Consider the following 278,085-nt stretch of genomic DNA (forward strand, 5'->3'; position numbering starts at 1 on the left):
CCTGGGACATGGAGGTTGCAGTGAGCCGAAATTGCACCACTGCACTCCAGCCTGGGCTACAGAGCAAGACTCCACCTCAAAAAAAGAGAAAAAATAAGAAAATTAGCTGGGTGTGGTGGCATGTGCCTGTAGTCCCAGCTACTCAGGAGGTTGAGACAGGAGAATCGCTTGAACCCAGGAGGCGGAGGTTGTGTCAATGCATTCCAGCCTGGCAACAGAACGAGACTCTGTCAAAAGAACAAACAAAAGCAGGAAACACGGAACTTGGTAAAAACTACATCTCTAAATGTGCCCAGCGGAAAGAATGTAGCTATTGAAGCAGTCACTGCTAAGATAAAAAGAAATACAATGGCCGGGCACGGTGGCTCACACCTGTAATCCCAGCACTTTGGGAGGCCAAGGTGGGTGGATCGTGAGGTCAAGAGATCGAGACTATCTGGTCAAAATGATGAAACCCCATCTCTACTAAAAATACAAAAATTAGCTGGGCATGGTGGCGCGTGCCTGTAATTCCAGCTACTCAGGAGGCTGAGGCAGGAGAATTGCCTGAACCCGGGAGGCGGAGGTTGCGGTGAGCCGAGATGGCGCCATTGCACTCCAGCCTGGGTAACAAGAGCGAAACTCCGTCTCAAAAAAAAAAAAAAAATAGGACAACTAAAAACCTCATTCTGAAAAAAATTAATGAAACAATTAACCTATAGCAACATTGACAAAACGACACAAATCACCAGTATTAAAAAATGAAATAGGGCGGGCGCGGTGGCTCAAGCCTGTAATCCCAGCACTTTGGGAGGCGAGGCGGGTGGATCACGAGGTCGAGAGATCGAGACCATCCTGGTCAACATGGTGAAACCCCGTCTCTACGAAAATACAAAAAACTAGCTGGGTGTGGTGGCGCGTGCCTGTAATCCCAGCTACTCAGGAGGCTGAGGCAGGAGAATTGCCTGAACCCAGGAGGCGGAGGTTGCGGTGAGCCGAGATCGCGCCATTGCACTCCAGCCTGGGTAACAAGAGCGAAACTCCGTCTCAAAAAAAAAAAAAAAAAAAAGAAATAACTATTTTATTACACAACTTGTTGACATAAAAAATAACAAAGGAGCTCTGCTAACAACTTTACACTAATAAATTCAACAGCTTGGAAGAAATTGACTAATTTCTTAAAAATCACAAACTAGGCCAGGCATGGTGGCTGACGCCTGTAATCCCAAGCACTTTGGCAGGCAGAGGCAGGTGGATCACGAGGTCAGGAGACCCAGACCTTCCTGGCTAAGACAGTGAAACCCCACCTTTACTAAAACTACAAAAAATTAGCCAGGCATGGCGGAGAACACTTGTAATCCCAGCTACTCGGGAGGCTGAGGCAGGAGTATCACTTGAACCCAGGAGGCAGAGGTTGCAGTGAGCTGAGATCGCACCACTGCACTCCAGTCTGGGTAACAGAGTCAGACTCTGTCTCAAAAAAAATAAAAATTTAAAAAACTGCACAAACTACCAAAACTCACCCATCATGAAGTTGATTATCTGAATAGCACTACATCCAGTAAAGAAACTGAACTACTCTAAAACTAAAAAAAGAAAGAAACTGAACTACATATTGTAAGGCCTGCTGCCTCACAGAGGGTTAAACGGACACATGCATCTTTCCGCGTCTGATAACTGCGTCATCACCCAAGCCCGTTACCTGGCCTTGCCGCACGGCTTCCCCATACCAGACCCAAGCCCACATTCAGCACCAAATTATGCATTCAACTCCCAGCCTGCTGTTGATAAACCCTGCAGGAAAATTTTTTCTAAAGAAACCCCATCAGACCCCGCTCCCAAGGCCTGCCTACCCATAACCACTAGCTCCGGGCATTTCCTGCTTCTTTTTTTTTTTTTTTTTTTTTTTTTGAGACGAAGTTTCGCTCTTGTTACCCAGGCTGGAGTGCAATGGCGCGATCTTGGCTCACCGCAACCTCCGCCTCCTGGGTTCAGGCAATTCTCCTGCCTCAGCCTCCTGAGTAGCTGGGATTATAGGCACACGCCACCATGCCCAGCTAATTTTTGTATTTTTAGTAGAGACGGGGTTTCACAATGTTGACCAGGATGGTCTCGATCTCTTGACCTTGTGATCCACCCGCCTCGGCCTCCCAAAGTGCTGGGATTACATTTCCTGCTTCTTAATAGCCAATAAGACTGCCTTCACTTTGTTTCTCCAACAGCCAATCAAGGCCCACTTACCCAAAGTCCCGCCCACCTACCAATGGCAACTAGATTCAGGCACTTCCTGCTTCCTGACAGCCAATAAAATTATCTTTGCTTTGTTTCCCCAATAGCCAATCAATCGCCTTCCATCCCCGTAAAACCCCATGACCTAAGCAGCTGGGCGGGACTTCCCTGGCCCCTTCCTGGGCCGCAGAACCTCGCAGGGAGCTGAATAAATAGGCTTCTCATTTTCTTATACTTGCCTCAGTTTCCGCATTTTACATCAGCAATAAACCTTACACATATGATCTACCCAAAGAGAAATCTCTAGGCCCAGATGGTTTCAGTGAATAACTGTACCAGTCATTTAAAGAATTTATAACAGTTTTATATGATAATCCAGAAAAAAATAGAAGAGGTGAACTGTGCCTCTCAACTCATTTTATGAGGCCCATATTACACTACCCTGATACCAAACCAAGACCGCATGCATGTGTACACACGTGCCACACCCATGCACTACATGTGAAAATCTTCAACAAAATATTTGAAAACAAAATTCAAAATATATAAGAAGTATGCATGATGACCAAGTGGGATTTATTCCAGTTATGCAAGGGTAAGTTTCAAATTATATCAATGTTATTCATCTTTTTTTTTTTTTTTTTTTTTTTTTTGAGATGGAATTTCACTCTTGTTACCCAGGCTGGAGTGCAACGGCGCGACCTCGGCTCACCGCAACCTCCGCCTCCTGAGTTCAGGCAATTCTCCTGCCTCAGCCTCCTGAGTAGCTGGGATTACAGGCACGCACCACCACTCCCAGCTAATATTTTGTATTTTTAGTAGAGACGGGGTTTCACCATGTTGACCAGGATGGTCTCGATCTCTTGACCTCGTGATCCACCCGCCTCAGTCTCCCAAACTGCTGGGATTACAGGCTTGAGCCACCGTGCCCGGCCCTATGTTATTCATCTTTAAAACTCTACAGCAGGCCAGGTGCAGTTGCTCACGCCTGTAATCCCAGCACTGGAAGTCCAAAGCTGGTGGATCATGAAGTCAAGAGATCGAGACTGTCCTGGCCAACATGGTGAAACCCTGTCTCTACTAAAAATAAAAAAACGTGGTGGCACACACCTGTAATCTCAGCTGCTCGGGAGGCTGAGGCAGGGGAATCACTTGAACCCAGGAGACGGAGGTTGCAGTTAGCTGAGATCGTGCCACTGCATTCTAGCCTGGCGAAAGTGCAGGAGGACTCCATCTCAAAAAAAAAAAAAAAAAAAAGTTGGGCTATTTCTCTATTGTTTATGGAGAGAGCATTGATTGATTACCTTTAGGCTTCGTTAAGTCTTGTATACATTGCAGCATCTTAACATTAACACTAAAAGAACAGATATTAAAAGGGGAATTGAGAAAGCCTGATTAAATCCAAAAGAAGATTGGAAATAAGGAGTGAGGGATAACAAATGCAAGGGCAATGGGAAACAAAGTCAAATGATAGAAATAAAGAGTTGTATCAAGAATCACAATTTGCCGGGCGCGGCGGCTCACGCCTGTAATCCAAGCACTTTGGAGGCCAAGGTGGGTGGATCACCTGAGGTCGGGAGTTCAAGACCAGCCTGACCAACATGATGAAACCCCGTCTTTGAAAAAATAATTTAAAAAAAAAGAATCGGCTGGGCGCTGTGGCTCAAGCCTGTAATCCCAGCACTTTGGGAGGCTGAGGTGGGTGGATCACAAGGTCAAGAGATCGAGACCATCCTGGTCAACATGGTGAAACCCCGTCTCTACTAAAAATACAAAAAATTAGCTGGGCATGGTGGCACATGCCTGTAATCCCAGCTACTCAGGAGGCTGAGGCAGGAGAATTGCCTGAACCCAGGAGGCGGAGGTTGCGGTGAGCCGAGATCGCGCCATTGCACTCCAGCCTGGGTAAAGAGAGCAAAACTCCACCTAAAAAAAAAAAAAAAAAAGTAAAGTAATATCCTCCCACCTCAGCCCCCAAGTACCTAGGACTATGCACTCAGCTAATTTTTAATTTTTTGTAGAGACAGGTATTACACAGTCTGTGTTAACAGTCTGGTCTCCAAGTCCAGAGCTAAAGCGATCCTCCTGCCTCAGCTTCCCAAAGTTTTGGGATACAGAGGTAAGCCACACACGTGGCTCCCCAGTTTTTTTTTTTTTTTTTTTGAGACGAAGTATCGCTCTAGTCACCCAGGCTGGCATGCAGTGGAGCCATCTCGGCTTATAGCAACCTCTGCCTCCTAGGTTCACGCGATTCTCCTGCCTCAGCTTCCTGAGTAGCTGAGATTACAGGCACCTGCCCCGATGACAGGCTAATTTTTGCATTTTTAGTAGAGATGGGATTTCTCCATGTTGGCCAGGTTGGTATCAAACTCCTAACCTCAGGCAATCCACTCACCTCGGCCCCCCAGGTGTTGGGATCACAGGCGCGAGTCACTGCGCCCATTTAATTTTTGTTTTTTAGTAGAGACAGAATTTCACCATGTTGGCCAGGCTGGTTTCAATCTCTAGACCTCGTGACCCGCCCGCCTTGGCTTCCCAAAGTGCTGGTATTACAGGCGTGAGCCACCGCACCCGGCCCCCAATTTTTTTTTTAAATAGAAAAAAGCTTATAGAATAGGTATATAAATAGGAAAAACATATTAGCACAGCTGTACCATGTGTTTGAAGCCGAGTGTGCTTTCAAAAGTCACATATATGTGAACTGTACCTATAAGCGAAATGTATATTCCAATAAAAAAACCAGTACATATGCATTTGGCTGGAAATAAAATCGCTTGGGGTTGTTTTCATCAAGTTGTCTCCGCGTCTAAGATGGTTGTGAGTGGGCCTTTCTCCGGGAGCAGGTGGGAGCGGACTTGTGGGCGTGGCCTCGCACGAGCACCCCTCGGTGGGCGTGGCCTCACACGAGCCTCCTCACAGTGGGCGTGGCCTCGCACAAGAGACCCCACTGCCCAGGGGACCACGTCCCCGGCAGACCCCCGGCACTGCCACACCCCAGGACGAGGCTGCAGGTCCCCGGGACCCGCAACACCGCGCGGCCCAGCCCCGGCGACCCGGTCCGCACGTTCCGAGCCCGCAGTCCCACCACGCACACCTGGAGCCGCGCTGCGCCCAACCCCCGCCCGTCTGACGCCTCGGGTCGGCGTTTGACTTTTAAGCCAAGAAAAGAGTAAAAATAAAGCAGAAAGAAATGCAGAACCAGCGCCAGCGCCCGAGCTTCCTGACGGCGTATCCCCGCCCGGCGCCTCCTCCCCGCGGCCTCCGGAGGGCGGGCGGGCTCCCGAGCGCGCAGCTTCCGGCCGGGAGGAGCGTCCGAGAGTGGGCGGCCCGCGGCAGGGGCGTGGCGAGGAGGGCAAACGCCGGAAGTTCAGGAAGGAAACGCCGCTCCGCAGTCGGGCTCACAGGTGGTGCGTTCCCGCCCCTCGCCGCGGCTCGGCTCGTCGGCGCCTGTGCGTTCCGCCCTGCTCCGCCCCGCTCAGGGACCGTTTCTTAGTGACAGGCCCCCCTCGCTGTTCCCGCGGGCCGGGACGCCCGAGGCCCACGCAGCCGCTGGTCAACATCGTTGTCTGTTGCAGACAGTTGGCGAGTTCCCCGCCTCGACGTTGCTGGGAGGCAGCATGTTGCCTAGTAACGCTCGGCTTCCATCGCCATTGGCCGCGCCTCCCCGCCCCGCCCCGCCCCGCCCCGCCGGGACTCGCCCCGCCCCGCCCCGCCCCGCCCCGCCGGGACTTGCCCGGGCGCCGCCAGGCTGGCTGCGGGGCCGAGTCTCCGTCAGGCGCCGGGGAGGAGGGGTCTCCACGCGGGCGGGGCGCGTCCCGCGCCGGGGAGGCTGGGGGCGTGGCCACGGCGCCCGCCCTCGCCGCGGTCCCCGCGGGCTTCCCCCCGGCCGGCGGCCCGCGTCCCTCGTGGGTCGCCGCCTCCCCCGGCGCGCGGGCCGTTTGTGTCCGCGGCGAGCTTTTCCCCCGAGCGGCGCACTGCGCGGGTCCGTCTGCTCGCCGCGGCCAGCGGAGCGGCTTCCTTCCCGGAAGGCTCCTCGCGCCGTCTGTGGTTTTCCCACGGAAACTGACGTCGTGACTTCTCAATTTCTGCAGGGGCTGGTGCGTCCCGCGGCTCCACCTAGAGGGAAGCGTCCGAGGCCGGGCGCGGTGGCTCACACCTGTGGCCCCAGCGCTTTGGGAAACCGAGACGGGCGGATCACCTGAGGCCAAGAGTTCAAGACCAGCCTGGCCAGCATGGTGAAACCCCATCTCTCTTTTTTTTTTTTCTTTTGAGAACGGGGTCTTGCTATGTTGCCCAGGCAGGTCTCAAACTCCTGGGCCCAAGCTATCCTCTCGCCTCTGCCTCCCTAAGAGCTGGGATTACAGGCGTGAGCCACACGGCCTGGTGGTGAAACCCCGCTCCACTGAAAATACAATGCGTGGCGGTGCATGCCTGTCATCTCAGCTACTCGGGAGACTGAGGCAGAACAACTGCTTGAACCCAGGAGTCAGAGGTTGCAGTGAGCACTCCAGCCTGGGAGAGAGCGAGACTCCATCTCAAAAAAAAGAGAGAGAGGGAGAGATGTCTGAGCGTTTCCCGGGGACTGCGGGCAGCAGCCGGGAGGGGTGGTGGGGCGCGTGCAGGAAGCCACACGTGCGCCCCCCGCACGGGCTTTTCTGTGAAAGGAGACTGACTGCAGATCCAGCTCGTACATGCAAAGCCTCTAGTCCGTGATTCAACGATTGTGTCTCACCATAGTGTCCTGAATCCTGCGTTGCTTCTGATTAATCTGAATTCCTTGTCCCTGCCCACTCAGTATTTTGTTTTAACTGCTAGATATTCATAAAAATTTCTCTACATGGGACACTTTAACAGCGTAATCTGCGATAGCAAGTATTTTCTGAGTAGTTTTACTGATTCTTTTTTTTTTTTTTTTTTTTTTTTGAGACGGAGTTTCGCTGTTGTTACCCAGGCTGGAGTGCAATGGCGCGATCTCGGCTCACCGCAACCTCCGCCTCCTGGGTTCAGGCAATTCTCCTGCCTCAGCCTCCTGAGTAGCTGGGATTACAGGCATGCGCCACCATGCCCAGCTAATTTTTTGCACTTTTAGTAGAGACGGGGTTTCACCATGTTGACCAGGATGGTCTCGATCTCTCGACCTCGTGATCCACCCGCCTTGGCCTCCCAAAGTGCTGGGATTACAGGCTTGAGCCACCGCGCCCGGCTATTTTTTTTTTTTTTTAAGCAGGTCAGTGTTTTCCTGGTTACTTTTATGATTTTATCTCATTTTTTGCCAGTTCGTAACTAGAACTGGAGTACTAATGAGAAAGTGTACACTTGTAAGTAAACATGATATTTATTAGAATAATAAATCACCCTGACAGTCAACAAATAATCCGCCGGGCGCGGTGGCTCAAGCCTGTAATCCCAGCACTTTGGGAGGCCGAGGCGGGTGGATCACGAGGTCAAGAGATCGAGACCATCCTGGTCAGCATGGTGAAACCCTGTCTCTACTAAAGGTGCAAAAAATTAGCTGGGCATGGTGGCGCGTGCCTGTAATCCCAGCTACTCAGGAGGCTGAGGCCAGAGAATTGCCTGAACCCAGGAGGCGGAGGTTGCGGTGAGCCGAGATCGCGCCATTGCACTCCAGCCTGGGTAACAAGAGCGAAACTCCGTCTCAAAAAAAAACAAAAAAACAAAAAAAAAAAAAAACAAAAAAAAAAACAAATAATCCTTTTTAAATTTTTCGTTTATTTATTTATTAGAGGGGTGGGGGGTTCTCTGTCGCCTCGTCTGGACTGCAGTGGCGCCATCATAGTTCACTGCAGCCTCGAACTCCTGGGCTCAAGTGGTCTTCTGCCTTAGCCTCCCAAGTAGCTGAGACTACAGGCACGTGCCACTGCATCAGGCTGACTTTTGTATTTTTATTAGAGACGATCTCTGACTAGGTTGCCCAGGCTGGTCTCAAACTCCTGGGCTCAAGCAGCCCTCCTGCCTCAGCCTCCTAGACTGCTGGGATTACAGGCAGGAGCCACCACACTGAGCAATAACAACAATCTTTTTTTTTTTTTTTTTTTTTTTTTTTGAGATGGAGTTTCACTCTTGTTACCCAGGCTGGAGTGCAATGGCGCGATCACGGCTCACCGCAACCTCCGCCTCCTGGGTTCAGGCAATTCTCCTGCCTCAGCCTCCTGAGTAGCTGGGGTTACAGGCACGCGCCACCATGCCCAGCTAATTTTTTTGTATCTTTAGTAGAGACGGGGTTTCACCATGTTGACCAGGATGGTCTCGATCTCTTGACCTCGTGATCCACCCGCCTCAGCCTCCCAACGGGCTGGGATTACAGGCTTGAGCCACCGCGCCCGGCTTAACAACAATCTTTTTAATGGACCCACTCAAACAAAATAGAACCTGCTCCACCGAAGCTTCCTGGCTGTCCTCAGTATTAAAACCGTCCTATCCTAATAAGAATTACCCTAAAATCTATTATTTTATGTTTTCAGTACATCATTGAAAATATGTTTTTCAATATACTGAAAACAAATATGTTTTCAGTAAATCATTGAATACTGAAGTTTGTTATATTGGGGAAATTGGCTTTTAAAAAAAATTGTTTTTCTTTTGAGACGGAGTTTTGCTCTTGTTACCCAGGCTGGAGTGCAATGGCGCGATCTCGGCTCACCGCAACCTCCGCCTCTTGGGTTCAGGCAATTCTCCTGCCTCAGCCTCCTGAGTAGCTGGGATTACAGGCACGCACCACCATGCCTACGTAATTTTTTGTATTTTTAGTAGAGACGGGGTTTCACCGTGTTGACCAGGATGGTCTCGATCTCTTAACCTCTTGATCCACCCACCTTGGCCTTCCAAAGTGCTGGGATTACAGGCTTGAGCCACCGCGCCCGGCCTGAAAATTTTTTAATTGATTGTAGATAACATTGTGTTCAGTAGCTCTGATGGACGTGGAAGTGGCATTCTATACCAGATGACTGCTGATACAATACACATCTCTATAGAATCTCGTTATTGTAAGGACCACATCATGTATTACCATTCTGAAAATAACCATCTGTGAAAATAGGAAGCAAATTAAAGCTAGAAATGTATATGATATCATTTCTCTGTCTTGGCTGGCCTCAGTTCTGCAGCTTCCTAACACATCTGAAGTAAGGATCCTTGCCTGTGGTTGAATTATTAATATATTCTATGTAAGCTTAGTGTAAATGATACTGCTCCAGCCAGGCGTGGCGGCACCTATAGTCCCAGCTACTTGGGAGGCTGCGCTGGGAGGATCCCTTGAGCCCAGGAGTTTGAGGCTGCAGCGAGCTATGATGGTGCCACTGCTCTCCAGCCTGGGGGACAGCAACACCTTGAAAAATATTAAAAATAAGATAAAATTACATTGTTCATGTGAAAGAATGTCCAATATTTTGCAAAGATCGTGCTCTTTTGATTTTGGTAGCTTTGAAAAGTTTTGGATTTGGATATCGAGTTCTTCAGGTTTATTATTATTCAGGGTTGTGCTAACAATTCTAGGTTTAGAAACAGTTTGTCAATATCTACGAAATAAATCGCGGGTATTTTTGTTCCAGCAGCACCAACTTTATAGCTGGGAAGAAGTGACGTCTTAGCAATATTGTGACTACAATGATGGCGAAGGAGCGTGCTCCGTTGATTTAGGTTTTCCTGTTTCTCTTTCTCTGTCTTTTCCTTCTCCCTTCCCCTTCGTTGTCTCCCCTCCCCTCCCTCCCTCACTCCCTCCTTCCCTTTCTTGACACAGGGTCTCCATCTGCTCCGCCAGCTGGAGTACACTGGCCCCATCATGGCACTGCAGCCTCCATCTCCAGCGCTCAATCCATCCTTCCACCTCAGCCTCCCTGGTAGCTGGGGTCACAGGTGCACACCATCATGCCAGGCTAATTTTTGTATTTTTAGAAACAACAGGGATTGGCTTGGCCGAGTTGCCCAGGCTCACCTGGACTCCTGAGTGCTGGTACTATGTTTTAATTGTGTTCCATGGTTTCTGGATACAGATAGGTTCATATTATAATTCATATTTTGGTAGATTTGCATACAAGGATTTCTTTTTGTTGCTTTATTGCAAATGCCAGCCTTTTAAAGTTTTCCAGTTTCAGTTGACTTAATATATTGGCCTCTTTTGTTTCTTGTTACCTTCCCACTGCTATCAAGCCACGGGACAGGACGAGCCAGTTCACTTTCTTTCTTTCTTTTTTGAGGCGGAGTTTCACTTTTGTTTCCCAGGCTGGAGTGCAATGGCACGATCTTGGCTCACCATAACCTCCGCCTCCTGGGTTCAAGCAATTCTCCTGCCTCAGCCTCCTGAGTAGCTGGGACTACAGGCACGCGCCACCATGCCCCGCTAATTTTTGTATTTTCACTAGAGACAGGGTTTCACCATGTTGGTCAGGCTGGTCTCGATCTCTTGATCTCGTGATCCATCTGCCTCGGCCTCCCAAAGTGGTGAGATTACAGGCGTGAGCCACCGCACCTGGCACAGAATGTCTTATGCATGGTTGCAGTGTTAGAGAAACCTGTTTACCAGGCCTCTGGTTTAATAAAACAGGACCAGAGTGAGTCTGTCTTAAGGTGAGTAGCTAGCAGAACCAGCAGGATGATGGAGAAATCTGCAGGACCCGTGAATTCCATGGGCATGGGCCCATGGCGTACTTCATTTACTGTGAAGTGGGTTCCTTGATCATAAACAATGTCGTTGCTTCAGGAAAAAGAAGTCCCAGTCCAGACTCCAAGAAAGGGTTCTTACAAGACATCTTTAAAGTTAATTGCTACGGTCTGAAAGTAGCCACATTCTCTAAGCTGACCACCAATTACAATTGCAGAATACTTATGGTCATACAGGACATCTCCCACCAAGCCTGCAGAATGTCCGGATGTCCTAAGAGTGCAGCCCACTTCACTCAGCGAGAACCTTAATGAGCAGGCTGAGGCTGAAGGACTAATGGTCACGGACAGCACCAAGAGCCCTACCTCTAGTCAGCATATCTGCACATCCCGGGTTCAATGGTAGCTCCTTATCATTTCCTGTACAGCGTTCCTCCTCCTGCTTTCTGAGGGCGTCACTCTGGAACAGAGTAAATTACGGTAAACTCGCTTCTTTCACTGTGCTCAGTGACTTGCCTCAAATTTTTCCTGTGTAAAATCTAAGAACCCTTTCTTGGAGTCTGGACGGGGTCTCCTTTTTCCTGTAGCAACGGCATTGCTACTGATCAGGAACCCACTTCACAGTAAATGAAATACACCATGTGCCCATGCTCATGGAATTCAGGGGTCATGCAGCGTTCTCCATCATCCTACTGGTTCTGTTTTTCTGCTGGAACTCAGACTGAGACAAATACATAGTGAACAGTAAGTCTTCCTACCCCCTTAACTTCAAGTCCATGTTCCAGAGGAAGCCACTGCATTTCCTTGTGTATCCTTCTACAGATTTTCATAAACATATTTGTATGTACCCATTATCAATTAAAAGAGTCAAACTCAGCTGGGTGTGGTGGCTCATGCCTGAAATCCCAGGACTTTGGGAGACAGACAGGCAAATCACCTGAGGTCGGGAGTTCAAGACCAGCCTCACCAACATGGAGAAACCCTGTCTCTACTAAAAATACAAAGTTAGCCAATCCCAGCTACTCTGGAGGCTGAGGCAGGAGAACCACTTGAACCCAGCAGGCAGGGGTTGCAGTGAGCTGAGATCGTGTCATTGCACTCCAGCCTGGTGACAGAGCAAGACTTCATCTAAAAAAAAAAAAAAAAAAGTCAAACTCTATAATATATGAAGAGGTTTATTCTGAGCCAGAGGTGAGTGTTTATGGCCCAAGGCACAGTCCCAAGAGATCCTAAGACCCTGTGCCCAGGATGGTGAGGCTACAGTTTGGTTTTATACATAAGTCATTGATGGATTCAAAGATTTTCTTTTCTTTTTCTTTAAATCTTTTTTTCTTTTTCTTGTTGTTCTTCCTCCAGAACGTTTGTGAACTTGATGGATTCAAAGATTTTCTGATTGGAACTTGGTTGAAAGAGGTAAGTTACTATCTAAAGACCTGGAGTTAATAAAATGTCTGGGTTAAGATAAGGGAGACCAAGGTTCTATTTAATTTAATTTAATTTTAATTTGACAGGGTCTCTGTTGCCCAGGCTGGATTGTGGTGGCACAATCTGCGGTTCTTGGCTGCCTCCCAAAGTGCTGGGATTACAGGCACGATGAGCCAACACCCAGGCCAGGGTCCCTAGACAGATGCGGTTCCAGGTAGCAGGCTGCAGAGAGAATGTACAGCAGACGTTTCTCACTGGAGTTAGAAAGCTGCCGGACTCTTACATCTTCTCCTGGATCCGGAGAAGACGTGGAAAAGGAAGGAGATTCTCTACAAAATAGATTTTGCCCAGGAGAGCTTTGTAGGTCCGCACGTCGGGGTGAAACACTGCGTTTTTCCAGGGCCTGCCATCATACGATGTCTCGGTGCTCGGTCGGGTTGGTCTGTTTTAACGGCGGTGCTGGTCGGTTACCCCTGAATTCCCCAGGGAGGCGAGTGGACCGGGACACGTCCCAACCCTGGTTTCCGCCGGGGACTCAACTGGTTTTTCAGGTCAGCTTCGGCATTGGGAGAGTCGGTTCATTCAGGTGGTTGGGGGGTGCTTAGAATTTTAATTTTGGTTTACAAGGTATAGATAACTGCCTATACGACATAAAACACGTTCATGTATGTGCACGTGTGTGTATGTGGCTTGGTTTACACAAACGATGCCTTTTTTTTTTTTTTTTTTTTTTGGTAGCGATGCGGTCTCAGGCTGATTTGAACTCCCGGGCGCAAGAGATGCTCCTGCCCGTGCCTCCCACAGCGCCGAAGCCGCGGGGGTGAATCGGGGAGGCGGCCGCGCCTCGCCCTCCCGATCCCGCACCCGGGGGCTCCCGCTCGGCGCAGCCCGCCCGGCCGTCCCTCCGCCGCTTCCGCCATCTTCCACTTTCAGGGAGCGCGCGCCGCGGCACCGGGCACGCGGTTCGGACCGGGGGGACCCCGCCGACGCCCGCCCGGACGCCCGGCCCGCAGCGCAGCGGCCCCCACTCGCGGACCCCGTGCGTCGGCCGGCGGAGCCGCGGGACCCGAAGGGACGCGGCCCCCGAAAGCGTCTTCGCGTGACCGGAAGGCGGACCCTCTCCGACTTCCGGAAGTCACCCGTGGGTCGGCGGGGCTCGCAGAAGCCCCCGGACTTCCGGTGCGCAAGTTCGCCGTCCCTTCGGCCCCAATGCAACGGGGTGCCGGCCGCGGCCACTTCCGCGACCCTGAGGCGACCGGCCCTCCCTGCCAGGATCAAAGATGGCCGCCCCCTCGCCGGCCACGCCCGGCGCCGCTCTAGCCGCCGAGCTCGGTGAGCGCCGCCGCCAGCCAATCGCGGGCCGCAGACCCCGCCGGCCCCGCCCCGCGGACCAGCTGAGGAGCCGCTATGTCTGTTGACAGCGGCGGCGGCGCAGCCGGTTCCGGGTTCGGCGCGGGGCGGGGGTGAGCGCGGCCGGCGAGGGCGCCGCGTTGGGCGGCGGCGGGGACGCGGCTGCGCCCGTGGGAGGGGGCGTCCGGGCCGGGCCGCGGGGCGGGGCGGGCGCCGAGCCTCGGCCTCTCGGGTCGGGAGTCTCCGCGGGCGCTTCCGGGGTCCCCGCAGATGTGAATCCCGATGGAGCGGCCCGGGGAAGGCGAGCAGCCCTGGGGGCGGCTCCTGCGCCTGGGCGCCGAGGAGGGCGAGCCGCACGTCCTGCTGCGGAAGCCGGAGTGGACCATCGGGCGGAGACGAGGTGCGCGGCCGGGCCGGGCGGGGGCGGGGGGCCGGGCCGGGCCGGGCGGGTCTGGGCTGAGCCCCCCGCGGGCGGCGTGCTCCCCGGGCTCTCCGAGCGGCTGTTGATCCGGGTGTCGGCGCGCGTGACTCGCGCGGCTCGTTTAGTCCTGGTGACAACTTTGGGAGCTGGTTGTGTCGGTGCGTCCTCCGGAATGCGGACTCACGTTCCCTGCTTTTACAAAGTGTGTTTTCTGACTGCAGTGGAACGCAGTTAGAAATCAGTAACTGGAGGAAAAGTGGAAAATTCAGATGGGTGGACACGGCACACGCCACCCTTAAAGCAACCGAGGGGTCAAAGAAGTCCTCACCGGGGACCTCTAAAAATATCTCGAGACAAATGAAACAAAAATAGAATACACCAAAAGGTATTTAGGATGCAGCCAAGGCAGTACTCGGAGGGAAATTTATCACTGTAGTGCCTACGTTAAAACCGATCTCAAGTTGCAGCCGCTAAATACTTATTTACTTAATGAACCTGCAAAGGTAAGAACTTGAACGAAGTCGGAGGAAGTTCCTCACCCTCCGCACTCGCTGCCTGCGTGCTCCTAAGCGATCATCTGGTAGTGTGATTTCCCCCTGTAGCCTTTGTACGGGGAGAGAAATGCACTGGTCATGTCAACAAAAACATTTACTTTGAAAATTAATAAATTAGCATTCTGACATTATACTTTCTTTTTTTTTTTTCAAATGGAGTTTCACTTTTGTTGCCCAGGCTGGAGTGCAGTGGCGCGTTATCGGCTCACCGCAACCTCCCCCTCTGGGTTCAAGTGATGCTCCTGCCTCAGCCTTCCAAGTAGCTGGGATTGTAGGCATGCCCCACCACGTCGGGCTAAGTTTGTATTTTTAGTAGAAACGGGGTTTCTCCATGTTGGTCAGGCTGGTCTCAAACTCACGACCTCAGGTGATCCACCTGCCTTGGCCTGTCAAAATGCTGGGATCACAAGGTGTGAGGCACCGCACCCAGCCTGACATTATGTTTTAAAAAGGAGCGAGGATGGGAAATATTTGCTGTTTAGAAGCATTTTTTTTTTTTTTTTTTTGGTTAATTTTACCTCTTACAATACGCTTGCACCTGTTTTTGTTTTTTTTTTTTCCCCTTTACCCACAGCATGAAATGTTTTTTGTTTGGTTTGTTTTTCGAGACAGAGTCTTGCTCTGTCAGCCAGGCTGGGGTGCAGTGGTGTAGTCTCAACTCACCTCTGCCTCCCAGTTCAAGTGATTCTCCTGCCTCAGCGTGTGGAGTAGCCGGGACTACAGGCGTGTGTCACCATGCCTGGCTAATTTTTGTATTTTCAGTAGACATGAGGTTTTGCCATGTTGCCCAGGCTGGTCTTGAACAACTGACCTCGAGCGATTCATCTGTTTCGGCCTCCCAAAGTGCTGGGATTACAGGCGTGAACCACTGTGTCCCACCTGGTTTTGTTTTTTTCGGAGATTTGGCAGTCTTAAATTCCAGTATCAAGTTAAAGTTTATTTGACAACTTTGAAAGTATTTAGATATCATTACAACATATCAAAATTATTCCTTTAAGACAAGGGGGGAAGTATTTGAGGATTTTTCCTTTTGTCCTTACCTGATAGACTAGGAGGTTTGGTGAAGAGCAGACTCTAGAGATAAATCATGTGTGTTGACAAACCTGTCAACACATAACTTTGGGCTAACAACATATCTTTCTGTGCCTTTGTATCTGTTTCATAGAGTGAGAGAAATTAATGAGATCATACACGGACTGCTTAGAGGGAACTTTAGAGTTAGCACTTAATGTTGGCTATTGTTATTGAAACATCATGTTATTACCTGTTAAGACAAGGAGCAAAAATAAGTCATTGAGTTTATCTTTTCCCTTTTTTTTTTTTTTTTTTTGAGATGGAGTCTTGTTCTGTGACCCAGGCTGGAGTGCAGTGGTGTGAACTCGGCTCACTGCAACCTCCTCCTCCCGGGTTCAAGCAGTTCCCTGCCTCAGCCTCCCAGGTAGCTGGAATTACAGGCACCTGCCACCGTGCCTGGCTAATTTTTTTTTTTTAGTAGAGACAAGGTTTCAGCATCTTGGCCAGGCTGGTCTTGAACTCCTGATATCGTGATTGACCCGCCTCAGCCTCCCAAAGTACTGGGATTACAGGCATGAGCCACCACGCCTGGCATGTCTTTTCCTGAATAGGAATGATCTTAGTGAATTTATAAATAATGTTGCTAGCACAAACTTAAAGATTATTGTACTAGTCTGTTCATACAGCCATAACAAGATACTACATTCTGGGTGGCTTAAGCACCAGAAATTTATTTTATTTTATTTTATTTATTTTTTGAGTCAGAGTCTTGCTCTGTCACCCAGGCTGGAGTGCAGTGGCATGATCTCTGCTTACTGCAACCTCCGCCTCCCGGGTTCAAGCGATTCTCCTACCTTAGCCTCCCAAGTAATTGGAACTACAGGCACACACCACCATGCCCAGCTAATTTTTTCTGTTTTAGTAGAGACAGGATTTCACCATGTTGCCCAGGCTGGTCTCGAACTGCTGAGCTCCGGCAGTCCGCCTGCCTCAGCCTCCCAGAGTGTTAACGATTATGGGCCTCTGAGCCACTGCGCCTGGCCAGAAATTTATTTTCATGGTCCCAGAGGCTGGGAAGTCCAAGATGAAGGTCCTGGCAGATTGAGTTCCTGGTGGCTCTCTTCTTGGCTTGCAGATGGCACTTTCTTGCTCTGTCGCCACATGGTAGAGAGGAAGTACTCTGTCTCTGTGTCTCTTCTTAAGAGGGCAGATTCACATCAAGTAACCTCATTTAACCTTTATCAGCTCCATCTCCAAATATAGTCACATTGGGTCCAGCCCTAGAGGGTTCTGTGAGCCCCTCTCTGCTGGCGTGGAGACTGAGAAATCGTAGAAATTAAAGACAAGGCACAGAGATAGAGAAAAGAGAGTTTGGGCCCCGGGGTTACCAGATCTCGGAGTCAGCACATTCTGACTTGGATTGAGTACACAGCTGGGGGCAGGGAAGGTCGGGTGTCAGTAGGGTGTGGCCTTGTTGGTCAGTGCCTGGGGACAGGGCATGGCAGTGATAGGGTCAAGTACATCACGTGTCATACAGGTAGAGGCTTAGGAATTTTCAGCAGCAGGGATGAGGTGAGGAGCCTAGTGCATCAGCACTTTTCTGTACTTGTTAAAGAACCAGACGTTAAGATTTATGTTACTTTTACTGATGGTCTGTTTTAAGAAAAAAGAGAACAGGTGCAGAAGCGGAACATGAGATTGACATGGAACGTGGCCACGGAAGCACAGCATCACACAGAGATAATTAGGCCCCCCGATGTCTGTGGGTCTCCTATCTGACAGCCTCAGGCCTACTGCAAGAGCTTGGAGAAGCGGAGTTTTCCCCTGACTCCTCCAGGGAAGGAGACGTCTGCTTCCCTAGCTGGCTGAGCAGTAAGCGCATTCCCAGCGCGGGCGCCCTCCAGCAGTCCTTATTCAGGCTTGACTGCGGGCTTAAGGCAGCTTGCCTTAGGGTCATTCATTTCACAGTGTCACCCCAGGTTCACACTTCCGACCTGAGAGGCATTAGTAAAAGACTTAAGATCACCTGTGGTTAACTGAAATTAACTATGAATAGCTAATAACCACTAGGGTTATATTTCTAATTACTTTCTTCTTCCTTATTGATATGGAAATAGGCTGAGGCTTTTGGCTCCTGCCTCAGCACTTATGGGATCTCCACCCTACAGAAAAGGACTTAAATATATGAGTTTTAGGGGGATACAAACACTCAATTCCTAACAGTTGTAGAACTTAATTATTTTTTTTTGTTTGTTTATTTTAAGACAGAGTCTTGCTCTGTCGCCTAGGCTGGAGTACAGTGGTGTGAGCGCGGCACATTGCAACCTCCGTCCCCGGGGTTTGAGCAGTTCTCCCACCTCAGCCTCCCGAGTACCTGGGATTACAGGCTTGTGCCACTAGGCCTGGCTGATTTTTGTATTTTTAGTAGCAACAGGGTTTCACTGTATTGGCCAGACTGGTCGTGAACTCCTGACCTCATGATCCACCCACTTTGACCTCCCAAAGTGCTGGGATTATAGGCATGAGCCACTGTGCCCGGCCTATTTATGTATTTTTTTGTGACGGAGTCTGGCTGTGTCACCCAGGCGGTAGCACAGTGGCATGATCTTGGCTCACCGCAACCTCCATTTCCCAGGTTAAAGTGATTCTCCTGCCTCAGCCTCCAGACTAGCTGAGATTACAGGCGTGTGCTACCACACCAGCCTAATTTTTTTTGTTGTTTTTTTGAGATGGAGTGTCCCTCTGTTGCCCATGCTGGAGTGCAGTGACACACATGATCTTGGCTCACTGCAACCTCCACCTCCTGGGTTCTAGCAGTTCTCCTGCCTCAGCCTGCTGAGTAGCTGGGATGACAGGCGGCTAATTTTTATATTTTTTTAGTAGAGACAGGGTTTCATCATGTTGGCCAGGCTGGTCTTGAACTCCTGACCTCGTGATCTACCCACCTTGGCCTCCCAAAGTGCTGGGATTACAGGTGTGAACCACTGTGGCCAGCCAGAACTTGATTATTTTAAAGCAATAATGTGCCTGCCACATACAAGACATTATTTGGGGGAAAAGGGAAAGCCTAGTTAACGTGTAGGAAGTGATGCAGCAACCTTGTCTTCCCAAAGAGCCGCTTATCCTTTTTTTTTTTTTTTGAAATGGAGTCTTACCCTTGTCGCCCAGGCCTGAGTGCAGTGGTATCATCTCCACTCTCTGCAAACTCCACCTCCCAGATTCAAGCAGTTCTCCTGCCTCAGCCTCCTGAGTAGCTGGGATTACAGGCGTGCGCCACCATGCCCGGCTAATTTTTGTATTTTTAGTAGAAACGGGGTTTCACCATGTTGGTCAGGCTGCTCTTGAACTCCTGACCTCATGATCCGCCCGCCTTCGCTTCCCAAAGTGCTGGGATTACAGGTGTGAGCCACTTCGGCCTGGCCCAGATTTTACTTTTGATGAACCTCAGTTTATCTTTTTTTTTTTTCTGGTTTGTGCTTTTTGTGTCCTGTCTGTGAAGTCCATGCCAGACCCAGTGGCACTAAGGTTTTCGCCTCCTCTCCTCTTTTCCACTGGAAGTTTCGTAGTTTTAGATTTTACGTTTGTCTTTGCCCATCCTTGCACGCGGCTGCAATACTGCACTGATTCCCGTAGCATGGTGGTAAGTCAGTTAAGTAATGTGAGTCTTCCAACCTCATTCGTTTTCAAAATTGCGTTGGTTTTTAACCCTACAGTTTTTTCTGTGAACTTCAGAATCTGCTTGTCAGTTTCTACAAGCCCTCTGGGATTTTGATTGAAATTGCGTTGAATCTGTGAAACAATGTGGGGGAGAGCTGGCATCTGAACAATATTGAGTCTTCTGATTCACACACCCGTAGGTCAGCGATGGGAGCAAGGCTCAGGCTGGAGCAGATTCAGGTTGTCATTCTATGGGGAACATTTAGGGAAAGAACATTTGCGTGGTCACTGTCTCCTGGACACATCCTTTGCTTTTTAGTTGCCTTTGGTGTCTTATAGTATCTTTATGTACCCTTATAGATTATATGAAACAGTAAAGGTTAATGATGAGATATTAAAAAGCCTTTGTTCTTTTTTTTTTTTTTTTTTTTTTTTTTAATGAGATGGAGTTTCGCTCTCGTTACCCAGGCTGGAGTGCAATGGCGCGATCTCGGCTCACCGCAACCTCCGCCTCCTGGGTTCAGGCAATTCTCCTGCCTCAGCCTCCTGAGTAGCTGGGATTACAGGCACGGGCCACCATGCCCAGCTAATTAAGCCTTTGTTCTTTTAAGGAGAGAGCGAGTACTGAGGATTTTCCCTCATGCATTTAATGAAGATAGAATTATTGTACTCAGGTACAGATGCATCCCTGTATATAAGAAAATGCATCTTATAAGTGCCTGTAAACAATTGACTCAGTCACTTTTTCTGTGACTGTTGTTGCTTCAATTTTATGATGATTTATGAAACCTAAGTTTACACAGAAAAGAAATTCAGGGCTAAATTAAGATACTGAAGAATTACTTAAGCCCCTGAGTTTTTTTAAAGTTCCAGTAATACTTGCCAGGTTGGCTGTGTATATGTGCATATTGTAAAATTGCCATTTAAGAGTCTGCGTGTTGCTGGAGGTGTTGATGGGTGGGTGTCCTTGAGGACGGGGATTCAGAAAGCTTCAGGACATAGTCCTTGCCCCTTTACTTTGGGTTAGCACTGAAATACTTTTAAAATGTCTTCATACGTTGCTTGGTTGAGTGTGTTTTTACACACGTGCAATGGGGATCCTGAGTTTGAACCTCGCGCTTCAGTGAAGCAAAGGGCAGTAATGGTCACAGTTCCCACGATCATACCCCATGTTGCCCCACCCTCTCTTTTTTAGGCTGCGACCTTTCGTTCCCCAGCAATAAATTGGTCTCTGGAGATCACTGTAAGATTGTAGTGGATGAAAAATCAGGTCAGGTGACACTGGAAGATACCAGGTGAGTACGTTCTGAGCTTCTCTTGGTGTTTCTTCCAGGAGCTTAAGAAGCCTGACTCTGTGCTAGCGCACTGTGTGCCATGGCTGAGGAGCAGGAGAGATGCCGTGTCTTCAGTGTGATGACAGCGACTCATTTTCCTCACATAGCCCAGGCCCGTGTCGCTTAGCGACAGGAATACCGTCTGAGAAATGTGTCGTTAGACGGTTCTATCATCTTGCGAACGCCATAGAGTATACTTACACAAACCTAGATGGCATGGCCTACCCCACACCTAGGCTGTGGTCTAGCCGGTTGCTCCTGGGCTGTAAACCTGTACAGCGTGCTCCTATACTGAATCCTATAGGCAGTTGTACCACAGTGATGAAAATACCTATCTAAACATAGAAAAGGTACAGTAAAAATGTGATATTTTAATCTTATGGTACTACTATTGTATATGCAGTCTGTCGAACAAAAAATACATTATTATCTGGGGGCATGACTGTAGTTAATTAGGCTCCCAAGGTATGAGAAGATATATCTCCTGGTTCCCAGGATGGAACCCTTGGTGACACTTTGGTGTCTGTGACCCTTCTTGAATGTATTCAAATTAAACGTGTCTCAGAAATAAGACTTAAAAGACACTGATCATTTTTGGTTCTTGCAAGCCTATTCAAGTTTGAATTCTTTTCCCCAAATCAAAAAACTAATAAATTCTCGTTCTTGTACGTCCTAAGTACAGGTTGAGTATCTCATATCTAAAATGATTGAGACTAAAATGTTTACATTTTGGATTTTTTCAGATTTTGGAATATTTGCATTATACTTACGAGTTGAGCATATCTGATTGAAAAATCTGAAATGCTCCAGTGAGTATTTTTTTGGGTGTCTTTTTGGTGCTCAGAAAGTTTCAGATTTGAGATTTCTGATTAGGGACATTCAGCTTAGGAATATTCAGCTGAAAGTGGAAAGCTTGGCCGGGCGCGATGGCTCACACCTGTAATCCCAGCACTTTGGGAGGCTGAGGCGGGTGGATCACGAGGTCAAGAGATCGAGACCATCCTGGCCAACATGGTGAAACTGTGTCTCTACTAAAAATACAAAAATTAGCCAGGAGTGGTGGTGGGCACCTATAATCCCAGCTACTCAGGAGGCTGAGGCAGAGAACTGCTCAAACCCAGGAGGCAGAGGTTACAGTGAGCCGAGATCACACCACTGTACTCCATCTTGGGCGACAGAGCAACATTCCGTCTCCAACAAAGAAAAAAGCATGTGTAGGTATATTTATTTCACATAAATGTGATTACACTACATATACTGTTGTAGCATCGGTGTTTTTCTTTTTTTTTTGCCAAAGCTAGAATGCAGTGGCGCAATCTCAGCTCACTGCAGCCTCTGCCTCCCAGTTTCCAGCGATTCTCCCGCCTCAGCCTCCCATGTAGCTGGGATTACAGGCATGCACCACTGCTCCTGGTTGGTGTTTTTGTACTTTTAGTAGAGAAGGCTTTCATCATGTTGGCCTGGCTGGTCTCGAACTCCTGACTTCAGGTGATCCACCTGCCTTGGCCTCCCAAAGTGCTGGGATTACAGGCGTGAACCACCGCACCTGGCCAGCTTTTTTTACTTAGTGTTTTATGGAGCGTTTCATATGTCACTGTTTTTGATTGTTTTATGATAGTTTGTCACTTCCCTTATTGGTGGATATTTATTGTTTTGCGTTTTTTTTTTTTTTTTTTTTTTTTTTTTTGAGACGGAGTTTCGCTCTTGTTACCCAGGCTGGAGTGCAATGGCGCGATCTCGGCTCACCGCAACCTCCGCCTCCTGGGTTCAGGCAATTCTCCTGCCTCAGCCTCCTGAGTAGCTGGGATTACAGGCACGCGCCACCATGCCCAGCTAATGTTTTGTATTTTTAGTAGAGACGGGGTTTCACCATGTTGACCAGGATGGTCTCGATCTCTTGACCTCGTGATCCACCCGCCTCGGCCTCCCAAAGTGCTGGGATTACAGGCTTGAGCCACCGCGCCCAGCCCTTGACTTTTCTTATAAATAACATTGCAGTGACTCTTTCCCAAACTCTGCCTTCGTGTCTGTTTTCTTGGCCCGATTTCTCGGAAGGGAAGCCTATGTTAGAATGTGTCTATTCATTTTTTGTTTTTTTATTTTTTATTGTTTATTTATTTATTTATTTATTTATTTTTTAAGACAGAGTTTCCCTCTTGTTACCCAGGCTGGAGTGCAATGGTGCGATCTCGGCTCACCGCGCCTCCTGGGTTCAGGCGATTCTCCTGTCTCAGCCTCCCGAGTAGCTAGGACTACAGGTATGCGCCACCATGCCTTGCTAATTTTTGTATTTTTAGTAGAGACGGCGTTTCACCATGTTGATCAGGATGGTCTCGATCTCTTGACCTTGTGATCCACCCGTCTCAGCCTCCCAAAGTGCTGGGATTACAGGCTTGAGCCATTGCGCCCGGCCTGTTTTTTATTTTTTTTGAGGTGGAATCTTGCTCTTATCATCCAGGCTGGATTGGAGTGCAGTGTAATAATCTCGGCTCACTGCAACCTCCAAGCGATTCTCCCTGCCTCAGCCTCCCGAGTAGCTGGGATTACAGGCGCCTACCACCATACCTGGCTACTTTTTATAGTCTTAGTAGAGATGGGGTTGTGCCATCTTGGCCAGGCTGGTCTTGAACTGCTGACCTCAGGTGATCCACCTGCCTCAGCCTCCCAGAGTGTGGGATTATGGGTGTCAGCCACTGCGCCTGGCTGTTTTTGTTTTTGTTTTGAGACAGGGTTGCATTCTTGCTGCCCAGGCTGGAGTGCAATGGTGCAATCTCAGCTCGCTGCAACCTCCATCTCCCAGGTTCAAGCGATTCTCTTGCCTCAGCCTCCTGAGTAGCTAGGACTACAGGCATATGTCACCATACCCAGCTAATTTTTGTATTTTTAGTAGAGATGGGGTTTCACCATGTTGAGTAGGATGCTCTTGATCTCTTGACCTCTTGAACCACCTGCCTTGGTCTTTGGAAGTGCTGGGATTACGTATGTAAGCTACCACCACACCCAGCCTTTTTTTTTTTTTTTTTTTTTGAGACGGAGTTTCGCTCTTGTTACCCAGGCTGGAGTGCAGTGGCGCGATCTCGGCTCACCGCAACCTCCGCCTCCTGGGTTCAGGCAATTCTCCTGCCTCAGCCTCCTGAGTAGCTGGGATTACAGGCACGGGCCACCATGCCCAGCTAATTTTTTGTATTTTCAGTAGAGACGGGGTTTCACCATGTTGACCAGGATGGTCTCGATCTCTCGACCTCATGATCCACCCGCCTCGGCCTCCCAAAGTGCTGGGATTACAGGCTTGAGCCACCGCGCCTGGCGCAGCCTTTTTTTTTTTTTGAGACAAAGTCTCACTCTGTGGCCTGGGCTGGAATTGTAGTGGCATGATTTTGGCTCATTGCAATCTCTACCACCTGGGTTCGAGTGATTCTCCTGCCTCAGCCTCCCAAGTAGCTGGGATTACAGGCACATGCCACCACGCTTACCTAATTTTTTTTTTTTTTTTTTTTTTTTTTTTTTAGTAGAGATGGGGTTTTACCAAGTTGTCGATGCTGGACTTGAACTCCTGGCCTCAGGTGATCCACCCACCTTGGCCTCCCAAAGTGCTGGGATTACAGGTGTGAGCTCCCGCACCCTGTCAGAATGTGCCTATTTTAAATCTGCTATAAGTGGCAGGTGGTCTTCAAGCAGTACGTTGAGAGTGTGCTTTTCTCACTGCAGGATTGTTTTTAGTTGGTAAAGATTAGGCTCTATGAGATTCTTAGGCAACGAATAGTTTCAGGGATAGAAGATTAGGAAGTAGGTTTTCTTAGGAAGAACTGATGCTCCTTTTCCTAGTCTAATAGGCATCAGAGCAGGTTCTGTATTTCTCGGCACAGTGGAGTAGGCAGAGTGCTGGTCTTGGGTTGTCCCGCCTCTGCCTGGGCCCGGCTTCGCTGCTCTGGGTGCTGGTCCTAGGTCATACCCCCATACCAGGGCGTGGCTTCCCTGTGCTGGGTGCTGGTACTGGGCCGTCCCACCTGTACCAGGGCATAGGGTGCTGGTCCTGGGTCATCCCACCTGTACCAGGGTGTGGTTCCCCGTGCTGGGTGCTGGTCCTGGGCCGTCCCGCCTGCTTCAGGGCCTGGCTTCCCTGGGCTGGAAGCTGGTCCAGGGCCATTTCACCTGTACCAGGGCCTGGCTTTCCTGGGCTGGAAGCTGGTCCTGAGCCATCCTACCTGTACCAGGGCCTGGCTTTGCCATGCTGGGTGCTGGCCCTGGGCTGTCCCACCTGCTTCAGAGCCTGGCTTCCCCATGCTGGGTGCTGGTCCTGGGTCATCTCACCTGTACCAGGGCCTGGCATCCCCATGCTGGGTGCTGGCCCTGGGCCGTCCCACCTGCTTCAGGGCCTGGCATCCCCATACTGGGTGCTGGTCCTGGATCATCCCACCTGTACCAGGGCCTGGCATTCCCATGCTGGGTGCTGGCCCTGGGCCATCCCACATGTACCAGGGCTTAGCTTCCATGGGCTGACTGTATGGGGGTGTTAGTTTCCTGTGGCTATTGTAACAACTTGCCACAAACTTAGTGGATTTATAAAACACAAATTTATTGTCTTATTAGAGTTAGGGAGGTCCAAAGTCCAACGTAGATCTGATGGGGCTAAAATCAAGCTCTGTACAGGGCTGGTTTCTTCCTGAGGTTCCAGGGGAGAATTTGGTCCCCGCCTTTTCCAGCTTCTAGAGTTGCTACGTTCCTTGGCAGAGGTGGGCCTAGGGGTGGATGCTCAGGCAGAAGAAACACGTGTGGGGACCCCAAGCATGAGCAGGGCTGTGTGGTCAGAGTGCATGGTGAGCAGCAGAGGGAGCTTGGGCTTTAGCCTGAGAGCAGTGAGGAATCATCGAGAGAAGTGAAATAAGCAGATTTCTTCTTCTCCGATAAAACACCAAATGGCGGATGACGCTGGTGCAGTGGGGAGCGGGGAGGGGGCCCGGAGGTCCCAGGAGCCCTGGGATGGGGAACTGTGGTGGCTTCTACGGAGGTTTTGGCAGTGGTATCCTGGGCTGAGGTTGCGGCTGTGGCTGGGGCTGGGGCCGTGGCTGCGGAGCTCGCGGAGGCAAAGCCCAGGATGAGGAGTGGATGCCTGTCACCAAGTTGGGCTGCCTGGTCAAAGACATGAAGATTAAATCTCTGGAGGAGATCTGTCTCTTCTCTCTGCCCATCAAGGAATCTGAGATCACTGACTTTTTCCTGGGGGCCTCTCTCAAGGATGAGGTTTTGAAGATTATGCTGGTGCAGAAGACCTGTGCTGGCCAGCACACCAGGTTCAAGGCATTTGTTGCTATTGGGGACTACAGTGGTCACGTCGGTCTGGGTGTTTAAGTGCTCCAAGGAGGTGGCCACTGCCATCCGTGGGGCCATCATCCTGGCCAAGCTCTCCATTGTCCCCGTGTGCAGAGGCTACTGGGGGAACAAGATGGGCAAGCCCCACACCGTCCCTTGCAAGGTGACAGGCCGCTGTGGCTCTGTGCTGGTGCGCCTCATCCCCGTGCCCAGGGGCGTCATCTCAGCACCTGTGCCCAAGAAGCTGCTCATGATGGCTGGTATCGACTGCTGCACCTCAGCCAGGGGCTGCACTGCCACCTTGGGCAACTTTGCCAAGGCCACCTTTGATGCCATCTCTAAGACTTACAGCTGCCTGACCCCCGATCTCTGGAAGGAGACTATATTCACCAAGTCTCCCTGTCAGGAATTCACTGACCACCTCGTCAAGACCCACAGCAGAGTCTCCGTGCAGAGGACCCAAGCTCCAGCTGTGGCTACAACATAGGGTTTTTATACAAGAAAAATAAAGTGAATTAACATTGTAAAAACAAAAAAGAAAGAAGCAGATTTTTGTTTGGAAAGAGCGTGAGGATGAGTGATGACTGCAGTTGCCCCTTGGCATCCAGGGGGATTGGCTCCCACGCTCCTGCACGCACCCAGACGCGTGCGCACTCCAGCCCTGTAGCCAGCCCTGCGGAACACGAGGATACAGAAAGTCAGTCCGGCAGACGTGTGGGTTTCGCGTCCCCCCCAGGTGAAAAGAGCCCTTGTAGAAGCGCACTGCGCAGCTCAAACCTGTGTCTTCCCGGGTCAGCTTTGCGACGGCAGACACAGCCGCTGCCTGGTTTGGAAGGTTTTACGGGGAAATGGCCGTGGCAGTCCATTTGCTTACTGTCTGCGTTTGCTTTCTTGCTACGGGTGGCAGAGCTGAGTCGGAGCAGCGGTGACTGGTGACCAGGTGACCACAAAACCTACGCTGTTTACCGCCTGTTTACAGGACTTGTTTGCCACTCTCCCACCTCAGCAAACTGGTGGCCACTCAGATGTGAATTCTGTCCACTGCTGGGGCCTTGAGAGTGGAGCTGCAGGGCTGAGGCTGTGTGTTTGACTGAAACGGGTCGGTTTGCTCGGTTGTGGTTTTTTTTTTTTTTTTGAGACAGAGTTTCGCTCTTGTTACCCAGGCTGGAGTGCAATGGCGCGAACTCGGCTCACCGCAACCTCCGCCTCCTGGGTTCAGGCAATTCTCCTGCCTCAGCCTCCCGAGTAGCTGGGATTACAGGCACGTGCCACCATGCCCAGCTAATGTTCTTTATTTTTAGTAGAGACGGGGTTTCACTATGTTGACCGGGATGGTCTCGATCTCTTGACCTCGTGATCCACCCACCTCGGCCTCCCAAAGTGCTGGGATTACAGGCTTGAGCCACCGCGCCCGGCCTCGGTTGTGGTTTTGTGTGTCGGTATGCTGTGCTCTTGGACCTTCATCACCCAACCGGTGCCTGATTTTCTGTCAGGTCTCTGTTCAGAAGTCCCCGGGAGGCGCTTCCTGCCCCATCGACTTAGTATTCTCCTGTCTGTCCCTCGGTCAGCAGCATCTGCATTGGCCCCTCCCCAGGCAGATCGCCTCAAGGGGCTTGGCAGCCAGACCCCAGGTTCTGAGCACAGGGCCACCCACATCTTGCAGCTAATGGCCCAGCACTGACTCTGCTGCCCAGAGCCAGTCTCTTGGGAGGAATCAGTACTTACTTGAGGCATGAGCTCTGGTGTGGTGATGGCCGCGAGGAATGGGACTGTGGATAGCACAGGTCCAACTCGAGGAGGCTGGAAAAGGAAGCACCACACTGTGGGATGAGGCCGCGGAGTCCACCAGGAGGCACATGGGAGAGAACCGGCCCCGCAGCAGCACAGGGGCCAACGACGTGAGGAGCTGCGGCTGCTGGTTAGGCTGTCAGTCAGGGAGAAGTGGGCGGGCCATTTCTCGAGATTGGCGAGGGTGCATGCATGCGTGCATCGTTAAGTATTGACGCCGTTCCTATGGGGATTTCCAGATGGGCACATTGAGCCTCTTTGCTAATGGTGCTAGAAAAAAATTCTTGTAACTCCAAGTTATTTTAAGTAGGATAAATTGTGTTTTTGTTTTTTTCAGCACCAATGGAACAGTGATTAACAAGCTGAAGGTTGTTAAGAAGCAGACTTGCCCTCTACAGACTGGGGATGTCATCTACTTGGTGTATAGGAAGAATGAGCCGGAACACAGTAAGATAGAGGAGGGCTTGCTGGGGTCAGACCTGCTCGGGGGTCCGCTCTGCTGAGGCTGGGAGGCATCTTCAGAGAGTCTGTGCAACAGATCCTTCCCGTAGGAATGTTCCTCCTGGCAACACCCCCTGTATTGGGCATGTGGGTTCCTGATGTGAATAGTGTCTGCTGAGGAATGGGAGTGTTGACTTTGCAGCCTGAGTCCCACCAGCCATTCCTCAGGAATACCACTATGGCCATGAGCAGCAAATCCCAAAATGGCAGCCAAGGAGAAACTAGTGGAGATAGGTTAGGTTATACAGGAGAGGAACTTGAGTTATGGGGAGTACAACCTAGGACCAGGGGTCTGGAGGCCATTGATGGTCCTGTTTTTGGAGACCTTATGAGAAATATGGAGTTTAGACTAGATTCCAGTAAGACTTTCTCAGCTCCAGGTGTCTGTGTATTTGTTTTGTGGAAGATGGTATAGGATAAGGAAAGTTACGGGAGTCCTTCGAAGGTCACCCTGAAATATTTATTTAAGTTTTTTTTTTTGAGACGGAGTCTTGCTCTGTCACCAGGCTGGAGTGCAATGGCGCAATCTCGGCTCACCCCAACCTCCGCCTCCTGGGTTCAAGTGATTCTCCTGCCTCAGCCTCCCAAGTAGCTGGGATTACAGGCACGTGCCACCACACACAGCTTATTTTTGTATTTTTAGTAGAGACGGGGTTTCACCATGTTGGCCAGGATGGTCTCGATCTCTTTACCTCGTGATCTGCCCACTTTGGCCTCCCAAAGTGCTGGGATTACAGGTGTGAGCCACTGTGCCCAGCCTATTTAACTTTTTTTTTTTTTTGAGATGGAGTTTCACTCTTGTTACCCAGGCTGGAGTGCAATGGTGCGATCTCGGCTCACCACAACCTCCGCTTCCTGGGTTCGAGCAATTCACCTGCCTCAGCCTCCTGAGTAGCTGGGATTACAGGCACGTGCCACCATGCCCAGCTAATTTTTTGTATCTTTAGTAGAGACGGGGTTTCACCATGTTGACCAGGATGGTCTCGATCTCTTGACCTCGTGATCCACCCACCTCAGCCTCCCAAAGTGCTGGGATTACAGGCTTGAGCCACCACGCCCGGCCTAACTTTTTTTTGAGACATAGCCTCACTCTGTTGCCCAGGCTGGAGTGCAGTGGTGCAATCTCGGCTCACTGCAACCTCTGCGTCCTGGGTTCAAGCGATTCTCCTACCTCAGCCTCCTGAGTAGCTGGGATTACAGGCACCCGCCACCATGCCCAGCTGATTTTTGTGGGTTTTTTTGTTTGTTTTTTTGTTTTTGAGACGGAGTTTCGCTCTTGTTACCCAGGCTGGAGTGCAATGGCGCGATCTCAGCTCACCGCAACCTCCGCCTCCTGGGTTCAGGCAATTCTCATTCCTCAGCTTCCTGAGTAGCTGGGATTACAGGCACGCGCCACCATGCCCAGCTAATTTTTTGCGTTTTTAGTAGAGACGGGGTTTCACCATGTTGACCAGGATGGTCTCGATCTCCTGACCTCGTGATCCACCCACCTCGGCCTCCCAAAGTGCTGGGATTACAGGCTTGAGCCACCGCGCCCGGCTTGTGTTTTTAATAGAGATGATGTTCACTATGTCGGCCAGGCTGGTCTCAAACTCCTGATCACCTCAGGTTATCTGCCTGCCTCAGCCTCCCAAAGTGTTGGGATTACAGACGTGAGCCACTGTTCCCAGCCACTCCTAAAATACTTAAAGACCACAATGGTGAGGAAGAATGGAGCAAATATGTCTTGGGCATCATCAGCATAACCTTGACCATCCCCTTGCCGCACAGAACGGTCTTGCATCTCCTCCCTTTTGTGGTGTGAAATTATAAGTGAGGCATAGATTCTTCACCTTGGTCTGCCTCCTGATGCCATTTTTCCCTGAGGCTTATTTCTTTTGTATTAGTAAAGATGTTTTAGATAACCTTGTTTGGATGAATTTGTTATTAGCTGATGAGTTAAAATAATCAACAAAATCAAATGACTGGAGGGAACAGAGAGAAAAATTTGAGTTCTCACTTTGCACAGGGGCCGCCACTTCCCTGACTTGATTAATTTTCTTTTAGACGTGGCATATCTCTATGAATCTTTAAATGAAAAGCAAGGCATGACACAAGAATCCTTTGGTAAGTAAGATTATAGCAAAGAAGCAGATGCATATTAGGGGCTGTCTCATTCTTTTTTTTTTTTTTTTGAGACGGAGTTTCCCTCTTGTTGCTCAGGCTGGAGAGCAGTGGCGTGATCTCAGCTCCAGCTCCCGGGTTCAAGCGATTCTCCTTCAGCCTCCCAAGTAGCTGGGATTACAGGCGTGCACCACCACACCCGGTTAATTTTTTGTATACTTTTTTTTTTGAGATGGAGTCCTGCTCTGTCGCCCAGGCTGGAGTGTAGTGGCACGATCTCGGCTCACTGCAACCTCCACCTCCTAGGTTCAAGCGATTCTCCTGCCTCAGCCTCCTGAGTAGCTGGGATTACAGGCGTGTGCCACCACACCCTATTAATATTTTGTATTTTTAGTATAGATGGGCTTTCACTGTGTTAGCCAGGATGGTCTTGATCTTCTGCCCTTGGGATCCGCCTGCCTTGGCCTCCCAAAGTGCTGGGATTACAGGTGTGAGCCACCATGCCCCTCTGGGGCTGTCGAATTCTTAGGAGCGTTTAAGTCCCTAGAGTGTCTGCCTGAGCCCTGGATGTGTGCTTCTTCTGCTCCTTTTGGATTACAGAAGCTAATAAGGAAAATGTGTTCCATGGGACCAAAGATACCTCAGGTGCTGGGCGAGGGGCCGATCCCCAGGCCTCACCGGCGTCACCCGCCGCTCAGGTGTGCTTTGAGGAACCACAGCCATCAACGTCGACGTCAGACCTCTTCCCCACAGCCTCTGCCTCTTCCATGGAGCCGCCTTCTGCGGGGCGAGAGCGTTCCTCCAGTTGCGGTGAGGTTCCATCTCAGGAGGTCTTGGTGCTGGTTGCGTAGCTTTTGTTCACTACTCTTTACTTTGTTGTTACAGAGACAGATAAGCGACCGAGGACTGGCCCGAGGCTCTCAGTAGTAAGGTTTCGTGGTGGTCAACACTGAGCGTGTTGTTCCATCCCCAGGAGAAGTGAAAGTCAGGGACTCCAGTACCATGGTGTGTTTTACGGTTTCATTGAGATTAAAATTTACGTACCATCAAAGGCATCCAGACAAAGCATACATTTCAGTGGATTTTAGTACATCACAAGGTTGTGGGACCATCAGCATTTTCCTAGCACCAGAGGAAACCGGTGCCCATCAGCAGTCACCCCCGTCCCCTTCCCCCAACCCCTGGCAGCTGCGCGTGCTTTTGGTCTCGAGATTTGTCTGTTCCGGACACTTCACGGACATGGAATCCAGCGTGGTCCTTTATGACTGGGCTCTTTCACCTAGCATGATGTTTTCAGAGTTTATCCGGAAGAGGGTGTATTTATTTTTATTTTTATTTTTTTAGAGATGGGGTTTATCCACGTTGGTCAGGCTGGTCTCGAGTGCCCAACCTTAGGTGATCCGCTCACCTTGGCCTCCCAAAGTGTTGGGATTACAGGCGTGAGCCACTGTGCCCAGCCAAAGAGGGTATATTTAGAACCAGTTTTACAGATGCTGTTTTTTTTTTTTTTTTTTTTTTTTTTTTTTTTTTTTTTTGAGACTGAGTTTCGCTCTTGTTACCCAGGCTGGAGTGCAATGGCGCGATCTCGGCTCACCGCAACCTCCGCCTCCTGGGTTCAGGCAATTCTCCTGCCTCAGCCTCCTGAGTAGCTGGGATTACAGGCACGCGCCACCATGCCCAGCTAATTTTTTGCGTTTTTAGTAGAGACGGGGTTTCACCATGTTGACCAGGATGGTCTCGATCTCTTGACCTCGTGATCCACCCGCCTCGGCCTCCCAAAGTGCTGGGATTACAGGCGTGAGCCACCGCGCCCGGCCCAGATGCTGTTTCTTTTTTTTTTTCTTTTTTTTTTTTTTTTTTGAGACGGAGTTTTCGCTCTTGTTACCCAGGCTGGAGTGCAATGGCACGATCTCGGCTCACCGCAACCTCCGCCTCCTGGGCTCAGGCAATTCTCCTGCCTCAGCCTCCTAAGTAGCTGGGATTACAGGCATGCGCCACCACGCCCAGCTAGTTTTTTGTATTTTTAGTAGAGACGGGGTTTCACCATGTTGACCAGGATGGTCTCGATCTCTCGACCTCGTGATCCACCCGCCTCGGCCTCCCAAAGTGCTGGGATTACAGGCTTGAGCCACCGCGCCCGGCTCCAGATGCTGTTTCTTATAGCATGACCTCTTTTACCTCCTCCCTGGTAATTGAGAAGAATTCCATCTGGGTGCAGAGTGACGGGAATGTTTTCATGTTGGTGAATATGTGGACATATGTTTTCCTTAAATTGGATTACTCTATACATACAGTTTTTTTAACTTTATTTTATTTTATTTTATTTTATTTTTATTTATTTATTTATTTTTGAGGCGGAGTTTCGCTCTTGTTACCCAGGCTGGAGTGCAATGGTGCGACCTCAGCTCACCACAGCCTCCGCCTCCTGGATTCAAGCAATTCTCCTGCCTCAAGTCTCCTGAGTAGCTGGGATTACAGGCACGCGCCGCCATGCCCAGCTAATTTTTAGTATTTTTAGTAGAGACGGGGTTTCACCATGTTGACCAGGATGGTCTCGATCTCTTGGCCTCATGATCCACCCGCCTCGGCCTCCCAAAGTGCTGGGATTACAGGCTTGAGCCACCGCGCCCGGCTTATTTTTGTATTTTTATTTTTTTGAGATGGAGTCTCGCTCTGTCACCCAGGCTAGAGTGCGGTGGTGCAATCTTGGCTCACTGCAACCTCCTCCTCCTCCCGGGTTCAAGTGATTCTCCCACCTCAGCCTCCCGAATAGCTGGGACTACAGCACTTGCCACCATGGTCAGCTAATCTTTGTATTTTTAGTAGAGACGGGGTTTCACCATGTTGGCCAGGCTGGTCACGAACAGCAGAGTGTTCTAAAAGCATACCTCACTCTGACACACATCCCCCCAACCATCTGAAGAGTAACATTCACATGTTTTGTAACATTCCGAGGTGAATTCAGGACACACCTGGGAGGGCTTCTCAGCTGCTGATTAGGGAAACTTAAGTTGCAGACAAGACTGTGGAGAGTGAGTGCTGTGTGGTTTTCACCTATTACTTCTGGAGATAAGAGGAATTGCTTAGACCAAACCTGTGACAGACATTTCCTACTGGCCTGTCTCTTGTAGACTGTAAACACAACCCCAACTTCTCAAAGCCTCTTTGAATTTATTTTTGTTTTAACATCATAACCTTAAATGTGTGAGTGGAAGAAAATAGCACTTCAAGATGAAAACGTTCCAGTGCTGGGCCGAGTGGTGCACACCTGTAATCCCAGCACTTTGGGAGGCTGAGATGGGCTGATCCCTTGAGCCCAGGAGTTTGAGACCAGCCTTGGCAACATGGTGAAACTCTGTCTCTACAAAAAAATAAAAAAATTAGCTGGCCATGGTGGCCTGTGCCTGTAATCCCAGCTACTTGGAAGGCTGAGGAGGGAGGATTGCTTGAGCCTGGGAGTGGAGGTTGTAGTGAGCCGAGATTGCACCACTGCCCTCCAGCCTTGGAGATAAAGCCAGAACTTACCTCAAAAAAAGAAAAAAGACCTATAATCTCCGCACTTTGGGAGGCTAAAGCAGGCAAATCACTAGGAGGTCAGGAGTTTGAGACCAGCCTGGCCAACATGGTGAAACCCTGCTGTCTCTACGAAAAATGCAAAAGTTAGCCAGGTGTGCTGGTGGGTGCCTGTAGTCTCAGCTACTTGGGAGGCTGCGGCGGGAGGATCACCTGACACTGGGGGGACGGGGGTTGCAGTGAGCCGAGGGCTCGCCATTGCACTTCAGCCTGGGGGACAGAGTGAGACCCTGTTTCAAAAAAAAAAAAGAGAGAGAGACCGGGCACAGTGGCTCACGCTTGTAATCCCAGCACTTTGGGAGGCCGAGGTGGGAGGATCACAAGGTCAGGAGTTTGAGACCAGCCTGGCCAATGCAGTGAAACCCCATCTCTACTAAAAATACCAAAATTAGCTGGGCATGGTTGGCCGTTGCCTGCCTGTAGTCCCAGCTACTCGGGAGGCTGAGGCAGGAGAATTGCTTGAACCCAGGAGGTGGAGGTTGCAGTGAGCCAAGATCATGCTACTGCACTTTAGCCTGGGCAACAGCACAAGGCTCTGTCTCCCCGCCAAAAAAATAAAATAAAATAGTAAAAAATAAGAATTATTCTATCTGTATACCTAAGTATATGCATACTAACAAAACAATTATAGTTACTGCTTACTGAGGAGCCACTAAATGTGAGACAGTATGCTAGGTGTGCTTTGTAAGTGATAAGATGGTGCTCCTCACCATGTTAGGGACTGCCACAGAGGCGCCATTGTCAAGATGCCCAGCTGAGCGCAGGGTGCTGGCGATCGTGGCCTGAGTGGGTGCCAGCTGGGAGCCAGTCCACAGGCTGCCTCTCCTACTGTTGGTATATGAGGTGATTTGTTCCCAAAACTATGCTGTTTTCTTTCAGCTGTTACAAGCCAGTTTGTTTTTTCAAATAATAACATGCTTGAATACTGTAAGCTAGATACATATTATGCTACAATATTACAAACTAGGTCCTTAGTAAGGTACAGGTTACTCACACTTGTAATCCCAGCACTTTGGGAGGCTGAGGTGGTTGGATTGTTTGAGCTCAGGAGTTTGTGACCAGCCTGGGTAACGTGGCAAGACCCTGTCTCTACCAAAAATACAAAACAAATTTAGCTGGCTGTGAGGGTACACACCTGTAGTCCCAGCTTCTTGGGAGGCAGAGGTGGGAGGATCACCTTAGCCTGGGAGGTGGAGGTTGCAGTCACTGGAGCTCTCACCATTGCACTCCAGCCCAAGTGAAGAGTGAGACCCAGTCTCAAAAAAAAAAAAACCAAAAAACCAAAAACCAAAAAACATGATTAGGAAGTTTGCCTATTTTTATGCCAAGGTCATTCTAGTCATTACAACTCTGGCTTCTTGCTCGTGGAGACAGAGCTGTCCCTACAAGTCACTGCTCTGTCTCCTTCCTGTTATCCCACCTCTTGTAAAATAGTTCACACGCAGTACCATGCATCTCTCCACTGAATTGTGTGTGCTTTACACAGACACATATATATGTGTGGTTTTTTTAAAAAGAAATGAGATCTTGCTCTATTGCCCAGGTTGGGAGTGGTGTGATCCTAGCTCACTGTAGTCTTGATCTCCTGGGCTCAAGTGATCCTCCCACCTTAGCCCTGAGTAGCTGGGACCATAGGCTTTCACTGTCACACCCTGTTAAGTCTTTTGTTTTGCATTTTTTCTAGAGATGGGGTCTTGCTATGTTGCCCAGGCTGGTCTCAAACTCCTGGGATCAAGTGATCCGCCCACGTCAGCTTCCCAAAGTACTGGGATTACAGGCATGAGCCCCATGCCCGGCTTCAGACCTCTTATTTTTTATTTTTATTTTTATTTTTTGAGAGGGAGTTTTGCCCTTGCTGTCCATGCTGGAATGAAGTGGCGCGATCTTGTGTCATTGCAAACCTCCGCCTCCCAGGTTCAAGCAATTCTCCTGCCTCACCCTCCCAAGTAGCTGGGATTACAGGCACCTGCCACCATGCCCAGCTAATTTTTTGTATTTTTAGTAGAGGCAGGTTTCACCATATTGGCCAGGCTAGTCTCAAACTCGTGACCTCAGGTCACCCACTTGCCTTGGCCTCCACAGTGCTGGGATTACAGACTTTTTTTTTTTTGAAGATGGAGCTTCCGACTTGTTGCCCGGGCTGGAGTGCAGTGGCGCCGTCTCGGCTCACTGCATCCTCCACCTAGTGGGTTCCAGCAATTCTGTTGCCTCAGCCTCTCAAGTAGCTGTTGTTACAGGCATGTGCCACCATGCCTGGCTAATTTTTTTTTTTTTTTGGGGGAGGCAGGGTTTCTCCATGTATGTCAGGAAGTCTCAAAACTCCCGACCTCAGGTGATCTGCCCCGCCTCAGCCTCCCTAAGTGCTGGGACTATAGGCGTGAGCCACCACGCCCGGCCCCCAGACTTCTATTTTAACACTGTTTACGATATGGTATGTGGATTTGCCCTACGTTAGGACTCAGCACTCAAGGGCTAAGTCTGGTCACAGACCTCTGCATTTGTTTCTCTGCCAGTGTGCTGCCTGCCCCCAGCTCCACCACACACAGAGATGGGCACAGATACAGTTAAGATGTTAGTTGAGGGAGCACACACTCCTGGTAAGCCATTTGTCATTTGTAAACTGTGACATCTCAGGTTGCCAGCTGCACTGGGTTTCAGTCAGTGACACCTTACAGGTGTGGTTCTCTCCTGAGGTGGACAAGTCAGCACCTGTCTTGTTTGATTCCTCTCACAGGGTCTGAGGGTGCTGGCAACTTCCCTAAAGGAGGTGGTCCCTCCGTGGCAAGTGATGAAGTCTCCAGCTTTGCCTCAGCTCTCCCGGACAGAAAGGCTGTGTCATCTTCTTCATTGGAACCCCAGGATCAGGAAGATTTGGAGCCAGTGAGAAAGAAAATGAGAGGAGGTCAGAGTCTGGTTCTGTGGGTCCTTTGCCCTCTTGTGAGCTCCTGGGGCGTTCAGGGCCTCTGCCATGCTCTGTGCTGTGAAGCCTTACTTCCTGCAGGGGTACGTGGACCCTGCCTCAGGCTGATGCTTGTAACACCTCTGACATTTTCTGAACGAAAATCTGGTCGTGTTTTTTGCTGTTTGCATAGTCCCCATAGAACTGTGGTTTACTACAGATTGTTTTCTTGGTCTGGAAATAGTCCATTCTGAATTGAAGAATTAATCTGAACGTCTTCCATCCTGGCCAGGTGCAGTAGCTCATACCTGTAATCCTAACACTGGGAGGCCAAGGCAGGAGAATCACTTGAGGTCAGGTGTTCAAGACCAGCCTTGGCAACAGAGCAAGACTTGGTCTCTAAAAGTAAAAATCAAGCTGGGTGCCATGGCTTACACCTGTTAATTCCAGCACTTTGGGAGGCCAAGGTGGGTGAATCACCTCAGGTCAGGAGTTTGAGACTAACCTGGCCAACACGGTGAAACACTGTCTCTACTAAAAATGCAAAAATTAGCTGGGTGTGATGGCAGGTACCTGTAATCCCAGCTAGTCAGGAGGCTGAGGCAGGAGAATTGCTTGTACCCAGGAGGCCAGGTTGCAGTGAGCTGAGCTCTTGCCACTGCACTCCAGCCTGGGCAACAGAGTGAAAGTCCATCTCAAAAAAAAAAAAAAAAAAAAAGCAAAAGAGAAAGCCCTCTGTCCTGGTAGGACAATAATTTCTAAAAAGATAACTTAAATCTTCACATTGAAGATGATTTAGAGAGAAGTCTGCACTTTGAAAGCCAGAGTTAAGAAGATTATTAGAAGAGGTTTGGGAATGTTGTGGTAGAAGGCTGGCTGTGCACAGTCCGAGAGCAGCCCGCAGGCCAGGGCACTGGCAGAAAGGCTCCCGGAGGATCCCCAGGGAAAGAAATCCGGTTCTCTTACAGGCTAGGTTGATGGGTGTGGGGAAGGTGTGGAAAGAATCAGCAGCAGTTACATAGGAAAAATAAGCACAGGAGTGAGGAAATTTTAATTCTAGCAAACATGAAAAACTGTAAGACACAACTTAATCGAGCACATTCCTTGGCTCAGCAGGGAATACTTACATAAGCATAGTAATGTAAATGTAACAGTTGTGTTACAGTAATGTTGGCAGGAGAGTCTCAGGTCAGAGTTTTGCCTTACTTTAATAGATGTCAGGGATGATGTCGAAAATGGATAAATTAGTATGTGTCGTTATAACTTAGAAACACAGAGGTAAATACCAGAAGAAACAGCTCAAAGACATGAAAGTAGTTTTCCTCAGATGAGGGAAGTTGGGTGAGGAGAGGCTGAGGCAGAGGGTGACTCCCTTTGTTTTCTTCTGAATACGTGTACATTTTTTTTTTTAAGAGACAGGATCTTGCTTTGTCCCTCAGGCTAGAGTGCAGTGGCGCAGTCTCCACCCACTGCAACCTGTGCCTCCTGGGCTCAGACAATCTTCCCACCGCAGACTCCCCAGTAGGTGGGACCACAGGTGAGCACTACCACACCTGGCAAATTTTTTTTTTTTTTTTTTTTTTGGTATTTTTTATGGAGATGGGATTTCACTGTATTGCCCAGGCTGGTCTTGAACTCCTGGGCTCAAGCGATCTGCCCACTTCAGCCTCCGAAAGTGCTGGAATTATAGGTGTGAGCCTCTGCGCCTGGTTTCTTCTAAATATTTGCCTTTTTAAATTCTGTGCAGTTTCTTTAAAAATACAAATTAATGATTACCAACATCTCAGCATTATAGAAAAATAAAAACACATTAGAAGAAAAAAAATTTGAGCTAGTGCCATTTTCAGTCTCTTCTCTTAGCACTTTCCTCTGTGTACATGAGTTACAGTTTGTGTTTAAAGAAAATGACATTATACACACTGACAGCTGGGCTTCAACTCTTTTTACTTATTTATTTATTTATTTTTAATTAATTTTTTTAAAGACGGGATTTCACCATGTTAGTCAGGCTGGTCTTGAACCCCGACCTCAGGTGATCCACCCGCCTTGGCCTCCAAAGTGCTTGGATTACAGGCGTGAGCCACTACGTCCAGCCACCCTTCAGCTCTTTTTTTTTTTTTTTTTTTTTGAGGCGGAGTTTCGCTCTTGTTACCCAGGCTGGAGTGCAATGGCGCAATCTCAGCTCACCGCAACCTCCGCCTCCTGGGTTCAGGCAATTCTCCTGCCTCAGCCTCCTGAGTAGCTGGGATTACAGGCACCTGCCACCATGCCCAGCTAATTTTTTGTATTTTTAGTAGAGACGGGGTTTCACCTTGTTGACCAAGATGGTCTCGATCTCTTGACCTCGTGATCCACCCGCCTCGGCCTCCCAAAGTGCTGGGTTTACAGGCGTGAGCCACCGCGCCCGGCCATTCAGCTCTTAACTCACATCCTGAATTTCTTTTTTAATGTTATTAACCATTCCTCTAACACAAAACTTAAACCTACTGGAATAGGAGATTTATTTTGGGCCTTCTTAAAAATACCCTATTTATTTATTTATTTATTTATTTATACTATTATTATTTTGGAGACAGAGTCTTACTCTGTTGCCCAGGCTAGAAGACAGTGGCACGATCTCAGCTGCCTGCAACCTCCACCTCGGAAGCTCAAGTTATTTCCAACTAACTGGTATTTTCGGTCGAGACAGGATTTCACCGTGTCGGCCAGGCTGGTGTCAAACTCCTGACCTCAAGTTGGTCTGCCTGCCTCAGCCTCCCAGAGTGCTGGGATTACAGGTGTGAGCCATGATGCCTGGTGAAAAATACCCGTTAGAAATAGAAATATAAGGCAAGGCCTGTGTGTTGTCTGCTGCTGGTTCTGGACAGCTGAGGCCTGGAGACTTTCTGTGTCTGCAGGTGAAGATGTTTGTAAACTGAAAATACTACGTGTGTTCCCTCATTGGTTACGACAGTCAGAACACATCCCGTTGTCTTGCAGACCTGAACCTAGAGGTGTTGGTAGCACAACCGTGTAGAAACACCCAAACTGTCCAGGACGACATCAGAGCTGCGGCTGGGAAGCCAGACAAGATGGAGGAGACGCTGACATGCATCATCTGCCAGGACCTGCTGCATGACTGTGTGAGGTGCGGCTGCATCACCCTTGGCTCCTGGGACACGGGGTGCGGCAGTTCCTCATCTGGTGTGGGGTGGGAGGGCGTGAAAGAAGCCTCTGGGCCCTGTTTGCCACAGAATCTGCTGAGGTTACCGTTTTCTTTTTCTTTTTAGACAAGGCCTGGCTCTGTCACCCAGATAAGAGTGCAGTGGTGCCGTCTCAGCTCACTGCAGCCTCTCCCTCCCTGGCTCAGGTGGTTCTCTCACTTCAGCCTCCTGAGTAGCTGGGACTACAGGTGCACACCACTATGCCTGGCTGATTTTTTTTTTTTTAATGTTCTGATTTTATCATTTTTATTTATTACTATTACTTTTTTTTTTTTTTTTTTGAGATGGAGTCTTACTCTCTCACCAGGCTGTAGTACAGTGGTGCAATCTTGTCTCACTGCAACCTGTGCCTCCCAGGTTCAGACGATTCTCCTGCCTCAGCCTCCTGAGCAGCTGGACTACAGGCATGTGCCACCATGCCCAGCTAATTTTTTTGTATTTTTTAGTGGATACAGAGTTTCGCCATGTTGGCCAGGCTGGTATTGAACTCCCGACCTCAGGTGATCCACCCACCTGAGCCTCTCAGAGTGCTGGGATTACAGACATGAGCCATCACACCCAGCCACATGGCTAATTTTGTATTTTTGTAGAGACAGCGTTTCGCCGTGTTGCCCAGGCTCGTCTTGAACTCCTAACCTCAACTTAATTCTCCTGCTTCAGTCTCTCAAAGTGCTGGGATTGCAGGCAAGATCCACTGTGCATGGCCACCATTTTCATTTTACTTGTGGCCCCAACAAGGAGGAAACCTGGAACTCAGAGCCAGAGGCTGTAGACCCCACAAGGTTTCGGGAGTGTGAGTCGCGTGTGACCCAGTGAACGCTGCAGACAGATGAAAGGAACTATGCACATTTTAAACGTTCCCTAGCTAGGAAAGTGTATTTAAGCATGGAATGAATGCAGGAGCAGCTGAGGAGGGGCATCCTTGCTTTTCCATGGGAACTTAAGAGTCAGAAACTTCCGACTTCCAGGCTAGAAACGTGGTATTTCTGTTGTTTGTGTTCCTGAGTCATGAGCTACTCACCTCCGTTCCTCCTGAAAACACAGGCCTTGTGGTCTCTGATTTCTTCTCATTAACAAAGACTAAGTTAAAGGGTTTTAGGCCGAATGGTGGCTGGACCCTGCAGGCCCTTGTGCGGTAGGGCCGCTGCAGACCTTGGCCCGAGGGTGATGGTCGCACGTGTGCGGCTCCCTGTGGACACGGCTCCCTCTCGCGGTTTCAGTTTGCAGCCCTGCATGCACACGTTCTGCGCGGCTTGCTACTCGGGATGGATGGAGCGCTCATCCCTGTGCCCCACCTGCCGCTGTCCCGTGGAGCGGATCTGTAAAAACCACATCCTCAACAACCTCGTGGAAGCATACCTTATCCAGCACCCAGGCAAGTGAAGGTGGTCCACCCGGACCTCTCCTTCCGTGGCACTGGGCACACGGGCCCCCAGCAGTATAGGCTGTGTCTGCCTGATGTGTCTCACTGCTGGTGAATGGTGCTGTGTCCTTTCAATTCTAGACAAGAGTCGCAGTGAAGAAGATGTGCAAAGTATGGATGCCAGGAATAAAATCACTCAAGACATGCTGCAGCCCAAAGTCAGGCGGTCTTTCTCCGATGAAGAAGGAAGTTCAGAGGACCTGCTGGAGCTGTCGGATGTTGACAGTGAGTCCTCAGACATTAGGTAAATCATGCCCCTGGCTTGGAGCAGAGCATGGCAGCTGGAGGAGCATCAGCACCATGGCTGAGAGCTCGCTACTGGGTGGACAGCATGGGTTCTGAGTTCTAGTTCTGCCCCTTAGCAGCAAAGCCCTGAGAGGTGTGGCAAGGACTGGGTGAATACTTAGGCTGGCAGCTAACAGAGCGTCAAACACAGGTGATTGCGATCGGCATTTGTGCCGTTGGCCGATGCCCTTCCCTTTGCTTCCACTGCTTGTCATGGGTCTTGCATCTCTGGCTGTGACAGAGGGACATCATTCCGTATGTTATTTTTTCCCGCATAAGCACATGTATTCTTTTTTTTTTTTTTGAGACGGAGTCTCACTCTGTTGCACAGGCTGGAGTGCAGTGGCGCGATCTCAGTTTACCACACCCTCCACCTCCCAGGTTGCAGCAGTTCTGCCTCAGCCCTCCCGAGTAGCTGGGACTATAGTCACACACTACTGTGCCTGGCTAATTTTTTTTTTTTTTTTTTTTTTTTAAGATGGTTTCATTCTTGTTGCCCGGGCTGGAGTTCAGTGGCACGATCTCGGCTCATCATAATGTTCGCCTCCTGGGTTTTAAGCAATTGTCCTGACCCAGATAATTTTTTTCTACATTTTTAGTAGAGATGAGGTTTCACCGTGTTGGCCGGGCTGGCCTTTAACTCCTGGCCTCCAGTGATCTGCCTGCCTCGGCCTCTCCAAAGTGATGGGATTACAGGCATGAGCCACTGTACCTGGCCCTGTGTGTGTGTGTGTGTGTGATGGATTTTCACTCTTGTTTTCCAGACTGGAGTGAAACGGCACACTCTTGGCTCACTGCAACCTCTGCCTTCTGGGTTCAAGTGATTTTCCTGTCTCAGCCTCCTGAGTAGCTGGGATTACAGGATTACAGGCATGCACCACCACATTTGGCTAATTTTTTTTTTTTTTTGGGACGGAGTCTCACTCTGTCACCCAGGCTGGAGTGCAATGGTGCAACCTTGGCTCACTACAACCTTCATCTCCGGGGGTTCAAGTGATTCTCCTGCCTCAGCCTCCTGAGTAGCTGGGATTACAGGCATGTACCACCACACCCAGCTAATTTTTATATTTTTAGTAGAAACGGGGTTTCACCTTGTTGGCCAGGCTGGTCTCAAACTCCTGACCTCAAGCAATCTACCCGCCATGGCCTTCCAAAGTTCTGGGATTATAGGTGTGAGCCACTGAACCCAGCCACTAATTTTGTATTTTTAGTAGAGATAAGGCTTCACCATGTTGGCCAGGCTGGTCTAGAACTCCAGACCTCAGGTGATCCACCTGCCTCTGCCTCCCAAAGTGCTGGAATTACAAGCATGAGAAACAAATGTTTTTATGAAACGTTTGTTTTTATGAAACAGTTTTTGACTGCACGTGCAGCTCAGCTATCTTCCCAGCATTTGAATTTAGAAACAGGCCGCCATGCATTTCTTTTTTTTTTTTTTGAGACGGAGTTTCGCTCTTATCACCCAGGCTGGAGTGCAATGGCGCGATCTCGGCTCACCGCAACCTCCGCCTCCTGGGTTCAGGCAATTCTCCTGCCTCAGCCTCCTGAGTAGCTGGGATTACAGGCACGCGCCACCATGCCCAGCTAGTTTTTTGTATTTTTAGTAGAGACGGGGTTTCACCATGTTGACCAGGATGGTCTCAATCTCTCGACCTGGTGATCCACCCGCCTCGGCCTCCCAAAGTGCTGGGATTACAGGCTTGAGCCACCGCGCGTGGCCGCCCAGCTAATTTTTTGCACCTTTAGTAGAGACGGGGTTTCACCATGTTGACCAGGATGGTCTCGATCTCTTGACCTCGTGATCCACCCGCCTCAGCCTCCCAAAGTGCTGGGATTACAGGCTTGAGCCACCGCGCCCGGCCCATGCATTTCTTACATCCGTACTTGTGCATATGTCCAGTGATGTCATGAAGACAAATGTTTAGAAGTGAAGCAGTCCAGTCAGAGTGTGACTGGGAATTCACCTTGATAGACATTCGATAAGTTTGTTCTCCAGACACCGTTGAGAACGGGTGTGTATAATGCACCCTCCGAGGTCTGCACCATGGTGGAATCTTTTTGCCTGTTTAGTAGGGTAAATAGGTAGTCTTTTTTTTTTTTTTTTTTTTTTTTTGAGACAGAATCTCGCTCTGTCACCAGTAGCTAGTAGCCAGGCTGGAGTGCAGTGGCGTGATCTCAGCTCACTGCAACCTCTGCCTGCTGGATTCAAGTAATTCTCCTGCCTCAGCCTCCCGAGTAGCTGGGACTACAGGTGTGCGTCACCATGCCCAGCTAATCTTTGTTTATTTTAGTAGAGATGGGGTTTCACCATGTTGGCCAGGATGATCCTCAATCTCTTGACCTCATGACCTGCCCACCTTGGCCTCCCAAAGTGCTGGAATTACAGAGAAGTTCTTTTTTTGTAGTTTACATTTTTCTCTACTAGTTTTTGGAAGTACAAGGGAAGTGTAGAAAGATAAGGGATTTGGGGCTGTGCAGGTGCCTGGTGCAGGGCCCCTAGACCTTGTGCACTGCGCTCTTGTCACGGGAGAGTAGGCGGTGTCCTGAGGAGCCTGGGCTGTGCTCGCACATGCTGGCCTGAGCCCTGTGCTGGCATTGTCTCCTGGGAGCGCACGTCAGTGGGGACTGAGTGGCCCCGGGGATGGCACTCCAAAGCATGGGGCTCAGCTGGGGATGCAGAGCATCGTGTCCTTGCCCTTCAACTCCTGGTCCCATCCTCCAACAGTAGGGTGCTGGGCAGGAAGGGGTCCCAGCCCTTCCCCTCACACCAAGCAGCTGAGTGAGGGTGGAGCTGAGGTGTGACCGCTGCAGGCCCGTGCTGCACCGGCCCTGCCTGAGAGATGCTGGGGGCCTGCACACAGCTCAGCCTGTGCTTCCTTGCAGCCAGCCGTACGTCGTGTGCCGGCAGTGTCCTGAGTACAGAAGGCAGGCGGCGCAGCCACCCCGCTGCCCAGCACCCGAGGGCGAGCCAGGGGCTCCGCAGTCCCTGGGGGACGCACCCTCCACGTCCGCCAGCCTCATGACAGGTGAGCCTCGCTCTGCCGGCCTCCTCTCTGCACCCCTCGCCCACGTTGGGCCCTGGCCTCAGAGGTCTCCTGCGCTAATTTGTTGCTTTTCGTGACTGATTTTGGGCGGGGAAATCAGGTGAGTAACTGTTCATTCATGGCCCCTCCTGAGCCCTGCTGGGAATTAACAACCCTGACCTTAATACTTGGTCTCTCCCCAGCCGCTGCCTAGAGCAGCTGATGACCCCCCGTGGGTTTGCCTGACCCACAGTGATGATTGCATGTCTGTCCCTCAAGTAAGAGGTGGGCTTCTCCCCAGCAGCTGTGCTGCTGTCACCAGAAGTCGCCCTGCATCTCCAGAGTTGCCTTGATGCTAAACTCATTCCCGTCAGGTGCCTATTTCCAACAAGGGGCCACAGGTGCCGTTAAGGAAGGCAGAGGAGAGCCGGGCATGGGGTGTGGAGGCCGCACTTCTCCGCCCTGCTCACTCTAGTACACATAGAAGGTGAAGATGGCCCTCAATGGTCCTGGCTTCCTGGCCACGGGTGGGGCTGAGCACATCAGGAGGCCACTGGCCTGGAATCGATGCAGAGCCACGTCCTCGTGCTGCCGTTCTCAGTGGCTTCTTGTAGAACCTGTGGATGGAGTGAACAAAGCAGTGCTTGGCCTTGGTGTAGATGCCCATCTGCCAGCCTGGGTTTGCCTCCGCCACTCAGTAGCTCTGTCTGGGTCGCTGGACAAGCTCCTTTGTTTGCCTGGCAGGACCAGCGCCTCTTTCTGGTGTCTTGGGTTTCTCAGTGAACCTGGACAGTGAAATTGCCATCCTGATGGCTGCTGTGGTGACTTCCCTGTGGTCTTTCCTGTGTGGCTGGCTAGCGTGCAGGGAGCTTGGCAGGGCAGGCTAAGGCTTCCTGCTGCCACATGGATTGGTCTTGTGCACCTTGCCTGTCCTTGTTTATTTGAAGGAGATAGCTGTTCGCTCACCTGAGCAGAAGTGGAGTACACAGCTTGTTTTGTTCTAGGTCATATGCTCCATGGGCCTGTCCTTTCTTTATAGGAAGTAATAGAAAACCTTCAACAGATCTTTGAATTCTTCCTCCAGTCGTGAAACCAAACCTCATTTTTGGTTATTGTTAATCTGTCCGAACGCCCCTAGTTTGGGTGGCAGAAAGTCCCCTAGCGGTTTCGGAGAGCCGGTCTGCGTCTTCCCTGGCTGTCTCAGGTCCACCTCTCCTCGTGTGTGCTTCCTGGTGGTCTCTTGAGATGTACGTCTCTAACCTGCTGTTTTTCTGCCCTGGGTCCCGCGTGCTCCGGCTGAACGTGTGTGTGCTTCAGCAGTTCAGGATTACGTGTGCCCTCTGCAAGGAAGCCACGCCTTGTGCACCTGCTGCTTCCAGCCCATGCCCGACCGGAGAGCAGAGCGCGAGCAGGACCCGAGCATCGCCCCTCAGCAGTGTGAGTGCCCGCACCACCGCACGCAGACACTCCCATCTGGCCCTCGGGGCTCAGGTTTTAAAGTGGTGTTGGCTGTAAGGTAACCTTTGAAGCAGGGATGCAGTTTTTCCTTTTCCATCTGTATGATCCATCATCCGCACGTCACCACATTGAATAATCCATCTTTTCCCACCCGCTGATAACACCGCCCCTCCACAGGCCGCATCTACATCCAGTGGGGGCTTGGCCTGGGTCTGTGTCCATGCTTCGGCCAGCACCACAGTTGCTTTATGATGTGTCACTTTAAAACCTCCTAGATGACTTTTGATGCTTTAGTATATAATCCTGGCCAGGCACAGTGGCTTACGCCTGTAATCCCGCCTACTTTGGGAGGCCAAGGTAGGCAGATCTTCTGTGTCCAGGAGTTTCAGACCAGCCCGGGCAACCTGGTGATACCCCATCTCTACAAAAAAACACAAGAATTGGCCAGATGTGGTGTGCGTCTGTAATCCCAGCTACTCGGGAGACTGTCACCAGAGGATGTCTTGGGTCTGGGAGAAGGAAGCTGCAGTGAGCCAAGATCCTGCCATGGCACTCCAGCCTGGGTGACAGATGGAGACCCTATTTCCAAAAAAATTTTTAAAAAGTGTGTGTGTGTGCTCTTATGTGAAAAACAGAGCTTTCCTTTATTTAATGGCTGTTTTAATTTATTCCTGCAGAAAAGTCTGTTTATGTCCTTTGCCTTTTTTTTCTGGCTTCGTAATTGGTCAGAGCTCCCTCTGTGTGACAGTGTTAAGTGAAGACAGCCCTCGCCCTGTTGAGCAGCACACAGGGCCACAGCACTGGTTCTCCCTGGAATGGCTTAAAAATGTTCTGGGCAAATGAAAGTAAACCAAACGGGTTACTTCTGGGGGTCGTGCCCTGTCTGGACATGCAGGGGTGGGGCCTGGCCCGCAGGGTGTGGGCGCTGCATGGCACTGGGACCTGCCGCCGTGGGACGCGGCCGCTGACCCAGGCAGTCACTGCCCACTGCTGATGTGGCACACGGGAGGGGAGGCGAGAAGCCTCAGAGGGCACCTCACCCTGTGCCTGACACACAGGTGGTCAGCAGATGGCATCAGGCCGGCTTTTCCTCGGTAGCCCTCACTCTTGACTCTAATTTCATAGAGAGCGCTTCATATACAGAGACTTGTGAAGTGAGTGTAGGCGTTAAAAGACTTAAGTACTCAACCCTGTGAGAATTTTAGCTAGGGTTTCCTTAATACTGTATTTTAGGAATTTCCATTCTGTAGAATATCGAACAATTAAAAATAATGTCCTTCGGGAGGCCAAGGCAGGTGGATCATGAGGTCAGGAGATCAAGAGCATCCTGGCTAACACAGTGGAACTCCTTCTTTACTAAAGATGCAAAGCAGTAGCCGGGCGTGATGGCACGCACCTGTAGTCCCAGCTCCTGGGAAGGCTGAGGCAGGGGAATTGCTTGAATCTGGGAGGCAGAGGTTGCAGTGAGCCAAGATCACGTCACTGCACTTGGACAGAGCGAGACTCCATCTCAAAAAAAAAGTCACGTAAAGATGTGCATATGCAGTTGGTGGCAAGCATGTTGCATGTTCAGAGCTAGAAGGAAACCCATCAAAGTCGTGTTAGGGTGGTGGAGCAGGTGAGAGTTTTCTTTTGTGCTTCTCACTACTTTCCTGGGATGAGCATGTGTTTTCATTGTAAGAAACAATATGGGTCTGGGGCCGGGTGCGGTGTCTCCTGCCCGTAGTCCCAGCACTTTGAGAGGCTGAGGTGGGAGGATCACTTGAGGCCAGGAGTTTGAGATCAACGTGAGCAACATGGTGAGACCCTCTCTCTACAAAAATAAAAAAACATTAGCTGGGCATGGTGGTGTGCACCTGTAGTCCTAGCTACTCGAGAGGCTGAGGTAGGTGGATCACTTGAGCCCAGGAGCTCAAGGCTGCAGTGAGCTGTGATTGTGCCACTGTGTTCCAGCCTGGGCAACAGAGTGAGACTCCATCTCTAAAAAATAAAAAAGAAATTACAAGCCCGGCCTTTTTTCAGGGTCATAACTCTTCGTCCTCATAGTTCAGTCACTGCCTGGGTGATGTCAGCTGGGATGCGGCCCCTGTCCCTGAGTTCCATGGAGACTCCTCCTGAACAGTGATTCCAAAGGGAATTGAGCTCCTGAGCTGGGCGCGCCTGACTGGTGTCCTCTCTCCACAGGTGCGGTCTGCCTGCAGCCTTTCTGTCACCTGTACTGGGGCTGCACCCGGACCGGCTGCTTCGGCTGCCTGGCCCCGTTCTGTGGTAATACTGGCTCTTCAGGCCCGAGTTGCTTTGACCTTTGCGTGTTCTCTTGATGAACCACTGAGGGCAGGCGATGGTGGTGTCCATAGACTAATGTGTAGAGAGGGGAGGCCACTGTTGGTCGCCAAATGTTGACCCTTTCCTGCTGAACTGCAGAGGTGTGTCAAATTCATCTTAGCTCAAAATCAAGCATTAACAGAAGGATTAGGGGAAATTCTCCTGGATGGAATCCTTGTTGCAGGGTTCTGATGTCAGGGTACCAGACCAGGTGCTGGGGAGACTTGGAGAGCTGGTCTTTTTAAGGAGGGAGTAGAATGGAAAGCATTTCTACTTGTCCTCTGTTTAAAATTGAGTTTTACCATTGAACTTCTTATTCCTTCTAGAATCTGTAATGAAAAGAAATGTGTTTATCCTCAGTGTCGGGCAGACAGTGCTTTCCTGCGACGTCTTTATAAACAGATAACCTTGCCCCTTCATCTCGGCAGAGCTCAACCTGGGTGACAAGTGTCTGGACGGGGTGCTGAACAACAACAGCTACGAGTCAGACATCCTGAAGGTACCGACCTGCCGCGGGCTGGGGAGCCGGGAGCAGCCTTTTCTCACTAGTGCAGCCGGCTAGTTCTCTGCATTCCACGGCGTTTATCTGTTTTTCCCGTATTCCAAAACTGGGTCTTTCCTTTTTGTGCCTCCTGCCATGAATCTGTAGGAGCTGCTTCCCACAGCTCTCGGAGCGGCTTCCCTGGAAGTGCCCTTTTGGCAGAACCAGGGCCTTTTCTCTGGTCCCTTCCTGTCCGGCCATTTGCCTCCCGATGTCGAGGAAGCGATCTCGGCTTCCAGGATTTACATGTTGGACGTGCGCGTCTGCCCTCTTGCCCGGCACCTTGCTGACAGCACACGCAACACTGGGGCCTGACGCTGGCCACAGACACAGCTGGCAGGCCTGCCCACCCAGCCCTACCCTCTGCTTTGATGCCCACAGAAGGAGCTACACAGCTCCGTGTTTTTGAAGGGCACAGAGATCAAATGCCAAGTACTCGGCTTTTCTTGTCAAACATACTGGGCCTGCCGTGGGGCTGTGGGCCCTGTGGCCAGGCTTCAGTGTCTCAGTCACACCCTGGGCTGTGAAGTCTCGGCAGAACTTTTGAGAAAATCTGGGAACTCCTATACTCAAGGTTCAAAGCTGGCCTTCCTCCTGGGACTTGGAGGAGGCTCTTGGACAACACTCCTCGTGCCGCGGGGTGTGAATGTGCGGCCGTCTGAAAATGCCACTCGTGAGGGGCCGGGCTGTGGCTTTCCACACCTTCAGGGGCCTTTTCGGAAACGTTTTCTCTCGTCGAGTCAGTGTTTCTTCCCCTAAACGAATATTTCTTACTCCTTTTTTTCTTCGCGTCACAGAATTACCTGGCAACCAGGGGTTTGACGTGGAAAAACATGTTGACTGAGAGCCTCGTGGCTCTCCAGCGCGGAGCGTTTCTGCTGTCTGGTGAGTTCTTGCCCCTCCTGCTCTGAGGCGCGTGTGAGTTTCCAGGGCTGCCCCTGCCCTGGAAGGCAGGAGACCCTGGCAGGCCTGGGCAGCGCTCCCAGTCACAAGTCGAACGTCACCCACCCTGGAAGAAGCAGGAGAAAGATCCTGATTTTGGTTTTTGGTTTTTGGTTTTTTTTGAGATGGAGTTTTATTCTTGTTGCCCAGGCTAGAGTGCAATGGCACGATCTCAGCTCACTGCAACCTCCACCTCCTGGGTTCAAGAGATTCTCCTGCCTCCGCCTCCCGAGTAGCTGGGATTAGAGGCACGTGCCAGCACACCTGGCTAATTTTTTGTATTTATTTATTTTTATTTATTTATTTGTTTAATTTTTTGAGACAGTTTTGCTCTTGTTTCCCAGGCTGGAGTGCAGTGGTGCAATCTTGGCTCATTGCAACCTCCACCTCCCGGGTTCAAATGATTGTTCTGCCTCAGCCTCCCGATAGCTGGGATTACAGGCATCGCCACCATGCCCGGCTAATTTTGTATTCTTAGTAGAGACAGGATTTCTCCATGTTGGTCAGGCTGGTCTGAAACTGGCCTCAGGTGATCCACGTGCCTCAGCCCGCAACGTGCTGGGATTACAGGCGTGCACCACCACACCCAGCCTAATTTTTGTGGGTTTTTTTTTTGTTTTTTTTTGAGTTGGCGTTTCACTCTTGTTACCCAGGCTGGAGTGCAATGGCGCGATCTCGGCTCACCGCAACCTCCGCCTCCTGGGCTCAGGCAATTCTCCTGCCTCAGCCTCCTGAGTAGCTGGGATTACAGGCACGTACCACCATGCCCAGCTAATGTTTTGTATTTTTAGTAGAGACGGGGGTTTCACCATGTTGACCAGGATGGTCTCCATCTCTTGACCTCGTGATCCACCCGCCTCGGCCTCCCGAAGTGCTGGGATTACAGGCTTGAGCCACTGCGCCCGGCAATTTTTTGTATTTTTTATAGAGATGGGATTTCACCATGTTGGCCAGGCCGGTCTTGGAACTGCCAACCTCAAGTGATCCACCCGCCTCAGCCTCCCAAAGTGCTGAGATTACAGGCGTGAGCCACCATGCCTGGCCCAGTTTTTCTTGTATTTGTAGAGATGGGGTTTCACCATGTTGCCCAGGCTGGTCTCGAACTGCCAACCTCAAGTGATCGGCCCTCTTCTGCTTCCGAAAGTGCTGGGATTACAGGTGTGAGCCACTGTGCCTGGCTTTCAGGTTGTTTTTTTGAAAGTTGAGCATGAACTTGCATGAGGGACTCCAGCAGCTTTTCTCCTTGTAGGGGAGAGTAGGGCAGCTTGGAGGGTCTCTGCCGTTTGTCTCCCCAGAGGTCCTGGGGTCAGTTGTCCTGGGACCTTCAGGGACTTGGTTTGTCTCTTGTTTGGTGTGTCAGTCACTTGGTGATGGTCACTCCCCTCTTGGGGGCACAGGGTGCCTTGTGGAGTACGATAATTTGTCACTAGGGGAGGCTGTAGAAATATGTATATGAGACAACTTCGTGCTCTGTCACCCAGGTGAAGTGCCGGGGGCATGATCACAACTCACTGCAGCCTTGACCTCCTGGGCTCAAGCAGTCCTCTCACCTCAGCCTCCCAAGACGCTGGGACTACAAGTGTGTGCCACCATGCCTGGCTGATCTTAGTATTTTCTGCAGAAACGGGGTCCCTCTCTGTTGCCCAAGCTGGTCTTGAACTCCTGGGCTCGAGCATTCCACCTGCCTCAGCCTCCCAGAGTGCTGAGATTACAGGTGTGAGCCTCCAACACTGGCCAAGAATTATTAACAAGTGATTTTCTTTCCTAAGCTATAAGTTATGAAAGAAAGACTTGAGAGTTTTGCCTAAACTCCTTTTAAGCTGTTTCCTGGACATGTTCTTGTCTGAACATCTTGGGGTTTAAATGGCTTCTTATTTTTGTAAGAAATGACTTGGCTCACAAAGAAAATCTGGCTGGGTGCGGTGGCTCACGCCTGTAATCTCAGCACTTTGGGAGGCCAAAGTGGGTGGATTACTAGAGCCCCGGAGTTTGAGAGCAGACTGAGCAACATGGTAAACCCCGTCTCTACTAAAAACAAGCAATTCTTCTTCCTCAGCCTCCCAGGTAGCTGGAATTACAGGTGTCTGTCACAACACCTGGCTAATTTTTTGTATTTTTAGTAGAGACAGGGTTTCACCATGTTGGCCAGGCTGGTCTCAAACACCTGACCTCATGATTTGCCCACCTCGGCCTTCCAAAGTCCTGGGATTATAGGTGTGAGCCATTGCACCCGACTGGTATCTTTGTTAATTAAGGGTATAGCACATTTTCATTTCTGTTGCAGGTATGTTTCTACGATAGTAGTAGTTCACTTTTGTTGTGTTTATTTTCATTTTGATGTTTAAATTGTGAGTACTCAAGTGTACAGATCCTTTCGTTTGTGCAATTTGATTTTCAAGACATACTTAGAAATAGCTAATTTTCTCATTTTCTTCCTAGTAATTTTTGGGGAATTTTAATATTTCATTTATATCCATGTGGGACTGGGCATGGTGGCTCACACCTGTAATCCCAGCATTTTGGGAGGCCAAGGCAGGCTTCACCATCTCTACTAAAAAATATATAAATTAGCTGGGCGTGGTGGCTAATGCCAGTAGTCCCAGCTACTTGGGAGGGTTCCTTGAACCCAGTAGGTGGAGGTTGCAGTGAGCCAAGATTGTGCCACTGCACTCCAGCCTGGGTGACAGAGCGAGACTTGGTCCCTAAATAAATAAATAAATAAATGTTATATCCATGTGGGATTGTTTTGCTCTAAGAAAATAAGTTAGGGCCGGGCGTGGTGGCTCACGCCTATAATCCAAGCACTTTGGAGGCCAAGGCAGGCAGATCACCTAAGGTCGGGAGTTCAAGACCAGCCTGACCAACATGGTCAAACCCTGTCTTTAAAAAAAAAAGAAAGAAAGAAAATAAATTGGTATTGAGATTGGCTTTGTTCTCGTTTTCCGGACGTTTAGCCTGTTTTCTCTGCCCCATTTGTGATCAGTTCATTAGTTTCCCACTGGTGTGAAGTCCGTGTGTGTTCTGCTTTTGGAAAGAGGCGGTTGCTGGGTAGCTGGCTCTGTCTGCATGAGGCTGTTTCCTTCTAGATTACAGAGTCACTGGAAACACCGTGCTGTGTTACTGCTGTGGCCTGCGCAGCTTCCGCGAACTGACATATCAGTATCGGCAGAACATTCCTGCTTCCGAGTTGCCAGGTGAGGACCCCCTACAGCTCTGGTTCTGTCTGGATTGGCTTCTTTACTAGCTTTTTTTTTTTTTTTTTTTTTTTTTTTTTTTGAGATGGAGTTTCGCTCTTGTTACCCAGGCTGGAGTGCAATGGTGCGATCTCGGCTCACGGCAACCTCCGCCTCCTGGGTTCAGGCAATTCTCCTGCCTCAGCCTCCTGAGTAGCTGGGATTACAGGCACGCGCCACCATGCCCAGCTAATTTTTTGTATTTTTAGTAGAGACGGGGTTTCACCATGTTGACCAGAATGGTCTCGATCTCTCAACCTCGTGATCCACCCGCCTCGGCCTCCCAAAGTGCTGGGATTACAGGCTTGAGCCACCGTGCCCGGCCCTTTACTAGCTTTAGAAAATTTTTTTTTTGAAATAGAGTTTCACTCTTGTTGCCAAGGCTGGAGTTCAGTGGCGCAGTCTCGACGCCCTGCAACCTCCGTCTCCTGGGTTCCAACAATTTTCCTGCCTCAGCCCCCCAAGTAGCTGGGATTACAGGCACTCGCTACCATGCCCGGCTAATTTTTTGTATCTTTAGTAGAGATGGGGTTTCATCATGTTGGCCACGCTGGTCTCTAACTCCTGACCTTAGGAGATCCACCTGCCTTGGCCTCCCAAAGTGCTGGGATTACAGGCGTGAGCCCCCGTGCCCTGCCTGCACTCTCTTCTTAACAGACACCCAGTTTGCCCTTTGCTCTGTGTTCTCAGCAGAAGTCGGCCTCAGTCCAGAGCCCACAGGACAGGCAGGCCTGGAGGGCCTTGGTTGTCTTAAGCCATAGGTCTGTTTGCGATTACTCACAAGTGTAACGTGGGTTTCTAAAACAGAGATACATAAAGACATCCAGTAGACAGCTGGGGTCGTTTCATTTCCTCAATTGGGTTTTAATTTTTAAATTTTTATTTATTTATTTTGGAGGCAGAGTTTTTTGCTCCTATTCCCTAGGCTGGAGTGCAGTGGCATGATCTTGGCTCACTGTAACCTCTCTCTCTCAGGTTCAAGCGATCCTCCTGCCTCAGTTTCCTGAGTAGCTGGGATTACAGGCGCCCACCACCACACTTGGCTAATTTTTTGTATTTTTAGTAGAGATGGGGTTTCACCATGTTGGCCAGGCTAGTCTTGAACTCCTGACCTCAAGTGATCTGCCCACCTTGGCCTCCCGAAGTGCTGGCATTACAAGGGTGAGTGAGCCACCTTGCCTGACCCTCAGTTGGGTTTTTAGTTCAAGATGTTTTCCTTTCCTGAAGTCTTAGAATGGTCCAAGGAAACTAGTTATAGAGAGAGACCAGAGGCTCTGCGTTACAGCCAGCGTCTCTTTGGATCTCTGCTGAAATTCAGTTAGCTGAGTGGGTGTGTGCGATACATCTAATAGATGCGTAACCTTTCTTTTTCCAGTGGCTGTAACATCCCGTCCTGACTGCTACTGGGGCCGTAACTGCCGCACTCAGGTGAAGGCTCACCACGCCATGTGAGTGCAGCTGGGGGCATAGGTGTCAGCTGCAGGGCAGTGAATGAGTCAACCATCTGCTTATAAACGTGCTGATGTGGTCACTATGCTTCTGTCAACTTGTGTCTTTTTGGTTTTTTTTTGAGATAGAGCCTTGCTCTGTCACCCAGGCTGGAGTGCAGTGGCATGATCTCTGCTCACTGCAACCTCTGCCTCCCAGGTTCAAGCAATTCTCCTGCCTCAGCCTCCTGAGTAGCTGGGACTACAGGTGTGTACCACCACAACCAGCTAATTTTTGTATTTTTCAGTAGAGACGGGGTTTCACCATGTTGGCCAGGATGGTCTCGATCTCTTGACCTTGTGAACTGCCAGCCTCTGCCTCCCAAAGTGCTGGGATTTCAGGCGTGAGCCGCCGCACCCGGCCAGGTTGCATCTTTTATGAACCGGCATCTTCATTTAGAAATCTTGCTCATCCTGGCAGGGCGCGGTGGCTCACGCCTGTAATCCCAGCACTTTGGGAGGCCGAGGCGGGTGGATCACGAGGTCAGGAGATCGAGACCCCATCTTGGTCAACAAGGTGAAATCCCGTCTGTACTAAAAGTACAAAAATTAGCCGGGCGTGGTGGCGCGTGCCTGTAATCCCAGCTACTCAGGAGGCTGAGGCAGGAGAATTGCCTGAACCCAGGAGGCGGAGGTTGCGGTGAGCCGAGATCGCGCCATTGCACTCCAGCCTGGGTAACAAGAGCGAAACTCCGTCTCAAAAAAAAAAAAGAAATCTTGCTCATCCTTCATCCCTTCATTTCATGCAGTTTTGGCCCCTTCTTTCACCTCTGTGTCTTCCTGGCTGGAGTTGCTTGATGTGTCGCCTGAGGCATCTGGGGCACACCCGTTGCTTGAGGCTTCGCAGTGTCTAAGTCAGAGGCTGCGGTCACTGAGAACTTCATCCCAAACCTCAGGCCCCCTCGTGTAGCACTGCACAGCTGGGTTTCCGCCCTGCCATGAGCAGGCATTTGTGATCGCTGTCAGCTTGTCACTCTCACGTGGTGTCTTTCCGTGGTCTCTAAAGGAGGTTCACAGCGCCATCTGCATTGCCCTGGGAGGCGTAGGTCAGGAGGCGTCTCTTAGGTTAGGTGATCCTGTAAATCACTCCTGTGGCCAAGGAGTTCAGATTAAAGTGATGGAGATGGGACCCTCAGGAGGAGGATGTTGTGAGGACTCAGGTAAAGGCGCCTTCCTCTCAGGGATTTTGTGGAATAAAAATGTTGCTTCCTGTTTTAGCACAAACAGCACATGGAAGTGACCATGTTGTTAAAAAAACTGATTGCACTGTTGACTGGCAGATGCTTTCCGGAAGCAGTGTGCATCGGGAGAGCAGAGCTACGCTGGTCCTCCTTGCCCACGGGTGTGGAGAGGGAAGGTGGCCAAAGGCCATCCAGCTTGGTGCATCTGCCTCAGCCCTATTAGCGGATGCCACGGGGACACCCGAGAAATACAGCTTTTATTCTCTTCGCTGAGAAAGTTACCCAAGATCCTAAGATGTTCGTACTTTCTTTTTTTTTTAACGAGATGGGTCTCACTATGTTGCCCAGACTGGAGTGCATTGGCTATTCACAGGTGGGATCCCACTACTGATCAGCAACAGAGTTCTGACCTGCTCTGTTTCCGACCTGGGCCGGTTCACCCATCCATAGGCAACCTGGTGGTCCCCTACTCCTGGGAGGTCACCATACCGATGCTGAACTTTCTGCGGACACCCGATCCGCATAGTGCACTACAGCCCAGAACTCCTGGGCTCAGGCGATCCTCCCACCTCAGCCTCCTGAGTAGCTGGGACTGCAGGCATGCCCCACTGCTCCTGGTGTACTTCTTCTTTTTTTTTTTTTTTTTTTTTTGAGATGGAGTCTCTTTCTGTCTCCCTGGCTGGAGTGCAGTAGCATGATCTCAGCTCACTGCAACTCCTGCCTCCCGGGTTCAAGCGATTCCCCTACCTCAGCCTCCCGAGTAGCTGGGATTACAGGCAGTTGCCTCCAAGCCTGGCTAATTTTTGTATTTTTAGTAGAGATAGGGTTTCACCATATTGGCCAGCCTTGTCTCGATCTCCTGATCTCAAGTGATCTGCCTGCCTCAGCCTCCCAAAGTGCTGGATTACAGGCATGAGCCACTGCACCCGACCAGATGTGTTCACTTCTGTTTCAAAATTTTAAAAAGAAAAATAAGGTTGCCTTTGGGGGTTAGTTTCTTTGATATTATAAAAAACACACACGCTCTTTCTCAGGATCTCTTCCAGTGTATGGTTTCAGCATGGGTTTATTTGAATGCCTCTCTCATGTTCTCTTGTGTAATTTGTTTGAATGCGTCTCTGGTGCTGTCTTGTGTAATTTGGCCATTTTCTCCCTGCAGGAAATTCAATCATATCTGTGAACAGACAAGGTTCAAAAACTAAGCATCCAGAGGCCCCGAGCAGCTTTCAGCACTGGAGGTGAAGAGAGCGTGTTTTTAAAATGCAGAGACAAACATGTCAGGGCGTTTTCACGGCCCCCTGAGGGGTGCAGGGTCTCCGGTGCTCTGGGGTGACTGTTTCCTCTGAGTGAGACCCTCCCTCACAGCCCTGGGGGCCACAACCCGCCCTCCTGGTGAGCACAGGGCAGGGCTCGCCCTTGCATGAACAGCAGAGACGAAGCCCTTCCTGCCACACACAGCCGTCCCACCGAGAGGGCGATGCAGGTTTGCTGCTCTGTACCTTTTCTGTCACTACAGTTAAAGCAGAAATCTGTTTTCAGGAAAAGTTTCAAGGGAAAAAGGGGAACGTTTATCAAAACCATTGGTTCAGGAGCAGGGAGCGTAAGTTTACAGCCTACAGGATGTACAGAATATTCTCCTGCTGGGAAAACCACAACATTTTATATATTTTTTATTTGAATAGGTTTGGTGCTTGTCTTCTAATAAGATTTAAATATCACAAACTGTAGCACAAATAATATAATTTATAATTTACAAATTGACTAAAATTGGGTATAGTATGGTATTTGAAAGAATAAGCATATGCTTCTGTTTATTAAAAAGAAAAAAAACTGCAAATGTCCGAAACTGTTAAATCTCAATGTGGCCGTCAGGTTAGCGGCTCCTTGCTAATGTGTGAGCAACCGTGGTCCCAGGCTGGCGCTCGGCACAGGTCCCAGGACACGCCGCTCCCTCGTGCTGCCCAGGCCCTTCCTCTGAGACCCTACAGAGCCGAGGGCACTGTGGCTTCCTTCTCTGCTAGGTTTCCCGTGTCATCTGGAATAATACTTGAAATTTTGGTTTCTGGGGGAAAAAAAAGATTTTTATCTTTTGTTGAAATCACCTGTTACCCTTGTTTGCAAACTGATAACTTTTTTGCTTCTTCTCAGGAATACAATTTTCAACTGTCTTGCTCTTGATAGAAACTGAGAAGCAGCACTCTGTATTTGTGGGGGAAAGTCCTCGCTTTTGCATTGTAATAAATGAGCCGCATTGGCTCCTCCCCCTCGTGTTGGGCTGGTGTGTGGAGCTGTCTCACTTCCCATGTCAGGGAGCCAGGCCCCATGCAGCGGGAGCTCCGAGAGCCTCATGCTAGTGATGGCTACTCTGTCGCCTGCCGTCCCTCAGTGACTCCAGGGAGTCATGCCTGACCTGAGGTTGGGGCCTGAAGTCTCAGCATCTGGTGGAGCCTGCTCAGTGTCTTCATTCCGCCAATGCCGGGAAGCCACAACCTGTTCATTCAACATGGAGGCCTTGTCTTTGGCAGAGCACCAGATGAAGCTGCCATACAGAGACCCTGAGTTTGTGCAGGGGCGAGGCAGAGAGGGAGGTCCCAAGTTTGTGCAGGGGTGAGGCTTAGAGGGGAGGTCTCGAGTTTGTGCAGGGGCAATGCCGAGAGAGGCAGTCCCGAGTTTATGCAGGGTCAAGGCCAAGAGGAGAGCTCCCAAGTTTCTGGAGGTGTGAGGCCAAGAGGAGAGGTCCCACGTTGGTACAGGGGTGAGGCTGAGAGGGTAGGTCCTGAGTTTTTGCAGGGGTGAGGCTGAGAGGGGAGGCCAGCATTCGCCCATAAAGTGAGCTGGAGCTGCCCCATGTATGTGTTTAGAGAGAGCAGTTGATCGATCATTCACTCTCTCCGCTCCCATCTCCAAGACTTAGAAAGAACATAGCGGATGCAGAGCTTTTCTCAGGGCCAGCTGCACCTGTCCAGGAAGGCCAGGGCAGCTCACAGAGCCCTGGGGCTCCAGGTGTCCTGTGTCCTGGGGACTCACTCTACTTCCTTAGTCCTTCAGAGAAATCCAACGCCTGCCTCACCGAGAAGGGCATTTCTGTGTGGAGCAATTGGAACAGAACTTGGGTTTGGCTCTGACGTGAGGGAGGGCACCTTGGGATCAGGGCAGCCCTTCCCCAGATGTGGTAAGGAGCCGTGTGTTATGGAACCAGGGATCAGGGCAGCCCTTCCCCAGATGTGGTAAGGAGCCGTGTGTTACGGAGCCAGGGATCAGGGCAGCCCTTCCCCAGATGTGGTAAGGAGCCGTGTGTTACGGAGCCAGGGATCAGGGCAGCCCTTCCCCAGATGTGGTAAGGAGCCGTGTGTTACGGAACCAGGGATCAGGGCAGCCCTTCCCCAGATGTGGTAAGGAGCCGTGTGTTATGGAGCCAGGGATCAGGGCAGCCCTTCCCCAGATGTGGTAAGGAGCCGTGTGTTACGGAGCCAGGGATCAGGGCAGCCCTTCCCCAGATGTGGTAAGGAGCCGTGTGTTACGGAGCCAGGGATCAGGGCAGCCCTTCCCCAGGCGTGGTAAGGAGCCGTGTGTTACGGAGCCAGGGATCAGGGCAGCCCTTCCCCAGGCGTGGTAAGGAGCCGTGTGTTATGGAACCAGGGATCAGGGCAGCCCTTCCCCAGATGTGGTAAGGAGCCGTGTGTTACGGAGCCAGGGATCAGGGCAGCCCTTCCCCAGGCGTGGTAAGGAGCCGTGTGTTATGGAACCAGGGATCAGGGCAGCCCTTCCCCAGATGTGGTAAGGAGCCGTGTGTTACGGAGCCAGGGATCAGGGCAGCCCTTCCCCAGATGTGGTAAGGAGCCGTGTGTTACGGAGCCAGGGATCAGGGCAGCCCTTCCCCAGATGTGGTAAGGAGCCGTGTGTTACGGAGCCAGGGATCAGGGCAGCCCTTCCCCAGGCGTGGTAAGGAGCCGTGTGTTACGGAGCCAGGGATCAGGGCAGCCCTTCCCCAGATGTGGTAAGGAGCCGTGTGCTACGGAACCAGGGATCAGGGCAGCCCTTCCCCAGATGTGGTAAGGAGCCGTGTGTTACGGAACCAGGGATCAGGGCAGCCCTTCCCCAGATGTGGTAAGGAGCCGTGTGTTACGGAGCCAGGGATCAGGGCAGCCCTTCCCCAGATGTGGTAAGGAGCCGTGTGTTACGGAGCCAGGGATCAGGGCAGCCCTTCCCCAGGCGTGGTAAGGAGCCGTGTGTTACGGAGCCAGGGATCAGGGCAGCCCTTCCCCAGATGTGGTAAGGAGCCGTGTGTTATGGAGCCAGGGATCAGGGCAGCCCTTCCCCAGATGTGGTAAGGAGCCGTGTGTTATGGAGCCAGGGATCAGGGCAGCCCTTCCCCAGATGTGGTAAGGAGCCGTGTGTTACGGAGCCAGGGATCAGGGCAGCCCTTCCCCAGATGTGGTAAGGAGCCGTGTGTTACGGAACCAGGGATCAGGGCAGCCCTTCCCCAGGCGTGGTAAGGAGCCGTGTGTTACGGAACCAGGGATCAGGGCAGCCCTTCCCCAGATGTGGTAAGGAGCCGTGTGTTACGGAGCCAGGGATCAGGGCAGCCCTTCCCCAGGCGTGGTAAGGAGCCGTGTGTTACGGAGCCAGGGATCAGGGCAGCCCTTCCCCAGATGTGGTAAGGAGCCGTGTGTTACGGAGCCAGGGATCAGGGCAGCCCTTCCCCAGATGTGGTAAGGAGCCGTGTGTTACGGAGCCAGGGATCAGGGCAGCCCTTCCCCAGGCGTGGTAAGGAGCCGTGTGTTACGGAACCAGGGATCAGGGCAGCCCTTCCCCAGGCGTGGTAAGGAGCCGTGTGTTACGGAGCCAGGGATCAGGGCAGCCCTTCCCCAGGCGTGGTAAGGAGCCGTGTGCTACGGAACCAGGGATCAGGGCAGCCCTTCCCCAGATGTGGTAAGGAGCCGTGTGTTACGGAACCAGGGATCAGGGCAGCCCTTCCCCAGGCGTGGTAAGGAGCCGTGTGTTACGGAGCCAGGGATCAGGGCAGCCCTTCCCCAGATGTGGTAAGGAGCCGTGTGCTACGGAACCAGGGATCAGGGCAGCCCTTCCCCAGATGTGGTAAGGAGCCGTGTGTTACGGAACCAGGGATCAGGGCAGCCCTTCCCCAGATGTGGTAAGGAGCCGTGTGTTACGGAGCCAGGGATCAGGGCAGCCCTTCCCCAGGCGTGGTAAGGAGCCGTGTGTTACGGAGCCAGGGATCAGGGCAGCCCTTCCCCAGATGTGGTAAGGAGCCGTGTGTTACGGAGCCAGGGATCAGGGCAGCCCTTCCCCAGATGTGGTAAGGAGCCGTGTGTTACGGAGCCAGGGATCAGGGCAGCCCTTCCCCAGGCGTGGTAAGGAGCCGTGTGTTACGGAACCAGGGATCAGGGCAGCCCTTCCCCAGGCGTGGTAAGGAGCCGTGTGTTACGGAGCCAGGGATCAGGGCAGCCCTTCCCCAGGCGTGGTAAGGAGCCGTGTGCTACGGAACCAGGGATCAGGGCAGCCCTTCCCCAGATGTGGTAAGGAGCCGTGTGTTACGGAACCAGGGATCAGGGCAGCCCTTCCCCAGATGTGGTAAGGAGCCGTGTGTTACGGAGCCAGGGATCAGGGCAGCCCTTCCCCAGATGTGGTAAGGAGCCGTGTGTTACGGAGCCAGGGATCAGGGCAGCCCTTCCCCAGGCGTGGTAAGGAGCCGTGTGTTACGGAGCCAGGGATCAGGGCAGCCCTTCCCCAGATGTGGTAAGGAGCCGTGTGTTATGGAGCCAGGGATCAGGGCAGCCCTTCCCCAGATGTGGTAAGGAGCCGTGTGTTATGGAGCCAGGGATCAGGGCAGCCCTTCCCCAGATGTGGTAAGGAGCCGTGTGTTACGGAACCAGGGATCAGGGCAGCCCTTCCCCAGATGTGGTAAGGAGCCGTGTGTTACGGAGCCAGGGATCAGGGCAGCCCTTCCCCAGGCGTGGTAAGGAGCCGTGTGCTACGGAACCAGGGATCAGGGCAGCCCTTCCCCAGATGTGGTAAGGAGCCGTGTGTTACGGAACCAGGGATCAGGGCAGCCCTTCCCCAGATGTGGTAAGGAGCCGTGTGTTACGGAGCCAGGGATCAGGGCAGCCCTTCCCCAGGCGTGGTAAGGAGCCGTGTGCTACGGAACCAGGGATCAGGGCAGCCCTTCCCCAGGCGTGGTAAGGAGCCGTGTGTTACAGAGCCAGGGATCAGGGCAGCCCTTCCCCAGATGTGGTAAGGAGCCGTGTGCTACGGAACCAGGGATCAGGGCAGCCCTTCCCCAGATGTGGTAAGGAGCCGTGTGTTACGGAGCCAGGGATCAGGGCAGCCCTTCCCCAGATGTGGTAAGGAGCCGTGTGTTACGGAACCAGGGATCAGGGCAGCCCTTCCCCAGGCGTGGTAAGGAGCCGTGTGTTACGGAACCAGGGATCAGGGCAGCCCTTCCCCAGATGTGGTAAGGAGCCGTGTGTTACGGAACCAGGGATCAGGGCAGCCCTTCCCCAGATGTGGTAAGGAGCCGTGTGTTACGGAACCAGGGATCAGGGCAGCCCTTCCCCAGATGTGGTAAGGAGCCGTGTGTTACGGAGCCAGGGATCAGGGCAGCCCTTCCCCAGATGTGGTAAGGAGCCGTGTGTTACGGAACCAGGGATCAGGGCAGCCCTTCCCCAGGCGTGGTAAGGAGCCGTGTGTTACGGAGCCAGGGATCAGGGCAGCCCTTCCCCAGGCATCTAAGGATCCATGTGTTACAGACGCAGTGGCTGTGAACTCATGCCATGTCTTCATGAGCTTCTGTACTTCCTCTCCTGCCATACCCAGCCATTCCACCCAGAAGGACCCACACCCTGTGGCTGTTTTGGAGCCCTGCTCTCCCCGGGGATGGCTGTCTGGGTCATCTACAGGCTTCTCAAGAGGACAGCCTGGCAGCAGCGACAGATCCCACTGCTTCTGCCTGGCACCCTGGCCCCAGTGACACCCGGGGCTGGGCTGCTGCTGCCCGCTGGCCCCACTGACCGTCTCCCCTTGGGCTACCCACCCGCGGCTCTGTGCTCCCTGGTGCAGTGAAGGGCACCTTATCCTCCTGGTGCCCCCCAGAAGTGGGCGTCAGCCCTGCCCCACCCATGAGCTCTGAGGCTCCAAGTTGGGGAAGGGGGCCTCGGGTTCTAGGTGAGCCCAACCACCCCGGTGATGCCTCACTGGAACGGCCTCTGTCAGGGTTCCTGACTGCAGCCAGGAAGGCAGGGAAGATTGGCTTAAAACAGACGCTGGGAGGGCCGGGCGCGGTGGCTCAAGCCTGTAATCCCAGCATTTTGGGAGGCCGAGGCGGGTGGATCACGAGGTCAAGAGATCAAGACCATCTGGTCAACGTGGTGAAACCCCGTCTCTACTAAAAATACAAAAATTAGCTGGGCGTGGTGGCGCGTGCCTGTAATCCCAGCTACTCAGGAGGCTGAGGCAGGAGAATTGCCTGAACCCAGGAGGCGGAGGTTGCGGTGAGCCGAGATCGCGCCATTGCACTCCAGCCTGGGTAACAAGAGCGAAACTCCGTCTCAAAAAAAAAAAAAAAAAAAAAAAAACAGACACTGGGGATTCAGGCCAACCCTCCTCCTAAGGTCGGCTACAAAGACTATTAAGTCTGCTTTAAGTCATCTTAACGCCCTCAGGGCCTGCGGGAAGCGGGTGGTTGGTCCCAGGTCTGAGAGGCAGGGATCCAGGGCTGCTCCCAGCACAGCGTCACCTTCACCCCAGGGAGGTGCCCAAAGCAGAGAGGCGGCTGGGTCTGGAAGGGGCCTGTGCTGGCAAGGGCTCCCTAGTGAGAGCCCCCCAGCTGCGGGCTGGCACCCTGGCGAGAGCGGAGCAGTGCTGGCGCCAGGCAGCTGCAGCCGGCTCCCCGAAGAGTGACGACGTCACTGCCAGGGCCACTACGTCACCGGGAGCCCCTCACCGCACCGGGAAGGGAAGTGCGAGAACGGAGAGGCTTGAGGAGGCCTCAGTCGATCCTCCCTCCAGCTGGGCTTGATGTGGAAACAAAACGCTGTCCCCGGGCCGTCCCCGCCCTGTCTCCCTCCGCGTGGGCTCCGCGTGGGCTGCAGCTGTGTAGAGAAGCCGGTGGTCCTCCCTGAGGACGGGGCTGTGTGCAGAGTGCGCCTAGCCCTGCAGATCCATGTGCTGACCGGCAGCACCACGGAGCCAGGTGATCTTCCCGGGAGCCACCTCCAGGAGCGCCCAGAGCTGGCAGCAGGTAGACTGGCCGTTACCGAAGCGTCCTGTCAACTTAGAATTGAGTTATGTCTAAAACAAAGGCAACGCGTGCTCAGGACACACGCTTCCTGGCTAGTTCAGCGCACCTGCCCCTTACCCGCATGCCATGGGTGAGTGCTGCTGTGGCTGGTGTGGGATGTGCCCCTTCCAGCCTCACCCACTTGGCTCGGTTGGTCGTCTGGTTGGAACAGGCCCTGGGAGGAAGGAGTGTCTGCACTGTGGAAATTGGTAAATGCTTCAAATCAGGGTGGGGTTTTTTTTCCTTTTTTTATTCTTTTTATCGGTGGTTTTTTATTTTGCTTTTGTTTTTTTCTGTAGAGAAGGTATTTAAACACCAGCACAGTGCTGCACCAGGCAGTCAGTATAATCCTGAGAAACAGTTAGTAGCTGGTTAAGCCACTGCTTTTGGGTGGGTTGTTACATAGCAGTGAGTAACCATTTCGTGGCCCTTGGAGGCCCAGCACGTGTGACCCCTGCCTCCACCCCTCAGAAAACCTCTTTTCCCTGCTCCTCCAGGAGGCCTTGGGGTGTTCCTCTGCTTCTGCATCCAGCCAGCTGCTTCCCACACCAGCCCCTCAGGTGCCGGCCCCTCCCTCTGCCGTCTGTCGCATTGGGGTCCCAGCTCAGCCCGGCTTCTGCAGGGCTGCCCCCACCCCACCAGCCAGTCTAGCTGCCCCCGCAGCACCTGTCACTATCAGAAAGAAAATAGCTGTTCGTTGTTTGTGCCCTCACTTCAAAAGATAGAGCCGGATCCTGCCTGTGGTTTATTTGGCTGAAACGTTTGGCCCCAGGGCAGCATCTACCAAGGACTGTGACCAACTGGCTGTGACTGGCTGGTGAAGGTGAAGGCCCTGATGAGCCGTTTCCGGAGGCACAGACAGCTGCTCCTCCCTCTGTCGCTCAGGGTTCACAGTTGTCTCCTTTCAAGGCAGTGTGTCTGGACGGGGTCTTTCATCTTTGTGACTTTGTTCCTCACACAGAGCAGACACCTGGTCATGTGTGTCTGTGGAAGGAACAGATGCAGGAAGGAATGCTGAAGGCCAGTCAGACCAGGAGTGAGAGCCATACGCTGTGCTGTGAGCACGGCGTTTATGAGCCACACCTCGACCAGATCAAAATGCAGCAGAGCGGGCGACTTAAACGTCAGAGAGTATCTCCTCAGAGTTCAGCGGCCTGGAACTCTGAGACGAGGGTATTGGCAGGGCTGGGTCCTCTCTGGTCTCACCTTGGCTCCTGGACTGCGTCTTCCCCTTGAGTCCTCAAATCATCTCTTCACACGTGTCTGTGTCCTAAACTCCTCCTGCGAGGACACCAGTCCTCGGATTAGGGCTTAACCCAGTGAGTGGCCTCATGTTATCTTAATCACCTCTTTAAAGACCACATGTACTAGAACTGGACCAACACAGAGAAGATTAGCGTGGCCCATGTGCAGGCATGACACGCAAACATGTCTGCAGATGCAGCGCCTTCTGGGATTTAGGACTTGAACAGGTCATGACTCTGCCATCAAACATCGCACACCACAGGGTTTTATAAGAATTGGGTGGCTTTGTTGCTGCTGTTTGGCAAACCCCACATTCTGGGTACCGTTTACACCCTGTGCTGGGCTGAGTCACGCCTCCCTGTCCTGCTAGCACAGATGTCCGTGTCCTGATCACCTGAGCCTGTGATCGTGTCACCTTGCACAGTAAAAGGGGCTGTGCAGAAGTGGTGGAATTAAGGACTTTAGATGAGGGGACAGTCCTGGATTATTGTCTGGGCCCTCTGTGCAATTGCAGGAGTCCTCATAAGAGGGAAGCAAGAAGGTCAAAGGCAGAAGTCACCAGTGACAGAGCAGAGGCTGGACGCCACAGGCTTGGTGGCAGAGCAGAGGCCGGAGGGATGTGCTATGCAGAGGGAGCAAAGACTTCTAGCCAGGAGAGGTGAGCAGGTGTCGAAACTGAGAAAGCAGCTCTCCCTGCAGGGCCTCCAGAAGGAACCATCCCTGCCCGTCCCCTCATTTTGGACTTCTGAGCTGCAGAGCTGCGAGAGGATAAGTGTAGTTTAAGCAACAGAGTCGGTGGTGACTTGCTGAAGCAGCCGCGGGAAGCTCACCACCCCCACACACACTTCCCTCAGGAGGGGTCCAGTCTGTTCTCAGAGGTGCTGTGGTAGGAGGTGGAGTGGGTTGTGGCTGAGCACCCACTCTGGCCAGGTGCTGCACCAGGGAGTGACACCCTTTTGTTGGCTCCCCTGCATGTTCCTCCACCCTGTTCCTTTAGGTCTCCATGTGGCAGACACTCAGCTCTAACTGCTGGCCTGTTATTTTCATTTGGTGTTCAAACAGATTCATGTTGGCAAAGAGAGCTGTTTCCCGCGGGACCCCAGGCCCGCCACATATGGCCCCACAGCCCTGCCCTCTCCACTGTCAGAAAGTGGCAGGGCCTCCCTGTGGCTCGGGCCAAACCCCAGGAGTCATCCCTGCTGGCTGCCCTCAGTGCCCAGGCTTCCCTTCAGGGGCTTCTTGTGGCTCCGACGGTTGCCCCTCACCTCACTGGTCTTCTCCCAGCTCTGTGCGAGCCTGGCTCCTCCTCGTTATGCAAGTTCAGCTCTAAGATTACTTCCTCAGAGGTGCCTTTGAGTACCCGCTCTCCGTGCCTTTCCCTCTCCTGGGACACTGTTCGCACCTGTACCTACACGACTCCCTTTCTTTCTTTTCGTTTTTTTCTTTTGAGACAGGGTCTTGCTCTGTTGTCCAGACTGGAGGGCAGTGGTGCAATCTTGGCTCACTGCAGCCTCCACCTCCTGGGCTTAGATGATCCTCCCGGGCTCAGATGATCCTCCCACCTCAGCCTCCTGAGAAGCAGGGATTATAGGTACATACCACCATGCTTAGCTGATTTTTCTACTTTTAGTAAAGATAGGGTTCACCATGTTGCCCAGGCTGGTTTTGAACTCTTGAGTTCAAGCGAGCTGCCCGCCCCCTTTTCCCGCAGTGCTGATTCCAGGCGTGAGCCACCGTGCCTCGGAACGCCTTTTCTTTCTTTGTTGGCTCACGTTCACCTGAGAGGTAATAGCAACGAGTCGCCCCAAGGTTGCCTCTGTCTCTTAACTCAATATTCTGTGATTGTTGTCTGGTCCCCACCAGAATATACGTTCTGTAAGGGCAAGGATTTGGGCAGTGTCTAGAATAATACTTGGAATACAGTAAGCCACAATAAACATGAATGATGGCCCAATGCATAGGGGAGCCCCTCCCACTCGATAACATGCCACCCAGTTTTACTTGCTCTGTAGCGGTTACTGCACTCTGAAGGTCTCCACACACACGAAGCGGGACCAAAGCAAGGACCTTCTGCCTGTAGAATAGTGCTGGGCTGGCTTACCTACATGTGTCCGTCAACGGATGAATGGACACTCAAAATGGGTGTATCCATACCCTGGAATGTTGTGCGGCCAGGAACATGCTCCAGTGTGGATGGACCTTGAGGACAGCATGCTCAGTGAAAAGAAAAGGCAGCCACCAAAGGCACGTTCCATGTGATCCTATTCATATGACACATCCAGAGGAGGCACATGCGTAAAGACAGAAGGCAGATAAGTGGTGGCCAGGGGCTGGGTGGACGGCAGGGAGTGACTTCCAGAAGGATCCTTTTAAGGTAATGGAATATCCAGAAACTGGATTGTAGTGATGGGTGCACAGCTCTGCATATATACTAGAATCATTGAACTGCATACACAAGATGGGTATATTTTATTGCATATAAATTGTATCTTAATAAAGCTGTCAAGAATTTTACTTAGAATAGCATTTTTCCACACTGCCATCAATTTAATATAGGATTCATTCGTTTCTGCCTGTATTCAGGGTTTGTCACATTTTGCTTGCTAATTAAAATTTTTTAATGTTTAATTATTGTGGGTACATAAAAGGCGTATCTATTTATGGGGTACACTGATTTTTTTTTTTTTTTTTTTTTTGAGACGGAGTTTCGCTCTTGTTACCCAGGCTGAAGTGCAATGGCGCGATCTCGGCTCACCGCAACCTCCGCCTCCTGGGTTTAAGCAATTCTCCTGCCCCAGCCTCCTGAGTAGCTGGGATTACAGGCACGCACTACCATGCCCAGCTAATTTTTTGTATTTTTAGTAGAGACGGGGTTTCACCATGTTGACCAGGATGGTCTCGATCTCTCGACCTCGTGATCCACCCGCCTCGGCCTCCCAAAGTGCTGGGATTACAGGCTTGAGCCACCGCGCCCGGCCCACTGATGTTTTAATGCAGACATACGATGTATAATAACTCTCAGTGACTAGGGTAGCCATCCCCTCAAGCCTTTATTATTTCTTTGTTAGGAGCATTCCAATTCTACTCTTTTTGTGATTAAAAACATACAATACACTCTTATTAACTATATTCACCCATTGTGCTGGCGAACACTAGATCTTATCTATGCTAATTAAATGTTTTCCCTATTTCTCCCATTGGCTACAGCCTAGGACAGTGCAGTGTGAGAACCAGGAAACTGGCCTTGGTCTAGGGTCATTTTGTCGCCTGAGAACATTCATGTAACCACCATCACAATTAAAATGCAGAACAGTTCCCTCACCACAACAATCTCTCTCCTACCCCTTTTGAGTCATGCGACCCAATTCTGTCATTCTGTGACGTGAGTGGATGTACGTCGTGCAGTTCATACAGTGTCCACCCTTGGAGATGTTTTCCTCCCTGGTGTAATTAATGCCTTTGGGTTCATGCAGGTGACTGCACGTATCAGTGGTTAGATCCTTTCTGTTGCTGAGCAGTGTTCTGTGGCATGGATGAACCACGGTTTGTTTAACCATTCAGGTGTCGTAGGACATTTGGTTGTTTCCAGTTTGGGTTAGTCATGTACAGGCTTTTGTGTGGATACACCTTTATTTCTCTTAAGATAAATGTTTAGGAATGCGGTTGCTGGGTCATAAAATTCTTAAAAAGAAACTGTCAAACTGTATTCCAGAATGGCCGCACTATTGATAAACCACCAGCGGTGTATGAGAGATCTAGTTACTCCAAAACTAGATTATTCCCAGCATTTCTCATGTTATTCGCCGCATTTGACATTGCTGTATGTTATTTCAGCTGTTCTAATAGGCGAAGGAGATATCCCAAGGTAGTGGTTTTTTTGTTTGTTTGTTTGTTTTGAGAAAGAGTCTCGCTGTGTCACCCAGGCTGGAAATGGTTCAATCTTGGCTCACTACAAACTCTGCCTCCTGGGTTCAAGCAATTCTTGTGCCTCAGCCACCCAAGCAGCTGGGGCTACAGGCGTGCGCCACCAGGCCTATCTAATCTTTTTTTTTTTTTTTTTTTTTTTTGGAGACAGATTGTCATTCTCACCCAGGCTGGAGTGGCATGATCTTGGCTCACTGCAATCTCCACCTGTAAGGTTCAAGTGATTCTCTTGCCTCAGCCTCCCGAGTAGCTGGGACTACAGGCGCACGCCACCACGACCGGCTAATTTTTTGTATTTTTAGTAGAGACAGGGTTTCACTGTGTTAGCTGGGATGGTCGCAATCTCCTGACCTCGTGATCTGCTCACCTTGGCCTCCCAAAGGGCTGGGATTACAGGCTCGTGAGCCACCGCACCCAGCATAATTTTTTGTATTTTTTTTTGTTGTTGTTGTTGAGACGGAGTTTCGCTCTCGTTACCCAGGCTGGAGTGCAATGGCACGATCTCGGCTCACCGCAACCTCCGCCTCCTGGGTTCAGGCAATTCTCCTGCCTCAGCCTCCTGAGTAGCTGGGATTACAGGCACGTGCCACCATGCCCAGCTAATGTTTTGTATTTTTAGTAGAGACGGGGTTTCACCATGTTGACCAGGATGGTCTCGATCTCTTGACCTCGTGATCCACCCGCCTCGGCCTCCCAAAGTGCTGGGATTACAGGCTTGAGCCACCGCGCCCGGCCTTTTTTTTTTTTTTTTTGAGACAGTTTCACTCTGTTGCCTGACTGGAGTGCAGTGGCACGATCTCAACTCATTTCAACCTGCACCTCCTGGGTTCAAGTGATTCTCCTGCCTCAGCCTCCTGAGTACCTGGGACTACAGGCATATGCCACCACACCCAACTAGATTTAGTATTTTCAGTAGAGACGGGGTTTCACCATGTTGGTCGGGATGGTCTTGATCTCTTGTCCTCATGATCTGTCTGCCCCATGCCTCCCAAAGTGCTGAGATTAGAGGCGTGAGCCACCACGCTGGGCCCCAATTATTGTATTTTTAGTAGAGACAGGGCTTCGGTATGTTGGCCAGGCTGGTCTCGAACTCCTGGCCTCAAGTGATTTGCCCCCTCAGCCTCCCAAAGGGCTCAGATTACAGTCGTGAGCCACTGTGCCCGGCCTAATTGTATTTTTTTTAACGTCAAGTTTTGAGAGTTCTTTATATAATTCTAAGCTACTAGTTCTTCGAGAACCGTGGTTTGAAAACATTTTCTCACAGTCTGTAACTTATCTTTTCATCCTTTCAGCGTGGTCTTTCTCAGAAGTTTTGTTTGTTTTGAGACAGAGTCTCACTCTGTTGCCCAGGCTGGAGTTCAGTGGCACGATCTTGGCTCATTGCAACCTCTGCCTCCTGGATTCAAGCCATTCTCCTTCAGCCTCCTGAGAAGCTGGGATTACAGGCGTGCACCACCACGCCTGGCTAAATATTGTATTTTTAGTAGAGACCGAGTTTACCATGTTGGCCAAGCTGGTCTCGAACTCGTCATCTCAGTTTGCCCACCTCGGCTTCCCAAAGCGTTGGGATTACAGGTGTGAGCCACCTCGTCCAGTGAAAAGTTTCTAATTTTCATAAAGTTTATTCTATCAATTCCTTTTGTGCATTGTGCTTTTTTGGTCAGATCTAAGAACTCTTTCCAAGCTCCAGATGTCAGAAATTGTTTTCTTCTAAAAGTTGTGTAGTTTTATTTATACATTTTACACTTGTCTGTGATCATTTTGAGTCAGAATTTGAATTTGCAGATAACATGATGGGCCATGTAGAAAATACAAGGATTTTACAACCAAAAAACCGCACACCATATACGCCCTCAAACCAAGGAGTTTCGCGAGGGCTCCGGGATCCGTCAACACAGAATTCATCACGTTTGTGTAGACCAGCCGTGAACAACGTCGCAGTCGCTCAGCCTGAAAACTCTAAGCCTAAAAGGTGCGGATTCCGGACGCTGAGGTCACAAAACACTGGTGGAAGAAATCAAAAGACCTAAGAGAACGGAGGGGCCGCGGCGGACGCAGGCGACGGGCCCGGCCCGCGATGCCGGCTCCCCACCAAAACCCCGGGAAGCTGCGTAGACAAGCTTGCGCTGAAATCCGCGGGGACCCGAGGCGCCCTCCAGGCCGCCACCTTCCCGACGGCGGAGGAGGGAAGGCGGGAGGCAGCTCCCCGGCGGCCGGCCCCGCCCGGCCCCGCGCCCCGCGCCGCCCGGCTTTGCTCTTCACCGGGGAAGCGGCGTCGCCTTCGCACCGGCCCCCGAAGCGCGAGGGGAGCCGGACAGGCGGAGGCGCGAGGCCGGGGCGGGAACCGCCCCCCGCCGGAGCCGCCCCAGAGGAGGGCGGGCGCAGAGGCCACGCCCACGCCGAGCCCGCCACGCCACTTCCGCCGGAAGCTCCGTTCGGCTTCCCGAAGGGTTTGGTCCTGGAATCCGGAAGTTGCGTTTCCAGGGACAGGTCCGCAAACGCTTGAAGTCACTTTCCGAAACCTGCCTCAGGCCCGTCTGAGGTGAGCTGGGTCCGGACCCTGCGGCCAGAGTGTCCCCGGCCATTGGGCGGCCGCTGGCAGGAGAAGCGAACATTCTCGGGTCCGGAACGAAAGCAGCGCATGCAGGACTTTTCCGGGGACCCCGAGGCCGCCGCACCGCGCGCCCCGCCCCCCCGCACGGCCACGTCTCCGCCGGAGTGTCCGGGCTGCCGCCGCGGCAGGGTGAGGGTCGCGGGGCCGCGCGCCTCGGGGTTCGGGCCCCCGCCGTGCAAGGGGCGGCTGCGGAGCGGCCCCGTTCCAGTCACCGCGCCGCGGCGGCCTCGGGCCCTCGGCCGCGGCGGAGCCGGCTCTGCGGACACGCGTGCCCGTGGGCCTCCCGAGTGCTGCGTGCCCGGCGGGCGCGGCCCGCCCGAAGCCGTCCGCTGGGCCCTCGAGCGCTGCCCGTGTCTTCAGTTCGGCCCTTGGCAGCTGACGAGCGTGACGCGGTGTCGCGCGGTTCGTGGGCAGCCGGGGTTTCGGGAGTCCGTGTCCTTCCTTGCCTGTCTGTGCCCGCGGCAGGCCGGTCTCTATTCCGGGTGCCCGGAGCGAGTGGGGCCGGGCGTTGTCCGGGTTTGAACCCGGGGACCGTCGGCCGTGCGGCGGGTCCCTGTCGCGGCGGGCTGACCCGGCGCGGGGCACGAGGTCGCCGCCGGGAGGGCACCGGCGGTGGCTGGGTGGGGTCCGCTCCGTTAAGCTGCGTGGGAAGGCCCGTGGGGCGGGCGCGTTCTGCGGCGAGCAGCGAGCCAGGCAGAAGTGTGCGAACGGAGCGTTTGAAGCCCCGAGGGAGGTGGAAGTGCGGCGTTTTCAGGCAGAGAGTGTGACTAGAGTGATGGAAAAGGAGGTCAGCAGCGGAGGTCAGGGCGTCGCTGTGGGCAGGTGCGGGGTTGCTGAGAGGCCGGAGTTCGTTGTCACTTATTTACAGGGGACTCATGGATTTCTTTTTTGTTTAAGGGACTGGGTGTTGCTGTGTTGCCCACACTGGTGTGGAACTCCGGGCCTCAGGCAGCCCTCCTGCCCCAGCCTCCCAGAGCGCCGCGGTTACAGGCGTGAGCAGCCACACCCATCGCCGTGGATTATTTTGAATTGTCTTTTAAACGATGTGAACATGGCCCTTTACAACCCTCTAATAGCTTTCCGGACAGTATACGTGAAATGGCAAGAAGGAAATAAATCATCTGACATTACTCAGATTCAAGAGCTTTTTTTTTTTTTTTTTTTTTTTTCCCAATTGCCTTACGCGGTAGTAGTGTACTTTCTCAAGTGAGAGTGCCTTCAGTTGGCTTTTACCTAGCAATGTTGACAAGCATCAACTAAAAGGAAAATAATAATGATAGTTGCTGCCGTTTTATTCAGGACACGGGACAGACCCTGTGCCTTGTCGTATTTAATCCTGACAGAAGTTTGTCTTTCTTTTCTCATTGTTTTACTGGCGAGGAAACAGGCTAAAAGTGGTTAAGAAATCTTTATCCCAGGATCTCACAGCTCAATGGTGGAGAGTCAGGAGCTGAGTCTGGAGTCCCAGCTTTTAAGCTGCCCTTCACATCTCTGCAGTGACATGAGGCTTTCTTTTGGTTTTCACTTGGTGTATAGATCTCTGTTTACTTTTGGATACTGGTGTGGCCTCAACCAGGCATTATCTTCCAGAGGAAATCCTGCTTTATCTTTGGCCATGCTCTGTTGTTCTAATTGCCGATAGGAACAACGGAAACTCGTAGTAGATGGAGCCGTGAATGTTCATAGATAGAATTCAGGTGTGGGGGAAGCAGACAGTCCTGTGGTGCCTCGAGTGGTGGTATGAAGTACTTTCCCAGTATGAAGTCCCTTGATGTTAGCCAGATGTGAACCTAGGGTTGTGTGTACCTTTCGAAGCTCTAAGTGATAGCTTTGTCCTGTTTCTTCTCTCTAGAGACATAGATGTGCAAGTGATCGTAAGAGAGACTCTGATTAGACTGATCTCTTTATTTAAAGAGTAAAATCACAAACTGGAGTCATGTTCCTAGTAACAGCTTTCTGTGGTACACCAGCAACTCCCTGGTCCTCCTCCTTGCTGCCTGGAGATCGGCTTTTGTCAGTAGTCTGTGGTAATCATGTCCTGAATGACTGAGTCATTCTAAATTTTAACTAAAAATCAGCCAAGACTGAGGATAGACCGAGATTGCCAGCTGATGGCCCTGCAGGGAAAAGTAGCACTGCCACCAAACTCCACTTCAGGCAGTCAGTGAATTCTGTCTCGTTCTGGCTTCAGGAGGAGCCGCATGTAGACAGGAGCTTTACAGTCACAGTCACAGGGTCTCCATTCTGCAGGGCAGGGCTGCTTGGCCGTCAGAAGGGGAATTAAGTGAGCAGAATCTGTGATTACATCGGGCTCAGAGAGCTTGGTGTGGCTGGCCGTCACCGTGTTGGCGTGCCTTCTCGGCGGAACCTCAATGCCCTTGGCTGACGCTTCTCTTTCTTGGTCAGTGTGAGGCAGAGGCGTTGCCCCTGCGGGCTCCGCAGCAGTCCTCCGCGTGTTCTGCCTGTAACGGCTGAGTCCGGGCCTGCTGGCCGCCCCACCCTTCCTTCTGTTCAGGTGGCGGTGCCTGTCTGCGCTGTGGCTGAGATGCTGCTCTTCCCGTTTCTAACTCCCTGGACTCCCTCATTGGAGCTGAAGCTCTCAGATGTTCTCAGCTGGAATAGTTAAGAATTTTCTGTACTTTAAAAAGCAGTGTTGATGCTCCAGGAGTCAAATGCTTTATCACGTTGTTTTGGAATCATTAGCTTTGTAGCCGAGGAATGTACTCAGCAGAAGTGAAGATTTAACTGGGCGTATTAAACCCACATTGGCACTCTAGGAGTTGAAGTGTTCGAGCTGGTAGGAGGCAGATGTGGAACAAGTCTCTGCCTTCAAGGATCTCGCCATGTAACGGGCACACACAGCGGCAGATGTAACATGCTGTGGTGGAGGCCGCATGAGGTGTAGGGATGACGGGGGGAGGTGGAAGAGGCACTTTTTACCTGAGTGGCTAGGAGAGACTGCACACATGGACACGCATGGTGGTTTCCGTATCATCACCCCACCCCCACAAGGCAGAAGCAAAGACATAACAAAGCAAAGTGCAAGTTTTCTTTTGCTAGGAAATTTTCAGGAGGACCCGATTTACAGTGTATTGGTATTCAGTGGTGCAGTAGAGTCCACGTTCCACCATGTTTAGCCCTCTGTGCTGGCGTGTAATGTCAAGGCTGTGCTGAGGGGCTGCCGCGGCTGTCATTTCACTGCTTTGTGGGTGTCTTCTCCATCATTCCCGAATAGGTGTGGCTGACTGACCCCCAGCTCTCCCGGGGTATGTCTGGGATTGTAGCTGAGGGGCAGGCTCGGTGGCCATCAAAGTCGTTTTCCTGGGAAGTGGCTTTCACAGAGTTCTGTGCTGTGTGTAAGGATAGGTATGTAGCTCAATTCCTGCCCAGGCTGTAAGGCCCACTTATCACCCACCCACCCGGAAAATCCAGGTATGAAAGATGTTACTGATGATTGCAGAGACAAAGTGAGACTGAGAATTCATTGCATACAGGAGTAGCTTTTTTTTTTTTTTTTTTTTTTGAGACGGACTTTCACTCTTGTAGCCTAGGCTGGAGTGCAGTGGTGCACTCTTGGCTTACTGCAACCTCTGCCTCCCGGGCTCAAGCAATTCTCCTGCCTCAACCTCCCAAGTTGGGATTTACAGGCATGGGCCACCATGCCTGGCTAAGTTTTTTCTTTTTAGTTGAAATGGGGTTTCAATATGTTGGTCGGGCTGGTCTCGAACTTCTGACCTCAAGTGATCCGCCTGCTTTGGTCTCCCAGAGTGCTGGGATTACAGGTGTGAACCACCATGCCCGACCCCTCCCTTTTTTTTTTTTTTTTTTTTTTTTTGAGACGGAGTTTCGCTCTTGTTACCCACGCTGGAGTGCAATGGCGCGATCTCGGCTCACCGCAACCTCCGCCTCCTGGGTTCAGGCAATTCTCCTGCCTCAGCTTCCTGAGTAGCTGGGATTACAGGCATGTGCCACCATGCTCAGCTAATTTTTTGTATTTTTAGTAGAGACGGGGTTTCACCATGTTGACCAGGATGGTCTCGATCTCTCGACCTCGTGATCCACCTGCCTCGGCCTCCCAAAGTGCTGGGATTACAGGCTTGAGCCACCGCGCCCGGCCGGTTGTATAATGTTTGTCATGAAAAATGTTAAATATGGAACATAGTGTAGGTTAGAATGAAACTGGTTTTAAAGGAATAAATGCCAAGATTTCTGCAGAATGAATAGAAGCTCATGCTAGGATCATATCTGTTGATAAAGAAGTGAGTTAATAATATCACCAGTACATTTCAAGGTGGATAATCAGTTTACAAATGTTGGGCAAAGTTTTCCTCCCCTGAATGTAGCCCAGCAGGGCAGGCTGAGAGAGCGCTAACCCAGCTAGAGAAGAACATAAACAGGGGCCCTGCTGTGAGATGCTCTTGCTGCACCCCCAGACCAAGGCCGCCGCCTTCCCGGGCGTCCTTGTACCTCCTGTGTAGTTACCGCATCCCGGGGCATCCACTTCTTAAATTGTTTGCTTCTCCAGATTGGAGCTGTCCAACCTGAAGGCTGGGGCTGCCTGCAGGAGCCATGGCCTTGGCACGGTCACTTCACAAGGCGAAGGAGCTTGCCCTGGGCACACCTAGGCCTGCCAGGCTCATGTAGAAGCCACCGGCCACATGTAGCTGTTCAAATTCAAATTAAGTACGTTTATTTTAATTTTTTATTTATCTTATTTTATTTTGAGACGGAGTCTCGCTCTGTTGCCCAGGCTGGAGTGCAGTGGTGCAGTTTCAGCTCACTGTAACCTCTGCCTGCTGGGTTCATGGGATTCTCCTGCCTCAGCCCCCCGAGTAGCTGGAACTACAGGCGTGTGCTACTACACCCAGATAATTTTTTGTATTTTTAGTAGAGATGGGGTTTCGCCATGTTGGCCAAGCTGGTTTTAATCTCCTGACTTCATGATCTGCCCGCCTCGGCCTCCCAAAGTGTTGAGATTAAAGGCTTGAGCGACCGCACCTCGCCTTAATTTTTGAATTAAAAAGATTTTGTTGAGATGGAGTGCAATGGCATGATCCTGGCACACTACAACCTCTGCCTTCCAAGTTCAAATGACTGTCCTGCCTCAGCCTCCCAACTAGCTGGGACTACAGGTGTCTGCCAGCATGTCTAGTTTTTTTTTTTTTTTTTTTTAAAGACGGGATTTCACCATGTTGATCAGGCTGGTCTTGAACGCCCAACATCAGGTCATCCGCCTGCCTTCGCCTCCAAAGTGATTGGATTAAAGGGGTGAGCCACCACGCCCGGCCGCTCAGTTGTTTTTTTGTGTTTTTAGTAGAGACTGGGTTTCACCATGTTGGCCAGGGTGGTCTTGAACTCCTGACCTCAGGTGGTCTGCCTGCCTCGGCCTCCCAAGGTACTAGGATTACACAGGTGAGGCACTGCGCCTGGCCCAAATTAATTGAGTTTAAATAACATTTAAAACTCAGTTCCTTGGTTGCCCTGTGTGACAGCTACATCACAGATACAGAGCTGCACTGTCCTGGCAGAATCGTCTTTAGCTGGCACCAACACAGACACTAGGCACCTTCAAGGAAGGGCCCAGTGAGGCAGGGTCAGCATTTTATCCCGAAAACCTAGGATGATACGGGTGCTCACAGATTATTTTGCTGAATGAAAATGTCTGTATTTGTTTCTTGTACTTATGCAAATTGGGAAGCAAATGTTAATTTTGTAATTGATACTTGAACTCTGATGAGTAAAGTTTTATAATACATTTTTTCTCTTTCTCCTGTCAGGTATCATGGTATTAGCTGGTTTGACCTCAAGCCATTCGTGAGTCATTAGATCTTCTGAAAATGGGCGGCGCCGTGGGGCCCCTCCTAGGAGCTCGTGGCTGGTGCTGATGGCAGAAACCCAGCTTGCCTCGGGTTCCCTTGCAGCCCTGCAGCGTCCGCTCAGCAGGTGTCGTCCTGACCATGGACGGCACGTCGGCCGAGCACGAGGGCCTCCAGGGGGACAGATCCCACAGCAGCCCCTCGGGTCTCCCCGAGGCTCACCAGAGGTCCCCGGGCCCACTGGTGCCACCTGACCTGCAGGACAGAGCCCAGCGTAAGTCGTCAGGTTCCTCTGTGTGCTGGCCACAGGAGGAGACACTCGTTAGCTTTTCACATGATTCAAAGTGTGTTTTAGTCACTGGATGATGCTGCCTTTAGATCAGGCACCATTCCTACTACACAGACTCCGTGAAACACCTGTGGGGCAGCAGCAGCGTTTCCCTGAAGGCGTCTGTGGGTCTTTGTGATGTTCCTGCCTCGAATTCTACCTTTTTTTTTCTTTTTGAGACGGCGTCCTGCTCTTTCGCCCAGGCTGGAGTATAGTGGCATGATCTCGGCTCACTGCAACCTCCGCTTCCCGGGTTCAAGTGACTCCCTCTTGCCTCAGGCTCCCAAGTAGCTGGGACCATAGGCGTGCGCCACCACGCCCAGCTAATTTTTGTGTTTTTTTGTTTTTTTGTTTTTTTTTTTTTGAGATGGAGTTTCGCTCTTGTTACCCAGGCTGGAGTGCAATGGCGCGATCTCGGCTCACCGCAACCTCCGCCTCCTGGGCTCAGGCAATTCTCCTGCCTCAGCCTCCTAAGTAGCTGGGATTACAGGCACACACCACCATGCCCAGCTAATTTTTTTTTTGCACCTTTTAGTAGAGACGGGGCTTCACCATGTTGACCAGGATGGTCTCGATCTCTCGACCTCGTGATCCACCTGCCTCGGCCTCCCAAAGTGCTGGGATTACAGGCTTGAGCCACCGCGCCCAGCTAATTTTTGTATTTTTAGTAGAGATGGGGTTTCACCATGTTGACCAGGATGGTCTCGATCTCTTTACCTCGTGATCTGCCCACCTTGGCCTCCCAAAGTGCTGGGATTACAGGCGCTCACCACCACGCCCAGCTAATTTTTGTGTTTTTAGTAGAGATGGGGTTTCACCATTGGCCAGGCTGGCCTTGAATTCCTGGCCTCAAGTGATCCGCCCACCTTAGCCTCCCAAAGTGCTGGGATACAGGTTTTAGCCGCTGCACCTGGCCCTTTTTTTTTTTTTTAATAAAACCGATTACGGTGCCCTGCGTCGTAGGGTGGTGGTGAGGGTTTGAAGACATGGTGACATCAAGCGCAGGTGCTCGGTGCACGTTGGGTGCTGGTGGCCACCTCCGTCGTCGTCGTCGTGATTTGTCCATCGTTAGGCTTGTGTTTGGAGCAATATAGTCTCACTGTTTGTTTGACCTTTTTGCTTCTAGATTTTTGTTTTTTTAAGTGCAGCGTGATGCTCAAAAAACTATTTTGTTATATAAACTGCCAGGTTTAGAAACTTCTGGACATATAAATTCATTGGAAAGTAGTATTAACCCAATTAACTTCTTTCTTTGAGACTGGGTCTCATTTTGCTCTTTCACACAAGCTGGAGTGCAGGGCGTGACGAGGTGTGGTGGTGGGTGCCCGTAATCCCAGTTACTCGGGATGCTGAGTTAGAAGCGTTGCCTGAATTGGTGGGTGGAGGTTGCAGTGAGCTGAGATCGTACAACTGCACTCCAGCCTGGGCAACAGAGTGAGACTCCGTCTCAAAAAGAAAAGGAGGCTGGGCACCGTGGCTCACGTCTGTAATCCCAGCACTTTTGGGAGGCCAAGGCGGTTGTCTCAAAAAAAAAAAAGAAAAAAGGAAACGTTACTATCGTTATTACGTCAGTCCGACAGCCAGAGTGTGACGGCATGGAGGGGAATTCACCTTGCAGGGAGGACGTTGACTCCAGCGGGCCTGTGGGCCTTTTCCTGGCTACCCTGCCTGTGGGAAGGGGCCCATGGCCCTCGCTTCTCAGAGTGGATGCCTTTGTGGGGTGAGAAAGTGTGGTGCTCATGAGTCAGGATCCTCTTCTCTCCTACCCAAGCTGCGTGTCTGAAAAATGACGTCGTCGTGTCGTTAAAGCCATGATGGTCCAGCGTGCTCTGTCTTTCTAGGTGCTGAGGTAAACAGAGCTTCCATGGAAGGAGAAAGCCCGGATGGAGCTGGCCAGGGAGGCCTCTGTCAGAACGGGCCAACGCCACAGTTCCCGGACCCTCCATTGTCTCTGGGTCCCGTCACAAGCCCAGTGGGCCCTGATGCCTCTCCAGGTGTGGCTGGTTTCCATGACAACCTAAGGAAGTCTCAGGGAACTAGTGCTGAGGGCAGTGTTAGAAAAGAAGCTTTGCAGTCTCTCAGACTCAGTCTTCCTATGCAAGAAACGCAACTGTGTAAGCATCCCTTCCCACCGCTTTTCCCACCTCCACGTCCGCGTCCGTCAGCACCTCAGGGGCAGCTGTGTCCCTGTGCCTGCCGTGTGCCCGCCTTGTCCCCGGCAGGGCAGTGTGTTTAGCAAGGAGAGCTTCACTTGAGAGAGCGAAGATGCAGCTGGAGCCGGGGCTGCGCTACGGTCTGACTGGCCGCGGTGCTGACGCTCTCGTGTTAAGAGCCAGCCTGCATGTCCTGTGTCACCCAGGTGCTTGGTCAGCAGACCGTGGGCATCCGTCTGTTTTTGTTTCTTCTTAGAGTCAGGATGTTGCTGTCGCTGAGGCTGGAGTCCAGTGGTACAACCAGAGCTTACTGCAGCCTCTGCCTCCCAGGCTCAAGGGATCTTCCTGCCTCTGCCTTTAGGTAGCTGGGACCACAGGTGCCTGCTGCCGCGCCTGGCTAATTTTAATTTATTTTGTAGAAACGCAGTCTCACCGTATTGCCCAGGCTGGTCTAGAACTCCTGGGCTCAAGTGATCCTTATACCTTGGCCTCCCAAAGTGCTGGGATTATAAGCATGAGCCGCCCCGCCTGGCCTGCAGTGTGTTTTTAAAAATTTCAAGCTAAATAAAAACAACAAAACGCCCCCCAAAAATTACTGAAATCAAATTGCATTTCACATGTTTATTTTTTAAAATTCCGGCCGGGCTCGGTGGCTCAAGCCTGTAATCCCAGCACTTTGGGAGGCCGAGGCGGGTGGATCACGAGGTCGAGAGATCGAGACCATCTTGGTCAACATAGTGAAACCCCGTCTCTACTAAAAATACAAAAAACTAGCTGGGCGTGGTGGCGCGTGCCTGTAATCCCAGCTACTTAGGAGGCTGAGGCAGGAGAATTGCCTGAGCCCAGGAGGCAGAGGTCGCGGTGAGCCGAGATCGCGCCATTGCACTCCAGCTTGGGTAACGAGAGCGAAACTCCGTCTCAAAAAAAAAAAAAAAAAAAAAAAAATTCCGAAAACGCGCTGCTGGCATGTAAGTTGAGAAGTAGCATGTAAAAAAGCCTAGTGTCCTGTTTTTTCTCAGCTTACTTTATTTGTTTACTTTTGGGTTCCCGAAGTTACAGATATGTGAGCTCAGGCCCGGGTGCCTGTGTGGCAGCAGTGCTGGGTCTGCGTGCATGCCTTTGTGGGATGCCCCCTCACCTGTTCCTGCTGGCACCTGGCCCTGAGCCTGTCGCCTGCGTTGGTGTTTAGTTGAAACACTGCTCATTTTGACAACTTATGTATCTGCCTGATGGCCATAGGCCTGAATTTGCCAGGTAGGGTTTAGCCATCTGGACCACTTTGCCTTCTGAAAAGGACTAGAGATCTTTTCAGTGATACAGTGTACAAACTAATAATGACAATGGTACATCGATAGTGAATTCTTGGTGACTGCTCAGATTTTAGGGACGATTTAGGACCGCAGCCGCGCATCTCTGCTGCAGCTACGTGTAAGGAGGGCACCATGTGTGAAGCGTTGCCGTGTGATCACACCTCCTGCTCTGGTCGGCACCCAGCCATCTGGCCTCGTCAGCTGATGAGTTAGGAAGGACGAGGCCACACACTCTGCCCTTGGGTGTGGTGCCCTGGGTCTGTAACTGTAACTGTAACCCAGACCTTTCATTTGGGTGAGGCAGGGGCTGAACTGGCACGCACCATCAAACCCTCTCATCACCCGAAATGAAAGGTCTGGCTTTTAGATATTTTAAATTCTGGTTTTGAGGAAAAAGTTGTACTTTTCCCCTCCTGTCCTGGAGCATGACCTCGGATTGGAGTCTGGTCTGTCTGGAAACGGAGGTGACCAGTTCCCAGCCCTGGAGGGCAGATGCCTGTGCAGTCTTTACTCTGCTAGGCTTCAGCCATTTGAGCGCCTCTAGCTTTTACAGGTACTCGTGATTATACGAAGCCTTGTCATAACGTGACTTGTTACTGCAGGAACTGAGACAAGCCATGGATCAAAGTGGACCCCCAAGTAGAACTGCATCAAGAAAACGCACTTGGGGTCTCCTGACCCTGTGGCGGCTGAGCTCCTGCTGCTCAGCAGTGCCTGTGACTCTACAATGCCGGCTTTTCACATGCTCCTGACAGCGAGGTCATGAGAACCTGCTGTGAAGCCAGCACAGAGTTGCAGCGTGGTGAGAGCCGAGCCTGCCTCAGAGTGCTCAGCATGGCTGCAGCTTTGAACCCAGTTTTTTCTGTTGTTAAAAGGCACTTGCTGCTGGGTGCAGCGTCTCACGCCTGTAATCCCAGCACTTTGGGAGGCTGAGGTGGGTAGATCACCTGAGGTTAGGAGTTCGAGACCAGCCTGACCAACATGGAGAAACCCCATCTGTGCTAAAAATACAAAATTAGCTGGGCGTGGTGGCATATGCCTGTAGTCCCAGCTACTCGGGAGGCTGAGGCGGGAGAAGAGCTTGAACCCGGAGGTGGAGGTTGTGGTGAGCGAAGATTGCGCTGTTGCACTCCAGCCTGGGTGACAAAAGCAAAACTCCGTCTCAAAAAAAAACAAAATAGCACCTGCTGCGGTGTCCTGTTGTAACGGTGGCATGCCTCAGGCAGTGGTGTGCCCGTCACAGAGACACAGGCCCAGCACCTGGCCGGAGTCTCCTGTGAGGTATGTTCTGCCTGTGCTCTGAGTCCAGGGTTCACAGTTCTCTCTTGATCTGGAAATTGTCCTTCCAAACAAGATGGCTGTGCATCATTTAGTTGTAAAACATGCGGGTAATTAAGAGCAGAATGACCGGCTGGGCGCGGTGGCTCAAGCCTGTAATCCCAGCACTTTGGGAGGCCGAAGCGGGTGGATCACAAGGTCAAGAGATCAAGACCATCTTGGTCAACATAGTGAAACCCCGTGTCTACTAAAAATACAAAACATTAGCTGGGCATGGTGGCGCGTGCCTGTAATCCCAGCTACTCAGGAGGCTGAGGCAGGAGAATTGCCTGAACCCAGGAGGCAGAGGTTGCGGTGAGCCGAGATCGCGCCATTGCACGCCAGCCTGGGTAACAAGAGCGAAACTCCGCCTCAAAAAAAAAAAAAAAAAAAAAAAACTGCAGAATGACCAAGTTCTTGTGCCTGATTATTCTGTGTCCTGGTTTTTTATGAGTTTCCAAATGGCCATTTTCCTACTGCAGGCTCTACAGAGTCTTCCCTGCCCCTGGAGAAGGAGGAGCAGGTCCGACTTCAGGCTCGGAAGCGGCTGGAAGAGCAGCTCAAGCAGTACAGGGTGAAGCGCCAGCAAGAGAGAGTGAGTCTCCCTCTCCCGAACGTGCTCCTTGAAAGCTTCCTGTGCCAGAGAGAGCTGCTGGTCCCACATAACCCTGGGACCTGCCTGCCCTTGGGTTCTCTGAGGTGGGATGGTCTCAAGGGCCTCTGCAGTGGTTGACTCTGCTTCCGTCGTGGGGGTCCCGCCTCTGGGGGAGTCCAGCAGGATCCTGGCTCGTGCCCCCTGCCTGCTCCTGCTGCTTCAGGAACAAGCACATTTTATTTCTAAATCTGCCAATTGAAAAGAAAGAAAGCAAACACAGGTCACCTCAGAGGTCCCAGACCACCACAACAATGCAAATGTTGCAATAAAGCAAGTGCTACAGTTTTTTTGGTTTCCTAGTGCATAAAGGAATTACATGTATGCTCTCCTAAAGTTTACTAAGTGTGCAGTAGCGCAGTAGCACTGTGTCTTAAGTAAAACTCATGTACCCAGCTTAATTTAAAAATCCTTCATTGCCAAAAAGTGCTCACGGTCACCTGAGCCTTCAGCAAGTTGGAGTCTCTTTGCTGTTGGAGGATCTTGCCTCAAGTTTGAAGGCTGCTTACTCATGAGGGTGGTGGTTGCTGAAGGCTGGGGTGGCTGTGGTAGTTTCTTCAAACAGCACTGAAGTTTGCCATGGCGATTCATGCTTGTATGAAAGGTTTCTCTGTAACACGCAGTGCTATGTGACAGCATTTTGCCCGGCAGGTTTTGTACGCCATCTTCAGGGTCCACCAACTCAAGTTCTCTTGCTATTTCTACCACATCTGCAGCCAGGTTCTCCACAGATACTTGGAATCCCCCACAGCTGTCCGTGAGGGTAGATCAGCTTCTTCCACACTCCTGCTAACGTTGATGTTTCGACCCCTCCTCCCATGACTCACGAATGTTCTTCATGGCATCTAGAACGGTGAATCCATTCCAGAAGGTTTTCACTTTACTTTGCCTAGATCCATGAGAGGAATCACTATGACTGTGGTAGTTGTAGCCTTACAAAACGTATTTCTTTTTTTTTTTTTTTTTTTTTTTGAGACGGAGTTTCGCTCTTGTTACCCAGGCTGGAGTGCAATGGCGCGATCTCGGCTCACCGCAACCTCCGCCTCCTGGGCTCAGGCAATTCTCCTGTCTCGGCCTCCTGAGTAGCTGGGATTACAGGCACGCACACCACGCCCAGCTAATTTTTTGTATTTTTAGTAGAGACGGGGTTTCACCATGTTGACCAGGATGGTCTCAATCTCTTGGCCTCGTGATCCACCTGCCTCGGCCTCCCAAAGTGCTGGGATTACAGGCATGAGCCACCGCGCCCGGCCACAAAATGTATTTCTTAAGTAATAAAGACTTGAAAGTCGAAACTACTCCTGGCTCCATGGGCTGCAGAATGAATATGTCTGCGGGCAGGAAAGCAGCAATTCACCACCTTGTGCCTCTCCGTCAGAGCGCGTGGGTGCCCGGGTCCACTGTCAGTCGGCAGTGTTACATGTGTGTGTGTGTGTATATGTATGTGTGTATGTGTGTGTATATGTGTGTATATGTGTGTGTGTGTGTGTGTGTGTCCGCGGGCAGGAAAGCAGCATTCACCTCCTTGTCCCTCTCCGTCAGAGCTCGTGGGTGACTGGGTCCACTGCCAATGGGCAGTTTTGTGTGTGTGTGTGTGTGTGTGTGTGTGTGTGTGTGTATGTATGTGTGTATGTGTGTCTGCGGGCAGGAAAGCAGCATTCACCTCCTTGTGCCTCTCCGTCAGAGCTCATGGGTGACCGGGTCCACTGCCAATGGGCAGTGTTATATATGTATGTATGTATGTGTGTGTGTGTATGTGTATATTTATGTGTATATGTGTGTGTATGTGTGTACATGTCTGTGTATATATGTGTATATGTGTGTGCGTGTGTGTGTATGTCTGTGTATATATGTGTGCATATGTGTATGGGGTGTGTGTGTATGTGTGTGTGTGTATTGCGCGCGCATGTATGTGTTTGTGTGTGTGTGTGTATTTTGAGACAGAATTTCGCTTTGTCACCCAAGCAGGAGTGTGATGGTGTGGTCTTGGCCCACTGCAACCTCTGCCTCCCAGGTTTAAGCGATTCTCCTGCTTCAGCCTCCTGAGTAGCTGGGATTAAAAGCGAGTGCCACCAACATACTTGGCAAATTTAAAAGATGGAGTCTCACTCTGTTGCCCAGGCTGCAGTGATCTCAGTTCACTGCAACCTCCACCTCCTGGGTTCAAGTGATTCTCCTGCCTCCTCCTCCTGAGTAGCTGGGACTATACAGGCGTGAGCCACTGCACCCAGCCTGTGTCATATTTCAGAAGGATCTCTTCAGTAGAAGATGATCAGTAAAATCGCCCACGTTATGATTTAAAGGCTTATTTTTTTTTTCTTCTTTTTGTTGTTTTTGTTTTTGTTTTCTATTAGGGTTATGTTTTTAAATACTTTAATTTGGCTGGGTGCAGTGACTCACACCTGTAATCCCAGCACTTTGGAAGGCTGGGGTGGGCCGATTGCTTGAGGTCAGGAGTTCAAGACCAGCCTGGCCAATGTGGTGAGACCCCCCCATCTCTATTAAAAATACAAAAAATTAGCTGGACCTGGTGGCACACACCTGTAGCCCTAGCTACTCAGGAGGCTGATACAGGAGAATCGCTTGAACCCAGGAGGCCAGGTTGCAGTGAGCCGAGATCACACCACTGCACTCCAGCCTGGGTGACAGAACAAGACTCCATCTCAAAATAAAGAAAGAAAAATAAAAATGCAAGTATGAAAAATCAAGAGTTTTTCTAACAGTTATAAGATTAATGGGAAGTACAACATTTATAACAAAAAGGATAAACTGAGAAGGCAGTTAGAATGGCGGCACAGGGCCCAGGCTCTAGAAGGGGTGTGGCGTAGCTGTCCTGTGAAGGGCTTGAAGTGAATGTGGGCAGTCGGAGGAAATTATGGATTTAAGGTGGTTATGGTTTTAACAGAAAGTTCTTTCTTCTTGAAGAATATTTCTTCTTCTTTTGTTTTTAGTTTTGGAGATAGGGTCTCACTCTGTCGCCCAGGCTGGAGTGCAGTGGTGTAATCTCAGTTCACTGCAACCTCCACCTCCTGGGTTCAAGTGAATTCTCCTGCCTCAGCCTCCCGAGTAGCTGGGATTACAGGCCCCCACCACCATGCCCAGCTCATTTTTTTGTGTTTTTAGTAGAGGAAGTGTTTCACCATGTTGGCCAGCCCAGTCTTGAACTCCTGATCTCAAATGATCTGCCTGCCTTGGCCCCCCAAAGTTCTGGGATCACACGTGTGAGCCACCGTGCGTGACCTTGAAGAAAATGTCTGTGTTCCAAAAATAAATAAACTGGAGAGTAGCCAGGAAGGTTTTGTTGAGGAAGTCTGATGAGGAAGTACTTGCCGGGACGTGTGTCTTGTACCTATCGAGGTCACATTCATTGGAGAGAGTGCTTTAGGCCAGGGTGGTCATGTGGTCACTAGAGTCGGGTCTTGCGGCAGTGAGAGCAAGGACCAGAGGCCTGGTCGCACCCCGTGTGGCGAGGGCCTGGGGACGCCACACTCTCTGGTTGTCAGCGGAGAGAATAATAATTGGTGCAACCTTTCTGAATGGCAGTTTTTTTTTTTTTTTTTTTTTTTGAGACGGAGTTTCGCTCTTGTTACCCAGGCTGGAGTGCTATGGCTCGATCTCGGCTCACCGCAACCTCCGCCTCCTAGGTTCAGGCAGTTCTCCTGCCTCAGCCTCCTGAGTAGCTGGGATTACAGGCACGCGCCACCATGCCCAGCTAATTTTTTGTATTTTTAGTAGAGACGGGGTTTCACCATGATGACCAGGTTGGTCTCGATCTCTTGACCTTGTGATCCGCCCGCCTCGGCCTCCCAGAGTGCTGGGATTACAGGCTTGAGCCACCGCGCCCGGCCTGAATGGCAGTTTTAAGAATGCTGCTTGTGAATTTTAAATGTAAGTTTTGTACTTTTGTTTTCTTCTCAGTCCAGTCAACCTGCAGCCAAAACGAGACTTTCTAGCACGCTTGACCCTGAGCTCATGTTAAACCCAGAAAACTTACCGAGGGCCAATACCGTGGCTTTGACTAAGGAGTACTCCTTCCTGCGCACGAGTGTCCCTCGGGGGCCTAAGGTGGGCAGCCTGGGGCTTCCGGCACATCCTAAGGAGAAGAAAAATTCCAAATCAAGCAAAATCCGGTCTCTGGCTGATTACAGAACCGAAGATTCAAATGCTGGGAATTCTGGGGGAAATGTGCCGGCTCCCGACTCTGCCAAGGGTTCCCTGAAGCAGAACAGAAGCGGCACGGCGTCTGTCGTGTCTGAGATCAGCTTGTCTCCTGATGCCGACGACCGGCTGGAGAACGCCTCCCTGACTGGAGACAGCGTGTCTGAGGCAGACGGAAATGACAGCGACAGTTCTTCATACAGCAGCGTCTCCACCCGAGGGACCTACGGCGCTCTGCTGAGGACGACGGGCGCACAGGACGCCTCCTATGTGGTTAACGGCCAGGAGATTGCTGCAGATACCCTGGGCCAGTTCCCCTCCATTAAGGATGTCCTCCAGGCCGCGGCTGCTGAGCACCAAGACCAGGGGCAGGAGGTCAACGGGGAAGTGCGGAGCCGCAGAGACAGCTTCTGCAGCAGGTGGGGGCCGACGGGCGCGGTGGGCGGGGCGGGCAGAGGGCTTCCCTGGGCTGCACGGCTCTCCGCACTGGAACAGCGATACACGGCTTTTCTTCCTAATTCTGTCCTTAGTCTTGACATGAACATTTCGTTCATACACAACTCCGCTGCTTTTTAACAGAGTTAGATCTAATGAGCAGTTGTCTTTGCTGTTAAAATGCCCACTCCCATGTTTATGTAGACTTGTCACTGAGCTGCACGACGCCGGCATGTCTCACATTTCCACAGCAGTGTTCCCGCTGTGTGAGGTGCGGGAGCGTTCATCCGTGCGTTCATTGCGAGCCGTAGCTCTCTACTTAAGTCTCCTAATTAAAATTTGGGAGAGAGCAGCAGGGCTGTGTGGGACTTGGTGAGTATGGAGGAGTGTGAAGGGAAAATAAGGATGGGCCGTGCGGGCCTGACCCACGCCTTTGTCCCCAGCGTGTCCTTGGAGAGCTCTGCTGCAGAAACGCAGGATGAGATGCTGCAGGTGCTCAAAGAGAAAATGAGGCTCGAAGGACAGCTGGAAGCCTTGTCCCTGGAGGCGAGTCAGGTAATGGACTTTGGATTGATGTCGTCGCATGAGGCGAAGTTGGAAAGCGTGCGTGGCCGCTCTGTTGGGCGAAGTTTCAGAGGTGCCGGAAATCAGCCGCCACAGCATCCCTGGCGGCCGTGCGCTCCGCGCCTTCACGTTCTTTGTCCACTTGACCTGTCGGCCTCAGAGAGAGGTGTGAGTTTCCATCTGATCGTGCCTGCGTCCGTTTCTCCCTCCATCTCTACCAGAATACATTGACCTGTCAGCCTTAGAAAGAGGTGTCAGTTTTCCATCTAATGGTCCCTGGGTCCGTTTCTCCCTGCAACAGAGTATTTCCCAGATGTTAGGTATTTCACAATCCACAAGAGTTCGGTTCTCTTGGGTGGGGGTGTGCGCCTTTTTCTGGCAGAGGGAACCCTTTTCTTTATAGTGGTTTCTGCTTTTCTGGTACTGGTTTTGCTGTGTCAGAAGAAGCCACACCCTGGCGTTGGTTAGCACGCACCTGAAACATCATTTTCCGTGCCTTATTTTCAGCTCCCTCTTGTTATGTGCACTTTATCCATAGTGAAGAGCTAGGTATTTCTCTTCTGTCTACAGTTGAGTAAATCTGTTCAGTGGGATTCAGCTGTGTGCTTCTGGCATGGAGCGTGAGAATGTCACCCTGAGGTGACAGCTGAAGGAGCTTTCTCCAGTGAGCAAGGCCGCAGAGCAGGGCCAGAGCCGCTCCCACACCAGGAGCTTGCCTTACTGATGCTCATCTCATGTTTAAGATTATCTCATACCAAATGGTCTTTGGACACAAACCAACCAGTTTGTGACATCTAAAGGTGTGTCTGCGGAAGAGGTGATTTCGGGTGTTTCGAGGCTAATTGTTGTACAGTCGTCACTTCTACAGTGTTAGAGCGTGAGCCTCCTGTCAGACGCGTTTCCCTTCTTCTGCAGCTGCTCTGCGAATGGTGTCTTGCTCTCGCTGCACTGTCTCCTTATCCTCCTGGGATCACTGATTGGTGCTTTGTCTGCGTGGATTGTTTCATGTGGTGGTTGCTGGCCCCTTGCTCTGGGGTCTTGTTGACTTTGTGGAGTTTCTCGATTGCTCTGGGTGTTTGTTCTGGTGACGTGTGAACTGGATCCTCACCCTCATAGGTCTTAGCATGAGTGGGGTGGGTGGCAGGTGGATGGGGCGATTTCCAGTGGCAACTCTCTGCTGCTCCTGGGGCCACACAACACTGCTGTGGTCACTCAGGACTGTGCTGTGTCGCGTGGCCCTGGCTGGAGCTGCTGGAGATATGCTTCAGAAGCAGCTGCCTTTCCCTGCCTGCGTTTTCTGCCCATTTACCCCCAGATCTGAATCTGCTTTTAATTCGGGGTCCCTCTACACGTCTGGCATTCTGTGTGAGCACCCATGTGCACGTTTCCAGCATCCTCGCAGGAGAAGGGTGCCTCCTAGCCCTGCTTGAGTACAGCCCTGGACAGGTGCAGCAGGCCCAAAACCAGTGCAGGCTCTTGTGTGCGTCCTGGGCCTGTTTGGAAGGTTGCCTTCTTCTGGGACAGTCGTGCGGGGAGAGTGCCTGGAGGTGTGGAACATGGGGCTTCGGTGCAGGGCCCCCTGTCGGGTCCCTGATTGACTCGCTGGTGCGTTCTTGTGAATACACTGGACAAAAGTGACTGTTTTTCTGAAAGTTGGTGGTCGGGATCTTTTCAGGCACTTAAAGAGAAGGCTGAGCTGCAGGCTCAGCTGGCCGCCCTCAGCACCAAGCTGCAGGCACAGGTGGAGTGCAGCCACAGCAGCCAGCAGCGGCAGGACTCGCTCAGCTCAGAGGTGGACACCTTGAAGCAGTCGTGCTGGGACCTGGAGCGAGCCATGACCGACCTGCAGAACATGCTGGAGGCCAAAAATGCCAGCCTGGCGTCGTCCAACAACGACTTGCAGGTGGCAGAGGAGCAGTACCAGAGGCTCATGGCGAAAGTGGAGGACATGCAGAGGAGCATGCGCAGCAAGGACAACACAGGTGAGGCTCGGCCCCGGCCACGCCCCCTCCGTCCCCGGCCACGCCTCCTCCTTCCCTTGCCACTCCCCTTCCTCCCACGGCCACGCCCCTCCGTCCACGACCACACCTCCTCCTTTCCCGGCCACGCCCTCCTCCCCCGCCCCCAGTCAGGTGCCGGTTTGCTGCGGGTAGTGCTGACAGCTGTGTCGGCTTGTGGCTGTCCGGGTTTCATTGGTTTATAAGTTAAACATAAGGAGCTGCTTTTCTAAAGGAAATATAATTTTTAGTTGAACTTTTGGAATTGTATACATGTTTGTGTGCATATCCAGAGGAATGAATTAAGTCTTGGACTCTGGACTATCTGTGGTGATCATTTCCATGTATTCTGCCTCAAAAGTCGAGGGTTATATGACAGCGTCGAGCTGCCCGCTTATTCCACAGAATTGCAGATTCCAAGAGCAGTTCCTTTTTTTTCTTTTGAGACGGGTCTCTCTCTGTTTCCCCTGCTGGAGTGCAGTGGTGTGATCTCGGCTCACTGCAATCTCCGACTCCGGTTCAAGTGATTCTCCTTCCTCAGCCTCCTGAGTAGCTGGGATTACAGGCACCAGCCACCATACCCAGCTAATTTTTGCATTTTTAGTAGAGATGGGGTTTCACAGTGTTGATCAGTATGGCCTCGATCCCCTGACCTCAAGATCTGTTTGCCTCGTCCTCCCAAAGTGCTGGGATTACAGGCATGAGCCACCATGCCTAGCTAATTTTTGTATTTTTGTAGAGACGGGGTTTCACCACGTTGGCTAGGGTGGTCCTGATCTCCTGACCTCATGATCCACCCACCTCGGCCTCCCAGAGTGCTGGGATTACAGGCATCTGCCACTACTCCCAGCTAATTTTTGTATTTTTAGTAGAGACAGGGTATCACCATGTTGGCCAGGCGGGTCTTGATCTCCTGAACTTGTGATCTGCCTGCTTTGGCTTCCCACAGTGCTGGGATTACAGGCGTGAGCCACCACGCCTGGCCAAGAGCAGCTCCTTGACTGTCGGTCTGGCAACTTTTTCTCCCTGAACGCAGCGTGTCGGTCCAGCTGCCTCCCTGCACCCAGTGAGTATGAGTGGGGCATGGTGGGGCTCCACGTGGCTTGGCAGCATGCCTTCCGGGTCCTCCTCAGTCCCTGCCTGGGCCAGTCCCAGATCTGGTAGTCCAGCATCCAGCAGGCACAGAGAAGACCCTGGTCGGCCTGCTCAGAGCAAGCATGGACAGGAGAGGGTGAAGCAGGGTGGGAAGATGAAGCACAAAGCCTGAGGGGTGTGCCGTGACCTGGGTCCAGAGGACCAAGGAGGCTGCTTGGTGGGCTCATCTCTCAGGACTTGGGGCTGCCTGAGTGAGGGGGGCAGCCAGCGTGAGGGCCAAATCTGCGTGAGCCAGTTTGCCCGTAAGGCTGTGAGAGTGGCTCACGGTGATCTGATGACACAGAGGAAGGTGCCCAGCCAGCGTCACAGAGGCTGCATTCTAGTACTGGGGAAGAGAGTGCCGGCGGAGAAGCAGGAGCAGTCCTGTAATCGCTTTCATGTTTTAGGCCTTGAGAACTTTGTGATACCCTGTCCCTTAGGAAAAACTATGAAACTCAAACTTCTCAACACTGAAGTCGTTTTGGGACCCCTGTAGGTTCCCAGCTTCACCTGACCAGAGCTCGCTGGGCAGCAAAACCAGCCTGAACTTCGGCGAGGCTGCCTGGTCCTGGCTGGTGGGTTTTAGGTGGAATTAGCCACACAGATAACCTTGCTGTTTGTTGATGGCTATAGACATCGTTGGGTCAAAGGCAAGAGCCTCAGCATCCACGACGGTTTTACGGACATGCACTTGACCCTCGGCGCTGACAGATTTCATAGTGTGAATTTGCTGACTCGCTAAATCTGTTTGAACCCCACCCTCAGTATTCACAGACACATGCGTAGCAGCAGAGCACACACGGCACCCTGGGTGCCTGCTGAGGAGGACAGGACGCTCTGCCTGCCTTTGCGCTCAGCCGGGCTGCAGGCAGGAGTTCTTTCCGGGGCATGTTTGTATTTTTGTGCTTTTGGGGATAATTTTGCAATTTAAGATGGCACCAAGTACCTTTTTTTTTTTTTTTTGAGACGGAATCTCGCTGTTGTTGCCCAGGCTGGAGTGCAGTGGCGCCATTTCAGCTCACTGCAGCCTCCGCCTCCCGGGTTCAAGTGATTCTTCTGCCTCAGCCTCCTGAGTAGCAGGGATTACAGGCACGCACCACTGCACCTGGCTAATTTTTCTATATTTAGTAGAGATGAGGTTTCACCATGTTGGCCAGGATGGCCTCGATCTCTTGACCCTGTAATCCACCTAACTTGGCCTCCCAAAGTGCTGGGATTACAGGGGTGAGCCACCATGCCTGGCCAGATGTACTTTATTTTTTTCTTTTATTGTTTTCCATTCATCCTGTTTTTATTTTTTTCAAATTTTGTTTTTGTTTTAAAAAATTCATTTGTCTTTGAGATGGGTTGCTCTGTTGTAGGGCTGTTGGCCCCACAGGGTCGTGGGGTGTCCCTTATGCTGTGCTGAGGTGCAGGATCTGAGAAGTAAAGAGACAGGACACTGAAGAACTGGAGAAGAGCAGCTGGCCTCAGGGGACCACACCATCTATGAGCAGAGACAGGCAAGGTCCTGAACGCCCAGAAGCGTCTGTATTTATTAGGTACAAGCAGGGGGCAGGGTCCTGAGTGAGGTCATCATCTCTAGGCTTAGTGATAGGGCATAATAATCCCGTGAATAACAAGCCAGGGGGCCACCCCATTATGTCACCTGGGCAGAGAGGTGGGCGGTGCGCAGTAGGCGGCTGTGTCGTGTGCAGTAGTAGAGGGTCGTGTACAGAAAAGGGGTCCACCCCCATTAGGTCACTGAGGCAAGGAGGTGGGCTGTGTGCAGCAGGTGTCATGGGCAACACTTCTTATCTGGGGGCTGGAGACTTCAAAGGGTTTCTAATAGAAGGATATGTAAGCCAACACATATCCTAGGATATTTATGGGAGGATGATTCGAGCTAGCACAGAAGCGAGAAAAGACTGACAGGGTGTCCAGTTGCCGTGACTGGTCACACCGGAGGGTTCTTCTCCCTCGGTTACTTCCAGGATCTCAGGCCTGAGGCCGACTTTCCACAGGAACTGGATGCAAGGTCCTACGACTCCTTTATCAGGAGGAGAGGCTCCTGCTCCAAGCCTGCCATACAGCGTGTGCCCTTTCAGGCAGGGCCGCCGCCGCCTGGGTCTTGGGTTCTCGTCCTGGTCCGGCTGTTCTCCCATGTGCTGCTTCTGTTCTGTGACTGCTCTAGGCATTCCTCCTACTACAGACGACTATGTGGTTCTATGGAAGGATTCTATAAATCAGCACTAAATGTGTCGGTACAGCTCCACCTACATCCGTTATATGATTATATAGAAAGATTATATGGGACTAAGTATGATTTTATATATATAAGCTAGATACAGTAAGCAGTGAGTTATATGATTGTATAGAAAGATTATATGGGACTAAGTATGATTTTTTTTTTTTTTTGAGACGGAGTTTTGCTCTTGTTACCCAGGCTGGAGTGCAATGGCGCGATCTCGATCTCGGCTCACCATAGTCTCCGCCTCCTGGGTTCAGGCAATTCTCCTGCCTCAGCCTCCTGAGTAGCTGGGATTACAGGCATGCGCCACCATGCCCAGCTAATTTTTTGTATTTTTAGTAGAGACGGGGTTTCACCATGTTGACCAGGATGGTCTGGATCTCTTGACCTCGTGATCCACCCGCCTCGGCCTCCCAAAGTGCTGGGATTACAGGCTTGAGCCACCGCGCCCGGCCGGGACTAAGTATGATTTTTGTATATATAAGCTAGATTTAGTAAGCAGTGAGTTATATGATTATATAGAAAGATTATATGGGACTAAGTATGATTTTATATATATAAGCTAGATACAGTAAGCAGTGAGTTATAGGATTATATAGAAAGATTATATAGGACTAAGTATGATTTTATATGTATAAGCTAGATATAGTAAGCAGTGAGTTATACATCAGGCACTGATTGCGCCTGGGGTCTGCACAGTTCTCCCTCCTCATTACCCATGGGTGGTTTTACCCGCACTCTGCGGCCCAGGCTGGAGTGCAGTGGTGCAGTCATGGATCACTGCAGCCTCAAACTCCTGGGCTCATGGGATCCGCCTTCCTCAGCCTCCCAAGTAGTTGGGAACACAGGTGCACACCACCCACCTAGCTAATTTTATATTTTTCTTGTCGGGGTCTTGCTGTGTTGCCCAGGGTGGTCTGGATCTCCTGGGACTGCACCCCCATTACCCCTGTACCCCATGCCCGGCCATTGTTATTTCTTAGAGAAGCTTTGCTCAGGCTTGTTGGCCGAGTTGCTGTTGGCCATGAGCTCAGGGTTAGTGAGTTGACAATTCATATGGAATTGGTGTCTTGAAACAGAAACACTGCACAGAGGTTGTGTGTTGATTAGCTGTGAAGAGGCCGTGTGCAGGGGCTCGCAGGAGCCTCACCTGCACCTCTCCCAGGAGCAGTGTCTCTCAGCATCCACTAATGCAGCATTCATGGCGACCGCTTGGGTCAAACTACAGGAATCACCAGAATGGACTGGTCTCCTGGGAGTCCTGCTGTGGGTCCTGCGCATGCAGAGCCGTGGACTCCCCTGTTTGCTGCTGCTGGTCTGAGCCGCTGTGCTTGCCCCCTTTCAGTGCACGACCTGCGACAGCAGATGACAGCCTTGCAGAGCCAGCTGCAGCAGGTGCAGCTGGAGCGTGCGACGCTGACCAGCAAGCTGAAGGCGTCGCAGGCAGAAATCTCATCCCTGCAGAGCGTCCGGCAGTGGTACCAGCAGCAGCTCGCCCTGGCGCAGGAGGCCCGCGTCAGGCTGCAGGGCGAGATGGCCCACATCCAGGTATGGTTGCGGTCTTCCTCCCAGGGCAGACCACGCTTCCTGTCTTCATGTGGAACGGGGCTTTTTTAGAGTTCACACATGTGATTTTGCTTTTAACCTGCTATCTAGCACCCCCCCATGTCCCATGCAGGACATGTCCCATGGCCTCCCACACGACCTTCTGACATGGGCGTCCCACAGCCTCTGCTGACATTTTCAGTTCCAAAGCCTGTCTCTCCGGGCACGGTGGCGCATGCCTGTAAATCCCCCTCCCCCACCCCAGCCTCCCCACTCTGCTGTGACGTCTCACAGGCGTGCGGCACCACAGGGGTTCTCTTCCTGGTTGGAGCTTTTTCTTTCTCTGCTGCCTGAGCTCTCAGTGACACACAGGGCCGTTTTCTGCGTCCTGTAGGAAACACGTTCTTCGCCCGTCCACTCGTTAGTGGGCACAGCCCATGCCCACCTTGGTCCTGCATATGTGTGGGCATGTGTTGGTCCAGGCCTGCCCCTTGGTCCACAGCAGCCGCTTAGCGTGCTGGAGATGCCCAGACCTACTGGCAGGTGGCTCAGGAGCACCTTGATCTGAATCCCAGCGCCTGGACTAATTTCGAGGCCGATCTTGAAGATGCTGAAGAGCACCTTTGGGCAGTCTCCATGTTTTTGTTTTTGAGCTTTCTGAGACTGTGTCTTACTCTCACTAGGCTGGAGAGCAGTGGTGCGATCTCGGCTCACAGTAGCCACAACCTCCCAGGCTTGAGTGAACCTCCTACCTCAGCCTCCTAAATAGCTGGGATTACAGGCGTGGGCCACCATGCCCAGCTAATTTTGGTATTTGCAGAGATGGGGTTTTGCCATGTTGCCCAGGCTGGTCTTGAACTCCTGGGCTCAAGTGATGCCTGCCTCAGCCTCCCAAAGTGCTGTGATTATAGGCCTGAGCCACTGTGCCTGGCCTGTTACTTTTTTATTAGCTGTGAGATTTTTGTTTCTACATAAAATAGTATTGATTTATTAAAACTATTTCTCCAGAGAGGAATGTGAAATACTAATTCCACCAAATGTTCTTATGTATCTAGAGTTTACAAATATACACAATAGAAGTTTTCTTCAATTTTTATTACCTTTTTTTTAATTGGAGATGAAGTCTCGCTCTGTTACCGAGGCTGATGTGCAGTGGCATGATCTTGGCTCACTGCAACCTCCGCCTTACGGGTTCAGGCGATTCTCCTGCCTCCACCTCCGGAGTAGCTGGGACTACAGGCATACGCCACCACGCCTGGCTAATCTTTATATTTTTAGTATAGGTAGGGTTTCTCTATATTGGCCAGGCTAGTCTTAAACTCCTGACCTTGTGATCCACCTGCTTCGGCCTCCCAAAGTGCTAAGATTACAGGCGTGAGCCACCACGCCCAGCCTGTTATATATATTTTAAGCCAAAGAACCACGTGGAAAACCATTCATTCTACTTACAACATAACTTGGAAACAAATCAGTATGCAAATTAATATGCTTTTTAAAAGCTACAGTGCATTTATATGATGCAATATTTTTCTTTTTTTTTTTTTTTTTTTTTTTTGAGACGGAGTTTCGCTCTTGTTACCCAGGCTGGAGTGCAATGGCGCGATCCCGGCTCACCGCAACCTCCGCCTCCTGGGTTCAGGCAATTCTCCTGCCTCAGCCTCCTGAGTAGCTGGGATTACAGGCACGTGCCACCATGCCCAGCTAATTTTTGTGTTTTTAGTAGAGACGGGGTTTCACTATGTTGACCAGAATGGTCTATGCAATATTTAAAGAAGTAAGCCAGGTGTATTTTACAAGTATAGTTTGAGCCAGGTGTGGTAGCTCATGCCTATAATCCCATTACTTTGGAAGGCCGAGGCAAGCAGATCACTTGAGGCCAGGAGTTCGAGACCAGCCTGGTTGAGATGGTGAAACCCCGTCTCTACTAGAAATGTGAAAGTTAGCCAGGCATGATGGCGAGTGTCTGTAGTCCCAGCTGCTTGGGAGACTGAGGCACAAGACGTGCTTGAATCCAGGAGCAGAGGTTGTAATGAGCTGAGATCTCATCACTGCACTCTACATTCTAGCCTGGGCAACAGAGCCAGACTTTGTCTCAAAAAAGCAGAAGGGAAGTATGGTACTGTAGCTTGGGCAACAAAAAGAAGACGGCTCGAAGCAACGGTGGCTCAGGAGCCCTAATGGCGTCTGTTTTTGGAGACAGGGTCTCGTGCTGTCACTCAGGCTGCTGGAATTCCATGGTACGATCACAGCTCCCTGCAGCCTTGACCTCTTGGGCTCAAACAGTCCTCCTGCCTCAGTCCCGCAAGTAGCAGGGCTAAGGTGAACATCATCACACCTGGTTAATTGTTTAAAATTTTTCGGTGAGAAAAGCCAGGTGCAGTGGCTCACGCCTGAAATCCCAGCAATTTGGGAGGCTGAGGTGGGCAGATCACGAGATCAGGAATTCAAGACCAGCCTGGCCAATATGGTGAAACCCTGTCTCTACTTAAAAAAAAAAAAAAAAAAAAGCAAAAATCAGCTGGGTATGGTGGCACGTGCCGTAATCCCAGCTACTCAAGAGGCTGAGGCAGGAGAATAGCTTGAACGTGGGAGATGGAGATTGCAGTGAGCCGAGACTGTGCCACTGCATTCCAGCCTGGGCAACAGCAGAGTGAGACTGTGTCTCAAAAAAAGGAAAATGAGTTAAAAATTTTCTGTGAGGACAGGGTCTCGCTATGTTGCCTAAGCAGGTTTTGAACTCATGGGCTCAAGCGATTGTCCTGCTCCAGTGTGCTGGGATTTCAGGTGTGAGCCACTGCACCGGGCCCTCCCTGCTTTTTTCAAATACCTTTGGAACCAGGTTCAGCATTCCTTAATCAGAGTTTTTAAAACCTTTTTTTTTGGTACCTAAATGTATCCCTTCATTCCCAGTACCATTCGGAAAGGAGGATAGGTCCAGGCATTCTGTCTTCTTTCGTGGTCTGGAGGCACGGGTCCCACAAAGCCTGTCTCCCTTGCTCTGTGCACCTTCTGTGAAGCTCCCGGAGCCCGTGGCTTCTGTCACTTCAGGCACTGTGGACTCCAGGAAGCAGCCTGCAACTAGTGGCCATGTGGGCAGGTCCAGCCACAGATCCCAGGCTGTCCACGTGCCTCCTTTCCAGTTCTTCCTTCCCTTGGCTGACGCCATCCTCCTCCGGGCTGTGGTCCTGAGGCTTTTCCACAAGACCATTGGCCAGGGTGGGTCTGGGCTGGGCCCTGGCTGGGCTTCAGGCTGAGGACAGGCCCTGGTGTGTGTCTGGCTGATTTGATCAGTTAAGATAAGGTTCCTCAGCCGGGCGTGGTGGCTCACACCTGTAATTTCAGCACTTTGGGAGGCCAAGGCGGGTGGATCACAAGGTCAGGAGTTCAAGACCAGCCTGGCCAAGACAGTGGAACCTCATCTCTACTAAAAATACAAAAATTAGCTGGGCGTGGTGGCAGGTGCCTGTAATCCCAGCTATTTGGGAGGCTGAGGCAGAGAATTGCTTGAACCTGGGAGGTGGAGGTTGCAGTGAGCCGAGATGGCACCACTGCACTCCAGCCTGGGCGACAGAGTGAGACTCCTTCTCAAAACAAAACAAAAAAAGGGCTCCTCACCCACAGGGGCTCAGAGATGCCCTGTCATGGGGACTTTGGGTAGTTCCTGCTACAAACCGCAGTCTGATGCGCTACAGCTGTGTGGTGAGCCCTTGCTGATGGCCTGCCAGCCTTGCTAGACGGCCCCTGTTTCTAGGTGGGAGTCATGTTGGGGGTCGTGGGGCTTATGTGGGAGATGCCACGGGGGTGTGGTAGGTCGTGGGGCCTGTGTTGGAGACGCCAAGGGGTTAGCCAGTGACTCTCACCCTGGGGCCTCCAGGGACAGGCTAGTCTGCATTTCTTCCTTGAAACTGAGCAACTTTTTACCTTTTGTGTTTTTTTTTTTCAAAGGTTGGACAGATGACCCAGGCAGGCCTCCTGGAGCACCTGAAACTCGAGAATGTGTCCCTGTCCCAGCAGCTGACAGAAACTCAGCACAGGTCCATGAAGGAGAAGGGGCGCATTGCAGCACAGCTGCAGGGCATTGAGGTGAGGCTGCGGCCGGGGCCGTGTAAGGTGAAGAGAACACACACACACAGATGTAGGGACCGTTTGTTTTTTCTACATGTTCTGCCTCTCTGCGTGTCTCTGAAATATTCTCATGGATGACCTGCAGTGACTGCTTGTGAAGGCGCTGGGACTGCCCTCCTCGTCTGTGGGGGCTTAGTGCAGTGGCCACTGGCGGCTCTTTTCCTCCAAGCCCCGCCTTGGGCCTGGGCCCCTGGCTGCCAGTCATTGGCAGTCAGGGATGGTGCTGGGCAGAGGCCGTCAGTCATTGCCAGTCAGGGGTGGTGCTGGGCAGAGTGGGTAAGGAGGAAGGTTCCAGTGCATTTGTGCCTGACAGCCTATTGAAGCCTGGCTATGATAGCATTTTCTTAGCTTCTGAGCACTCAGCCGTGTTGCTGTTTAATCCTCCCTCAAACACACGCCGTCCAGGTCAAAGGCGCTGCCTGCACAGGCCACCTCCAGAGGATGGAAACGCAGCCTCAGTAGCTGTTCTCCGTTAGCTCTGGGGCCCTGGACAATTTCTTACCTCTCTGAGCTTCATTTTCCTTTTTTTTTTTTGAGATGGAATTTTGCTCTCGTTGCCCAGGTTAGAGTGCAATGATGCGATCTCGGCTCACTGCAACCTCCGCCTCCTGAGTTCAAGTGATTTTCCTGCCTCAGCCTCCAGAGTAGCTGGGATTATAGGTGCCCACCACCATATCTGACTAATTTTTTTAAATTTTAGTAGAGACGGGGTTTCGCCATGGTGACCAGGCTGGTCTCAAACTCCTGACCTCAGGTGATCCACCCACCTTGGCCTCCCAAAGTTCTGGGATTATAGGCATGAACCTCCTCTTTATAAAATGGGGATAGTGCCACCTACTCAATAAACTTACGGGAAAATTAAAGAAGAAGAAATGGCGTAGAACCCCAAGGCAGTGTATGAAGGGAGGTTCTGCCCTGGAGGCTGCTGGGCCAGTCTCCTCACCAACCTTTCTAGGCGTGTAGAAAGCTCTGCGCAGCCTCACTCGGTTTCTCCCTCCTGCAACTGCTCCCACCTCTGTGACGGTAGGTGGGCCGCCCGGCTGGGATGACAGACAAGAATTGTGTTGTCAGTCGTCATGCTTCAAGGGCTTAGTAGAGAAGCAGTGAAAAGAATTTCAAGTTACTAGTTTGTGTCTTCCTCGAGAAGTATACCCAGATGTGAGGGCTCATCCATAGCCAGAATGCAGGCCGTGTTTGCTGCAGGGTCCTATGGTCTCTTACCCATCTTATCCAGTGGTACCAAGCACTACTCTTGTGAGAACGTGTTGGAGTCTCACACCTGAAAGAAGGTACCTGCCACTCGCCTGTCATCACACGAGAAATGGCCAGGGAAGCTCTGATCATCAGGGGATCCAGGTCCTTCTCGCGGGGTGGTTGGCCTGGGCTGGGCCTGGCCTCTGTCTCCTGGTTGGTGGGTGGCCCAGCGTCCACCCTGGGCCCTCAGTCTGCAGTTGGTAGACAGGGTGGGTACGTGGATGGGGGCCTCGTGCCAGGGCGGTGGGTTTCTCCACAAAGCACGGGGCTTGGAGGCTGCTTTTCACTGTTAAGGTTTCCTGCCTTATAAAAACACATTGTTTCCTGGGTCCAGGCTGACATGTTGGATCAGGAAGCAGCCTTCATGCAGATTCAGGAGGCAAAGGCAATGGTGGAGGAGGACCTCCAGAGGCGGCTGGAAGAGTTTGAAGGCGAGAGGGAGCGTCTGCAGAGGATGGCAGACTCAGCGGCATCCCTGGAGCAGCAGCTGGAGCAGGCAAGTCCCTGTGGCCCTTCAGGCTGGACCCAGGCCCAGGCTCTCCTGAGCACCCAGGTCCACACACAGGGGGCCCAGGCAGTCCTCTGCTGTGGGGCCGCGTCAGCACAGGCGGGAGTTGGGTTGTCGGTCAGATGCTGCTGCTGCTGCTGCTGCGGACCTGACCATGTGTTTGCCCTGCTGGTTCTTCGTCACCAGGATTTTGCATTAAAAAAAGACCCTCCGTAGTGTTCGTAAAAGTTACTCGAAACCTCAACAGGAAAAGGGCATACATTCTCGGAGAAGGGCATACGTTCTCGGATAGGGAGCTCTGAACAGGAGGAGGGCACCCATTCTCAGAGTAAAGCATACATTCCCAGATAGGGAAATTGAGCAGGAGGAGGGCACGCGTTCTCGGAGTGGGAAATTGAGCAGGAGGAGGGCACGCGTTCTCGGAGGGTTCGGCGCAGCCATGTGCACTTCATTCCTTCTCCAGGTGAAGCTGACGTTGCTCCAGCGAGACCAACAGCTTGAGGCTTTGCAGGAGGAGCACCTAGACCTGATGAAGCAGCTCACCTTGACTCAGGAGGGTCTGCAGAGCAGGGAGCAGTCCCTCGATGCCCTGCAGACACAGTACGACGAGCTGCAGGCCAGGCTGGGGGAGCTGCAGGGTGAGGCCGCCTCCAGGGAGGACACCATCTGCCTCCTGCAGAATGAGAAGATCGTCTTGGAGGCAGCTCTGCAGGCGGCCAGCAGTGGCAAGGAGGAGCTCCAGCAAGGAGCAGGACGCCTGGGGGAAGGTGCCGAGGGAGCGGCGGGGGCGTTAGGGAAGTTGAGAGAAGAGCTCGCCGTCAAGTCCAGCCAGGTAACGCAGTCTGCTGTCTGGATTTGAGTCGGAACCTTCCGTGCAGGAAAGGTGCTGAGGATTTGGTCCTTTCTTTTTGTTTTTTTTGAAACAGTCTCCCCCTTTCGCCCAGGCTGGAGTGTAGTGGCGTGTTCTCCGCTCACCGCAGCCTCCACCTCCCAGGTGGTTCTCATGTCTCCGCCTCCCGAGTAGCTGGCATTACAGGTGTGCACCACCATGCCAAGCTAATTTTTGTATTTGTAGTAGAGATGGGGTTTCGCCATGTTGACCAGGCTAATCTTGAACTCCTGACCTAAAGTGATTGACCTGCCTCGGCCTCCACAGTGCCGGGATTACAGGCGTGAGCTAGCGTGCCTGGGTGTTGGGTCTTTTCTCTGGACGTGTTGTCCTGTCACTGGGCGTGACCTGAGGGAGAATACTTTCAGGGCGGGGCTTGGGGCTTTGCGGAAGACAAAACCGCACAAGCTGTGCGGTGCTCCTGGCCCTGCACTGGCTGCTGGGTGGGAAACTGGAATTCTTTTGGGGACTTTTGAAAGCAATCTACCAAGAAACATTGGTTTCTGTTCACTGGTGATGTGGAGCTCACATTTAGGAGAAGCTGCAGGAAACATGGCTTTTCCTTTTGCCATCCTTCATGTGTGCCTGCCTGCACGTGGCACCCACTGGGCATGCAGCTGGACGGTTGCGGGGGGCAGTACACAGGGGAGCAGCCAGGCGTGGCCTGAGGGCAACACACCTCGGGTCCTGCTGCATCGGAGCATCAGCTACAGGCACGTCAGGACTGGGGAGAGCGCTCCTGACGTGGCTTTGATGTAGGCAGAACTGTTGAAAAATGTAGACAGAATGGGAAAACGGAAGGAGGATACGGAAGAAGCAGTGATTATCAGGGAATTATTCTATCTTTAAATCCCACTCTATAAGGATCAAGGGCAAGAGGAAATCCCGAGTATTTTCCCTCTTTCCTAAGGAAGCTGTCCCTGCAGACACTGACCTGTGTGAAGTGATTTTCTGGGAAACACGCATTCCGACAGGTCATTGCTGTTTGCAGTGTTGGGAGAGTTAGTTGAGAGGAACTGTCCAAATTCTGTTGATGAATTTGAACTTGATTTTACTGATCGTTAGCTCAGTAAGAAACATCAGCCGATACCTGGAAGACTGAGAAACTGGTGAAAAGAGGTGTTACTTCTTGTATTGAAATTTTACCCGTGTTGTCATTACTGGTAGTTACTTAATCCAGGTTGACCCAGGGCAGATGAAGGTGGTGGCAGCGGTGACCTCGTCTTGGAAGCTGCCTTCCCAGCGTGAAGTCTGTTTTCCTACCCCAGGGATCACAGTCAGCCCAGCTAGGAGGTGGATGGCCTCCTGGTCACCGCCTGCCTGGTGTTGGCCACTCCACCTGGCCTTGTGGAATGTGCATGTGTCCCTGACCATCTTTTTAACAGACATGGGTTTTGCCGTGTTGCCAAGGCTGGTCTCAAACACTTGGGCTCAAGTGAACTGCCTGCCTCAGCCCTTGCAAAGTGCTAGGATTACAGGCATTAGCCACTCCGTTCCCTAGGCATCTTGACACAGCAGTATCCACGTGGGGGCAGAGGTTTTGCTGACCCTCTTGAGTGTAGGTCCTGTGTGATGGGTCCGCGTGGGACCCTGTGAGTGCGGGCCCTGTGCGGTGGGTCCGCGTGGGTCCCTGTGAGTGCGGGCCCTGTGCGGTTGGTCCGCGTGGGACCCTGTGAGTGCGGGCCCTGTGCGGTGGGTCCGCGTGGGACCCTGTGAGTGCGGGCCCTGTGCGGTGGGTCCGCGTGGGACCCTGTGAGTGCGGGCCCTGTGCGGTGGGTCCGCGTGGGACCCTGTGAGTGCGGGCCCTGTGCGGTGGGTCCGCGTGGGACCCTGTGAGTGCGGGCCCTGTGCGGTGGGTCCGCGTGGGGCCCTGTGAGTGCAGATCCTGTGTGGTGGGTCCGCGTGGGGCCCTCTGAGTACGCATCCTGTGCGGGGGGTCCGCGTGGGACCCTCTGAGTACGCATCCTGTGTGGGGTCTGCGTGGGGCCCTCTGAGTACGCATCCTGTGTGGGGTCTGTGTGGGACCCTCTGAGTACGCATCCTGTGTGGGGTCTGCGTGGGACCCTCTGAGTACGCATCCTGTGTGGGGTCTGTGTGGGACCCTCTGAGTACGCATCCTGTGTGGGGTCTGTGTGGGACCCTCTGAGTACGCATCCTGTGTGGGGTCTGCGTGGGACCCTCTGAGTACGCATCCTGTGTGGGGTCTGCGTGGGACCCTCTGAGTACGCATCCTGTGTGGGGTCTGCGTGGGACCCTCTGAGTACGCATCCTGTGTGGGGTCTGTGTGGGACCCTCTGAGTATGCATCCTGTGTGGGGTCTGTGTGGGACCCTCTGAGTATGCATCCTGTGTGGGGGGTCTGCGTGGGACCCTCTGAGTACGCATCCTGTGTGGGGGGTCTGCGTGGGACCCTCTGAGTACGCATCCTGTGTGGGGGGTCTGCGTGGGACCCTCTGAGTACGCATCCTGTGTGGGGTCTGCGTGGGACCCTCTGAGTACGCATCCTGTGTGGGGTCTGCGTGGGGCCCTCTGAGTATGCATCCTGTGTGGGGTCTGCGTGGGACCCTCTGAGTATGCATCCCGTGTGGGGTCTGCGTGGGGCCCTCTGAGTACACATCCCGTGTGGGGTCTGCGTGGGGCCCTCTGAGTACACATCCTGTGTGTGGGGTCTGCGTGGGGCCCTCTGAGTACGCATCCTGTGGGGGGGGGTCTGCCCTCGAGGCTCTGCGTTTCTCACAAGCTCCCGTGCTGAATGGGATGGGCTTGACAGACTTTGCAGTACGAGGACCAGAACCTAGAGTCTGCACCTTCAGCCTGTGGGCACAGCCCAGTACTGGATTTTGTAAACTGTCACTGGAACAACCCTGCTCGTTCGCCTGTGGGTGGCCTGGAGCTGCTCCTGTGCTGCGAGAGCATTGCTGAGCAGTTGCTTCCTATCAGGGGTCTCCAGGAAAGGTTTGCCAAGCCCTGGCCTCATCCCTTCTCCCACCTCCTTCCCCATCACCACACCTTCATGCTCTCAGTGGTGAGCAGGGAGAGCCCAGGCCTTAGGAATCACCAGTTCCCGTCAGGTCACAAACACTTCTTCCTGTAATATCTGTGCAGACGTGTCCCCTTCTGGAGCCATCAGTGTAATGTCTGTGTAGATGACTCCCCCTCCTGGAGCCCTCAGTGTAACATCTATGTAGATATGTCCCCTTGCTGGAGCCCTCAGTGTAATATTCATGCACATGCACCCTCCTCTTGGAGCCCTCAGTATAACATCTGTGCAGACACATTCCCCTCCTATAGCCCTTAAGTGTAACAATTCTGCAGATGTGTCCTTTCCTGGAGCCCTCAGTGTAACATCTCTGCAGATGTGTCCCTTCCTGGAGCCCTCAGTGTAACATTCGTGCAGACACATTCCCTTCCCGGAGCCCTCCGTATAACATCTGTGCAGATGTGCCCCCCTCCTGGGGCCCTCAGTTTCACTTCTCTGCAGACACAATTCCCTCCTGGAGCCCTCAGTGTAACATTTCTGTAGATGTGCTGCCCTCCTAGCGCCCTCAGTGTAACTTCTCTGCAGACATGTCCCTCCTGGAGCCTTCAGTGTGACTTCTCTGTAGATGTGTCACCTCCCGGGGCCCTCAGTGTAACTTCTCTGCAGATGTGTCACCTCCTGGAGACCTCAGTGTAACGTCTGTTCACATGTCCCCCACAGGTGGAACACCTGCAGCAGGAGACTGCCGCTCTGAAAAAGCAGACCCAAAAAATAAAGGAACAGTTTATTCAACAAAAGGTAAAAATGTGTTGTTGATTTCTTAAAACAAGCATATGAACAGTTTTGTGTGGTTTAATTGCTTAGCAATTCCAATTTAATTGAAATTGAGAATGTAACATCTCAGATTCTCTTTAACTTTTTTTTTTTTGGCCTCATCAGATGATCTCTTTAACTTTTTTAAAGAAACTTAATCTCCAAAGTCAAGACACACTTCCACAGCGGGGTGGGGGTCTTGGCCCTCAGATCTCTAGGGGCGGCTATTCCTGGAGCAACGGTAGCTTGCTCCACAGAGCTGTGTGTGTTGTGTGGTGGTGTTACCGTGTAGGTTGGGTTTGCCATTTAAAATGTCTTTGAAAAATGTACTTGGAGTTCCAGCATTGAAACAAATTATGGTCACCCGAAAAGACATGGAATATATAAATTTTGTGTCAGTGAAGCCAATATCTCTTGTTGGGTTTTTTTTTTCAGTCTTTCATATGATTTTTTTTCTTCCTTCAGCCATAATCATATGATATCCAGATTTTGTCTTCACTGGTGGGTCTGTAAACACAGGCGTATCTGTCCCACTTGCAGGCAAGGCAAATGCTGCTTCTTGACATGGTCCCCCCATGGACCCTCTGGTCACCCAGCCCAAGCCGCCCCCTTGCCTGGCTTTGTCTTCACTACATTGTGCAGCCACTTCATTGAATCTCATCGCAGACTTTAACTTTTCCATGGCTTCCATGGTTTTGCCATGTTTTTCATACAGAATGTGTCTGACCTTTCCTGCACTGCCACCACCTTTGGGACTGTCACTCCCAGAGGCTGCTCCCCCTTTCCCCGCTTTTCCAGAACCACTTTTTCCTCTGGGCAGCATCTTGGAAACCTGCTGTTGAACACTTATGGGGTCCGAGTTAGGACTACCCCGAAGCTGTATTGTGAGTGCTGCTGTGTTTCATTACTGAGCGAGGGCCACCCCCAAGGCAGCGGCGTGAGTGCTGGTGTTTTGTTTGTTTTTGAGATGGAGTCTGGCTCTGTCACTCCGGCTGGCAGGCAGTAGTGCTGTCCCTGTTACTGCAGCCTCCACCTGCTGGGATCCAGTGATTCTCCTGCCTCAGCCTCTCAAGTAGCTGGGACTACAGGCACATGCCCCCTGCCTAGCTAATTTTTGTATTTTTAGTAGAGATGGGGTTTCACCATATTGGCCAGGCTGGTCTCAAACTCCTGACGTCGTGATCCAGCCTCCTAAAGTGCTGAGATTACAAGCGTGAGCCACCGTGCCCAGCCTGCTGTATTTTATTTCTGAGCAAGGGCGACCCCTGAAGCAGTGTTGTGAGTGCTGCTTTTATTTTGTTTTATTACCAAGCCCCAAGCAAGGGGATGACCTGTTGGAAGCAAAGCAGTGCAGCTGAAGGCAGGAGAGAGCCAGATTCCTGGAATAGAGGAGACGTCTGGGAGGCCGGTATGCCCGCCACGTGCATCACGCACACTCTTGATTAGGCTGTGATGTCACCTGTGAATAAATAATGGTATATCTCAGTCAGTGGAGTCTTAGATTTGATGAAATGTATGTTTACCTCAAAAAAGTTATGCCTCCAATAAGTGGTAAACATTTCTGTTGAAGCCAGCCAGGAAGGCCCACAAACGCAGGCTCACAGCTCGGTCTTTCTGGCAGGTGATGGTAGAGGCCTACCGGCGTGACGCCACCTCCAAAGACCAGCTCATCAGTGAGCTGAAGGCCACCAGGAAGAGGCTGGACTCGGAGCTAAAGGAGCTGCGGCAGGAGCTCATGCACGTGCAGGGGGAGAGGCGGGCCACGGAGGCGGAGCTCTCACGCCTGCACAGGGAGGCGTCCCAGGTCCGGCAGCAGATGGCGGACCTCGAAGGGCATCTCCAGGCCGCGCAGAAGGAGCGAGACGAGATGGAGACACACCTGCAGGTCTGCCAGTGTCGGATCGACTCACTCACTGGGGAGGATTCAGCCCAAACCCTTGGGGGCCCACTGTGTCTGGGGCGCGGCGGGGGCAAGGTGGGGAGAGGCTTTTGGAGGAACAGCCCAGAGCAAGGCCCACCTGGAGCGTAGGTCCTGGAGGGGCAGCCGGTGAGGCCTGGTTGGTAGGTCCCGGAGGGGCAGCCGGTGAGGCCTGGTAGGTCCCGGAGGGGCAGCCGGTGAGGCCTGGTTGGTAGGTCCCGGAGGGGCAGCTGGTGAGGCCTGGTTGGTAGGTCCCGGAGGGGCAGCCGGTGAGGCCTGGTTGGTAGGTCCTGGAGGGGCAGCCGGTGAGGCCTGGTTGGTAGGTCCCGGAGGGGCAGCCGGTGAGGCCTGGTAGGTCCCGGAGGGGCAGCCGGTGAGGCCTGGTTGGTAGGTCCCGGAGGGGCAGCTGGTGAGGCCTGGTTGGTAGGTCCCGGAGGGGCAGCCGGTGAGGCCTGGTTGGTAGGTCCCGGAGGGGCAGCCGGTGAGGCCTGGTTGGTAGGTCCTGGAGGGGCAGCCGGTGAGGCCTGGTAGGTCCTGGAGGGGCAGCCGGTGAGGCCTGGTAGGTCCTGGAGGGGCAGCCGGTGAGGCCTTTTAGGTCCAGGTGACGACATTGCATGAAGGGAGGGAGCGAGGAGGCCCCATGAGGCACCTGGCTTCCCTACATTGCCGCGCGTCCCCGGGAGCCAGTGTGTGAGGAGAATGACCCCTATGCAGAGAGCAAGGGTGAGGGTTCCGTGGAGACCCCACCTCAGGGCAGGACACTGGGGCTCAGGGACCCTGGGAGTCCCTTGTGGTGGGTGCAGAGCTGGAACTGGCCAGAGCCAGTGACATTTCCTGTGGAAACTGAGTCTGGTGTGGCTTCTGCAGGCGGCGGGTGCTGGGGACAGTTTCTCGGATGCAGGTGGCAGACAGGTGAGCGGGAGGTGGGGGGAAGGGGTGTGGGACAGTCCCGGTTCCTGTCTAGTCGTCCGAGCTGAGAACCAGGAGGTGAGATGAGGAATCAGGAGAGCAGCAGCCAACTGGGGGAGGGTGGTCTGACGGACATGAGACCAAGCGCGCCGGTTTGCTTATGATGTTTCTGAAGTTGCCTGAGAGGACCAGGCCAAGGTCCCAGATTGGTTGGTGTGTCTGGCTCAGTAGGAGCCAGGCTGAGGCCTGTGAGTAGCTGGTGCTGAAGTGGTGAGGCTGGTGCCATCAGTGTGGGAAAGTAGGGGCTGATGGGGGAGCACGGGGTGGGGCGGGGAGGTGGGCCGGGGGCTGATGGGGGAGCACGGGGTGGGGCGGGGAGGTGGGCCGGGGGCTGATGGGGGAGCACGGGGTGGGGCGGGGAGGTGGGCCGGGGGCTGATGGGGGAGCACGGGGTGGGGCGGGGAGGTGGGCCGGGGGCTGATGGGGGAGCACGGGGTGGGGCGGGGAGGTGGGCCGGGGGCTGATGGGGGAGCACGGGGTGGGGCGGGGAGGTGGGCCGGGGGCTGATGGGGGAGCACGGGGTGGGGCGGGGAGGTGGGCCGGGGGCTGATGGGGGAGCACGGGGTGGGGCGGGGAGGTGGGCCGGGGGCTGATGGAACATCGGGGTGGGGCGGGGAGGTGGGCCGGGGGCTGATGGGGGAGCACGGGGTGGGGCGGGGAGGTGGGCCGGGGGCTGATGGGGGAGCACGGGGTGGGGCGGGGAGGTGGGCCGGGGGCTGATGGAACATCGGGGTGGGGCAGGGAGGCCGGCATCTGGGGCTGCAGGAGGCTGGAGGACTCAGCAGTGCAGTCACAGCATGCTCAGACCCCACTGCTGCAGGCCTGGGCTGGTTCTGGTGACTCGCCTAGCGCACAGGAGCTGCGGAAAGGCTGTGAGGGCAGGAGCAGGTGGGGGTGTGGCCCTCAGCACTCACAGTTGAGCCTGGGGAGGGCATCTGGGGGTCTCCGGGGAGGGGTCCCAGGTTCTCCAGGGAAGAGTCCCGAGGGCTGTGGGGAAGGATCCTGGGGGCTCAGGAGGGTCCTGGGTGTTCCAGGCGAGGGGACCCAGGAGATTGGGGGAGTCGTCCTGGGGGCTCTGAGGGAGGAGTCCAGGGGATTTGAAGGAGGGGTCCTGGGTCCACAGGCTCTCCTGTGACCCAGTCATGCTCTGTTGTGCCTCTGATGCTTTGGACACAGTGTCTGGAAACACTTGCTGGCCCCAATCCAGGGTGGTTTGCAAGGAGGCACGTACCTCTCTCGGGGTTTTTCTCAGGGTCCGAGTCCTCCAGGGCGGGCCTGAGCAGTGCCATTGGCCGGGTTGATGGGCTGGAGCTGGGGAGGGGAGCCGGGCTGGGGATGGCGGTGCCCTCCTCACACCCTCTCCCCCTCCCTTCCGAAGTCTTTGCAGTTCGATAAGGACCAGATGGTCGAGGTCACAGAGGCCAACGAGGCGCTGAAGAAACAAATTGAAGAGTTGCAGCAGGAAGCGCGGAAGTAAGTCTGTGTGTGCCTGGTGGAGGCGGGAGAGCCCTGGGGTCTGCTGGGTTGTGGGGGACACCCTCTTTGGGAGGTAGCGTGGTGGCCTGGAATGTTAAGGCCCAGGTTTGGAGTCCGTGTGGTTTGGGGGCTGCTCATCTACAAAATAATCTTGAGTTTATCGTGGACTCGCTAAAGCTCCTGTAACAGAAGCTCCTGTGTGTTTTTATGGTTGACTTTCTGGGCGGCAGCCTCCCTGCTCCGGCTCCCTGCCCTGGAAGATGCTTCTGTTTGTCCTCACTCCTCCTCACGCTCACATAAACGTGGACACACAGGCCTCGCCCGCACACCCGTGGTACGTGTGTGCTTCATCCTCACACCTCCTCACACTCACATAAATGTGGACACACAGGCCTCACCGACACACGCCCATGGTACATGTGGGCTTCATCCTCACACCTCCTCATGCTCACATAAATGTGGACACACAGACTTCGCCCGCACACGCCCGTGGTACGTGTGTGCAGACGCCGTAGGGGCCTTTTGCCCGCACACGCCCGTGGTACTTGTATGCAGACGCCGTAGGGGTCTTCTTCCTCCTCCAGTGCTATGCCCTTTGCTGCTTTGTTATTTTTGTACCGATAGGGAGTCACCATGTTGCCCAGGCTGGTCTTGAACTCCTGGGCCCAAGCAGTCCTCCTGTCTCAGCCTCTCAACATGCTGGGATGATAGATGTGAGCCACCATGCCTGCCTAAATGCAGAGTTCTGGGTTTTTTTGTTTTGTTTTTGAAATGGTCTCATTCTGTCGCCCAGGCTGGAGTGCGTGCAGTGGTGCCATCATAGCTCACTGCAGCCTCAACCTCCTGGGCTCAAGTGATCCTCCCAGCTCAGCCTCTGGAGTAACTGGGACCACAGGTGTACACCACCATGCCTGGCTAATTTTTTTTTATTTTTTGTCAAGATGGGGTCTCAGTATGTTGCCCAGGCTGGTCTCGCGCTCTGGGGCTCAAGCAGTGCTCCTGCCTCGGCCTCCCAGCGCTGGGGTTCCAGGCGTCAGTGCCTGTACTGTTTTGCTTTGATCAGCCGGTGATTGACTCAGAATCTCATGGTTGAAATTCTTACTGACACTCAAGAACGTTTCTGGTAGGAGCAGACTGTTTTTCTGTTTTCACCGGGTCGGTTATAAGCTGCTCCAAGCGGAGTGCAGGTCTGATGCTGGTGATGGAGCTCTGCCGCTGGCCTGGCTCTGCGGGAGCACCTGGCGCAGCCTGACCCGTTGCTGCATGAGCCCCCGAAGGACAGGCCGCACTCACCTGGCTTTCCTAGGGGCGGTTGGGTTCTGGGGAAACAGGGTGGGGCTTAGCGGAGGCAGCCTCCAGGAGCCCAGGGTCTCAGCCACCAAAACGCACTTCCTGTAGCCGATGTTGCAAACCAGAATGCCGGAGGGTCGCGTCGGAAGGTAATTCAGCTTCTCCCGTGTCCCCCTCGTGACACCCCAGGGCCATCACGGAACAGAAGCAGAAGATGAGGCGGCTGGGCTCGGACCTGACCAGCGCCCAGAAGGAGATGAAGACCAAGCACAAGGCCTACGAGAGCGCCGTGGGCATCCTCAGCCGCCGCCTGCAGGAGGCCCTCGCGGCCAAGGAGGCTGCAGATGCGGAGCTGGGCCAGCTCCGAGCCCAGGGCGGCGGCGCCGACAGCAGCCCGGCTCTACATGTAGGTGACGCTGTGCCCTCCCTCGTCAGCGTCAGCCCCTCGGTGTGGGGGAGGGCTCTCTGTCAGCAATTGTCCCCTCAGGGCTAGCGGGGCCGCGCTCACGTGGGAGTTGGCATCTCTCTCAACTCCCCCTCAGCGTCGAGGTTGCTGGGAACCCACAGTGACTGAGCACTGCTTTGCGAACCCCACACAGTCTGGGTTCTGTGGCGTTCACACCGTTTTCCTCAAGAAACCTCCTTGGCTCAGACAAGTTTAGCTGCTCCCAAGGGGCAGAGGCAGGGCCTGCCCTGGTCCAGCTCGTTCCGGCTTCCTGTGCACCTCCTCGCATCTTGGGAGGAAAAGCAGCCTCCACGTTCACTGAGAAGCTGGAGTGAGGGTGTGGGGTCCGCGTTTGGCAGGGTTCAGGGAGCGCCTGAAGGGAGCGGCGCTGCGGTGACCTCCCTGGGGGGCTCTGAGCAGGGCCGTCTGTGAAGGCCGCGGCCTGCCATGCTCACTTTCCATGGTAGGCATAAAATTGTATCTGAGTTCATCCATGTTTTATTTTCCTCCAATCTGTGTCCTTGCACTGACAACTTTGTATTTCTTATGTATAGTTTGTTTCTGTCTCTTGTCCATTTAAGAATTTATAGGGAGGAAGAGAATGTGTCATCACGTGGGGTTTTCTTGCCAAATTAAACCAACTAGGCCAGTCATGGTGGCTCACACCTGTAATCCCAGCACTTTGGGAGGCTAAGCCTGGAGGATCACTTGAGCCCAGGAGTTTGAGAGCAGCCTGGGCAACGTAACGAGACCCCATCTCTATGAAGAATACAAAACAAGTTACCTGGGCATGGTGGCATGTGCCTGTGGTCCCAGCTACTTGAGAGGCTGAGGTGCAAGGATGGCCTCAGCCCAGGATGGGAGGCAGAAGCTGCAGTGAGCCGTGATTTCGCCACTGCACTGCAACCTGGGTGGCAGAGTGAGACTGTGTCCGAAGTGAAATAAATAAGTGCTCCCGAGAACCTGGTTGCTTTGTAAAATGTTGGGGAGTTGGATTTCGATGCCATTGTCCTTGGGCTCATGAACGGCTGGGGTGGGGAGGTTGCAAAGGCATCAGAGCTGGCCTCTCGCTGCGCTGTTGCAGCTGAGGAGCAGTGCGGCCGCCGGCCGATGTCTGCGTTGTCTGGGCTCCAGCACGCACAAGTGATGGCTTTTGGCAAATTGCTCACCTTTCTGATCCTCAGCGAAATGAAGCCAAAATGAGGTGAGTGAGAACCTCCTCATGTGAGGGTTAAGTTGTATTGGAATGTTCTTTATTTTTTTTTTTGAGACAGAGTTTCGCTCTTGTTACCCAGGCTGGAGTGCAATGGCGCGATCTCGGCTCACCACAACCTCCGCCTCCTGGGTTCAGGCAATTCTCCTGCCTCAGCCTCCTGAGTAGCTGGGATTACAGGCACGCACCACCACGCCCAGCTAGTTTTTTGTATTTTTAGTAGAGACTGGGTTTCACCTTGTTGACCAGGATGATCTTGATCTCTTCACCTGGTGATCCACCCGCCTCGGCCTCCCAAAGTGCTGGGACTACAGGCGTGAGCTACCGCGCCCGGCTGGAATGTTCTTGGGAAGGGCTAGGACCATCGGCAGCAAGTGGTGGGGTCTGAGAGCACACCTGTGCCTGCGGGTATCACTGCACGTGTGGGGTGTGAGCACGTGTGTGCAGTGTGTGGTGTGTGTGGTGCCTGTATGGTGTGGAGCGTGTGTGTGCATGGTATGTGGGGTGTGAGCACGTGTGTGCGTGGTGTGTGGGGTGTGCCTGTGTGCGCAGTGTGGAGTGTGTGCGCGGTGTGTGGGGTGTGAGCACGTGTGTGCACAGTGTGGGGTGTGCGTTTTTGCAGTGTGGAGTGTGTGCATGGTGTGGGTGTGAGTGCGTGTGTGCAGTGTTAGGGGTGTGAGCACGTGTATGTGTGTGGAGTGCCTGTACGCGTGCTGCGTGGGGTGCCTGTGTGCGTGCTGTGTGGAGTGTGTGGGACATACGTGTGGGGTGTGAAGATGTGCATGCAGCGTGTGGGATGTGAGCACGTGTCGTGTGTGGTGTGTGTTACTTAAGCATGTGTGTGGTACATGTGCATGCATGCTATGTGTGTGCTGTGATACGTGTGTGTATGTGATGTGTGGTGCCTGAACAGACGTGTAGTGTTCATCATGCCTAGTGCTGCATGCTTGCCACCGACGGTTCATAGCTGTTGTCTGCAGGTAAGATTTTCTTCTGTGTTTTTGAAGCTTTGAACTGAAGAGATGATTTTGTTTGTCCCGGTTGGACCGGCGTGTCGTCGTGTGCACGCTGCGGTTGGTTAATTCAGCTTCTTTAACAGAAGGAGAGTATCGTGAGACTGCCTCTGACAGCCGCCGTCTGGTTTGTGTGGCCGCACAGCTTCACTCCTGCAGGTGCCACAGGAGGTGGGGGTCAGGGCCTGTCCCCGACCAAGCACCCGCTCCGTCTTGGCCCTTAGGAGAGGATCCAGGCCCTGGAGGCGGAGCTGCAGACCGTCGGCCATAGCAAGATGCTGCTGGAGAAGGAGCTGCAGGAGGTCATCGCGCTGACCAGCCAGGAGCTGGAGGAGTCCCGGGAGAAGGTGCTGGAGCTGGAGGACGAGGTGAGGTCTGGGCGCCTGCTGTCACGGCGGCATGGGGCAGGTCACGTGAGCCCTGGCCACACTGTCAGAACTTCACATGAGCCCAGCAATGCTGCTTGCTGTTGCTACCTTCTGACCACAGGCCTCTGGCTGTGGCGGTGGGGGTGGGGCTGGGGGGTGGCAGCAGCTCTGATTCCAGCCCTTGGGGAGGACCGTTGTGTTTGGTGGGTTTGGTGGGACAGGCCCTGATTCCAGCCCTCTGGGGACGATCATTCCGTCTGACCTGGTGGCCTTTGGCTCTGCTGGGGGCAGGCTCTGATTCCAGCCCTCGGGGAGGGCCATTGTGTTTATAGCCTCCATGGCAGAATGATTATGGAATTCATAGTGGAACCCTTCTCAGTTGGAATGCTTTGGTTGCAAACAAGAAACGCAACTCGGCCAGACACCTCGCACCTGTAATCCCAGCACTTTTAGAGGTCTAGGTGGGCGGATCACCTGAGGTCAAGAGTTTGAGACCAGCCTGGCCAACATGGTGAAACCCTGTCTCTACTAAAAATACAAAAATTAGCCGGGTGTGGTGGTGGGCAGCACCTGTAATCCCAGCTACTCAGGAGGCTGAGGCAGGAGAATTGCTTGAACCCGGGAGACGGAGGTTGGAGTCAGTAGAGATCGTGCCAGTGCATTCCAGCCTGGGTGACAGAGCGAGACTCTGTCTCAAAAACAAAACATAAAAACCCAACTTAAGCCTTTAAAAGAACTCAGAACTCCCAGGTTCAGTGAGAGTTTTCTTGCTTCCCTGGTGCTGGTAGTGCTCAGTGTCCCGGCCCACCTCTGCCTCCACAGCCTGGCCCTGGGGAGCTCCGTCCCCCGGGGGCTGCCTGTTCTACTCACTGTCTTCCTTCTGTCCTGAAATGGTTTTGCCCGTGCCCAGCCTGCTGAGTGGCTTGGCCAGGGCTCAGGCCCTGGACAGACTTCTCTAGAGGCCCATGGCCCAGGAGAAGGCCGGGCTCTGGGCTACAAGGGGGAAGGGCCTGGGGAAGCAACTGACGTGAGCACAACTACCTTCAGACCCTGAAGCAAGCATGACTGTATGGTGCTCATTGCTGTGTTGTGTTTGGCTTTTGGGGACGGAGTCTCATTCTGTCACCCAGGCTGGAGTGCAGTGGCATGATCTCATCTCACTGCAGCCTCCACTTCCCAGGTTCAAGTGATTCTCCCACCTCAGTTTCTCAAGCAGCTGGAACTACAGGTGCCCACCACCACGCCTGGATAATTTTTGTATTTTTGGTAGTGATGGAGTTTCATCATGTTGGCCAGGCTGGTCTTGAACTCCTGACCTCAAGTGATCCACCTACCTCAGCCTCCCAAAGTGTTGGGATTACAGGCATGAGTTACCGCACCCAGCCCATTCATTGCTGTGTTTTAGTTTTCACTTTTTTTTTTTTCCTGTGAGACAGAGTCTCGCTCTGTTGTCGAGGCTGGAGTGCGGTGGCTACAGGCATGCGCCACGATGCCAGCTAATTTTTGTATTTTTAGTAGAGACGGGGTTTTATCATGTTAGTCAGGCTGGTCTCGAACTCCTGACCTCAAGTGATCCACCTGTCTTGGCCTCCCAAAGTGCTGGGATTACAGGCTTGAGCCATTGCGCCCGGCCTAAGTTTTTGTTGTTTCTTGTTGAAAACTCACCTGTTTCTGGGGTGTGTGAACCCCACTCACCAGTGTGTGTAATTTCACAGCGGCGTTGGTATGTTTCAGCTTCAAGAATCCAGAGGCTTTAGGAAGAAGATAAAACGCCTCGAAGAGTCAAACAGGAAGTTGGCTCTCGAATTAGAGCATGAGAAAGGGAAGCTCACGGGCCTCGGCCAGTCCAACGCAGCTCTGCGGGAGCACAACAGTGTCTTAGAAACAGCTTTGGCCAAGAGAGAGGCGGACCTAGTGCAGCTGAACCTCCAGGTATTCAGACTCTTCTGCCGGCAGCGTGACAGTGGCTGAGGCTGCGTGCGCTCTAACAATCTCACCCAGGTTCAGTCACCTGTGCTGACTCCTAGTCCCACTGGCCTGCCGCAGAGAACAGACTCAGGGGACAGGGTGACCCACAAGCCTCGGTCTCCAGCTGTGGGTGCAGGGCTGGGCTCTCTGAGGTGAGACCGGAGCACCTGTGTTGGCTCAGTTCACCTGCTTAAGTCCCAGGCAGTGACACTGTGTGTAGGGGCACTTAACAGGAGGCTCATGCAGTGCAGAACTGGGACTCGAACCCTGGCCTGGGTCTCCCTCTTTTTAAGACAGGATCAGGCTCTGTTGCCCGTAGTGGAGTGGAGTGCGGTGGCCCCATCGTAGCTCACTGCTGCCTCGGCCTCTGGAGCAGTGGGGCCCACAGGTGCAGCACGATCTTGAATGCGGCCCTGTGACGGTGCTCTCACTACCTCAGATGCTGTTTTTATCACAGATCCTTCAGAAGTGGAGTTTCTCTTCTGTGGTTTGGTGTGTCATGTTGCTGGCTGAGGCAGCCCTGTGTGTCTGGAACGTGACGTCCTTCCTTCCCTGTCTTCCTACATTACCATCTAGGTGCAGGCAGTTTTGCAGCGCAAAGAGGAGGAGGATCGCCAGATGAAGCAGCTGGTCCAGGCCCTGCAGGCCTCGCTAGAGAAAGAGAAGGAGAAGGTGAACAGCCTTAAGGAGCAGGTGCGTGCCACCTTCTGGTTCACGGAGCCCTCCAGAGCGCGCTCCGGTGCCTAGAAGGCTCCTTCCAGCAGTTACAGAGAGCAGAGGTGCTTTGCATTTGTTGGTGACTGAGGCTGCAGAGCACATTGGTCCTTAGAAGGCGGGGTTAGATTAAATGGTGATGCAGCCACGGGGACCTGGGGCTGATGAGCTGTGTGTGCACACGTGTTCATATTGTGCAAGGCACAGTGCCCTGTACGTAGGGTTTCATTGTGAAAGCAAACTATACAATAGCATATGATCCCATTTGTGTTTGGCAGACAAGAGGAGTGGTTATGTGGAGACGGCTGTGTACAGACCTGTCTTTTCATGGCTGGCTCCTTCCCTGCCTCAGGTGTTCACTGACACACTGTTCAGGTTGTCAGCAGAGGCCCATCCCGACCTTCACATGCCCAGTCCCGGCCTGCTCTTCCATTAGAATGCTGCTTGCTGGCCACCTCCCCATGCCGGACACAGAGCATGCTTACTGTGTGTGTGCATGTGGAGGGGTGTGTGTACATAGTCTCTGGTGTGAATGTGTGCACACGTGTGCCTGGGGTGTGGTGTGTGTGCACATGGGGTGTGCGTACATAGGCTCTCGTATGAATGTGCGCACACATGTGCCTGGGGTGTGGTATGTATGCACACAGGGTGTGTGTACATAGTCTCTGGTATGAATGTGTGCACACGTGTGCTTGGGGTGTGGTATGTGTGCACATGGGATGTGCGTAGTCTGGTATGAATGTGCACACGTGTGCCTGGGGTGTGGCGTGTGTGCACATGGGATATGCATAGTCTCCGGCATGAATGCGCACACGTGCCTAGGGTGTGGTGTGGGTGCACATGGGGTGTGCGTACATAGGCTATGGTATGAATGTGCGCACACATGTGCCTGGGGCATGGTATGTGTGCACATGGGATGTGCGTACATGGTCTCATATGAATGTGTGCACACGTGTGCTTGGGGTGTGGTATGTGTGCACATGGGGTGTGCGTAGTCTGGTATGAATGTGCACACGTGTGTCTGGGGTGGTGTGTGTGCATGTGTGTGTGCATAGGCTGTGGTCTGTGTGCGTGCACACATGGGCCGGGGTGTGGTGTGTGCACATGGGGCTATACGTGCAGGGGTCGTGATGTTTGCACATTGTGTGTGCCTGGGGTGTGACGTGTGTGTGCCTGGGATGTGTGTGTGCACAGGTGTGTGCCTGGGGTGTGGTGTGTGTGCAAGGGCTGTGTGTGTGCACGGGGTGTGTGTGCAGGAGCTGTGGTGTGCATACACAGGTGTGTGCCTGGGGTGTGGTGTGTGTGTGCGCATGGGGGATGTGCGTGCAAGGGTTGTGTGCACATGGATGTGTGTACAAGTCATGATTCTGCACACGTGTGTGTGCCTGGGGTGTGATGTGCCTTTGTGTGCAGGCAGTTCTGTGTGCAAGGGCTGTGGCGTGTGCGTGCATGTGTGTGCCTGGAGTGTGATGGGTGTGCATGCATTCATGCTTATGTATATGTAGAACATTTCTGTTGAGCACGGTGGCTTGCGCCCATAATCCCAGCACTTTGGGAGGCCGAGGTCTCCATTGAGGCTGAGGCCTCGATCATGAGGTCAGGAGTTCGAGACCAGCCTGATGAAACCCCGTCTCTACTAAAATACAAAAAATTAGCCACGCATGTTGTTAGGTGCATGTAGTCTCAGCTACTTGGGAGGCCGAGGCAGGAGAATTGCTTGAACCCAGGAGACAGAGGTTCCAGTGAGCCGAGATCACACCACTGCACTCCATCCTGGGGACAAAGCAAGATTGTTTCAAAAAAAAAAGTTCTAGGAGGAACACAAGAAATAACTGTGATTGTCTCTGGAGAAAGGGAAGAAAGAACATTCCTTTAAATCTCATTTGAATTGAACTTGTAAAAACAGGTTGTAATTGCTTCACAATTCAAACCTTTTAGCCCAACAGCAAAGCTCCTTTAGCTCCTATGACCTGGCTTTGCCACATCCTTTAAGAACTTCTCTATGGTAATGTAATTGAGATGAAAAGAAAAAGCTTCTTGATTTTTTTTGGGGTGTGAAACAATAAAGCTTCTTTATGAATAGAATTAATTTTAAGATGTGGCAGGAGTACTGTAATAGGAGCAGTGAACAGCTTGCTCTTACCCTACAGGCCTCATCCGCCCAGCAACCCTTGCCTGGGGCCTGCTGCTGGGCCGTGGTTCTGGGCCCCGTGATTCAGGCTCGGCTCACACAGTCCCCCAGCTCTCTAGCTTTCACTCTGTGCTTCGATTTATTTTTGAGACCAGGTGTCACTGTGTCACCCAGGCTGGAGTGCAGTGGCGTGATCACAGCTCCCTGCAGCCTGGAACTCCTGAGCTCAAGTGACCCTCCTGCCTCGGCCTCCTGAGTAGCTGGGACCACCGTGCCCTGCTAATTTACTTATTTTTGTGGAGACAGGGTCTTGCTATGTTGTCCAGGCTATGGATGCACTGGAAGAAAACTATAAAAACTATTTCGACCAGGAAATCCCAATAAACATGTTCATTCAACAGATGGCAGCAGCCACACCACAGGCATGTGTACTGAGCTCCGGGTCAGATGCTTTGATCTTTACAAGGAATGTGCCAGGCCTGTGCAGAAGCACACGCCAGCAGCCAGGACGTGTGTGGGGCTGGGAGTGGCCTTGCCCTCTGTGCCCGGCGTGTCGTAAAGCTGCAGGCGTCATGCAGGACATTCCGGGCTTGGACAACATGACTTCCTTCCTCCTAGGTGGCTGCTGCCAAGGTGGAAGCTGGGCACAGCCGCCGCCACTTCAAGGCGGCCTCCTTGGAACTGAGTGAGGTGAAGAAGGAGCTGCAGGCCAAGGAACACCTGGTGCAGAAGCTGCAGGCCGAGGCCGACAGCCTTCGGTGAGTCCTGGGCCCGGCCCCACACGGGCTCACATGCGGCTGTGCGGCCGCGGGTGGGGTCTGACTCTGCACCTTCAGCACAGTGAGGGTCCCCTGCATTTTGCAAATTACGGAGTACTTGAGTGCAAACCATAGGGGTGGAAGACACCCAGCTTCTGCCTCCAGAAGCCTCAGCTTCACTCACTGCCCTGTGTCCACTCCCCACCTTGCCTGTCCTTCCCCAAAACAAAAAGCGCCCAGCATGCGTGCTCAGCTTCAGGTGAGATGCCGGTGTGGGGCTAATGCTGTGGCCCTGTGGGGCCCCCATGCATGGTGGTCTCGGGGCCAGCACCCTCTGGAGTCTGTGAGGAGTGCTGGTGAAATGTCAGCCTCAGGGGCTCTGTGAGGAGTGCCCAAGCGCATGTCAGGGGCACCAAGCCTGGCCGCAGTACAGGGCACACAGCAGAGGGTCTGCCAGGACGGTTGCCTTCCATGAGTAGCGTTTCCCAGCGGGAGGGCATAGCACGCTGGAGGACTGTGGTGATTCCGTTCTTGTTTTTTTACGCTAGGATTCGGGAGGGGAAACATTCCCAGGAGATAGCACAGTTCCAGGCAGAGCTGGCTGAGGCCCGGGCGCAGCTCCAGCTCCTACAGAAGCAGCTGGACGAGCAGCTCAACAAACAGCCCGTGGGAAACCAAGAGGTGACGGCTCTCAGGGCTGGCCTGTGCGGGGTGGCCTGTGCGACTTCTGTCTGTCGTGATGGTTTTCTTACTATGGTGTTAAAAGATACGCCGAAACACAGCTAGAGCCATTTTCCAGTGCAGTGAAGCCCCATTAGCATTCTTCTGGTCACGTGACTTTCCCCTTTTTAGATGGAAGATCTCAAATGGGAGGTGGATCAGAAAGAAAGAGAAATCCAGTCCTTGAAGCAGCAGCTGGACTTGACGGAGCAGCAGGGCCGAAAGGAACTGGAAGGGCTCCAGCAGCTGCTGCAGGTACCTGCGTGCAAGGCCCTGTGCGCGGTGGGAGCAGCACCTGGTTCCTGCGCTGTGCGGCCTGAGGCCAGGTGGTGCTCTCGGGTCACTGGCACCCTCGCTGAGTTGGGCGCTCACAACGTCACCTGGTCCAAACCATGCGGCAGGACGGGGGAAGGGCTGGCCCGGCTCCCATCCCTTGTCTGCGCCGTGTGATGTGGACCAAGCACGTGATTTCATGGAGTCCAGCAAATGGGAGGGTGCGTGTGAAAAGCTTGCCAATTTGCCGTAAGCTTCTCTACTGAGAGCTCTGGGTTTGGTCTTGACTGCTTGGGAAAGGAGTGTAATTGCTGAGACCTTGTAAACGAGGAGCTTGAGTCACAGAATTTATTCATAGACACAGGCAGTGTCCATCATCCAAAATCCGGCCAGGTGCGGGTGGCTCATGCCTGTAGTCCCAGCACTGTGGGAGGCCGAGGCAGGAAGATCACTCAAGCCCTGCGGTGAGCTGTGGTGGCCACTGCGCTCCAACCTGGGTGAGAGTGAGACCCTGTCCTGAAAAACAAGACAGAACAAAAATCCAAAGTCTGAAACTTGCTGAATATCAGCATGACAAAGGAAATGCTCATTGGAACATTTCAGATTTTGGATTAGGGCTACTCAGCTGGTAGGTGTCATGCAAATGTTCAGAAACCCAGCATTTGAAACACTTCTGGCATTTTGGATCAGGGCCGCTCAGCCTGTATGTCCTACGCATAGTGAGGCTCATTCTAGTAGTAAGGCTGGAATTTGAACAGGAGACTTTGGAGTTTGTGTAGAATGTGGTCATGGGGACATGCAGGCTCCTAGGCTTGGGCTGTGGACTGTGGGTGCGAATGTGGAGGGTGTGTCACAGCTGGCCTCGCACCCTCTAGATGGCTGGAGAGGGCTGGCCACGTGTGCACTTGACCTGTGAAAACACAAACTCAGATCTTTTAAATACCTGATTTCATTTTCCTTAGAATGTCAAGTCTGAGCTGGAGCTGGCCCAGGAAGATCTGTCCATGACCCAGAAGGATAAATTTATGCTCCAGGCAAAAGTGTCGGAGTTGAAGAACAACATGAAGACCTTGCTCCAGCAAAACCAGCAACTCAAGCTGGATCTGCGTCGCGGCGCAGCGAAGACGGTACTCAGGCCCGCGCCCCTTCTGTGGTGGCTGACGTGTGCTGTAGATTCATTGCTCAGGCCCGTGCCCCTTCCGGGTGGCTGACGTGTGCCATAGATTGACTGCTCAGGCCCGCGCCCCTTCCGGGTGGCTGACGTGTGCTGTAGATTCACTGCTCAGGCCTGCGCCCCTTCCGTGGTGACTGACGTGTGCCATAGATTGACTGCTCAGGCCCGCGCCCCTTCCGGGTGGCTGACGTGTGCTGTAGATTCACTGCTCAGGCCTGCGCCCCTTCCGTGGTGACTGACGTGTGCCATAGATTGACTGCTCAGGCCCGTGCCCCTTCCGGGTGGCTGAAGTGTGCCGTAGATTCACTGCTCAGGCCCGCGCCCCTTCTGGGTGGCTGAAGTGTGCCGTAGATTCACTGCTCAGGCCCGCGCCCCTTCCGGGTGGCTGAAGTGTGCCGTAGATTCACTGCTCAGGCCTGCGCCCCTTCCGGGTGGCTGACATGTGCCGTAGATTCACTGCTCAGGCCCGCGCCCCTTCCGGGTGGCTGACATGTGCCGTAGATTCACTGCTCAGGCCCACGCCCCTTCCGTGGTGACTGACATGTGCCGTAGATTGACTGCTCAGGCCCGCGCCCCTTCCGGGTGACTGACATGTGCCATAGATTCACTGCTCAGGCCCGCGCCCCTTCCGGGTGACTGACGTGTGCCGTAGATTCACTGCTCAGGCCCGCGCCCCTTCCGGGTGACTGACATGTGCCATAGATTGACTGCTCAGGCCCGCGCCCCTTCCGGGTGGCTGAAGTGTGCCGTAGATTCACTGCTCAGGCCCGTGCCCCTTCCGGGTGGCTGACATGTGCCGTAGATTCACTGCTCAGGCCCGCGCCCCTTCCGGGTGGCTGAAGTGTGCCGTAGATTCACTGCTCAGGCGCGCGCCCCTTCCGTGGTGACTGACATGTGCCATAGATTCACTGCTCAGGCCCGCGCCCCTTCCGGGTGACTGACATGTGCCATAGATTCACTGCTCAGGCCCGCGCCCCTTCCGGGTGACTGACATGTGCCATAGATTCACTGCTCAGGCCCGCGCCCCTTCCGGGTGGCTGAAGTGTGCCGTAGATTCACTGCTCAGGCGCGCGCCCCTTCCGTGGTGACTGACGTGCGCCGTAGATTCGTTGGGAGGGGAGGCTGGCAGGTGTCCAGTCATTCAGACATAGATGGACATGTGGAACCAACACTGGGCAGCTGCTGTGCAAAGCAGATGGGAACGGAGTATCCTGCTTGGGTGACAGATGAAATCGTTTCCCTCTGGTTCCTTTCCCTCATCCCATGAATTCAGTGCCCGTTGCTCTCACGTGCTTTGTCAAGCAGATGAGAGGCTGCTCTGAGACTGGGCTGTATGTGAGGCAGTCCCTGCTGCGTGTGAAGGGCTGGGGCCCGGCAGTGGTGCCCAGGTGCCTGGCGGCTTCTGTGCTCGGTCCACATCCACGCTTTTCAGGAGGCAGGAGGGAGGACAGCGCCGGGATTCAGAGGCCGCTTAGTGTCATGTGTCTATCTGTGGAAAAACTTTTCTTTTTGTTTTGGGTTTTTTCTTAGATGGAGTCTCGCTCTGTCGCCAAGCTGATCGTGCAGTAGCTCGATCTCAGCTCGCTGCGGCCTCCACCTCCCGGGTCCAAGCGATTCTCCTGCCTCAGCCTCCCGAGTAGCTGGGACTACAGGCACCCACCACACCCAGCTGATTTTTCAATTTTTGTTAGAGACGAAGTTTTACCATGTTGGCCAGGCTGGTCTCGATCTCTTGACCTTGTGATCCGCCTGCCTCAGCTGCCCAAAGTGCTTGGATTACAGGCCTATGAGTCACCGCGCCCAGTGGAAAAAGTTTTAAGTCCTAGAAAAGGGAGCCTAAGCTGGAAATTAATTTCTGAGGAAAATTTCAAGTCAAGACCTTGGGTCTCTGATCGGAAGCTTCTGTGAGAGTTGTAGTTTATGGCTCGGCTCCCCACGGACCCGGGATTCTGTTAAGAGTTATCGTTTTTTTTTGTTTTTTTTTTTTGAGACGGAGTTTTGCTCTTGTTACCCAGGCTGGAGTGCAATGGCGCGATCTCGGCTCACCGCAACCTCCGCCTCCTGGGTTCAGGCAATTCTCCTGCCTCAGCCTCCTGAGTAGCTGGGATTACAGGCACACGCCACCATGCCCAGCTAATGTTTTGTATTTTTAGTAGAGACGGGGTTTCACCATGTTGACCAGGATGGCCTCGATCTCTTGACCTCGTGATCCACCCGCCTCGGCCTCCCAAAGTGCTGGGATTACAGGCGTGAGCCACCGCGCCCGGCTAGAGTTATAGTTTACGGCTGGGCTCCGTGCTCCTGTGGACTCAGGACTTAGGTTGTCTCTGCTTTGCTGTGGTTTCGTGCCTTGGGAATAAAGGTGTTTACTCAGCTAGCTCTTCGGGAGCTCCAGGAACTGTCAGGCTGTGCTGTCGAGGCGGCCGGGACAGTCCCCTTCCCAGAGGCCCTGCACCCGTGCAGCTGGGGAGACCCGTCTGCCACATGTGTGCTACTGTGACAGGCCCAAGGGACGGGACGAGGGAGGGGATGGTGGGAAATCTAACAGTGTGCGTTTAAAAACAGAGGAAGGAGCCGAAAGGCGAGGCCAGCTCCTCCAGCCCCGCCACGCCCATCAGGATCCCCGACTGCCCCGTCCCGGCCTCACTGCTAGAGGAGCTGCTGCGGCCCCCGCCCGCCGTGAGCAAGGAGCCCCTCAAGAACCTGAACAGCTGCCTCCAACAGCTCAAGTACGACCGTGTTCCTTGCTGTGCTTCAGCTAGTCTTCAAGATTCATGCCCTGTTTAGCTGGGAGGACTCTCCTGGTGCCAGCATTGAATGAATGCCCAGCAGAGTTTGAGCAGGTTTCTGTAAAGTGGGGGTGACTCGCACATGCAATCTCTGAACTCAGATAGCAAGGCGGAAACTGCCTGCCGTTGGGAGCTGGAAGGCCACACACGGCACACCTGGCAGCCTGAGGCTGAGGCAGTGTGTGTAGGGCGGGGCCAGGTGGCATCCCACGGGCAGGTGACAGGGAGTAGAAGTCTGTGTGCCAGGCCTCAGTGACAGCTTCCACTCCATGGTGGCCTGGTCAGGACTGGTCCTTGAGCCTGTGTCCTCTGCACACACCCAGTGGAAGCAGAAGCCAGAGCCACATCCACATCTGTTGTCCTGTGCACAGTGTAGAGAACAGTGCCACGGACGCTGAGCTTCTGTGGCCTCGGTTGGTTTGCAGGTCCCTGAAGGCGCCCACGTCCACTCAGGTGCTAGCGAGCAAGGGCACTTGGGGGTCAGGCCTGTTGCTGCTGTGTTCTAAGACCTGGCACTCGTGTGACCTGGGCCGCCTTCTTTGCCTTCTGTCTCCCAGGCAGGAGATGGACAGCCTGCAGCGCCAGATGGAGGAGCACGCACTCACCGTGCACGAGTCCCTGTCCTCATGGACCCAGGCGGAGGGCAGACCCGAAGAGCCCGCCACTGCCAGCCCTGCACCCCCTGGGGATCATGCCAGCCCCCGGGGTGACACTCAGAGACACAGCCCGAGCAGGGTTTCCAAAGAAGGGCCGGGACAGTGACCGCCGCAGGCCCGCGTGTGCTGCTGCCCAGGAATGCTCTTAGCAATGTTATTTATTTGATTGTGTGATCCATGTTTTTCTGAGAGATGGAATTTAACAAGGAGTAAAGTGTGTAACAGAACAAGAGCTGAGGATTAGAAACGCACTCGAAGATCACAAGTAGCTTTTCCCACGGAATGACCAAATCTTCCAAGCCCGGGAGGCGCTCGGTGTGGAGTTTCTGCTGTGTCCGGAGGCCACGTGCCGGAGGACCTGTCCGGTGCTGCTCCCTGTGGGGTGCTGCGGTGGCGGGGAGCAGCTCTGCGTGACGGAGCCTGTGGTACCAGCACCACACGCTTCCCTGTCCATTCAGCAAGGGCTTACTTTGCAGGTGAAATTTTATTTGCACCTTTGGCTTTTTACTTTCCTGTTTTTTTTGAGAGCCATCCCACCACAGGATGTGTACATAGACACTGAAGATCGTAACCCAAGCTTTGTTTTGGAGACAGAGTTCTGCTCTGTCACCAGGCTGGAGTGCAGTGGCACAGTCTCAGCTCACTGCACCCTCCGCCTGCCAGGTTCACATGATTCTCCTGCTTCAGCCTCCTGAGTAGCTGAGATTTTGGGCCCACACCACCACGCCCGGCTAATTTTTGTATTTTTAGTAGAGACGGGGTTTCAGCACATTGGCCAGGCTGGACACAAACTCCTGACCTCAAGTGATTGGCCCGCCTTGGCCTCCAAAGTGCTGGGATTACAGGCGTGTGCCACTGTGCCCGGCCTGTCACCCAGTCTTCAAGAAGCGTATGCTCGTACTATTTAAGGCGAACCTACTTGTTTTCTTACTGATTGCCTTTTGAAAATGTGTTGTTGGGAATATGTACCTGTAGGATGTAGGGATATCAGTCAGAAAATTCTAAGAACTATAATTTATTTACCTTCTAAAGCCAAATATTCTTACCCAGAAAGGGTCCTTTGTTGTTTGCTGAGGGCCTTTCCTTCCTGTCAATCTCTTCCTCTCAGGTCACTGGCCATTGGGAAGGGGCAGCTCAGAGCCTTGGTCAGGCCTGACGGCCATCCAGACACACCCCGTGTCTGACCTGGCATTTGGGGGGCACAGGGAGAGGCCAAAGGGAGGAGAAAGAGAGTGGAGGAGGAGTAGAGCCGGCAGGGACACCCTGCAGGGACTCCTGTGGTTTCCACTGGAGCCACAGCCAGGCGTAGACCACAGGTGTTAACAAGCCTTTCTGCAGTCCTCGCACTTCTGTGCCCCAAGTGAAAATCTTTACCAGGGTGTGTAGGAACGCCTGTATTGGTGCAGTCATCAGAAGTCCTGGGTCCTTTGTTGCTGTACCAGCATCGTCTGCAGAGCAGAGACGCTTTCCGGAAGACACAGGTCAGCACCATGAGGAAGGTGGCTGTGGTCTCCCAAGGTGTCTCAGAAACAGATGCCTTATTTAAAGTCAGCGCTTAGTGTGTGAGATCGTCTGCTTCCCACTCCAAATGCTGAAACACTGCAGACACTGGCTGGCCAGGAGAGCTGAGGTCTGTAAGTTGTCCCCTAGTTTGCTAAGAAAATCTAAAATAATTTATTGTATGAGTTAGGAGAGAGAGAGGTGGGTCTGTGTGGCCTCCTTTGCAGATGTACTGGTCTGAACGAGGTTCTGAGTGTCACTGGCAAGTCCAGGTGTGCTTGTGTCCATGACTTATTTGTGTCTGTTTGTGGAGAAAATGGTATGGAATTTTTAAGCTCTTTGTGTTCTGTTGTAATATACTTTTAGAAGGTTAATTGGTGAGGTTAAGGTAGCATCAACCACAAAGATGTTTGGTGTTTAAAAAATATTCTCTAGCAAGTATTGGAACTTCCAAAATATATACATCACTTGTATAGGGTTAAGTTTGAAATAATACTTGAAAAGTTCATTATAAATATATCCTACTTTTTAATCTTAAATTGAAGATGTTATTTACTAAATTGTTCATGCACTATTAGAGAAAAAAATACGGTAATTTACATTCTTATTTATTTTGGCTGTACTGCCCCTTTGTTTTAATTTTAAAATCAAGAAATCAGGTCGGGCGTGGGTGGCTCACGCCTCTAATCCCGCACTTTGGGAGGCCAAGGTGGGTGGCTCACCTGAGGTCAGGAGTTCCAGACCAGCCTGGCCAACACGGCAAAATCCCTTCTCTACTAAAAATACAACAATTAGCCGGGCATGGTGGGCTGAGCCTGTCATCCCAGCTGCTCGGGAGGCTGAGGCAGGAGAATCGCTCGAACCTGGGAGGCGGAGGTTGCGGGGAGCCGAGATTGAGCCACTGCACTCCAGCCTGGGCGACAGAGCGACTGTCTGTCTATAGAGAAAAAGAAATAAAATCAAGAAGTCACACACACACTTCTCCTTGCTGTGGCAAGTCCCCAAGTGAGTGATGTTCACTGTGTGTTTGTTTTCTCTTAGGACAGACTAATTCTGAAAATGCCCAAGTTTCTCACGCTGGTCTTCCCGTGTGTGCTCTCGGGTGCCGGGCCTCCCCCGGTGCTGTCGCCACCCGTGCCAGGGCCCCCTCCGGTTTGGCGGGGCCTGGCTGCCTTTGCTCCCTGCCGAGTCTTCTGTTTTCTCCTGGTGTTGGTTCTGGATCAGAGGCCTCTTGTGTTCATGGAGATAACTACCTTCAGGCTTCCTTAAGAAGACACCTAAAAGAGGAAGTTGGGTGTTTTTTATTTCAGAGACGGAGTCTCACTGTCGCTCAGGCTGCGGTACAGTGGCGCAGTCTCGGCTCACGGCCACCTCCACCTCCCAGGTTCAAATGATTCTCCTGCGTCTGTCTCCCAAGGAGCTGGGATTAGAGGTGCCCGCCACCACACCCGGCTGACGTTTGCATTTTTAGAGGGGTGGAGTTTCACCATGTTGGCCAGGCTGGTCTCCAACTCCTGACCTCAGGTGATCCACCCACCTTGGCCTCCCAAAGCGGTGGGATTACAGGCGTGAGCCACCACCCCTGGCTGAAGTTGGATTTTTAAATTGCCTTCTTTATTGTTGAGGTTTTTTTGTTCTCTCTCCAAGGGACTCTCCTGGCACTTCTACCTCCCAGAGTTAGATTCTTCAGTGAGTAAAGTTTGAATTGTTGTTGTTGTGGGAATGATGAAATATCCTCATGGAAAAAGCAGTCAAGTTGGGCGTGTTGCTTATAGAACAGGGTCCCCATCGAATTATGCAGCGTGTTCGTCACAGCCTCGCCGGGAATGTTGGCTTGGGCACTTCATGATGTCATTTCTTGTTTTCCTTACGTTCCCAAAAAAGGCGTCACGTGGTTTCATGTATTTTTTCATGGTGTGTGTGAGACTGATGCCACGGGTGTTTCTATCCGTTTCCTTTGGAATATGGATCAGGCAGTGTCTTTGTAGCATGTGAAACTGACCCTCCTCAGGTCGGGCCAAGCAGGGGCAGTGCCCGCCAGAACACAGCCTGTGGGGCCCTGGGCTGCCCGAGCAAGCTTGGCTCAACTCTCTTCCGTGGCACAGGGTTACCACCAGAGCCGTGGGCCTGTAGTCAACACAACATGGACTCCCACTTCCACGTTTTTAAACAAAAACAGAATGTTGTGTGTAAAGAGTCTAGGAGGGCCTGAGGGGACCAGCAAGTCTGAGAGGTTCGTCCCGGGGCCTCCCTGCGAGGAGCCTCTGACGTTAGGAGTGGCTTGAGTGACGCTGGGGGCTGAGGCCTTCTGAGCCTGGTTCCAGCAAGCTCGCAGACCAGAAGGTCCCGGCAAGTCTTGCCTTGTGGTGATCTCCCAGGCTCTGGGAGGTCCTGAGGGAGATGCCTTAGAGAGTCTGGAAAATGCAGTGCTTTCGAGTCACTCATTTGTATTAAAGATTTCCTCACAAAAGAGAGTTCTCAAGTTGTGGCGGTTCTGGAGAAAGGGGTCACCATGTCTGACAAAGTGTAACTTTAAAAAGCACGTTGATTTTTTACAAATTAAGTGTGCTTGGGAATTCCTTAAATTTTGTGCAATAAACTATTTTTTGGTAAAGACGTTCATATTCATTGGAAACTTCATTTTAATATTTATATTTTGACATTTTGGGAGTAACTTTTAAATCTCACGTCATTACACACTTTCTTCAACTCTTTGTTTTAAAATAGAATTCTCCTGTCCCGCCAGTTTCAGGCAGCGGCGGAAGCGAACGCCTGTGGCTTGTGGCCATGGCAGAAGACGGCACCGCCTCCCCTCGTCCCCCGCGTCTCCCGCTTCACTTGCAGCCATCAGCCAGGAGTAGAAACAGGGGAGCGAGCTTCCCGGTGAACCCTGGGGTGGAGGGTGGCCACTCTGTGCGGCACCTCATCCTCCCGGTGCTGGCCTCTTCCGGGCCACTTGCCAGATTCTCTTGTCTTTGTCATCCGTACTTTGATTTTGATCAATAAGAGTTAACCAGGGGTAGGCCGGGCGCGGTGGCTCACGCCTGTAATCCCAGCACTTTGGGAGGCCAAGGCGGGTGGATCACGAGATCAAGAGATCGAGACCATCCTGGTCAACATGGTGAAACCCTGTCTCTACTAAAAATACAAAACATTAGCTGGGCATGGTGGCGTGTGCCTGTAATCCCAGCTACTCAGGAGGCGGAGGTTGCGGTGAGCCGAGATCGTGCCATTGCACTCCAGCCTGGGTAACAAGAGCGAAACTCCGTCTCAAAAAATAAAGTTAACCAGGGGCAAGCTAGGCACGGGCTCACGCCTGTAACCCCAGCACTTCGGGAGGCTGAGGCAGGGTGGGTCACCTGAGGTCAGGAGTTCAAGACCAGCCCGGCCAACATGGTGAAACCCCACCTCTACTAAACAAAAATTAGCCTGATGTGGTGGCCCATGCCTGTAATCCCCACTACTTGACAGGCTGAGGCAGGAAAATCACTTGAACTCAGGGGACAGAGGTTGCAGTGAGCTGAGATTATGCCACTGCACTGCAGCCTGGGCGACAGAGTGAGACTACATTAAAAAAAACAAACAACAAAAAAAACAGGTGTAGAGTTTTCAGTTAGATGTTATTAGAGGCCACCATGCTTTAAAAAGGACAGAAAAGGGGCAGGAAGCGGTGGTCGCAGGGTTTAGCCCTCTGGGATTCATGCATTTTTTTTCTTGTGACTCTGCATTAGCAGCTCTGTACACAGGGAATTAATACACAGATCAGAATGAAAATTCCTTGACCACCTTCGTTTGTGGCTTTAACTTTCTGAAATACTAAGGATATGATTTTTTTTATTTATTTATTTATTTTTTAATTTTTGGTCTATAGGAACCCTTAAGGGGACACGTTAGTATCTGAACTTTTTCCTTTTCTCCATGGAGCTGCTAAGTGTTTGCAGGTACTGCACCGACTGGCTGACAGGTGGATCTTAGGCTGTGTGTGTTTGAGTAGCTCAATGCTTCACGCTGCGTCCTGCTATGGAGCTGAGCCGTGGGTCTCACGAGGGGTTTTGGCAGGGACGGATTGGCCGCTACTTTTGGCTTAGAGGTAGCAGGTACTGTCGGGAACTTGGGTTAGGTGTAGGACCAAGGATGTGTGGCTGATGGGAGGGTCCCGATTTAAAAATCAGTAGGTCACTCAGAAATCTCAGACCTCACGTAGTATTAGGAAGCAGGCTGGGTGCTGTGGCTCACGCCTGTAAACCCAGCAGTTTGGGGGGTCACTCGAGGTCAGCAGTTTGAAACCAGCCTGGCTGATGCGGTGAGACCCAATCTCCACTAAAAATACAAAAATTAGCTGAGCCTGGTGGTGGGCACCTGTAACCAGCTACTCGGGAGGCTGAGGCAGGCGAATTGCTTGAACCAGGGAGGTGGAGGTTGCGGTGAGCTGAGTTGGTGCCCCTGTTCTCCAGCCTGGGTGACAGAGGAAGACAAAAAAAAGGAAGCAGTTACAGAGGACACTAAGGTGATTATTTACACTCCTGTCATCTAGTTTGATGGGTAAACATGAGAGTTGCTGGAAGCCCTTCCTAGATGAGGGGAATTCCAGCACTCGGGGGCAGCCACAGTCAGAAGTGTTTGTTGGAACTCAGCTGCCTCTACACATGCTTCGTCTGAGGGTGATGTTCCAGGTTGGGGTAGAAGGTGTGCCCGGACGGAGGCCTTCCTCCCGGGCGCGGGGTGATGTGAAGCTGCTGCTGAGCCGCCTCTGCCACTGTCTGAAGTGCCCTCTGTTCACCTGCATGTGGGGGTGCCTACAGCCCTCCAGCTGGCTCCACTTCTCGCTGGGAGTGACCTTGGCAGTGTCCATGTCTCTAAGGTCTGCCTCCAGCTGAAGTGAGGGCTGAAGGTGGTGGAGCCTCTGGGAGGCGTGAGGGCCGATCGTGGGCGCCTGAGGCAGCTGAGGGCTTGGAAGTGGGCGCCTCCAGCCCCGAGGGCAGAGTGTCCTCCGGAGCACCGCCACAATGCTTGTCTCTGCAGCCCGCGGCTCGGGGGTTTCTGCAGGAGATTTGTGGGCTTCTCTACACATGGTCGGGTTGGTTACCACCTTCACAGTGAAATACACACACGCACACACATACATATATATGTATATATAAATGTTTTCTGAGATGGTTTCATGCTTGTTGCCCAGGCTGGAGTGCAGTGGCGCCATCTCAGCTCACTGCAGTCTCAGCCCCTCAGGTTCAAGTGATTCTACTACCTCAGCCTCCCAAGCAGCTGGGATTACAGGCGCCCACCACGACACTCAGCTAATTTTGTATTTTTAGTTGAGATGGTTTCACCATGTTGTTCAGGCTGGTCTCAAACTCCTGACCTCAGGTGATTGACCCGCCTCGGCCTGCTAGAATTACAAGCATAAGCCATGTTACAGCAGCTGGAACAACATAAAAAAAGAAAAGAAAAGAAAATGCAGGCATAAGCCACCGCGCCTGGCCGGAATATTTTTGCATGTCATGTCTAAATGCCCTGAAACCCACAGACGGTCAGTTCTCGTCTCCCTCACAGAGCCTCTCCCACAGCATTTCAATTGTTGCAGGATTCCTTCTGAGCATTAAACATGCATTTCTGGAGACTGGATAGATACGTCAAGCGGATCTTCCCAAAAGCTTTAAAAAATGCCCTATCTTCACCCAGAAAGCCCTCCCACCACCTCCCTGTGTCGGGCAGTCCCTCTGGCTGGGCGTCTGACGGTCATGGCCGCAGCTCCCCTGGCGCCTTCATTCCCTGCATTAGCCCAGGTCCTGCCTGGTTGTGGAGTCTGTGCCTTTCTCCTTGGGGCCCGTGACCTCTTCCAGCTTAGGGTCTCTGGCATCCCACCAGGGTGGTCCCTGTGCCTGCATTTCCTCTGTGGAACCACCTGGACTGCGCTGTTTTCCTGACCAGAACCTACTGCATGTAACACAGGCCATTTCACAAGCATTAAACAGCCCTCGATAACAGTCTGAATGGCCTTTAAAGTAAGGTAACCCAATTAATACTGAAAAAAGAAGAGGAAGGAAAAAATAGCTACTCCCTGTTAATCTAGGGCTTATTCCTGGGGCTGTGTTTTCCGTAAGTGGGATAATATCACATTGTTCCACCTACCTGGGTCTACTATGAAGATTAAATAGAAACATAAGCTGGGTGCGGTGGCTCACGCTCGTAATCCCAGCGCGTGGGAGGCTGAGGCGTGAGGATCGCTCCAGTGCAGGAGGTCAAGGCTGCGGTGAGCAGTGATCCAGCCACTGTGCTCCAGCCTGGGTGACAGAGTGAGACCCTGTCTCAAAAAACGGAAATATATCTGAATCGGGCCTGTAAAGTGTAAATTCTAAAGCTGTGAAAGACTGCCGGAGACTTGCCTCCCTCCGTCTCGGTTCACAGCAGTTACTGGGCAATTGGGATGCGTTCACCTCTGGTCATTCCTGCTGCTACAGGAGCCTGCTCTCAGGTGCCATCAAGACTGAAGGTGCTGGCATGTGTGTCTGGGGGCATTTTACAGCCAGGCCTGGGGCCAGCCTGTAGGTCTATTTTACATTATTACCCAAGGCCACACAAGACCTCCTTGCCTGGACTCCACACCTTTCCAATGCATTCCTCACGTTACAGCGGTGGCCTCTCTTGCAAACGCAGATCAGACCCTCTTACTCCTCCGATTAAACCTTTCTGTGGCCAGTGGGAAGCTGGTCTTACGGTCAGATCCTCACCGACCGAAGCAGCAGTGCCTGCCGCCCTCTGGGCAGACAGGTCACCTCCATCCTCACCTCCTGCCCTCTGAAATGTCTCGATTCCCCAAACAAGCACGTTCTTACTCTTCTCTCACTGAAGGATGTTCGAGACAGGTGTAGATTAGACCTCCCCACTCAATCCCTGGGGCTCACACGGCCCCCTTGTGACCTGGGATCAGACATAAAGTGGAAGTTAAGCTACAATTAGCAATAAAATCAGAATTGCTCTCAGAAAAGGCCGCTGATTCTAGTAAGTTTCATTTCGTTCATTCATTGGGAGTCCACTTCTACCTGCAGACGTTTACATCTCAAATTTGTTCATTTTTGCCTAAACAGTGGCCAATATACGGTTGGCAGCTGAACTGTGGAGTTCTTCTCCACGTTTTCCTGTGATTATTCCCTTCTCATTTAACTGGGTGTGGATGCATCAGATGGGGGTGAGGGCACGGCCCTACTAGGACCCTAGCTGCTTACCTGGATTCCACAGAAGTCCCAGTGTCAAGATCTGCTCAGGCTGGTGGAACTGCTGCACTAGAGCCCTCAAGCATTAAAACAGGACTGACCAGGACAGCTTCCCGGTGCGAGAACAAAAATGCCGTCCACCCCTGCTGATCCTCAGCGTCCGCCTCCCGAGAACAGCTCTCCCGGTCCCACTTCCAGTCCCCCTCCACGGTGAGAAGGGAGAGGAAGGACAGGGACTCACGCTGTAAGGTCAGCTCCATGGCTGCATCTGTCACCATCCAGCCACTCTCCATCGCCTTTGCTTAGTCACATGGCCACTGGATGTGTTCAGGGGATGGCAGCATGTCCCCTGCCCACTGGGAGGTTCTGTTACTAAAGGCTGGAGAGTGGACACTGTGGCAGCAGTTGACCACAACTGACCATTTTCCAAGTCAGTTCTCAGTTCTCCCAGAGCTACTTGGGTTTATGATTCAGATGACAAAGTCCCTATGATGGGCGGGAACCTGCCACCCCTCTATGGCATGCATATATGTAAAACTTGAATTTATGGTTTAAACTATCAAAGTAGTGTAACAACTCGTTATAAAGCCCCTCATGTATGGAGGCTCTGTAGCAAGGACTTACATAATTACCTTTTTATTTATATATGTATGTGTCTGTTTTTTAGACAGGGTCTCACTCTGTCTCTCTGTCTCTCTCTCCCAGGCTGGAGTGCAGCGGCGCAATCTTGGCTCACTGCAGCCTTGAACTCCCAGGCTCAAGTGATCTTCCCTCCTCAAAGCATGAGCCGCCATATCCAGCTAATTTTTTTAAAATTTCAGTACAAAGCCGGGCACGGTGGCTCAAGCCTATAATCCCAGCACTTTGGGAGGCCGAGGCGGGTGGATCACGAGGTCGAGAGATCGAGACCATCCTGGTCAACATAGTGAAACCCCGTCTCTACTAAAAATACAAAAAAAAAACTAGCTGGGCGTGGTGGCGCGTGCCTGTAATCCCAGCTACTTAGGAGGCTGAGGCAGGAGAATTGCCTGAGCCCAGGAGGCGGAGGTTGCGGTGAGCCGAGATCGAGCCATTGCACTCCAGCCTGGGTAACAAGAGCGAAACTCCGTCTCAAAAAAAAAAAAAAAAAAAAGAAAAGAAATTTTCAGTACAGACGGAGTCTTGCCATGTTGCCCAGGCTGGTCTCCACCTCCTGGGCTCAAGTAATCCTCCCACATTCACCTCCCAAGGTGCTGGGATTATACGCATAAACCACTGTGCCCAGCCAAGTAGATACTATGATCATCCTCATTTTACCAATAAGAAGCCTGAGGCTCAGGGAAGTAGGTAATTCACCCAGTTACCCAGAGGTAGGCAGCAGCGATGGCCCATGTTCATAAAGAGGTCAAAACTGGGAGGCGCTAAGGACAGAGTAGTGTTCTCAAGTACCTACTAATCAAAAATGGCAATGGCAAGGTTTCATTCTAACAAGGTACTCCTTATTCTGTTTTTTTTTTTTTTTTTGAGACAGACTTTCCCCCTTGTTACCCAGGCTGGAGTGCAATGGCGCGATCTCCGCTCACCACAACCTCCGTCTCCTGGGTTCAGGCAATTCTCCTGCCTCAGCCTCCTGAGTAGCTGGGACTACAGGCGTGTGCCACCATGCCCAGCTAACTTTTGTATTTTTAGTAGAGACGGGGTTTCACCATGTTGACCAGGATGGTCTCGATCTCTTGACCTCGTGATCCACCCGCCTTGGCCTCCCAAAGTGCTGGGATTACAGGCGTGAACCACCGGGCCCAGCAGCTTTCCTGTTCTTAAGACATAAATGGTGGGCCAGATACAGTGGGTAACAAGAGCCAAATTCTGTCTGAAAAAAAAAAAAAAAAAAAAAAAAAAAAAAAGACATAAATGGCAGCTGGATGGGATGGCTCATGTCTGTCATCCCAGCTGGGTGGCAGGGGGAGGGGTGCATTACCAGAGGTCTGAAGTTCGAGACCAGCCCGGCCAACATGGCAAAACCCTGTCTCTACTCAAAATATTAAAATCAGCCAGGCGTGGTGGCATGCACCTATAATCCCAGCTACCTGGGAGGCTGAGGTAAGAGAATCACTTTAACCCCAGGGGAGCGGAGGTTGCAGTGAGCTGGGATCACACCACTGCACTCCAGCCTGGGAGACACAAGAGACTTCATCTCAAAAAAGAAAAAAAAAAAAAAAACCAACAACAACAAATGGAATTGTATGCATTCTTTATGTTTGGTTTCTTTTGCATGGTGTATTTTTGAGATTCAGCCATGTTGTTCCTCAATAGTATATGACTATGCGATAATGATAGCATGTGCCTATGACAATTTCACAATTTGTCTGTTTACCTACTGACATTCTTTTGGGGTGTTCCCAGTTTGAGGCTACCATATTTTGAACAAATCTCTGTGGATTTCCAAGTTCGTTGCTCTAGGGTGAATCGCTAGGGCTGCACTGCTGTGCCACTGGAAGGTTGTCTTTCCGTTCAGTCCGTTCTGGCTGCTCTAATAAAATACCGTAAACTGGGGAGATTAGGATTAGCAGAAATCTCTCAGTTCTGCAGGCTTGGAAAGGCAAGATCAGGTGCCTGCAGACTGAGTAGGTGGTGAGGGCCCATTTCTAGTGCATCGATGGGGCCTTCCTGAGTCTCACTCTGTCCCCAGGCTGGAGTGCAGTGGCACGATCCTGGCTCACTGCAACCTCCGCCTCCCGGGTTCAAGCGATTCTCCTGCCTTTCAGCCTCCCAAGTAGCTGGGACTACAAGCGCGTGCCATCGCACCCGGCTAATTTTTATATTTTTAGTAGAGATGGGGTTTCGCCACGTTGACCAGGCTGGTCTCGAACTCCTGACCTCAGGGGATCCGCCCGCCTGGGCCTCTCAAAGTGTTGGGGTTACAGGGTTGACACACAGTACAATCCTCCATCTTCTTTCGAGACAGGGTCTATTACGTCGGTGCAAAAGTAATTGCGGCCTTTGCCGTGACTTTCAAACTATCTGCCCAGGCTGGTCTCGAACTCTTGGGCAGAGGAGATCCTCCCGCCTGGCCTCCCAAGGCGCTAGGACCCCGGACGCAGCCGCCGTGCCCGGCAAAACCCACGCTTCCGACCGCGCGCGTCAAGGCAGCTCGGCGAAGAAACGGAAACGGGCAGCTCCGGCGGCCCCCACCCCTCCCCGCGCAGCGTCCGGCCGGTTCGCGTGCCAGTGAGCGGGGCCTCCCGACTCCTGCCCGGGACTGCGCGGCCCTCGGGCTCGGAGCACAGAACACCGCGGCCGCCCGGAGCCCCGCCCCCGGCCCCGCCCCGGCCCCGCCCCGGCCCCGGCCCCGCCCCCGCCCGCACTTTGCGCGCCGCGCCCGTCCCAGGACCCCGCGCCGGGCTGCCCGCGACCCGCCTGCCACGCCCGCCCGCGCGCTCGCCCGTCCCCGCCCGCTCGGGGCCCGGGGCCGGGGCCGCGCCCACGCCGAGCAGTCTTGAGCGGGGCCGCCGCCCCTGTCCCCGAGCCGCCCCGGCCGCCCCGAGCGCGGCGCCGTCAGGCGGGGCGCGGGCAGCCCGGCGTGGGGTCCTGGCACGGGCGCGGCGCTCGGCGCGGGCTCTTCGGCGGCTGCGGCCCGGGTGGCTGCCATGCTGTGGCCGCGGCTGGCGGCGGCCGAGTGGGCGGCGCTGGCCTGGGAGCTGCTGGGCGCCTCGGTGCTGCTGATCGCCGTGCGCTGGCTGGTGCGGCGGCTGGGCCCGCGGCCGGGGGGCCTCGGCCGCAGCGGGACCCCAGTCCCTCCGCCGCGCGCGGCCGCGGCCCCCGCCCCAGGTGAGGCCCCGGCACCCCAGCCCGACCCCCGCCCCTGGCCCCGGCCCGGCCGCGCTCCTCGGGCTCCCGGCGCCGCAGCAGTTGGGCGAGGCCGCCGCGAGAACCGGAGCCGGGAGGCGGCGGGGCTGGGCGGGGCGAGGGCGCAGACGCTTGCCGCGGGGATGGGGACCTGGGCGTGCCGGCTCGGGTGGGCGGCCGGGGAGGGAGCCCCTGGATCCCGGGCGTGTTTGGAGCGTGAAGCCTCCCCGTCACCGGCCGTTGACCGTGAGGTAGCGACGTCAGGGCGAGTATGACCTCGGGGTTTGCGGCTGGAGGACACGGCGACGCGGGTGTTCATTCTTTGGGGTGGGCTGTCGGGCCTGGGGGTGCGGAGATCAGCAGTGGGTTTGGGTCATTTTAAGTTTGAGGTAACTGTGATATCGTGAACTGTGTGTTACCCCATTTCCATTCCCTCTTCCCGGCGTACGACTCCTCGAGTCCCTGGAACCTCCACACTGATGTCCTTTGTAGGCTGAGTGAGTGGCTGGTCGCAGGAGAGACCGAGGCAGGGTTAGAGGTTTTGGGGCCTTTGAGTCCCACCCCCAACCTCCGGGGAGGGGAGACGGGCTGAAGGTTGAGCTGATCACCGGTGGCTGATGACTCATGCCTGTGAAGTGAAGTTTCTGTAAAAACCCGAAAGGGCTGGGTTCAGGGATCTTCCACATAGCACGTGGGGGTTCCTGGGGGCGGTGTCCGAGAGGCCCTGAATCTCCAAGCCCTTTCCCCTAGTTTTCTCTCACGCATCTCTTCAGCTGTATTCTTTGTAACCTTTTATACTATGCTGATAAGTGAAAGTAGATAAAACATGTCTCTGAGTTCGGGAGCCACTCCAGCAAATTAACGGAACTGGAGAAGGGCGTTGTGGGGACCCCAGTTGTGGTCCGTCGGAAGCGCCGGTCAAACAGCCTTGGCACTGGGAGTGGGGGCCAGTCTCGTGGGGCTGAGCCCTTAACCTGTGGGGTCTGAGGGTGTCTCCAGGAAGATGCTGTCAGAAGAGATTACTGAATTAGAATGGAACTGCACAGACCACACCCAGCCTGTGTCCACAGCAGAACTGATCACCTCCGTGATTTGCGGGGAGAAAACCCACACATATCTGGCGTCTGAAGAATGGTGCCAGAGTCTAGTCGGGGACGCTGAGTTTTGTTTTTACCCGAATTGTCAGACTGTGAGTTGCTGGGCAGCAGTGCTTTCTGATGATTGAGTGGGGGTTCCTGTACGGTGGTGTTGAGTTTGTGTCCTGGTCCTACCACTTATTTTTTGTTTATTTATTTATTTTGAGACGGAGTCTCGCTCTGTGGCCCAGGCTGGAGTGCAGTGGTGCGATCTTGACTCTCTACAGCCCCATCTCCTGGGCTCAAGTGATTCTCCTGCTTCAGGCTCCTGAGTAGCTGGGACTAAATGTGCCTGCCACCATTCCTGGCTGATTTTTGTAATTTTAGTAGAAACGGGGTTTCACCGTGTTGGCCAGGCTGGTCTCGAACTCCTGACCTCAGGCGATCCTCCTGCCTCGGCCTCCCAAAGTGCTGGGATTACAGGCGTGAGCCACCACATCCGGCCTTACCCCTTATTGCTGTGGGCTTAACGTGTGTGTTTTTGGCCTGCTGGATTAGGAACAGGGATGTTGATAGTGCCTGGTTAGTAGGATACTTTGGGAGTTGGGCAAGTGAAGCACTTCGTATGTATGAAGCGCCACTAAGTGCCCTATTACTGTCACCAGTGGTGTCATCCAAGCAGAGCTCTGGACCAGCTGGCTGGGGGTGAGGCTGGTGTTCTGAGAGCTGCTGAAATAGAAAGCACGGATGCTTCCACGAGTCCCCCAGAGATGCAGAGAAACTGGGTCTCGTGCGTTGCGGGCGGGAGTGGTGAGTGGTGCAGCTACTCTGGAAGTCAGCCTGGCGGGTTTCTGGGAAGTTAGGCCTGCTCTGCGTTCCTGAGCTTTTAGACTCATTAAAACTGTTTCCACACAAAAACCCATGTTTGATGCTCACAGCCACTCTATTTGTAATTGCCAGAAAGTAAAATAACCCAAATGTCCCTCTAGGGGTGAATGCTTAAATGTACATGTTGATGCCACAGAGTGCCACTCCTCAGCATCCACTCAGCCATGTGGTGGGTCTAAAGGGCATGATGCTGAATGGGAAAAGCCAATCTCAAAGCTGTGTACTGTAGGATTCCAATTCTATAACATTCTTTTTTTTTTGAGACAGAGTTTCGCTCCTGTTACACAGGCTGGAGTGCAATGGCGCGATCTCGGCTCACCACAACCTCCGCCTCCTGGGTTCAGGCAATTCTCCTGCCTCAGCCTCCTGAGTAGCTGGGATTACAGGCACGTGCCACCATGCCCAGCTATTTTTTGTATTTTTAGTAGAGACGGGGTTTCACCATGTTGACCCGGATGGTCTCGATCTCTTGACCTCGTGATCCACCCGCCTCGGCCTCCCAAAGTGCTGGGATTACAGGCGTGAGCCACCGCGCCCGGCCTGTAACATTCTTAAAATGACACAGTTGTGGGATAGAACAAATTCGTAGTTCCCAGGGGGTCATGGGGGAGGTGGGACTTGTCTCTAGAGCAGCAGAGGGAGGTCTTCGTGGCAGTGGGACCGTTTTGTGTTTGATTTTTACAGTGATTAACACACGTCTCTACATGTGATAACTGCCATAGAATTATGCACAAAGACACCAACACAGAGCCCTTCGGGGACTGGCGAGGTCCGGGGATGCTGTGTTGTGTTAGTGCCAGTGTCTTGGTTTTGGTAACGTTTTAGTTATATAAGATGTCAACCATTGGGGGAAGCTGGGTGGTGGGCCCACAGGATCTCTCTGTTCAATTTTTGCAACATTTAGATGTTACAGACTTAGGTCTGTAATTATTGCAAAGTGAGAATTTAAATCCCGTGGGCCAGGCAGGGTGGCGGACACCTGTAATCCTAAACTTTTGGGAGACCGAGGCAGGTGGATTGCCTGAGCTCAGGGGTTTGAGACCAGCCTGGGCAACACAGTGAAACCTGTTTCTACTAAAATAGAAAAAATTAGCCGGGTGTGGTGGCGAGTGCCTATAGTCCCAGCTATGCAGGAGGCTGAGGCAGGAGAATCACTTGAACCTGAAAGAGGGAGGTTGCAGTCGAGATCACACCACTGTACTCCAGCGTGGGTGACAGAGAGAGACTTAGTCTCAAAAAAGAAAAAAGAAAAGAAAAAGAAATCCTGTGTATCAGGGCCTACATTCCCCAAATGTTAGTGTCTTACCTAATCACACTGCAAATGTGCAAACCACGAAATAACATTAACGGACAGCCTGGACGGTGATTCGCGTGCTACCATGTCCGGCTAATGTTTGTATTTTTAGTAGAGGCTTACCACGGGATTTTACCACATTGGCCAGGCTGGTTTCAAACTTCTTACCTCGAGTGATCCACCAGCCTCGACCTCCCAAATTCAGCCACTGCGCCTGGCTTTATTTATTTCTTGAGTACGTAAATCACAAACATGATTTTAAAAAGTCGGAACCCTATAGAAACTTAAATTCAGAAGCATTATTCCCCCGATCCCTTCTTTTTTTTTTTGAGACAGAGTCTGATTCTGTCACCCAGGATGAACTGCAGGGGTGCTGTCTCGGCTCACTGTGGCCTCCATCTCCTAGGCTCAAGTGATCCTCCTGGCTTAGCCCCCTGAGTAGCTGGGACCATAGGTACGCACCACTGTGCTCGGCTAATTGTTTTGGTAGAGACGGGGTTGCCCACCCAGGCTGGTCTCAAACTTCGGAACTCAAGTGATCTGCCCCCTCAGCCTCCCACAGTGCTGGAATGACAGGCTTGTGCCACCGCGCCCGCCCCATCTCTTCTGCTCCGTTTGTTTTATTCCGTTCTGGGCATCTGGTCTCCACCCAGTTTCCACTCTCTCCTCTCTTTGTGCACACATGAATAGACGTTTGCGTTTTGTATTAAGAGTATTAGTAACAGCATACATTGTTGTTTTTATTCAAGCCGACTTTCTTTTTTTTTTTTTTTTGAGACACAGTTTCGCTCTCGTTATCCAGGCTGGAGTGCAATGGCGCAATCTCGGCTCACCGCAACCTCCACCCCCTGGGCTCAGGCAATTCTCCTGCCTCAGCCTCCTGAGTAGCTGGGATTACAGGCACATGCCACCATGCCCAGCTAATTTTTTTGTGTTTTTAGTAGAGACGGGGTTTCACCATGTTGACCAGGATGGTCTCGATCTCTTGACCTCGTGATCCACCCACCTCGGCCTCCCAAAGTGCTGGGATTACAGGCTTGAGCCACCGCGCCCGGCCTCAAGCCGACTTTCTAACACATTATGTGCTTACTCTGAAGGATTAGTAAGTTTGTATCCCTTGACAGCACAGTAGCAGCTGCTGACATTTATGGTCATTCGTCAGTGCCAGGCATAGTGTCAAAGACCTCCTGCATTATTTTATGCAGTTTTCACTATGCCCTAAGGAGGAGAGCTATTAGTATGTCCATTTTATTTATTTTATTTTTTTGAGCTGGAGTCTCACTCTGTCACCGAGGCTGGAGTGCAGTGGTGTGATCTCGGCTCACTGTAGCCTCCGCCTCCCGGGTTCAAGTGATTCTCCGCCTCAGCCTCCCGAGTAGCTGGGATTACAAGCACCTGCCACCACACCAGACTAATTTTTTGTATGTTTAGTAGAGATGGGTTTTCGCCGTGTTTGCCAGGCTGGTCTCAAACATCTGACCTCAGGTGATTCACCCTCCTTGCCTTCCCATAGCGTTGGGATTACAGGCGCGAGTGCCTGGCAAGTATGTCCATTTTATAGATGAGGAAACCGAGGTCTAAAGTTTTAAGTAACTTGGCTAAGGCTGCACAGTTAGTGATGCCATATAATGTACTTTTTCTATTTAGGGCTTGCTTGGTTGCAGGGACAAAACCTCCCTCCAGTTAGCTCACATTAAAAAGGTGACATTAGGCCGGGCTTGGTGGCTCATGCCTGTAATCCTAGCACTTTGGGAGGCTGAGGTGGGTGGATCACCTGAAGCCAGGAGTTCAAGACCAGCCTGGCCAACATGGTGAAACCCTCTCTCTACTAAAAATACAAAAATTAGCCAGTCATTATGGTGGGTTCCTATAATCCCAGCTATTCGGGAGGCCGAGGCAGGAGAAATGCTTGAACCCAAGAGGCGGAGGTTACAGTGGGCCGAGATTCCACAACTACACAGAGTGGCAGAGTGAGACTCCGTCTTAAAAAATAAAAGAAAGAATGTTGTTTTTTTTTCTTAAGAGATGGAGTTTTGCTCTTGTTGCCCAAGCTGGAATGCAGTGGTGCGATCTCAGCTCACCTCAACCTCTGCTTCCCAGGTTCAAGTGATTCTCCTGCCTCAGCCTCCCAAGTAGCTGGGACTACAGCCACGTGCCACCACACCCAGCTAACTTTTTGTATTTTTAGTAGAGATGGGGTTTCACCGTGTTAGCCAGGATCGTCTCTATCTCCTGACCTTGTGATCTGCCCACCTTGGCCTCCCAAAGTGCTAGGATTACAGGCTTGAGTCACCGCACCTGGCTGAAAACTTTTTGATGGAATACACAGAAATTGATACAATAATAATGAACCCTAGTACCCATCCCCAGCTTTAGCACGTGCTAGTATTTTGTGACTTTTTTTGTCTTGGCCCTAGGTGAAATGACAATGGATACCATCTTGGCTCGATTGAAACTTCTGAATCCAGATGACCTTAGAGAGGAAATCATCAAAGCTGGATTGAAATGTGGACCCATTACATCAACTACAAGGTTTATTTTTGAGAAAAAGTTGGCTCAGGCTTTACTGGAGCAAGGAGGAAGGCTGCCTTCTTTTGACCACCATGAGGCAGCTGCCATAGCTCTCAGCCAAGACACACCAAGGATTTTTGAGTCAGCTGAAGGGAACCCAGCTGATCAGGCTGGTTTTTCTGGAGACAGAGATTTTGGTTACAGTGTGGGCCTGAATCCCCCAGAGGAGGGATCTGTGACGTCCAAGACTGAGTTGTCCCCCAGCACTGGGGCGGGGGCCGGGACCCCCGGGGCTGGAGCGACTGAGTCTGCGGAGCCTCCTCTGTACTATGGGGTGTGTCCAGTGTATGAGGACGTCCCAGCAAGAAATGGTAATGGGACCGTTGTCTACTATTTCCTTACACAGATAGCACACACGGGGAGGGGCAGAATGAGTTTTCAGAATGGAAAAATACAGATTAAAAAGAAAATCTAATCACCATAATCTCTTCATCCAGTCAACCACTATTAACATTTTTATAAAGAACTTTTCTGAAATATTTGTGAATCCATGTGAGAACTTTTTTTTTTTTTTTTTTTTTTTTGAGACAGAGTCTCACTCTGTCACCAGGCGCCAGGCTGGAGTGCAGTGGCACAATCTCGGCTCACTGCAGCCTCGGCCTCCCGGGTTCAGGCAATTCTGCCTCAGCCTCCTGAGTAACTGGGACTGCAGGTGCACGCCACCACACCCAGCTAATTTTTGTATTTTTAGTAGAGATGGGGTTTTACCATGTTAGTCAGGATGGTCTCAGTCTCTTGACCTCATGATCCACCCACCTTGGCCTCCCAAAGTGCTGGGATTACAGGCTTGAGCTACCGTGTTCCGCCACTTTTTATTTTTTATTTTTTTATTATTTTTTTCTTTTTTCTTTTTTCTTTTTTCTTTTTTTTTTAATGAGACGGAGTTTCGCTCTTGTTACCCAGGCTGGAGTGCAATGGCGCGATCTCGGCTCACTGCAACCTCCGCCTCCTGGGTTCAGGCAATTCTCCTGCCTCAGGCTCCTGAGTAGCTGGGATTACAGGCACGAGCCACCATGCCCAGCTATTTTTTTGTGTTTTTAGTAGAGATGGGGTTTCACCATGTTGACCAGGATGGTCTCGATCTCTCGACCTCGTGATCCACCCGCCTCGGCCTCCCAAAGTGCTGGGATTACAGACTTGAGCAACCGCGCCCGGCCTATTTTTTATTTTTTTATTTTTTTTTTGAGACGGAGTCTCTCGCTTTGTTGTCCAGGCTGGAGTACAGAGAGGCATGATCTCAGCTCAAGTAGTTCTTCTGCCTCAGCCTCCCGAGTAGCTGGGACTACAGGCATGTGCCACCACGCCTGACGAATTTTTATATTTCAGTAGAGACGGGGTTTTACCATATTGGCCAGGCTGATCTCAAACTCCTGAGCTCTTGATCCACCCGCCTCAGTCTCCCAAAGTGCTGGGATTACAGGCTTGAGCCACCGCGTGTGGCTCTACATGAGAACTTTTAAAGTGTGTTAGGTAAATTGGATTCTATGAGATGTGCTGGACTTAGAGATACAAATATTCATATGTACTGGCTGCTGCTGTTGGCTGGGAACTTTGTTACCTCTCCCTTTTTAAAATTCATTGTAACCTGGACACCTTTTATGTTAATGAATGCAAATGGCCAGTGATTGTTTAAGTAATTTTCAGCATCAAAGAATCGTAGTTTTATTGTTTTTATTTATTCATTTATCTGAGACAGGGTCTCACTTTGTCACCTAGGCTGCAACGCAGTGGTGCAGTCATGGCTCACTGCAGCCTCTACATCTCTGGGCTCAGGTGATCCTCCCAACTCAGCCTCCTTAGTAGCTGGGACCACAGGCATGCAGCCACTACACCCAGCTAATTTTTGTCTTTTTTGTAGAGATAGGGTTTTGCCATGTTACCCAGGCTGCTCTCGAACTCCTGACCTCGAGCAATCCACCCATCTTGGCCTCCCAAACTGCTAAGGATTATAGGCACACACCACCACGCCTAGCTAATTGGGTTATTTATTTATTTTTTTTGAGACCGGGGTTTCACTCTCACCCAGGTTGGAATGCAGTGGTGTGATCTTAACAACTCACTGCAATGTCTGCCTCCCAGACTCAAGTAATCCTCCCACCTCAGCCTCCTGATAGCTGGGATCACAGGCATTGGCCACTACGCTGGCCATTTTTGTGTGTGTTTTTGGTAGAGGTGAGGTTTCCCCATGTTGCCCAGGCTAGTCTCCAACTCATGGGCTCAAGTGATCTGCCCACGGTGGCCTCCCAAAATGCTTGGATTACAGGCGTGAGCCACCTAGCTAATTTAAAATTTCTGGGGGGACAATTGCTCTTGTCCCCCAGGCTGGAGTGAAATGGCACATTCTCAACTCACTGCAACCTCTGCTTACCGGGTTCAAGCCTCAGCCTCCCGAGTGGCTGGGATTACAGGCGCCTGCTACCACGCCTGGCTTATTTTTGTATTTTTAGTAGAGACAGGGTTTCACCATGTTGGCCAGAATGGTCTTGTTCTCTTGACCTCATAATCTGCCCACCTTGGCCACCCAAAGTGCTGGGGTTATGGGTGTGAGCCACTGTGCCTGGCCAATTTTTATTTTTATTTTTTTTTTCTGAGACTGGTCTTGCTGGCCGGGAGCGGTGGCTCAGACCCCTGTAATCCAGGCACTTTGGGAGGCAGAGGCAAGTGGATCATGAGGTCAGGAGTTCGAGACCATCCTGGCCAACATGGTGAAACCCCGTCACTATTAGAAATATAAAAAATTGCCGGGCACGGTGGCTCATGCCTGTAATCCCAGCACTTTGGGAGGCCGAGGTGGGTGGATCACGAGGTCAAGAGATCGAGACCATTTCAATTATTTATTTATTCACATTTTTTTTTTTTTTTTTTTTTTGAGATGGAGTTTTGCTCTTGTTACCCAGGCTGGAGTGCAATGGCACGATCTCGGCTCACCACAACCTCCGCCTCCTGGGTTCAGGCAATTCTCCTGCCTCAGCCTCCTGAGTAGCTGGGATTACAGGCACGTGCCACCATGCCCAGCTAATTTTTTGTATTTTTAGTAGAGACGGGGTTTCACCATGTTGACCAGGATGGTCTCGATCTCTCGACCTCGTGATCCACCCGCCTCGGCCTCCCAAAGTGCTGGGATTACAGGCTTGAGCCACCGCGCCCGGCTATTTATTCACATTTTTGAAATGAAGTTTTGCTCATACTGCCCAGGCTGTAGTGCAGTGGCGTGATCTTGGCTTACTGCAACCTCTGCCTCCCAGTTTCAGGTGATTCTCCTTCCTCAGCTTCCCAAGTAGTTGGGATTACAGCCATGCGCCACTATGTCCAGCTAATTTTTGTATTTGTAGTAGAGCCGGGGTTTCACCGTGTTGGCCAGATTGGTCTTGAACTCCTGACCTCGGGTGATCCTCCCACCCCAGCCTCCCAAAGTGTTGGGATTACAATTGTGAGCCACAGTCCCCGGCCTCAATTATTTTTAATTAGATTTTTTTTTTTTTTTTGAGACAGAGTTTCACTCTTATTACCCAGGCTGGAGTGCAATGGCGCGATCTCGGCTCACCACAACCTCCGCCTCCTGGGTTCAGGCAATTCTCCTGCCTCAGCCTCCTGAGTAGCTGGGATTACAGGCACGTACCACCATGCCTAGCGAATTTTTTGTATTTTTAGTAGAGACGGGGTTTCACCATGTTGACCAGGATGGTCTCGATCTCTTGACCTCGTGATCCACCCGCCTCGGCCTCCCAAAGTGCTGGGATTACAGGCGTGAGCCACCGCGCCCAGCCTTCAATTAGATCTTTATATGAAATTTATTTTTTACGCTAGAATCTTGGGATGTATAATTACATACGTGTCTATAATATGTATCATGTTATTCACATGCATCTACATGCGTGATCCAGCTTGTTTATTCTGTTATTTTGGCTAGCTAAGGCCTTTTTTCTTCAGGAATAAAGATCTGAACTAAGCCTGGCGACTGGGTAGCAGACATGTGAGCTGATGATGGAAGGCAGGGCGTGACCTGCTACAGTCCCTCATTTCTGATGTTCGTTTGTTGCTTTCCCACCCAGAAAGGGTCCATGTTTACGTAAATAAAAAGGAAGCGCTGCAAGCCGTCAAAATGATCAAAGGGTCCCGCTTTAAAGCTTTTTCAACCAGAGAAGATGCTGAGAAATTTGCTAGAGGAATTTGTGATTATTTCCCTTCGCCAAGCAGAACATCGTTACCACTTTCTCCTGTGAAAGTGGCGCCGCTCTTTAGCAGTGATGGGTCGAAAGGTAAATGATGCAGCCGCTCCCGTCTTTTACCCCGCACTGTGTCCCGCCTTCTTTCCTCCTCTGTGGTAACCTCTTTTCGCCAGGAGGGTAGAGTCATCGGGGTCTGAGCAGACCAGGAAGCCACTCTCGCTCTGATGCTGATGTGCCAGTGTTTAGCATCTCGACTGTGGAGAAGTGCTGAAAAGAGCGCTGTGGCCCCTTCCATCTGCCTGTGTCTCTCTCTCCGGCCTGTTGGATTCTCTGTTCTTCTGTCTTTTTGTAAAGAGACAGGGTCTTGTTCTTTTGCCAGCCTGGAGTGCACTCTTGTGCGCCCACTGCAGCCTTGAGCTCCTGGGGTTAAGCAGTCCCCGTGCTTCAGCCTCCCAGTTAACTAAGGAATAGGTGTGCACCACCACACCCAGCTAATTTTTTTTTTTTTTCGGATGGAGTCTCACTCTGTTGCCCAGGCTGGAGTGCAGTGGCACGATCTTCACTCACTGCAGCCTCTGCCTCCCGGGTTCAAGTGATTCTCCTGCCTCAGCTTCCTGAGTAGCTGGGATTACAGGTGCCCACCACTATGCCCAGCCAATTTTTATATTTTTAGTAGACACAGGGGTTTCACCTTGTTGATCAGGCTGGAATTAAAAATTTTTTTTTCTTTTTTTGATTTCCATGAAGAGTGTGGAAGGGAATTCCAGAGAGCTGGAAATCCTTTTCTTTTTTTTTTTTTTTTTTTTTTTAAAGTTGGAGTCTCTCTCTGTTGCCCAGGGTGGAGTGCAGTGGCACGATTTCAGCTCACTGCTGCCTGCAACCTCTACCTCCCAGGTGCCTCAGCCTCTTCAGTAGTTGGGGCTACAGGTGCACGCCACCATGTTCAGCTAATTTTTTGTATTTTTAGTAGAGATGGGGTTTCGCTGTGTTAGGCTGTTCTTGAACTCCTGATCTTGTGATCCACCCACCTCAGCCTTCCAAAGTGCTGGGATTACAGGCGTGAGCCGCCATGCCCGGCCATGGAATTTAAAAATGCTTTATGGAGACAGGGTTTTGCCATGTTACCCAGGCTGGTTGAATTCCTGGCATCAAGCAATCCTCCTGTCTCAGCCTCCCAGTGTGCTGAGATGACAGGCCTGAGCCCCTGTGCCTGGCCTGGGGTCTTTTTTGATACTGAGATCAGTCTACTTCCCCACTGAAGCTATACCTACGTCTAGGACTGGGACATTGCACAATCAGGCTCACCTGTAGGACCGTCCAGCCAGAAGTCTGACCCAGAGCCACCTCCCAGCTGAGAATGAGGGTTTTGTTTGTAGGCGCTCTTCACAGTTAGCGTGTTACAGATCACTGGCTTTCCCTTTTGTCTGGCCTCAGCTCCCCAGCTGAACGTCTTCAAACAAAACCCTCGTTCTGAGCTGGGAGGTGGGTATGGGTCAGACTTCGGCTGGACGCTCCTACAGATGAGCGTGATTATGCAGATGCCCCAGTCCTGGAAAGAGGTATAGCTTCAGGTGGGGAAGCTTCCTCAGAAGGAAATCACTTTCAGACATAAATCAGGCCAGGCCTGGTGGCTCACACACCTGTAGTCTCAGCACTTTGGGAGGCCAAGGCACGCAGATCACGAGGTCAGGAGTTCGAGACCAGCCTGGCTAACATGGTGAAATCCCATCTCTACTAAAAATACAAAAATTAGCCGGGTGTGGTAGCGGGCACTTGTAATCCCAGCTACTTGGGAGGCTGAGGCAAGAGAATCGGTTGAAACCAGAAGGCAGAAGTGCAGTGAGCCAAGATAGCGCCACTGCACTTCCAGCTTGGGTGAAAGAGAAAACTCTGTCTCAAAAAAAAAAAAAAGCGCCGGGCGCAGTGGCTCAAGCCTGTAATCCCAGCACTTTGGGAGGCTGAGGTGGGTGGATCACGAGGTCGAGAGATCGAGACCATCCTGGTCAACATGGTGAAACCCCGTCTCTACTAAAAAAAAAGTGCAAAAAATTAGCTGGGCATGGTGGTACGTGCCTGTAATCCCAGCTACTCAGGAGGCTGAGGCAGGAGAATTGCCTGAGCCCAGGAGGCGGAGGTTGCGGTGAGCCGAGATCGTGCCATTGCACTCCAGCCTGGGTAACAAGAGCGAAACTCCGTCTCAAAAAAAAAAAAAAAAAAATTAGCTAGGCATGGTGGTGTGCATCTGTAATCCCAGGTACTCAGGAAGCTGAGGCAGGAGAATTGCTTGAACCTGGGAGGCAGAGGTTCCGGTGAGCTGAGATTGTGCCATTGCACTCCAGCCTGGGTGACAGAGCAAGACTCCATCTCAAAAAAAACCAGAAATCACTTACGGAGCACTCGACCTTTGCAGAAACGCTGCGCGCATTGGAGGTCTTGTGTGATTGCTGGTGATGCTCCCTTCACCGCAGCTGCCGTGATTCCTTCTCTACCTGCTGACCGAGCTTTCGGAGTTCACTGGCCGGGTGTGGTGACTCATTCCTGTAATTCTAACACTTTTGGGAACTGAGGCAGAAGGATCTCTTGAAGCCAGGAGTTTGAGACCAGTCTGGGCAACATAGTGAGACCCCATCTCTAAAAATACATGCATACACATACACATATATAACCAGGCGTGGTGGCACACAGCTGTAGTCCCAGCTACTTGGGAGGCTGAGGTGGGAAGATCAGTTGATCCCAGGAGGGTCGAGGCTGCAGTGAGCTATGATCGTGCCACCACACTCCAGCCTTGGAGACAGAGCCAGACCCTGTCTCTGAAGAAAAAAAGTTCACCAAACTTTGCCTCATTCACACAGCCTTTCCCAGCAAGATTGCAGCCGGGTCTGGGTGCTCTCCCAGCTTGCTCTGCTCACAGGGGTGCGCTGACTGCCTCTGCGGGCTTGGGTCAGTGGCCACGAGCCCATCTCATCATTTCTCACCTGTGCCTCCCCTCTTTTATTTTATTTTTTGGAGACAGAGTCTTGCTCTGTCACCATACTGGAGTACAGTGGCACCATCTCAGCTTACTGCAGCCTCTGCCTCCCGAGTTCAGATAGTTCTCCTGCCTCAGCCTCCCCAGTAGCTGGAATTAAGGCACTTGACACCACGCCCTGCTAATTTTTGTATTTTTAGTAGAGATGGAGTTTCAGCATGTTGGCCAGGCTGGTCTTGAACTCTTGACCTCGTGATCCGCCCGCCTCAACCTCCCAAAGTGCTGGGTTTACAGGCATGAGCTAGCCCTGAAAGCTCTTTATTCCTTATTACAGGGTGTGTGGATGATGAGTGACTTTTGGTGAAACTAATCATCCTTAAATTCTGTCTCTTACTGACAGATGGTTTGTGCTTGTCTGAATCGGAAACAGTCAACAAAGAGCGAGCCAACAGCTACAAAAATCCCCGCACACAGGACCTCACCGCCAAGCTTCGGAAAGCTGTGGAGAAGGGAGAGGAGGACACCTTTTCTGATCTCATCTGGAGCAACCCCCGGTACCTGATTGGCTCAGGGGACAACCCAACCATCGTGCAGGTGGGTGTGCAGCGTCACTGGCTCCTTCGTGCCCGTGGCACTTTGCACGGGGTGCATCCGCGTGAGACAGGGAGGAAGCTCAGAGCGCACGGTTCCCTTTCAGGAGGGGTGCAGGTACAACGTGATGCATGTGGCCGCCAAGGAGGACCAGGCTTCCATCTGCCAGCTGACCCTGGATGTCCTGGAGAACCCCGACTTCATGCGGCTGATGTACCCCGATGACGACGAGGCCATGCTGCAAAAGCGCATCCGCTACGTCGTCGATCTCTACCTCAACACCCCCGACAAGATGGTGCGTGCCCACCCTCCACTCGCGCTTTTATGTTTTAGCTTTTTAAAGTTCTTTTCTTAAAAGAATGCTTTATCGACAAGTGACTCGTTAGAATAACTTTAAGGAAAAGATACATCAGTTACACCCCTGCAACCTGCCTTCTCACCAAATCCCACAGGCTGCTTTTTTTGAGACGGAGTTTCACCCTTGTTACCCAGGCTGGCGTGCAATGGCGCGATCTCGGCTCACCGCAACCTCCGCCTCCTGGGTTCAGGCAATTCTCCTGCCTCAGCCTCCTGAGTAGCTGGGATTACAGGCACGCACCACCATGCCCAGCTAATTTTTTGCATGTTTAGTAGAGACGGGGTTTCACCATGTTGACCAGGATGGTCTCGATCTCTTGACCTCGTGATCCACCCGCCTCGGCCTCCCAAAGTGCTGGGATTACAGGCTTGAGCCACCGCGCCCGGCCTCCACAGGCTGATTTTAACCCTGGACAAAGGATACCAGGTGCTGGGGTTCCCTGGCCCCTGTGTCTTTGTTGTGTGTGGAGTGCCATCTCCAAGGGTGTCTAAACTGTCTGGGGACACGGTTGTCAGAGGACACACACTCTCCTGAGCAGAAAACCTTGAGCTGAGCAGCTCTTCCCGCCCTGGGAGTGGCAGAGCCATGCACACGGCAGGCAAGCCCTCAGCATCCTACCAAGAGCCCCTAAGGCACAGAGCTGTCCCTGCAGACCTCACCACCTGACACCCTGACACTCGGGGCCCTGGTGTAGGATACAGGCTGCTGGGGTGTGACTGCTTACAAACAGGAAGGATCTTCGTAGCTCCTGAGAAAAGGTGACAGCAATCCTGGCTGATGCTCATGCCCCACCCTCCACCTGACCTGTGGCGTTGTTTCATCCCAAGTGCAGCAAACAGGCAGGTTGGAGTCACTGATGAGTGCCAGCCAGCCGGGCCAGGCCCACGCAGAGGCAGTGCTGTGAAGGGGGACGCCCTCTTTTTTTTTTTTTTTTTTTTTTTTGAGACGGAGTTTCGCTCTTGTTACCCAGGCTGGAGTGCAATGGCGCGATCTCGGCTCACCGCAACCTCCGGCTCCTGGGTTCAGACAATTCTCCTCCTCAGCCTCCTGAGTAGCCGGGATTACAGGCACGCGCCACCATGCCCAGCCAATTTTTTGTATTTTTTTTAGTAGAGACGGGGTTTCACCACGTTGACCAGGATGGTCTCGATCTCTTGACCTCGTGATCCACCCGCCTCGGCCTCCCAAAGTGCTGGGATTACAGGCTTGAGCCACCGCACCCGGCCAGGGGACGCCCTCTTTTAAAGGGTGCTAAAGACAGGCTTTTCCTTCTCTTGACCCCTCCTACCCCCGGAAGCCTTTTTTTCACCATGGGGTTTATTTTACTTTTTGGGCATGTGTTATGTGATATTGTACTGGGCCCTGAAAGATTAAAGCTCCTGTTCACTGTTGGTGGAGAGTGTAAGCTCCTCCAGGGCCTGGACACCCAGGTCCGCTGCTGAGCTCAAGCCTTGCATGAAGTGGGAATGTGTTAGAATGCCAAGTATTTTTTCATTATAAAAGCAGTGTCTTTTATGGCCATTTTGTTTGTGAGTCTTTTTTAAAAAAATGTGTAAGTATTTTCACCTTAGAGCCACTTATGAGACAAGTGTAAATAATTGTGTTTCCTCTGCTTTTTTCAGGGCTATGACACACCGTTGCATTTTGCGTGTAAGTTTGGAAATGCAGACGTAGTCAATGTGCTTTCGTCACATCATTTGACTGTAAAAAACCCAAGGAATAAATATGATAAAACACCTGAAGATGTAAGTACTTGTTAAAATGCAGTCACTCTCTAGAGTTAAGAGATGAAAACATGTAGCTTTACAGTCTGTGGTCACAGACAGGCACAGTGAAGCCACACGGAGCTCTGTATGAGTTGTGTTTGCCTCACGGCACGCGTTAGAGTCCTGCTGTTGAGTAAGATGCATTTTGTGAAGATGCATCTGTAGAACCAGGAGGGGAGGAACTCACACAGTTTGGTGAATTTATTTTATTTTACTTTCCTAAAACTGGCAGTCAGTTGCTCTGAACAGCTCACAGTCTTTTACCAAGTTCCCTCTCTGAACACATCAGTTGGCCAGAGTCAGAGAGAACAGAGGTGGTAATGGTGGTGCTGATAGTGATTGTGATGGTGATGATGGTGCTGATGGTGATTGTGATGGTGATAATGGTGGTGATGGTGATGGTGAGGGTGGTTCTGATGGGGATGATGGTGGTGAGGATAATGGCGATGGTGGTGGTTGTGATGCTGAGGATGGTGATGGTGCGGATGATGGTGAGGATGATGAAGATAGCAGTGATTGTGGTGATGGTGGCAAGGATGATGGTAGTGGTGATGGTGGTGATGGTGAGGATGATGCCGCTGAAAGCAGCTAAATTGTATTCAGCTCAGTGTGTACTAGGCGCTGTGCCAAGCTGCTCACACACTTATGCTCATCTGACCCAGACAAGCCTTGTCCGTCAGGCATTATGAACTGAGCAAAGTGCACCTTACAGAGGGCGGATGTGTGTTTTACGCCCGGAAGGTGCAAGAGGGATCAGGACCCTCTCAGAACTGAAGGACGAGTTTGATTTGTTCTGTATCACAGCTGTGAGCTGCTCACGGTCTTCCAGCCCTTTAGGAAGAAAAGCTGTAAGGATCTTCTGGTGGTGGTGTTCTCTCCCACGCCCCTCTGTAATTCCTGTTACTACATAGGCATCAGCAATACTCACTCGCTATAGAAAATTTAAAATACCTCATGACCAGAAAGAATAAAATTCACCAGAAAATTCTACAACTGAGAAATTGCCATTATTTTGCATGTATGTAATTCAATTTTGTGTGTATATATGTGTGTATCTGCACTTCTTCAACATAAAAATGTTATTTGGTAACCAACTTAAAACTCCCGGCATTTTAAATAAAAGCATTGGACTTTCCAAGCTCACACTTAGTCACAGACTCAAAACTGTGATTGCATCGATAGTCTTAGTTTCTTGCAGAGGCTGGTTCCTTTCTTTCCTCTTATTTGAAGGTTGTTGGTTTTTGTATCGTTGCTAGCAAAAAATCTTACTGCTGCAATTCTCCAAGGGCCGAGGAAGCTGATTTCTGTCATCTGTAGTTGCAAAAATAGAACTTTTGTGTTCCGTGTTAGGAGCTCCAGCCTGACTCAGCCTCACAACGGAAAGTGTATGTATGGCCAGGCTTCCTGGAAGTGAAACTCAGACGACTGAGAAAGTGCAGATGTGCTCACAGGCTTCTGCTTTTCTTGATGGTGTGCTTTTAAGTTTCCTCTCCTTGCAGACGTTAGAAAGTGTAGGGAGCACGAAGAAGAGGTAAAGACACCGAATCCCAGAGTGTGGTCTCTGACCTGTCCCCTGAGACTTCAGAAACGGGCCATACTCTTCACACGTTTTTTGAGTGTGAGCTTTATTGAATCTTTAGATTAAGATACTATTCCGGCCGGGCGCGGTGGCTCAAGCCTGTAATCCCAGCACTTTGGGAGGCCGAGGCGGGTGGATCATGAGGTCGAGAGATCGAGACTATCCTGGTCAACATGGTGAAACCCCGTCTCTACTAAAAATACAAAACATTAGCTGGGCATGGTGGCACGTGCCTGTAATCCCAGCTACTCAGGAGGCTGAGGCAGGAGAATTGCCTGAACCCAGGAGGCGGAGGTTGCGGTGAGCCGAGACCGCGCCATTGCACTCCAGCCTGGGTAACAAGAGCGAAACTCCGTCTCAAAAAAAAAAAAAAAAAAGATACTATTCCACTTCACTGACTTTAAGTCACTTTCTAAAATCATTATACTGATAAGGAAATGTTATGATAAGATAAGATTTAGACACCCTTTTTTTTTCAATAGGTAATTTGTGAAAGAAGCAAAAACAAGTCTGTGGAACTGAAGGAGCGGATCAGAGAGTATTTGAAGGGTAAGATGGGGAGTCAGTGCCTGGAGTTTGGGGTCCACGCTGGGAAGGGCCTTGGAGCGTTGCGGGAACGGAGCACAGCTTTCTTCCCGAGCTCCCGGGTGTATGCCGGCTTTGCTCGGAAGCCTCTTCTCGGATCACCCTTTCTTCTGAGCTCTCCCAGCTCACTTTCCACCTCTTTTCCTGTTATCCCTTCTCTGAAGTCTTGTATCTGTCCCTTGAGCTTTTGCAAGAGAACTTTCTCTGAGGTTGTGTGTTGCTGACTGTGGCCCACGGCCTCACCCCTGGATGTCTAGGGCTCTCTCGTGGCAGCTTCACTGTGATGACTGACTTCAGCTGGAGGCTGCAGTTGGCAAAGAGCAGCTCAGGGAGAGGCAGGGCACGTAGCTCCTCAGTCGGCTGGCTGGCTTGGCTTCTGTGTGTCTGTGTGTGTTGGGTGGCCTTGCTCCCTGCCAGTCTCTCTGTTCTGACACCGCCTCCTCCCTCCTCCCGTCCCTCCTCGGCGCACTCCCAGGACGGCTCCTGCCTTGGCACCGCACACACCCTACCCGCTCGCCTCTGGGAAGGAGTCCTTTGCTTTCTGGGCCGCCCTCCTCTGGTCAGGAGCTTCCTGTCGGCCACCATGTTGTGGTTTGTAGGTGCCAGGCATGTGAAAATGGCTGGTTTCAGGGAGGCTTTTCCCTGCCATCTTCCTCTGTTTTCGACGAATTTTGGAAGATGACATGTCTAGAACGCCTCTTTTTTTTTTTTTTTTTTTTTCTTTTTTTTTTTTTTTGAGACGGAGTTTCGCTCTTGTTACCCAGGCTGGAGTGCAATGGCGCGATCTCGGCTCACCGCAACCTCCGCCTCCTGGGTTCAGGCAATTCTCCTGCCTCAGCCTCCTGAGTAGCTGGGATTACAGGCACGTGCCACCATGCCCAGCTAATGTTTTGTATTTTTAGTAGAGACGGGGTTTCACCATGTTGACCAGGTTGGTCTCGATCTCTCGACCTCGTGATCCACCCGCCTCGGCCTCCCAAAGTGCTGGAATTACAGGCTTGAGCCACCGCACCCGGCCCTTTTTTTTTTTTTTTTTTTTTTTTGAGATGGAGTCTTGCTCTGTTGCCTGGCTGGAGTGCAATGGCGCAATCTCGGCTCACTGCAACCTCCGCCTCCTGGGTTCAAGTGATTTTTCTGCCTCAGCCTCCTGAGTAGCTGGGACCACAGGTATGTGCCACCATGCCCAGCTAAATTTTGTATTTTTTGTAGAGAGAGGGTTTCACCATGTTGGCCAGGATGGCCTCCATCTTTTGACCTCGTGATCTGCCCGCCTCAGCCTCCCAAAGTGCTGGGATTACAGGCATGAGCCGCTGCGCCCGGCCGGAAGCGCCTCTTCTTTGCTGTCTTAGCTCCAAGTCTGGTGCTTCTGCAGCAGGCACAGACGTCCTGTCACTCTCCTGCCTGCTTTTCTCTCTCTTGGGTTCCATTCCTGTCCAAAATTCTGTCTCGTTTAACGCAGGGTCTGCAGATGACTGGCCCACCACCAATTTTATAAACATTGGCATGAAGCCGTGACCACCATTTTGCACACTGTGTGGGCTCTTTGCCAGCACACAGTGACTCGTGGCCCCTTGAGCCTGATTATTTACTGTCTGACTTTGTGTAGAAGTTTACCACCCGGTCGAAGGTATCAGGAGCCTCTGTGTGTCCCCTGATCCCTTGCAATCCTAAGTACGATTTGTTAATTATACGTCTTCAGCTTGTGTGGATGTGCACGGGAAATGAGTCCTGCATTTCATGCAGGGAATTGAATCTTGCTGGTAACGGTGAGAGTTCCTCCTCAGGGCCATTGGGGCGTTGCTCCATGGGCCCAGCTGGAACTGTTGGAAGCCCTCAGAACACACGGCTCTGTTGCCACAATACCCTAAAGAACCGAGAGTCTGCTCTGTGTTTGCAGACCATACTGTCAGGAATGCTTTACGGCGTTGATGTGTTAAACACTGCTTTGTGACGGTATTGAGGAAGCAGTTGCCTGAGGAGTCCTTGCCTGTCTGTGACCGTAGCACACTGTCACCTCTAGGTCTGCCCCAGCAGCTGTTTGCTGAGAAGGCAGCACTGTGACATCCGTGCTTCTGAGGGCTGAGCTACACGGCCCTCCAAAGCGCCTGCACCTCCTTCCTGGTCCTTCTGAGGCTCATGCAAAGCCTAGGCATGGGCCAGCGCCCGTGGTTATACTGTGGCCTCAGTGACATTGTAGCTTCACATGCCACGGAGCCTGCTGCAGGGCTGGCTGCATTCTGTGTCCCTCCAGTTCCTCAGAGAGGGAACCATGCTTGTGTGAGGGTGAGGGGGGATAAATAGGACCAGAGAGCCAGCCACAGAACCGTCCAGAGACCATGAGTCCGACCTGTAGACAAATTTTTAAAAGGGACTTCAATATGCCAAAAAAGTAAACAGTAGTTCTTTATGAGTCGTTAAATTATAGGTGAAGTGAACTGTGTACTTGCTGTCTGCTGTGTATGGTGTGTCTTCTTTTCAAGTACCACTAAGAGAAGAAAAAAACCTGCCAGTTACCTGTAAAAAGCCAGTGGACATACGATGCATCCAGGTATAAGGTGTTGAAGTGTCAGATACGGTATTTGAAGTGCCCTGATTTTCAGTATGGAAAGTTAGTACCCTTGAACGGAAATTATAGTTCTCTGTTTAAAGTTTCCTTTTAGGTTCAGGGGTGCACAGGTTCCTTATTGGGTAACCGGCATGGCATGGGGGTTTGGTGTAGGCACTGTTTCTCAGGTGACAGCATAGTGCCCAACACGCAGCTTTCCCATCCTCCCCATCCTCCTCCTCCTCCCTCAGACGGGCAGGCCCTGGTGACTGCTCCTCCTCCTCCCTCAGACAGGCAGGCCCTGGTGACTGCTCCTCCTCCTCCTCCCTCAGACAGGCAGGCCCTGGTGACTGCTCCTCCTCCTCCTCCCTCAGACAGGCAGGCCCTGGTGACTGCTCCTCCTCCTCCTCCCTCAGGCAGGCCCTGGTGACTGCTCCTCCTCCTCCTCCCTCAGACAGGCAGGCCCTGGTGACTGCTCCTCCTCCTCCTCCCTCAGGCAGGCCCTGGTGACTGCTCCTCCTCCTCCTCCCTCAGACAGGCAGGCCCTGGTGACTGCTCCTCCTCCTCCTCCCTCAGGCAGGCCCTGGTGACTGCTCCTCTTCCTCCTCCCTCAGACAGGCAGGCCCTGGTGACTGCTCTTCCTCCTCCTCCCTCAGACAGGCAGGCCCTGGTGACTGCTCCTCCTCCTCCTCCCTCAGACAGGCAGGCCCTGGTGACTGCTCTTCCTCCTCCTCCCTCAGACAGGCAGGCCCTGGTGACTGCTCCTCCTCCCTCCTCCCTCAGACGGGCAGGCCCTGGTGACTGCTCCTCCTCCTCCTCCCTCAGACAGGCAGGCCCTGGTGACTGCTCCTCCTCCTCCTCCCTCAGACAGGCAGGCCCTGGTGACTGCTCCTCCTCCCTCCTCCCTCAGACAGGCAGGCCCTGGTGACTGCTCCTCCTCCCTCCTCCCTCAGACAGGCAGGCCCTGGTGACTGCTCCTCTTCCTCCTCCCTCAGGCAGGCAGGCCCTGGTGACTGCTCCTCCTCCCTCCTCCCTCAGGCAGGCAGGCCCTGGTGACTGCTCCCCCTCCCTCCTCCCTCAGACAGGCAGGCCCTGGTGACTGTTCCTCCTCCTCCTCCCTCCTCCCTCAGGCAGGCCCTGGTGACTGCTCCCCCTCCCTCCTCCCTCAGGCAGGCCCTGGTGACTGCTCCTCCTCCTTCGTGTCCATGTGTGCTCAGCATTTAGTTCCTACTCATAAGTGAGAACGTGTGTTGTTTGTTTTTCTGTTCCTGTGTCAGTTCCTTTAGAATAATGGCCTCCAGCTCCGTCCACGTTGCTGCCAAGGACGTGATCTTGTTCTTTTTTATGGCTACATAATATCCCATGGTATCTAATCTACTGTTGATGGCTGTACAGTACTTTTATAATTAGAAAAAAATTAGAAGCATAAAAACTGATAAGCATTTAACATAAGAAATTCCCAGGTGTTCTTGAGCAGCGTGACGACTTTAAAGGAAGCCTCTTGACGGTGGGTCTCCTGGGGCTAGGTCCGAAAGCAGGATGAGGTGGCGTGTGACCTCCATGCGATCCCACGGAATCTCAGGACACTATCCCATGGGACTGGGCTGCGCCGTCCGTGGGACCTTAAGATGCTACTTTTCCTCATGCATTCCATACCTCACATCCAAGTGCTGTGTGACTCCAGATCAGTTGGGAGATGTGTATTCAGTGATACGAACTGAAAAGCATGACAGAAGCAGGGAGGCGAGAAGCAGAGGGGGCTGGGCACAGTAGCTCACACCTGTGATCCCAGCACTTCTGGAGGCAGAGGGGGGATGATCACTTGTATCCTGGAGACCAGCCTGGGCAGCATAGCAAGACCCTGTCTCTACAAAAAAGTAAAGTTAGCTGGGTATGGTGGCGCATGCCTGTGGTCCCAGCTGCTCAAGAGGCTGAGGTGGGAGGATTGCTTGAGCCTGGGAGTTTGAGGCTGTAGCGAGCCATGGTCGCCCCACAGCGCTCCAGCCTGGGTGACAGAGATATCTGAAACTAAGAGGGAAAAAAAGGAGAGATGGCATGAAATACAACTGGTTTTTTTTTTTTTTGAGACAGAGTCTCACTCTGTTGCCCAGGCTAGAGTGCAGTGACACAATCTCGACTCACTGCAACCACCACGTCCCAGGTTCAAGTGATTGTCCTACCTCAGCCTCCTGCGTAGCTGGGATTACAGGTACACACCGTCACGCCCAGCTAATTTTTGTTTTCAGTAGAGATGGGCTTTCACCGTGCTGGCCAGGCTGGTCTCGAACTCCTGACGTCAAGTGATTCACCCACCTCAGCCTCCCAAAGAGTTGGAATTAACAGGTGTGAGCCACCACACTTGGCCAGAATGAAATACACCTTATTTTAAAAACGTGTGAAGCTCCTGCTGTGTGCCAGCCTTACCCCCTCAGGTCTGACTCCTCAGGCCTTTAACTGCCTGGGGCTCCCTTTTCTTTTCTTTTCTTCTTTCCTCTAGCAGTGGAGGACGGTGAGGCTGGTCAGGTGAAGTGAGCACACGCCGGCCTCTGCCCTGTCCTGTTGCAGACCTCGTGTGACTTCCTGTTTCCATTGCATCCACCTGCAGAGGCCGTGGCAGGGGCTTGTGTGACCCCCGTGCCGATCACCCAGACCCGACCCGGGGGGTGTGGGGCGGGGCCCGCAGCCAGTGCCCGTCTCCTCCTGTAGGTCACTACTATGTGCCGCTCCTGAGAGCAGAAGACACGTCTTCTCCAGTCATTGGGGAGCTGTGGTCCCCAGACCAGACGGCCGAGGCCTCTCACGTCGGCCGCTATGGAGGCAGCCCCCGAGACCCTGTGCTGACCCTGAGAGCCTTCGCGGGGCCCCTGAGTCCAGCCAAGGTGAGCTGCTGTGGAAGCTTCTGGAAGCGGTGCCTGGCTGTCTCTGCGCTGTGGTGCTGGGTGTTCCAGCCTGTTGCTTTGTGCTTGGTCTCAGGGACTGTGTCCTGTGGAACTCCACGGTTGTCCTCATCTCAAACCATCCAGCAGTGAGCTTGTGATGAGAACGTTTCCAGAGAAACGTGTGTTCTTGTCTATGTGGTCTGCTGGCCAGGGCCGATGTGCAGGGGCCACACATCTCAGCAGAGCCCTGTCCTGGGCGCACACCGCCCGTTCTTTCTGTGTGGCTGGCCCTTCTCATGGTGCCTGGCCAGTCTAGCGAGGCTGCCCACTGTGACCAGGAAACCTCCGTGTGCATGTTCACCTCCTAACTGAGTTTCCGTAGCTGAGTTCCCACAGGCTTCCTCAGACAGAGTCCTTCAGTTCAGTCCCTCTCCTGGAGGCTTCAGCTCCCTTGGGTTCCACTTATCCCTGATGTTCAAAGAAATTCTTTTTTTTTTTTTTTTTTGAGATGGAGTTTTGCTCTTGTTACCCAGGCCAGAGTGCAATGGCGCGATCTCGGTTCACCGCAACCTCCGCCTCCTGGGTTCAGGCAATTCTCCTGCCTCAGCCTCCTGAGTAGCTGGGATTACAGGCACGCGCCACCATGCCCAGCTAATTTTTTTTGGATTTTTTAGTGGAGACGGGGTTTCACCATGTTGACCAGGATGGTCTCGATCTCTCGACCTCGTGATCCACCCGCCTTGGCCTCCCAAAGTGCTGGGATTACAGGCTTGAGCCACCGCGCCCGGCAAGAAATTCTTTTTTATTTTTTTGAGACGGAGTTTCGCTCGTTACCCAGGCTGGAGTGCAATGGCGCGATCTCGGCTCACCGCAACCTCCGCCTCCTGGGTTCAGGCAATTCTCCTGCCTCAGCCTCCTGAGTAGCTGGGATTACAGGCACACGCCACCATGCCCAGCTAATTTTTTGTATTTTTAGTAGAGACGGGGTTTCACCATGTTGACCAGGATGGTCTCGATCTCTCGACCTCGTGATCCACCCGCCTCGGCCTCCCAAAGTGCTGGGATTACAGGCTTGAGCCACCGCGCCCGGCAAGAAATTCTTTTTTTTTTTTTTTTTTTTTTTTTTTTTTTTTTTGAGACGGAGTTTCGCTCTTGTTACCCAGGCTGGAGTGCAATGGCCCGATCTCAGCTCACCGCAACCTCCGCCTCCTGGGTTCAGGCAATTCTCCTGCCTCAGCCTCCTGAGTAGCTGGGACTACAGGCACGCGCCACCATGCCCAGCTAATTTTTTGTATTTTCAGTAGAAACGGGGTTTCACCATGTTGACCAGGATGGTCTCGATCTCTCGACCTCGTGATCCACCCGCCTCGGCCTCCCAAAGTGCTGGGATTACAGGCTTGAGCCACCGCGCCCGGCCAAGAAATTCTTAATGGTGGTGTTACAGGGTCAAAGGTTGTACATATTTTTTTGTTTACAGTTGATAATTCTTTCTCCTGTTAAAATATTTCATATACTGACCTATACATATAATGTTGTGCTAAAAACTCTAAATAAGTTATTTTGATGAAAATGTCTTCAAAATTAGGTGGTATCAAGTAGGGTTAGGTCAGATCCATAAAACATAAAATTCGAGGAAGCGTAACTCAGAAAGATCAACGTTGGTTTCTTCTCCTGCGATGGGTACAGTGTCACCTCTGCCGTCGGGTGGCAGCTCTAAGCTGTCGACGGGTCCCCCTGGTTCTGAACCTCACAGCCTGGACCAGGCTGCAGGAAGGAAGACCGCCTCCCCTCACCCAGGTCGGAGTACAGTCACGTAGCCGCTCTCAGCCATGCCACAGGTGGGCATGCAGCCCAGTTGGTGAAGGGAGAGGAGGAAGGGTGTCGGGACATGGGCAGCCGCTTCTGCCACGCTGATGCCCTTCAGGCTTCCCCAGTGAGGGGCACGGTGCCTGTCGTAGCTCAGTGCATTTTGTTTTCCCCATAGGCGGAAGATTTTCGCAAACGCTGGAAGACTCCACCTCGAGAAAAAGCAGGCATCCTTCACAACGTCAAGAAATCGGACCCGGAAAGAGGCTTTGAGAGAGTGGGGAGGTACTGAAAGAGGCTGAGCTGCAGCGCTGTGGGGCGCGCTGTTGGTCATGTTCTGATTAATGATGGAAAATCACATCGCAGCTTGCAAGTGCCAGTCCTGGGAGCGCTGGTGCTTCTCACGAAGGTCCAGTTCCTGGCAGATGCTGGGCACGTTGCAGTTTGTGGCACGGAATTAGAGCGTCAGCCGGTCCGGCCTCAGACCGGGAGCATGTCTGTCTGCAGTGCTGCCTTTCCCTTTTCCAAGTGGCATTCCTTGTTGATTTGGGGACATGTTTCTAAGGAACCTTAATATTTTATAGAAGGTACCATAGAATGGTACAGTTTCTTGGGAATAAAACGTCTAGTCACAAAGCTAAATTAGTTGTAATCAAATAAAGCTTTGTGGAATTGTTGAGAGTATTTTCTCAAAATCTGTGTCCAGCGTCACGTGTACAGCTGGAACCCAGGAAGACCCTCTAGGCTTTCCTGTGCCTGGCCATGACCTGAGCCACGGGCAAGCCCAGAGCACTGTTCCGTGGACGTGAACAAGCCTGTCTGGGTGGAGGTGAACTGTGTGGCCTCCAGCACGAGGTTGCTGGTGGGAGGGTCCACGTAACCTGCCACTGGTTCAGTGCTCATGAGAACTCTGCCAGCTCCTGCTTACCCTGTGAGGAGGAGTGCTGTTTCAGAAAAATGCAAAGTATCATTTCAGCCGCAAATTCGGGAATAAAGTTAAAACCATGATTGCAGACATTGCTTTGGTACTTGAAGCATTAGTGGCTGTTTTCTGTGTAGTTCTAAGTTTTTTCTGGTTTCACAACTGGTTAATTGTGTTTTATTTCTTACAGGGAGCTAGCTCATGAGCTGGGGTATCCCTGGGTTGAATACTGGGAATTTCTGGGCTGTTTTGTTGATCTGTCTTCCCAGGAAGGCCTGCAAAGACTGGAAGATTATCTTACTCAGCAGGAAATAGGCAAAAAGGCTCAACAAGAAACAGGAGAAAGGGAAGGCTGCCGAGATAAAGCCACCATGTCTGGTAAGCACACACAGGCACGGCTGTGGCAGCTGGGACTGGGCCTCTGTGGCCAGGGTCTGACAGGAAGTGCACATCTGTGTCTTTAATGTAAAGGTGGGAACTGTTCCTTTGGTTAATGCTCAATGGGGTATGCGTCACGGGGGATATAGGAAAAATACGGCATCACTTGCAGCAGTATTGCTATTTCTGCTTGTGGTTGCAGTTCCCAAAATCTAATACTACTTCATTCTGTGCCATTTTCTCAAAACTCATAATGGCTGAACTACAGTGGCTGAGACTATAATATTGTAGGTTTGGTATGATTGTCAGGAAAGAGATAAGGACAACTGCACACCAGAACACTGGTGTCTAGATCGGACACCGCAGCACAGAGCACTTCACAAGGCGTGTATCAGACGCCAGGAGTCAAAGCCCTTCACAGGTGTGTATCAGACGCCAGGGCGCAAAGTACTTCCAAAGCACAGACACAGTGAATGGAAATATCACGATGGAAGAGAATAACTACACAGAATCTAATAGTGATTCATAAAAGCATGAATGGCCAGGTGCAGTGGCTCACGCCTGTAATCTCAGCACTTTGGGAGGCTAAGGCGGGTAGATTACATGGTTACGTGTTCAAGACCAGCCCCATCTCTACTAAAAATACAAAAATTAACCCGGCGCCAATAGTTCCAGCTACTTTGGAGACTGTGGCAGGGGAATCGCTTAAACCTGGGAGATGGAGGTTGCAGTGAGCCAAGATCACAGCCCTGTGCTCCAGCGTGGGCGACAGTGCAAGAGTCTGTCTCCAAAGGAAACAAACAGAAAACTCCAACGAAGGCTGGGCATGGTGGCTCACACCTGTAATCCCAGCACCTTGGGAGGCCAACTCCTGAAGCCCAGGAGTTCGAAAGCAGCCTGAGCAACATAGTGAGACTCCGTCTCTATTTATTAAAAGCAAAAAATTTTCTAATAACTAGAGATTGGAATTTGCTAAAATCAAAATTAAAGCAGATAATTACATTTAAACCTGTGTGTGTGTTTGTTTTTTTTTTTTTTTTTAAAGACAGAGTTTCACTCTTGTTACCCAGGCTGGAGTGCAATGGCGCAATCTCGGCTCACTGCAACCTCCGCCTCCTGGGTTCAGGCAATTCTCCTGCCTCAGCCTCCTGAGTAGCTGGGATTACAGGCATGTGCCACCATGCCCAGCTAATTTTTTGTATTTTTAGTAGAGACGGCGTTTCACCATGTTGACCAGGATGGTCTCGATCTCTTGACCTCGTGATCCACCCGCCTCAGCCTCCCAAAGTGCTGGGATTACAGGTGTGAGCCACCGCGCCCGGCCCGTGTGTGTGTTTTTAAGGCCAAAATAGGACCATTAGCCTATAAGACACTTCATTTATAAAACAAACTCCCTGGAATGATAGGAAAAAAATGAGAATCTGGCCTTGCTGGGTTGTAGCTGACAGTGGTACATAACTAACTTCTGTAAAGTGGCCTCATTTACTCTGTTGTCTTGCGATTATTTAAATTTTAATAAAGTTGACTCATTTCCTAAGTAGCACGAGCCACAGTTCAAGGGTTCTGGATGCACCTGTGGCCGGGGTCACCGTTGTGAACACCAAACGGGGCAGTGCTGCTCTCAGGACCTCCTCTGTGTTGTGGTCACAGAATAAAGTGCAGCAGTACTATTTCATGGAGTTGTTCTGCACAGTCTTCCAGGACCCTGCGGGGCACTGTGGCACTCGGAGCCCCTGGGGTCCCAGTAGATGAGAGCCGGAGGGTGGCTGGAAGTACACAGTGGTCACCTCGCCCATCACCCGGGCTGCCCTGGGCCTTTTCATTTCCCTGCCTTTGAAAGAAAAGCAGTCGGTCTGGCACCTCCCCCCGCCCCTTCTGACATAGGGTTTCACTGCGTGGCCCAGGCTGGAGAGTAGTGGCACGATCACAGCCGACTGCAGCCTTAACCTCCTGGGCTCAGGTCATCCTCCCAGTGGAGCCTCCCGAATAGCTGAAACTGCAGGTGTACGCCACGACACTGGCTCTTTTTCTATTTCTTTGTAGCGAATGGGGTTTCGCTTTATTGCCCAGGTGGTCTTGAATTCCTGGGGTCCAGCAACCTTCCTGCTGTGGCCTCCCAGAGTGCTGGAATTATAGGTGAGAGCTGCTGCACCAGGCGCCGGCAGCCTGATTCTTTCTGCAGGATTCTGTTTGCCATTTTCCAGGGAGTCGTGCTGGTGATTTTCTGTCTTAAAGTCTGAAGAGGAGGTTCTGGATGTGAGGGGCACTGTTGAGGTTCTGGATGGTTGCTATTGAGGTTCTGGACGTGGGGTCACTGCTGAGGAGGTTCTGGATATGCGGGGGTCACTGTTGCTGGAGTTGTGGGGTGGGTCATGCCTGGAGCAGAGCAGCCCCGTGGCCTATCGTCCCCGTCACTGACGTGCTCCCTTTTCATCCTCATAGGCAGCAATTCCATTTCCGTGAGGGCGTTTCTAGATGAAGATGACGTGAGCTTGGAAGAAATAAAAAATCGGCAAAATACAGCTCGAAACAATGGCCAGCCCAGGATGGGTGCTTCTGGAAACGCGGGGTGCAGAGCCTTCCCTTCAGAGCAGGAGGCAGACCTCATAGAAACCTCAGAGCCAGGTGGTCTGCGCAGCGGCAGAAATGGGCTCTGCCCGCCTCCGAGTCACAGCAAGACCATGGAGGGCAAGAAAGCAAAGGCACCCCCTGGGGAGGAAGCTCCTTTGCCACCTGTCACCGGTTTAACTGCTGAGTTTGATAAACTGAATTTGCAAAATCTAGGAAGTAGCGCTTCTAAGACACCAGATGAAAATATGAAAACCAAAGAGAAGATCCCGACTTCAAGAATCGATGCGGAAGGAAGTGACTTGGAGGCGGCTTCTCCTGCAGACCCACTCGGGAATGACCAGGGGAGGGCAGAGTGGGAAATGTCAGCCAGGATTGCTAGAATGTCCTTGGGCACCAGCTGCGCCGGGCACGAGGGTCAGCAGCCCGAGCTCACGAGGGAATCGGCCAGGCGGCTCTTCCTTTCTGGGTAACTGTGTGCTCCCGTGTGCGTGCCTGCAGCCCTGTTTTTAAATCTCTTCCTTCCCCACACACACTTTCTTTTTTTGTTGAGAGGGAATCTCGCCCTGTGACCCAGGCTGGAGTGCGGTGGCGCCGTCTCAGCTTTCGGCAACCTCCACCTCCCGGCTTCTAGCGATTCTCCTGCCTCAGCCTCCTGAGTAGCTGGGACTACAGGTGCCCCCCACCATGCCTGGCTCATTTTTGTACTTCTGGTAGAGACAGGCTGACCTCAGATGATCTGCCCACCTCGGCCTCCCGCAGTGCTGGGATGACCGGCCTCACCACCGCACCGGCCCCCACACAAACCTCCGTGTGGACCTGACGTGGGCTTTCGGCTGCCATGTTTGAGTTTGTAGCTTCTAGGTGTCCTTCAGGGTTTCCTGCCACCAGTGTCATTGATCTGTTCTACGAATTAGATTATTTTAAGAAGAAAGGTGGCCGGTGCGGTAGCTCACACCTGTAATCCCTGCACTTTGGGAGGCCAAGGCAGGTGGATCACTTGAAGTCAAGAGATCAAGACCATCCTGGTCAACATGGTGAAACTCCCGTCTCTACTAAAAATACAAGAATTAGCTGGGTATTGCAGCACGTGCCTTTAATTCTAGCTACTCAGGAAGCTGAGGCAGAGAATCTCTTGAACCCGGGTGGTGGTGGTTGCAGTGAGCTGAGATGACACTATTGCACTCCAGGCTGGGTGACAGAGTGAGACTCCATCTCAAAAAAAAAAAAAGTGGTATTTTAGAATTCCTTACTTTTTTTACCAAAGATGTTTTAGCTTCTTGTATTGTGCTTTCTAGAGAGGAGCCGTCGAAACTAGATCAGGATGTTTTGGCTGCTCTTGAATGTGTGGACGTGGACCCGCGTCAGTTCCCGGCTGTGCACAGATGGAAGAGTGCCGTCCTGTGCTACTCGCCCTCCGACAGGCAGAGGTACGTGGGACCCACCCGGAGCGCCGCGCCAGTTCCCACGGACGTGTCGGTGGTCTTGCGTCGCGCCGGCAGGCCCGGCAGCCGGGCGGTGGGTGTGCGTGTTGAGGCTCTGTGCACCCAGGCCGTCCCTGGTTGGGTGGAAACTAGAACGGGTCTGCTGCCGAGAAGCTGAGGGCCGTGGGGGCGGAAACAGGATTTATACTCGGGGTCGCACAAGCCGCTCCTGGGAACCCCGTGCGCTCGGCCCTCCCAGTGCCGCGGTGCCGGGACTGCGCCTCCCGGGAGCCGTGCCCGCGTCCGGGCCCCTGCGCCCCAGCGCTCTCGCTGTCATCTCCAGGCCCGGCGTCTGCTGACTGTTCCTTCTTGCTTTCTGTAGTTGGCCCAGCCCCGCGCTGAAAGGAAAGTTCAAGTCTTGGCCGCCGGATCTCAGCGGACCTCACAGCTCCAGTCCGGGGAGAAACGGTGCGGCCGGGAGCAGCCCCAGGAAGCCGGGCCCGGGCAGCCCTGGGCGCTACAGCCCCGCGCGTGGGAGCCAGCTCCGCAGGATGGCGCGCCTGGCCGAGCTCAGCGCCCCGTAGGCTCACGGCGGGGGCTCGTTTCGCTCTTCATTTCTAAAGGAGGAAGGGTCGTGTGTTTTTTGCTAAAATGTCACAAAGGAGTATATTCTTATTAAATTATTAATCCTCACTTTGAGGTGTGAGAATTTTAGAAAATTTACATGGTTCTCTACAAAACTTAGATTTCTGGTATTTTGGAAGAAGTTGTAAGTTACTGAAACTCAGATACCAGTTTTCTGGAAACTGTCAGTGTGGTAATGGTAGACTTCAGGCGGCAATTTCTAGGCCTGCAATGTAGCAGAGGAAACGGCGGGGAGGGCCACGCACCCACCAGCGTCCCACGCGCGGACGGGGAGGGGCGTGGTGGAGGCCTTGGCAATACCTGAGCTGTGTGCCTCCTTGCCGCGTCTGATGGTAGCAGGGTCCCCGCTGGCTCGCCTGTAGGTCTCATGGGTTAGACAGAGGGAGAAGGGGGCCGGCAGAGAGCAGGGAGCCCGAGTGCACCTCAAACAGCTTTTCTCTTGGGAAGTCCTGTGGCCCGTGGGAGTGATGCCAGCAGCCACACCAAGTTCCCGGCAGTGGCACCCAGGTGTTCGGAGGTTTCATCAGCACTTGAGCTTTCTCGGCCATCTCATTTAGGTGCCAGTGGAGCAGTCATAAAACCTGTCGATTGTTCTGTGTGAAATTCAGAGGATCCGTTGGGCATAAATGATGATATGGTAAAGCTATCCTTTATTTTGGAGTTGGTTTCGGTTGGGGTTTCCATTGCCTTACGTACAGAAGCTAGAGGTTTGAGCCGCGTTTCAGTCCCTGGCGGTGCTCACCGTAGCCTTCACCTTGGCTTTCATGGAGGTCTGTGGTCAGAATGCGAGAGGAGCTGGGAACGCAGCAGCCGTGAGCTCGCCGAGGTGACCAGGAGGCAGTAACGGGAGGTCAGTGTCTTCCTGGGTGTTACGGACAGCCGCTCACACGGTGGTTACTCTGTGGACATTTCCAGTGTTTAATCCAAAATGAAAACCCACCAATGCTTTTGCTAACTTCAGTGCCTTTTGTAAATCATTTAAAATTTCCTGAACTTGCTTTTTGAGAATATATACTGATATTAAGTAGGTGTAAGATTATTTTTGTTCATAAAAATTCTAAATTGAAACTTTAAAAAAAACAAGACAAACTCGGCCGGGGGCAGTGGCTCACGCCTGTAATCGCAGCACTTTGGGAGACCAAGGTAGGTGGATCCCAAGGAAAGGGGTCAGAGAGCAGCCTGGCCAATGTGGTGAAACCCCATCACGATTGAAAAGACAGAAGCAGCCGGGTGTGGTGGCACGTGCCTGTAGTCTCAGCTACTCGGGAGGCAGAGGTTACAGTGAACTGAGATTGCACCACAGCACTCCAGCCTGGCCACAGAGCAAGACTCCGACTCAAAAAAAAGCTTATTCCTTTCACATGACAGAAGATAGGTCAGGAATATTGGAATCAAGATTTAAATGTTAAAATTCAAGTTTGTTACACAGGGTGTAGCAGACAAGATCTAGATGCCAGACAGAAACAACACATTCTGTTCTAAAAAGCAGCCTTTTAAAAAGCCATCTTGGTTCTCAAAAGAAATCAGATTATAGATATTCATAGTGATGATCTGTTTTCTCTAAAATGTTACCATATTGTCTGTATATTGTTGTAAATTCAAATACAAAGTAAAAGTTTCTTGCCCTGATTTTGTACGTAGACTGCTGCTGATTTCCCATGGCTTAGGCCACCTGTGACTTTCTCCGTTTGTTTGTGGGAGGTGATTCTGGTCCCAGGAAAGGCATTCTCGTGTGTCCCAGGGGGTTTATGTCCCTTATGAAACACTTAAAGAAGTGAATTAATGAATTACTTCTAAACCACACGGTAATAATTCTAAGCTTTCAGAAGGATCTGTCTCACCTGCACCCACCCGGGCACACTGCACTATCTTGGTTATGTGGCGTGTCAGCCTGGGCGCCCTCACATGTACTTGCTGTTTTTAGACCCCTTTCCTGACTAGCTCAGTTGTGAAAGACTTTCTGGCATCAGTTAAAGGAGCAGAGATGTTACCGTGGCTCTTGGCAGTGGGAACCTTTGTGGCGTTAACAGTTGGTACGATGGCTTTGGTTTGAAAATGTGATGCCCGGCACCCTGCTTGAGTGGGTCAGGTGGTGGCAGCTGTGAGGGAGATGCCTGTTGAGTCTGATGCTCATTTCTAGGGTAAAAGCAGCTATGGTGCCTCGTGCCAGCCGTGTGAGTGCCAGCCACGCCACGGCAGGGACCACAGCCAGATCTTCCTGAGTCATCTGCATGTTTCCATAAGCAGCGCTTTCTCAGGGGCGGAACCCTCGCCGAGGCCAGGCTGTGTGCACGTGCAGGGCCCGGGTGTCTGCTTGGCGTGGTTGGAAACACCGTGACCACTCTAGCTGCTGATTGCCCCGCTAGTGCTCTTCTCAGCTGTCTTGAGAAAAGATTGTGGATGAACATCAGCAGGAGCAGGACAGTCCCTGGCAGCTGGCTGCCATCTGGTGGCATGCCGTTCCCGCCGGTCTCAATCAGGCTTCTGGTGTGCAGTTTTCACTCTGGCCAGACTGAGGGTTGTTACCAACCCTGGAGAGGTCTTCAGTCATCTGTCCCAGACTAGGGGACAGTTTCCATCATTGGCATCCCTGGGCCCGTGACTGGCCCAGTCCAGACGCCCTCAGCCCTCCCCTCCTGTAGGCGTTCACAACACACAACACGCACACTCACGTGCCGAGATCCCTGGGGGCTGCCCTAACATCCGTCAGCTCCCCACTCCCTGGTCTCCCCACCTGTGTCTGCCCTGAGTCCAGCATTCAGAAATTAGACCCCACCATCTACTGGTCAAGCCAGAAGCCATCCTCACTTTGCTGAATCTACGTCTGTCCCAAATGCAGAAGACTGAAAAGGCCGTTGATGGAAGGATCACATGGAACAGCAGGTATTTGGGAATGGAAAAGCCCGCAGGTGCAGTGGCTTATATGCTTGGGAGGCTGAGGCGGACAGATCACTTGAGGCCAGGAGCTTGAGACCCGCCTGGCCAACGTAGCGAGACCCCATCTCTACTAAAAATACAAAGATCAGCCAGGTGCAGTGACGCACAGCTGTAGAACAAGCTGCTTGGGAGGCTGAGGCATGAGGATCGCTTTAGCCTCAAAAGCGGAGGTTGTAGTGACCTGAGATTGTGGCACTGTGCTCCCACCTGGGTGACGGAGCTAGACTATGTCTCAAAAAAGTGTGCTGGGAATTTACACTAGAAAAAGAAACTGAAAATTATTTCAAGTTTCATATTCAAGAAACTCAGGTAATCATCTGTGGCCATACTACCCTGAACGCTCCCAATCTCTCTGATTTTGGCAGATAAGCCGCAGGGTAGGGCCGGCCTGGTTGGGGCGTGGATTGGAGGCTGCCTGGGAATACCAAGGGCTGTAGACTCGGAAAAAAAAAAAAGAAAAAGAAAAATACAGGTTATTATCGCTCTGTGCTCTTAAAAAATAAACATCGGTTAATCCTTGAGAAGCTTTTCAAAATCTGAAAGCCCATTTCACATCCTTGACCTCAAATCTGACTTAAGCAGCAGCATCAGGTTTTCTTTCCTTCTGGGTTTTTTTTTGCAGACGCATTTCACGACTTCTGGGTCGCTGGTTTCTTGTCGTCCACTCACAACTGCTCACGTGCTCCCTCCCGCCCCGCTTTTGACCAGGTAGTCCGTCTAGATCTTCACGCGAGTCGGTCACAGCTGTGACGTGAGTGGCCGTGGGGTGGGCGGGGATGGCGGCCGGCTGTGCGTGGTCTTCCACATGGTGAGGAGCTTTGCTGCCCAGCCCCCACCTCCAAGCTTCCCACTGTACAGAGGAGCCGCCGCCCTCAGCAGAACGAAGGCTCTGCCCTGCAGCGCGGCCCCATCCCTGCAGGCCCGGTGCTGGGGCTGTGGCGTGCGGGCACGTGTGTGCAGCCAGTCCCTTCCTCACCAGCCTCGCCCCCATCGGAGGTCAAACGTGAGTGTGCCTGGCATCTCTGAAGTTGGCGCGGGCCTGGCTTATCAGACTGTTTCTAGACAGCTGTGTACGGCTGCTGCGGCTGTCATGTCCACAGCCACTGGTCAGGGATCCGGAGAGGGCCCAGGCCGCTGGCGGAAGTCGTGAGCAGCCAGTTGGTGTGACGGAGGCAGGACGTGGTGCAAAGGGTTCCTTATCTGAGATGGAGTCTCGCTCTGTCACCCAGGCTGGAGTGCAGTGGCGAGATCTCACTGCAACCGCCGCCTCTCGGGTTCAAGCAATTCTCCTGCCTCAGCCTCCTAAGTAGCTGGGACTACAGGCTCCCACCACTATGCCCGGCTAGTTTCTGCATTTTTAGTAGAGACAGGGTTTCACCATGTTGGTCAGGCTGGTCTCAAACTCCCGACCTTGTGATCTGCCTGCCTCGGCCTCCTGTAGTGCTGGGATTGTAGGAGTGAGCCACCGCACCTGGCCAGTTTCCCATTGTTAACACAGTCGAAAGTAGTCCTTTTAAAAAAACAGTAAAATTTTATTATGTAATAATTTCCAAAGTGGACAGAGAAATAGATCAAATATCCCAATTGTAGTGATTACGGAAAATACAACCACTTTATAGAAATTGTACAGCTTTTCCTGAATTAACAATACCTGGGATACATACACACGTTTAAATATTTTAATCCTTAAGCTAAGACTGAGCTGTCAATTTGGAATATTTTACTGAGTAAGGATGACCCCCTGCTGGGCCGTCTCCAGCGCGTCACCTCAACCTTGAGAGCAGCATGAAGGTCAAAGGCCAGGCCTGTCCAGAGTCACTTGTGTAGCTGGCTAGTCCTTCAGGAAGCTGTCCATTTGGAGAACCTGTTTTTCCTGTCTCCCTCGGCTGCCCAGGCTGGAGTGCAATGACACAGTCACAGCTCACTGCAGCCTCCAACTCCCGGGCCCAGACACCTCAGCCTCCCATCACTGGGACTAAGAGGGCCACCACCGCGCCCGGCTCCCTTCTGTGCTGTCTGTTAGTAGACGTGGGGTCTTACTGCTGCCTGTCCAGGCTGGTCTTGAACTCCTGGGTTCAAGCGATCCTCCCACCTTGGCCTCCCAAGCAGCTGGGAATACAGGTGGGCACCACTGTGCCCAGCCAGAAAAGCTTTAATTGACAAACATTTAAGGAGCGTTTTAAGAAATTAAGAGGATGTATGAAGTGTGGTGAGCTGTGAACGGAACCTCAGTGCCCCACCCGTGTGCCTCAGTTGCCTGTGCCTGTGCAGCGGGGCATGGACCCTCAGCAAGGGTGGGCTGTGGCTGCCAACATGGCGGTCTGGGCCAGGCCTCAAGTCCCCTGAACAGGCCTGACTTCTGTACGAGGGGCTCTCACCTGAAACCCCGTGCTGTGCTGCTGGGTCACGGCCAGGTGTCAAACCTTGCAGAGAAGTCAGGCCGTCTGATCCGAACTCGCCCCTCTCCAGCCCGGCCAGGGTCAGTCCCCAGGTGCTGCGTCGTGGGTTTCTACTTTCTGCCGGCCTCCTCGGGAACAAGACGTGACCGTGGTGCGGCCGGTGCGGGGAGGGCAGAGGGAAGGAGAGGCCGGGGCCGGGTGGGCGCCCTCAGGACCGGGTGATCTTGTCGGGGGGCATGAACCCTGTGTCCCCGAGGGTCCTGAGTGCAACTCGGCCGTTGGGTCGGATGACTAGGTGGGTGATGCTGCCGTTGTTGAGGGAGAGCCGGAGCCAGCCTTCGGGAGGGAACTGCAGCGCTCTGAGGAGGGGAGAAAGCACACTGGAGCCTGGCCGGGCCGGGTCGGGGGCTCTGGCCTATGGACGGGGGCTGAGCCCCTCAGTAAGAAGTCTCAGGGCGGCCTCAGGGCTAGGGTACGCGTTCGCTTCTCAGGGAAGAGCTGGGTGGTATCCACATCAGTCGCACTGTGACACCTGGGGACCTGCCCTCCTCAGGACAAGGGCCCAACCCCAACTCAAGATTCACACCAATCAGAAAAGTGCTAACTTCTTACAAAGAAACAATTTAATTTCTGCCTTTTCCATATTAAAAAAGCAGGGGGCAGCCAATCAGTGCAGCAGGTCCCTTTCTGGGAAATGGAAGGACGGTCATGTGAGTGACAGCCCGTGGCATCTTCAGGCACATCTTAGGCACAGTCCTCATTTGCGGAAACGCTGTGCTGGCATCCCCGCCTCCAGCTGCCCACCACCCTCTGCCACAGTGGACGGCGAGGCCACCGTCACACTGCTGCCCTGTGGTGCTGGCGGCCGTGGGCGGACAGCACACTGACCCCCTGTCCACGTGCACCTGCCCGGCCCTCATGTATCCACACAGGTCAGCTCCGCTCCCCTGCCCTGGCTATTTCTGTGCATTTTCAGCACCTGTCACCTTGGGGTGACGGTGTCATGGGACACCCAAGGTGCTGTTAGCAGCAGAGAAACCACCCATGTGGCCACACACACACGAAGCAGCAGATGACCCACAGCACACAGATGCTCACTTCACACAGCAGCCTGAATCCACATCATCCGGAGGCTCCAAGCCCCACGGAAAAGCGCTCTCAATCCAACTCCCAACCTCCTTGAGTTCCTGGGTGCTCCTGCCTGCCAGCCCCAGCCATGGTGAAAGGCCACGGGGACAGGCGGGCAGAAACCAGGGCCCAGCCTCAAGCGGCATCACCGACCGGTGCCGTCCCGCCCCCACCGCAGGACCCGCCACACCCGAGGGGCCCTCGCTGTGGAGCCCACACACACGGAGGCACGTGGACTTCCCATGTGTCTGCTCCAAGTGCGGGACCGTGGAGCGCACTGGCCGGACGCGCACCGGCACCCTCCGGGTCTGCACGAGCCCTGCCCAGACGCACGCCCATGAGACACTGCAGGTAACAGGCGCCTGCTGCGTGAGGGACCCGGACGCCCGTGGGCTGCAAGGGCCCCACCAGGGTGGCATCGGCCGCAGAGGGGGGGAGGCTCGCGCGGCTTCTCGGTCCTTCCTCCCGAGTCTGAACTCACTTGAGGCCACACCCAGCCCGGCCGGCAGCTGCCCACCTGCACACGATGTAGCGGATGACGTTGGCGTGGCAAATGAAGATCTCGTAGCTGTCCTCCTCCTGCCTGGCGTCCGCCCGGTGGATGTAGTTCCGGAAGGCGGCCTCGATCCGGGCTCCGTCTTCGTAATACTGCTGGGGGCAGAGCGGGGGACCGTCAGCGTGGGATACAGGGCAAGGCGGGGATCGGGGGCAGCGCGCGACAGCCAGGCCCGTGGCGGACGCTGAGCCCCGCAGAGCCGCGCGGCCGGGGAGGCGGGGAGGGTTTTACCACAGCTTCCGGCTTCCAGTGGGACACGGGCGGGTCCGGCTCGATGGGGGCACCTTCCCGCAGCAGGTCTGTGCTGACTTTGCAGACGCCTGGGGAGAGGCACGGGAGGCCCTGAGTGCGGCGACGCCACGCCCGGCCCCGCCGGAGGAGCTGCCCCCGCTGCAGGCACAGAGGCCCCGCGCCGGCGCTCACCTGGCAGGTGCCGGCTGATGATGTCGGTGGTCTCTACGGCGCGCGTCATAGAGGAATGGACGATTTTATTAAACTTCAAGCCCAGGCTTGCGAGGCGGAGCCCGGTGAGTTCAGCCTGCTCCCGACCTGGAGGGCAAAACGCGCCTGAGGGGGCCGCACAGCCGCACACCCTCCTCCTGCCCTCCCGGGGCCTGGGCCTGAGCAGCCGGCACTCGGCACGAGCAACAAGATGGTCCAGTTGTCTTCACCTCCGTACAGGAAAAGACACGCATCTGATCCCAGCAGCGGCAGCCCAAAGCCGGAGCCCCGGCGGCCCGCCAGCCACGCAACACTCAGAGGCCCGCACGGCGGGACCTGAGCCCCCGCGCTGCTCCTGACGCCTTTTCTCTGGTGAACTCTGGCACCCAGGTGGAGACGCCCCCAGGAAGGCTGGGTCCACTCGGTGCAGCCACACCTGCGTCCCCCTCACCGCCCATTTTCCACAAGCAGCCAGGACAGCTCTTGGAGCTGCGGAAGACGTCCGCTGGAGGACAGGCCTGTACATGTGCCGTTCTAATTCTTCACAAGTGCCTGACGGACTCTACCCCATTCAGAACCTGAAGACTCCACCTCAGCCCAGCCTGCGTTTCCCTTCGCAGGCATTTACCCTACAGCTCCGCCCACGGACACAGGACAAAGGCGGAAGGCCCTCCTGGCGCTGTCTGCCAGGATCTGCCCGTGGGCACAGGCGGGATGCCTTCGCTGAGCCGCCCGCTCGGCAGGGTGTTAAGAGGCAGGTGCCAGACAGCAGGCCCGTGAGTGCAGAAGAGACGGTCTTCGGCAGCAGATCCAGGCGAGCAGCGGAGGGCACGGGCCGTGCTGCTTCCAATGCCTCACGCGGGCACAAAGCCCCTGCTGGGATTTGCACTCAGTTTGGTCTCATGCAGACAAGATCTAACGTTTGCTAAAAGGTAAGGACATTTTTTTTTTGGAGACAGTCTCTCACTCTGTCGCCCAGGCTGGAGTGCAGTGGTGTAATCTCGGCTCACTGCACCCTCCCCATCCTGGGTTCAAGCGATTCTCCTGCCCCAGCCTCCCGAGTAGCTGGGACTACAGGCATGCATCACCACGCCTGGCTAATTTTTTGTATTTTCAGTAGAGAAGGGGTTTCATCATGTTGGTCAGCCTGGTCTCGAACACTTTACCTCATGATCCACCATGCCTGGCCTGACATTGCTGGAGTGCAGTGGTGTGATCTCGGCTCACTGCAACCTCCACCTCTCAGGTTCAAGTGATTCTCCTGCCTGTGCCTCCCGAGTAGCTGGGACTACAGGTGTGAGCCATCACACCTGGCTAATTTTTGTACTTTTAGTAGAGATGAGATTTCACCATGTTGGCCACGCTGGTCTCAAACTCCTGACCTCAGGTGATCTGCCTGCCTCGGCCTCCCAAAGTGCTGGGATTACAGGTGTGAACCCCCACACCCAGCCAAAGTAAGGACATTTTTAAAAGCTTGTCTTCTCGGCCAGGCACGGTGGCTCAAGCCTGTAATCCCAGCACTTTGGGAGGCCGAGGCGGGTGGATCACGAGGTCGAGAGATCGAGACCATCCTGGTCAACATGGTGAAACCCCGTCTCTACTAAAAATACAAAAAATTAGCTGGGCATGGTGGCGCGTGCCTGTAATCCCAGCTACTCAGGAGGCTGAGGCAGGAGAATTGCCTGAACCCAGGAGGCGGAGGTTGCGGTGAGCCGAGACCGCGCCATTGCACTCCAGCCTGGGTAACAAGAGCGAAACTCCGTCTCAAAAAAAAAAAAAAAAAAAAAAAAAAAAAAAAAAGCTTGTCTTCTGTCCAAGTGCAGCTGACAGTCACTGGTAATGACGTTTGATTCAGGGGTGATGGACTCAGACATAGGCTCCAGGAGGCCCCATGCCCCAAGCACTTTTAAAAAAGCTGACTGGCGGTCTCTGGAGACCTGTGTCCAGTCACATAACCAAGGGGGATCCACGGAGGATCTGACCACTCCCCCCAAAACCAAGGGGGATCCACGGAGGATCTGACCACCCCCCCCCACATAACCAAGGGGGATCCACGGAGGATCTAACCACCCCCCCCCACATAACCAAGGGGGATCCACGGAGGATCTAACACCCCCCCCACATAACCAAGGGGGATCCACGGAGGATCTGACCACCCCCCCACATAACCAAGGGGGATCCACGGAGGATCTGACCCCCCCCACATAACCAAGGGGGATCCACGGAGGATCTGACCCCCCCCACATAACCAAGGGGGATCCACGGAGGATCTGACCACCCCAACATAACCAAGGGGGATCCACGGAGGATCCGAGCCCCCCACATAACCAAGGGGGATCCAAGGAGGATCTGACCACCCCCCACATAACCAAGGGGGGTCCACGGAGGATCTGACCACCCCCCACATAACCAAGGGGGCGTCCACGGAGGATCTGAACCCCCCACATAACCAAGGGACTGTAGATGATCTGATTCCCCCCCACATACCCAGCGGGGTCAGAGTGCGGTCCTTCTCCTGGGAGCCATCCACGTGGTACTGGGAGTGCCTGATGAGGAATATGTGCCGCGTGGCCTTGGCTTTGTAGTGGTCCAGCCTGGACGCCAACTCTTCTTCCCCAGATTCCACGTTCCTCTTCCGCAGGTTGATCAGAGACAGCGGTTCTCGCCTAATGTTGAAAGACAAGATTCATCCTTATGACCTCTGTTCCCAAATCACTTCTGAGTTTCTCTGACAAGATGTTATTTCCAAATTCTCAGACGACTTGGAAGAGCCTGGAGCGAAGACACGGCTCTGGCAGAGCCCCAGGAAGGTGTCTCGAGGACACCCCCACTCCCCACAAAGCTGGTTCCCGCCTGTTCTGAGTGAAACGCTGAAGAACAAAACACACAAGCCCTGTGCACCTTCTCCTTTAACAAAGCGAGGGAGGCCGTGAACAGCAGGAGGAGACGGACCACCCAGAACGCGACGCCAGGTACAGAGAACGCCAGGCCAGGAAAGAGGACAGCTGGCGGAAAGTGTCCATGGGGCCAGGATGGTCTCCCTGACCGTGATGCATCAGCACAACCTGGAACTGTGATGCCCAACAGCAGCCACCAGCTACGCGGTTGTTTCAGTTCAAAATAAGCAAAATTAAATAAAATTAAAACACCATGTCCTCAATCATACTAAGCACATTTTAGACACTCAGGGCTGAGTGCGGAGGCTCACGTCTGTATTCCCAACAGTTTGGGAGGCTCTGGCGGGTGGATCGCTTGAGGTCAGGAGTTTGAGACCATCCTGGCCAACATGTTAAAACCCCGTCTCTACTAAAAATAGAAAAATGAGCCAAGCGTGGTGGCACGCGCCTGTAATCCCAGCTACTCAGGAGGCTGAGGCAGGAGAATCCCTTGAACCCAGGAGGCAAAGGTTGCAGTGAGCCGTGATTGTGCCACTGCACTCCAGCCTGGGCAAGAGAGTGAGACTCTGTCTCCACAAAATATAAAATAAACGCTCAGCAGCCACATGGGGTAGTGAGCATCGAATCAGACAGTAAGAAGGAAACATTCCCATTATGAAGTCCTATTCCAGAGCTGCTGGAATCTGAAAGAGCTGATCAGTTGGGGGCCAGGGATCCCCAACTCATGGCTCACACCTGTAATCCTAGCACTTTGGGAGGCGAAGGTGGGTGCACAGCTTGGGCCCAGGAGTTCAAGACCAGCCTGGGCAAGATAGGAAGACCCCGTCCCTACAAAAGCAGAAAAACTAGGCAGGCGAGGTGGCCTGCAGCTGTAGTCCCAGCTACTCAGGCTGAGGTGGGGGATCGCTTGAGCCGGGAAGGGAGCCATGACCTCAGCACCGCCTGCACTGTGCTCCATCCTAGGAACAGAGCAAGACCCTGTCTCAACAACCAAAAATGGTCAGTGGCACAGGTCACTGAGGCAACGGCCGAAAAGGAAGCTTTGGAAGGACACAGTGGTCACTCAAGGGCTCTGTCCCGGCCCTGCCGGCCTGTCATGAACCAGGCCCAGACTCACACTGGCAGGTATGGGGGAGTCAGGCTGAGCCAGAGAAAATATATGGGAGCTGTAGGCACTGAGACAGGAAGCCGTGCACTACATGAGGCTCCGGAACTTTCCAGCGTGGGAAAGTCAGCCGCAAGAGGAAGCGTGTCTTCCAGCACCTTGCTGTAGCTGTTCGTGCCTTCCGTCGGTCCGAGACCTTCCCCAGCCCACAAAGCCCAGATCACTTCTCCCCAGACATGGCAAGCAAATACGGCACCTGCTTCAGTGAGAAAAGGCTGGGCTCCACTCCCGGTTCTACTGCAAGTTATTTATGTATTTATTTTTGAGACAGGGTCTTGCTCTGTCACCCAGGCTGCAGTGCAGCGCTGTGATCTCGGCCCACTACAGCCTCCACCTCCGAAGTACCTGGGATTACAGGTGACTGCCATCATGCCTGGCTAGTTTTTGTATTTTTAGTAGGGATGGGGTTTTGCCGTGTTCATCAGCCTGGTTTTGAATTCCTGACCTCAAGTGATCTGCCTGCCTGGCCCACTTCAAGTCCTTTTTTTTATTTTTGAGACAGAGTCTCGTTCTGTCACCAGGCTGAGTGCAGTGGCGGGATCTCTGCTCACTGCAACCTCCATCTCCCAGGTTCAAGTGATTCTTCTGCTTCAGCCTCCCGGGTAGCTGGGACTACAGGAGTGCGCCACCACGCCCAGTTAATTTTTGTATTTTTAGTAGAGACAGGGTTTCACCATGTTGGCCAAAATGGCCTTAATCTCTTGACCTTGTGATTCCCCTGCCTTGGCCTCCCCCTTACAGGCGTGAGGCACCGCACCTGGCCTCAAGTCCTTTAACCTCAGAGTGAATCTGTTTCCTTAAAAAGGCCTAAGAAATTCAGAATACTGTATTGATTTTTTTAAAAAAAACACAGCTCCAGGCATGGTGGCTAATGCCTATAATCCCAGCACTTTGGGAGAAGGAGGTGGGCAGATCACAAGGTCAGGAGTTTGAGACCAGCCTGGCCAATATGGTCAAACCCTAGCCAGGCATGGTGGTAGGCGCCTGTAGTCCCAGCTACTCAGAAGGCTGAGGCAGGGGAATCGCTTGAACCCAGGACGCGGAGGCTGCAGTGAGCAGAGACTGTGCCACTGCACTCCAGCCTGAGCGAGACTTGGTCTGGGCGGGGGGGGGGGGAGGGAGGAGAAGAGGGGAGGGGAGGGGGGGGGAGGGACAGGGGGAGAGGGAGGAGAAGGAGGAGTAGTGAGAGCCCTTCTTCGAAGTACCTGACCAGGATGTCTTAAAACAGTTGTGATCATAAAAACAAGTCTGAGAAATTGTGACAGCCAAAATGTGCCTAAGGGCTGGGTGTGGTGGCTCGCACCTGTAATCACGGCACTTTGGGAGGCTGAGGTTAGCAGATCACGTGGTCAGGAGTTCCAGAACAGCCTAACATGGTGGAACCCCATCTTACTAAAAACACAAAAATTAGCTGAGCATGGTGGTGCGTGCCTGTAATCCCAGCTACTCAGGAGGCTGAGGCAGGAGAATCCCTTGAACCCTGGAGGTGAAGGGTTCACCTGCCACTACACTCCAGCCTGCGTGACAGAGAGACTCCATCTCAAAAGAAAGAAAGAAATGCCTAAGGAAGCATGAAAACTACTTGTTACAAGGGTCCTGGAACAGAGAACATGGTAAGAGCTGAGGGACTCTCCGTGAAGCATTGGCTCATTAGCTGTGATATTTATACTGAAGAGGGAGACCCAGGCATCTCAGATGGCTTCCGCTTTTCATTCCTGAGACTAAACTGAGACCCTTTTCATATGGTAAGCTATAAACCTAAGATTCTTCCACGCGTAACTCTCAAGCATAAGCCTATATGAAGACGGAACCTTCCTTTGTTCAGGGAGCTTGGCTGTTAGGCAGCGATGCCACCGGCTCCTGGCCCCATAAACCCTCCTTCCTCCTGTATTCGGTGTCCCAGAGATCCGTTTCCCGCGGCTCCTGCTACATTTTGGTGCGTTGGCCAGGAAGCGAGTCTCGGATAGCAGACGGCGAGAAAAAGTCTCTTAGGTGGTTTGCCTTGACCTGCGGAGCATCCCTGCAGGGGGGACTCCTGCTCGCTGGGGTGACGCATCCTGAGAGCGCTCCTGGGCAGGTATTTGGCCGGTGGAAAAGCCTCGCCTGGCCCTGCAGACCGGATCCACCCAGTGGCTGAACACCGAAGAGGAACGAACAGTTGGGGAAGTCTTGACCACTGAATTTGCTAAGATTGAACTGGGGAAAGTAGCCCACCCCATTTTGGATGGAAGCGTGGCCTGATCACCCACGGGTGCCAGATCGGCACGTTGGAAGAGCATTCGGATGTGTGTCTGTGTGCAGATGTGTGTCTGTGTGCGGATGTGTATCTGTGTGCGGATGTGTCCGACCAGACTCATCAGTCGTAAAAGGTATCGGGCCCACTAGGAAGGGCCTCACGTGTTGAGCAATTTGTAAGAATTAGAGACAGCCACCTAAGGCTGAGTGAAGCAGCCTCTGGACATTGTGAAAGGATTGAAGCGAATGTAAATCGGAGAGTGCCGTGTGCTGCACCTCGCTAGGTGGGAACTGCTGTGGGCGAACTAATACTCTCCTAAGTGTGGGAACTGTTTCTTTGAAGTGTTAACATGGCTCACTCCCATAGCAAGCCCACCCCTTTAGAAACCATGCTGAAAAATTTCAAGAAGGAATTTAGTGAGAATTATAAAGTAACTATGACACCAGAGAAATTAAGGGTTTTATGTAGGGAAGATTGGCCAGCACTTAGGGTGGGGGGGCCCCCAGAGGGGACCCTAGACAGGCCCCTTGTCTCCAAAGTAAGGCATGAGGTTACATACAGCAAGCTAGAACACCTCGATCAATTTCTACACATAGACTCGTGGTTGCAGTTAGTGTTAAACCCTCCGAAGTGGCAGAGAGCAGGCAGCGACTGTTTTAGTAGCCAAGGGACAGAAACCACCATCCCCCTCGCCGCCGGGAAACGCGGACTCCCACGTCCAGGCAAGTGCAGCGGCAGAAAACAGGCAGGATCTGCATGTAGGAATACTTCAGTTATTGGAAGTGGCCAACCAGGCGTTTGTGAACCAAGAGGCGATAAACCAGAGGGAAAATCATAGGGAAAGGGAGCGTCAGGCTCAATGGAAGGCTGACCTGATAGCTGCTGCTATGAGAGGAACGCCCCAAGAGTGTGGAAAAACGGGCGTTCCTGGAAAGCCCCCCAGTCTGCCCGCCTGCGCCTGCGATGCGATCAGTGTGCATTTTGTCAAGAAATAGGACATTGGAAAAAAATGCCCACAGTTAATGGGAGACCAGGGCGACCGACCCTAAGCACGAGGATCCAGATGAAAAGTGAAGGGGCTCTGTTCAATCTAATGGAAGGGCCACTGGACTAAAAGAGAGGGGGCCAGACACATATGCCCCCAAAGAGCCCACAGTCCGGAGGACAGCCCTGTAACCCCCCATAGAAAAAAAACAGAACCAGTGTTGTTCGCACTATTAAGGTGTTAGAGAACAGACTTTCTTGTACTTAATGGACTGCCCCTGTCCCCCTTCTCTGGCAAAATCTGTTGTGCAAATCGAGGGCCACTATCCCATTCAAAAAAGTGCCTCCCTGGAGCTAAAAATGCCTCAGGCAGGGGTCATCCAGGTTCTCACTGTCCCTTGGGAAGGAGGGTGGAGCCTTCCTAGCCAGAAGCGCTGAAAATGTATCTCCTGGGCCCGTGCAGGGCTTGCGTGGCTTTGCACCCAACTCATACACACATTTGGGACTACTGCCAGCAGAGGATAGTTGGTTCACTTAATCAGACTTAAAGAATACCTCCCTAGCACTGGACTGGCCTCGGAGGGTCAAAAACTATCTGCATTTCAATGGGAGAAACCCAGAAGCAGGTGTAACCACTCAATGCACCTGGACCCAGCTTCCCAGGGGTTCAGATGCTCTCTCATCATCCTTGGGGAGGCATCAGCCCGTGACCGCCCCCCAGAAGCTTCCTGCTTGCATGCTGCCCCCGTTTGCTGATAACCTTCTATTGGGACACCCCACGGCAGTCGGGTGCGCAAATGCCTTACTTTGGCACCTGGAGGACGGTGGGTATAAAGTGTCTATAAGGGGCCGGGCGCGGTGGCTCAAGCCTGTAATCCCAGCACTTTGGGAGGCCGAGGCGGGTGGATCACGAGGTCGAGAGATCGAGACCATCCTGGTCAACATGGTGAAACCCCGTCTCTACTAAAAATACAAAAAATTAGCTGGACATGGTGGCGCGTGCCTGTAATCCCAGCTACTCAGGAGGCTGAGGCAGGAGAATTGCCTGAACCCGGGAGGCGGAGGTTGCGGTGAGCCGAGATCGCGCCATTGCACTCCAGCCTGGGTAACAAGAGCGAAACTCCGTCTCAAAAAAAAAAAAAAAAAAAGTGTCTATAAGGAAAGCCCAGATTTGCCAAACAGCAAATGCAGTATCTGAGGCTTACCATCCAGAAGGGGGAACGCAGCCTAGAAGCAGAGAGGAAGCAAGCCGCTCGCAGAGTGACAGAACCCGAGACTAAAAGGCAGGCGAGAGAGCTCCCGGGAGTGGTGGGTTTTGTAAATTGCAGATTTCCAAACTTCGCAGTACTAGCCAAACCCCTCTATGATGTGACAAAGCGGGGAAACACGGAGCCCTTTGAATGGGGATCCCAGCAGCATCAGGCCTATCGGGAACTGGAAACAAAACTAATGTCAGCTCCAGCTTTGGGGTTGCCTGATTTCACAAAGCCCTTCGCATTATATGGGGCAGAACGAGAAAAAGTGGCGGCTGGGGTCCTAGTTCAAATAGCAGGACCCTGGCCCAGGCCTGTAGCTTACCTCTCCAAGCAGCTGGATGGAGTTTGCAAAGGATGGCCCCCATGCTTAAGGGCCCTGGCAGCACCTGCTCTGCTGGCACAAGAAGCAGATAAGCTAACTCTGGGACAGAACCTGAATATCAAGGCGCCTCACACAGTAGTGACTCTAATGAATACCAGAGGGCACCGCTGTTTATCAAATGTTAGGCTGATCAAATACCAAGGCCTGCTATGTGAAAATCCCCGCATCACCATTGAAGTCTGCAACACCTTAAACCCCGCCACTTTGCTCCCAGTGTCAGAGGGTCCTGTTGAACACAACTGTGTCGAGTCCTGACCACAGTCTATTCCACCAGGCCTGATCCTTGGGATCAGCCATGGACAGTAGCAGACTGGACGGGAGCAGCTTTGTCAATCCACGAGGGGACAGATGTGCAGGCTACACCGTGGTAACTCTGGACACTGTAAGCAAGGCCAAATCCCTGCCTCAGGGCACCTCAGCTCAGAAGGCTGCACTCATCATTTAACTCAAGCCCTAGAGCTGACTAAAGATAAGGTGGTAAACGTTTATGCCTTCCCGACTCTCCAAGTACCTGGAGCACTGTTCAAAAAGCGAGGCCTGTTAACTTCAGCAGGAAAAGAAATAAAGTATCAGCATGAAATTCTGCAGCTGCTAGACGCGGTCTGGAAGCCCTGGAGGGTGGTGGTCGTGCACTGCCAAGGACACCAGCGGGCCCACACCGCCGTGGCCCTGGGAAATTTCTGAGCTGCTGAGGCAGCATCTGCCCCCTACCGAACAGCAGTCACAGCCCCGCTGATTCCCCAGATCCCCGATCTAATACCTACTTACTCTAAGGAGGAAAGAGACTTTCTCCAGACAGAAGCGGGCAACTGATCAAAGAAGGATGGATCCAACGGCCAGATGGAAGAACAGCAGCTCCACAGCTGGGGGCCGCAGCTGTACAAGCCGCACACGAGACCACTCATTCAGGTCAAGAATCACTTGAAAAGATGCTGTGCCGGTAATTTTACATCTCACACTTAGCAGCCTTGACCAAAACTGTGGCACAGCGATGCATGACATGTCGGCAACACAACGTGAGGCAGGGCCCAACTATTCCTCCTGGAATTCAAGCTTATGGAGCAGCTCCGCTTGAAGATCTCCAGGCAGACTTTATTGAAATGTCCTCGTGTGGGGGGCATAAGTATTTGTTGGTCCTGGTGGGCACATACTCCGGATGGGACTCAAAGGGCCCATGAAGTAACCCGGGTGCTGCTTCGAGATCTTATCCCTAGGTTTGGACTGCCACTGCACATCGGAGCAGACAGCGGACCAGCATTTGTGGCAGATTTAGTCCCGAAAACAGCAACGGCCTTGGACATCACCTGGAAACTGCACACTGCCTACCGACCTCAGAGTTCGGAAAAGTGGACATCAAAAACAGCTTGTCAGGAAACAAGATTACAGTGGGTGCAGGCACTTCCCTTGGTGTTATTCAAAATTAGAGGCACCCCCTTTAGGAAAAACAGGATATTCCCCCTATGAAATCTTGTATCATAGGCCCCCTCCCCTACTCCAGGCACTCCTGGGAACTCCTCGGGAGTTGGGGGCAGATTGAGTTAGGATGTCAGTTACGAGCTCTAGGGAAAATTGTCCAGGATATTTCAATCTGCGTAAATGACAGATGTCCTGTAAGCCTATTCTCCCCGGTTCATCCTTTCTCACTAGGTAATCACGTGTGGATAAAGGACGGGAGCACAGCCCCTCTAAAGCCACAATGGAAGGGACCTCAGACCTGATCCTGACCAACCCCGCAGCCATGAAGGTAGAGGGAATCCCAGCCTGCATCCACCACAGCCGTGTCAAACAAGCAACAGCTGAGACTTAGAGCAAGGCCAGGACTGCAGAATCACCTTAAGAAGGACAACAAGCCTTGCTCCAGCCACATCCCGGAAGCTGGCTGCTCCACGCACGGCCGAAGCGTGGGGAGAGTCATCGTGGGACTTGTACAGTAGGAACATTAACTAATTTTGAAGAATGCCCTCAGTGTGTACACCAGGTAGGACGTAAAAGTTACTGCCATTCTTTTGCCCTGCAGTTCTTATAAATGCACGGGGACACAGAAGAGAACCTGTTTATACAATGGAACTCATTATAAGGTGTGTAATCCATGAGATGGACAGGTGGCTGTGTCATAGGCATCATTAAGCCCTCTTTCTTCCTATTATCTGTTAAGACAGGTGAGCTGTTAGGGCATTCAGTTCACTCCACTAGGGAGAAGAGAGACCTAAAACTAAGGAATTGGACAGATGATGAGTGGCCACCGGAGAGAATTATTGAGTACTATGGGCCGGCCACATGGGCTGAGGATGGCTCATGGGGATACCAGACCCCTATTTACATGCTCAACCAGATCATCCGGTTGCAGGCTGTTTTGGAAATACTAATGAAACGGGCAAAGCTCTGTCCCTCTTGGCCCGACAAGAAACTCAAATGAGAAACACAATCTATCAGAACCAACTGGCCCTAGATTATTTGCTAGCAGTCAAAGGAAGAGTCTTGAGAAAATTCAGTCTAACTAACTGCCGTCTGCACACAGATGACCAGGGGCAAGCAGTGCGGGATATTGACACATGACCAAACTGGCACACGTGCCTGTACAGATTTGGCACGGATTTGACCCTGAGTCCTTATTTGGAGGTTGGTCCTCATCCTCGGGAGGATTCAAAACCCTCATCATAAGTGTTCTAATGATAACAGGTGTTTGTTTACTGCTCCCTTGTCTACTCCCCTGTTCCTTCAGATGACTGGGGGCTTCATCACTACTGTAGTTAGCCAAAAAATGACATCACAAGTCTATTATATGAAACATTACCAGTCACTGTCTTCAGAAAATCTGGAAAGTGAGAATGAAAGTGAGACCTCTCACTAATATTATAAAGTGATGAGGGTCTCAAAGGGGGTGGTGAAAAGGGAGACCCAGCCATCTTAGATCAACTTCCCTTTTTCATTCCTGAAACTGTAAACTTCCCCTTTTCATTCCTAAGACTGTAAATCGAAGCCCTTTTCATATGTTAAGTTATAAACCTAAGGTTCTTCCCCTGTGTGACATCTAAAGTATAAGCCCATATAAAGACCGACCCTTCGTTTGTTAAGGGAGCTTGGCTGTTAGGCAACAATGCCACCTGGCTCCCTGCCGAATAAACTCCTTTCTCCTGTGTTTGGTGTCCCAGAGATCCGTTTCCTGCGGCCGCTCCTGCTACACAATACCATACTTAGTGTAAGACGCTAATAATAGAAGAAACTAGTTATGAAACACAGAGGGAGAGGCCGGGCGCTGTGGCTCACGCCTGTAATCCCAGCACTTGGGAGGCTGAGACAGGTGGATCACCTGAGGGCAGGAGTTCAAGACCAGTCTGGCCAACGTGGTGAAACCCTGTCTCTTAGAAAAAAAAAAAGAAAAAAAAAAACATACGCAAATAGAGAGAGAGTCTATTATCTTTGCAACTTTTCTGTAAATACAAAACTAAAGTTTACTTTAAAAAAACTAAAGGTTGGCCGGGCGCGGTGGCTCAAGCCTGTAATCCCAGCACTTTGGGAGGCCGAGGCGGGTGGATCACCAGGTCAACAGATGGAGACCATCCTGGTCAACATGGTGAAACCCCGTCTCTACTAAAAATACAAAAAACTAACTGGGCGTGGTGGCGCGTGCCTGTAATCCCAGCTACTCAGGAGGCTGAGGCAGGAGAATTGCTTCAGCCCAGGAGGCGGAGGTTGCGGTGAGCTGAGATTGCGCCATTGCACTCCAGCCTGGGTAACAAGAGTGAAACTCCGTCCCAAAAAAAAAAAAAAAAAAAAAAAAAAAAACAAGAAAAAAAAAAAAACTAACTAAAGGTTAGCAAAAGAAAAAATCTTTGAAGCACCTAACTACAACCATTGTAGTTTAATTCTGTGCCCCCTCTCAAAGTAGGAAGTATAATGAGTTAGCGCTGGACAAACCATCCCTGCCTCTAGAGCAGTCCTGGCCAACAGAAACAACGCCAGCAACATGTGAAATTATAAATCTTCCAACAGCAACATTAGCAAAGTAAACAGGTGAACTTTCATCACTTTTAACTCAGTATGCTAAAAATACTATCATTTCAACATGTAACCAACGTTAAAAACCCGCACTACTTTTGTTTTTCTTTCTCTGAGACAGGCTCTGCGGCTGAGGCTGGAGCGGAGTGGCGGGATCTCGGCTCACACGCTGCAGCCTGGGACTCCCGGACTCGGGGGACCTCCCACCTCAGCCTCCCGAGGCGCGTGCCACCTCGCGCGGCTGTTTTGTAGAGACGGGATCTCACTATGTGGCCCCGGCTGGTTTCAAATTCCTGGGTTCACGATCCTCCGGCCTCGGCCTCCCAAAAGCTGGGATTCCAGGCGTCAGCTCCCCACCCGCGCACCGGCCTTGCTGTGGTTGTGAAATTCACTAAGCCTTGCTTCAGGAATCCCACGAGCCACGTTCCAAACGCGCAGTAACCACACGAGGCTCCAGGGCGCGCCCCCGGAAAGGAGCCTGGAGGCGGCCGGGCTTCCACGCAGCCTCGCTCCGGCGCCGGCACCCCGGGTGGACTCGCGGGAGGAGACGCGGGAGGACGCGGCGCAGCCGCCCCCACAGCCGGCCGGGAGGGCCCGCCGCCCCCAGAGCCCTCGGCGCAGAGCGCCCCCATGGCGGCCCCAGCCTCGGCCGGATCCCGACCCCGACCGCAACCCCATCCCCGGCCCGACCGACCTGATCCGAACGGTGACGCCAGCCGCGAACCCCACCCCGGCCCGGCCCCGAGCAGCCCAGCACGCACCTGTCCCAGTTGGGGTCCCAGACGCCGGGGCTGGGCCGCGCGCCCCCCGCCCAGGCCGGGGGCTCGGCCGCACGCGGCTCCGCGTCCCCGCCCGCACGCGGCTTCCCCACCGCCACGGCCGAGAAGAGCACGGCGGCCGAGCCCCCGGCCAGCCCGCACGCCGCCAGCTGCAGCGCCTGCCGGAACGCCATGCTGCCAGCTCCCGCGCAGGCGCACGGCCCCGACGGCGCGGCGCGAGGGACACGCTGCCCCGAGCGACCGCTTCCGGCCGGCGCGGGCGGAAGTCCCTCCTCCCGGGGCGCGGCCGCCTTCCGGGAAAGGGGCGTGTCCGCTGAGCCGCGCCCCGGGCGGGTCACCTGCGCTCGCGGGCGTTCGGGGCGCAGGTGCGGACCGGGAGGGCGGTGCGGGGCTTTCCAGAAGGTTCCGCCCCGGAAGTGCCTGCCCAGGCCGGAGGCGGGGTGCCGGGGAGGAGCACGGCGCCCGGATTCAGGGGCTGGGAGTCCGCGCAGGCGGCGGAAACGAAGCACAGGTTTTGGTCGGCGGCGCCTGCGCCTGCGGCTCCGGGGCGCGAAACGCTCGGGTTCTGCCGCGTGTCCCGGCGCGGCGCCGCCCCCGCCCGCGGGACTGTCCCTCTGCGGCCGGCGCTTCGCTCGGCAGCGTCGTCGGAGAGACCGGGTTCGAGCCCGGCTTCCTTCCCGGGGGGTCGGCGCTGCCTGCGGGGACCGAGCCCGCCGAGGACCGCGCCCGCCTTGTCGCCCCCGCTGGCGGTTGTGAACAGCGCCGCAATGGCTGCACATCTGTCTGCGACTCCCTCGCTTGTGTCCGCACCCCAAGCGGGATGGCCGGACCGTCTCTGCACGTGTTAAAGTTGGGAAATGACCCGATGCCATTTAAGCTTTTTAAAAAATCACGCTGGGCGCGGTGGCTCACGCCTGTAATCCCAGCACTTTGGGAGGCCGAGGCGGGTGGATCACAAGGTTACGAGTTCAAGAGCAGCCTGGCCAACATGGTGAAACCCCGTCTCTACTAAAAATACAAAAAATTATCCAGGCGAGGTGGCGCGTGCCGGGAGGCTGAGGCGGAGAATCGCTTAAACTGGGAGGAGGAAGCTGCAGTGAACCGAGATCGCGCTACTGCACTCCAGCCTGGGTGACAGAGCAAGACTCCATCTCAGAAAAAAAAAAGAAAGAAAAAATCTCTTAGGGCCGGACATGGTGGCTCAGGAATGTAATCCCTACACTTTGTAATCTCTATACTTTGGGAGGCTGAGGCAGGTGGATCACCTGAGGTCAGAAGTTTGAGACTAGCCTGGCCAACATGGCGAAACCCGGTTTCTACTAAAAATACAAATTAGCCAGGCGTGGTGACCATAGCCTGTAACACTAGATACACAGGAGGCTGAGGCAGGAGAATCGCTTGAACCTGTGAGGTGGAGGTTGCAGTGAGCTGAGATTGTGCCACTGCACGCCAGTCTGGGCAACAAAGCGATACTGTCTCAGAAAGAAAAAAATTAGCTGGTCATGGTGGCGGGCACTTCTAGTCCCAGCTGCTCTGGAGGCTGAGGCTGGAGGATCACCTCAGCCCAGAAGGCGAAAGCTGGTGAGCCATGATCACACCACTGCACTCTAGCTGGGGCAACAGTGTAAGACCCTGTCTCAAAAAATGAAAATCTCTTGGAGTAGTTTGAAGACTGAGTTGGTATAAAATTAGCCGGGCATGGTGGCAGGTGCCTGTAATCCCAGCTACTTGGTAGGCTGAGGCAGAAGAATCGCTTGAAACCAGGAGGTAGAGGCTGCAGTGAGCCGAGATCGTGCCACTGCACTCCAACCTGGGCAACAGAGCGAGACTGTCTCAAAAAGTTACAATTTTTTACAAAATGTATTTTCAGAAGCAGGGTGTCACTCTCCAGGCTGGAGTGCAATGGTGCAATCACAGCTCACTGCAGCCTCCAGTTCCTGGGCTCAAGTGATTACCCTGCCTCAGCCTCTGGATTAACTGGAACTAGCTCTTGTTACCCAGGCTGGAGTGCAATGGCGCGATCTCGGCTCACCGCAACCTCCGCCTCCTGGGTTCAGGCAATTCTCCTGCCTCAGCATCCTGAGTAGCTGGGATTACAGGCACGCGCCACCATGCCCAGCTAATTTTTTGTATTTTTAGTAGAGACGGGGTTTCACCATGTTGACCAGGATGGTCTCCATCTCTCGACCTCGTGATCCACCCGCCTCGGCCTCCCAAAGTGCTGTGATTACAGGCTTGAGCCACCGCGCCCGGCTAATTTCTGTATTTTCTGTAGAGACAGGGTCTGTGTTGCCCAGAAAAAAAAGAGACCTCGAACTCCTGGGCTCAAGTGATCCTCCGACCTTGGCCTCCCAAAGTGCCAGGCTTACAGGCATGAGTCACTGCACCCAGCCTCACACCCCACTTTTTGATGATGTGTGATCCTCAACAAAACTGGGTCCCTGCTTGATTGGCCCACAGTGAAGGCACGATTTGTTAAGTGCAGCCCACACTAAGCTTCCAAAGATTGTCTTAGTGGCACTGATTTTTAAAAACGAATGAACCAGGCCGGGCACGGTGGCTCACACCTGTAATCCCAGCACTTTGGGAGGCCAAGGTGTGTGGTTCACGAGATCAGGAGATTGAGACCATCCTGGTCCACATGGTGAAACCCTGTCTCTACTAAAAATACAAAAAATTAGCTGGGCATAGTGGCACGTGCCTGTAATCCCAGCTACTCAGGAGGCTGAGGCAGGAGAATTGCCTGAACCCAGGAGGCGGAGGTTGCAGTGAGCTGAGATTGGGCCATTGCACTCCAGCCTGGGTAACAAGAGCGAAACTCCGTCTCAAAAAAAAAACTTAGTTACATAAGTTTGGAAGTCTTCTTGTATCTCATATGCTGTTTCTATTTTCTGAGTTAGGTTTTTGCTTATTTATTCATTTTGGTCTCTGAGCTCCAGATCCTTAATCCTCTGTCATGTGGCGGGGTGGGACTCACTGGGAAATGGCAACTTAGAGGGACAGTCAGAATTGTCCCCTGCACCAACTGCAGGAGCATGTTGCAGTGAGCCAAGATAGCACCACTGTACTCCAGCCTGGGTGTTAGAGTGAGACAGTCTTTAAAAAAAAAAAAAAAAAAAGTCTGGGCACAGTGGCTCACCTGTAATTCCAGCACTTTGAAAGGCCAAGAAGGGCAGATCACCTGAGGTCAGTTCAAGACCAGGCTGGCCAACATAGTGAAACCCTCTCTCTTCTAAAAAAAAAAACCACAGAAATTAGCCTGGCATGGTGGTGAGCACCTGAAGTCTCAGCTACTTGGGAGGCTGAGGCAGGAGAATCACTTGAACCCGGCAGGTAGAAGTTGCAGTGAGCTGAGATCATGCCACTGCACTCCACCATGTGGAGGCACATTATCCTGAAATTTCGGAATCCTAATGATAGAGATAATCCTTTTTTTTTTTGAAATAGGGTCTCACTCTGTCACCCAAGCTGGAGCGCAGCGGTGCAATCACAGCTCACCACAGCCTTGAATTCCTGCGCCCAAGGGATCCTCCCTCAGTCACCTGAATAGCTGGGACTACAGGTGCACCTCACCATGTCCAGTTAGTATCTTACGTTTTTGTAGAGATGAGGTCTTGCTCTGCTGCCCAGGCTGGTGTTGAAATCCTAGGCTCAAATGATCCTTCCGTCTCAACCTCCCAAAATGCTGGGATTACAGGCACGAGCCACCATGCCCCACATGGGAGGCAGAGGCTGTGTTGAGCTGTGATTTCATCATTTGCACCCCAATCCGTGTGGGGAAAAAAGTATAAGTCTTTAAAACTGTAAGTGAAAAATGATGTAGAACATGTACACGTTACTGAAATTTAGGAAACAGTTTTAAATAATTGTGATTTGAACAAAGGTTTACAAACTTGGGCTTTTGTATATAAATTCTGCCCTGACCCTCCCTCAGGTAGCTTCAATCCAACTCACACACGAGCGCCTATGCTTTGGGGATGCGCAGTGGCTCTGGCCTTCGGACAGCACTTGCTCTTGAGGGAGAGGCAGAGAGGTGACTGCTCGGGTTCCTGCAGGGGCACCTGTGTGTGCCAGGGAAGGCTCAGTGCTGCCGGGGGCGGCCACACCCAACACACACTGGGCCCCAGCCACTCTGAGCCGCTGACCGCCCACCACAGAAGATGCTGCCTTCCTCACTCACCAAACAGCCACTCCTGCCCCGTTTCTTAGACACTGCCTGGGTGCTGGGACACATACACGCAAGAGCGGCTGCTCTGCAGATGCCCGCGCAGGCTGACTGCAGGAACAGCCACGGCAACAGGCCCAGAACACGCTTCCCACGCGGCTGCCGGCTGGCACAAAGCCCCAGTGGAGGCTGCTGCATGCTAGGTAACAGGCGAGTGAGCAACCGTGCCCTTTTGTCGGCTGCTTTTTCTACAAGTTATGGAAGACGTTTGTGAGAATCCCCCAGAGACACTAGGGCCGGGGGTGGTCCCCCAGCAGTGGCAGCAGGCCTTAGGGAGGGAGGAGGTCCCGAGGGAGGAGATGAGGGCGTGGAAGTGGAGGCCGGGGTGATACCGGGCCATGAGCCAAGGCATGCCCAACCTCTAAAAGCCAAAAAGGAAGGACATGGGTTTTCCCCTGAAGCCTCCTGCAGGAACACCACGTTGCCATCTCCTGGTTTTTAAAATTTTTTCTTGAGACGGAATCTTGCTGTCACCTAGTGGAGTGCAGTGGTGTGACCTCAACTCACCGCAACCTCTGCCTCCCGGGTTCAAGTGATTCTCCCGCCTCAGCCTCCCCAGTAGCTGGGATTACAGGCACCTGCCACCACTGCTGGCTAAATTTTTTTTGTATTTTTTAGTAGAGATGGGGTTTCACCATATTGTATTCCCAACTTCTGACCTCAAGTGACCTCCCCACCTCGGCCTCCCAAAGTGCTGGGATTACAGGCGTGAACCACTAAGCCCAGCCTTTTTTTTTTTCCCCCAAATAGACAGGGCCTTGCTCTGTCACCCAGACTGGAGTGCAGCGACACAGTCACAGCTCACTGCTGCCTCCATCCATCTCCTGAATTCCAGTGAGCCTCCTGCCTCAGCCTCTGAGTAGCTGGGACCACAGGTGCATGCCACCACATCCAGCTAGTTCTTTTACAATTTTTGGTAGAAATAGGGTCTACTGCTTTCTGAGGATCCGGCAAAATGGCAGACGTAGAGCAGACGCAGCAGACCCTCCACAAGTCCACCTGCCGGACACGCCCCACGAGCAGCTGATGCCGCTGTACAGGGTGCGCCAGCGACAGCGGCTGAACCTGGGCCTGCGGGGAAAGCCACACTTACTGCAGAAGTGCCTGTGCCAGGCCAAGGAGGCACCGCCCATGGAGAGGCCGGAAGTGAAGATGTACCTGGGGGACATTGTCACCCGGCCTTAGGTGGTGGGCGTCTACGACAGCAAGACCTTCACCCAGCTGGAGCTCCAGCCGGAGACGATCGGCCACTACCCAGGCGAGCTCTCTGTCACCTACAAGCCCAGAGGCACCCGGGCGAGCTCTCCCGTCACCTACGAGCCCGGAGGCACGGCCGGCCTGACACTGGGCCACCCACTCCTCCCGCTTCATCCCCTCAAGTAGTGGCTCTGCTAATAGAGGCACACAGATCTCCAAAAAATAAAAAAAGAAAGAAATGTGGTCTCCTTATGTTATCCAGGCTGGTCTCACACTCAGGTGATCTTCCTGCCTCAGCCTCCCAAAGTGCTGGGGCTGCAGGTGCAGGTGTGAGCCACTGTGCCCAGCTGCCCTGATTTGAGCTTCATGAAACCCTTTTTGGACTTCTGACCACCAGAACCTTGATACTAAGCCTGTGTTGTTTCAGGCTGCTGAGTGTGTGGTAATTTATGAGAGCACTGTACAGTGGAATGAATATGCTGGGTGACGGCACAGCTCCCATTCCCATCCCCCAGAAACCAAAGAGGGTCACAGACTGACCACTGTTGTGCTAGAGAGCAAGAGATGCCCACTGCCCTGCCCATTTCAACGCAACGACAGGGAAGAATGTGAATCCCCTGCCCTGGCCCCCTGCTTAGAAGTCACGGAGACTTGCCTGGTGTTTCTCTAAGACTCCTGATCCTCAGTCTCCCAGGCGAGGCGAGACTTGTCATTTCACAGCTGGTGTTCATTTTCTGCCCTGAGGAAATCAGATGAAGAGGTCACCCTGCCACACCCACTTTCCCACACACTTGGGGCAGGGCCTCTGCTGTGCCAGGGGCTCTGGCGGAAGCAGCTGGCTCCTCCACTTGTGGCTGAGCAGAGTTGGACTTGGGGCTCTGGACCGTCTTTATGCACAGCCTCTCTTCTAGGCAGAGAGGAATGCTGTATGAGCCATAGCTGGATGTTGCAGGCACTACATTTTTTAGTAAGAAACCCTTTCCTCCAACTCAAGAGACCGTTTTTATTCCTTGAAGTCTCTCAATTTCCATCTCATTTAAAAAAAAAAAAAGGGTCAAAGGATGGCGTGCTTGGAGGGAAACCCTAGGGTGACACATGATGAATTCTGGTACTCTGGAACGCGGTGCAATTTTGGAAGCTTTCTGATGGATTCATTTTGTTCAAATAAAATATGATTTGTTCAAGGCACTCAGACCTGCATATAGGAAGAAGTGCTTTTCTTCCTTGAACTGTTTCCAGCTCATTTAACCACTCACAATACATTTTCTGATGACTGTTCAAGTGGTTCAGACTTAAAACTCCTGGTCTCTGCTCTCCCGTGTGTATGCCTGACAGCACTGGGTGAAGGTGTGCAGTGAACTGACTGTGCAGGTGTGTAATGCTCTCCGTGTGTGTGCCTGACAGCACTGGGTGAAGGTGTGTAGTGAACTGTGCAGGTGTGTAATGCTCTCCCGTGTGTGTGCCTGACAGCACTGGGTGAAGGTGTGTAGTGAACTGACTGTGCGGGTGTGTAATGCTCTCTGTGTGTGTGCCTGACAGCACTGGGTGAAGGTGTGCAGTGAACTGACCAGATGCAGGCTGTGGTAAGCCACATACATGATGCAAAATCTTCCCCAGCGAATTCTCTTGACTTGCCGTGACACCGTGAGGCCATGGTGGTGAAGACAGCGGCTCTGGACCTGGCTGCCTGCCTCTGAATCAGGACTCGTCTCCTCCAGCTGAGGGGTCTTGCACTCCCCGTATGTGGAGCAGAGAAAGCAGTGACACCTCCCTCAGGGCTGCTGCAGGGTCGAATCATGCCAGTCCTCGAAGCGCTCAGAAGAGTTCCGGCACAAAGCAACCCTCAGCGACGTCAGTGCTGTGACCTCTGGGGTCTAATCTAGAATCTGCTCTGAGCTCCAGATCCTTAATCCTCTGTCATGTGGCGGGGTGGGACTCACTGGGAAATGGCAACTTAGAGGGACAGTCAGAATTGTCCCCTGCACCAACTGCAGGAGCATCTGTTACTTTTGCAACTGCCCTAAACTTCCTTGGGGAACAATCCCACCGTCAATATTCTGAACTGAAGAGCAGTTCTTTGAAAACCCACAGGCAAGCAGACAGGAGCAGGTACTAGTGCTGCCACTTTCACCGCCGCATCCTTCACGGCAGCTGCGAGCCAGAAACCGTCTAGCCACTGACGGATGAACGGACACGCAAAATGCAGTCCACGCACATGGGAATATTCAGCCTTTGCAGTTCTTACATTAAAATGTGTTAGATGGAGTCTCGCTCTGTAGCCCAGGCTGGAGTGCAGTGACGTGGTCTCGGCTCACCGCAACCTCTGCCTCCCAGGTTCAAGTCATTCTCCTGCCTCACCCTCCTGAGTAGCTGGGATTACAGGCGTGCGCCACCGTACCCAGCTAATTTTTTGTATTCTTAGTAGAGACAGGGTTTCACCATATTGGCCAGGCTGGTCTCGAACTCCTGACCTTGTGATTCTCCTGCCTTGGCCTTCCAAAGTGCTAGGATTATAGGTGTGAGCCACCGTGCCTGGCCCTATTTTTATTTTATTTATTTATTTATTTAGAGATGGAGCCTTGCTCTGTCACCCAGGCAGAGTGCAGTGGCAGAATCTTGGCTTACTGCAACCTCTGCCTCCGGATTCAAGCGATTCTCCTGCCTCAGCCTCCTGGACAGCTGGGACTACAGGTGCACATCACCACACCTGGCTAATTTTTGCATTTTTAATAGAGATGAGGATTCACTGTGTTGGCCAGGTCGGTCTCAATATCTTGAACTCACCGGCTTTGGCCTCCCAAAGTGCTGGGATTATAGGCGTGAGCCACCGAGCCCGGCTTATTTTTATTTTTATTTTTAAAGAATCTTAGGACAGTCAAAATTCAGCCTTTTTTTTTTTTCAATTCAGCCTTTGTTTTTTGGAGATGGAGTCTAGCACTGTCACCCAGGCTGGAGTGCAGTGGTGCCATCTCGGCTCACTGCAACCTCCGCCTCCTGGGTTCAAGCGATTCTCATGCCTCAGCCTCCTGAGTAGCTGGGACTACAGGCGCGTGCCACCACGCCCAGCTAATTTTTTTTGTATTTTGAGTAGAGACGGGGTTTCACCATGTTGGCCAGGATGGTCTCGATCTCCTGACCTTGTGATCTGCCTGCCTCAGCCTCCCGAAGTGCTGGGATTACAGGCGTGAGCCACCGCACCCAGCCGAATTCAGCCTCTTTTTAAAAGGAAAGAGGCCAGTGCAGTTGCTCCCACCTGTAATCCCAGCAGTGCAAATACCAGCCTGGGCAACACAGAAAGATCTCATCTCTATAGAAAATAAACAATTGGCTGGGTGTAAGTGGGTGTGGTGGAAGGCACTTATAATCCCAGCTACTTGGGAGGCTGTGGCAGGAAGGTGGCCCAGGAGTGTGTGTGTGTGTGTGTGTGTGTGTGTGTGTATTCACAGAGATGTGTTTTTTTTTTTTCTTGTAGAAATGAGGTCTCACTGTGTTGCCCAGGCTGGTCTCAAATTCCTGGCCTCAAGCAATCCTCCTGCTTTGACTTTCTAAAGTACTGGGATTATAAACATGAGCCACCATAACCAGCTACATGGTAAACTGCGTGTTTTATGTACTTTACCACATACAAAGAAAAAAAAATTTTTTTTTTTTTAAAGATGGGGTTTCACCATGATGGCCAGGCTGGTCTTGAACTCATGACCTCAGGTGATCCACCCACGTCGGCCTCCCAAAGTGCCAGGATTACAGGCGTGAGCCACCACGCCCAGCCTACAAAAAAAATTTTTTTATACATATGGCTATGCATTTTTTTCAAAGCAAACAGTAACTGTTCTGAGATTAAAGTCGCTATTAAAGAACCTATATAATTTTGCGTTTATTGTGACCCTAATTTGGTCCACAGTAACAACTGAAATTGCCTCTACTAAATTTTAAGTTTTTAGGGCAGCACCAGCTGACGTCAGCTACTGCCGTTTTAAACACAAGGTTCTGACAATAAGGGATTTCTATTTCTCCATCCATCATTTTAGGGCATCTTGAGTCACCTGACTTAGTGACGTCCTGACTGGGTTGGTTCTGCTCTCTCGCTGGGTGGGTGAGACCCCCTAGACCCACGTCCACAGTGCACCTGATGTTCTCCTGGTGGTCTTCACTTCCCCAGGGAGGCCAGGTAGGCATACCAGAACAGAGCCACCAGGTTGGCAAAGAGCACCCGGAACTGCCAAAGAGAAGAGTCAGACGCCACAGTCAGTGGCAGGCCGTGGCCACAGCTACCCAGCCTCAGTCGCCCAGAACACAGTTTTTTCATTCACCCATTTGTTGGTGGGTAGGGCCATCCACCATCCACTACTGCATTTACGAGGCTTGAGTTTGTGCCACACACAGTGCTGGGCCCCAGCGGAAAGGGTGGAGAAGAAAAATGGGTCTACGGGCTACAGTGACCGAGGAACACAGAGCCACGTCTCTCGCCTTTTTCCCGCTTCATTGCACACCTGAGCTCCTGGTTCAGCCTCCCTCGCTCCAGGACCAGCCCTCCTGCAGGCGGCTGCACCCTCCCCAGGGCACCCAGCTGATGAACAGGGGAGGGGCCCCTGACCTTCCCTCCACTCTAAGCAGTCACTGTCTCACTGCTCTGCTTCGGTGACTCAGTAGCTTCACCCTCCCCAGGAATCCTCTGGCCTGGTGCTGCGTCTCTCCCTGGCATGTGGTGCCATCAAAGTGGCACCCCTGTCTGTTCATCACTGTGTCCTAGAGCCTGGCAGCATGGCACAGTCACTGCTCAGTCAAGGCCACCACCACTTCCAAGCTCGCCTGCAGCCCCTCCCAGCTCGCCTGCAGCCCCTCCCTAGCCACAGCCGGCCGTGCTCTGCCTCCACGATGCTCAGAGGCCTGGCCTCCCTGCTCTGCCTCTTCCATCCCAGATCCTTCCATGTTCCCGGTCAGTCTGTCTGCTCACCTGTCCCTACGTCCTTCTCTATACTGCTGAGAACTGGTGGCCCATGGCTGTAGCCTCCTTAGCCTCCTGTTCCGCAGTCACTGTCCCTGGAAAACCTTTTATCCTTCCTGCCTTCTCACCTCCCCACGTGCTGACCACAGCTGGACAAGCCCCGCGCCCTCTGCCCAGAAGTCTTGTCTCTCCAGTCAGCGTGCTATTCCTCCACACGGCCAGACTTGCCCCTTCTGTAGCCCCTCAACATGCCCACCTGGCCTTCTCTGCCCTCAGCCCCTAGCAGAGAGGGGTGGAGGGGCCTCTCAAAATGCCCACTGGCCTCCTCTCCCCTCAGTCCCAGCCCCTGGGTTCCCCGAGGAGAGGCAGGTAGGGGCCTGAGGCAGGATGTGCCACTCCCCTCTCCACTCAGCTGTCACCTTCTCTCTCCTCTCTCATCACAGAGGGCGGGGCGTCTATCGCAGGCGCTGCTGTGTGTGCCGGGAGCTCCCCTCCACCTGCCTCCTGAGCGACCCTGCAGAGCTGCTTTCTGGACACACACCTGCCCATCCCACAGCAGCCTCATGTCTGTGCCCACCACAGCTGTGCGTCGAGTGTCAGAACCCCCTCTGCCACCCAGCCTTCTTCCATTGCTTCTCCCTACCTCCTCTCAAACTGTTAAAAATTTATCTATTTTTACTTTATTTTTGAGACAGAGTCTCACTCTGCCACCAGGCAGGAGTAAAGTGGTGCAATCTTGGCTCACTGCAACCTCCACCTCCCCGGTTCAAGCAATTCTCCTGCCCCAGCCTCTCGAGAGCTGGAATTATTGGTGACCATCACTACGTCCAGCTAATTTTTGTATTTTCAGTAGAGATGATGTTTCACCATTTTGGTCAGGCTGCTCTCGAACTCCTGACCTTGTGATCCGCCTGCCTCAGCTTCCCAAAGTGGTGGATTACAGGCATGAGCCACCGCACCCGGCCTAAAATTTATTTTCATAAAATAGAGATGGGAATGACCGGGTGCAGTGGCTCATGCCTGTAATCCCAGCACTTTGGGAGGCGGATCTCAAGGTCAGGAGTTCGAGACCAGCCTGACCAAAATGGCGAAACCCCATCTCTACTAAAAATACAAAAAATTAGCTGGGCGTGGTGATAGGCACCCATAAGCCCAGCTACTTGGGAGGCTGAGGCAGGAGAATTGCTTGCACTGGGGACGCGGAGGTTGCAGTGAGCCAAGATCACACCACTGCACTCCAGCACAGGCAACAGTGAGACTCCGTCTCAAACAAACAAAAAAAATAGCGATGGGGCCTCGTTATGTTGCCCAGGCTGGTCTCAAACTCCTGATTTCGGGTGATCCTTTTGCCTTGGCCTCTCAAAGTTCTGGGATTACTGGCATGAGTCACCACACCTGGCCCTCACAAACTTTGAGAGCATGTTCTAGACTTGTGATTTTTAAAATAATTCCGACCCACTCTTCAAAGCAATCTGGCTTCAGCCCCATGGAGCTAAGATTACTCTGGGAAGGGCCACTGTTCAAGCCAAAGGAAATTTTGATTTTATTTTAACTCCTAAGAGTGAGCAGCTGCTTGGTCCTATCAGTGTGCGCCCTGGTTGCCTGCTGCTTCCTGGTGTGTGTGTGTGTGTGTGTGGTGTGTGCAGTGTTTGGTGTGTGCAGTGTGTTTGGTGTGCGTGTGTGCAATGTACAGTGTTTGGTGTGTGTGTGTGCAGTGTGGTGTGTGTGCAACGTAGTGTGTTTTGTGTGGTGTGTGCAGTGTTTTGTGTGTGCGCGCAATGTACAGTGTGTTTGGTGTGTAGTATGTGCAGTGTGGTGTGTGTGTGCAGTGTTTGGTGTATCTGTGTGCACAATGTACAGTTTGGTGTGTCTGTGTATGTGCGACGTACAGTGTGTCTGGTATGTGTGTGGCATGTGCAGTGTTTGGTGTGTGCGGTGTGTCCGGTATGTGTAGTGTTCGTGCAGTGTGTGTGTGTGGTGTGCAGTGTGCACACACTGGGCCGCCTCCCTCCTGGGCAGGGCTCAGAGCCGGTGCTCATGCAGGAAGGCTCTCAGTAGCTGAGCTGCTGCCCCTGCAGGCCTGTCCAGGTCCTCCCTAGTGGCAGCTTGGGCTGGCACGGCACCCACCTTTCCCAGAAGGGCAACCTGCCCTGTGCCTGGACTGTTCACACCAACCACATAGGCTCCACACAGCTGCTCTCCTTCTGGGGGTCTGAAGCTTTGGTACAGCAGGCAGAGATGCTCACCCACCAGCGCCAGTAAAACCCTGATGGGTTGCATGCCTTGTAGGGGAGGGAAGCATGTGGCCCCTGCAGGCTCTGTGAGGCCTCCTCCTGTGGCACCTGGCGGCGTCCTGCCATGCTGCAGGGGGTGCTGAACCCCATCCACTCAGCATGGGAGTGGTCCTGGGGACCCCAGTTGTGCATAAAGACAGCTGATCCCAGTGGCAGAGCCTGGGGCTCTGGCCTTCGCTCCACCAGCCCAGAGCCAAGCCCCATTCCGACACCTTTGACTCAGCCCCCACAGCAGCTCCTTCATGCACAGGAGAGCAGAAGGGCTCAGTTTCCCCTGAAGGCCTTCACTCCGCACCTGGACAGGCTCATCCCTCACCCGGGTGTGGCTGCCACGGCTGCTGTGGGCAGCCCTTTCAGGTCAGTGGTAGGACCCATGACTACACAGCGCCTGCCTTCAGCCTCAGCTATAATTCATGAGCCCAAGGACCAGGAATGTTTTGCTTCTTTTTAACATCTTACTTTTTTGAGACAGGTTCTTACTCTGTTGCCCAGGCTGGAGGGCAGTGGTGCAATCTCAGCTCACTGCAACCTCCACCTCCTGCGTTCAAGTGATTCTTGTGCCTCAGCCACCTGAGTAGCTGCGACTACAGGTGTACACACCCCCCAGCTAATTTTTGTATTTTTTTTTCTGAGACAGTCTTGCTCTGTTGCCCAGGCTGGAGTGCAGTGGCTCAATCTCGGCTCACTACAACCTCCACCTCCCGGGTTCAAGTGATTCTCCTGCCTCGGTCCCCCAAGTAGCTGGAATGACAGGCCCCCACCACCGCACCCAGCTAACTCTCTGTATTTTTAGTAGAGATGGGTTTCCCTGTGTTAGCCAGGATGGGCTCGATCTCTTGACCTCGCGATCTGCCCGCCTTGGCCTCTGATAGTGTTGGGATTACAGGTGTGAACCACTACACGTGGTCCTTTTATTCTGCCCCTAAGTAAAGCTAGAGTTATTTGGGCCAAGTTTGAGGACTGCAACCCAGGAGCATAGATTCACGTTGCCTGACTGTGCACTCCTGGGACTGGGAACGTTTCAAAGGCTAGAAAACCCAAGGGCAGCCGTGGCATGGAGGCCTTTAATGAGGATTTGCTGAATGAACGGAGGAGGCCAAGACGACCACTTGGGACACCCTTGTGTGTTGCTTCCTGAATCCAGAACTATCAACGTTTCAGGGTCATGGGCAAAGCCCAGGGCATTTGAGGAGTACGGACACAGGTGAAACCAAGTCTGGAGGAAAACTACAGAAGAAAAGAAAGAAAGAGAGAAAGAGAAAGGGAGGGAGGGAGAGAAAGAAAAAGGAAAGAGGGAAGGGGAAGGGAGGGAGGGAGGGCTGACAGAAAGTAGTGTTTGGTGGGGGCTGAGCCCTGTGGCCCTCACCTGCAGAGGGACGTAGTTGACGTTGATGAACTGTACTGGCGTCCACACCCTCCAGTTCATGTTCAGGGCTGGCCAGAAGCCCCCCCTCATCCTGGTGGTGAAGGCTGAGGCGTCTTTCCCCTGCAAAGGAGGAAAGCTAGGTGGTGAACAATCTCACTGCCCGTCGGAACTGAATTCCAGGCACGGAAACCCTAATGCGACGGTATTTAAACTGCGATTTGACTTTGTTCTGTTCACATGCAGACAGCACACGGGTGTACTCAGCGTTGCAGCTCTCAGGAGCCAACAGCGAGATGGAAAATAACCCGTGAGACGCCAGGCAGCAGCCTGCTCACGCTGGCAGTGACGAACCAGCCCATTATTCCCTGAGGATGACCAGAGGGGGTGATTCCCAAGACTGGCCCTGGGCACCAGAACCGCTACTCAGAGCTACGCTGTCAGTTCTTCCCAAATAACTGCCAAAGTTGATGTCTTTCTGATCAAAACTTGTTAGGAGTTATAAAAAAAAAAAAAAAAAAAGGGACCCCAGTAAGTTGATTCTAAATGTGAGCTGGTGCATTAAAGACCTGAACCCAAGACCCGAAACCATAAAGATCCTAGGAGCAACTCAACTCCTCTAGACGTCAGCCAAGGAAAAGAATTTGTGACCAAGTCCTCAAAAGCAAATGCAGCGAAACCAAAAATAGACAAATGGGACTCATTAAACAAAGAAGCTTCTGCACAGCAAAAGAAACAATCAGCAATCTACAGCATGGGAAAAAACACATGCAAATTACGCATCCTACAAAGGGCTGTTATCCAGAATCGACAGGGAACTCAAAACAACTCAGCAAGAAAGAAATGAATAAACCACATTTAAAAAGTGAGCAAACAACATGAACATTTTTTTTTTTTGAGACAGTCTTTTCCCGTCACCCAGGCTGGAGTGCTGTGGCACAATCTCTGCTCACTGCAACCACTGCCTCCCAGGTTCAAGTGATTCTCCTGCCTCAGCCTCCCGGGTAGCTGGGACTACAGGGGTGTGCCACCACGCCCAGCTAATTTTTTGTATCTTTAGAAGAGACAGGGTTTCATCATGTTGGCTAGGCTGGTCTTGAACTCCTGACCTCATGATCTGCTTGTCTTGGCCTCTGAAAGTGCTGGATTGCAGGTGTGGGCCACTGCGCCCGGCCCGAACATTTTTCAAAAGAAGAAAAATGAGTGGCCAAGAAACATATGAAAAATGTTCAACATCACTATCATCAGAGATGCAGATTAAAACCTCAGAATATACCACTTCACACTAGTCAGAATGGCCATTATTAAAAAGTCAAGTGGCTGGGCGCAGCGGCTCACACCTGTAATCTCAGCACTTTGGCAGGCCGAGGAGGGTGGATCATGAGGTCAGCAGTTCAAGACCAGCCTGGCCAACATGTTGAAACCCCATCTCTACTAAAAAATACAAAAATCAGCTAGGCGTGGTAGCGCGTATCTGTAGTCTCAGCTACCTGGGAAGCTGAGGCAGGAGAATCGTTGAACCTGGCGGGTAGAGGTTGCAGTAAGCTGAGATCATGCTGCTGCACTCCAGCCTGGGTGAAAGAGTAAGACTCTGTCTCAAAGAAAAAAAGAAGCCGGGCGCGGTGGCTCAAGCCTGTAATCCCAGCACTTTGGGAGGCTGAGGCGGGTGGATCGTGAGGTCGAGAGATCGAGACCATCCTGGTCAACATGGTGAAACCCCGTCTCTACTAAAAATACAAAAAATTAGCTGGGCATGGTGGCGCGTGCCTGTAATCCCAGCTACTCAGGAGGCTGAGGCAGGAGAATTGCCTGAACCCAGGAGGCGGAGGTTGCGGTGAGCCGAGATCGCGCCATTGCACTCCAGTCTGGGTAACAAGAGCGAAACTCTGCCTAAAAAAAAAAAAAAAAGAAAAAAAGAAACAAAACCAAACCAAAACAAAAAAACCCATAGATTGAACCGGAGGCCATTATCCCAAGTGAAACAGCTCACAAACGGAAAGTCAAATACTGCACGTTCTCACTTTGTTTTTTTCCAGACAGGGTCTCGCCATCTCAGTTACCCAGGCTGGAATGCAGTGGCATGATCTCAGCTCACTCAGCCTCAGCCTCCTGGGATCAGGCCTCAGTCTTGGCTTCCTGAGAAGCTGGGACTATAGGCATGTACCACTGCGACCCTTTGATTTTTAATTTATTTGTAGGGATGGGGTCTCACCATGTTGCCCAGGCTGGTCTCAACATCTCAACATCCTGGGATCAAGTGACCTTGCCTCAGCTGACGTTCTCACTGTCACGTGGGGGTTAAACAGAGGATACACATGGACCAACGAGGAAAATAACAGACACCAGAGACTCCACAAGGTGGTGGTGGGGGAAGGACGGTTGAAATCCCCATTGGGTACTACTTAGGTGATGGGAACAAAAAGCTCAGACTTCACCACAACGCGATCACGTGGGAAATCTGCACTCACGGTCAGGCGTGGTGGCTCACATCTGTGATTCTAGCATTCTGCTGAGGCGGTGGATCACTAGGTCAGGAGTTCAAGACCCGCCTGGCCAACATGGTGAAACCCCGTCTCTACTAAAGATACAAAAAATTAGCCAGGTGTGGTTGCATGCCCCTGTAATCCCAGCTACTCAGAAGACTGAGGCACGAGAATCACTTGAGCCCGGGAGGTGGAAACTGCAGTGAGCTGAGATTGCGCCACTGCACTCCAGCCTGATGTCAGAATGAGATTCTGGCTCAAGAAAAAAAAAAAAGAAAAAAAGAAATCTGCACTCATACTCTCTAAATATATACAAACTAAAAAAATTTTAAAGGCCGGGTGCGGTGGCTCAAGCCTGTAATCCCAGCACTCTGGGAGGCCAAGGCGGGTGGATCACGAGGTCAAAAGATCGAGACCATCCTGGTCAACATGGTGAAACTCTGTCTCTACTAAATATACAAAAAAATTAGCTGAGCGTGGTGGTGTGTGCCTGTAATCCCAGCTACTCAGGAGGCTGAGGCAGGAGAATTGCCTGAACCCAAGAGGTGGAGGTTGCGGTGAGCGGAGATCGCGCCATTGCACTCCAGCCTGGGTAACAAGAGTGAAGCTCTGTCTCAAAAGAAAAAAAAAATTTTTTTAAAGAAATGCTTAGCCGGGCGCGGTGGCTCAAGCCTGTAATCCCAGCACTTTGGGAGGCCGAGGCGGGTGGATCACGAGGTCGAGAGATCGAGACCATCCTGGTCAACAAGGTGAAACCCCGTCTCTACTAAAAATACAAAAAATTAGCTGGGCATGGTGGTGCGTGCCTGTAATCCCAGCTACTCAGGAGGCTGAGACAGGAGAATTGCTTGAACCCAGGAGGCGGAGGTTGCGGTGAGCCGAGATCGCGCCATTGCACTCCAGCCTGGGTAACAAGAGCGAAACTCCGTCTCAAAAAAAAAAAAAAAAAAAAAGAAATGCTTAACTTTTTTCTTGTTTAAAGTAACGGGAGAGCTGGGTGTGGCAGCTCACGCCTGTAATCCTCACGCCTGTAATGCCAAAGTAGGCATGTTACTGGAGGCCAGGAGTTCAAGACCAGTCTGGCCAACACAGAGGAACCCCATCTCTATTAACAATAAAAACAATTAGCTGGGTGTGGTGGCAGGTGTCTATAGTCCCAGCTACTCAGGAGGCTGAGGCACAAAAATCACTTGAGGGCCAGGCATGGTCGCTCATGCCTGTAACCCCAACACTTTGGGAGGCTGAGGCGGGCGGATCACCTGAGGCTGGGAGTTTGAGACCAGCCTGATCAACATGGAGCAGGTGTCCCCAAACTATGGCCCACAGGCCACATGTGGCCCCGAGGCCATTTATCCGGCCCCCTGCCGCACTTCAGGAGGGGGCACCTCTTTCATTGGTGGTCAGTGAGAGGAGCACAGTATGTGGCGGCCCTCCAACGGTCTGAGGGACAGTGAACTGGCCCCCTGTGTAAAAAGTTTGGGGATGCCTGACATGGAGAAACCTCATCTCTACTAAAAAGACAAAATTAGCCGGGTGTGATGGTGTATGCCTGTTATCTCCTGAGGCAGGAGAACTGACTGAACTCAGGAGGCAGAGGTGTGGTGAGCCGAGATGGCACCATTGCACTCTAGCCTGGCCAACAAGAGCGAAACTCCATCTCAAAAAAAAAAAAAAAAAAAAAAAAAATCACTTGAGCCCAAGAGGCAGACGGTTGCAGTGAGCTGAGATTGTGCCACTGCACTCCATCTCAAAAAAAAAAAAAAAAAAAAACAAACAAAAAACCAGCAAAAGAAGAAAGAGTGCAGAAAATGTCCTGTATAGATAGAAACAAGAATATTTCAAAATACTGGGGATTGTCCCATAAATGGTAATGAGAAAATCTGTATGCAAGTGGAAAAATCAAGGCAGAAGTCTATCTCCTATTGTAAACACAAATAAAACCATAAGGATACTGGAGAAAACTATAGGAGAATATTTCTATATCTTCCTGTAAGGAAAGGCATGCCATATTTGAATATATGAACCTTGAGAACTTCTGTACGGAGGAGTGATCAGTTAAAACAAATTACTTTCAGGACAGAAGGTGACACGTTTCAGACACACAGCACAACCCAGCTGGTGCTCCTAGAGACAGTGAGGATTTGAAGGCGCCCATGCATGGGGAAGGCAGGACAGTCAGAACAGACATGCCTGCTGAGTACAGGCGAACACGCCTCCCGCGTGGTGGATTCTGACCGGGACTATGCCAGTAGGTTAACCTCCAGGCCCAGAACTCGCACAGGCTTCTGTGTTATCCTTACGGGTCTACAACTTCTCGTGCCACACATCTCCTTGACAGTTTAGTGAAGCCTGTGGCCCCCCCTTCTCAAAATCATGTCTTATAAGACATAAAATAAAATACATAGGACTACAAAGGAACCAGTAATACTGACATACAGTTATCAAAGTATTCAGAAAAAATTTTGACAGACTAATGTGTTTATTTCCATTTTTTAATTTTGTTTTTTGAACCAGGATCTTGCTCTGTTGCCCAGGCTGGAGTGCAGTGGTGCGATCTCAGCTCACTGTGTAGCCTCTACCTCCTGGGCTCAAGACCCTCTCACCTCAATTCCTGAATAGCCAGGGCTACAGGTGCGCACCATCACACTGGCTCATTTTTTATTTCTGGAGAGGTGGGTTTTCGCCATGTTGCCCAGGCTGGTCTCGAACTCCTGGCCTCAAGCTATCCATCGGCCTTGGCCTCCCAAAGTGCTGGGATTACAGGTGTGAGCCACCGCGCCCAGCCCGTTTCTTTCTTTACGTGGTGACAAGACCTCTAATGGCAGGTCCAAGTAGTAAAGAGCATAAGTGACGTTTTGGGGTATCTGTAACAACTGACATGTGATTTAGCTGGGTGTGGTGGCACACACGTGTAGTCCCAGCTACTTGGGAGGCTGAGGCAATAGGATCACTTGAACCCAGGAGTTTGAGTCTGCAATGAGTTATGATTGTGCCATGACACTGCAGCCTGGGTGACGGACTGATGCCTTGTCTTTAAATAAAGAAAGAAAGAGACTCTGCTGGGTACAAACAGGTCCTGCCAATACTAGACGTTCACTTCCTATATTCATAAAGGAAAACACAAAACTTCCATGTGAGTGTAGTGAAGAGTCTGCAGAGCCTCTGAATTCTGCCCAGGAACGTCAGGTGAAGAATCCCTGTGCTAAAGGAAGAGATGCAGGAAGTGCCGCGGCAGACACCCACCTCCAGAAAGTTCATGATGAGGAAGAACAACGTGAGGAAGGCCGGTGCGAAGACGAGGCGGTCCAGGAGGAGCCTCTTGAGCCCCGCCAGGGGGACCTCGGGAGGGATCCAGTGTTCCATGAAGAGGTAGAAGAAGTGACTCAGTGGCCCTGTGAAGAAGAACCTGAGGCCCCACAGGGTGTGAACCAGAGGCTCCACGGGGTGTGAACCTGAGCCCCACGGGGTGTGAACCAGGGGCCCCACGGGGTGTGAACCAGGGGCCCCACGGGGTGTGAACCAGGGGCCCACGGGGTGTGAACCTGAGCCCCACGGGGTGTGAACCAGGGGCCCCACGGGGTGTGAACCTGAGCCCCACGGGATGTGAACCAGGGGCCCCACGGGGTGTGAACCAGGGGCCTCATGGGGTGTGAACCTGAGTGCACAGGGTGTGAACCAGGGGATCCACAGGGTGTGAACCAGGAGCCCCACGGGGTGTGAACCAAGCTGTGGTTCTCTGGATGTGCCCTTCTCTGGTCCAGCTTCACCCACAAATCCCAGGTCCTACATCCTGCCTCCCTGACGTCCCTCAGTCCTGGCCACACAGGTCTGTATAGACAAGTCAGCTTCAGGGGCACTCTGCTGCCCTAACGGCCCAGAGCTGCTCCCAACATGGGCCCTCTGCTCCCATCGCTTTCCCGCCTTGCCTGGTGGCTCACCCCTCCTCACGCTGTCAGCTTCCAGGTCATCCCAGTACGTGTGCACACCTGTGCTAGAAGTCTTTACTCCAGGCCCTGACTCACCTTCTGCCCAGCACTGTCCTAATCTCATCTGTTAGGTCAGTCTGTGCCTCTCTTCACCCCGAGAAGTCCACTGCAATGCCCAGAACAGGGCCTGGCTTTCAGAAGGTCCTCCAAAATGAACCATCAGACATGTCCCTGTTTGTAGAGCTTGTCGTCAAACTCTCTAGACTAACTGGCAAGGGTAGGAGCTGGGGCTACACTTCGGCTTGCCTGCATTGCTCCTGGTGATTCCCATGTGCTTGGGAGAGAATGGAACCCAGCTGCTACATCTGCTGGGACTGTAGTTCCAAAAAATTCAGCAACAAAGACGGATCTTTCAACTTGTGACATCGACAGTCTTTAAACAAGTGGTTCTGTGTGTTTCTCCCACCTAGTCACAGGGTGCTGTGTGGATTCTCAGTGGGGAAAGGAAAACTGTGCTTAGATGAGGCCTGCTAGGTAGTCTTGTTACCTGCCCCTCTTGGGGGGATTACTGCTCTAAACACATTAAGAAAAATCCATGATGATTCAAGTTATCAAGCTTGCAAGCATAAAAATGATCCTTATGAAGTCTGAATAAAAAAAAAAAATCAGGCCAGGTGTGGTGGCTCACATCTGTAATCCTAGCATTTTAGGAGGCCAAGGCAAGTGGATCACGAGGTCTGGAGTTCAAGACCAGCCTGGCCAACATGGTGAAAACCCGAATCTACTAAAAATACAACAATTAGCCACATGTGGTGGTGTGTGCCTATAGTCCCAGCTACTAGGGAGGCTGAGGCTGAGAAGGCAGAGGTTGCAGTGAGCCGAGATCACACCACTGCACTCCAACCTGGGCAACAGAGATTCTGTCTCAAGAAAAAAAAAAAATCACTCTAGTTGCAAAATACTTCAAATCATCCATCTATGACACTATTGTTGGCCAAGATCTCAGGGTGGATTAAGGTAAATCTCTTGAATCACTGCTTTTGCAATTCAGAAACTGGACATTTTTCAGGATATCTGAGCATTTCTTTTCCGGATATTTATACTATGAAAATAACAGAAACTAACTGGTCATATTGAGTCAGTTTTTCCTCTTCCATGAGCCCAGTCTAAGATGCTTCCAGGGTTTTTGAATCCTGAAGTCTGACTTTAGGTTTGGATGACTTACCCTCAGGTCTGCCTCTCAGCCCAATTAAGACAACCACCCCCATCCATGGAATTAAAAAGAAACATGATAAAACCACATATGGGAGGCTGAGGCAGGTGGATCACTTGAGGTCAGGAGTTCGAGACCAGTCTGGCCAACATGGTATAACCCCATTTCTACTAAAAATACAAAAATTAGCTGGGTCTGGTGGCACATGCCCGTAATCCCAGCTATTCAAGAGGCTGAGGCAGGAGAATCACTTGAACCTGAGAGGCAGAGGTTGCCGTGAGCCTGAGTGATACAGTGAGACTCTGTCTCCAGAACAAGAAGAAAACCACATGTGTATATATACAAAATATAAGAACCATTTTAATTTTTCCCCATGATAATTACTGCAGTGTTTAAAACAAAGTTGTATTCCCAAATCAGAGTAGTCCAACCACTTGGTCTGGGTGCCCAGCTTAGCTGCACTCAGTGGCTACAGGACACACCGACCCTTGTGCAGCACTCACCCATAAACAGCATATCTCAGAGGCCCACTGACATCTAGACTTCGAGAGTTTTCTTTTTTCCGCTTCTTCTCAATCATCTGGGCCAGAAAGTTCCCAAGTGCGGACAAAATGCCACTGTGAAAAGAGAGGTCATCAGAAAACAGGAGTGACCAGCAGGAAGGTGTCCCTTTCCCACAGGTGAATGAGCAGGGCCGCTCTGAGGCCATGCAGCAGATGGGTAGGCAGGAATCCTTGTTAACGCGGCTGCCAAGTATAGTCTTGTATCAAAAGATGGAGACGGTGGACTTACACACACACACGGAAGGACGAGCGGTTGGTGGAGTACATCAGCGTCAACACCCTGGCTGTTAGGCTGTACTACAACTTTGCAGTCTGGGAGTACAGAAGCTGTGTGGTTATGAAAGGGCAACAGGACAGCTCTATCGTGACACTGTTCTGTATTATGACTCTGGTAGTCAACACATGAACCTACAGATGTGATAAAACTGCACCGAACAGATACAACTCCGAGAAGAACGGAGAAATCTGCATTCGATCTGTGGACAATGTCCGCGCCAACGCCCTGGCTGTGATACTGCACTAGTTTCACAAAACGTGACTCATGGGGGAGCCTGGGAAGGTGTACAAGGGATCTCTCCAAACTAGTCTTGTAACTGCTTGTGAATCTACAATTACCACAATAAAAATGTCCACAAAAAGGTGGAACAGGACCAGTGGCTCCCTCCAGGGCTTGGTTTGTATTTGCCTTCTGAGAAGCTCTCTGGACGTTAAAATCCAAAATTCCTGGCACAGACCTAGACACGTGGACCCCCGGCGATTCCCTTGTCACCTCCTGCCCCTTGCTCAGGTTCACGTCTTCCTCCGTCGGGACCACTCGGGTCTTTCCCCGCCTTCCCTTCAAAACCGAACAGAACCTTTGCCCAGCTGCTCCCTGTGCCAGGAGAGGCTCTGCTCGGCTTCTTCACACAGCCTGTTCACCGTCACCTCTCAAAACACGCCTTCCCCGGCCGCGCCCCGCACACCCGCGCCCCCGGCCGTGTCATCCCTGGGCACGCGGGGCCCCTGCCGGGTCCTCGGGTCAACTGAGCGCCGAGCCCGGGGTCCCGGCGGGCCCTTCCGCGAGGCGCCTCTCAGTCGCTGACTGGGGACCCGGACGATGCCGCGGGAAGTCGAGTCGGGTCGGAGGGCGCCCGCTGCGGCGGGTTCAGACCCCGGCGCGCCCCCGCCCCCGCCCCGGCCCCGCGTCCCCGTCCCGGCCCCCGGCCCCGCGCCCCCGGCCCGGCCCCGCGCCCCCGGCCCCGCCCCGCGCCCCCGGCCCCGCCCCCGCGGCCCCGCGCCCCCGGCCCGCCCCGCGCCCCCGCCCCGGCCCCCCGCCCCCGACCCCCGTCCCGGCCCCGCGCCCCTGCCCCGGTCCCGGCCCCGCGCCTCCGCCCCCGTCCCGGTCCCAGCCCCGCGCCGCTGCAGCCACCTGCGCCCGGGAAGCGTCGGATTCCCGCGCAGGCCGCGCCCCGCTCACCTGGTGGCCGCCTTGGTGAGCACCGGGTAGAGGCGCAGGAGGAGCAGGTACCGGGCGAGCGCCCGCCGCGGGAGCGCCCCAAACCCGGCCTGGGCCCGCAGCCTGGACGCCGCCGGCGCCATCGCCTCCCCAGCCCCGCGCCGCCGGGGGCGCCGACTCCACCTCGGGCCGGCCGGGCGCGGAGCCCGAGGCGCGGGGCGCGGGGCGGGGACGGCCTGACATTTCCGGCCCCACCACGGCCCGCAGCGCCGCCCGGTCCCGACCCCACGGTGCGCCCCGCACGCATCCGCACACTTTTCCCCGGTCCCTGCCGGCCACCGCCCCCGCCGGGCGCCGGCTCCTATTGGCGCGCTGCAGGGGGCGGGCGAGGGGCGGGACGCGCCTCTTGATTGACGGCGGAGCCTTCGGCTCTCGCGAGACTGGTGGGAGCGCGCCAAATTTCTCCCGCGAAGCGCTGGGTGTCGCCGGCGGCTCCATGGCTCTCAGGGCCGGCGGGCGGCGGCGCGCGGACCCGGGCGCGGACGGGGAGGCCGGCAGGTGAGGGGCGCCCTCCTGAGGCCCCCGGGCCGGCCCTTCCGAGGGTGCGGCGGAGCCGGGCGCGGGCGGCGCTGCCGAGGCGAGAGGGAGGCCGGGGTCCCGCAGCCGCCCCCACTCGCCGCGCCTGGCCGGGCTGGGGCTGCGCGCCGGGGCCGCGGGCGGAGGGACCCGGGGCGGGCGGAGGCTCCGCGGGGGAACGGGGCGGGCCGCGCGGTCTTCCCGTGCTCGGCTCTCCGGGCCTCGCCGGGCGCGCAGCTGCGTTTGGGACCCGCCGCGCGGCGGGGGCGGTGCGGGCTGTGGGGGGTCCGGGCCCTGCGGCCGGATGCGCGGTTGGGGGCGGGCCGGGGACCCCGCCGGAGGCGCAGCGCTCGGGGCGGGCGCGGCGGGCGGATGCCTTGAGCCTGGGATCCGGTTCCAGCGAGACCCTTTCCCTCCGGTTTACGATTGTGCTTTTTTGGAGATGGAGTCCCGCGCTGCCGGCCAGGCTGGAGTGCGGAGCCGCCGCTCCCGGGTTCAAGCGATTCTCGGCCTCACTCGGCCTCCCGCGTAGCTGGGATGACAGGCGCGCGCCGTCACGCCGGCTAAATTCTGGAGTTTCAGTGGAAACGGGGTTTCACCACGTTGGCCAGGCTGGTCTCGAACTCCTGACCTCAGGTGGTCCGCCTCGGCTTCCCGAAGTGCTGGGATTACGGGTGTCAGCCACCACGCCCGGCCCTTCTCTTCTAAAAAGAAGAAAAATTAGCGAGGCTGGTGGCCTACGCTCGAAGTCCTAGTTATTAATTCTTGGGAGGCTGAGGCCGGAGGTTCACCTGAGCCCCGCAGGCCGAGGCCGCTGTGAGCCGGGATCGCACCACAGCCCTCCGGCCTGAGCGAGGGAGCCACACGCCGTCTAAAAAAAAATAGGGAAAGGGTTAGAGGCGGCTGCTCGGTGGCCCGGCCTTCTGCCGTCAGCAGAAAACGTGTAAGAATGCGAAGGTTTTTGTGGACACTTGGCTGAACAAATTCCTCGTGGAGGAGAAGCCACGTGGTGAGGGTCCCTCACCGCTGTTGTGCTAATCGCTGTCTGTCCTCAGCCCCGTCGGGTCCTCAGGCAAGGCCCGGAGAGGTAGGTGCCCTTGGTATCTGCAGCGTGCGCTGGAAGTGGAGCTCGGGACGCGCACGGACTGCCCCGGTTCAGGATGCAGGACCCGCCCCCACCTCCACTCCGCCGCCCTGCCTCCAGGCTGGGGAGAAGTGCGAGGGCTGGCTTTTCACTTGCATGCTTTTCGTGGGTTAACTCATCAGTCTTTAAAACAGCCCCAGGAGGTGAGTGTGCCCCAGGAGGCAGTGGGTAGTAGATGTGCCTTTCTTCTGTGAAATGGGGGCACCAGGGGCCTCCCAAATAGGGGTTGTCGTGAAAACTGAATTAGAGTGTACGTGGAGTACTAAGACAATGGATGTAGTAACCAGTAAACCGCTGTCTGTATGTCTGGTATCCCCATTTTTCCGATGTTTTACTGTTGCTGGTTTAAAAGTCAGGTACACAGGTCAGACAAAACAGTTTTGGGAGGAAATATGGTCCCACTGAGGAGTTTTCTAGCCCACTGAATCCAACGTACATTAATAATCTATGAATATGTATAATCATGATCACTGTTTATGTTAGTATTCTGGCTATAAAGTTGAATGGGTTTTGAAGGGCCTGCCCTAATCGTATTTTTTCCATGAGTCCTTTCTTTTTAACACACCTTTTTGCCAAACTCGGGGTTTTTCAGGAATACGTATCTGAAACACACTAGGTGGGTTCAGTGTTGCAGAAGTACGTGGGATTGGCCAGGCATGGCAGCTTACCCCTGTAATCCTAGCACTTTGGGATTCCAATGTGGGCGGATCACCTGAGGTCAGGAGTTCAAGACCAGCCTGGCCAACATGGCAAAACCCCATCTCCACTAAAAAATACAAAAATTAGTCAGGTATGGTGGCGGGCACCTGTAATCCCAGCTACGTGGGAGGCCGAGGCAGGAGAAGCACTTGAACCCGGGAGGCGGAGGCTGCAGCGAGCCAAGACCGTGCCCCTGCACTCCAGCCTGGGTGACAGAGCGAGACTGTCTCCAAAAAAAAAAAAAAGAGAGAGAGAAGTAGGTGGCATTTCAAACTGTAACCACTGGGTTGCTTTCCTTCACTCAGGGATGATGGCTCCGCTCCCTCGGTCTCCGCACTCAAGCGCCTGGAACGGAGTCAGTGGACGGATAAGATGGATTTGCGGTTTGGTTTTGAGCGGCTGAAGGAGCCTGGTGAGAAGACAGGCTGGCTCATTAACATGCATCCTGTAAGCACTGGCACTTTCCCTTGGTCCTTCTCCCTCCCAGGAGTGGGACTGTATCCCTTCTTGTCATAGCATGGTCCTTGTCTGGACGGGACGCGTGGGGGGACTTGTCTGGTGAGTTGGTAGGGAGATGTGATGGCTCCCAGCTCTCCTCCTTTCCTCTTTAACGTCATGGAGGGCCACAAAGAAGTCTGTGAGAAGCCAGAGGTGATGGCCCTCACTTTTAGCCATCATAATAAAGCTTTGAAGGATTATGAGGGGACAAGTCCAAGAAATCCCCATTTGGAGGCTCTTACAATGTGGTTCTTGTGAATAAGGCGGTAGTGTTAATGTAGGGGTGGAATAAAGACCTAGATGAGGGATTTGTTTCTGAAGGCTGGTTTCCCAAAAGGCGGGAGGAAAAGGGTCCTTACACTGTGTAGAGGATGATCGTGTGCCCATGTTGACCAATTCTCTCGTAGACCGAGATTTTAGATGAAGATAAACGCTTAGTCAGTGCAGTGGATTACTACTTCATTCAAGATGATGGAAGCAGATTTAAGGTAAGCCCAAAAATCTAAAACCCACTTGCAGCGAGCAGCTGAATCCAAAATGAAGGGTGTTCATTTAGCTCTGTGACTGTCAGGGAGGTGGTGGGAGGCTTCTAGTGCACAGCCGCCCATAGCCCACCAAAACTCGGGCCCCCGGAGGCCCCGTCAGTCATCATTTCAGATGTCCTGAGAGAGGTCAGTTTAGGAAGAGTCTGAACGGTGGGCAGTGTTGTGTCTTAGGTTCTTACCCCGTGGTACGTGCACGTCCTAACTTCCGTTACGCTACAAGAGCTACCAAGGTCAAGGCTACCCTGGCTCTAGACTGTTCATGGACTCCAGGAGCAAGCAGTCTGTTTTCATTTTGCTCTCCTTTTTTTTTTTTCCCCCTCTCGTCATTCCTGGATGGGTTGCTGACTCTTACAGGTGGCCTTGCCCTATAAACCGTATTTCTACATTGCAACCAGAAAGGTAAGTGTGTTTTATAGATTCAGGTCAGATGACCTGTGTGTGTCATTCTGTGGTCGGCTTTGCAACTGGGAAATAGTCAAGGAAGGAAATGTGTTTTACCAGTATAAAGCGTTTTTATTCTAATCCTGATTTAGGGTTGTGAGCGAGAAGTTTCATCTTTTCTTTCCAAGAAGTTTCAGGGCAAAATTGCAAAAGTGGAGACTGTCCCGAAAGAGGATCTGGATTTGGTGAGTATCACCCAGACTTTCCAGGGGTAAATGAGGCCAGGTTCCACATTGTCCATGACAGGTGAGATTGGAAGAGGTAGAGATTCAGGTCATCTATTGGGTGATGGGGCAGTATGGGGACCGTCTAGAAAACTCCTTTCAAAGAGCTCTAGTGGTATTAATTTGTGCCAACATGCAAAGTTGGACAAAGTGCCTGGGAGTCGTCAACTCTTTGGCTTGTGTGTTTATCTTTGTGTGTTTACCCTGTAAACACTGAGCACAATCTCTTTGCATTATAGCCAAATCACTTGGTGGGTTTGAAGCGAAATTACATCAGACTGTCCTTCCACACTGTGGAGGATCTTGTCAAAGTGAGGAAGGAGATCTTCCCTGCAGTGAAGAAGAACAGGGAGCAGGATCATGCCAGCGACACGTACACAGCTATGCTTTCCAGGTAAACTTTGTTCATGTGAGCAGAGTATCAGCTGGTTGAGAATGACAAGATGGGTAGGAGACAGGAACACTGAGCAATAAAGTTACCTTAACGGCTGGCTCTGTTTGATAGGGAAAACTTGAGCAGTTAGGTAGAGATTTCTGTATGTTCTGTGGTAAATAAACAGTGGCTTCACAGGTTATGTTTTATGTGTTAGCTCTCTTTTCCCATGTAGGGGGGGTTTATGGCTCTAAAATTGAGTGATTGTAACAGTGAAGTCATTTTACAGGGAAATGAGCCTTCATCCCACTGCCCTGACACAGTCCATCTATGAATTTCATTAAGTGCAGGGATTTACACAGCACCGCTTCTCCAGAGAACCTTGGGTATTGTCTACAGAAATTTAAGTTTAGAACACCAAACGTTGTTCGTCAGGTGTTCGAGCATCAACAGTAATAGGATGCAGAGTAACAGATCAGCAGAGAAAATCTTGAGTAATTAAGTTTGGATGACTTCAGAAGAACCTGCCTTATCCTCTGACAAGAGAAGATCAATTTGGGATGCTGAACAGCTCTGCAGTCCCTACCCTGATTCCACTTTCCCTGGCACTGCCATAAGTTACTTTTTGAAATATTGGAAGGTGTAATCAGAGACTTGAGTCTGCAGAGTCCTGAGCCATATCTGAGACACATCTGTCTTTCCCCCTGATTAGATCATTCAGTATTTGAACTCATGGGCTGATAGTGGCCGCAAGGGTGGGCCACATGTTTAGACATGGCAGAGACCCATGCATAGGCTGTGCAATGCCCAGGCCTGCTCTTCAGCCTGCATAAGGCAGCCTCCTCAGTGACAGGACCATGCCTGGGTGCTCTCCTGACTGGCAGTACTTAATGTTTTCTTTCTTTTTTCTTCTATTATTTATTTTGAGACAGGGTTTTGCTGTGTTGCCCAGGCTGGAGTGCAGTGGTGCAATCATAGCTCACTGTGGCCTTGAGTTCCTGGGCTCAAGCAATCCTTCCACCTCAGCCTCTTGAGTAGCTGGGATCACAGGTGTGTACCCCATGCCTGGCTAATTATTATTATTATTGTTATTTTTTGTAGAGATGAGTCTCCCTATGTTGCCCAGGACTGTCTTGAACTCCTGGGATCCAACGATCCTCCTGCCTCCCAAAGTGCTGGGATTAGAGGCATAAGCCCCCATGCTCGGCCATGTGTGTGTGTGTGTGTGTGTGTGTGTGTGTGTGTGTATGTATTTTTTTTAGTTGGGGTGTAACTCACATCATATAAAATGCATACATCTTACACGGAATTTTCCCCTGTCTGTAGGGTTATCATCCAAGCCATTCTTTTTTTTTTCTCTCTCTTTTTTTTTTGGAGATAGTCTTGCTCTGTTGCCCAGGCCGGAGTGCAGTGGTGCAATCTCTGCTCACTGCAACCTCTGCCTCCCGGGTTTGAGTGATTCTTCTGTCTCAGCCTCCCAAGTAGCTGGGATTACAGGCGTGCACCACCACACCTAGCTAATTTTTGTATTTTCAGTAGGGACAGGGTTTCATCGTGTTGGCCAGGCTGGTCTCGAACTCCTACCTCAGGTGATCTGCCCTCCTTGACCTCCCAAAGTTCTGGGATTACAGGTGTGAATCACCACGCCCAGCCCAATCCAAGCCATTCTGAAAGGAAGGGCCGCCCTGTCATGGAAACCACCTCAATTTACCTTTGTGCTTATTCAGTTTGAACTCTGGCCTCCCCTCTTCCAGGCTGTGGCAGTTGAGTTTCTTGCTCTCTTTTTGATTCCTAGCGTTCTGCAAAGGAGCAGTGTCATCACTGATGAAGAGGAAGCCTCTAAGAAGATCACTGATCAGCTGGACGACATTGTGGACATGCGGGAGTACGACGTCCCCTACCACATCCGCCTCTCCATTGACCTGAAGATACACGTGGCGAGTACGGGGCAGTCGGGCTGCTGCTCGTGAATTTCCTAACAGCCAGGAGGTGATCATCATGGGTGAATCCGCAGAGGAACAGACTTCCCTGGAGGATAACTCTAGTCAACACACTGTGTTTTGCAGGCTCATTGGTACAATGTCAGATACCGAGGAAATGCTTTTCCGGTGGAAATCACCCGCCGAGATGACCTTGTTGAACGACCTGTAAGTTTTGGCTTATATTACCTTCATCCTAAAATTCCTTGTTTTCTGGAGAGAATACTCTTCAGTGCAGAAAAGTGGATTTGACTCAAAGATATATTTGCTGCTTTTTTCCCTAAATACTTTCTTTTTTTTTTGAGACGGAGTTTCGCTCTTGTTACCCAGGCTGGAGTGCAATGGCGCGATCTCGGCTCACCGCAACCTCCGCCTCCTGGGTTCAGGCAATTCTCCTGCCTCGGCCTCCTGAGTAGCTGGGATTACAGGCACGCACCACCATGCCCAGCTAATTTTTTGTATTTTTAGTAGAGACAGGGTTTCACTATATTGACCAGGATGGTCTCGATCTCTTGACCTCGTGATCCACCCGCCTCGGCCTCCCAAAGTGCTGGGATTACAGGCTTGAGCCACCGCGCCCGGCCTCCAAATACTTACTTAAAGGAATTATGGAGTTAGAATTTCTCATCAGAACATTTCATTTTTTGTTGTGTGTCGCTGCATGACACCAGTATTTGAGTTAACCAGGAATTGGACATTTGAGGGAGAGCTGGGACTTCCATTTGAGTAGTTGATAGCAAAGTGACATCGTAACAATGGATTTGTAACTAGAAGGCCTTGGTTTGAGTACGACTTCGCGATCTTGGGAAAATTTTTGTATTGAGTTTTCTCTTTTCCGAAATGAAGATATCATCTCTGTGCCACAATAACCCTTCAGGATTGTCATAACCGTCAGAATGAGGTGATGCCTTTTAAAGAATTTGTCTGCTAAAGTTCTTTGATTTTAGACTTGTCCTGTGATCAGCTGCTCTTTTTGGTAAGTTTTCATACCATAGAGAGTCGTGATACACTTGACACAGGTCGGTCAGTCTCAGGGTCCCTGTCCCAGCTTTTTCAGGGCCCCTTGACTCTTTTAGCAACCAGAGGGAGGTGGAGCAGGCCAGGGGTCGGTGTTCAAGGAGACCCAATGGGGAGCTCAGAGCTTGGCTTTATGCTTATTTTGTCACCACAGGACCCTGTGGTTTTGGCATTTGACATTGAGACGACCAAACTGCCCCTCAAGTTTCCTGATGCTGAGACGGACCAGATTATGATGATTTCCTACATGATCGATGGCCAGGTGAGCAGGTGGCTTCTGGGAAGTAAGCTCCTGGGATGGGGGTCTTGTCTGGTCCCCAAACTAGAGCAGCATCTGCCCCACAGTTAGTGTTTGTTGAGTGAATAACCAGTTAGTGAGTCCAGGAATGGGAGCAAGCAAGCCGCTCCTCTCTTTTCCAATGGGAATCCGGACACAGAGGGTCTCTTCTCGGGAAGCTTAAGCCGCTTTCATGTTGTTGTGTACTTCTTTGTAGTGAGACTCTCTTGGCAGAGGGTCTGGGCAGTGTGGGGAGGCTGTGTCTTGGCTCTGCTGTGGTCTTTGTAGTGAGAGTCTCTAGGCAGAGTGTCTGGGCAGTGTAGGGAGGCCCTTGGCTTTGCGGCCTCTGACTTGTGTTGATTGCTCATGAACTTCCCTAGGGCTACCTCATCACCAACAGGGAGATTGTTTCAGAAGATATTGAAGATTTCGAGTTCACCCCCAAGCCAGAATATGAAGGGCCCTTTTGTGTCTTCAACGAACCTGATGAGGTGAGGAGGTAGCACTTGGGAGACCGCCTGGTATTTTGGGAAGAAGGGGCACGCGGCTCTTTCCAAGGCCTTAGGCATTCCGTTGGATCAGAATTGCAGCTCCATGAGCTTTGTTCTTAGGGTGTGACCCTCTTTCCTGCCAGAGACTAGGGCAGGGGGAGGGAATAAGGGCCAACATGAGGCTGCTGCTGCTTCTGAACTTGGGGAGAGGAATGTGGAAATAGCTGGAAGAAGAGAAAGCAGCACTCGGACTGCTGTGACTTGGGTTTAGGCTCATCTGATCCAAAGGTGGTTTGAGCACATCCAGGAGACCAAACCCACCGTCATGGTCACCTACAACGGGGACTTTTTTGACTGGTGAGTCTGTCTTCTCTGAGTAACTGGACGGCGTTTGGGAGGGAGTGCATTGCATGGTGTGGGTGGGCTTCCCATGCCGACTGAGGAGGTGGCTCCAGGTTCACTCTGCACCTCCCACGTCTGGGTTCCTCCCTGGGTCTGAGGGTGGAATGGCAGAAGGGGAGTTAGAGTCTGACCTGACCCCTTGCTTGTCTGTCCTCTTTTGAACCCAGGCCGTTTGTGGAGGCCCGGGCAGCAGTCCACGGGCTGAGCATGCAGCAGGAGATAGGCTTCCAGAAGGACAGCCAGGGGGAGTACAAGGCACCCCAGTGCATCCACATGGACTGCCTCAGGTAGGGGCCGCAGGGCAGCACAGCTCGTCACTGCCGTCTGTGAGCGAGAGCCGAAGGTCGCTTGTAGACCGTGCAGTGGACGCATCTCTTACGGGAGGAGGGTGGCCTCTGAGAGGCCCTTTCAGGTCACCGAAAGGACGGCAGCTGCAGCCTTGCCAGGGCCTGGGATTTGCTGACTTTGTTGGCTGACAGTTCGTCAGTGTCCAGGCCCATGGAGTATCAGCCTCTGGGCTGGGGAAGACACACTCAGCAGGCAGGTCCCTAGCTAGGACCTCATGGAGGTACCTGCCCTGCCAGGTGAGGTTGGGATGTGGTAGCCAGGCTGACCCAGAGGACAGGCCTCACAGGACAAGCACAGATTCCAGACGAGCAGGGGTGTGCAGCCGAGAGGTGGAGATAGTCACGGCGTCTGGGGGCTCTGGCATGTCTGGTTGCGAGGACAGGTGGATGTGGAATTGCCGAGAGAAGGAGGCTGGAAGGGAAGGAGTCTCCGTGGGCCTCTGTACTGGTGGGAGGCAGATTCAACCTGACCATCATGGTGCCACTGCAGCACTTGAAGCCTGAATGCGTTTCTGTTTAGCTCTGATGTTTGGCTCTTGGGTTGCAGAGGGAAGCCAGGAGGCTGGGGCTGGTTTAGTGTGACAGTGTGACAGTTGTGCTCCAAGGCAGGGGGTGAGCGGCCCGAGGATGTAGGGTCTGTCATGTGGGGCAGGGGCAGGGGCAGGGAGAGGCCCAGGAATGCTGGTTCTCAGGGAGGGGGTGGTACCTGGGGATCTTACGGCATCTGTGGAGACAGGGAATGTGGATAGAGGGGCTTGAGGTGAGAGGCGACCCCTGCTACTGATAGGCGAGTCTGGAAGTCCCACCCAGATAGGGGCCCTGAAGACCACCGTGAGGCTTGGTTTGGGCCTGCAGTGTGGATTGGGACTCACTGGCACGCAGGTCTTGCTGAAAGCTTGGGTAGGGGATGAACTCTGAAGGCAAGAGGAAGAGGTCACAGGGTGAAGGCCGCGGGGGCAGAGACAGGACGTGGCCCCTGGACAGCTGCCCCAGGGGAGGCATCTGTGGGGAGGAGGTAGAGACAGGTTCCGGGTAGCGTGTGGGGGGCCTTCTTTTCTTCATTTTTATTTTCTATTTATTTTATTTTTTATTTTTATTTTTATCGTTCCTCACGTCGGATCACATCTTGCCTTCTATTAAAGGAGGGTGGGCTTGAGTGTTTCCGTGCTGAAGGGACAGTGTGAGGAGAGAAGCTCAGTGTGGCTGATAACGAGGCCCCAAGGGTGCAGGCCTGAGGTCTTGGGGAGAGGCCATGGGCTTTGCCGAGGGCGGGAGGAAGGCGAGGGCCCGAAGGACTGGTCCTGGTGCTGCCTCGGGTCGTGGATAGGTCGTTGAGATGAACTAGATCCGGACGAAGGGTTTTCACGAGGGGCCTACACCGTGTGGGGCCTTGGTGTGAGGCTCCTGGGTACCTGTTAGTACCTTGCATCCGTCTGTGTGGTGCCCAGTTTTGCTGGTTCTCAGGGGTTCCCTGGCTGCATGTTAGAATCCTGGTTTCTGTTCTCATTCTCCTTCCAGGTGGGTGAAGAGGGACAGTTACCTTCCTGTGGGCAGTCATAACCTCAAGGCAGCTGCCAAGGCCAAGCTAGGCTATGATCCTGTGGAGCTGGACCCAGAGGACATGTGCCGGATGGCCACCGAGCAGCCCCAGGCACGTGAGCCTCATCTCAGCTCCCCTTGCTGCCATGTGTGTGCACGTATGCCAGCCCACGCCACCCAGCAGGCTGTGCCTCCGGGGCACACGTGTTTTGTCCTGCGCCCATCTCCTTGCTGTGCGTGTGGCAGGCTGGCCAGGCCAGGCCAGGCTCTGCTCTCTGTGCTTCACACTTGACCGTGGGCTCTTGGCTTTGATGACTCTGCTCTCTGGCGTTCTCTCCTCAGACACTGGCCACGTACTCCGTGTCAGACGCTGTCGCCACTTACTACCTGTACATGAAGTACGTCCACCCCTTTATCTTCGCTCTGTGCACCATTATTCCCATGGAGCCCGATGAGGTGAGTGTCTCGTCTCCTGTCAGCACCCTGGCCTCCTCGGCCCTCGCCCCATTGTGAATGCACTGGAGCTGAATGGAGGTGGATGTCCCAGGAGTGCTGGTGCCAAAGGCAGCAGGAGAATTCTGGTGTGTGATGTCAGGGATGTCCTTTGGGAATTCTTGGGCCCTGGTGTGAGGAAGGAACCACAGGAGGCAGAATCTGCAGCCATTTACTACAAGGTTTTCTCCTCCCACGCTGAAGTTCACTTTAGCCTCCTGGACTTTGCCTGGGAGTCAGGGCCTTTGGTGCAGCTTTTGGCTAGAAGCTCTGGTTTCTCTTGCAGGTGCTGCGGAAAGGCTCTGGCACACTGTGTGAGGCCTTGCTGATGGTGCAGGCCTTCCACGCCAACATCATCTTCCCCAACAAGCAGGAGCAGGAGTTCAATAAGCTAACGGACGACGGACATGTGCTGGACTCTGAGACCTACGTGGGGGGCCACGTGGAAGCCCTCGAGTCTGGGGTCTTCCGCAGCGACATCCCCTGCCGCTTCAGGATGGTGCGCTGCTTCCTCAGATTCGGTTTCTTCTGAGGTGGGACGCAGAAGCCCCGGGGGCAGAAATAAAGCCCCTTCTCCCCATTCTGTCTCATGGCTCCCTCCCTGGGTGTGGCTTATCTGGCCCACCTCCCCGGAGGGCTTCTTTAGGGCGGTGCACTGCAGAGTGCACCTGTGAGTCCTTCCGGAGCTTTCTCAGGCACATCCTGCAGCTTGCGGCCACAGCATCGAACCTGAGGTGGGCTGGTGGGGTGTGTTCCCTTCTGACCCGTTGTCTCACCGTTGTTTGTGCTAGAATCCCGCCGCCTTTGATTTCCTGCTGCAGCGGGTTGAGAAGACCTTGCGTCATGCCATTGAGGAAGAGGAGAAGGTACCCGTGGAACAGGTCACCAACTTTCAAGAGGTAACCATCCAGGAGGCAGGAAGAGCCAGTCCGTGTTCGTACGCCTTCTTCACCAACCCCGTCTTTCAGCAGCACGTTCGTTGTGCACCTGCTGCTTGTGGTGCTGAGGACGGAGACACGGTCTCTGGTGGGACAGGGCAGTCACAGTTGTGATGTGCAATGCTGTCTGCCGAGGTCGGAGGGCTTCATGAGAAGGTGGGGTGTGAGCTGCTGACATGTGGTCACATGGCCAGGTGGGCCCTGGTGGGATGTGTCCGTGCCCCGTTTTAAGGCATTGGGACTCTATTTTATAGGCATTGGGGAGGCATTGGAGGTTTTAAATTTTATTTACTTTTTGTTGTTGAGACTTAAAAATGACAGTACATTCCTGCAAATGACAAGATTAATGACTGTAAAGTCTGTTCACATAATGGTTAGAGCAAGCACCACTTAGGAAGTGTGTTATTTGACTGGAGAAGGAGACACCAGTTCTTTTGTGTGGTCTGCGCTCCTCAGGATGCGGCACACCTCATTTCTTTTGAGATGGAATCTCACTATTGTCGGCCCGGGCTGGAGGGCAATGGCACGATCTCGGCTCACTGCAGCCTCTGCCTCCTGGGCTCCAGCAGTTCTCCTGCCTCAGCCTCCCGAGTAGCTGACCTTGACCTCATGGGCTCAAGCGATTCTTCTACCCGAACCTTCCAAGTAGCTGGGCCCGTAGGTGCTACCATCACATACAGCTAATTTTTTATTTTTATTTTTTGTGGAAATGGGGTCCCACTGTGTTGCTTAGGCTGGTCTCGAGCTCCTAGGCTCAAGTGATCCTCTGGCCTCGGTCTCCCAAAGTGCTGGGATTATGAGCAGGAGCCACCACACCTGGCCTAAGGGATTTTTTTTTTAATACTGGGGATAATTTGGTGTTCAAGTGATTTTCTTGTAAGACTCTACCAAATTTAATGTATTTCATAGAACCCATGACAGCACTTCTTAACTTTTTTCTTCTGGTTAATTTTTGGTCTATTTAGATATTTTCAGCGTTTTCCACTCCTGGGTGTCTAACGTAGGAGGTGGTAAGCTGGCATGTGAGGGAAGTTTGGTCACCAGCCTCCACTGAGTTTCGCTTTCTCTGCAGTTGTGTGAGCAGATTAAGAGCAAGCTTGCCTCTCTGAAGGAGGTTCCCAACCGCATCGAGTGTCCACTCATCTACCACCTGGACGTGGGGGCCATGTACCCCAACATCATCCTGACCAACCGCCTGCAGGTGAGGCCGTGCTTCCTGCGTCAGGGTCGGAGCTCTCTGTGCCCGAGCCCTAAGTGCTTTCTCACCCCTCGCAGCCCTCTGCCATGGTGGACGAAGCCACCTGTGCTGCCTGTGACTTCAATAAGCCTGGAGCGAACTGCCAGCGGAAAATGGCCTGGCAGTGGAGGGGCGAGTTCAGTGAGTGGCGGCCGCCTGGGTGGGCTCTCGGCGGGAAGCGGGTGCGTCTGTGCCTCCTTTTGAACTCGCTCCTGTTGCCTTCTTCCAGTGCCGGCCAGTCGCAGCGAATACCATCGGATCCAGCACCAGCTGGAGTCAGAGAAGTTCCCCGCCTTGTTCCCAGAGGGGCCAGCTCGGGCCTTTCACGAACTGTCCCGTGAGGAGCAGGCGAAATACGAGAAGAGGAGGTTGGCGGGTGAGTGCCTGGGCGTGGGCGTGGCTGTCCGCTGTGGCTCTTGCTCCCACTTTTTGTTCTTACTGGGCTGCATTGTCCATCCCAGCTGGGGCACAGAGGTGTCGTCAGAGCAGACTGACTGTAAGCTGTGCTCTCGCGGCAGGGCCCTTGATTTGCTTCCCCTTCAGCAGGTGTTCGACACTGCTGTTCTGCGGTCTCGGTGTACTTGACTTGTTGCTACGCCTGGGCTGTCCTATTTCTTTCTTTTTTTTTTTAAACGGGGTCTCACTGTCACCCAGGCTGGAGTGCAGTGGTGGGATCTTGGCTCACTGCAGCCTTGACCTCCCAGGCTCTGGCAATCCTCCCGTCTCAGCCTCCTAAGTAACTGGGACTACAGGTGCGGGCCATCATGCCCGGCTTATTTTTTGTATTTTTTTGTAGAGGTGGGGTCTCATCCATGTTGCCCAGGCTGTTCTGAAACTCCTGGGCTCAAGTGATCGGCCTGCCTTGGCCTCCCAAAGTGCTGGGATTACAGGTGTGAGCCAGTGTGCCTGGTCACCTTCTTTGATATGAGAAACTAGCAACGTATCTGAGCTGCTGCTCCTTTGTAGGAACATGGAAGCCGTGTTCCTCAGCACCCCTGTGCCCTGGCTCCCTCTGCTCTGGGAGACCTCACCCACCTGCTCCACCCTCTCCATTGTGCTTAGATTATTGCCGGAAAGCCTACAAGAAAATCCACATCACCAAGGTGGAAGAGCGCCTCACCACCATTTGCCAGCGGGAAAACTCCTTCTACGTGGACACTGTGCGTGCCTTCCGGGACAGGCGCTATGAGTTCAAAGGGCTCCACAAGGTGAGCTCTGAGGTGCTGCAAGCTTTGACCTCTGAGGGCAGTTGAGGTCAGCCTGTGAAGTAGGCATTCTTCGCTCCCTGCCTGGGATCCTCTGAGCAGGCACTTGCACTTGGATGGTAACATGCAATTGTTTTTGTCTTGGAAGAGTTGATGGTCAGGATGTAGGCTGTCGTCTACCCTGGTCCCAGGCCCCAGAAGGATCCTGAATGATTATTTAGAGTAGGGGTCAGCAGGCCCCAGCCAGCCGCCGTTTGAGTAAATCATGTCTTAGGGAACTCAGTTGCCTTTGCCTGTTAATTATCTCTTTCCTGCTGTCATGGGTGGTGAGGAGTTCTGAGAAACCGTAAGGTCATCACTGTGGTCTTTACCATCTGGCCCTTTAGTTTGCTGACCCCTGATTAGACAAAGTAGGGGGAATTTTAACTGACAAGTTTTATCCTGTAGGAGCAAGGAAAATGCTTAGCAACACCTCAGTTTTGTTATCAGCAGGTCATTGTGTTGGTTTTTTTTTTTTTTTTGAAATGGAGTCTTGCTCTGTTGCCCAGGCTGGACTGCAGTGGTGGAATCTCTGCTCACTGCAACCTCCACTTCCTGGGTTCAAGCAGTTCTCTGCCTCAGCTTCCCAAGTAGCTGAGATTACAGGCACCCACCACCACACTGATCTTGGCCAGGCTGGTTTTGAACTCCTGACCTTGTGATCCACCCGCTTTGGCCTCCCAAAGTGGTGGGATTATAGAGGTGAGCCACTGCACCCAGCCACAGGTCACTGTTTTATATCTGATCAGATTGAGTCATATCTTCCTGAAAGACCTTCACTATAGACCAGGCGTCCCCAAACTACGGCCTGCGGGCCACATGCAGCCCCCCGAGGCCATTTATCCGGCCCCCTGCTGCACTTCAGGAGAGGGCACCTCTTTTGTTGGTGGTCAGTGAGAGGAGCACAGTATGTGGCGGCCCTCCAGCGGTCTGAGGGACAGTGAACTGGCCCCCTGTGTAAAAAGTGTGGGGACACCTGCTGTAGACTCAGCACGGTCCCTGCTGTGCGGCTCCTGGCATCCTGCACTGCCCTGCTGAACTAACTGGCATGTGTTCTTTTTTATAGAAAGACGTAGTGTGACGTTTTGTGGGTTTTTTTCTTTTTTCTTTTTCTGGGGACGGAGTCTCACTCTGTCACCCAGGCTGGAGTGCAATGGCATGATCGTGGCTCACTGCAACCTCTGCCTCCTGGGTTCAGATGATTCTTCTGCCCCAACCTTCCAAGTAGCTGGGACTGCAGGCGTATACCACCACCCCCAGCTAATTTTTTTGTGTTTTTAGTAGAGACAGGGTTTCACCATCTTGGCCAGGCTGATCTCGAACTCCTGACCTCGTGATCTGCCTGCCTCTGCCTCCCAAAGTGCTGGGATTACCGGTGTGAGTCGCTGCGCCTGGCTGCCATTTAGTGTTTTTAGGTGCTCAGTTCAGGAGCAGGAAGCATCTTCACATTGTCGTCCAACCGTCAACACCATCTTCCTCCAGAAGTGTTCACCTTCTTCAATTGAAATTCTTGTCTACATTAAACAATGGCTCCCCACCTCCTCCTCCGGCCCCTGGCAACCCCCATTCTACTTTCTGTCTCTGAATTCCACAACTCGAGGGATGTCCTGTAAGCGAACCAACCGTGCAGTATTTGTATCTTTGTGACTGGCTTTTTCACTTAGCACGATGCTTTCTCTTTTTGAGACGGGAATCTCACTCTATCCCCCCACTTGCAGGTCAGTGGTATGATCTTGGCTCACTGCAGTCTCTACCTCCCAGGCTCAAGTGATCCTCCCACCTCAGCCTCTCCAGTAGCTGGGACCACAGGCGTGCCACCACACCCGGCTGGTTTTTGCATTTTTGGTAGAGACAGAGTTTCAGCATGTTGCCTGGGCTGGTCTCAAACTCCTGAACTCAGGTCGTCTGCGCACCTCAACCTCCCACAGTACCGAGATGACAGGCATGATGAGCCAGCGCTCCCAGCCTTAGCATGATGTTTTCAAGTCGTGTCCATACTGCATTTCTGTGAATGGCTGAGTAACATTAATTGTGTGGATTTGTCACACTTTTGTTTATCCCTTCATTCAATAATGTTCACTCGGGTTGCTTCCACCTTTTGGCTGTTATGAGTAATCCTGGATTGAACATGGGGTGCAAGTATGTCCTCCCATCTCTGCTTTTGGTTATTTTGGATAAGGTACCCAGCAGTAGAGTTGTTAGATCATGTGATAATTCCACATTTAGCTTTTAAGGAGCTGCCATACCATCTCACTTTATTTTAATTGAGCAATTGCTAAATTACTTGTTCGTCTGCCTTGCTCATCAAATAAACACCAAAGGTGTAGCAGTTGTGCTTCAGAGTACAGCGGAGTTCCCAGCACATAACAGGAACTCGGTGATTGTCTTCATGAATTTGTTTCTGTTCTTTGAATACCAAGCCTTTAAAAACCTTTTCTCCTGTTGGGCGGGGAATTTGCTGAGAAATCTGCGGTCTTAGCTGCATTTCTTTATTGACTGATTTTACCAGGGATCTCCTGAGTAGCTCTTGTTTCCTAGAAAGTGTGCAGAAGTGTTTAGAGACATCAGGCCATGAAATCTGCAGTGTTCAAATGATCCTGTCCACATAGAGACAGGAGAAAGGAAGTGTGACAACTGGCCAGTCTAGAAGAAGAATGTACGGTCTTCATTGTACTGGTTTTTACGGTTTTCTGTAGATTTGAAAATTTGCAAAATATTGGAAACCTGGACCATTGACTTTGTAGAATCCATGATGTGCGCCACGTTCATGTGCTTCTCAGGTGTGGAAAAAGAAGCTCTCTGCGGCTGTGGAGGTGGGCGACGCGGCCGAGGTGAAGCGCTGCAAGAACATGGAGGTGCTGTATGACTCGCTGCAGCTGGCCCACAAGTGCATCCTCAACTCCTTCTACGGCTACGTCATGCGCAAGGGGTAGGCGGGGCCCGGGCCCGGGAGAGGCTTACAGGAGGAATGGGTGAGCCGGTGTTGTGGTCGGCTTCAGGTGTAGGTGGCGGTGCCTGGAGGGCCCTTTATCCCATTCAAGGAATATTGGAGGAAGGAGGAAGGAGGCTTTGGGCTGGGGTTGGGAGATGGAGGAGAGTGGGGGCCACTGACCTTGAGAGTCCGGGCGTCCATGAGCCACGTGTGCTGTGAGATGCACGTGTCTGCAGTGTGGGCTAGAGACACGACTTGCCATTTTCCGGTGTGTTTGTATCTCGCAGCGTGGATCCTCACTCGGAGACTTGGAGAGTGTTAGGCGGTTGCTTCACAGCATGTCTGTGTGTCAGGGAGGGGCACAGAGTGACTGACAAGGGGCGCCAAGAGGGGAGGCTGGGACCCAGGCTGGGGGAGGGTCGGGCCTGGCAGGTGGGCCTGGGCTTTGTCTGAGAAGCTCAAGGTGAGAATGGGGCTTGGGAGAAGGTGTGAAGACAGTAGAGAAGGCGTGAATGGGCCTGGGTGGTATTAAGAGTCCTGCTGAGGCTGGAGTCCCGAACAGATGCGGTGGCACACACTGCACCCTTTCAGATCCTTCTTGAGCCATGCTGGGCACCAGAGTGGCGACACAGAGGTGTCTGGGCAGAGCTGGATTCCACCTTAGTTCTGTCCTGGTTCACGGCCATTTGTCTGTCCATGTCTGGTCTCTGCCTTCCTCCTCCCCACTCCCCACTGCCTCTGATACCCTCTGGAGGGAACCACACCAACCCCACCCACCGGGCTGTGGTGTCCTCTCAGGGCCCGCTGGTACTCCATGGAGATGGCCGGTATCGTCTGCTTCACCGGGGCCAACATCATCACCCAGGCGCGGGAGCTAATCGAGCAGATTGGGTGAGCGCGAAAGGGCAAGCGTGGGGCTGGGAGCAGGTCCTGTGGGCAGGTGTGGGCAGGAAGGAGGGAGGGAAGGCTGGAAGGCACACAGTGGGTGGGAAGGAAGGAGAGGGGGAAGGCCAGAAGGGAGGAGAGGGGCAAGGCTGGAGGCTGCACGCTGGGCGGGAGGGAGAGGGGAATTCATGACCTTGCTCCTCTCTTTCTCTGAAGGAGGCCTTTGGAGCTGGACACAGATGGCATATGGTGTGTCCTGCCTAACAGCTTCCCAGAAAATTTTGTCTTCAAGACGACCAACGTGAAGAAGCCCAAGGTGACCATCTCCTACCCAGGCGCCATGTTGAACCTCATGGTCAAGGTGAGTCTGGGGCATGTGGTCCTGGACCACCAGCCGGCCTGGTGCCAGTGTCCTGATGTCACTGGCTCTGCAGCGCCTCTCAGTGCATGTGCCCTCCTGGCACCTGGCCCCGCCCACATTGCTTTTCTGTAGCCTGGAGGCCATGGTCAGAAGGCAGCAAGTGATTCTACTCGTTTCTCTCAGCGAATAGCACCCAGACGTTTTTGCTTTTAGCTTTTTATTTTGAAATAAATTTAAACTTACAGGAAATTACAAAAATGGTACAGAGAATTTCTGTATTCCCTTCAGCCTGCTTCCCGTCACGCTGACCTCGCCTAAGCCACGGTGTGCGTGTCAAAACTGAGAAACCTGCATGGGTGCCCCCGTAAGGGCACTGCAGGCCTCACCCGGGTTTCCCGTGTTCCCAGCACAGCCCCTTCTCTGTCCCTGAACCCTGGCAAGGACCCACGTGGCGCTGATGTGTCCTGTCCCGCCCCATCCTCACGTGACAGCTTCATACGTTAGTGCTGCTGGCCAGGCGGTGGTTGGCTGTCCCTTGATTTGGGGTTATGTGTTGTTTCTCTTGATCAGACTGAGGCGATTTGGGTTTCTGGAGTTCCTCCATGGGGGCAGTGCCCTCCCCACGTTCTCGAGTGCATTGTGTCGGGTTTGTGGTTGTGTGCCTGTGGGGCACCTTCATCTCCTGTTCGAGGGGCTTCTGCAGGCCTTGCCGTGGCGCTCCTGTGCCCCCTTCTTCTGCGGCTCCTCAGTTGTAAAGACACACCCGATGGGGAGGAATAAGCATCCCTGAAGGATGCTGTATTTCTGGACATGTGTTAGAGCCGTCACAGCAGCAAATACGTAATCGTGGAGCAGGTGCTTGAGACCGTGTGTCTGCAGTTGCCCCGTGAGCTTCTGCCCACTATGTGAGCGTTGCTGGTGGGCTGCGCCTGCAGCAGTTACGCCTGGGGTTTCCTGGGGTTTTGTTTTTATTTTATTTTTTATTTTTTTTATTTTTATTTTTATTTTTTTTTACTGTACGTCATGGTAACAACAGTTTTATTTATTTATTTATTTATTTATTTATTTATTATTTTTATTTTTTTGAGACGGAGTTTCGCTCTTGTTACCCAGGCTGGAGTGCAATGGCGCGATCTCGGCTCACCGCAACCTCCGCCTCCTGGGTTCAAGCAATTCTCCTGCCTCGGCCTCCTGAGTAGCTGGGATTACAGGCACGCGCCACCATGCCCAGCTAATTTTTTGTATTTTTAGTAGAGACGGGGTTTCACCATGTTGACCAGGATGGTCTCGATCTCTCGACCTCGTGATCCACCCGCCTCGGCCTCCCAAAGTGCTGGGATTACAGGCTTGAGCCACCGCGCCCAGCCTTATTTTTTATTTTTTTGAGACAGAGTTTCGCTCTTGTTACCCAGGCTGGAGTGCAATGGCGCGATCTCGGCTCACCGCAACCTCCGCCTCCTGGGTTCAGGCAATTCTCCTGCCTCAGCATCCTGAGTAGCTGGGATTACAGGCACGTGCCAACATGCCCAGCTAATTTTTTGTGTTTTTAGTAGAGACGGGGTTTCACCATGTTGACCAGGCTGGTCTCGATCTCTTGACCTCGTGATCACCCGCCTCGGCCTCCCAAAGTGCTGGGATTACAGGCGTGAGCCACCGCGCCCGGCCTCCTGGGGGGTTTTTCTCTGGCGGTTTTCTGTTTCCTCCGTTCCTTCTACTGTATTCATTGAGATCCTGTAGGGAAGTGTTACCCTTCTCTCCCGTTTTTTTTCACTTATTCGTGTGCTGCTTTACATCAGAGTGGACATCCCGGGGTTGTTGTTCCTAGGATCAGAGGGGCTTGCTGCTGGGGCCGCCTCCTGGTTCGTCTTGTGTTCTCAGGACACGCCCTCTGTGTTTGTTTCGGGAGCACTTTGGTACTTCCTGGTACTGTAAGATGCACCAGCCCCATCTTGTATTTTCCCTGCTCAAACCTGGAATCAGCCAGTTCTCCAAGAAGAACGGTGTAAAGACCCGAGATGGGGCGCGGCCTGGGCTCACTGTTCTGGGGGTGTCGCAGCCTCCAACCTCACAGTGGAGGGAGCCGGGAAATACATCTCTAGTATGGCACGCACACAGAGCTGTTTGTTTCTGTGTCTGCCTGTCCGCGTGGATGCGTTTAAACACGTAACATGAGTCTCTGCCCCTTTCCTTGGTAGTGACTTCTTTCTCCTCGGTGATAAACCTGTCTCTGACTTCTCAGTATATGTATTTGTTTAATCCTACTGTACATGTAAAGTAGTTTTAGAATTGCTGACAGACCTGTGACCCGTGAGAAGTAATTTCACCGGCTACTGTACAGCGTTTGTAGACGGTTACTTTTGTTTTCGGCATTATCCTGTCCAGTCAGCAGAGTTCACAGGGCAGCTCCTTCCTCTGTCAGCATGGTTCTTCTGTACGTCCACAGTGCCGTTGGACTCATCTGGCCATCTGCACCCTTCTCGGGACCCCGGCACCCTGGTTGGATGGTTTTTAATTTGCACACAGTGGTGTTCACTCTAGCGCACAGCCCTGTGGGTTTGGACAGATGAATAGTGTTGTGTTGCTTGTGTGCACTACAGAGCGACACAGAACAGCTGCCCTCCTTTGTCAGCAAACCCTCTCCCTACCCTGAAACCCTGGCAACCCCCAGTGTGTGTTTGGTATTACAGTTTTGCTTTGTTGAGAATGTCATGTCAATGGAAGCATCCGGTCTGTACCCTTTCGGGTCTGGCTTCTTGGACCTAACAGACACACCTGAGTTCTACCCCTTGGTCGCGTGCATCAAAGTTTCCTTCCTTCCCACTGCCAAGTTGTGTCGGTTATTTGGAAAAGCCTCTGTTTGCTGATCCGTCCACTCCTGGAGGGACACCGGGTGGTTTCCGGGTTTGGGCCGACAGGAGTGGAGCTGCCCCCTCTTCACTCTTGTCCCTCAGGAGGGCTTCACCAATGACCAGTACCAGGAGCTGGCCGAGCCGTCCTCACTCACCTACGTCACCCGCTCAGAGAACAGCATTTTTTTTGAGGTTGATGGGCCCTACCTTGCCATGATCCTTCCAGCCTCCAAGGAAGAAGGCAAGAAGCTGAAGAAGAGGTGGGACTCACAGCTTTTGTGCTTTAGAAAGGCCATGGATTGAGATGAATTAGATTTGACAACCCAGAAAGGAGGGTGGATCAGGAGCCAAGGCAGAAACAGACCTGGGTTCTTGTGGCCTTGCTGATTCCGTTTGTGCCGCCTCTGTCTGCCTCCTGCTGCTTTCTGCCCCTGTGGCTGCAGGCCCTTGTCATTTTCCTTTAGAGAAGCATGGCCTGAGGGAGAGGTGTTTGCCGCCTGGTGGATGACGGGCAGCGGGCTGGAAAGGGAAGCGGAAGGCAGAGGGTGAGCGCAGCTGCTGGCTCCCAGCGCCCCTTCCCACTGCTGTGCTTGCCTCATCTTCCAGGTACGCTGTGTTCAACGAAGATGGTTCCCTGGCGGAGCTCAAGGGCTTTGAGGTCAAACGCCGCGGGGAGCTGCAGCTGATTAAGATCTTCCAGTCCTCGGTGTTTGAGGCCTTCCTCAAGGGCAGCACTCTGGAAGAGGTGTATGCCTCCGTAGCCAAGGTGGCGGACTACTGGCTGGATGTGCTGTACAGCAAGGTAAGGGCCTGCCCTGCCTCCTCACTTGCTCTGAGGGACAAAGGACCCCGCAAAAAGGGGGCTCTGTGCTTCCTGGGCTCCCAGAGACCAGGATGACCGCTGCACTCAGGGCCAACCCTAATGAAATCCCAAGACCGCCTGAGCACAGTTGCCCCTTGGAGTTCCCCTTAGCGTCTGTAGCCAGGGACACAACTCAGTGAAGGAAACTTTTTTTAAATAGTGTGATAAACCGGGCGTGCTGATATGTGCCTGGGCTCCCAGCTACCTGGGAGGCTTTGGTGGGAGGATCGCTTGAGCCCAGGAGGTGGAGGCCACAGTGAGCTGTGATTGTGCCACTGCACTCCAGCCTGGAATATTTGCTTATTTCTGTGTTAGTTTGTGTTTTTTTATATTTTTCAGGCTACATAACGTTTGAGCGGTTTACATACCCTAATTTACATAACTAGTCCACGATTATGTACTGCCAGCTAGGTTTTACATTTCCATCGTCATGAATGGTGTTGCGTTGAATGTCTCGGGTGGAAGAAATGCCAGACACTCTGCAGTGCTTTCCTGGCTTGCCCTGCTGTGTGGGCTTCTGTTTCTTGGCATGCTGTCTTGTATAGAGCGACACACGTGCAAGGGAGCACTGGGGGCATCACACGGAATATTCCTGAGCCCAGCACCCCTTACAGGATGTGGGGGCCTGTGGTCAGGAGCACGTGTACAAAGCAGCAGCTCCAGCTGGATGTGGGTGCCACACTGCAGAACTGCTCAGGCTGTTCTCCAGCAGGCTGGAGTTTGTCTTTCCTCTCTTCTGGCTCTTTCTACCCCTTCTTTCTCCTCCTTTCAAGGAGAAAAATGTCCTGTCTTAGGCAGAGCAACTTTCTTTTCTGCAGCCTTGGTGCTCATCAGTAAAGTCTTCTTGATATTTCGTGCAGTTTAATAAAATAAAAGCTAGGCCAGGCATGGCAGCTCATGCCTGTAATCTCAGCACTTGGGAGGCCTAGGCAGGCAGATAACTTGAGCTCAGGAGTTGGAGACCAGCCTGACCAACATGGCAAAACCCCTTCTCTACTAAAAATACAAAAATGAGCTGGATGTGGTGGCATGTGCCTGTAATTCCAGCTACTTGGGAGGCTGAGGTATAAGAATTGCTTAAACCTGGCAGGCGAGGTTTTAGTGAGCTGAGATCGCTGTACTCCAGTCTGGGTGACAGAATGAGACTGTGTCTCAAAAAATAATAATAAAAGCTCAAGTTCTGTGTGTGTGTTTTAAAGTACTGCCGTGAAAGCATATGAGAGAGCTCTTTGTAACTGCAGCCTTCTACATCTCAGGCTAGAGAAGGGATGGCCTACAGGAGCACATTCTGGGGGGAGCCCACGCTGTGCCCCGTGATTTCTGCAGTGTTTTACCCATTGCCTTTCTCTAGGCAGCCAACATGCCTGACTCTGAGCTCTTTGAGCTCATCTCTGAGAACCGTTCCATGTCTCGGAAGCTGGAAGATTACGGGGAGCAGAAGTCCACATCCATCAGCACAGCGAAGCGCCTGGCCGAGTTCCTGGGAGACCAGATGGTCAAGGATGCAGGGCTGAGTTGCCGCTACATCATCTCCCGCAAGCCCGAGGGCTCCCCTGTCACAGAGAGGTAAGGGCTTCCTTACAGATTTGGGCTTTGTTTAATGCCAAATTTGGGATGGCATAAGTGTCAGCCAGAAATGGGTAATTATTATTTTATAGGCAATGAGATACACTATACCAGAGTTCAGAGGGTTGAATTGCAGCTACAGGTTACGGCACTGACGGTTTGAAACCATGTTGGAGAAAAAAGCGAAAATCAGGTTGAAGAAAGACCCTTATCCCTTCATGTACATAAAACTTAAAAACATGTGGAAACTATTCTTTTTTGTGTGGTTACATACACATGGGACCAGTACACATGCCTGCATGGGATTGACACATACCAGAACAAGAGTTGTCTTTACTTGTATGTGAGGAAGGGACAGGTCAGGGCCTTACAGGGCTTCGCTCTACTCATCTCACACTGGAAGTCAAAGTGGCCAAGGGTTGGAGCTTGGTAGAACCAGTGGATGCACAGAGGGCGTGTCTTCTTTCGGTCTCCTCACGATCGCAGTGCTCACCATAGATGTTTCCTCCAGTGAGAGGCACTGACGGTTGCCAGTTGCTTTGCTAGTGACATGAAAACAGGCTTATTCTTTATAGAAAGAGCCTGAGTCTTCTGTGTGTTACTCAGTGAGGAACATGTAGACTTGGTTGTGAACACGCATGTGTTTACGTATATGGATGCAGGTGGCTACTCAGAAACGTAGACACGTTTACGCACACACATGCACGTCTGTCACTGAGGAACCTGTAGACATGTTTGTGCATTTGTATGCATGCAAATGTATACATTATGTGAGGATGTTTGTGAGCAGCTATTACAAGTCCGCATTTCCATGTTCATTTGGTAAGAATTATGATCAGATTTTGGGTGATGTTTACTGTTCCTGATCTGTGTGCCTGTCTCCTCACCTAGGGCCATCCCACTGGCCATTTTCCAAGCAGAGCCCACGGTGAGGAAGCACTTTCTCCGGAAATGGCTCAAGAGCTCTTCCCTTCAGGACTTTGATATTCGGGCAGTGAGTGACACTTGTGTTTTCTACTCTTAAAAGTGTACAAGGGGCCGGGCGCGGTGGCTCAAGCTTGTAATCCCAGCACTTTGGGAGGCTGAGGCGGGTGGATCACGAGGTCAAGAGATCGAGACCATCCTGGTCAACATGGTGAAACCCCGTCTCTACTAAAAATACAAAAAATTAGCTGGGCATGGTGGCGTGTGCCTGTAATCCCAGCTACTTAGGAGGCTGAGGCAGGAGAATTGCCTGAACCCAGGAGGCGGAGGTTGCGGTGAGCCGAGATCGTGCCATTGCACTCCAGCCTGGGTAACGAGCGAAACTCCGTCTCAAAAAAAAAAAAAAAAAAAAAAGTGTACAAGGAAAGCTGGACAGAGCAGAATGTGTCTGAGTTGGATCTTGTTTTTTGTCTGGAGTCTTCACTCTTGACTTCCTCTTTTCTGATAAGAGCAACTAATAACCCTTTAGGGCAAAACGGAAACCATGAAGTACCTGGGGCCCTTTAGCTCTTCTGTTAGATTGACTAAGGCCAGGGGTGTTGGCTCAGCCACCTGCTAGCCCTGTGATCTGCTGGAGTCGGTTAAGCTTCCTGCCTCAGTGTCCTCTGCTGTGCAGTGGGCACCTGTCAGCATAGGAGACACAGAGTGTTTAGCTCTGTGCTCGGCATGAGGTGAGCCTCACACATGGCTGCTGCCACCAGCTGTTCTCTGTGCCTGTTTCCTGCACACGCAGATTCTGGATTGGGACTACTACATTGAGCGGCTGGGAAGTGCCATCCAGAAGATCATCACCATTCCTGCAGCCCTGCAGCAGGTGAGGGCGGCTTCAGCAGCATGGGCCATGGGGCTGAAATCCGTGGAGTTAGACAAGGGTCTCTTCCTTACGGGTATTGGCCTCACACAGGTGAAGAACCCAGTGCCACGCGTCAAACACCCTGACTGGCTGCACAAAAAACTACTGGAGAAGAATGATGTCTACAAGCAGAAGAAGATCAGCGAGCTCTTCACCCTGGAGGGCAGGAGACAGGTGATGGTGGGGCCCCTGAGGCCGGGCTGGGTGGGATCCCTTTGGTACGCAGGACATCAGGCTCCTTTTGATGCTGTGTGTACTGTAATGAAGCTTCTGTGCAAGCATCTAAAACGGATTTTTTCTGAAAACGTGCCCCTCGGTACTTTACTCTCTAACTCTGAGTCACTCTTTTGTGAATAGGACACGTGTTGTGAGCTTCAGGTGAAGGGGAGGAACTGTCTCCTTACATGAAAACATTAGGGTATGCTAGTTAGACTCAGTGCCTTGGGCAAATCACTGTCTCTTGGGGCCCTAGTTTTCTGAATGTGAAATGAAAATCTTTCCTGTGGAAACACTTAGAAACACAGGACACAGTTATAATAAAAAGTACACTGAAAGTCAGAAGAGCAGAAGGAAAATTCTTAAGTGCTAAACATTAAAAGTAAGCTATAAATCAGAGCAGTACACACACTCACCTGATAAGAAAAAGATACTCAGCTAGATTGGATTTTAAAATTTAACTGTCTTATTTCTAAGAGTTAATATACATATATATATATATATATATATATATACATATTTCTCTCCACCGCTCCCCGAGATGGGGTCTTGCTCTGTTGCCAAGGCTGGAGTGCAGTGGCACAATCTTGGCTCACTGCAACCTTCTCCTCCCAGGTTTAAGCAATTCTCCTGCCTCAGCTTCCAGTGTAGCTGGGATTAATAGGCACGAGCCACCATGCCCAGCTAATTTTTTTTTTAATTTTTAATTTTTAGTAGAAAGGATTTTACCATGTCGGCCAGGCTGGTCTCGAACTCCTCACCTCAGGTGATCCACCTGCCTTGGCCTCCCAAAGTGCTGGTATTACAGGCATGAGCCACTGTGCCCAGCTAAGAATTATATTTAAAAGACACAGAGAAAGTAAAAGGACTAAAAATATATATATATATGCCAGGTAAATATTAAACGAAAGAAAGCTGATGTGGCTGTGTTAATACCAGACAAAACAATCTTTAAGCCAAAAGCATTAGGAAACATCAAGATGGTTGTTAAATAATACTGAAAGTCACAATTCATGCTAATTGTAACAATGTAGCCTTACATTAAATAATGTAAACATTTACCTGATTATAAGAATTTACCTCCAATCAGTTTGGGAGATGTTAACATTCCTCCCTCAATTGATAGTTGGAGCAGACCAAAAATGAGCAAAAATATGTTTGGAATGACACAACTAACTAGATTTAGTCACTCGCTATAATACATTTAGTGAACAAAGGTAGTCTTGCACTAAAATTAGAGAATACCTGTCCTTTTTAAGAATGCATAAAGTAATTACCATATATATACCACAAAGTAAGCTGCAACCAATTCTAGGTAACCTAAAAATACAGAGTTTGGAAATTTAAGAAAAAAACACATGTATAAATAACTTGTGGATCAAAGTCATAGAACTTAGACAGTACTTAGAACTAAATGTAAGTACAGACACTATCCAAATTTGTAGTATGCAGTTAAACAGGACTTGTGTGCACATTTACATATCTAAATGTTTGCATGTGTTAGTAAAGAAAAACAAATAGAAAATTAAATAAGCTTCCAACTGAAGAAGTTAGAGAACAACAGACCTGTCAGAGGAAGTAGATAGAAGTTATAAAGGTAACCAGACATGGTGGTGCATGTCTGTAGTTCTAGCTACTCGGAAGGCTGAGGCAGGAGGTTTGCTTGAGCCCAGGATTTTGAGGCCATAGTGGGCTATGATGGTGTCTGTGAATAGGCACTTCACCCCAGCCTGGGCAACACGGGGGAGACCCCATCTCAGGAAAGAAAAGAAAAATTACAAAGGTGAGCAAGAATGAGTAAAACAAGCAATATAACCAAAATGTTGCTCTTTGGAAAGACTTAGGAAAGAGTCCTGTCTTTTTCTTTTCCTTTGAGACAGGGTCTCATTGTGCCACCCAGGCTGGAGTACGGTGGTGCGATCGCGGCTCACTGCAGCCTTGGCCTCCTGACCCGCCTGCCTCAGCCTCCTGGGTAGCTGGAGCTGTAGGCGTGCTCCACCACACCCAGCTAATTTTTATATTTTTTTTGTAGAGACAAGGTTTTGTTTTGTTGCCCCGGCTGGTCACATCTTTTTCAGGATAGAGTTTTTAAATTTTTATTTTAATGGAAACGTACATTATTATAGATAGAGTGTAAAAAAAAGTGAAAGAATACCCATTTTTTCCTAAATTGGAAAACTTGGAACGGACAGTATCCTCAAGTTAGGCACTGACCTAAGAAGCAATGGAAACCTGAATAGAACTTTAACCATTACAGAAATTGAATCATACTTAAAAAGAAACAAACATCAAACCCAAGGAGTAAGAAAAAAACACCCCTTAGCTCATTTGGTAACCTCCTGAGTAGCTGGGACTACAGGTGTGCACCACCACACCTGGCTACTTTTTTTTTTTTTTGTAGAGGTTGGATCTCGCTGTGTTGCTCAGGCTGATATTAAACTCTTGGGCTTGAGTGATCCTCCTGCCTGGGCCTTCAAAACATGGGCATTACAGGTATGAGCCACCATGCCTGGCCTGTATACAACTTTATTGAACATATAAAAATTTACCTAAGTAATAAAAAGAGGTACCATCTTTACAGATGAAAGGACTCAGTATTAAAATGTAGCAGTTTGCCCCAAATTAATTCATATAATAAAGTGTAATTCCAGTAGAAAAATTACAAAAAGTTTTTTGGGTAGAACTTGCCAGACGAATCCTAAAATTCATACAAAGAGTAAGGATAAGAATAACGAAAGAATTTTGAAGAATAAGGAGGGGATGTTGATCTTTCTATGTAACAAGACACACTATGTCATGGCATCTTTACAAGATGAGAGCAGTAGAGCTGATTGGGAGCCTAGAAACAGACCCTCCTGGAAGTAGGAAGTTGGTAGGTCACAGAGGAACCATTTTAGATTATTAGGGGGAGAGCAGACTGCAGTGAGTGATGGTGGTGAAAATGGTTTTTCATATTTGAAGAAGTTGCAGTCTCATAGTGTAAAACTAAGGCTAGGTGTGATAGCTCATGCCTGTAATTGTAGTGCTTTGGGAGGCCAAGGAGGGAGGATCAGTTGAGCCCAGGAGTTCCAGACCAGCCTGGGCAGCATAGGGAGACCTCATCTCTACCAAAAAAAATTTAAAAAAACTGCACAACAAAATTAGGCATGGTTGTGCATGCTTGTAGTTCCAGCTACTTGCGAGGCTGAGGTGGGAGGATTACTAGAGCCTGGAAGGTTGAGGCTGCAATGAGCCAAGATGACGCCACTGCACATCAGCCTGGGTGACAGAGGGAGATCCCTGTGTCTTTAAAAAAAATGGCCGGGTGCAGTGGCTCACACCTTTAATCCCAGTACTTTGGGAGGCCAAGATGGCTGGATCACTTGAGGTCAGGAGTTCAAGACCAGCCTGGCCAACATGGTGAAACCCCGTCTCTGCTAAAAATACCACAAATAAATTAGCTGGGCTTGGTGGCAGGCGCTTGTAATCCTAGCCTCTCAGGAGGCTGAGGCAGGAGAATCGCTTGAACCCGGGAGGCGGAGGTTGCAGTGAGAGAAGATCCTGTCATTACACTCCAGGCTGGACAACAGAGTGAGACTTTGTCTCAAAAAAATAAAAATAAAAATAGGCAGGGTGTGGTGGCTCATGCTTGTAATCCCAGCACTTTGGGAGGCTGAGGTGGGTGGATCACAAGGTCAGGAGATCGAGACCATCCTGGCTATCATGGTGAAACCCCATCTGTACTCAAAATATGAAAATTAGCCGGGTGTGGTGGCATGTGCCTGTAGTCTCAGCTACTTGGGAGGCTTAGGCAGGAGAATACCCTGAACCCAGGAGGTGAAGGTTGCAGTGAGCCGAGATCGCACCACTGCACTCCAGCTTGGGCAACAGAGCGAGACTCCGTCTAAAAAAAAATAAAAAAATAAAAATAAAAAAGGGAACCAGTTGTATATTCGGGTGTGTACTGCGTGTTACTGTTTAGGTTAGGTTAAAACTTACAGCCGGGAGCGGTGGCTCAAGCCTGTAATCCCAGCACTTTGGGAGGCCGAGGCGGGTGGATCACGAGGTCAGGAGATCGAGACCATCCTGGTCAACATGGTGAAACCCCGTCTCTACTAAAAATACAAAAAATTAGCTGGGCATGGTGGCGCGTGCCTGTAATCCCAGCTACTCAGGAGGCTGAGGCAGGAGAATTGCCTGAACCCAGGAGGCGGAGGTTGCAGTGAGCCGAGATCACACCATTGCACTCCAGCCTGGTGAAACTCCATCTCAAAAAAAAAAAAAAAAACAAAAAAACTTAGAGCTGTGGCATGTGTCTGAAGACATGTGGTAAAAATTTAAAGCTGTGTGGGGGGTGAGGGTGTGGGGCAGATAAAATTATTTGCAATATTTTCTTTTTTCTTTTTTTTTTTTTTTTTTTTGAGACGGAGTTTCGCTCTTGTTACCCAGGCTGGAGTGCAATGGCGCAATCTCGGCTCACCGCAACCTCTGCCTCCTGGGTTCAGGCAATTCTCCTGCCTCAGCCTCCTGAGTAGCTGGGATTACAGGCACACGCCACCACGCCCAGCTAATTTTTTTTGTATTTTTAGTAGAGACGGGGTTTCACCATGTTGACCACGTTGGTCTTGATCTCTTGACCTCGTGATCCACCCACCTTGGCCTTCCAAAGTGCTGGGATTACAGGCTTGAGCCACCACGCCCGGCCCTATTTGCAATATTTTCTTATTAAAAGAACATTCTGGAGCAAACATGGGAAAATGCAAACATTTAACTTATTCATAATCTTGAGTGACATTTAATTTTTGGTTTGATCTTTTCATTTTGTTTTTTTGAAACAGGGTCTCACTCTGTCACCCAGCCTCAAATGCAGTGGTGTAACCTTGGCTCACTGCAGCCTTCACCTCCTGGGCTCAAGTGATCCTCCCACTTCAGCCTGCCAAGTAGCTGGGACCACAGGCACACACTACCCCACCCGGCTAATTTTTCTATTTTTTGTAGAGATGGGGTTTCACCATGTTGGCCAGGCTAGTCCCAAACTCCTGGGCTCAAGTGGTCCTCCCACCTTGGCCTCTCAAAGTGCTGGGATTACAGGCATGAGCCACCACACCTGGCCTTCATGATTAAAAATTGAATAAACTTGTGTAAATGAACTTCCGATTTCAGGTGATATATTAGATTTTGAAAAGTAGAATTTATGGTCATGAGGTCCTGAGATTTTTGTTTTTATGAGGCGACGTCTCACTCTCGCCTGGGCTGGAGTGCAGTGATGTTATCATAGCTCACTGCAGCCTCCAGCTCCTGGGTTCAAGTGATCCTCCTGCCTCACCTTCCCAAGTAGCTGGGACTACAGGCACGCTGCCACACCTGGCTAATTTGTAATATATTTTGTAGAGGTAGGGTCTTGTTATTTTACCCAGGCTGGTCCCAAATTTCTGGCCCCAAGCAATTCTCCTGCCTTGGCCTCCCAAAGTGCTTGGATGAGGTGTGAGCCACTGTGCCCAGCCCAAGATCCTGAGACTTAAGGCTTCATTGGGTCTTTCCAGGTCATGATGGCCCAGGCCCCAGGAGATAGTCCGAGGCCAAGTGCTCCCGACATGGAGGACTTTGGCCTGGTGAAGCCACCTCACCCACCAGCCCATGTTGCTGTGAAGAGGAAGCGAGTCCTTTGGGAGAGCCAAGAGGAATCCCAGGACCTCATGCCAACTGTGCCCTGGCAGGAGATCTTGGGGCAGCCTCCTGCCCTGGGAACCACCCAGGTAAGGCACACGGCTATGACAGTCTGTCTCTGAGGGCTCTGCTGCACAGCCCAGGGAGCCCGAGATGCACAGCCTAGGGAGGCTGCTTTTGAGAAAGTTGCTGCAGGCACTCCTGTCTCACCACTTGCGCGTTGGCTGTGCTCACCGTCCGTCCCAGGAAGAGTGGCTCGTCTGGCTCCGGTTCCACAAGAAGAAGTGGCAGCTGCAGGCCCGGCAGCGCCTTGCCCGCAGGAAGAGGCAGCGTCTGGAGTCAGCGGACGGCGTGCTGAGGCCTGGGGCCGTCCGAGATGGGCCTGCCACTGGGCTGGGGAGCTTCTTGCGAAGAACTGCCCGTAGCATCCTGGACCTTCCATGGCAGATTGTGCAGGTGTAGACCTTGATCCAAAGGGGAGGGCAGTGGTTCTGCTGAACCCCAGGGACAGGGTGTCCAGCTGGGCCCTGGGGTCCTGGATGGGAGGGTTAGAGCGGGCCTGGAGTTTCCTGCCCATCGTAGGGAGGCCTGAGGCCCTGTGCTGGGGGCTGGAAGCTACCTGGAAGGTGGCCCTGTCTGTGTGTTCCAGCGTGTGCTGTGACGTGCTGTCTGCCTGGCCTTTCAGATCAGCGAGACCAGCCAGCCTGGTCTGTTCAGGCTGTGGGCACTCATTGGCAGTGACCTGCACTGCATCAGGCTGAGCATCCCCCGTGTGTTCTACGTGAACCAGCGAGTTGCCAAAGCGGAGGAGGGTGCCTCGTATCGCAAGGTAGGGAGGCAGCTGGTGCTGGCCTCTGCCGTCATCCGCCTGGGCAGCTTCTGAGGTGGCATTCCATGATCTCGTGTGGCCTTGTGCTTCCTCTCCTCAGTACAGCATCGGGCGGGTTGTGGTAGGAGTTCCTCAAAACAATGTCTGTGAGCACCCAGTGCAGGGCCTGGGGCAGAGCGAGTGCTAGGGTCCTTGTCACGAACAGCTTGTCTGCCTGCAAGGTCCATGAACGGCATTGATTGGAGGTCGTGAACTCTGTCCCCACAGGCTCTTTGATTAACAGCTTTATTGGGATGTAAAGTTACACACCATCCAACTCACCTATGTAAAGTGCACAATTCAGTGGCTTTTAATGGCATGACTATTGCCAGTCCATTTTGACATTTTCTTTTTTTTTTTAATTTCACTGTAATTCCCGGGATCCATGTGCAGAACGTGCAGGCTTGTTACATAGCTACACATGTGCCGTGGTGGTTTGCTATTGAACCTGTCACCTAGGTATTGGGCCCTGCGTACATTAGCTATTTGTCCTGATGCTCTCCCTCCCCTTGCCCCCCATTTTGACATTTTCATCACCCCAAAAAGAAACCTTGCATCCCTTAGCCGCCACCATCACCTACAACCCTCTGCAGCCACTGATCCACTTCCTGTCACCGGGGTTGCCTGTTTGGGCATTAGATATAACTGGAACCCTATGGTAGACGGTTCCTCATGCTGACTCCTTCTACGTGCAAAAGTCTTCAGGGTTTGCATCTCAGCCTGAACCCCACATTGTTAGTGGATCAGCTCAGCACATTTCTCGGCTGGATACTGTGAGTCACGTAAGAAGCGACACACAAGGCCGGGCGCGGTGGCTCAAGCCTGTAATCCCAGCACTTTGGGAGGCCGAGGCGGGTGGATCACGAGGTCAAGAGATCGAGACCATCCTGGTCAATGTGGTGAAACCCCGTCTCTACTAAAAATACAAAAAATCAGCTGGGCATGGTGGCGCGTGCCTGTAATCCCAGCTACTCAGGAGGCTGAGGCAGGAGAATTGCCTGAACCCAGGAGGCGGAGGTTTCGGTGAGCCGAGATCGCGCCATGGCACTCCAGCCTGGGTAACAAGAGCGAAACTCCGTCTCAAAAAAAAAAAAAAAAGCAAGATATTAGGGTATAATATGCTGAGGTGGGGTTTTTTTTTTTTCAAGCAAGATAAATGCTTTTTCCCTTTAAATTAGTTTTAATTTTCAAGGTAGGGAATGGCAAATGGGTTTATTCCTTTCACTTTTTCTCTTGTTTTAAAGTATTACTATGGATTTGTGGATTTTTGTTTAATTTTTGTTGTTTCTGTTTTTTGAGATGGTCTCACTCTGTCACCCAGGCTGGACTGCAGTGCTGTGGTCTTGCCTGGTTACAGCCTGGAACTCCTGGGCTCAAGCCATCCTCCTGCCTCAGTGTTTAAGGTTTTAAGAGCAACTGTAGCCAGATCCCGCCCAACACACGTTAGGCCTGTCAGGGTATACGGTAGTCCCTTGCTTTATGTCGTTGATACGTTCTTAAAATCTGCAACTTTAAGTGAAATGACTTTAACTAAGATGATGATGTACGATGAAACAGATTTTTTTCTTCTTGGCAACATTATAATGAAACTATGTTGGCCAGACGCAATGGTGCATGCCTGTAATCCTAGCAATGTGGGAGGCTGAGGCCGGTGGATTGCTCGAGCTCAGGAGTTCGAGACTAGTGTGGGCAACATGGCAAAACCCCTTCTCTATAGAATTTTCTTTTTTAAAAAAGAAAGAAACTACATTGAACAAAATGACGTTATTCGAATACCTGCTATACATCATTTCACTTAACATCATAGTTTCCAAAATCTATTGATGATGTTAAATGAGGACTTAGTGTAGTTTACATAGAGTTAGGTGCAGATTTTTAAACGTGCAGTTGATTGGGTTTTTGGATACATGACTGTGCCTGTGTCGCCCACACCCCCACCCAAGTGCAGAACATTTCCATCACCCCAGAGGGTGCTCTTGTCCACCCCATGCAACCATCTGCTGACCTGACTTCTGTATTTCTGTAACTTGGTGTGTGTGTGTGATTTTTCTGGAAGTTCCTATTAATGGCACCAGACAGTAGACTCTTTGGTGGTCAATATCTTTTTGAGGCTGAGATTAATCCCAAATTGGGCTGGCAGGATCCCTTCAAGCTGGCACCTGAGTCCTTTTGACATGCCCTCTTGGTCTTTGAACACTTCCTTGCTGTCTGGCCACTAAGAGATGCCAGACTTATCTTGAACTTCCAGACATGGAATTAGCTGTTCCTCTAAAGAGCCTGGGCCTTGTTGGGAGATTATGTTGAGAAAGCAAGATTGGAGCAGAAAGGGTATCATTTCATCTAGATTCCTTCAGTAGATAGCCAGGAAAGAAAAAGATACATTTAAAATATGTAATTACGCTGGTTGTTCCAGTTCATATTTACCATAACATGTATGGTTTTTCACTTCTTTGATTTTTGTGTCGGTCTAATTTCGTATTACTGGAAAAATCTAACCCTACTGGTTCTCTTCTCCCTTGAGGATTATTCAGATTTTCCTGGTGGTTGTTATGCCAAGAAATGCTTTATTGCAACCTGGACGTTTTACATATTTGAGACTTGGATTTTTTAAAAAATCCTTTAGAGAGTGTTGATTTTTTGTTTGTTTGTTTTAGCAGCAACTAACATGGTTAATTCCAGTGCCCAAACTCTGCCTTGCTGCTTTTGTGCAAAGCCTCCAACGTCAGCTCAGCCTCCAGAGCCTCTGCTGCACTGTTTTGGGTCATCTGTACAGGTGCAGCTTATAGTGAGCCTGGGACTTGCGCTGATTCACCCATGAAGCTAGGGTGCCCCTCTCCAGCTCTCCTCTCTGGGAGAATCCCAGCCCTCCATACACATCCCAGGGGTTCCTTTTTCATTCCTCTGACTAGGAAAATGTGGTTTATCTCAGTTTTTGCCACCTATACCCTCAGATTAAACCCATGAGAGAATGAAGGAAGATGAACTGGGAACCTCCCCAGACCAGTGGTGACTGCCATATTCTGAGAGTTCTTATCTGCTCTCGTAGACTGCAGGTTGCTTTTCAAAAGCACGCCCAGAGACCAGGCATGATGGCTCACATCTTCAGTTCCAGCAATTTGGGAGGCTGAGGCTGGGGGATCATTTGAGCCCAGGAGTTTGAGACCAGCCTGGGCCACATAGCAAGACCTCCTTTCTATAAAAAAAAAAAAAAAACAACGAAAAAGTTAGCCACGTGTGGTGGTGCATTCCTGTTGTCCCAGCTACTCAGGAGGCAGCTGCTGGAGGGCCGCCGGAGCCCAGGAGTTGGAGCCTGCGCTGAGCTGTGATCACACTGCTGCACTCCAGCCTGGGCAGCAGAGTGAGACCCTGTCTGTAAAACATAAATGACAAAAAAATTACTTCCAGAGTTTTTAGTTGTAATCACTGGGAGAAGTGGACTGTGGCGTGCTGGGTGGACCCCATCGTTAGGGGCTCTGGAAGTCCTAGGCCTCCGAACAGCGTGTGCATGTGTGTGCACCACAGACATTACCACCTGCACCCTTTGACGAGATCCTCGCTGTCTTCTCGCCAGGTAAATCGGGTCCTTCCTCGCTCCAATGTGGTCTACAATCTTTATGAGTATTCAGTGCCGGAGGACATGTACCAGGATCACATCAACGAGATCAACACTGAGCTGTCAGCGCCAGACATCGAGGGCGTGTACGAGACTCAGGTGACTCCCAGCCACCCTCAGCTGGACTGGGGGAGGCTCCACTGGGGTGGAATAGAGGAAAGAAACCTGCCCAGGGTGTGGGCTGGAGAACAGCAGCGATCGTGGACTTGGGCCCACGGGTGAGGTGCATGACAGCAGCGTCTCTGCCAAAGGTGGCTTGTAGGCAGTGGGCCGGGCAGCGCGAGGGCACAGCCACATCCTAGGCATAAATCAGGTTTGCAGCTGGAGCCCCCATCCAGCCCTCGCTGGCTTGTCTGCCTGCCTCTCCAGGTTCCGTTACTTTTCCGGGCCCTGGTGCACCTGGGCTGTGTGTGTGTGGTCAATAAACAGCTGGTGAGGCACCTTTCGGGCTGGGAAGCAGAGACCTTTGCTCTTGAGCACCTGGAGATGCGCTCTCTGGCCCAGTTCAGCTACCTGGAACCAGGTATGACCTGCACCAGCCACCTACCATGTGCCTGCCTCTCACACTTGTGGGGTAACGGTCTTGCTTCCTTCTGCAGGGAGTATCCGCCATGTCTACCTGTACCACCACATGCAGGGCCACAAAGCACTCTTTGGGATCTTCATCCCCTCACAGCACAGGGCATCCGTGTTTGTGCTGGACACTGTGAGTCCCTGGGCCCTCCATGGCAGCACGTTGGTTGGGGCAGGGTCTGGGGAAGGAGGACATCTTTGCCCATGAGTGCCTGTCGATTGAATTGGCAATGCAGTGGAAGAGGCGGAGTCTGCCCCAGGGCTTCCCCCGCTTCCTCCCGTACAGGGCGAGGCCAACACGGCCTGCATTTGTCTAGGTGCGCAGCAACCAGATGCCCAGCCTTGGTGCCCTGTACTCAGCGGAGCATGGCCTCCTCCTGGAGAAGGTGGGCCCTGAGCTCCTGCCACCCCCAAAACATACCTTTGAAGTTCGGGCAGAAACTGACCTGAAGACCATCTGCAGAGCCATCCAGCGCTTCCTGCTTGCCTACAAGGTGAGGGTGGTTGGGGTCCTGCTGTGTGAGCCCCCTCTCCTTTGAGGCTGGGTCCATCCAGGTCTTTTCTTGCATTTTGCCCTCACCCAGGAGGAGCGCCGGGGGCCCACGCTTGTTGCTGTTCAGTCCAGCTGGGAGCTGAAGAGGCTAGCCAGGGAGATTCCCGTCTTGGAGGAATTCCCGCTGGTGCCTATCTGTGTGGCTGACAAGATCAACTATGGGGTTCTGGACTGGCAGCGGCATGGAGCCCGGCGCATGATCCGGCACTACCTAAACCTGGACACCTGCCTGTCGCAGGCCTTCGAAATGAGCAGGTGAGCGCAGCACTGCCGTCACGGGCAAGTGTCCCAGGCAGGGCCGCCTCGGTGGTCTCTGTGACATGGTGATGTTTCCCGGCGCTGACCTGCGCCCGCCTCAGGTACTTTCACATTCCCATCGGGAACCTGCCAGAGGACATCTCCACCTTCGGCTCCGACCTCTTCTTTGCCCGCCACCTCCAGCGCCACAACCACCTGCTCTGGCTGTCCCCTACGGCCCGCCCTGACCTGGGTGGAAAGGAGGCTGATGACAACCGCCTTGTCATGGAGTTTGATGACCAAGCCACAGTCGAGATCAACAGTTCAGGCTGTTACTCCACAGGCAAGTGGGCGGGAGGACGTGGCCCAAAAAACCTGACTGGTGTTTCTGCCATTCTGTGACAAGAATCTTAAGGCGAGAGCGCCCAAGGATGGGCTCAGAGCTCGACCTCGCAGGTCAGAGCTGAGGCTGCAGGAGTGTCCTGGGGTCAAGGGCCAGGTGGGGCCTCCTGTGTCAGGAATCTGAATAGCCTGGCAGATGTGAGGATGGGTGTAGGCAGGTCTGATCCTGGTTCCGGAGGTGGTGGTGGCAGGGGTCAGGCCTGGGGGACTGGTGGTGCTTGAGCTGGCAGGATGCTGGCTGAGCATGACGTCTCCTCTGCAGTGTGTATGGAGCTGGACCTTCAGAACCTGGCCGTCAACACCATCCTCCAATCTCACCACGTCAATGACATGGAGGGGGCCGACAGCATGGGCATCAGCTTCGACGTGATCCAGCAGGCCTCCCTGGAGGACATGATCACGGGCGGTCAGGCCGCCAGTGCCCCGGCCAGCTACGACGAGGCAGCTCTGTGCTCTAACACCTTCAGGTGCCGCCCTCTCCTGGAAGGAGTGCTGCTCGTAGACAGGCCTTATCCTCTGCCCTTAATTTGGAAAGCTGAGGTCTAAGACAGTGTTCCTTGGGCTTCCTGTAATCTTGATGGCAGAGCCAGAAACCGCCGTGGCGAGTTTCCCCTCTTTTTTTAAAATTTATTTATCTATCTATTTTTTATTATTATTATTTTTTTTTTTTTTGAGACAGAGTTTCGCTCGTTTCCCAGGCTGGAGTGCAATGGCGCGATCTCGGCTCACCGCAACCTCCGCCTCCTGGGTTCAGGCAATTCTCCTGCCTCAGCCTCCCAAGTAGCTGGGATTACAGGCACGCGCCACCACGCCCAGCTAATTTTTTTTTTTGTATTTTTAGTGGAGACGGGGTTTCACCACATTGACCAGGATGGTCTCGATCTCTTGACCTCGTGATCCACCCGCCTCGGCCTCCCAAAGTGCTGGGATTACAGGCTTGAGCCACCGTGCCCGGCAATTTTTTTTTTATTTTTTATTTTTTAAAGATGGGGTTTCACCATGATGGCCAGGCTGGTCTTGAACTCCTGACCTCAGGTGATCCATCCACCTCGGCCTCCCAAACTGCTAGGATTACAGGCATGAGCCACCGCGCCCGGCCGAGTTTCCCCTCTTAAGTCTGTTGTCTTTACATGTGGGTCCAGCCTGGTCCCCGGCAACTGTGCCAGGTGCTGCCTCTGACCTCCTTGTGGTGGGCGGTGCTTCACACAAAGAGCCTTTCTAACCGGGGCTGCTTCTCGAAGTAAACAAAGTGCATCATGGGAATCTCCCGCTAGCCATGCCGAGTGTGACGCACGAGGCATTGGCCCTGAGGTGTCAGGAGCCATCTGCCGTGGAGGGGTTGCGGGCAGCTTCTCGCCCTGCTCGCCCGTGGTGTTTCATGCCGGGGCACACTTGCTTTGCGGCAGAGGTGGCCCAAGCGCTTCATGGCCTCAGTCCCACAGCAGCCCTGGGACGGGCAGCGGTTATTGTCCGTTTTCAGATGAGGAAACTGAGGTCAGAGGGGCTGCCTTCGTGGTTTTGGTCATACCACAAATTAATGGAAGGGTTTGTGCTCAAAAACAAGTCTTTGTGATTCCAGATCCTGTCCTTAGCCATAGTTTTAATGACTCCACACAAAAGGGGAGAGGGAACGTGTCCGAGCTGGGAAGTGAGGCAGGGAGAGGGCCGGTGGGAAGAGGCAAGGAGGTAGTCGGGGGCCCGGAGCAGGGTCTTGGCAGAAAGACAGGCAGCCCAGGTCTGAGAGGCGGAGGGAGCCCGACAGCAGGTGGCAGGAACTGCCGCTTTGAGAAACGTGGGCTTTGCGGAATTGTTGGAAGAGTTTGTGATGAAAGGGAGTTTTAGGAATGGGACTTCAACCTGTGTAGGTTCCATTGTGACATTCTGTTGTTGACCCCATTGAAGTTCCCACTTCTTCAGTAGGGTGATGTGCAGTTTTGGGACCCTTTAGCTAAATTGGGGTTTCACTACCAGAGCAGTTGGCATCTCTGCCCTAAGGGGAAGTGAAGGGGGTCAGAGAGGGTGTGTACAGGGCACTGCCTAGTGCCCAGTTGTCTTACCTGTGACCGGGGCCCCCGCCACAGGAAACTTGTTTACACTGGCACACACCCTTGTGGCTTTTGTGTGAGGTGTGTCCAGGTCCCATCTGCCTGACCATTGCTCTGGTGCAGGGCCCAGCCTTGTGTTCCCCCTAGTGTTGTAGGGAAGACCCAGAACGGCCCCTGCTTCCTCAGCAGAAGACACCAAATCAGTAATCACCTCAGTAGGGAACAGATGCAAGGATGTGTTGCTTACAGCTTCTGCACAGGGAGGGCACTGCGAGTGGGGAGGCCACCCTCCGTCCCTGGGTCACGCGAGGCAGAACTGAAGAGTCAGTCAGGGAGAGTGCCCAGGGCACTAGCCGAGTGAGGGAATGGGATGTGGGCACGTTCAGTTCATGTGCAAGCACCTGAATGGTCCTTTTAAAGGAAGTGGTGGGAAGGCAGGGAGCCCAGCCTGCTAGGCAGGAGGGAGCCTCCAAATTCTTGTCTCTGACCACCGGTTGGAGCCACGTGGATATGACGTGGACATGGTGTTCTTTTTTTTTTTTTGAGACGGAGTCTCACTCTGTCCCCAAGGCTGGAGTGCAGTGGCACGATCTCGGTGCACTGCAGCCTCTGCCTCCCAGGTTCAAGCGATTCTGCTCTAACCTTCCAAGTAAAGTAGCTGGGATGACAGACACGTGCCAGCCCAGGTAATTTTTCGTATTTTTAGTAGAAATGGGGTTTCACCATGTTGACTAGGCTGGTCTGGAACTCCTGACCTGAGGTGATCTGCCCGCCTTGGCCTCTCAAAGTGCTGGATTACAGGTGTGAGCCACCACGCCCGGCCTAGTGTGGTGTTCTGATGTCCAGGCAGTGGCTCTGCCCTGTCACACACCTGCTGCTGCGTGCTGTGCCGCCCTCAGAGGGCCAGGCCCGTCTTGCCAGTCCATCTGTCCTGCTTCAGAGCACAGAGTTTGGGTTATGTTGAGGGATGTGGTGAAGCCTGAGCTAGTTTAAGGAATGACATGGAAAGAAACACATTAGGCGTGAGGGTAAGGGACAGTGACTTAAGGTGGGGACAGTGAGAAGGGGAGGAGACCATGACAGATTTGGACCCAGCTGTGCAGGGAAAACCTCTCCCCGTGACAGAGCGTCCAGTGTGGCAGCGCCGTGGGAGGGCTGAGGGCATGAGAGGGTCCTGCACTTCTCTTCCAGAATCCTGAAGAGCATGGTGGTGGGCTGGGTGAAGGAGATCACCCAGTACCACAACATCTACGCAGACAACCAGGTGATGCACTTCTACCGCTGGCTGCGGTCTCCGTCCTCTCTGCTGCACGACCCCGCCCTGCACCGCACGCTCCACAGCATGATGAAGAAGCTCTTCCTGCAGTGAGTGCGCCTCACCCCTGGGCTGCCCACCGCGTCCTCAGCTGGGCCGGTCTCTCAGTCCCCAAAGCCAGAGGCGGGGCCAGCCAGTGCCTCTGGGATAAGCAGTCTGTTTCTGGATTTGTGGAGCATAGCAATCCAGAGGATCCCAGGGAAACAAAACACAGCTGCTGCTGCAGCGTTGCCTGTCATCCTGCAGAGAATGCCGGGCGACACCTCGCTCCTGCCCCGTTTCCGCCCGAGTCGTGCTGCGGCTCATGGCTGTGGGCCTCGCTTGTTGGAGTGAAAATTGGAGCTCTGTGCCGTGTGAAAGAACATCTAGCCTCTTTCCAGCCTTGTGCTGTCGTTACAAATAGCAAATCAGCGAGAGGCTTCGTGCGTGGGCTGGCGCAGGTAGATCGGCAGGCTGGTTTCTGTGGAGTAGCCCAGTCGCCGGCCTGGCAGGTTTATAACCGGGATGAATGCTGATTTGACGGACATCACCTAAGCGGTCCCACAGGGGCTCATGCTCCCCAGTGCGACTGGGGATTGTTGCCCAGCTGCTAGGATGAGAGTGCTTCTTGGTGTGGTCTTAACTCAGGATCCTTACAATGAATGAAGTCGAATTTTCTCTTCTAATTCTTTGTCTATTTCTCTGTAGTTTTGTTGGTTTTTCTCTTACTGAACATTGAATGAGTTGTCTCCATACAAAAAGTTGCCGTTCTTCTGTGATAAGAATTTGTTAGGGCCGGGCGTGGTGGCTCAAGCCTGTAATCCCAGCACTTTGGGAGGCTGAGGCGGGTGGATCACGAGGTCGAGAGATCGAGACCATCCTAGTCAACATGGTGAAACCCCGTCTCTACTAAAAATACAAAAATTCACTGGGCATGGTGGCGCGTGCCTGTAATCCCAGCTACTCAGGAGGCTGAGGCAGGAGAATTGCCTGAACCCAGGAGGCGGAGGTTGCAGTGAGCCGAGATCGCGCCATTGCACTCCAGCCTGGGCAACAAGAGCGAAACTCTGTCTCAAAAAAAAAAAAAAAGAATTTGTTAATTTTTTCCTCAGTTTTTGGTTATCTTACCTTTGTTTGTGGTGGATTTTTGCCATGCAGAAATCATCGCTCTTCATTGCTTCTGGGCTCTAGTGTATCTTGGAGGCTTTTCCGCCTCAGGACCCTGAGGTCTCTTCCCTCAGGGGTTTTCTGAGTGCCCTCCGGCTCTGCGTGGCTGTGGCGTCTCCACCACAGACTCTGCACTTGCTCCACAGGCTCATCGCTGAGTTCAAGCGCCTGGGGTCATCAGTCATCTACGCCAACTTCAACCGTATCATCCTCTGTACAAAGAAGCGCCGTGTCGAAGACGCCGTTGCCTACGTGGAGTACGTCACCAGCAGGTGTGGCTGGCGGGTCCTGTGGCTTGGAGAGGGGATGCTACAAATGACCCCTGCGGTGCCGGCGGTCCCCTGGGTGGACCGGGAGGTCCTTAGAAGCACCATGGTGGATTGACAGCAGCATGCAGAGGGGGCTGCCACCACCTGCATGCTGAGCAGCTCAGAGGCCAGGCAGGTGTGGGGCTTGAGTTTAGGACGTTCAGGAAGTGGCCTGCCTTTGCTAAGAAGGTTCCACAGAGTGCCCTTTTTTTTTTCCTCCCATGGGAGACACAGATTCAAGGCACCTTGAATATATGCACCCCGTAAGTGTGCACATACAAATCCTTCATAGACATCAGTGTTGGCAACTGGGAGTAGTGTGGTTCCAGGGTGCTCAGATGCGCACAGCTCTCAGCTGTCAGAGCCTCGTGTTGTGGTTGGACTTCCTGCCTTCCACGCTGTGCTCCTGAGGCTCCTCCTGGGCCTTGCTGTATTACTCACACACTCAGCACGATTTAATCTACATAGGAGACAAGGCAGCAGAGAAGTCTCCACCGGCTCCTTTTGTTCGATGGACAGTAGGAAGCTCCCCTCCCAGGTGCACTTACCCTGGGCGTGAATGCAGCCCTTTCTGAGCACAGAGAGGAGTCGCTCGAGGAGGCAGAGAGTGCAAGGGTCTGGTCTTCACATGGTTTCAGGACAGCATCTGGGGGCACTGCAGAAAAGGCTGATAGTAAATTGATAATAGGTCTTATGACTGAGTAACAGGAAGGTAGAGTTTATAAGACTTATTCCTAATCAAATTATTTTGATTATTTTGAAACTGAATTATTTTGAAACACAAAACCACCGTTCTCCTGCAGACTCGCTGTGGCCTCTTGTGTCTATACAGGATGAGCTTTGATGGTCAGTGGTCATGATGTGTGCCTGGCAGAGCTGGCTGGTGCTGGAAGTGTGTTTCAGAACGTGGCTGAGATGATGGGAAGGGTGTGCCTGTCCTCCACATTGGCCTGGGCAGCTCCAGGGGTGCCCTCTGCCTGAGGAGCCCGGGGTTGCTCATGTTGGGAACCAGCTGCCATTCTGTTTCCCGACAGAATGGAGTGCAAAGTTAGGGAGAAGCTCAAGGCCTCCCAGGAGCTCCGGCATGGCTGACTCGGCTGCATTGTAAAGTTGTTACTTAGGATGTTCTTCCTTCCTTCCTTCCTTTGTTTATTCTTCCATTTTTTGTTTTTGTTTGTTGGTTTTTTAAGAGATGGGGTCTTGCTCTGTCACCCAGGCTGGAGTGCAGTGGTGCAGTCATGGCTCACTGCAGCCTCAGCCTCTGGGCTCAAGCTGTCTGCCCACCTCAGCCCACTGAGTAGATGGGACTAGAAGTGCATGCCAGCATGCCCAGCCAATTTTTGTATTTTTTGTAGAGACAGGGTTTTGCCACGTTGCCCAGGCTGATCTCAAACTCCTGAGCTCAGGCGATCCTCCTACCTCAGCCTCCCAAAGTGCTGGGATTATAGGCGTGAGCCACTGCACCCAGCCTGTTACTTTTGTTCTTTTCTGAAATGGATGTAATGTGCAGAGGAATGGGTCAGCTGTAGGGAGGCTTAACTGAGGAGTGACAAGGATAATGACAGCTTAGAAGAGCTTGGCAGTGGGAAGCTCTGCGGTTGGTGACCTGCAGCTGCAGGTCATTGGAGGCTGCAGAGCAGGGGCAGGGGCTGTCCCGAGCAGAGGAGGCACCCAGCTTCCTTTGTGGCTGCTGGCGGGCCTGGCGGGGTCCCTTAGTTTTATGTTTATCGCATTTCCCTAGGAAGCCTGAGGGATGATTTGATCTGAATGAACTTTCAAATTCAGTGTTAAGTAAGTGGAGGGTAAGTAGACAGATAGCAAGGTGGATCTCATGTCAGGAATGAAACCTGTCTTAAATGCTCCTCTGCAGCATCCATTCGAAGGAGATCTTCCATTCCTTGACAATTTCTTTCTCTCGATGCTGGGAATTTCTTCTCTGGATGGACCCATCCAACTATGGTGGAATCAAAGGAAAAGTCTCATCTCGGATTCACTGCGGACTGGTGAGAGAGCTGCGGTGTGGCACCCAAGCCAGCTTTGGGGGCCACGTTCGTTCCCACAGCAAGTGCTGAGTGCTCAGGGCCCCGGCAGGCCTGGCTGTGTGGCAGCAGGCACTGCAGCGGCGTCTTGCCCTCGTGAACAAGCGAGGAGACCATATGCAGACAAGCACGCCAGTGCGGAGTGCGGCATCGGCCCTGGCAAGGGCTTGCCCTGGGCAGGAGGGAGGTAGAGGCCCGTGAGGTGGTGACAGGGAAGCAGGGAGCTGATGGAGTGCACCGGAATCGTGCAAGCTTGAGGTCCCTCCAGTGGGCGGGCACCAGGGAGGCTGAGCGCAGGTAAGTGGGGGTGCTCCCAGATGCAGGAAGAGAGCTGGCAGGTCCAGGCAACTTGGCCATGGCAGGTCAGGGCCTTGGTTTTCATGGGGATGGGAGGTTCTGTGAGGGTGAGGTTGGAGCTGTCTTGGCCCCTATGTGGATAAGCCACCATCTGAGGGCACAGGCAGGTAAAGCCAGTTAATACCTGTCCCAAGGAGACGCCGGGCAGCCGAGGTTGATCAGAAGGGCCTAGGTGGGCTTTGAGGTGGGGCCGAGGGGCCAGCGGATTGGATGTGGGCAAATGCCCAGGTGTGGGCCAGGCTGTGGGTGAATGGAGGTGGCTGTCAGGAGCAGTGTGGGGGAAGGAGTTACGTCTGGCTGGGACTCATGGTCTTATGGTGTTTGCAAGGTTGAGACATGGGTGGTCAGCTGATGCAGGAGTGGCCAGAGAGTGTCTGTGTGGGTTGCGAGAGGCCTGTGTCCTCCACAGGGGTCCTCACAGAGGGCTGAGAGGAAGCCACGGGGGCCAGGCCCTCAGACGTCAGAGGGAAAGCCCTTCTGTAAGGAGGTGGGCGCTTCTCAAGGCTGCCCAGGACCTGGATGGGAGCGATTCTGGTTGGAGTTGACCTGATCGGAGGGGTTCAGAACAAAGTGGGAGGGCAGAAATGCAGGCAGTGTAGACAGCTCTGAGGAGAGGATCAGCATGTGGTCACAGCAGGTAGCAGTGGGTGTCCGTGTCTACACAGATGTGGTCGGCGCCATGGCACGAACACGGGTGGTGCGGGAGGGCTGCCCGCAGTGAGGCTGGGTCTGTGATGGGGTTGTGCCATCCAGGAGATTGGTGGACTCGGGAAAGAACCGTCACCAGGAATCTCTGGCTGTTTTTTTCATCCTGCGGGGTGGGAGTTCACTAATTTTCAAGTGAAACCTGAAAGAGCAGAATGAGGCTTGCAGTCCCAGGTAATGAGCGTTTCTGTGCACCGGGCACGTCTCACAAAGCGTGCTGTGCTGGGAGCCACCCTGCAGGATTCACGGAGGCTCCGGGAAGCGCAGCGACTGCAGGGAAGGCCTCTGGTCAAATGGGGCAGATGGACCCAGGTTGGAGGAGCCTTCCCTGCGGCATCCCGGCCCTCGGCAGGCCGCAGTGGTGCAAACACAGCCACGTTGTCTCTGTGTTACAGCAAGACCCCCAGGAAGCAGGGGGAGCAGCGGATGAGCAGGAAGATGAGGAGGAGGAGGAAAAGGATGGGGAGGAGGAGGAAGATGCGGAGGAGTCCGGTGTGGAGGATTTACTGGAAAACAACTGGAACATTTTGCAGTTTTTGCCGCAAGCAGCCTCTTGCCAGAGCTACTTTCTCATGATTGTTTCAGGTGAGCCCAAGGCCCAGCGCTGTGCAGCCCCCACTGGGGGACTCACGGTCAGTAGATGCGGCTCCTGTGCTGTGGTATCGCAGGAAGGGAGACAGTGGGAAAATCAGGTCAGGCGGAGCGTGTCCAGCAATTGGGACTTTGTGAGCCAAGGTGCCTCCTCTTCCCCGCTCCAAGCCATGTTCCATTGGAGGACCCGGAGAGGGGTGGCTGTCCTCACGTCATGCCTTACTCTCATGAAACCCCATGGGTAGCGGCTGCTCCTGGCCATGTCGTTGAGGGATTTCCTAGCTCTGCTCCTGCATTCCGATTTGGTGACTCAGCCAGATACATTCCCGGGGAACACGTGTGTGCACCTTCAGTAACTGGTGATAAAGCCCTGGGTCAGCTGCCCCCTGGCTGGTCTGTGAGGCCTAGCTTTCTGGTGGGGAGATTCTTAGGCCTCAGTTTGGGTCTGCAGGTTTAGTTTGCAAATCAAGCAGTGCACGTTACTGGGCAGATGAAGTGTATAAAGGAAGCACTGTAGTTCAGAGCCCTGAGTTAAAACAGCAAGTCGTGATACGTGCACACAGTCACAGAGGCTTCGTTGATGATGATATTATATTTTTGTCTACATGTCCTTGAGTATTTAACTTTCTCAGTTCTCTTCTGCAACTTTCTTTTTTTGAGACAGAGTTTCACTCTTGTTGCCCAGGCTAGGGTGCAATGGTGCGATCTCAGCTCACCGCAACCTCTGCCTCCCAGGTTCAAGTGATTCTCCTGACTCAGCCTCCTGAGTAGCTGGGATTACAGGCATGTGCCACCACAGCCAGCTAATTTTGTATTTTTAGTAGAGACGGGATTTCACCATGTTGTTGGTCAGGCCGGTCTTGAACTCCTGACCTAAGACTCTTTTGAAAAGTTCTGGGTTGGCTGGGCACGGTGGCTCATGCCTGTAATCCCAGCACTTTGGGAGGCCAAGGCAGGTGGATCACCTCAGGTCGGGAGTTTGAGAGCAGCCTGGCCAACATGGTGAAACCCTGTCTCTACTGAAAATACAAAAATTAGCCATGCATGGTGGTACATGCCTGTAATTCCAGCTATTCGCGAGGCTGAAGCAGGAAAATCGCTTGAACCCAGGAGGCGGAGGTTGCAGTGAGCCGAGATTGTGCCATTGCACTCCAGCCCGGGCAACAAGAGCAAATCTCCTTCTCAAAAAAGAAAAGTTAAGTTCTGGGTGACAGGCCGGGAGGAGTTATTAGAGAAGCGTGCTGACACCAGGACCCAGCCTTCACTTGTATTGGGAGCTGTTTTTTGCACACTACCCAGTGAGAGGGTTAATGTGCACAGCATTATTTATACAGTTTTCTCTCTGAGAATGAACTCGGGTATCAGCAAGTGCTCCTTCTCAGTCCCACTTCTCAGTTATAACTGACTTTTAGCTCATCTAAAGGCCGCAAATAAAATCATGAACAATGACATTTTAGCCACATCTTGTCAGGCGTTCTGACCAGCTGTGGGGTCCCCTCAGATTCTGGGGTGTTTGCAGCACCCTGACTCGGCCGGTGATGTGTGTTACCTCTCCACAGCGTACATTGTGGCCGTGTACCACTGCATGAAGGATGAGCTGAGGCGCAGTGTCCCAGGGAGTACCCCCGTGAGGAGGCGGGGGGCCAGCCAGCTCTCCCAGGAGGCCGAGGGGGCAGCTGGAGCCCTTCCCGGTGAGCAGTCTTTTGTTTCTCAAGGCCACTGCTGTGTGCCAGTGACCTAGCCCCTCTGTGTGCCGTGGGTGGTCCAGACAGACAGACGGGAGATCCCCAGTGCCAGGCAGGTCCCAGACCCCTCCCTCAGCATCCTTATGCTTCCAGGAATGATCACCTTCTCTCAGGATTACGTCGCTAATGAACTCACTCAGAGCTTCTTCACCATCACTCAGAAGATACAGAAGAAAGTCACGGGCTCTCGGAACTCGACCGAGCTCTCGGAGATGTTTCCTGTCCTCCCCGGTTCCCACTTGCTGCTCAATAACCCTGCTCTGGAGTTCATCAAATACGTGTGCAAGGTGAGGGTGCCAGTGTGCGTGTGAGGTGAGGACGCTGACATATGTGTGTGAGGTGAGAATGTTCATGTGTGGAAGGTGAGGCTTAATGTGCATGGTGAGCGTGCCAGCGTACGTGTGCAAGATACAGACACCAGCACACTTGTGCACGGTAAGGATGTCAGTGTGTACAGGGTGAGGCTTTGGGGTGTGCAGGGTCCGGGGCCAGCGCGTGCAAGGTGACGGGCAGGTGTAAGCGTTCATTCCACCAGCATTTACCATGCCCTGTCACGTGCAGCCACAGTTGAGGCATTCGTGCTCAGGTGTGAGCAAGATAGGAAAGGCCCTGCCTGGTGGGGCCTCTGCTAACAGTAAAGCCGAGAAGGGAGACGGGAGTTCGGAGGCTCAGGTGCTGTGGGGACGGCGCCTGTCGGGGCGCTGGGACCAGGGCAGGAGGAGGGAGGAAGGACACCGAGGCCCCGGGGGGCGAGCTCGGTGTGCTGGAGTAGTCACAGCCGGGAGGCTGGGTCACGGGAGACTCGTAGGCTGGACCAGGACTCAGAGCTGATGAGATGAGGGCTTGCTCGGATGCCGAGGCCTTTCTGGGAAAAGCAGATGGAGTCCAAGGGGGGATAATATTACCAGATAACCACCGCAGGGCCAGCCCTGATGGAGCAGGGCACTTCCCTGCCCGTTTCCTCACTCAGCCTTCCCAGCAAACTGCATGTCACCCACGGCTAAGGTTACGCTGACAGCCTTGGGGTCTGCTTGTGGTAAGTGTTTTTGGCCCACCATTTTAAGTCCTATTTTGTGGAGTGCCATCGTGTGAGTTTCTATTTCTAGGTGAATGGAATTGTGCCGCCATCGGCAGGATACAGGATAGTCGCCACCGAAAACATTCCCCGTGCTGCTCCTGGGGGCTCGAGCCCGCCTCACTGGACATCCCTTTAGCCACTGATGTGTCCTCTGACCTTGCGTTTTTTTTCTCTTCCAGAGCATCACATAAGTAGAGACATACGAGCAGGCTTTGGGATCTGGCTTCTTAGCAAAACACACTTGCGGTTGGTTCATCCACGCTGTCGTGTGTATCATCAGCACTTCCTCCCTTTCTCTTGTGATAGTGTCCGTTGTATGAGTGAAACACAGCTTGCTTTTCATTCACGGGTAAAGGACATTTGGGTTTTTTTCACCTTTTGGTGATTAATAGCAAAGCTGCTATAAACATTCGTTTGTTTGTTTGTTTGTTTTTGTTTTTGAGACGGAGTTTCGCTCTTGTTACCCAGGCTGGAGTGCAATGGCGCGATCTCGGCTCACCGCAACCTCCGCCTCCTGGGTTCAGGCAATTCTCCTGCCTCAGCCTCCTGAGTAGCTGGGATTACAGGCATGCGCCACCATGCCCAGCTAATTTTTTGTATTTTTAGTAGAGATGGGGTTTCACCATGTTGACCAGGTTGGTCTCGATCTCTTGACCTTGTGATCCACCCGCCCCGGCCTCCCAAAGTGCTGGGATTACAGGCTTGAGCCGCCGCGCCCAGCCTATAAACATTCTTTAGGTGCAGATTTTTGTGTGAACATAAATTTCAGTTTTCTGAGGGTTAAAACCCAGGAGGAGCGTTGCTGGGTCATTTTTTAAGTGTGTGTTTAGCTTGATAAGAAACTGCCAGACTCTATTTAGAGACAGGATTTCACCATGTTGGCCGGTATGGTCTCTATCTCTTGACCTCGGGATCTGCCCACCTCGGGCTCCCAAAGTGCCGGGATTACATGCGTGGGCCACCACGTGTGGCCATGACTTAACTTTTATGCAGCGTGCGTGCTGTAGATCCAAGTCCGTATTTCTGTATGGAATATCTGATTGCAGGCACATCTGTCTTACTGTGCTTTGAAGATGTTACATGTATTTTTACAAACTGAAGGTTTGTGGAAATCTCATGTTGAGCAAGTCTCGTTTTTCCAACAGCACATGCTCACTGTGTCTGTGTCACATTTGGGTAATTCTCGGGATATTTCATACTTTTCCACTATTATTATATCAGCCACGATGACCTCAGATGCTTCTGTGGCGATCGTTTTGGGGCGCCGTGAACCGTGCACGTAGAAGACCGTGAACTGAATGTTGTGCATGTCCTGACTGCCCCACTCACTGGCAATTCTGCCATCTCTCTCCCTCTCCGTGGGCCCCTCCCCCCCATCCCGATGGCACAACAGTATTGAAATTAGGTGAGTTAATAGCCCTGCAATGACCTCTAAGCCTTTAAGTGAAAGGAAGAGTCACACGTCTCTCGATTTACATAAAAAGCTAGAGATGGTTAAGCTTAGTGAGGAAGGTCTCAAAAGTCGAGACAGGCTGAAAGCTAGGCCACTTGAACCAGCTAGCCAAGTCAACTGCAAAGGAAAGGTTACAAGTGCCCCTCTACTGAACACACGAATGACAAGGAAGTGAAACAGCCTGTGCTGATACAGCGAAAGTTTCATCTGGCTCCATCAAACCAGATACAACACCCCCTTAAGCCAGAGCCTAATCCAGAGCAGGGCTCTCACTCTCTGCAGTTCCATGATGGCCGAGAGGTGAGGAGGCTGTAGAAGGAAAGCTTGAAGCTGGCAGAGGTTGGCTCATGGGATTTAGGGAAAGAAGCGATTCTGGTAACTTTATAGAAGTGCAAATGAGGCAGCAAGTGCGGGTGGCGAGGCTGCAGCAAGTTCTCCAGAAGATCCATCTGGGATCATGGGCGAAGGTGGCTATACATACTAACAGCATATTATCAGCGTAGACAAACAGCCTTCTTTTGGAAGAAGATGCCATCTAGGACCTTCATAGCTGGAGAGGAGGCCTCAGAGCCTGGTTTCAGAGGGCGGGCTGACTCTCTTGTTAATGGCTCAGGGGGCGGGCTGACTCTCTTGTTAATGGCTCATGCAACTGGTGACTTTTAAGTCAAAGCCAGTGCTCACTGAATCTTAAGGGCACTGTTGAGACCTGCAGCTGAGCAAACAATTCCTTTCAAAATAGTACTGCCCATTGGCAGTGGACCCGGGCACCCACGCGCTCTGACGGAGAGGCACAAGGAGGTGAATTGCTGCTTTCCTGCCCGCAGACACATCCACTCTGCAGCCCGTGGAGCCAGGAGTAGTTTCGACTTTCAAGGTTTATGATTAAAAAATACGTCTCATGAGGCTACAGCTGCTATAGATACTGATTCTTCTGATGGATCTAGGCAAAGTAAATTGAAAACCGTTTGGAAGGATTCACCATTCTGGATGCCATTAAGAACATTTGTGATTGGCTGAGCACGGTGGCTCACGCCTGTAATCCCAGCACTTTGGGAGACCGAGGCAGGGGGATCACGAGGTCAAGAGATCGAGACCATCTTGGCCAACATGGTGAAACCCCATCTCTACTAAAAATAAAAAAAAATTAGCTGGGCATGGTGGCGCACGCCTGTAGTCCCAGCTACTCAGGAGGCTGAGGCAGGAGAATTGCTTGAACCCGGGAGGCGGAGGTTGCAGTGAGCCAAGGTAGCGTCACTGCACTCCAGCCTGACGACAGAGCGAGGCTCTCTCTCAAAAAAAAAAAAAAAAAAAAGTTGGGATTAACGGGAGAAGGGGTCAAAATATCAACATTAACAGGAATGTGTAAGAGGTTGATTCTGACCCTCATGGATGACTGAAAGTTTCAAGACTTTCATGGGAAACGTGACTGGAGATGTGGAAACAGCATGGGAACTAGAGTTAGAGGTAGAGCCTGAAGACGAACCTGAATTGCTGCATTCTCAGGACAAAATTTAACACAAAGAGTTGTTTTTCATGGATGAACAAAAAAGTCAGGTTTATTTTATTTTTTTTTTGGAGATGGAGTCTTGCTCTGTCACCTAGGCTAAATGCAGTGGCCTGGTCTCGACTCACTGCAACCTCTGCCTCCTGGGTTCAAGTGATTCTCCTGCCTCAGCCTCCCAAGTAGCTGGGATTACAGGTGCCTGTTGCAACGCCCAGCTAACTTTTTCATTTTTAATAGAGACGGAGTTTCTCCATATTGGCCAAGCTGGTCTCAAACTCCTGACCCCAGCTGATCCACCCACCTGCACCTCCCAAAATGCTGGGATTACAGGCATGAGCCACCACACCCAGCCCAAAAAAGTAGTTTCTTGAGATAAAGTGAACATTGTGGAAATGACAACAAAGGATTGAGAATATTCCATAAAACTTAGTTGCCAAAGCAGCAGTGGGGTTTGAGAGGGCTGGCTCCAGTTTTGAAAGAAGTTCTGCTGTGGGTAAAATGCTCTCAGACAGCATCACATGCTGTGGAGAAATCTTTTACGAAAGGAAGAGTCAGTCGATGCAGTAAACTTCATTGTTGTCTTTTAAAGAAATTGCCACAGCCACCCCAACCCTCAGCAATATCACCCTGATCAGTCAGCAGGCATTTACATTGAGGCAGGACCCTCCATCAGCAAAACAGTTACAACTCGCTGAAGGCTCAGATGATGGTTAGCATTTTTGAGCAATAAAACATTTCAAATTAAGATACATATGTTTTCTTAGACATAACACTGTTATTTACTTAATAAACTACAGTATAGGGCAAACCTAACTTTTGTATGGGCATGGTGGCTCACACCTGTAATCCCAGCACTTTGGGAGGCCCAGGCAGGTAGACTGAGCCCAGCAATTCAAGACCAGCCTGGGCAACATGGCGAAATCCATCTACAACTATCACAAAAATTACCTGGGCATGGTGGTGCATGCGTGATGTCCCAGCCACTGGGAAGGATGAGGTAGGAGGGTCGATTGAGCCCAAGAGGTCAATGCTGTAGTGAGCCATGATTGAGCCACTGCAGTCCATTCTGGGTGACACAGTGAGATCCTGTTTCAAAATAAAACCAATTACGTTAACTTTTTTGTTTTTTTTTTTTGAGATGGAGTCTTACTGTGTCACCCAGGCTGGAGTATAGTGGTGTGATCTTGGCTCACTGCAACCTCCACCTCCTTGGATTCAAGCAATTCTGCTCTAGCCTCCCCGGTAGCTGGGATTACATGTACACACCCTCACACCCAGCTAATTTTTGTATTTTTAGTAGAGACAGGGTTTCGCTATGTTGGCCAGGCTGGTCTTGAACTCCTGACCTCAGTTCATCCACCTGCCTTTGCCTCCCAAAGTGCTGGGAGCCACCACAGGCATGAGCCATCACACATGATATAATGTCTATATGCACTGAGAAACCAAAAGATTTGTGTGATTTGCTTTATTGTGGTATTTGCTCTGTTGAGGTGGTTTGAAACCGAGCTTGCACTGTCTTTACGTTTGTATTCCAGACCATTTGTTGAAAAAGACGATTCTTTTTCTGTTGAATCATTTTTGTACCTTTTTCCGTAACTTAATGACCTCATCTATGTGGATCTGTTTCTGGATTATGTATTTTTTTTTTATATCTTAGGTTCGATTTGCTAATATTTCTTTGAGGATTTTTTTGTCTGTGCTCAGTCTTTGTGCGGTCTTTGGTTGTAGTATCAGGGTGATGCTGGCCTCATGGAATGAGTTGGTGTGCTCTCCCTCTTCACTCTTCTGAAACAGACTGTGTAGAATCAGCAGCATTTCTTCCTTGAGTGTTTGGTAAATTCCCTGGGGAAGCCTGTTCTCACCGACGGAGAACTGCCAGTGTAGAGAAGTCAGCTCTCTGAGGCTGAGGAAGGGAGGAAGGGGCTCCAGGAACCGTAGCCTGAGGTCCAGAGGGTCCTGGTCCAGACCAGTGGCAGGGAGGCCCCGGGAGCTGCTTCCTGATGGGGGCCGTGGTCTCCACAGGTGCTGTCCCTGGACACCAACATCACAAATCAGGTGAATAAGCTGAACCGAGACCTGCTTCGCCTGGTGGATGTCGGTGAATTCTCCGAGGAAGCCCAGTTCAGAGACCCCTGCCGCTCCTACGTGCTCCCTGAGGTCACCTGCCGCAGCTGTAACTTCTGCCGTGACCTGGACCTGTGTAAAGACTCTTCCTTCTCAGAGGTGCGGCTGGGCTTCCCCGGGCCCTTCACGGGTGGGGCAGGATGTCTGAGGGCACTGTGGTGTCTCGGGGCTCCTGCAGCCCAGCTCTGTGGGCTACGCCTGCTGCCCTTCTGACTCAAGTGAATGGGCCACAGGCACCTTCTCAGGCCTCCCACACCATGTTTGGGGTGTTGTCCTAGGAAAGGCTCAAGTGCAGGTGGGAGGCCAGGTCCGAGCGCGGGCAGCTGCACTCGGGAGACTCGCCCTCACCAGGCACTTCCTCTCCTGAGATGCTGCGCACAGCACTGTGGTCTGGAGGCCGGCCGGTGACCTCTCCCACTCTTTCTCTGCCTAGGACGGGGTGGTCCTGCCTCAGTGGCTCTGCTCCAACTGTCAGGCGGCTTACGACTCCTCTGCCATTGAGATGGCGCTGGTAGACGTTCTGCAGAAGAAGCTGATGGCCTTCACCCTGCAGGACCTGGTGAGCAGTGCCCTGGTGTCCTCCAAGAGGCCTGCCTTGCAGACCATCTGTGCCCTGATCCTGATGGATGTTCTGTCCACACTGGTTGAGCATCTGCCTTGGGTCAAGAGTTGGCCTTGTGGGTGCTTTGTTCTCATGGAAGGAGACAGACACTCCGGAGTGTGAGAAGTGAAGGAGGAAGAGGGGGTTGCGCTGTTCGGCGGGGCCACGGGAAGGTCTTGCGGAGGGGTGTCCGAGCAGAGGCGGGGAGCACGCCAAGCTGCAGGAGAGAGGGAGCGAGCAGGGCCTGGAGGGGCTCAGGACTGGGTGTCCGGGGTGGGACGCCCACAGCGAGGGCGGGTGTAGGGAAGGCGCTGGCAGCATTTTACTCATAAATGAGGACTGGTGTGCGTGCAGTCGGGGCTCAAGTCTTACTGACGGGCCCACGAATGTGTCTCTCCTCTCGAGCCTGTGAAGCAGCAGCAGGGGGTCCGGCCGAGGTGGGAGGGCCGGCGCCCATTGGGGCTGTTCCCTTTCAGGTCTGCCTGAAGTGCCGCGGGGTGAAGGAGACCCACATGCCTGTGTACTGCAGCTGCGCAGGGGACTTTGCCCTCACCATCCACACCCAGGTGGGCTCTCCCTCACCTGCCTCGGCTCAGCCTCGCCTCCTCGACCTCCTCCATGGGTGAACTGGGGTCTCACTGTGTCTGTTTATTCCTTCAGGTCTTCATGGAACAGATCAGAATCTTCCAGAACATTGCCCAGCACTACGGCATGTCGTGCCTCCTGGAGACCCTGGAGTGGCTGCTGCAGAAGAACCCACAGCTGGGCCGTTAGCGGGCCCCAGGCCCCGGGGGCCTCCACACCCACGCCAGGCCTCCTGATGCGGAAGCCGCATCCCCGTGCTTCCAGTGGCCGGACCGCTGACCACCCTGACTGTCCAAACCTGTGACCACAGGCCAGGGAACGGGGAGGGAATCAAAGAAAACAATTCTCAGGGAACTCAGACGTCACAGGAGCGAACAAGAGCAGGATGTGGCCCTGGCCTGGCCATGAGCGAGGCTGCCAGAGCCCTGGGTGGTGGTTCTCGTTGACGGAGTGCATTTCCAGGCTTCTGCTTCCTGCACCATACCTGGTGGGGTGGGAGAGTTCTCTAGGTGCGCCAGCTCTTTTTCCTAGGAGGAAAAGCCCCTGGAGGCTTCTGGCTACTTGAGATTGGGCTCTGAGAGGAGGTGGGTTCCCATGTCCATGGTGGGGCCAGAGTCTCACCTGTTTGCATGGAGAAGTGGGCTGTCCCCACCGCTTTCAGGAGCAGGGTGTGGACTGGTTTCCCAGGGAGTCTGGACCCTGACCCGTGAGAATCTGGACTTTGGCTTTGTTCCCTGCTCATTTGGAGCCAGCTCTAGAGGGAACCCTCCAGCCCCAGGAAAACCAGACCTCTGCGCCTCACTTCGGCCAGATACATCCCTTGTCCTTCACTTTCTTGCCCTGGACCAGCTGGAAGCAGAAAGGCCAGTTTCCCAGGGCAGCAAACAAGTATGAAATGTAAATCAGAAACGCAGATGCCCCAGACGACAGCTCACAGGAGAGGGGGGCCTACATTCTCCCTGCGAGGCTTGCATCGTTGGCCCAGAGCTGGCCTTAGTTTGTCCCTGCCGTCTGTTGTCTGAGGGCATGGCTGCCACACTTTCCATTTTGCCTTGTATTTCACACCGAAGTTTCTTTAGGTTGTCACTGTGTATCCGTCAGGGCGCCCCAGACTGGGGGCATGGGTACCGCTGGGCACGCATTTGGCCCTTGGATGCCACTCAGGCCGCCTGCCTGGAGAAACCTGATGCCTGCTCGGATGGACCAGTGCTGAGGCCTCCAGAGTGGAGATCAAATCAAATTAGGGCAAACGGGAGGAGGGAGGCCGGCTGACTGGGCTTCATTCCTGGAAGCAAAGCAAGAGAACACTCGGGAATGAGGATTCATGGGGCCAGAGGACAGCTGCTTTATCCCCCAGGAGGGCCACCCAGCAGGACCAGGGGCGCTTGGTGTGGCTGTGGGCCCCGGCCAGCCTGGGTTCGCTCTGAGGCCAGCTGGGAGCTGGGGCGTTTGAGCAGTAGTGGAGGGCTCAGAAATGAGAAGCTTTGGCCTTGGTGCCCAAGCTGCAGCCCAACTGGAAGAGCCAGTTTCTCCAAAAGTGGGGCCGGACGTTTGTGAGCCACACAGCACATGTAGGCCATGGGGTGACCTGAGGCCAGGAGGCCACAAGTGAAGGGGAATAGGACCTGGCTGTCCAGCATCCGGTGAGAAGACTGTTCTACGGCACTGGGGTGAGGACTCCAGAGTTGTGCTGAGACCTCCAAACTCAGGCTTTCAGATAAGACCAGACCTGTCTGGCCTGCCCCTCTCCGCTCTTTAACCCTGGGGAGTGGCGGTGTTGCTTTCCTGAGACTGGGTTTTCCTTAGAAGGCAGGATGGCGCCTGGCAGGGGCAACTTCATGATGCTCAGTTCTGGGTTCCTCCCAGGGCCCCCCTCCCCCTCCCAGGGCGTACCAGTCTAACCACCGCAGCATCCCAGGGTGCAGTAACCAGATCACCCACAGGCCCTGGTCCGGTTAGAGCCAGCTCCCGGGCCGGTGTCCATCCACCTCCTCCTGGCCTGACTTCCCATCTCAGATCCTGCCCCCACCCAGCAGCAGCAAATGCGGCTCTGAGCACCGCTGCGGTCCGAGCTTTCGTTTTCTTTGTGTGCGGCTGTCACTGCCTCCCTTCTGTTTCCTCTTCCTGAGTCATGCTGCCCCTATCCTCCCACATTCTGAGATGAGGTGGCTCTGGTTTGGAGTCTGTGGTGGCCTGCCAGGTGAAGGCAGGGACACATCCTGGGTCCCGGTGCACTCCGAGCCTCAGCAGACCTCACTGGCCTGACTGGCTGTGCGGACAGTGGGTCGTGGGCCAGGCAGATGTGCCCTGCACGCCTCCCCGGCTGCCTAGTGGGGAGATGACCAGACCAGGTCACTGTGCAGCCCAGCTCCAGGATGGTAGGGCCTAGCACCCCATATCCATGGGCTCACGATATGTCTACCCAAGGAACAAGGCCAGAAGGTTGTGCTTGCAAGTTTATTGAATTCTTAGAAGAGTATGTTGTGACTTCTAAGGGTAGAGTCTGGGCAGAATTTGAAGTTACAAACCCTTGTGGGGTGGGGTGGGATGAGGGTTCCCATGGCCCAAGACCAGGAGCAGAGCCCCTCAGAGCTCAGCTGCCTTGGGTCCCAGGTGGCTGTGAGAGGTGGTGGAAGTGAGGAGCACTCCAGGGGCCAGCTGGGGAGGGGCCGGGATTGGTGCACCAGGGTGAGGCACAAGCCTGGGGCCGGAGTGCGGCCCTGGCCCTTGCACGGGAATCCTGTGGTGTTCGGTTTCGTGGAGATGCTCTGCTACCAAAGTGCCCTGGTCCACTGAGGGTCCCTAGCTGGGGACTGGCTGGCCCCACCAGGCTGGGTCTGCGGGGCAGTGTGTCAGGACAGCGCTCAGAGTTGGGCCAAACCTTTGGGGTCTGTGGGTATGGAGTCTTGAGGGGCAGGCTCGGAGACAGGAATGTCCACCATCTGCTTGGATGGGGCAGAGATGGGGCGAGGCCGTGGGGACGCGATGGCCAGGCCACACTCTGCCCCTTGCTGGCCTGATAGAGGGCTGGGGGGCCGATCCTCGGAGCAGTGGGCGGGCTGGGGAGGGGCCTGGCCCAAAACGCGGGCGAGGGTCAGAGGCCAGCTACCTGAGGAGTGGCTGGGTGTACACACCTTGTCAAATTTCTTATGGCTGTAGACCTTGTTTTTGTTCATGAATGTTAGCAAGATCCAGTCACACAGGAAGGAGCCCTGGGGCCAGCAGAGTGGAGACCAGGGTGTAAAGACCTGGTGGACCCCATCCCTGCACCCACTGGGACCCCAGAGTGGGTTCCTTACCACCCCGATGGAAGTCAGAGCTGTGGCCAGATTAATGATGGTGGGAATCAGGCTGAACTTCCCAGCCTGGAGAGAATGGGGGGTGGTCAGAATGTCTGACAACCACTGATGGGGCTGGAGGGGGGGTGGGGCATGAGGAGCAGGGCTGGCCACCCACCCCGAGTGGGGCAGTCACCTGTCCATGCACAATGACGTCAATGCGGATCCCGTAGGCCTTGATGAGCGTGCGGGTGGTGGTGCCATTGACCTTGTAGTACTTGGCAAACCTGGAACAGGAAGGCCGGGAGCCCCTGTCCAGGCTGCCTGGTCCTGTGTGGCACCGGCCAGGGGCCACTTAACCTCCATGCTCCAGGGCTGCCCCTCAGGTGCTGAGCCTCTCAGGACCCTACTGTGGCCATGACTCAGGGGACAGCAGTGTCCTGAGGACAGTACCTGAAGTTGTAGCCTGACGAGGCAGGCACGTGCTTGGGGTCCAGCCTCCGGAAGGAGTACCTGGGGTTGCACTCCGAGGCAGGCAGGTCCAGGTCACAGTCCCAGTTGATAATGACCCCGATGACACCACCCTACCAAGAAGAAGCCAGGGAAGGCACACAAGAGGCCCCTTGAGCTGGGATCAGTCCAGGCTGCATGTGAGGTGTGCACTGGGGCCCACAGGGCAGCTTGGGGGTGCTGCTGGGCGTCCAGTGTCTGAGCTATAAGGGGTGCCAGCGGCCAGCCCTGTGGCCAGTGTCAATAATTCATCGAGTGCCACGCGGGATGGGTTGTGCTGATCGTGTTTCTTTCCTCTGCCTGAGCAGGGCCGGCTGGTCAGGAGCGAGAAGGGACTGCTCCCCCTGTACCTCGGGCCCTCCCTGCACAGGTGCCAGCCCGCCCCGGCCCCACCCCACCTGCGCCTGCCCTGCCTTGTGTGCGAGCTCTGCGAAGCTCTCCCCAGCCTGCTCCACGATGAAGCCCAGCTTGAAGATGGGGCAGTAGAGGTCGGAGGCCTCGTGGAACGTGCAGCGCTTCAGGTACCCATCTGTGCGGTCGGCGATGTTGCCCCTGAGGAGGCAGCAGGAGGCAAGGCCTGCACCCCAAGTGCCCCATCCCCAGGAGGCAGCCCTGTGCTGGGCTGTCAGCACGCCCTGCGGCTCTTACTTGGAGAAGTGGAATTTGGGGTAGTGGATGCTGTTCTTGATGAGAATGGTGAAATTTGGGGCCATCGTACCCAGAAATTGGCTGAGAAGGCACAGACGGGCTGTTTAGTCCCCTCCTCCCCCAAGGCCTCCCCCCACTCCCCGGCATTGGCCCCCACCCCTCGCCAGCTTCTGTTACTCCTGCCCCGTGCATCTGGCCTCTGGTCAGAGGAAAAGGATCAGAGCGGAGGCTGGGTGGTGGGTGCACCTGACAGAGGCCCCGTCTTCCACCGGGCACCAGCCAAACACTTCGCAGGTCTTGGAGGGCCCCTGGTAATAGGGCACACAGCGCCCAGTCCGCAGGCCTGTGGGGCAGAAGTCGCTGAGCCTTAGTGGGGGCAAAGCCCTGCCCCACCTGCCCAGCCCAGCCCAGCCCGTGCCGGTGCACACTGACCGTTTCCCAGCATGTCCAGCTCCCCAGCCACACAGTCGGCGTCGGAGTGGCAGGTGGCATTGTGGACTCTTATGCTCTAGGGTGGAGGCAGCCCAGTCAGGGACCCTTCGAGGGTCAGCCAGCCCCCCCCAGCTGAGGCGGGGTTCCCCAGCGCCAAGGGCCCAGCTCACCTCGGGGCAGGTTGCCTGGGTCTGGAACTGGGTGGCCTCGACCCTGGTGATGATGCTGAACACGCTGCCCCCCTGGGCTCAGAAAGACGGGGGCGGTCGGCCAGGCGGCAGCTGCTGCCCCTCGGCCCACTGGGGTGGGGTGCACGGCAGTGCGGGAGGCTTGGGGGCGCCCCGTACCTCGGGGGGCTTCACATACTCCTCCACGTCCCACACTTTGTGCTCCGACGTGGTGATCCCCTTGACCTTGGTGATGACGGAGCTCTCAGGGCCCGTCTCGCTCTCCTGGTAGCTTTTCTGCACGATGAATACGTACCTGCGGGCAGGGGCGGTGCCGGCTCCGGAGGCGACCCCGGGAAGGCTGAGCTAGCCCGAGACCCGGGTCCACTCTGCGGGGCTCTAGGAGTCTGTCCCGCGCCCCCGGTCCCAGCCCCTGCCCCAGCCCCAGCCCCGATCCCTGTCCCGCGCCCCGCGCCCCCGGCCCCAGCCCCGCGCCCCGCGCCCCCGGTCCCAGCCCCAGCTCCGCACCCCGCGCCCCAATCCCTGCCCCAACCCCGAGCCCTCGATCCCAGCTCCGCACCCCGCGCCCCCAAAATCCCTGCCCCGACCCGCGCCCCGCGCCCCCAATCCCACCCCCGGTCCCCGCCCCGCGCCCCCAATCCCACCCCCGGTCCCTGCCCCGCGCCCCCAATCCCTGCCCCGATCCCCGCCCCGCGCCCCCAATCCCTGCCCCGATCCCCGCCCCGCGCCCCACGCCCTGCGCGCACCACACGAAGTAGAGCAGGATGAGCAGCTGCACGGCGCGGTACAGGACGCCCAGGCGCCGGTTCCTCACCACGATCACCTTGGGCGTCTCATAGTCCCAGAGGGCGGACCAGCAGCCCCGGGCCAGGCGCCGGGCGGTCGCCCCCGCGGGGGGCTTGGGCTGGGGGGCGGCCATGGCGCGGGCGGCCCCCGCCTCCGGAAGCCAAGGCCGGGCTGAGGGTCCCGCGGCGCACCGAGGATGGGGCGAGCTGCGGCTCCGCCTCCAGGGCGCGGCCTCGTGCCCGCGCCGCGCCGCCCCGCCCCGCCCCGTCCCGCGTGGGTCCGGGGGGTCCCGCGTGGGGCTCGGAGCCGGGCCTCTCGGGGCACAGCCCGCGGTCCAGGTGGGGGCCGAGCGCCGAACCCGCGGCCCCGAGGCCGGAGGGTTGGGATTTCCCGGGTGGGATCGAGGAAGACGGTCCCCGCGGCGCCCCCGCTCCGGTCCAGGCCGGTTCCTGCCGCGGCTGCCGGGGCTTGGAGCCGAACCCGCGCTCGCGTCTTTGCCCGCAGATCCGCGGCTTCTAGCTGCTGCCTCGGCCGCGGCCCCACCGCGGCCGGCCCACTGTTTCCTTCGCAAGCCAGGGGTTTTCTAACTTTTCCTGTCTCCACTCAAGCAAATCCCAAACATCACAGTCTTTCACAAAATGATCTTTATCGTGATAAAAATCATCATAGGATGTAATTAACTATTGTAAACAATTCAGTGACATACCACCTCTATTTAGTCGCCATTTTCCCCACCCCAAAATAAAACCCCCATCCATTAAGCAATCACGACCCTTTCCACGCCTTGTCCTGTATGACCTTTTGTGTCCGGCTTCGTTCACTGAGCATGTTTCCAAGGCTCACCCACAGGCAGCACGTGTCAGCGTGTCATTCCTCGCTACGGCCAAGTGAAACGTCAAGGCTGTACGAAGACATTTAGGTTGCTTTCAAAATAACTCAGCAGTGCTGCTATAAACATTGGTGTGTTAGTATTTGAACTGTTAAATTAACTCAAATTTGGCCTTGAGGCTGCCCCTGTACGTTGAGTTTTTAGGTAACAAACTGTGACCTAATGTACTCGTAAAGAAACTAAAAGCCTAACTTAGAAGTAGATTTTGGAACAAATGGCAAGGTCTCAGCCCATGACAGGCTGCCAGCTGATCTGACCCTGTCTATATAAGGCAAACACCTACCTCAAGCTGTAACAAAATCCAGCTGATTGTGATTTTTAAAAATAGCTCACTTCTGTGTTCTAACTCAGAAAACTCCCTCCCACATTACAGAGTGGACCTCTCAAACCTCTGCCATTGATTCGGAGTGCTGCCCAATTCATGAGTTCTTTTGCTCAGTTAAACTCTGTTGGCTGGGTACAGTGGCTTATGCCTGTAATCCCAGCATTTTGGGAGGCCAAGGTGGGTGAATCACTAGAGGTCAGGGGTTCAAGACCAGCCTGGCCAACATGGTGAGACCTCATCTCCACTAAAACCACAAAAATTAGCCGGGTGTCATGGTACCTGTACTCCCAGCTACAGGAGGCTGAGGCAGGAGAATCATTTGAATCTGGGAGGCAGAGGTTGCAGTGAGCCGAGATTGAGCCACTGTGCCCCCGCCTGGGTGACAGAGTGAGACTCGATCTAAAGATAAAAACAACTCTGTTTACTTGGTCCAAAGCTTTTGTTTTGATGGCTTGGCATCAGAAGTGGGATCTGACGTAGATCTCCAGCCACCTGCTAGGAACACTGAATGGCTACGAGGGCTCAGATGCCGACTGATCTCTCAAAGCAACAAGAATCACAGGTGGGTTCTTGCTGCCGGATTTATGCTCTGCGAACATGTGTTCTAAGCCCTCTGAATTTGAGCATTTCTTAGACTGGAATGGGTCCAGGATTGAATTGGATTCAAAAATCAACTGCACTGAATCCAGTTAGAGGGCTCCCAGAGGTCCCTTTTGGTAATGGGTTTGTCTGAATCAAGGAGTCTGGGAGCCACCTTCTGGGACTCCTGCTAATTTTGTGTATAAGAACGATGGACCCAGAACTTGTGCATTTTTTAGAAAAATGGGTTAACCCCAAACTCATAAAGACCCCTGCAGATTCTTGGAACCACACGCCGTTTGGAGACATTAAGGTAAAGCTGACCAGGGAAGTTTTCCCCAGAGGCAGATGGCATCCTAAATGCTAACAGCTTTTCCAAGATGGTGGATCGAGACTTCTGTGCCATTGTGAAAGCCTTTGCCTTCCCCCACCCCTTATTTCCTGCTGTCTGAATGTTTTCCTTTTCCTTGCTGGAAATCCACAGGACCGTCAGGTGTGGATGGCTTTAGCTAAGGGTTACGCTCTAGGACAAATCCAGAGTGTGGTTGGGTTTGTGGGCTAATGCCAATGCCTGTTGTTCTTCCAATGACAGCCACCCTGGAATTCCCGAGGCAGGGTGGAGAGG

General features: G+C 52.7%; 7 protein-coding genes and 2 pseudogenes across 26 annotated transcripts; 5 read left to right on the forward strand and 4 right to left on the reverse strand.

Annotated features, from left to right (window-relative positions):
* Positions 1–13,642: 13,642 nt before the first annotated feature.
* CHFR (checkpoint with forkhead and ring finger domains) lies at positions 13,643–58,124 on the forward strand. 7 transcript variants are annotated; one of them, XM_039471690.2, is made up of 17 exons: positions 13,643–13,999; positions 20,441–20,540; positions 28,015–28,124; positions 30,225–30,284; positions 30,918–31,091; positions 36,589–36,756; positions 39,733–39,880; positions 41,177–41,331; positions 41,461–41,623; positions 44,548–44,690; positions 46,005–46,124; positions 48,330–48,413; positions 48,899–48,969; positions 49,809–49,896; positions 53,040–53,147; positions 54,562–54,634; positions 57,014–58,124. In XM_039471690.2, exons 1-17 carry the CDS (start codon positions 13,882–13,884, stop codon positions 57,054–57,056), a joined length of 1,926 nt encoding a protein of 641 aa, XP_039327624.1. In that variant the 5' UTR covers positions 13,643–13,881; the 3' UTR covers positions 57,057–58,124. The 7 variants fall into 7 exon arrangements, with proteins under 7 accessions (XP_039327624.1, XP_039327626.1, XP_039327627.1 ...); XM_039471687.2 differs by having other exon boundaries at positions 13,644–13,999; positions 30,882–31,091; XM_039471689.2 differs by having other exon boundaries at positions 13,644–13,999; positions 30,882–31,091; positions 46,008–46,124.
* On the forward strand, positions 22,849–26,433 carry LOC141585038 (small ribosomal subunit protein uS5 pseudogene; annotated as a pseudogene).
* A 13,634-nt stretch (positions 58,125–71,758) lies between the features above and the next one.
* Positions 71,759–130,129, forward strand: GOLGA3 (golgin A3). 8 transcript variants are annotated; one of them, XM_039471696.2, is made up of 24 exons: positions 71,759–71,861; positions 77,711–78,023; positions 79,919–80,191; positions 83,340–83,452; positions 87,428–88,086; positions 88,546–88,657; positions 90,342–90,648; positions 95,373–95,575; positions 99,518–99,655; positions 101,286–101,447; positions 101,923–102,291; positions 106,048–106,125; positions 107,762–108,025; positions 110,406–110,500; positions 111,983–112,199; positions 114,689–114,832; positions 116,567–116,764; positions 117,377–117,493; positions 120,264–120,403; positions 120,952–121,084; positions 121,256–121,378; positions 122,359–122,523; positions 125,136–125,299; positions 125,917–130,129. In XM_039471696.2, the coding sequence occupies exons 2-24, from the start codon at positions 77,891–77,893 to the stop codon at positions 126,119–126,121; spliced, it is 4,512 nt and encodes a 1,503-aa protein (XP_039327630.2). In that variant the 5' UTR covers positions 71,759–71,861; positions 77,711–77,890; the 3' UTR covers positions 126,122–130,129. The 8 variants fall into 8 exon arrangements, with proteins under 8 accessions (XP_039327630.2, XP_039327629.2, XP_010345912.2 ...); XM_039471695.2 differs by lacking the exon at positions 71,759–71,861 and adding an exon at positions 71,873–72,062; XM_010347610.3 differs by lacking the exon at positions 71,759–71,861 and adding an exon at positions 72,077–72,335.
* On the reverse strand, positions 106,580–106,978 carry LOC120365080 (peptidyl-prolyl cis-trans isomerase NIMA-interacting 4 pseudogene; annotated as a pseudogene).
* Positions 130,130–138,309: 8,180 nt separating the features above from the next.
* Positions 138,310–171,192, forward strand: ANKLE2 (ankyrin repeat and LEM domain containing 2). 2 transcript variants are annotated; one of them, XM_039471587.2, is made up of 13 exons: positions 138,310–138,533; positions 144,227–144,691; positions 148,433–148,639; positions 151,918–152,111; positions 152,215–152,403; positions 154,089–154,211; positions 156,294–156,360; positions 161,648–161,820; positions 163,805–163,911; positions 164,739–164,926; positions 167,369–167,963; positions 168,793–168,924; positions 169,301–171,192. In XM_039471587.2, exons 1-13 carry the CDS (start codon positions 138,353–138,355, stop codon positions 169,500–169,502), a joined length of 2,823 nt encoding a protein of 940 aa, XP_039327521.1. In that variant the 5' UTR covers positions 138,310–138,352; the 3' UTR covers positions 169,503–171,192. The 2 variants fall into 2 exon arrangements, with proteins under 2 accessions (XP_039327521.1, XP_039327522.1); XM_039471588.2 differs by lacking the exon at positions 138,310–138,533 and adding an exon at positions 138,702–138,802.
* A 63-nt stretch (positions 171,193–171,255) lies between these two features.
* PGAM5 (PGAM family member 5, mitochondrial serine/threonine protein phosphatase) lies at positions 171,256–190,927 on the reverse strand. Of its 4 annotated transcripts, none has more exons than XR_012518308.1 (7): positions 190,705–190,927; positions 179,512–179,690; positions 177,007–177,132; positions 176,815–176,903; positions 176,545–176,678; positions 174,879–175,258; positions 171,256–174,010 (listed from the first exon to the last, which is right to left on the reverse strand). XR_012518308.1 is itself a non-coding variant. In XM_039471590.2 (6 exons), the coding sequence occupies exons 1-6, from the start codon at positions 190,893–190,895 to the stop codon at positions 175,108–175,110; spliced, it is 867 nt and encodes a 288-aa protein (XP_039327524.1). In that variant the 5' UTR covers positions 190,896–190,927; the 3' UTR covers positions 174,012–175,107. The 4 variants fall into 4 exon arrangements, 2 of the variants coding, with proteins under 2 accessions (XP_039327524.1, XP_039327523.1); XR_005580015.2 differs by lacking the exon at positions 171,256–174,010 and adding an exon at positions 174,012–174,395; XM_039471590.2 differs by lacking the exon at positions 171,256–174,010 and having other exon boundaries at positions 174,012–175,258; positions 176,545–176,675.
* A 9,066-nt stretch (positions 190,928–199,993) lies between these two features.
* On the reverse strand, positions 199,994–214,695 carry PXMP2 (peroxisomal membrane protein 2). 2 transcript variants are annotated; one of them, XM_039471592.2, is made up of 5 exons: positions 214,388–214,689; positions 212,872–212,985; positions 210,473–210,635; positions 204,750–204,869; positions 199,994–200,360 (listed from the first exon to the last, which is right to left on the reverse strand). In XM_039471592.2, the coding sequence occupies exons 1-5, from the start codon at positions 214,507–214,509 to the stop codon at positions 200,292–200,294; spliced, it is 588 nt and encodes a 195-aa protein (XP_039327526.1). In that variant the 5' UTR covers positions 214,510–214,689; the 3' UTR covers positions 199,994–200,291. The 2 variants fall into 2 exon arrangements, with proteins under 2 accessions (XP_039327526.1, XP_039327525.1); XM_039471591.2 differs by lacking the exon at positions 199,994–200,360 and adding an exon at positions 202,097–204,610 and having other exon boundaries at positions 214,388–214,695.
* Positions 214,696–214,844: 149 nt separating this feature from the next.
* On the forward strand, positions 214,845–270,887 carry POLE (DNA polymerase epsilon, catalytic subunit). Its single transcript, XM_039471600.2, has 49 exons — positions 214,845–214,924; positions 217,091–217,232; positions 217,691–217,771; positions 218,183–218,227; positions 218,362–218,454; positions 218,733–218,887; positions 220,662–220,803; positions 220,933–221,013; positions 222,017–222,124; positions 222,520–222,630; positions 222,902–222,987; positions 223,200–223,319; positions 224,898–225,030; positions 225,261–225,374; positions 225,697–225,909; positions 226,202–226,309; positions 227,421–227,549; positions 227,624–227,726; positions 227,815–227,961; positions 228,648–228,793; positions 231,610–231,758; positions 232,560–232,652; positions 232,863–233,007; positions 235,959–236,116; positions 236,463–236,658; positions 238,070–238,284; positions 239,176–239,278; positions 240,002–240,082; positions 240,173–240,295; positions 245,860–246,072; positions 246,230–246,439; positions 246,669–246,812; positions 250,423–250,563; positions 250,834–250,987; positions 251,064–251,170; positions 251,355–251,531; positions 251,622–251,845; positions 251,950–252,170; positions 252,492–252,696; positions 255,466–255,639; positions 256,882–257,007; positions 258,914–259,046; positions 260,540–260,729; positions 262,295–262,426; positions 262,574–262,767; positions 268,538–268,738; positions 269,073–269,198; positions 269,717–269,806; positions 269,901–270,887. The coding sequence occupies exons 1-49, from the start codon at positions 214,863–214,865 to the stop codon at positions 270,012–270,014; spliced, it is 6,858 nt and encodes a 2,285-aa protein (XP_039327534.2). The 5' UTR covers positions 214,845–214,862; the 3' UTR covers positions 270,015–270,887.
* A 1,367-nt stretch (positions 270,888–272,254) lies between these two features.
* On the reverse strand, positions 272,255–275,800 carry P2RX2 (purinergic receptor P2X 2). Of its 2 annotated transcripts, XM_039471595.2 has the most exons (11): positions 275,628–275,800; positions 275,041–275,176; positions 274,864–274,935; positions 274,694–274,769; positions 274,508–274,604; positions 274,262–274,342; positions 274,027–274,165; positions 273,557–273,687; positions 273,300–273,390; positions 273,125–273,190; positions 272,255–273,037 (listed from the first exon to the last, which is right to left on the reverse strand). In XM_039471595.2, the coding sequence occupies exons 1-11, from the start codon at positions 275,798–275,800 to the stop codon at positions 272,690–272,692; spliced, it is 1,410 nt and encodes a 469-aa protein (XP_039327529.1). In that variant the 3' UTR covers positions 272,255–272,689. The 2 variants fall into 2 exon arrangements, with proteins under 2 accessions (XP_039327529.1, XP_039327528.1); XM_039471594.2 differs by having other exon boundaries at positions 272,255–273,190.
* Between the last annotated feature and the right edge of the window lie 2,285 nt (positions 275,801–278,085).

This window comes from Saimiri boliviensis, chromosome 7, assembly GCF_048565385.1.
Source record: "Saimiri boliviensis isolate mSaiBol1 chromosome 7, mSaiBol1.pri, whole genome shotgun sequence".
Taxonomy (NCBI): Eukaryota; Metazoa; Chordata; class Mammalia; order Primates; family Cebidae; genus Saimiri; species Saimiri boliviensis.

Coding starts and splice junctions, on each gene's coding strand:
- PXMP2 (XM_039471591.2), bottom strand. CDS start 214,509: ATGGCGCCGGCGGCGTCCAGGCTGCGGGCCCAGGCCGGGTTTGGGGCG. Junction 212,986..214,387: donor CTCACCAAGGCGGCCACCAG/GTGAGCGGGGCG, acceptor CTCTTTTCACAG/TGGCATTTTGTCCGCACTTG. Junction 204,611..204,749: donor TCAACTACGTCCCTCTGCAG/GTGAGGGCCACA, acceptor TTTCTTCTGTAG/TTTTCCTCCAGACTTGGTTT.
- CHFR (XM_039471687.2), top strand. CDS start 13,882: ATGGAGCGGCCCGGGGAAGGCGAGCAGCCCTGGGGGCGGCTCCTGCGC. Junction 36,757..39,732: donor GAGAAAGAAAATGAGAGGAG/GTCAGAGTCTGG, acceptor GTTGTCTTGCAG/ACCTGAACCTAGAGGTGTTG. Junction 46,125..48,329: donor GAGCATCGCCCCTCAGCAGT/GTGAGTGCCCGC, acceptor CTCTCTCCACAG/GTGCGGTCTGCCTGCAGCCT.
- P2RX2 (XM_039471594.2), bottom strand. CDS start 275,800: ATGGCCGCCCCCCAGCCCAAGCCCCCCGCGGGGGCGACCGCCCGGCGC. Junction 274,343..274,507: donor GAAGACGGGGCCTCTGTCAG/GTGCACCCACCA, acceptor GTGCCTTCTCAG/CCAATTTCTGGGTACGATGG. Junction 273,391..273,556: donor TCGTCAGGCTACAACTTCAG/GTACTGTCCTCA, acceptor TTCCTGTTCCAG/GTTTGCCAAGTACTACAAGG.
- POLE (XM_039471600.2), top strand. CDS start 214,863: ATGGCTCTCAGGGCCGGCGGGCGGCGGCGCGCGGACCCGGGCGCGGAC. Junction 225,375..225,696: donor TTCCCATGGAGCCCGATGAG/GTGAGTGTCTCG, acceptor TTTCTCTTGCAG/GTGCTGCGGAAAGGCTCTGG. Junction 238,285..239,175: donor GGCTCCCCTGTCACAGAGAG/GTAAGGGCTTCC, acceptor CTCCTCACCTAG/GGCCATCCCACTGGCCATTT.
- GOLGA3 (XM_039471696.2), top strand. CDS start 77,891: ATGGACGGCACGTCGGCCGAGCACGAGGGCCTCCAGGGGGACAGATCC. Junction 80,192..83,339: donor TATGCAAGAAACGCAACTGT/GTAAGCATCCCT, acceptor TTCCTACTGCAG/GCTCTACAGAGTCTTCCCTG. Junction 83,453..87,427: donor TGAAGCGCCAGCAAGAGAGA/GTGAGTCTCCCT, acceptor TTTTCTTCTCAG/TCCAGTCAACCTGCAGCCAA.
- ANKLE2 (XM_039471587.2), top strand. CDS start 138,353: ATGCTGTGGCCGCGGCTGGCGGCGGCCGAGTGGGCGGCGCTGGCCTGG. Junction 138,534..144,226: donor GGCCGCGGCCCCCGCCCCAG/GTGAGGCCCCGG, acceptor TCTTGGCCCTAG/GTGAAATGACAATGGATACC. Junction 164,927..167,368: donor AGATAAAGCCACCATGTCTG/GTAAGCACACAC, acceptor TCATCCTCATAG/GCAGCAATTCCATTTCCGTG.
- PGAM5 (XM_039471589.2), bottom strand. CDS start 190,895: ATGGCGTTCCGGCAGGCGCTGCAGCTGGCGGCGTGCGGGCTGGCCGGG. Junction 179,691..190,704: donor TGGGACCCCAACTGGGACAG/GTGCGTGCTGGG, acceptor TTTCAACATTAG/GCGAGAACCGCTGTCTCTGA. Junction 177,133..179,511: donor CCGCACTCTGACCCCGCTGG/GTATGTGGGGGG, acceptor TTTGCCCTCCAG/GTCGGGAGCAGGCTGAACTC.